Below are 288,358 nucleotides of genomic sequence, written 5' to 3'. Positions count from 1 at the left end.
TTAGATACGAAAGAGATTCTCAATACCCATATGTGATGTAGGTACCTTTATTGTTGTCACATATGATGTATTATAAGTCCCCTTTAATGTAAGGGAGACAACTAAGTGAAGTATTAAAAATTATAGAGACAGAATAACGTGTAAGAAAAAATAAAAATAAATTAAATTATGTGTGGAGAATGATTTATTTTTATTTTTTCTAGAGATGAGCGGGTTCGGTTTCTTTGAATCCGAACCCGCACGAACTTCACTTTTTTTTCCACGGGTCCGAGCGACTCGGATCTTCCCGCCTTGCTCGGTTAACCCGAGCGCGCCCGAACGTCATCATGACGCTGTCGGATTCTCGCGAGACTCGGATTCTATATAAGGAGCCGCGCGTCGCCGCCATTTTCACTCGTGCATTGAGATTGATAGGGAGAGGACGTGTCTGGCGTCCTCTCCATTAGAATAGAGATAGATAGATTAGATAGAGAGAGATTGTGCAGAGTCGCAGACAGAGTTAGTTTACCACAGTCAGTGACCAGTGCAGTTGCTAGTTAACTTTTATTTAATATAATATATCCGTTCACTTCTCTCTGCTATATCCGTTCTCTGCCTGAAAAAAAAAACGATACACAGCACAGTCAGTCACACAGTGTGACTCAGTCTGTGTGCACTCAGCTCAGCCCAGTGTGCTGCACAGTCATCAATGTATAAATTAAAAGCTTATAATTAATTGTGGGGGAGACTGGGGAGCACTGCAGGTTGTTAGCAGGAGCCAGGAGTACAATTATATTAATTAACAGTGCACACTTTTGCTGCAGGAGTGGTGACCAGTGCCTGACCACCAGTATAGTATTGTTGTATACTACTAATATCTCTTTAAATATCAACCAGTCTATATTAGCAGCAGACACAGTACAGTGCGGTAGTTCACGGCTGTGGCTACCTCTGTGTCGGCACACGGCAGGCAGTCCGTCCGACCAGAATTGTATTATTTATTATTATATACCTACCACCTAACCGTGGTTTTTTTTTCATTCTTTATACCGTCATAGTGTCATCCTAATTGTTACGAGTATACTACTATCTCTTTATCAACCAGTGTACAGTGCGGTAGTTCACGGCTGTGGCTACCTCTGTGTCGGCACACGGCAGGCAGTCCGTCCGACCAGAATTGTATTATTTATTATTATATACCTACCACCTAACCGTGGTTTTTTTTTCATTCTTTATACCGTCATAGTGTCATCCTAATTGTTACGAGTATACTACTATCTCTTTATCAACCAGTGTACAGTGCGGTAGTTCACGGCTGTGGCTACCTCTGTGTCGGCACACGGCAGGCAGTCCGTCCGACCAGAATTGTATTATTTATTATTATATACCTACCACCTAACCGTGGTTTTTTTTTCATTCTTTATACCGTCATAGTGTCATCCTAATTGTTACGAGTATACTACTATCTCTTTATCAACCAGTGTACAGTGCGGTAGTTCACGGCTGTGGCTACCTCTGTGTCGGCACACGGCAGGCAGTCCGTCCGACCAGAATTGTATTATTTATTATTATATACCTACCACCTAACCGTGGTTTTTTTTTCATTCTTTATACCGTCATAGTGTCATCCTAATTGTTACGAGTATACTACTATCTCTTTATCAACCAGTGTACAGTGCGGTAGTTCACGGCTGTGGCTACCTCTGTGTCGGCACACGGCAGGCAGTCCGTCCGACCAGAATTGTATTATTTATTATTATATACCTACCACCTAACCGTGGTTTTTTTTTCATTCTTTATACCGTCATAGTGTCATCCTAATTGTTACGAGTATACTACTATCTCTTTATCAACCAGTGTACAGTGCGGTAGTTCACGGCTGTGGCTACCTCTGTGTCGGCACACGGCAGGCAGTCCGTCCGACCAGAATTGTATTATTTATTATTATATACCTACCACCTAACCGTGGTTTTTTTTTCATTCTTTATACCGTCATAGTGTCATCCTAATTGTTACGAGTATACTACTATCTCTTTATCAACCAGTGTACAGTGCGGTAGTTCACGGCTGTGGCTACCTCTGTGTCGGCACACGGCAGGCAGTCCGTCCGACCAGAATTGTATTATTTATTATTATATACCTACCACCTAACCGTGGTTTTTTTTTCATTCTTTATACCGTCATAGTGTCATCCTAATTGTTACGAGTATACTACTATCTCTTTATCAACCAGTGTACAGTGCGGTAGTTCACGGCTGTGGCTACCTCTGTGTCGGCACACGGCAGGCAGTCCGTCCGACCAGAATTGTATTATTTATTATTATATACCTACCACCTAACCGTGGTTTTTTTTTCATTCTTTATACCGTCATAGTGTCATCCTAATTGTTACGAGTATACTACTATCTCTTTATCAACCAGTGTACAGTGCGGTAGTTCACGGCTGTGGCTACCTCTGTGTCGGCACACGGCAGGCAGTCCGTCCGACCAGAATTGTATTATTTATTATTATATACCTACCACCTAACCGTGGTTTTTTTTTCATTCTTTATACCGCCATAGTGTCATCCTAATTGTTACGAGTATACTACTATCTCTTTATCAACCAGTGTACAGTGCGGTAGTTCACGGCTGTGGCTACCTCTGTGTCGGCACACGGCAGGCAGTCCGTCCGACCAGAATTGTATTATTTATTATTATATACCTACCACCTAACCGTGGTTTTTTTTTCATTCTTTATACCGTCATAGTGTCATCCTAATTGTTACGAGTATACTACTATCTCTTTATCAACCAGTGTACAGTGCGGTAGTTCACGGCTGTGGCTACCTCTGTGTCGGCACACGGCAGGCAGTCCGTCCGACCAGAATTGTATTATTTATTATTATATACCTACCACCTAACCGTGGTTTTTTTTTCATTCTTTATACCGTCATAGTGTCATCCTAATTGTTACGAGTATACTACTATCTCTTTATCAACCAGTGTACAGTGCGGTAGTTCACGGCTGTGGCTACCTCTGTGTCGGCACACGGCAGGCAGTCCGTCCGACCAGAATTGTATTATTTATTATTATATACCTACCACCTAACCGTGGTTTTTTTTTCATTCTTTATACCGTCATAGTGTCATCCTAATTGTTACGAGTATACTGCTATCTCTTTATCAACCAGTGTACAGTGCGGTAGTTCACGACTGTGGCTACCTCTGTGTCGGCACACGGCAGGCAGTCCGTCCGACCAGAATTGTATTATTTATTATTATATACCTACCACCTAACCGTGGTTTTTTTTTCATTCTTTATACCGTCATAGTGTCATCCTAATTGTTACGAGTATACTACTATCTCTTTATCAACCAGTGTACAGTGCGGTTTTTTTATACCGTGGTTTTTTTATACCGTGGTTTTTTTATACCGTGGTTTTTTTATACCGTGGTTTTTTTATGCCGTGGTTTTTTTATACCGTGGTTTTTTTATACCACCTAACCGTGGCAGTCCGTCCATAATTGTATATATAGTATACTAGTATCCAATCCATCCATCTCCATTGTTTACCTGAGGTGCCTTTTAGTTCTGCCTATAAAATATGGAGAACAAAAAAGTTGAGGTTCCAAAATTAGGGAAAGATCAAGATCCACTTCCACCTCGTGCTGAAGCTGCTGCCACTAGTCATGGCCGAGACGATGAAATGCCAGCAACGTCGTCTGCCAAGGCCGATGCCCAATGTCATAGTACAGAGCATGTCAAATCCAAAACACCAAATATCAGAAAAAAAAAGACTCCAAAACCTAAAATAAAATTGTCGGAGGAGAAGCGTAAACTTGCCAATATGCCATTTACCACACGGAGTGGCAAGGAACGGCTGAGGCCCTGGCCTATGTTCATGGCTAGTGGTTCAGCTTCACATGAGGATGGAAGCACTCAGCCTCTCGCTAGAAAAATGAAACGACTCAAGCTGGCAAAAGCACAGCAAAGAACTGTGCGTTCTTCGAAATCCCAAATCCACAAGGAGAGTCCAATTGTGTCGGTTGCGATGCCTGACCTTCCCAACACTGGATGTGAAGAGCATGCGCCTTCCACCATTTGCACGCCCCCTGCAAGTGCTGGAAGGAGCACCCGCAGTCCAGTTCCTGATAGTGAGATTGAAGATGTCAGTGTTGAAGTCCACCAGGATGCGGAGGATATGGGTGTTGCTGGCGCTGGGGAGGAAATTGACCAGGAGGATTCTGATGGTGAGGTGGTTTGTTTAAGTCAGGCACCCGGGGAGACACCTGTTGTCCGTGGGAGGAATATGGCCGTTGACATGCCAGGAGAAAATACCAAAAAAATCAGCTCTTCGGTGTGGAGGTATTTCACCAGAAATGCGGACAACAGGTGTCAAGCCGTGTGCTCCCTTTGTCAAGCTGTAATAAGTAGGGGTAAGGACGTTAACCACCTCGGAACATCCTCCCTTATACGTCACCTGCAGCGCATTCATAATAAGTCAGTGACAAGTTCAAAAACTTTGGGTGACAGCGGAAGCACTCCACTGACCAGTAAATCCCTTCCTCTTGTAACCAAGCTCACGCAAACCACCCCACCAACTCCCTCAGTGTCAATTTCCTCCTTCCCCAGGAATGCCAATAGTCCTGCAGGCCATGTCACTGGCAATTCTGACGAGTCCTCTCCTGCCTGGGATTCCTCCGATGCATCCTTGCGTGTAACGCCTACTGCTGCTGGCGCTGCTGTTGTTGCTGCTGGGAGTCGATGGTCATCCCAGAGGGGAAGTCGTAAGACCACTTTTACTACTTCCACCAAGCAATTGACTGTCCAACAGTCATTTGCGAGGAAGATTAAATATCACAGCAGTCATCCTACTGCAAAGCGGATAACTGAGGCCTTGACATCCTGGGTGGTGAGAAACGTGGTTCCGGTATCCATCATTACTGCAGAGCCAACTAGAGACTTGTTGGAGGTACTGTGTCCCCGGTACCAAATACCATCTAGGTTCCATTTCTCTAGGGTTGCGATACCGAAAATGTACACAGACCTCAGAAAAAGAGTCACCAGTGTCCTAAAAAATGCAGCTGTACCCAATGTCCACTTAACCACGGACATGTGGACAAGTGGAGCAGGGCAGGGTCAGGACTATATGACTGTGACAGCCCACTGGGTAGATGTATGGACTCCCGCCGCAAGAACAGCAGCGGCGGCACCAGTAGCAGCATCTCGCAAACGCCAACTCGTTCCTAGGCAGGCTACGCTTTGTATCACCGGTTTCCAGAATACGCACACAGCTGAAAACCTCTTACGGCAACTGAGGAAGATCATCGCGGAATGGCTTACCCCAATTGGACTCTCCTGTGGATTTGTGGCATCGGACAACGCCAGCAATATTGTGCGTGCATTACATCTGGGCAAATTCCAGCACGTCCCATGTTTTGCACATACCTTGAATTTGGTGGTGCAGAATTTTTTAAAAAACGACAGGGGCGTGCAAGAGATGCTGGCGGTGGCCAGAAAAATTGCGGGACACTTTCGGCGTACAGGCAGCACGTACAGAAGACTGGAGCACCACCAAAAACGCCTGAACCTGCCCTGCCATCATCTGAAGCAGGAGGTGGTAACGAGGTGGAATTCAACCCTCTATATGCTTCAGAGGTTGGAGGAGCAGCAAAAGGCCATTCAAGCCTATACAACTGACCACGATATAGGAGGTGGAATGCACCTGTCTCAAGCGCAGTGGAGAATGATTTCAACGTTGTGCAAAGTTCTGATGCCCTTTGAACTTGCCACACGTGAAGTCAGTTCAGACACTGCCAGCCTGAGTCAGGTCATTCCCCTCATCAGGCTTTTGCAGAAGAAGCTGGAGACATTGAAGGAGGAGCTAAGACAGAGCGATTCCGCTAGGCATGTGGGACTTGTGGATGGAGCCCTTAATTCGCTTAACAAGGATTCACGGGTGGTCAATCTGTTGAAATCAGAGCACTACATTTTGGCCACCGTGCTCGATCCTAGATTTAAAACCTACCTTGGATCTCTCTTTCCGGCGCACACAAGTCTGCTGGGTTTAAAAGACCTGCTGGTGAGAAAATTGTCAAGTCAAGCGGAACGCGACCTGTCAACATCTCCTCCTTCACATTCTCCCGCAACTGGGGGTGCGAGGAAAAGGCTCAGAATTCCGAGCCCACCTGCTGGCGGTGATGCAGGGCAGTCTGGAGCGACTGCTGATGCTGACATCTGGTCCGGACTGAAGGACCTGACAACCATTACGGACATGTCGTCTACTGTCACTGCATATGATTCTATCACCATTGATAGAATGGTGGAGGATTATATGAGTGACCGCATCCAAGTAGGCACGTCACACAGTCCGTACTTATACTGGCAGGAAAAAGAGGCAATTTGGAGGCCCTTGCACAAACTGGCTTTATTCTACCTAAGTTGCCCTCCCACAAGTGTGTACTCCGAAAGAGTGTTTAGTGCCGCCGCTCACCTTGTCAGCAATCGGCGTACGAGGTTACATCCAGAAAATGTGGAGAAGATGATGTTCATTAAAATGAATTATAATCAATTCCTCCGCGGAGACATTGACCAGCAGCAATTGCCTCCACAAAGTACACAGGGAGCTGACATGGTGGATTCCAGTGGGGACGAATTGATAATCTGTGAGGAGGGGGATGTACACGGTGATATATCGGAGGGTGAAGATGAGGTGGACATCTTGCCTCTGTAGAGCCAGTTTGTGCAAGGAGAGATTAATTGCTTCTTTTTGGGTGGGGGTCCAAACCAACCCGTCATTTCAGTCACAGTCGTGTGGCAGACCCTGTCACTGAAATGATGGGTTGGTTAAAGTGTGCATGTCCTGTTTTGTTTATAGTTACAACATAAGGGTGGGTGGGAAGGGCCCAAGGACAATTCCATCTTGCACCTCTTTTTTCTTTTATTTTTCTTTGCGTCATGTGCTGTTTGGGGAGGGTTTTTTGGAAGGGACATCCTGCGTGACACTGCAGTGCCACTCCTAGATGGGCCCGGTGTTTGTGTCGGCCACTAGGGTCGCTTATCTTTCTCACACAGTCAGCTACCTCATTGCGCCTCTTTTTTTCTTTGCGTCATGTGCTGTTTGGGGAGGGTTTTTTGGAAGGGACATCCTGCGTGACACTGCAGTGCCACTCCTAGATGGGCCCGGTGTTTGTGTCGGCCACTAGGGTCGCTTATCTTTCTCACACAGTCAGCTACCTCATTGCGCCTCTTTTTTTCTTTGCGTCATGTGCTGTTTGGGGAGGGTTTTTTGGAAGGGACATCCTGCGTGACACTGCAGTGCCACTCCTAGATGGGCACGGTGTTTGTGTCGGCCACTAGGGTCGCTTATCTTTCTCACACACACACAGTCAGCTACCTCATTGTGCCTCTTTTTTTCTTTGCGTCATGTGCTGTTTGGGGAGGGTTTTTTGGAAGGGACATCCTGCGTGACACTGCAGTGCCACTCCTAGATGGGCACGGTGTTTGTGTCGGCCACTAGGGTCGCTTATCTTACTCACACAGCGACCTCGGTGCAAATTTTAGGACTAAAAATAATATTGTGAGGTGTGAGGTGTTCAGAATAGGCTGAAAATGAGTGGAAATTATGTTTTTTGAGGTTAATAATACTTTGGGATTAAAATTACCCCCAAATTCTATGATTTAAGCTGTTTTTTAGTGTTTTTTGAAAAAAACACCCGAATCCAAAACACACCCGAATCCGACAAAAAAAACCCGGTGAGGTTTTGCCAAAACGCGGTCGAACCCAAAACACGGCCGCGGAACCGAACCCAAAACCAAAACACAAAACCCGAAAAATTTCCGGCGCTCATCACTAATTTTTTCTTACACGTTATTCTGTCTCTATAATTTTTAATACTTCACTTAGTTGTCTCCCTTACATTAAAGGGGACATATAATACATCATATGTGACAACAATAAAGGTACCTACATCACATATGGGTATTGAGAATCTCTTTCGTATCTAACACTATTACCTATAAATTATTTGGACAAATCATATTTGTAAATAAAAACTATTTAGGGAATGAGTGCTGCTATTAAAAGTTGATTTGCTTTTTCTCTCTTTTCTTCAAACCAATATTCTATGTTGTCATCAACGTAATTGGTCTAATGATATGTTAGGTAAAGTTTAAAGTCCTCCGAGTCTGCCAGGTATTGTGGGAATCGCCAAATGCGATCTGTCGAATGCATATAGGGATAAGTCAGCGCTATCGTGACGGGGGCATGGTCAGAGATCAATATATCAAATTTATCTACCCCAGCAATCTGGGACATTAGGTCATCGGCAATGAAGAACCTGTCAATACGAGACAAAGTTCCATGTGCCAACGATAAATGGGTGTGCGTCCTGTCAGTTGGGTGCAGCAATCTCCATGGGTCAGAGAAGTCTAGGGAGTCTCGAAATGTTAACAGGTGTCTGCTCTGGGAGTCAGTGGTTCTCGACATAGTCGATGATCTGTCAACTGTAGGATCGTCCATCATGTTATAGTCCCCCCCCACTATCGGAGTAGTTAGTTCTGCTAAGAAGAATGTGGGCAAAGTCCTGAATAAATGTGTGTGTATTAACATTCGGGGCGTATAAGTTGACAAGGGTATATTTGGTATGAAAAAGCTCTATGTCCATAATGATATATCTGCCTTCGGGATCAATGATTTCTGTCAAAACAGTAACAGGGAGTTTTTTTGAAAAAGTATGGCCACCCCTCTGGCTTTTGTGCGAAAAGGAGCAGCGACACAAGAACCAAGCCATGGTGCTTTCAATACATTTTCCTCACCCGCCAGCCAGTGTGTTTCCTGTAAGAAAATCATATTCGGGTGGAAGCGTTTAAGGTGCGTGACCACACGTCGTCATTTGACTGGGGAATTAAGTCCTCCTACATTCCAAGAAACGAAATGTATCGGTTTCGGGGGTATTACCTCAGATGAGGAAGAAACTGTAGACGGCATGGCTACCCAATCCCCACAGGGGGGTGAGAAACCCGACAGGCAAGCAATAAATTCAAGAGGACAGTGGCGGCTCCCCTCCCAACCCATGGCCGCCTGGATTGCAGTGATTTCAACAGCACAAACATCAGTGCAACGTGAGATGTGTAGCACAGTCTTAATATTTGAAATAACAATAGTGATCCATAATGACTCATAACTCTATTTTCTAACATTTTCCTAACAACCAAAAGCATGGTGGGCACCAACTAGGTCTAGTGGTGCGCACACAAAATACTAACAAAATAACTACTAAGTTAGTAAAAGTTGATGCTTATAGTGAATTACAGTAAAAACTATAAGAGAAGGGAGAAAAAAACAAAACAAGTAATAGGCAAACACACATCCGCCCGAGGCGGGGGTACCCTAAACAGTCAACCCATGGCATCTCACCGACAGATACCCTAGATAGCAGGCGACTTTGATGGGGATTTGTGAGTCAAAAAGTGAGTTCTCGCCACTACTGGGTCTGTGTAAAACATTTGATTACCATTCTCTAAGACCCGCAGTTTGGCTGGGTACAACAAGGCAAACCTGATATTGTTATTATGTAAATGGAAGCAACATCAGAGAATTCCTTTCTTTTCTGAGCCACAGCCGCCGAGAAATCCTGGAATATCAGGATCTTGTGACCCTTGACCAACAATTCCCTAGTTTTACGATAAGCCGTGAGAACCTGTTCTTTGGCTATGTAGTCTAGGTAGCGAGCAATGACCGGGCGGGAGCGCTTCCGCGTCCCATCCAGCATCGCCCCCAGTCTATGAACTCTTTCAAGGTGAGGGATTTCCATATCATCTATGATTCCCAACGAGTTTGGGAGGTCAATAGAAAGATAGGAGGAGAGGGCCTGGCACGTCAAGGACTCCGGAATGCCTATAAATCGAAGGTTATTCCTACGAGATCTATACTCCAGGTCCTCATCCTTATCCTGCAGTTGTATATATTTATGTTGGGATGATATCCCCTCCTGACAGGATTGGACCAAGTCCTCAGTGTCCCCCAATCTCGTTTCCAACGCAGTAAGGCGCGTCGCATGAGAGTCTATGCGAGCCAAACCCGTTTCTATGCGGGCCTGTAGGTCGTCAAATCGCTTATCAAGCAAGGGCATAAGGAAATCTGAAATCTCTTTTGCCGTCAGAGGGGGAGTTTTATCACTAGGTAATTTAGGTGATTCCGACCCATGTCCAACCGGGGATGGTGGACCCGATTTAGGGGGGCTTCTTTCCCCTTCCCTGCTTTGTAAGAGGTGGTGGACTGTTTCGGAGGCATGGTCTTGTCGAGGTATTTGTCCTTCACCTGGAGAATGAAATGCGGAACAATCAACGTCTCCCACAAATAATGTTCCCCCAGATATGGACAGTGGCGGAGAAACAGAGATGATTACATATAATGCTCGGGCGGATGTGTTAAACCAACTCTTATTATCTAAAGCATACCGCAACTTGCGAGAAAGCCCATAGAACAGCCCCGACAACAAACTACGGTAATTCTCGGCTGTGGTGAGAACATATATCTAGAAATAATACAATATGTCAAGCAATACGGAGTAGAATATCTGAGTAAAAATAACAAACGTCACATGATGGTGTAAGAAAAATAACAAATGGTACATGAAGGTTGCCTCAGGAGCCAGTAGAGCTGAATATATGGCTAAAGCAATCAAGGAAATATAGAAAAAGAATACAATCTCTCTATGAGTCTCCTAACATAGAATCACTTAGTGGCACTATTCCCTCTGTTGCAGCAGTATGCAAGCTGCATAACCCTTAACGCAGAGTCAGGTGATATGATTTCCCTTGTACAGGAAACAAAGCCTAGGCACGGCAATCAGGGGGAATAATATATAGAGTCCTCCTCTAGGAGTGGAATGTCTCGATATAGCACCAGCCGGTGCAATGCATCAACAGAAGAAACGGTAGGCACTCCAACAAGGATCCCGGCAACTCAGTAATCCAGTCCCATCTGTTAATGTGTAAGAGGCACTCGAATAGGAGGGGAAAGGAAGGAGAGGAGTAAGTGAGGGTAGCTCTGGCAAAGGGAATAGGGATGGATTGCGGGGGGGGGGGGGGGAAGGTTCACACAGGAGGGAGGACGGTACCAAGTGAGGGGCAATGTAGAAGAAGAAAGGGGAGATTGTTAGTAAAAAGGCAGTTGGGGGGGACAAACAATATTAGTACCTGAGGTAGTTACAAGGCCCTGCAGGCGAGCGACAGTAGCAGCAGACAGCAGGTCATCCCCAGGAACACCAGCCACCGAAGGCCCCGAGAGCCGCAGTCCCAAGGTCCCCCAGGTACGAGCTGCATGGACGGGCAGTCTCAGTGGAGCAGGTCCAGAAAGGGCACCAGAACAATCAGGGGCGCGTCTGGGCGGACACACAGCCGCACGGCAGGTGCACACCACCGCCGGCTCCTGCAGTCATCCACCAGGGCACGGACCAGGGCGGGCAGCAGCAGCTCCAGCCAGTGGAGCGTCCGCGGTAGTGGGAGCTGATAGCCGAGGCAATCCCCGCAGGCACCTCCAGCGGTACGGAGTCGGGCGGATCACAGAGGCCTCAGAGGAATCCGCTGCGCTCGCGAAGCAGTCGGGCCGGCGGCAAGGGGACGGCCCACGCTGCTCTCCGATCCACGGCAAGGGGAGGTAGGAAGGCTCTCCAACAAGCGGCAGCTCCATATGGGGCGGGAGACCCAGGAGCGGCGTCACGGTAGGGGGATCCTCCGCCGACGGCTCAGGCCCCCAGAGCCTCAGGGATCCACGGCCGGAGGTTCGGTCAGCGATGGCAGAGACGCCGCCCCACAAAGCAGGTACTAAGTGGTGCAGTCTCCCAGACATAAACGAGCTGAGGAGAGGAGTCAATGGGGGGGGGGGAGGCAGAGCTGATGGAGCTGTATTTCTTCAGGCGCGTTCCTCCCGAGATTCGCGCCCAATCCAGGCAGCCACTCACGCCGTCAGCATGAACGGCTTGACTTCAGTGAAAAATAGGTCCACAGGGACTTGTGAGGTATCAAAATGTTCCTCCACACTCAGGGGACACACTCCCATAGATTATGAAACACCGAAGAGGCAAGATAGGGAGGATTGAGGTGGATTTCTCTAGCCCCTGTGTAGAGAGAAGTTAAAAAGCGGCCATGCTAGATGCCCCGCCCACCGGAAGTCACCACTTGAGCTTTTTGTTGAGACGAGAGGCCATCATGTCGATTTGTGGAATTCCCCACCGATGTGTCAAGCCCCCAAACACCTCCGGATGAAGGCCCCACTCTCCTGGGTGGAGGTCGTGTCTGCTGAGGAAGTCTGCTTCCCAGTTGTCTACTCCCGGAATTAAGATCACGGACAACGCCACTGCATGCCTTTCTGCCCAGAGGGGAATCTTTGTTACCACTGACATTGCTGCTCTGCTCTTCGTTCCGCCCTGTCGGTTTATGTACATTACTGCCGTCACATTGTCCGACTGAGGGGGTCATTCCGAGTTGATCGTAACTGTGTTTAAATTTAGCACAGCTATGATCATCTTCCCTGACATGCGGGGGGACGTCCAGCACAGGGCTAGTCAGCCCCGCATGTCAGTCTGCCACCCCCCTCCGCAGAAGTGCAAAGGCATCGCACAGCAGCAGTGCCATTGTTCTTCAAGAGTAGCTCCCGAACAGCGTGGCTTTAGCGTGCTGGCCGGGAGCTACTCATTGCTCCCTGGCCCGCAGCGGCTGCGTGTGACGTCACGCAGCCGCTGCGGTTCGCCACCTGTTCGGTCCGGCCACACCTGCTTTGGCCAGACGACACCCACGAAACGGTGGCCAAATGCCACCGTTCCGCCCCCTCCCGTCCAGCGACTGCCTTTGCCTGTCAATCAGGCAAAGGCGATTGCAGCCCTACTACGGCTTTCAGCCGTCTTGCATGTGCCGTCGCAATAGAGCGCCGGGCCCATGCGCAGTAGGGACGCGTTCGCTCGGCTGCGATAAAAAGCAGCGGGCGAATGGGTCAGAATGACCCCCTGAACCTGAATGGCTTGATCTTGAAGAAGATGCAATGCCTGTAGAAGGGCGTTGTATATGGCCCTTAGTTCCAGAATGTTGATCGGAAGAATGGCTTCCTGACTCGACCATCTTCCTTGGAACTGATCCCCCTGGGTGACTGCTCCCCAACCTCTGAGGCTTGCATCTTTGGTTGGCAGAATCCAATTTTGAATTCCAAACCGCCGGCCTTCGGTCAAGTGAGAAGTCTGAAGCCACCACAGAAGAGAAATCCTGGCTTTTGGCGACAGACAGATCTTCAGGTGCATGTGAAGATGCGATCCGGACCATTTGTCCAACAGATCCAGCTGGAAGGGCCTTGCGTGAAACCTTACGTACTGCAGTGCCTCATAAGCTGCCACCATCTTCCCCAGAAGGCGGATGCATAGATGCACCGATATCCGGGTTTGTCTTAGAACATCCCGTACCATCGACTGGATCACCAATGCCTTTTCCAATGGAAGGAACACCTTCTGTGCCTCTGTATGCAGTATCATCCCCAGGAATGGAAGCCTCCGTGTTGGTTCCAAATGAGATTTTGGTAGGTTCAGAATCCACCCGTTATCCTGGAGCAGTCGGGTTGAGAGGGCAATGTTGTTCAACAACCTCTCCCTGGATGGTGCTTTTATGAGCAGATCATCTAGGTAGCATGGTCTTTTGTTCACTCCTTGTTTGCGGAGGAGAAACACCATCTCTGCCATTACCTTGGTGAACACCCTCGGTGCCATAGAGAGACCAAATGGCAGGGCCTGGAACTGGTAGTGACAGTCCTGTGAGGACTCATCAGGCTTAACCTTAGATAAGCCTGATGAGGCGGCCAGATCAGGATATGAATGTACGCATCCTTGATATCCAGAGACACCAAGAATTCCCCCTCCTCTAGACCTGAGATCACCGCTCTCAGCGACTCCATCTTGAACTTGAACACCCGTAAGTACGGGTTCAATGACTTGAGATTTTAAATGGGTCTTACCGAACCGTCCGGTTTCGGAACTACAAACAGGTTGTAATAATAACCCTGACCTTGTAGCTGAAGTGGAACTGGAACAATGACCTGAGTCTGTTCCAGTTTCAGAATTGCTTCCTGTAAAGTCATACTTGCTTCTGGAGAAGCTGGTAAGCCTGGTTTGAAGAGTCTGTGAGGTGGGAGTTCCTGAAACTCCAGTCTGTAACCCTGGGCTATAAGATCTTTGACCCAGGAATCCTGGCATGACGTTGCCCATATGTGACTGAAGTGTCTCAAACGGGCTCCCACCTGCCTGTCTTCCAGGCAGTGCGGTCCACCATCATGCTGAAGGCTTAGAGGAAGCAGAACCGGGGTTCTGTTCCTGTGAACCTGCAGTTGCTGGTTTTCTGGGTTTACCTCTATTGCCTTTGAAGGCAGTAGAAGAACCTTTGGTTTTGTTTTTAAACTTTGCTGTCCGAAAGGACTGCAGAGTTGAAGCAGTGTAGGATTTTCTAGCCGGGGGAGCTGCGGAAGGAAGGTATGTAGACTTACCCGCTGTTGCCTTGGATATCCACGTATCCAGCTCATCTCCAAAAAGGGCTTCACCTGTGAAAGGTAGACTTTCCACGCCTTTCCTGGAATATGCATCTGCAGTCCACTGGCGTAGCCACAAGTCCCTGCGTGCTGACACTGCCATGGCAGTGGTGCGTGCATTGAGTAAACCAATTTCCTTTATGGCCTCCACCATAAAGGTAGCAGAATCCTGTATATGTTGTAGGAGTAAAATTATCTCCCCCCTGGACAAGGAATCTAATCCGTCAATTAGATTACCTGACCATTTAGCAATGGCCCTAGAGATCCATGCACAAGCTATAGTGGGCCTCTGGGCCACCCCCGCAGCAGCTGTGTACAGAGACTTGAGAGTGGTCTCAATCTTGCGGTCTGCAGTATCCTTCAAGGAAGCTGCCCCAGGAACAGGTAAAACTATCTTACAAGACAGCCTAGAAATCGATGCGTCAACTATTGGTGGGTTTTCCCATTTTTTCCTATCATCCTGAGGATAAGGGAAGGATGTAACTACCCTCTTAGGGATTTGAAACTTCTTGTCAGGATTAACCCAAGTTTCTTCAAATAGGGAATTTAATTCCTTTGATGCCAGGAAAGTAGCAGAGGATTTCTTTTTTACATTAAAATAAGATTCCTCATCCTCTCCTGTCACTGTATCATCTTTGATGTGCAGGACCTCCTTAATTGCTTCTATCAGGGCCTGTATTCCTTGTGACAGGGCTGCATCCCCCCACCTAAGTCCACCTCACCCTCCTCTGGGTCTGATACATCATCATCATCAGTATTAGCCTGCATGATTTGGGCCAGGGTACGCTTCTGTGGACAAATGGCAGGGGTCTGAGACGCTGGAATGACCACTGAATCTCTATTCATCAGGTCATCAACAGATTGCCTTAAGTATTGCGTCTCCTTCTCATTTTGGGATAATTTATTTTAAATATTTGAAATCATCCCTTTTAATGATTCTAACCATACTGGTTCAGATCCACTAGCATGAGAATGTGTACTAGCTTGAGTACACGGCAGTGATCCCCCAGATTGAGAGAAACATTCTGCTGTGCATGAAGCACACTCTTTTGACATAGTAAATGTAAAAGAACATACACACACACTCAGTTATGAATAGGTCAAAAACACAGTTAACCCACAGAGAGTCCCTTAGTGAGACACAGGGTATGAGAGAGCCAGCCACACAGCGCCCTTATAGCTAATTATATTATAGCTGCAGTGGCAAACGCAGAATTTTTAGAGGGGCATTTCCAAATGTAATCCACAGTCTACCACTCTGCAGAACATGGAATACAGTATTAAATTAATATGTAACACTATAGACGATCTATAGTATAGACTGTATCAAACATTTAAATAATAGAAATAAGATAAGTGGTCATGAAAAAGGTTAAACATACTATAATAAATAAATACGCAAACACAATGGAACCAGTACTACACTTTCTAAGCACACATTCTTCCACCTCATGATAAGGCTCCTGTCTCTTCTTCCTGGTAGCTACTCTCTGGTCCAGTGCACTGATTGAGTGCTCAGATCCACACACCACAATTTTGATAGAAGAAGCTGCTACCACTGGGCATGTGTAGCAGCTCTGCTCTGTCTCTTAACTTGCATGATGTAGCAGCAGCTCTAGTAATCGTATTATATACCGTTGGTATTGACAAAATTTGAGCCAAGAGAAGGGGGGTTTCCGGGCATTTGCCTATGAGCTGGGTTGCAAACTAAGCATTTGTAATAAAGACTCAGTATTCTAATAATGCTCCCCTCCTTTGCTATGACCCCCTAATACCGCTAAGACAAACTGGAGTTCTTGTGGACGGGCTGCCTTTCCCTGCCAGTCTGTCTGTGTAAAGCTGCAGAGGGAAAATGGCGCTGGTGAGCTGCTGGATCCGCTCATAGTGAAGCCCCGCCCCCGTTATGGCGCACAGTCTTACCGTTTTTTTTATACTGGCTGAGGTATGTTTGTTGCTTAACAGTGGGTTAGAACCCCTGAAAGCTAGTTTGCCAGTGTGGGTATTTCATTAGTGGCTCAGTGCGCCCCTCACAGCGGGACACACGCACTGCATGTCATCCTGAGCCCTAGAGCACAGTCTGCCTGTCAGCGCTGCGCTCCATACCCTTATGCCGCTATTGAAGCCGGTGACCCGCTAACTGGGACACCGGCTCTCTACTCACCACTCTTCTATCTTCTGGCTCTGTTAGGGGTGGCGGCGTGCTGCGGGTCTGTACGCTCGCCATTGTGGGGCTTGCGAATAGGACCCTCAGGAGCTCAGTGTCCTGTCAGCGGGGAACGGGACCATTAACCATGTAGGAGGTTGGGCCGTTCCCCCCAACCAACCCCCCTAAGTCCCACGAAGCAGACAGGCTGTTGCCAAACAGCGCTGTTTGAAAATAACAAACAGCAAAATAAATGTAGAAAACTCTTCAGGAGCTTCCCTAAGAGTGACCGGCTCCTCCGGGCACATTTTCTAAACTGAGTCTGGTAGGAGGGGCATAGAGGGAGGAGCCAGCCCACACAATCAATTTTTTAAAGTGCCCATGGCTCCTAGTGGACCCGTCTATACACCTATGGTACTAATGTGGACCCCAGTAGGACGTAAGAGAAATTAATTTCAATTTGGCTTCCATATAAGCCTGACAGCTTTGTAACCTGGAAGTACTCTCTTGGGGTAACCCTTCCTTTTAGTTTTACTTTAAAGTGACATTATGCTCTGTACTTGTGGATAATAATTTGTTTAACATTTACTTCCGAACTTATTCTGTTTTGTACAAGGATATGGGCTCTCTATATTTTTCATGGTTTGTATACTGTACAGTAGACTGTTATTGATGTAATTGTGGTATGCAGTTCTACAATAAAATATTTTGAAAAGAAAAAAAAAACCAAGATGCCTCCTGCTGCTTTAGCATAATTGCGCACGGCCACTGCATACAAAGACATAGGGCCTGATCGCTGTTGTGTGAAATCGCACAGCGGCCAATTATCTAACGCCTGCACATGTGTATAGATCATAATGCGCAGGCGCAAGGCCAAGCGGCATAAAAATCCTGTGTCTTTTTTGATCGCTAGGTGGACGCATGCTGATTGACAGGAAGAGGATGTTTGGGGGTGGTAACTGGCCGTTTTCATGGAGTGTCAGGAAAAACACAGGCTTTCCCAAGCGTTTTCAGGGAGGTTGTGTGACGTCAGCTCCTGCCCAATCAGCCTGTTTCTTTCGCACTGTAGGAGTAAGTCCTGGGCTACGCACAGACTGGAAAAAACATTTGATGGTGAGTGAGTTGTGAACGGATTTGCAGCTGGCCGGCGTTTGCAAAACTTTTTGCAAGGTGAACGCAGACTTGCACGGGTTGGTTTTTCTCTCTTCCTTGGCGTCGATTATCCGATCGCAAACCTCTGCAAATTCGCAGAGGTGCGATCAGGTCTGAATTAGGCCTATAGCTGTGGTAAAAAAATAGCATTGAAGAAAATTTTAAAGGATCCAATGTGGATCCAAGGTAGATCAGTTATTATTATCCTTGTAGAGAGCACAAGTTGCTGAAGGTTTTAAACCTGTTTCAATTTACAGTGCTCAAAACGGTTGCTAGAAACAAAGATCCCATAAGGAGGCATACACTAGAATCTCCCCCCCCCCCCCCCCCCCCGATTTATCTAGCAAAGACAATACATTTAAAGGCACAATAATCCTATTTTTTAGTGCAAGCTATACAGCACTCTCTAGGAGATATAAACTTAGAGCGATGGCAAGGGGAGGTGAGACTAGTAAGAAATTGGGTCCCTAAAACCAGAATACAGAATGGGAGGAAGGCCGTGGTTCACTATTCCAAAGCCTTCATTACTATCGCAGTTGTGGGAATAAAACGTCACACAGCAGTCGGGTGGAGATAAAGAGACTAGATAGAACATGAACATAAGAAAAGGGCGGTAAACGTTAGTATTCAGAGGCACGGCCGGCGCAGGGACTAAAAATAGTCCCTGCAATTTAAAGTATACAGGCCACCATGACACCATGATGTGACTTCTGCCATAGACTCCTCCCTTTGAGGAGAGAGAGAGAGAGACGAGGAATAGCGTGAGACGTGAGAGAGAGAGAGAGAATTGGGATCCCTAAAACCAGGCTTATGATACAGAATGGCAGGAAGGCCGTGGTTCACTATTCCAAAGCCTTCATTACTATCGCAGTTGTGGGAATAAGATGCCACACAGCAGCCGGTTGGTTATAAAGAGACCTTTAAAAGACATGAACATGAGAATAGGATGGTAGATGTTGGTATTCAGTAGCAGGGCCAGACTGGGAACAAAGATAGTCCCTGGCATTCAAAGTACATAGGCCCACCATGATGTCATGATGTGGCTTCTGGCACAGACTCCTACCCGTGATGGGAGAGAAAGAGGAGGAATAGCGGGAGATGTGACGGAGAGAGAGAGGAGAAATAGAGGGAGATTGAGGAGGAATAGAGGAGATAGCAGAGAGAGAGGAGGAATAGGGGGAGCCGTGCGATAAAGATGAGGATTAGGGTAAGACGTGAGAGACAGGAGGAATAGGGAGAAAATAGGATTTTAATACCTACCGGTAAATCCTTTTCTCTTAGTCCGTAGAGGATGCTGGGGACACCATAAGAACCATGGGGTATAGACGGGATCTGCAGGAGACATGGGCACTTTAAGACTTTGAAAGGGTGTGAACTGGCTCCTCCCTCTATGCCCCTCCTCCAGACTCCAGTCATAGGAACTGTGCCCAGGGAGACGGACATTTTGAGGAAAAGGATTTATTGTTAAACTAAGGTGAGATACATACCAGCTCACACCTCAAACACGCCGTACAACATGGCATGTAACAGAACTCCAGTCAACGGCATGAACAATGTCAGCAACAGGCTGACTATAACATAATACAACCTGTGTGTAAACATAACTAATAACTGCAGATAGAGTCCGCACTGGGATGGGCACCCAGCATCCTCTACGGACTAAGAGAAAAGGATTTACCGTAGGTATTAAAATCCTATTTTCTCATACGTCCTAGAGGATGCTGGGGACACCATAAGAACCATGGGGTTTATACCAAAGCTCCAGAACGGACGGGAGACTGCGGATGACTCTGCAGCACCGATTGACCAAACATGAGGTCCTCATCAGCCAGGGTATCAAACTTGTAAAATTTCGCAAAAGTGTTTGAACCCGACCAAGTAGCTGCTCGGCAGAGTTGCAATGCCGAGACTCCCCGGGCAGCCGCCCAGGATGAGTCCACCTTCCTGGTAGAGTGGGCCTTCACTGATTTCGGTACTGGCAATCCAGCCGTAGAATGAGCATGCTGAATTGTATTACAGATCCAGCGCGCAATAGTCTGCTTGGAAGCAGGAGTCCCAATCTTGTTGGCCGCATACAGGACAAACAGAGCTTCCGTTTTCCTAAGTTGAGCCGTTCTGGTGACATAAATCTTTAAAGCCCTGACAACATTGAGAGATTTTGACTCAGCGAAGGTGTCAGTAGCCACCGGTACCAAATATAGGTTGGTTCATGTGGAACGATAAAACCACCTTTGGCAGAAAATGTTGACGAGTCCTCAACTCTGCATTCTTCATGGAAGAATAAATAAGGACTCTTGTGAGACAAAGCCGCTAACTCAGACACCCGCCTCGTGGATGCTAAGGCCAATAGCATGACCACTTTCTAAGTGAGAAATTTCAGCTACCTTCTGTAAAGGTTCAAACCAATGTGATTGAAGGGAATGTAACACCACGTTAAGATCCCATGGTGCCACTGGGGGCACAAATGGAGGTTGGATGTGCAAAACACCTTTCATGAAAGTCTGAACTTCTGGAAGGGAGGCCAATTGTTTTTGAAAGAAAACTGACAAGGCCGAAATTTGTACTTTAATCGAGCCTAACTTTAGGCCCGCATCCACACCTGCTTGCAGAAAATGGAGAAAATGCCCTAGCTGAAATTCTTCAGTAGGAGCCTTCTTGGATTGACACCAAGACACATATTTTCGCCAAATACGGTGATAATGTTTCGCCGTTACTCCTTTTGTAGCCTGAAGAAGAGTGGGAATGACTTCACCGGGAATACCCTTCCGGGCTAGGATCCGGCGTTCAACCGCCAAGCCGTCAAACGTAGCCGCGGTAAGTCGTGATATACGCATGGCCCCTGCTGTAACAGATCCTCTCATAGAGGAAGAGGCCAGGGATCTCTTATGAGAAATTCCTGAAGATCTGGATACCAAGCCCTCCTTGGCCAGTCCGGAACAATGAGGATCGCCTGAACCTTTGTTCTTCTTATGATCTTTAACACTTTTGGAATGAGTGGAAGTGGAGGAAACACGTACACCGACTGAAACACCCATGGTGTCACCAGCGCGTCCACTGCTATTGCTTGAGGGTCCCTCGACCTGGAACAATATCTCTGAAGTTTCTTGTTGAGGCGAGACGCCATCATGTCTATTTGAGGAATTCCCCAAAGGCTTGTCACTTCTGTGAAGACCTCTGGATGGAGATCGTGTCTGCTGAGGAAGTCTGCTTCCCAGTTGTCCACTCCTGGAATGAAGATTGCTGACAGAGCGCTTGTATGTCTTTCCGCCCAGCGGAGAACTTTTGTGGCCTCTGCCATTGACGCTCTGCTCTTTGTTCCGCCCTGGTGGTTTATTTGCGCTACTGCTGTTATATTGTCCGACTGGATTAGGACGGGCAGGTTGTGAAGAAGACGTTCCGCTTGGAGAAGGCCGTTGTAAAGGGCCCTTAACTCTAGAAGGTTAAGTGTAGACAAACTTCCTGGCTTGACCATTTTCCCTGGAAAGTTTCCCCCTGTGTGACTGCTCCCCAGCCTCGGAGACTCGCATCCGTGGTTACTAGGATCCAGTCCTGGATTCCGAACCTGCGTCCCTCTAGGAGGTGAGAGCTGTTCAGCCACCACAGGAGTGAGATTCTGGTTTTGGAGGACAGGATTATTTTCCGGTGCATGTGCAGATGGGATCCTGACCACTTGTCCAATAGGTCCCACTGAAACACTCTGGCATGGAATCTGCCAAATTGAATGGCCTCGAAGGCCGCCACCATCTTCCCCAGCAATCGAGTGCATTGATGGATTGATACTCTCGGTGGTCTCAGAATTTGTTTGACCAAACTCTGAATTTCTAGAGCCTTCTCTTCTGGAAGAAAAACTCTCTGTAATTCTGTGTCCAGAATAATTTCCAAAAACGACAGCCGTTTCGTCGGATTCAACTGCGACTTCGGCAAGTTTAGGAGCCAACCATGTTGTTGCAGAACTGTCAGAGAGAGCGCAATGTCCTGCACCAGCTTGTCTTTGGATCTCGCCTTTATCAGGAGATCGTCCAAGTAAGGGATAATTGTGACTCGCTTGCGAGGGAGAACCATCATTTCCGCCATTACCTTGGTAAAAATTCTCGGAGCTGTGGACAGCCCAAACGGCAACGTCTGAAATTGGTAATGACAATCCTGAATAGCAAATCTCAGGTAAGCCTGATGCGGAGGTTATATGGGGACGTGTAAGTAGGTATCCTTTATGTCGACCGACACCATGAAATCCCCTTCCTCCAGACTGGAGATCACTGCTTGGAGAGATTCCATCTTGAATTTGAATTTTCTTAGGTAAAGATTGAGGGATTTTAGGTTCAGAATTGGCCTGACCAAGCCGTCCGGCTTCGGGACCACAAACAGGCTCGAATAAAAGCCTTCTCCCTGTTGTGACGGGGGAACCCTGATAATGACTTGATTTAGACACAACTTTTGTATTGCATCGCATACTATCTCCCTGTTCAGAAGAAAAGCTAATAAGGCCGATTTGAAAAATCGTCAAGGGGGGACGTCTTGAAACTCCAGTTTGTACCCCTGGGACACTATTTCTAAAACCCATGGGTCCAGGGCCGAATGAGCCCAGAATTGACTGAAGAGCTTGAGATGTGCCCCCACCGGTGCGGACTCCCGCAGAGGAGCCCCAGCGTCATGCAGTGGATTTGGCAGAAGCCGTGGAGGACTTCTGCTCCTGGGAACCTGCCACGGCCGGAGATCTTTTACCTTTTCCTCTTCTCTATTAGCAAGGAAGGAGTAACCTCGGCCTCTTTTGTATTTATTTGGCTGATAGGACTGTATCTGTAAGTGGTGAGCTTTATTTTGTTGTGGAGGAACATAAGGCAAAAATTACGACTTACTAGCGGTAGCCGTAGATACCAAATCAGCGAGACCGTCACCAAACAAGACACCACCTTTATATGGGAGAGACTCCATAGCTTTCTTAGAGTCTGCATCAGCATTCCATTGATGAATCCACAATGCCCTCCTAGCTGAGACCGCCATGGCATTGGCTTTTGACCCCAAAAGGCCAATATCTCTCGCCGCTTCCTTTAGGTAGGCCGCAGCGTCTCTGATATAACCCAGTGTCAAAAGGACGCTATCCCTATCTAGAGTATCTGTATCAGATGACAAGTTATCTGCCCACTTTTCAATAGCACTACTCGCCCACGCAGATGCAATGGTTAGTAGTAGTGTACCTGTGGTGACGTAAATGGATTTTAACGTATTTTCCTGTCTACGATCCGCAGGATCCTTAAGGGCTGCCGTGTCCGGCGACGGTAAAGCCACTTTTTTAGACAATCGTGATAGAGCCTTGTCCACAATGGGGGGTGACTCCCACTTTTCTCTATCCCTAGAGGCAGGGGCGGAACTACTGGCGGGGCAGGCAGTGCATTGCACTGGGGCCCCGCCGCACTCAGGGGCCCACAGCCGCCGGCCGGCATTTAGAACAGATTGACATGCGGACGAACGTCCGCATGTCAATCTGCGGTCTCCTCTCCCTCCCTGCTGCGGTGCCTGCTCCCCCGGCCCCCCCTCCCCCTCCCTATGTGTTGGAGGGACACGAGCGCATCGCGCGTCTCTCCTGTGTCCCTCCTGGCTCTCCCCCAGCTGTCTAAGGAAGCATGTGCCGTTCGTGAGCTCTGATTGGCTCACGAACGGCACTTCCTTCATTAGACCGGCCGGGGGGAGAGCCAGGAGGGACACAGGAGAGACGCGCGATGCGCTCGTGTCCCTCCAACACATAGAGGGGGGAGGGGGGGCCGGGGGAGCAGGCACTGCGGCATATACCTGGCACTGGGGGGACAGATCTGGCACTGGGGACATATACCTGGCACTGGGGGGACAGATCTGGCACTGGGGACATATACCTGGCACTGGGGGGACAGATCTGGCACTGGGGACATATACCTTGCACTGGGGGGGCATATACCCGGCACTGAGGGCATGTACCCGGCACTGAGGGCATGTACCTGGCACTGGGGGCATATACCTGGCACTGGGGGGGGCATATACCTGGCACTGGGGGGGGGGCATATACCCAGCACTGGAGGCATATACCTGGCACTGGGGGGGAAGCAGGCACTGGGGGGGGAATATCTGGCACTGGGGGCATATACCCGGCATTGGGGGGGCATATACCCGGCACTGGGGGCATATACCTGGCACTGGGGGGGAATATCTGGCACTGGGGGCATATACCTGGCACTGGGAGCATATAACTGGCACTGGGGGGCATGTACCTGGCACTGGGGGCATATACCTGGCACTGGGGGCATATACCTGGCACTGTGGGAGAATATCTGGCACTGGGGGGGCATATACCCGGCACTGGGGGCATATACCTGGCACTGGGGGGGGGGAGCAGGCACTGGGGGGGCATATACCTGGCACTGGGGGCATATAACTGGCACTGGGGGCATGTACCTGGCACTGGGGGCATATACCTGGCACTGGGGGGGAATATCTGGCACTGTGGGAGAATATCTGGCACTGGGTGCATATACCTGGCACTGTGGGGGAATATCTGGCACTGGGAGCATATGTGGCACTGGGAGCACGGCCCTAGCAACAAGCACTACCCACTAGCAACGAGCATGACACCCAGTGCATGAAACCCCTGGCAACGAGCATGACATCCTGGCACCGTGCATGGAACCAAGTGCATGAAACCCCTGGCAACAAGCAGGTAATTTAAAAGTAATTGGAAGCCTTACTGTAGAACTTAATGTGTAATGGGCATTACGGTGTGTGGCATAATGTATCACGGACATTGCGGTGTGTGTCATAATGTTTCAGGCATTACGGTGTGTTGTATACTATATCACGGGCATTGTGGTATGTGGTATAATGTCTCAGGATCATTTTGGTGTGTGTCATACTGTGTCACAGACATTGTATGTGCTATAATGTATCAGGGGCATTGCAGTGTGTAGCATAATGTATAACGGGCATTGCGATTCCTGTCATAATGTGTCACAGGCATTACGGTGTGTGGCATAATGTGTCACAGGCATTACGGTGTGTGGCATAATGTGTCGGGGGCATTACGGTGTGTGGAATAATGTGTCACAGGCATTACGGTGTGTGGCATAATGTGTCGGGGGCATCACGGTGTGTGGCATAATGTGTCGGGGGCATTACAGTGTGTGGCATAATGTGTCGGGGGCATTACAGTGTGTGGCATAATGTGTAGGGGGCATTACGGTGTGTGCATATTGTGTCATGTGCATTATTGTCAGTGATCGCAAAAACGCGCTATGGCGCGTATTTTACCCAGAAACAGCCGCCCAGGACTCACATTTAGAAGATGAGCGGGTCCCACAGGACGCGCTCATCTGAATATGTGTTTGCATGTGTTAAGCCTGTCAGCGGAATGCAGGAGGTGACTGGCTGTTTCCTCGGCCAATCACCTCCTGTAGTCTCCATCCAATCACAGCCTGCAGCATCTCCCGCTTTGAATCCTGCTCCCCGCCAGCACATGAATCTGTGCTGCAGGGCTGACAGACTGGCCCCGCTCATCCGGCTCCACTGCCGCTCTGCCGCCAGCACCCTCCTCTGCGACTGGGAGTACAGCTCCGGATCTGCCCGCCGCCACCCCCCTACCCGGGACCCGCTCAACGCCCCACCGAGACCCAACAACTACCTTCCAGCAGGAGACGGCCGGGCTGCGCAGCTCCCGCTGTAGGTAAGCAGTAGACAGTGCTGCATCGCCCCGCTTCACCTGGAGTAGCTGGTGCAGATGCAGGATGTCCGGGGGCTGCAAGCTCCGTGTGTGCAATGTGAGGCCGCTCAGAGTGTCAGGGCCTCACTGACACCATTTTTCTGACAGCACAGTGCAGTGAGTGCACTGGCACAAGTAGCCAGCCTGCGCCGCAGCATGAAGGAGCTATCTGTGAAATCGCAAGCAGAGGCTGGCAAGAAGGAGCTCCTCCGATCGCTTCCCCTGACGGGCTGGCCACTGCTAAATATACCAGTAATCAGTACAACTGTGCAGTGACACTGACTTTCCCATTGCACCTGGGGCTCCACTACTTTGACACAGTTGGAACTGATTATCGGTATATTTAGCAGTGGCCAGCCCGTCAGGGGAAGCGATTGGACGAGCTCCTTCTTGCCAGAGAACAGCCTCTGCTTGCGATTTCACATAGAGCTCCTCCAGGCTGCGGCTACTACAGGCGCAGGCTGGCTACTTGTGCCAGTGCACTCACTGCACTGTGCTGTCAGAAAAAATGGTGAGTGTCAGTGAGTTGCTGCTGGGGGCGGAACCACTTGTGTCAAACGGCCCCTTCGTGCAACTGGAGGTGATAAGTGAGTGGTTACTGCAATGTGCCTCAGTGCTCTACCAGGCGCATTGTGTATAATAACGTGCTCTACCAGGCGCATTGTGTATAATAACGTGTTCTACCTGGCGCAATGTGTATGATAACGTGCTCTACCTGGCGCAATGTGTATGATAACGTGTTCTACCTGGCGCAATGTGTATGATAACGTGCTCTACCTAGTGCAATGTGTATAATAACGTGCTCTACCAGGCGCATTGTGTATAATAACGTGCTCTACCAGGCGCATTGTGTATAATAACGTGTTCTACCAGGCGCATTGTGTATAATAACGTGCTCTACCAGGCGCATTGTGTATAATAACGTGTTCTACCTAGTGCAATGTGTATAATAACGTGCTCTACCAGGCGCATTGTGTATAATAACGTGTTCTACCTAGTGCAATGTGTATTATAACGTGCTCTACCTGGCGCATTGTGTATAATAACGTGTTCTACCTGGCGCAATGTGTATAATAACGTGTTCTACCTGGCGCAATGTGGCTGATAACGTGCTCTACCAGGCGCATTGTGTATAATAACGTGCTCTACCAGGCGCATTGTGTATAATAACGTGCTCTACCAGGCGCATTGTGTATAATAACGTGTTCTACCTAGTGCAATGTGTATAATAACGTGCTCTACCAGGCGCATTGTGTATAATAACGTGTTCTACCTAGTGCAATGTGTATTATAACGTGCTCTACCTGGCGCATTGTGTATAATAACGTGTTCTACCTGGCGCAATGTGTATGAAAATGTGCTCTACCAGGCGCATTGTGTATAATAACGTGTTCTACCTGGCGCAATGTGGCTGATAACGTGCTCTACCATGCGCATTGTGTATAATAACGTGTTCTACCTGACGCAATGTGTATGATAACTTGCTCTACCTAGCGGCAATGTGTATGATAACTTGCTCTACCTAGCGGCAATGTGTATGATAACATGCTCTACCTGATGCAATGTGTATGATAACTTGCTCTACCTAGCGGCAATGTGTATGATAACATGCTCTGCCTGGCGCAATGTCTATGATAACGTGCTCTACCTGGCGCAGTGTGTATAACGTGTTCTACCTGGTGCACTGTGTATGATAAAGTGCTCTACCTAGCGGCAATGTGTATGAAAACGTGCTCTACCTGGTGCAAAGTGTATGACGTGCTGTACCTGGTGCAAAGTGTATGACGTGCTGTACCTGGTGCAAAGTGCATGACGTGCTGTACCTGGTGCAAAGTGTATGACGTGCTGTACCTGGAGCAAAGTGTATGACGTGATCTACCTGGATCAGTGTGCATAGGAGGTTCTACCTGGTGCAATGTGTATAAGCGCCACTACTGTGTGGTGTAATGTGAATTGACACTATTATGTGGTCACGCCCCTTCCCTATGGGGAATCTGCCTGCCGCTATGTATAAAAATGGGGAATCTGCCTGCCGCTATGTATAAAAATGGGGAATCTGCCTGCCGCTATGTATAAAAATGGGGAATCTGCCTGCCGCTATGTGTAAAAAGGTAGAATCTGCCTGCCGTAATGTGTAAAAAGGGCACGCTATCTGCCGTTATGTGTAAAAGTGTATGGTGTCTGCCGTAATGTGTAAAATGGGGACACTGTCTGCCGTAATGTGTAAAATGGGGACGCTGTCTGCCGTAATGTGTAAAAAGTGCACGCTGTCTGCCGCTATGTGTAACGAGGGCACGCTGTCTGCCGCTATGTGTAACGAGGGCACGCTGTCTGCCATTGTGTAAAAAGTGTATGCTGTCTGCTGCTATGTGTAACGAGGGCACGCTGTCTGCTGCTATGTGTAACGAGGGCACGCTGTCTGCCGTTATGTGTAAAAAGTGCACGCTGTCTGCTGTAAGGAGTAAAAGGGTCTCTACCTGGTGTAGTGGTGCTACTGTGCGGCGTAATTTGAAGAATGGAGACTACTGTGCACCGTTTTATGAATTGGTATTATTTTGTGGACACACCCCTTCCCCACGAAGCCACGCCTACGGCGCGCACTGCCCATGGGGTGGACTTGGATGGGATGGGGGGGGGGGGGGCCCAAAGCATTTTGTTGCACCTGGGCCCACCGCTTGCTTGTTCCGCCACTGCCTAGAGGGGAACAAATACGCCAACTGAATTCTTTTGGGAATCAGAAACTTTTTGTCAGGATTTTCCCACATTTTTTCAAAAAGGGTATTCAGTTCATGAGAGGGAGCAAACGTTACCTCAGGTTTCTTTCCCTTATACATACAGACCCTAGTATCAGGAACAGTAGGCTCCTCAGTGATATGTAACATGTCTTTTATTGCCACAATCATGTACTGAATGTTCTTTGCCAATTTCGGGTCTAATCTGGTATCACTACAGTCGACACTGGAGTCAGTGTCCGTGTCGGTATCTGTGTCTACCAACTGAGCAAACGAACGTTTATGTGACCCCGAGGGGGTCTGGACCTGTGATAACACCTCCTCCACAGACAGGGTCACTCCCACAGCCGTTTCTGTCCCTAACACAATCTCCTCCTGGTAAGAGCACTCCGCCTCAGACATGCCGACACACGTGTACCGACACCCACAGACACACTGGGCAAATAGGTGACACCCACAGTAAAGCCTGTCAGAGAAAAACAGAGGGAGTTTGCCAGCTCACAACCTAGCGCTTATCCCGGTTCTGAAACTGCAATATAATGCCTCAGACCTGCAGCGCGTTTATAATAATGTATTTTTGCACCAAATTAACTGTGCCCCCCCCCCCCTTTTTGCTCCCTGTTACTTGTACAGCAGTGGTGAGGAAGGACCAGCTTCTCTGCAGCTCTATGAAGAGAAAATGGCACTGATGAGAGCTGTGAGGGCTAAGCCCCACCCCCTTAGTGGCACGCTTCAGCCCCGCTTTTCTTTTAAAATAATAATAATAATAATAATAATACTGGCAGGGGTAAGGATATCACACTTTGTCAGTCTCACATGAGGTGTTTTATGCTGCCCAGGGCGCCCCCCCCCCCCCGCGCCCTGCACCCTGTAGTGCCGCAGTGTGTGAGAGGAGGAATAGGGGTGATGTAAGAGGAGAAATAGGGAACACGGGAGAGAGAGGGAGGCGGAATGGGGGGAGACAGGAGAGAGAGGAGGAATAGGGGAGAGATGGGAAAGAGTGAGGAGGAATAGGTGGAGAGAGAGGAGGAATAGAGGGAGACAGGAAAGAGAGAGGAGGATTAGGGGGAGATGGGAGAGAGAGAGAGGAGGAAGAAGGAGAGAAAGGAGGAATAGGGGAATACATGAGAAGAAAAGAAGAATTAGGGGGAGACTTTCGGAAGAGAGGAGGAATAGAGATAGATGGGAGAGAGAGGAGGAATATGGAAAGAGGATGAATAGGTGGAGACAGGGGAGAGTAGGGGGAGACGTGAGAAAATCTCAATGTTTGCGGTCACTATTTTGACACGTTTTAAAATGCCGCTTAACAGTGTGATTATCAACTTTATTTTTTATATTTCTTATGTTCTAATATCCAAACTTTTGGTGCTCTTTTAGTTTTACCAATAGATCTTGTCCAGCACCCACAAATCAACAAATAAACTACATACTGTATGTAGTATTCCACAGGTTCTCAAACTCGGTCCTCAGGACCCCACACAGTGCATGTTTTGCAGGTCTCCTCACAGAATCGCAAGTGAAATAATTAGCTCCACCTGTGGACCATTTAAAATGTGTCTGTGAGTAATTAATACACCTGTGCACTTGCTGGGTTACCTGCAAAACATGCACTGTGTGGGGTCCTGAGGACCGAGTTTGAGAACCCCTGTAGTATTCCAATTAATAAATCCCTTGATTCTATGGGGGTAATTCAGACCTGATCATTGCTGTGCACAGCGGTCGATCAGACCCAAACTGTGCATGCGTATGCACCACAATGCGCAGGCGCATCGCACGGCTGCATAGCGGATCTCTGGTCAGCGACGGGTTTGTGCGAAGGATCCATTCGCACAGGCGATCGCAAGGAGATTGACAGGAAGAGGGCGTTTGTGGGTGGCAACTGACCATTTTAAGGGAGTGTTTGGAAAAACACAGGTGTGTCCATGCTTTTGCAGGGAGGGTGTCTGACGTCAAATATGGTCCTGAACAGGCTGATGTGAACGCAGCGGCTGAGTAAGTCCAGGGCTGCGCAGATACTGCACAAAATCAGTTTTTGCAGCTCTGCTACACATGCGATTGCACACTTGCACAGCAAAAATACACTCCCCCTGTAGGCAGGCCCGCATTGAGGACCGCAGTAGAATACAGCTACCAAGCCGTATCGAAAGAATCAGAACGGTCCTGTATGCTGGCCATCTGAAATTCGGATTGTCTTGCACGGAATGTTTTATCAAGTTAAATACTGAGATTTTTAATTGATATATAGGGACTCCATCCCAACTTTTTCTCTTCAATCAGAGTTTTGCTCTTACATATAAAAAAAACACCCCCGAGGAAGTCTGGTTAGACGAAACGTGTTGGGTGATAAACGTTGTGGGCGGACAGGCTGTCATTTGAGCTCCTCCCCGGCTGGGATGGACAGCAAGTACATTTAAGATCATGTCCCACGACTGTTAAAGATCAATATAAGAGTTTATCTATTTCAGAAAAAGATTTTAATAAATTTTATTGGAAGCTATGGATTAACGAGTGTTATCGCTGTCTGGGTGAATCTGGTGAGAGGGTCTTTTTCAGAATCACCAAGAGACATTTACACACATTAGAGCGCTCTCCGTACAACCATCTTTTTTGCTGAATTACCGGTTCTTGACTGGCAGGAGGACTTGTATTGGAGATTAGCAGCTGCTTCTCCCCAAGGACTATTGGGTCTAAGGCAGGATTGTTTCAATTAGCGCATTTTGGTTATTCTATTGTTTGATATTATATATATATATATATATATATATGCGTGTGTGTATATACAGTATTTCTATGTGTGTACAATGGGCACAGGGCACTTACAGGTTGTGTTCTGACATTGGGGTCGGGGAGGGGGGAGAGTGTAGAGGGGCCCCAAAGATATCGATGTATGGGGCCCCATGATTTCTGTTGCCGACCCTGCCTGTAGGCAGCAACTATCCGATCGCAGGGATGCAAAAATCCAGCGATCAGGTCTGAATTAACCCCTATGTTCTTTTCTGGAATCACACCCACTGAAAGTCTTTTGTCCTTTTAGCCCAGAGCTGGCCAAACCAGTCCTCGAGATCTACCAACAGTTCACATTTTCCAGACCACCTAGCTGGTGCACAGGTGCAGTCATTACTAATTAAGATGTTCTGCATTCATTCCTAACTGACCATTCTACAGATCTCCAGGAGGCCCGGAAAACATGAACTGTTGGTAGATCTCGAGGACCGGTTTGGCCAGCCCTGTTTTAGCCCCTGTGAACATACCTTGAAATTTCTGCAAATATAAAAACCTTGAGTTCTATTTAAAAACAATGTGGAGCTTTGATTAGACTCTCCTGGGACTAAAGGTCGGTGACATACAGCTTTTTAATGTTCGTGCATGCCTAAATACAAATTCTGTTTTTGTCTGGAAAATGCTTTGACAATACAGGATCTAGTTTAATTAGGTATCAATATTTACTCAAAATTCTTCGAACCTCGCCACTACAAGCGTTATACTGTGTTATAAATGGGCAATTAAACTTATCCTCATCCCTTACTGTATTTCTGGTTGAGTTTTTATACTGTAACAATACAGCCGCAATTACACATAGAATATAGGCTGCATATCATTTTAATTAGAAGAAGCTGCTTGTGCATCTTATTGCACTACATTGCCTCTAAGATGCATTTTCGCAGAATAAATTGCAGTAAAATACACTCAGCGCTACAGAGTTCCGTCACGTCATGGCGTGGCGTGGCTTGAATGGCTGTTTAGCATGACTGCAGCAAGTATATAAGAGGACACATCTGTAGTAATTATCCAGAAATGTAAAATAGTTGTGCTGCAGCACAATCCTAATACAATCAATCAGAAACTCAACCCTCTGTACTTTCATCTCCGGGTCTTCTCGCAACACTATTGTTATATACTCCAATCCTTTATTATGTGGAATTGAAGTACAGAGAATTAATATCTATTGTATCCCATCTATAATCATCGCTCCATTTAAAAATTTCCAGGTGCTGTAATATATATTTAGAATCTTTCACATAAGATTTCAGATGGGGAACATATTTATTCAAATAAGTATCAGCATATTCCGATCAACTAGAGGTGAGTCGATACCCAATGCTATTGGGCGGCCCTTCCTGATTTTTATGTATCTTGGGCAAATTATATATTGTTGCCAGTCTGGGAGTTTTATTCAACAAGGATTTATATTCTTCTTGATGTAACACTTTGTATTCATCTCATTGACATACTTCTTCCTGTCCATAATTACCAGGCCCCCTCCCTTATTGGCCTATTTAATTACAATTTCTTTGTTATCAGTAAGTTTTTTCAGTGCCGGTTTGACCCTTAGCTCTGTATGTTGATACCTCAGTGCAATATAGCTTTCCCGTAGTGCAAAATAGTGTGCTAGTGGTAAATGCTATACACCCATTTGGGGGTGGGTTAACTTGTGAGTAGTGATATTAGTCCATATAAAAGTGAATTTTTAGTGACCCCAAAAAAATATATACATATGTATTTTTATAAAAAGAGGGGCAAAAAGGTTAGGCTTACCACTAGTGTCAATAGTCCCATTACATGAGGTAGTCGTAGTTACGAGTTGAGTTGCTTTGGTCAGCTTGGGGCACACAGATGGGGTGAATCATAATATGTTAACATTTAAGAATAACATGGTCGACTTCCGGTGGGCGGGCCGAACGGACCGGCCGCATCTTAACTTGAGCTCTCCCTCCAGGCTTCTATTACTGCCTCCTCCACCAGCTACACCTGGACTGGGGGCCCCAATTTTACACCTACGGGACCCAGAGATAGTAGGGGGCAAAGTGGCTCCTTTCCCGGCTCGCCCCCACTCTGTACTGACCACCGGAGCCTGCACACGCTGTATGCACCGCATGACGGCGTCCATTTTGGAGCCTTTATGTGTCTGAGCTCCGGCTGCCAAGGGACCCTGGATGTCTCCTGCCTGCCGCTGTGACCGCGGAATCTCTGGCAGCTTCCTCACCTCCCGCCCGCACCTCCTATTGACCCAGGGAACACTGACAGTCTCCGGCCTGCCGCTGCGGCCACGGGCTCTCTGACGGCTTCCTTATCTCCCGCCCACACCTCCTGCTGACCCGGGGACCACTGGCCGCTTGCCGCTCTTGCCACAGGTCTCCAGGCACCTCATTACCTCACGCCCGCACCTCCTGCTGATCTGGCTTCCAGGACCGTCTGACGGTCTAGCGCTGGGAGCAGCGCGTAGTGGCTGACACCTTCTGCTTCCAGCCGTGCATTGAGCAGCGAGTCAGGGGACCACAAGCTTCTCAGGTATTACGCTGGTCGCTGCCTGATTCGCGGGACTGTGACTGGTAGTGGTGGGCTCTCTCCCCTCCGCCCTCCCCGCTATATACAGGACTCACCAGCTCCTAAGCCTCCCTTGTGCCTGCTCCTGCTTTGTTACTGGCGGTGTAGCGTAGAGAGCTGCCCTAGGGGACACAGCCTGATTACAAGATACACCTGGGGACATTAGGCTCCTCTCCCCTCCATCTCTCATTGGCTTGTTCTCGTTAGTACACAGAGAAGCCGTGCTGCATCCTGCTTACATTTCTCTGCCTCACTCCGAGCTCACTGCCTGGGGGTGGAAGGTTTTCCCCTCCTTGACTCGGCTATTCACCTACTTCCTATATAACATCTATACCTCTCTCACCAGCAAGTGGACTTTCTTCTGTGTTTCTGTGGAATTTATTTCTACTTGCTCCTGTATTCCTCTCCCTGCATACAGCTGTGATTCAATCAAGATTACATATTGTTTGTCAACAGTATTACTAATAGTTCAAGTTTATTGTCATCAGCCAAAACAAGTTGACAGACGAAATTACATTGTACAAAGCATCAAGTAGTAGCAGGCGACAACATAAAACAGACATAAAAATGAATCATTCATTTAACATACGTACAGCAGATGGAATAAAACTAACCCTAAACCGGTTGGTACGAGCTATCAGAGAACGAAATCTCTTTAGCGAAGGAAGTTTTACAAAAAGCATATTAAAAGGATGCGCACTATCTAGTAAAATACACCTGACTTTGCTTAAAACCCTACTCCTGTACAAGTCATCAAAGCTAGGCAGTGGCATACCAATGATTTTACTCTCACTCTCCGCCACGCTCCTATCAGGCCAGTTCCTCCTTACTTTCTTATTGAGCTATATTTAAATTACAACATTGGCCATGGAGAAATATGTGGCTAAGACACCTCGGACAAACAAAGACTCTCAGAATAAAAATAAAACAACATCTAAGGATAAAGATCTTAGTCCTGTTCATTCACAGTCTCCCACCTCACCTGGCAGGGGAGATTCTGCAGATACGTCATCCACAACAGAACGATTCAGTCTGTCTTCTATCCAGAGGGCTAAAGAAATCTCGGACATCATCTCACCCTTATTAGATGCGAAACTAGCACCATTGTTATAGGCCACCAAATCGGCTACTGCTCATATAACACAGCATACCCAACGTTTAGTGGAAGCTGAGGACCGTATTTCCACTCTAGAGGATGACCAGATGTAGGTCAAGTCTCAATTGCAAACACAAGACACCACAATTGCGGCATCAACCGATAAAATTGCAGATTTGGAAAATCGCAATCGACGGAATAACTTACGTCTCATTGGCCTTCCGGAATCGGTTCGACCCAAAGATTGGTTGGACTTGGTCTCTCGCTGGCTCCCTAAGGGCTGTATCACACACGCCGGTTTCTCCCGGATGGCAAAAAGCTTTTTGCCATCCGGCAGAATCTTTCACACACAACGGCTTTGAGCCGTGTGTGATGCTGTGCACATGCGCAGCATTAGACACGGCTTGGAACAAACCATTGTGTGTGAAAGCTTCCCTTCACACACACGGTCCACTGGCTGCCAAGACGGCGCGGCCCCGACACGGTAGCCGGACCTTCCAGTGGATATTTCCGGCTGCAACCCGGCAGCCGGGCCGGGGCTGTGCAGTGTGAAAGGACCCGTAGCCTCACACTGTTCATTACAATGCCGGCACGGGAAAAAGCCATCCGGCTTTTTCCCTGCCGGCAAAAGCCGGCTCGTGTGTTTCAGCCCTAACACTTTGGGTCTTTCTCCCGCATCCACATCTTACATGGTGGAAAGGGCCCACCGTGTTGGCCCCGACAGACAGTCCTCTCAAAATCGCCCTCGACCAGTGATCTTTAAACTACTGAATTATCTGGATAAGGTGAAAATTATGGAAGCTTATCGTAAAACCTCCAGCTTCAGTTATGAGGACTCCAAACTCCTCCTTTTTCAGGACTTCTCCTTTCAAGTTTCTTCACGATGACGAGAATTCTCCCCGATATGCAAGGAACTCTTCTCTAAAAATATCCGATTTGCACTCCTCTACCCAGCGAAATTGAGAATCTTCCATGCTGGAAAACTGTATTATTTCGACACCCCTGATGCCGCCCAGAACTTTCTCAAATCGTTCTCTTCACCGTCGTCTGAGCCGCGCGTGGATGATGCCAATTGACTGTCCATAGTCTGTTAAGTATCATACTGCCATGTTTTCATTTTCAATTTCTAATGAGTGATACAATGTTTAATTTATGTGTTTTGATTGTATTGCTTTTACTATTTTACCCCCTGTCTTTCCTTCCCCCATGAGTACATGGGGAGGGTGGAATATTATTCGTCCATTTTCTATGCTTGTTCTCTAGTTTTCTTTTTTTTCTATTCGCGTTAATGTTTTTAAAACCGTCCTGGGTTCAAAAATTTTCAAAATTCTTTGACAGGTGTCTATTTTATTTTATTGTTGCTTTTATATGTATTTCAGTACACTTTCTTTATCTTTGCTATAAAAAGTACCTTCCTTTGATACATACCTTTAGTCCTACCCCTGCTCTCTGGGACAGGCGGTTGGATGCTTTTTTGTGGCTTCTCCTTCCATGTTCCGTCAGACTTGGTATTGGATGATGTCGGGGTCTGTTGCTAACAACGTCCCTGAAGATGGCTTAAAGACTTCTCTTAAGCTGGTCTCTTGGAACGTAGAAGATTTGAATTCACCGATTAAGAAGAAACATTTTTTGTGTCATCTTAAAAAGTTTCGCCCAGATGTTGTATTCTTACAGGAGACACACTGGCGAATTTCTGACCCTAACAAAGTTAGAGATACTTGGATTAGTGACTTTCGATGCGCCTCTTACATCACAAAAACCAGGGGAGTCCTGCTTTTATTTAATAAATCACTACGCTATGAGATCAAGGATGAATGGGTGGATCCTGAGGGGAGGTTTTTGTTTTTGAAGGTGGATATTGAAGGGGAGAAATTCACCTTAACATGTGTTTATGCCCCCAGAGGGCCAAATGTTTCTTTTTTTCTGATATTTTTGTTAATCTGCAAGGCTGGCTAGAGGGTTCCCTAATCTTGGGAGGCGACTTAAATGTTGTTTTTGACACTTTGCTAGATGTCTCGGGTGGCCCCAGACATCTAGCAAAAGTAGATCTGTTCCGTCCACATTATCAATACTACTAGATTCTTTACGTTTATTGGACCCCTGGCGTCTCTTATATCCTGACTCTTTTTCTACCATCCACATAAGGTATTTTCCCGTTTAGACTATTGGTTGATATCGGACTCAATAAACCATCGAGTTGAGGACTCCACTATAGCTAGCATTCTTCTATATGATCACGCCCCTATCACCCTGACAACACCTCGGACATTCTCTCATAACTGGCGCTTTCCAGACTACCTAGCTACCTCTGGGGACTTTTAAACTTTATTTGACACACTCCTTTTCTACATATGTCCAAGACAATGATGTACATTTAGACGACATTAATCTTTTTTGGCAGGCCTCAAAACCACTTATCCGAGGTCACATAATCTCATATGTCGCCTCTAGGAAAAAAAAGTTTTGAGGAAAGATTGACTCAGGCGACCCGCATAGTCGCTTCCTCATATTCCCAATTATTGGCTGACACTTCTGATTCTAACAGAATGTTATATAGAGATGCTAAGTCGGTACATGATACTCTTTGTGCTGAGCAGGCCAAGTTATTTCTATTGTTTCAGTCCAATAAATACTTTCGTTGGGGCAATCGCCCCGGGAAATTATTGGCAAATTTGGTGAAAGCCTCCACTGCCCCTAAATACATTCCCTCGGTCCGAAATAACCAGGGTATGCTATCCCTAACCCAAGATAGCATTAGCGATACTTTCCTTGAATTTTTTGAAAATCTATATACTGCGCCACCTGACAACACCACTAAAGGCATGGACTTTTTACTTCAGGCGGATCTTCCGAGTCTTACTGTAGAAGACAGGGAACTTCTCATTACCCCTGTTACTGACGTGGAGCTGGAAACTAGAATAAAATCCCTTCCCAACGGGAAATCCCCGGGCCCGGATGGCCTATCCGCAGCATACTATAAACTTCTGTCCCCGCATCTCAGAGATTACTTGTGCAAACTTTATAACTCTATCTTGGCAGGCCAACCGACACCACCTGACTTTAATACGGCTAGGGTTATCGTTTTACCCAAACAAAATAAAGATCCCACTTTGGTCTCCTCATACAGGCCCATTTCTCTTTTGAACCAAGATTTTAAGATTTTTACGAAGCTTACTGCTTCCCGCCCCCAGTTGGTTCTACCCAAGTTGTTACATCCTGCTCAAATTGGATTTTTATGTAACAAACATTCAGTTCACAACGTCCGCTCTTTATTGGCGGCCATGATCAAAACTCGCAGCTCACTGGAAACGGGAAACATAGTATTAAGTTGTGATGCCGATAAGGCTTTTGATAGAGTCTCATGGGCTCATATTGGTAGGATCCTTCAACACCAGCAATTTGGCCCTGAATTTTTACATGTCTTCCATTCTCTTTATCAGACCACACAGGCCTTCTTAACAGTTAACGCCCACAATTCTCGCTACTTTGCATTGTCTAGAGGTACTAGACAAGGCTGCCCCTTATCCCCACTTCTATTTAACTTAGATTTGGATCCTCTTTTTCGACATTTTGTGAAGGAAGATAGATGGCATGGCATTAAATTGGCCCATTTGGAGCTTACATTTTCAGCATTTGCTGACGATATTCTGCTCTATTTTAGTAATCCCCGTGAAGCATTACCACATTTACTTACCATTTTAAATTCTTTTGAATTAGTATCTGGTTTCAAAATTAATCATTCTAAGACAGAAGCTCTAGCCTTCTCTTCTGCCAAAACGGGATGGGACACCACTTTCCCATTTCATTGGGCTACCGATAACTGTATCATCTATTTAGGCATCAAAATTCCTAGTTACCCCTCCAATTTATATTCCCTCAATTTCCCCCCACTATTTGCTAAAACATACACAGACTTCTCTAGATGGGCTCATCTTCCTTTGACATACACTGGACACTGCCATTTATTTAAAATGGTCAGATTCCCTCGTTTTCTATATGTGTTCCAGATGCTTCCGTTGATCCCACCCAAAAACACATTTGCTCAAATGCACAGGGCACTGACCAAATTTATTTGGGCGGGTAAACGTCCACAATTCTCATTATTCAAATTGCGCCAACCAAGATCTCTAGGTGGCCTTAATTTACTATGTATACGTACTTATGCAACGGTAGCTAACTACAGGGTTGCTTTGGATTGGATCACCGGACGCAATATATATGCTAATTCATATTTGGAACAAACCTTTATCCCTGCTTGGAACCTGATATCTTTATTACATGCCTCTCTGCACTCCATGCCTGACTTTGTCAAAGACAATGCATTATCGTCCTCCACGTGTATAGCATGGAGAACGATACGCTCTAAACTTCAGTTGTCACAATGGACATCTTTATTCCTGCCTCTTTGGGGCAATCCCGACTTTGAACCACACAACACTTCACAAATTTTTCATACATGGTATGAAGGGGCCCTAAGGTATATTCACCAATTTTTGAATAAGGAGGACTTGGTCCTGCTCACGCACTCTAAAATCATGGAGCACTTCCCATCTCTATCGATTCCCTCATTTCCCTTCCTACAGGCAAGTAGCTATGTACAAAAGATTTTGTCGACTTTAAATGTGACTGATAAAGCTAATACTTTAGATGGAACGTTACGCCTCAAATCGAATGGTCACTTCTCTACCGCTTTTATACATACTCATTCCCGGTCTTTGCTTGATCTAGACTCTGGCACTATAGGTTTATTACGATCTCACATTGAAAAACATTCTCGATGCTACTATATTTTTGGACAAGACGTTAGGTTCCACCACATACACAGAAATGCATCAGAAAATACTTCACAGAGAATACGTTACACCTAAATTAAGAGTCCTCATCGGGGCTGCGCCTACGTCTCATTGTTTAAATGCAAATTCCCAGAAGCAGACCTTGTTCATTGCTTTAGTCCTGCCCCAAAGTACAGGTCATGTGGCATGCACTTCAATTGTATATTACTAATGATTTGAGAATACCATTTCTCATTGACAAAACCTGGGCTTTTTGGGGTATCTACCCTTCATCTCCCCCCACTAACTTATCTAAAGGGAATCGTATTTTATTAATCAAATTGGCTGTCGCTGCAAAAAAAACCTGATTCTCTCCCAATGGATTTCTACTGACCCAATCTCTATCTCATTACTTCACCCTAGAATTTCATATCTCTTTCACTTAGATTGGACCAACACCACGTTACAAAAGGAAAAGATGACGGAGAAGCATTTTACTAGATGGCTTCCATATGTTCACACTCTCTTCCCATTGATTAAAGAGGCTTTGCGAAAGTGTTTTCAGGATACTAGATGGTATAATTTAGAGGTCCTTGACTCTGGTGCTCCCTTCCGAGCCATTTATATTTAGAGACTTGCCGCTATGTTACACTTGTATATCTAGATCAGCCTTCTCCTTGGTATGGTATTCTGTATCTATTTAGTTCAAAGGATGATTTCTATCTCTCTCTTAACTGCTGTGTATAATGTAGACACTCTCTTTTTCCCCCCATATGTTTATTTGTACTGTATACATGAACTGTATGTTGATGTTTCCTCCTGTCAATAAAAAACTTTTGGGGAAAAAAAAAGAATAACATGGTCCCACCAATCAAACAATGGGTGTCCTTAGAATGCTCATACTCCTCAGTGCATCTTTCATCTTACTCCGGTTGTCCCTTCTTCCTTTGGTTTCCCATCTGACCTGGAGCCCTACTGTGCTGGCCTGGGAACGCCTGACTGCATCTCCTCTGTACCCTTCCGCACAATTCATTTGCTGGCGAACCAGTCCTTTTTCTCTGAGGTGTCACGTAATGCATATCACTGTTGGCTCCAGGAAGATATGGTGTCGGTGGGCCACTTGTTGGTCCCAAATGGCATCCTCTCATTTAGTGATATCCAAAATAAATGGCATCTACCCAAATCTGAAATTGTCCGGTACCTTCAAGTGAAACAATGTCTTCAAACAGATACTTTTCGTAGACTAGGGGCCCGTATGTTCATGCCTTTTGAACAATTGATTCAAGATTCCCTGCTTATGTTTTAGCTAATATTTATAGATTATTAATTGATCATCATTTCCCCTCATTACGGTCATTAACAAAGACTTGGGACTAGTGATGCTCATTGGACATCCATTTTTTAAACTTCTTGTTGTAGTTCCCGCAATGTTCTTACCATTGAGACGCCTTATAAAGTCCTCTCTTGTTAGTATCGCTGCCCCAGCGTACTCTCCAAAATGTTTCCTGGGGTCTCAGCAAGTTGTTGGAGATGTGGGAGTGCCATAGGTACTCCCCTCCACGTCTGGTGAAGTTGAGGTCCTTTTGGGACGGAGTGATCTCTATAGCACGAAAGATACTGGGTTAAGAGATTCCGGAGGGCTCAGAGTTCTGGTTCTTAAACAAGGGGGTATATTTACTAAAATTCGTATTTGTCGGGCGTGGCTTGGACGCCATTAGGAGAAGACGAGTTATACAGGAGCTCCTGCATATTTCGGGCTAAAACCCACAATAACAACCTCTCCCTACACTTGAGCCCTCCCTGCCTGACCTTGCCCACGGCTGTGGACGTCTCCCTGGACGAGGGGAACCCACCAGGAGGCCGCAGCAACATTTTTACGATCACGGCCTACCAGAGCTCCAGAGACCAGGGCCTCGAGTTAGCCACCGTCCCGATTTTGAGCTCCAGGCCCGATTCGCGGACGAAACGGGACCCGTAGCACCGCCAGACTCCGTCCCCCTCTCCCCACACCGCTCCCCAGCCTGCCCCAGACCCCTGGCCGCCCGTAGGACGAGTCCTTTTAACCGCCGGACCACGGGGTATATATTTAAAGTGCACCTTCCTCACCTGTGCACTGTCCGGCGGCCATCTTGGATTCTTAGGCTGAATCTCTGTGAGCCACACCAGAGGAGAGCCGAGTTCCCTGCTGGGAGTCCAGACGAGAGAGGGGGAGAAGGAGACCCCGGAACCCTTGGCCCACACTCACAGACACCACCAAGGTTCACAAGGCACTCAGGGCTCTGAAGATATAAAAGGCCTGTGACTCGAGGCTAGAGGCGCCATCTTGAATACTGGCAAATAGCCAGTACTGCAGTACTGCATCTGTCCAGCATCTTTCTATGCAAAATACACCCGCTTCTCAACGCCTTTACACATGAGGTAGGCGCGGTGTTTGCTTATTCCCTGATACTCAAATTTGCCGACACAAGGGAAAGCTAGACATACGTATAAAGATAATTCATCCTCGCTAAAGCCAGCCGACCGGATGCCGTGGGGTGACTCACCTCTTCCCGGGCCGTACTGATGTGATCTCCAACGCGATGTGTGGAACTCCCCCCCGCTCCTGAAGACGTAAAACTGCCGGGGCATGCACAAGAAGCCGACATAGGCCTGTCTCTCCTCCGCCTGGGTCCGATTTAAAGTATATACGACATTATTGTGAGGACTTTCGCATTGGGACTATGGCGCCTAAACGCCAAAAAGATCCGACTCCAACCCGCCAGGTCGCCTTCTTTAAACAATCTCCGTCATCCCAAAGCCAGAAACATTCCGTCATATCGGACTCCTTACCGAAGCACCTCAGGAGTGGCGATGACACATCCGTGACCCCTAAAGTGAATCAAAACTCTCTCAACTCGATGACGATGCACCCCTCACACTAGGGACTATGCGGCAACTACTGGCTTCCTTTAAAGATGACATCTCGATGGAAGTCAAGACAGCGCTTCAAAGTTGCCAACAGTCGGTCGACGCCATAGGCCAACGCACAGATCATCTAGAAAATAAGTGTGAGGAGGTGGTGAAGTCACATAATGAGGTGATTACCCAACTCGAAGAGCTCCAGGCCGAAGTCGCGGACTTACGGCGGAAGACATGTGACCTGGAGGACAGGTCACGTCGTAATAATATAAAACTCTGAGGCATTCCAGAAACCGCCACTAACGCAGACCTCACCCAATTTGCGACGGACCTCTTCATGGCACTTCTCCCAACCAACTCTATTGAAGACTTTCTCATCGACCGCATCCATCGCCTACCGAAGGCTAGAAATGCCCCGAAAGATGCTCCGAGAGACACTCTAATGAGGATGCATTACTTCCATATCAAGGAACAAATACTGCGGGCGGCTATGCGCCAGGACCTGCCAGCCAAGACCCTGGGAGATGTACAAGTTTACGGAGATCTTTTGGCTGCCACCCTAGCCTTGAGACGGTCGTTCTACCCGGTGACCTCGGCGCTTAGGAAAGCCGATATCCTATACCGCTGGGGGTTCCCGACGAAACTGTTGGTAAGACGTAATGGCGTTATGCACGCGATAATCACGCCTGAAGCGGGTCTGAAACTATTGGATTCCTGGAGGAGAGAAGATACATCTGAAAAGGCTCCGGCAGCTCTCAAGCTGACGCAGGAGTGGACGATGGCAGACAATGGACATTAGAAACTGATTCCCTCCACCAGGTTGTATGTCATTGTCAAGCGTGATTCTATTTTTCCTGCGTACCTTTATGACACACTGTGCCGCTACTATGCCCCCCTGGATGTTGTCCCGGGGGAACATACAGTAGTTATTTTTTCCTATTCATTTACGCGGCACTAGTTTAACTTAGGATGTTTATTGTGTAATGTTTTCACTATAGTCATATTGGCCATGTTTATTCTAGTCCCTCTAAACGGGACGAAGTTGCTCCTCTTGATGATGTTTATTCTATTTGCGGAGCTCCCCGAGAGGAGGCATAGGCCCCGTAGACCCTCGCGGTCAGTTACTTATCTTTTAGGCTGAATGCTTTAGGAATGGGGGGGAGATAACTCCCCACACCTCGCCCCGACCCCATGTGTTGCCTTACTGGGCAACCCTATTTAGCACCCTCGTGGTGCCCGCTCTATGTCCCTTTCTCACTATTTCTTGTACCCTCCCTATTCTCCCCATCTCTCCAAGTTTTTACACACACTCATTCCAGCAAATCCTGTTACATAAATTTTAACTGCAACCTGATAAAAGCACGGTTCTCAGATATACCTAATGGTTTATGTACTATCATTAAATGTAAAGGGGCTGAATTCACCGAATAAACGCCGACTAGCCCTGCGTCACTATGCAAAATGTAAGGCACATATAGTAGCCTTGCAGGAGACCCACTTTATGTTTTCGTCACCCCCCTCTTTCAGAGATAATAAATTCCCCTCGGGCTATATGTCCAATGGCCCGACAAAGAGAGCAGGAGTGGCAATATTATTTTCAAATTCTTGTGATTTCTCTTTAGAGTGCCAGATCTCAGACCAGGAAGGCAGGTACCTTATACTGACAGGTAAATTGGAAGATAGGCCGGTCACGATAGCTACGCTATACGCTCCCAACACTAAACAAATACCTTTCCTTAGGAAATTTTTCACAGTCCTCCAAAAGCACCTCACGGGTGCTTTACTACTGTTGGGAGACTTTAACATGGTCCTTGATCCAGCGGTGGATAGATCCCAGGCCCGCCCCCCTCCCAAGGGAGATTCACAACGCAACAGCTCCCATGCCTTTAGAAATATAATGCATGAATATGACCTTTATGACGTTTGGAGGGCTAAGAACCCGTCTTGCAGGGACTATTCGTTCTTCTCCCCAGTCCACGGCTCTTACTCTAGGATCGATCTAGTGATATCGGATAAGTGGACTCTCCAACAGGTTTCGAAGGCTTCTATCCTGCCAGTATCGTGGTCCGATCACTCTGCCCTCTCAGTCCGATGGAACCCCCGCCAAGTGAGGTCCACTCCTACCTTATGGCGCCTTAGGGACTACCTCCTTTTAAACCCAGACGCCCATCGGTCTATAGCTCAGGCCCTCTCCCTATATGTTGAAACTAACACCCCAGCAGAAACGTCCGTATTCACACATTGGTGCGCCTTTAAGGCGGTGATTAGAGGAGCGTCAATTCAAGCGGCTGCTTATATACGCAGGACCTCCCGGGAAAAACAGGTAGAACTCGAAGCCCGTCTTAAAGACCTAGATGCTCTGCTCAAGTTGAACCCCTCTAATATGAAAATATATCGAGACTTGACCCAGGTCAGGGACGAGCTGAATAAATTAGAATTATCGGAGGTCCGTAAAAACCTTTTCCGTCTGCGGCAGAAGTTCTATATGCAAGGAGATAGGGCGGGTAGAATGCTTGCACGCAAATTGCGGGGGGAAAATGCTAAGGAAAGGGTGAAATATATCATCAATTCACATAATATCAAAATAACCGACCCATCAGATATAGCTAATTCCTTTGCCTCTTATTACTCCACCCTCTATAATCTAAAAGACGATGTCTCTACCCCACAACCTACGCCAACTAATATAGCAGCCTTTCTGGAAGATGTCAACCACCCCTCCCTCGACCTGGATACTGTGCAGACTTTAAACCAACCATGGTCACAGAAGGAAATCATCCAAGCTATAGACTCGCTCCCATTAGACAAAGCCCCAGGCCCTGATGGGTTTATAAACAATTTCTACAAATGTTTCAAAGACACCCTGGTCCCTATTCTGGATGGAGTTTTTAATCACGCATCCTCAATAGGGAATTTCCCAGTTGAGATGCTTGAAGCCCGCGTAGTAGCTTTTCCTAAACCAGGGAAAAATTCCGCCATGATGCCCAACTATCGCCCCATAGCTTTATTAAATACCGATTTGAAAATCTATGTGAAGCTAGTGGCCAACAGGCTTAACCCTCTACTCCCCTCTATAATCCACAGTGACCAGGTGGGCTTCGTTCCCGGCAGACAGTCCCCCGACAACACTCGGCGAGTGATAAATGTGTTGGACGCTTTCGCTAGATCAGATTCTCCCTTACTATTGCTCTCGCTAGATGCAGAGAAGGCGTTCGACCGCCTCCATTGGGGATACTTGCAGGCGGTGCTACGAAAGTTCGGCCTCACCGGTAGAGTCCTCTCATCCATTATGGCCTTATATTCTCTCCCCTCGGCAAGGGTGTGTGTGAACGGACTGCTCTCATCTTCTTTTCCCATTACGAACGGCACTCGCCAAGGGTGCCCCCTATCCCCATTAGTTTTCGCTATGGCAATGGAGCCATTGGCTGAGAAAATTCGATCCTCGCCCTCGATTAGGGGTGTGGAATTTTCGGGGTATTCCCATAAGGTATGTCTTTTCGCAGACGATGTCCTTCTGACGCTCACTAGCCCTTCCTCCTCCCTGAGAGCGCTACACACACTCTTGTCCGAATACTCAGCAGTATCTTACTATAAACTTAATAACACTAAGACAGAGGCCCTCCCCATTAATTTCACACCACCTCTCTTGTCTGAACTCAAGGCTTCCCACTCATACTCATGGCAGGATAGAAGCCTCAAATATCTGGGAATCCATATTACTGCGAAGCTAGACGACCTGATAACCGCTAACTTCCCCCCTCTCTTGCGCAAATCCACAACTCTAGTCTCGGACTGGATGATGCAACATGTATCATGGCTGGGGAGAATAGCCGCGTTGAAAATGACGATCCTTCCCAGACTTATGTACCTGTTCCGGGCCATCCCCCTTCTCGTGCCCAACTCCCTTCTATCCAAATTTAACGCAATATTTAATTCTTATGTGTGGAAAGGCAAGAAACCAAGATTAGCCAGGAAAACTATGACTCGGCCCAAACGAGACGGGGGCTTGGCATATCCGGATTTACACTCATATCAATTGGCTTGCCGTCTGGCACAGATAGGGGCATGGTATACCCAACCCACGTATAAATCATGGGTACAACTTGAACAAGATCTTATAGCCCCGTTACCCCTGACCGATGTATTGTTATCCCTAAATCTGAGGACACAGTTTTAATCAATCAATCTCTCTCTGTCCAATCTACAAGGAAAGCTTGGCTAGAGATAGTGCGAAGTGGAAATGATATAACTCTCCCTACCACGACCATATCATTGACTGGAATAGCCTCCCTGATCCCTGAGTTGAGATTCGACGGCTGGATAGCACAGGGAATCCGGTCCTTACAGGATATTATGGCGCAAGGTGCCCTCCTCTCTTTTGCCCAGATCCAAGAAACTTTCCTCTTGCCACATGGGGAATTTTATAAATATTTGCAACTTAGACATTGGCTCCATGGAGTCTCGACACCCACCATCTCCCCCCCCTCCTTGCCTAAATTTGTCCAAAGGTCCCTGGAGACGGGGGAAGGCAGGGGCGGTATTACCAAATGGTATAATTACATCAATAATCCCAAAAAATTACAGAAAGCCCCCTCCCAAATGAAATGGGAAGCCGATCTGCGATGCTCCATCTCAGAGGAAGAATGGGAAACGATATATAGATCCTGCTACACAGTTTCTAAATGTATATCACACATAGAACTATCCTATAAACTTCTTCACCGCCTGTATTTCACCCCATCCCGCCTCCATGCAATGCAACCCTCCACATCCAAAATGTGCTGGAGGAATTGTGGCATGGTCGGTACTTTAATGCATGTCTTCTGGGATTGCCCTGTACTTACCCCCTTGTGGACTTCGGTCTTCCACCTCATAGAATCAGTACTGGGCCAACATATTTCTCCCCATCCACGACTGGCCCTCCTACATTTATATTATGGTGATTTAACGACAGGTGACCGCTATATCCTAGGCCATATCCTTATCTCAACAAAACTTTCAATTGCTCGCCTATGGCGTTCCGCCGAGGCTCCCCATATCTCTGCAATAGAAATGGCCGTTTAGTCGCACTACGAATTCGAGACAGCGGGAGTGGCCTATGCCTCTACCCCAACATCCCCACTGCTCCGCTGGTTCCCGTGGTCCACCTATTGGTTTAACCGTTCACCAAACCCCATGCCCCCTCCAGACACCTAGGTATATCCGTTGCTAGCTTAATGTATCTTCTATGAGGGTATGATTTATTCTTGCATTGCTTATTCTACGTACAATGTTTTGTTTAATGCTCTAATATGTTATTTTGTATTATGCTGATTGTTGTGTGTACCCCCCCTACCCCCACCCCCTCTCCTTTTTCTTTTCTGTATCCCTATCCCAATTGCTTTGTTTACCCGCAAATTAATAAAAATTAATATTAAAAAAAAAAAAATCGTATTTGTCCCGATTTGGAGAGAGATTCATCACGAATGACATCGAAAGTGTAATTGTGCAACTTTTTGAATTTGTTACGCCTCATTTACTAAGCTGTCGTATTTTTTTTTCCTGTTGTCCGATGTCGATGTCATTCGTATTTTTGTTAGGTATAATGCGGCCGATTTAGTGGTTTGTCGGCCGTGTTCTGAGGTTTTTGTTACGACTGCGTCACATTTAGTTTACGGCAGTGTTTATCCGTTCCCTGCGTTTTTTTTCTAAGTTTCGATTTTGTCACTCGTCCGTGATTGGTTTGATTCGTGATGGAGGAGTGTCTGTGCTCATTACTATAAAAACGCCCCAAACCGGCCGCACCTCGTGGGTTTAGCTAGTGGAGAGGAGAGAGGAAGGTGTGTTAGGAGTTGGTGAGTTTTGTGGAGTTTGTGGAGGATTTGAGGCAGAGTTTTGCGATTGTTGAGTGCTGTACTGTGTGTGTAAGTAGTCTTGTCATACTAGTTGTGTAGTTATTTAAAAGTCTGTCTAGTTTTTTGTCTTTGTTTTTTTTAAAGTCTATTGTCATTGTGTGTGTGTGTGTGTGTGTGTGTGTGTGTGTGTGTGTGTGTGTGTGTGCAGAGCCGGCCCTAACCAATATGATGCCCTAGGCAAGATTTTAGCTGGTGCCCCCTAGCACCACCGCTGGTTCTGCCTCTGACCTTGCACCTCTTTCCCAGCACCATCACCCCTCACCCATAGCAGTCCTTGTACCCCCTATATTTTAAATAGGAACAGTTTGCACATTTGACGCACAGCCCAAAAAGGGGCATCTTCTTGCTGGGAAGGAGCATGGCCACACAATAGTAACCCCAATTCCAATTACGCCACACAGTACTGCAACTTTATTCACATTTTATCTTGCGATAGTGTCCATAATTCATATTACATCCCACAGTAGTATCACTTTACCTTATAAATGTTACTCCTCACAGTAGAGCCCCTTATTCACATTGCATCACACTGAATTGCTCCTTATTCACATTACACCACACCTTATTGCTCTTTATTCACATTAGACGACACAGTAGTGCCCTTTCTATATGCAACGCCACATAGTAGAGCACCTTATACACATAATGCCACACATTAGTAATGCATTTATACACAATTCCACACAGTAATGCCCCTTACACATATGAGACACATTAATGTCCTTATAAACATAATGCACCTTACACATTATGACAACCTTTATTAATGCCCTTTACACATAATGTCCCTTACACATATGCCGCACATTATTAATGCCCTTATACACATAATGACACACATAGTGCCCCCTACACATTTGCTGCACATTATTAGTGCCCCTATACATATAATGACACACATACAGTAGTACCCTGTTAGACATATGCCGCACATTATTAATGCCCTTATACACATAATGACACACATAGTGGCCCTTTACACATATGTTGCACATTATTAATGCATTTTTACATGATGCACATATTGCTCCTTACACATATTCTGAACACTACTGCACAACCAACCCACTCACATGCACACAGCACTCACACTTCCACTAACACTGTGACCTCTGCCTCTGCTTGGATACAGATGTGTCCTCACAAATCTTGCATCAATGCTAACGTCGGGCACTTTTTTTTAATGAAAATGCATCTTATTTGCATTGCTATGTGGCTAGGATGCACAAGCAGCTTCTGCTGATTAAACTGATATGCAGCATGCCAATATTCTGTGTGAGACTGTGGCTGTATCTGCATATGAAATGCTACATACAGAATATAGGCATGCCGCATATCATTTTAATCAGCAGAAGCTGATGATGCCCCTAGGCATATCAAATGCCCTAGGCAATTGCCTAGTTTGCCTATGCCTATGGCCGGCTCTGTGTGTGTGTGTGTGTGTGTGTGTGTGTGTGTGTGTGTGTGGTGGAGGAGTGTGTTATTTGTTTTATTTTTCTCAGTTATTTGTTGTTTGTCCTGATTATGTCCCAGTCAGAGGTGAGTGTGGTGGAGGAGGTGAGTGTGGTGGAGGAGGTGAGTGAGGTGGAGGAGGTGAGTGAGAGGGAGGAGGTGAGTGAGGTGGAGGAGGTGAGTGAGAGGGAGGGAGGAGGTTAGTGAGGAGGAGGGGGAGGTTGCTGCAGCGGCTTCCACTAACAGTTATAGTGATGGTGTTGTGGCTCCGCAGCCACGCACCACTACAAAGACGGGCCGCAATGTTAAGTTCAGTTACGCTGAAAATATGGCTCTGGTGTGGGAGCTGATGAGGCATCATCGCCAGTTGTTTGGGCATGATGCTGCAAAGGTGTCGACACGCAGGAAGACTGTTCTGTGGGGGAAGGTCGTTGCAGCTGTGAATAGTGAGGGTGTGGTGAGGCGGACCGAGGACACCTGTCGTAAGCGCTTCTACGACATCAAGCGCCGTGTGAAGGCGAAGGAGGCGAAATCAGCCCGCCAAACCAAGGGTGGACACCCCTTCCGAGCGTCTTATTGAGATTGGGAGGAGCCTGTTCGTACGCGGATTCCTCCTGAAGTGGTTGGTGCAACTCATGTCCGGGATTTGGATCGGCCAAGGCAGGATGGTGAGTTTGCTCTATTTTTTTATTTTATTTGAAACATCTGTGCTTTGTCCTTAGTTGTGTGAAATGTCTTTGCGCTAATTGTGTTTGTTATTTGGTTCTTTATTCTAATGTGTTGGTGATGTAGTGCAGGCCTGGGCAACGGGTGGTAGTCATGTGACCGCCGGTCGGCTGACCGACAGTCACATGACCTCCTCCGTGAGCCCGACGGCTCACTATCCCGATGGTCGGCATGCCGACCAACAGGGACTATTTCCACTCGTGGGTGTCCACGACACCCATAGAGTGGGAATAGAACCCGTGGCGACCGCAGGTCGCCACCGAGCCCGCAAGGGGCCTGCTGCACTCACCCCTCCCCGCCGGGATCCCGGCGTCGGTATGCTGCCGGGATCCCGGCGTCGGTAAGGTGACCGGCGGTCAGGAGACCGCCGGTCACCCGTACTACACCCCTGGGCAACCTGTGGCTCTCCAGCTGTTGTAAAACTACAAGTCCCATCATGCCTTGCCACAGTTTTGCGATTAGTGAATTCAAAATTAATTGGGAGGCATGCTGGGATGTGTAGTTTCACTACATCTGGAGAGACACAGGTTGGCCAGGGCTGATGTAGTGTTACTCTCAATTTTGGATTTTTTGGCATTATGTATTGTCAATGTTTCTGGTTGTATTGTGCTTTTTCTGGTGTCTGTTTTTCAAAGCAAATGTTTGTCGGTGTATTTTAATGAAGTGTGATTACTGTGTTTTATGCTTTTTATTTTTATTTTACATTTTCAATGGATGTATGTTTATTTTGTGTTGTTCTGGGTTGTCATTTGTGTTGATTATGTGTATTTTCAAGCATTTATTGTTTTGATGTATTAATTTTTGTGCAGATATTTGTGGCTACTGTTTTCTTGTTAGCGTCTAAAATTGGTAACTGAGCGTGCAATATTGTGGCTGTGTAAAGCTACGATGTTTGTGTTTTAAGTAGTATAATATTGAGCATTATGCGCCTTTGTGTATGTATTGTTTGGTGAATTTGTTTTGCATTTAAAGTATACACACCCAATGTAGTCATGCATTCAAGGCTAAGCATCGCTTAGTTTAAGTCACAGCAGGTACCACATATATTTACATCCCAATAAGTAATTGCCATAAACATATCAACCAAAGAGTATGTTCATATCGACATTCTTCATATTTCTACAGTACGCCAGAGAAGCAGCACAGCCAGGCCTAGAGCTGCAGATGGTGGCAATGCAGGTAAGATTTAACTGTAACCACATATTCTGCAAACACATAGAAACACAAAATGTTAATGATTATCTTATCACACAGGTTCTTTGTCTAATCCACCTCCACTAAGGCGCCCATCACAGGGCTCGGTTACTGTGGCTCCGAGGCCACCCAAGAGGCCCCCGTCTTGAGGCTCAAGCTCCAGCACCAGCATCACCACCCCAACGGCGCATCTCCGCAGTGTCGGCCGTGCCACCACTCGCTCTTTTGGCCAGCCCCCAAAGTGAGGATCCACAATCCCCTCAGTTGTCTGGTGAGTAAACCTAAAAATTATGTGTAAATAAGTTAAAAAACAGTGGTGTAGATTTATTAACCTGGAGAAGGCATAAGGAAGTGAAAAAACACTGTTATGTGCAAGATGATAAAGGCAGCAGTACAAAATAAACACAACTGTTAATGTACATATTGGAGCTGTTTGCCTTGTGCCTTTAGCACCTTGCACATATCACTGGTTTCTCACTTCCTTATGCCTTCTCCAGGTTTATACTTCTGCACCACTGTTAGTACTGAAAAAACAAAACACCAAATGACCAGTCATACTTGCAATAATAAACAACTAGAAGCAGATTGTGTTAACGTATTTTTAGACGGTTAATTGTCATATTTGATGTTTGCCATATCAACACATTTTTGCAATTGTTTGTTTGGAAATAAAACATTAAAAAAAAATAAAGTCTCATCCAATTGTTTGGCCTGGCCAAAAATACCACTTCTAAACATAGGGCACCTTAAAAATGTAACAAACATTGTTAATGTGTACATTTTAGACCACTATATTAGCTAACGTTTAGGCCAGACCACTGACTGCCTTGAACAATGTATGAGTGTATTGGTCAACACATTTATTGTTTTGTGTGTGTTGTTACAAAGGAAGCTTCATACACAAAATGTAAATGTAGTACTTTGTATTTGTTAGAGTTCATCGTGTTTAAACAGTAATTATGACTCTGAATCCTACTATTTCAACAAACTTTAAACAACTGAGTAGTGAACGTTAGAAGCCACATCTTTAAAATAAAAGGTGACCAACATAGTTAAGTTTAGGCCACAATCTATTTAGCTATTACATTAATATTAAGAAGTAATGCATGTTGACGTAAAGCTATCGTAAGACCAATGCTACATATGTACTAAATAGTGGCTGTCTTCAACCCCATACAGACCCAGGCATCATGACCGAGGATGTCCAGCAGGACCGTGACCAGGAGACCTTCACACTCCACCTGCAGCCCATCGATCCGACACAGGCAAACATGCCTCAGGACATACCCCAACCACCCCAAACATCCCAAAGCCCCCAATTGAGCACAACACAAGGCCACACACAAATGGGCCCTGAGTTTTGGACCCGTTGGTCCTCACAACAGGCACAACACTACGCGTGCCTCACCACCCACAGCCAATACCTGTCAAGTCTGCCCCATCATTTGCCGAGACTGAGTCGCAACTCAGGCAGACTTATAGTGCAGGTGGGCCGAATTGCGAACTCCATGGAACAGATGAGGGCAGACAACACCCAAATGCACTCAAACCTACAACGCATCTTGGATGATCAGCAGCGCCAGCAACAAACACTCATCCAGATCATCCAACATAATCAAATGATCAATGATAATCTCTCAAGAATGATCGCAAACAACACTGCCGCTAATACGCAGCTCGCGGCAAGTTTAAACAATCTTAGCCAAAGTCTAAGTGTGTTGGCCTCACACCATGTGACATCGAGCTCGGGGACAACAACACCAAGCCACACCCCAGTTCAACGCTCAATTCGAAACCGCGCACACGAGCCTGCACAATCCTCCGCACCCAGCACCCAAAAAAAATTATAATAATAATGCATGGCCAGAATATGGTGACCATTTAATTTTTTACTGTTTTTGTTATGCCTAAATTGGTGTGTTACAAAAAATAAATTGTTAACACAGAATATGTGTATTGCTTAATTAGCAACACAAACAACCTCCACATTAGTGTCTAGGGCCAGATGTGTATTGCTATAAATATATTGCCTACCCCTAGGTGTCCTCAGCTCAACGTATGTCTAATCTATGACACCCAGCACATTGGCCATGGCCACAAGATCACATAAAGCTACCCTGACTGCAGGCCACTGCGACTCCTGGGTAGGGAAGCAGAGAGAGGCATCTATGTAGCCAGCCAAGACATCCAAAACCTGAGTGGCCATTCAAAAATTAAAGGTGAGTGTCATAACCTGTAAGCAATACAATACTGTGTTCTATTACATTACAGAAGCAACACTTAGACGTAGACGTGTATGTATGTGTTAACTCACCTGAATTACATATTTAAAAAAGGTAACCTGTGAGATACTAATTACATCGCCAGTCACAGGCTGGAAGCTGCCAGTAGCCAGAAAGTGCAACACAGGCAGGAGTTTGTGCAGGCCTGAGACAGAGCGAGAGCGTACTGTCTCAGGGTCTAGGTTCAGTTTGACCAGGTCATACAGAGTGAAAATATTAATTACATTTAGTCTGCTCATCTGTATAACATGGTCATCAGCAATTTTGTTATCGTATAAACGCCCACTAAAAAAACCAAGCCATGGCCAGCTTACGCTGAACATGTACAACCTGCTGACCCTGTTGATTTTCCTGGCCTGGGTTTATTGTAGCCTCATGGAGCAGGGTCAGGTATCCCCCAGCAAACAATACAGCAGTACTACACACAGTAGCAGCCATTTCAGATTGAGAGTGTTGAAAAATGTGTTGGGGCCCCTTTTAAAGGCCAAAAAAGTCAGGTGTGAGTAATGTAGAATTGACAACACATGTAAACACGCTTCTCAAAAGCAGGTCTACTTTTTTTTAGGCTTTTTGTACGATTAGTAATTTTTAGCGGCCGCAAAACCATTTTCACGGTAGAAATTACAAATACGAATGCTTAGTAAATGACCGTGTTCTATATCTAAACAGCCGCGTTTGACCGATGGTGTATTCATTCGTACTTTTACTACACAGCCGTAATAAAAATACGAATGCCCTCATCACTGCCGTGATTTCAGTTTAGTAAATTCCCGAGATGACACTTTGAAGAAAAAACACCATCTCGGTCAAAATCGGGACCTTAGTAAATATACCCCAAGATCTCCATACCCATATCTATGTACAAAAAATCCCTCCTGAAATATTTCAATAGTACAGCAAAGGCTGTAACCCCGGAGTGCTGAAGAACATCCTCACCCCCAATCCTCAAAGATTGGTTTAAAAGACTACGGGGGTCATTCCGAGTTGTTCGCTCGTTATTTTTTTCTCGCAACGGAGCGATTAGTCGCTAATGCGCATGCGCAATGTCCGCAGTGCGACTGCGCCAAGTAAATTTGCTATGCAGTTAGGAATTTTACTCACGGCATTACGAGGTTTTTTCTTCGTTCTGGTGATCGTAATGTGATTGACAGGAAGTGGATGTTTCTGGGCGGAAACTGGCCGTTTTATGGGTGTGTGCGAAAAAACGCTACCGTTTCTGGGAAAAACGCGGGAGTGGCTGGAGAAACGGAGGAGTGTCTGGGCGAACGCTGGGTGTGTTTGTGACGTCAAACCAGGAACGAAACTGACTGAACTGATCGCAGATGCCGAGTAAGTCTGGAGCTACTCAGAAACTGCTAAGAAGTGTCTATTCGCAATTCTGCTAATCTTTCGTTCGCAATTTTGATAAGCTAAGATTCACTCCCAGTAGGCGGCGGCTTAGCGTGTGCAAAGCTGCTAAAAGCAGCTTGCGAGCGAACAACTCGGAATGACCCTCTACATCCATACAGATCCATGAATGATATGGTATCCGGACTCCAGGTCGACAGCACAAAGGTCGACACACCTTAGGTCGACATGAGTCGACATGAGTTTTTCACGATATTTTTTCTTTTTTTGAACCTTTTCATACTTAACGATCCACGTGGACTACGATTGGAACGGTAAAGTGTGCCGAGCGAAGCGGTAGCGGAGCGAAGGCACCATGCGAGGGTACGCAGTGCACTAATTGGGGTTCCCGGTCACTCTACGAAGAAAACGACACCAAAAAAACATAAAAAACTCATGTCGACCTTTTTCCATGTCGACCTTGTTCCTGTCGACCTTTGTCCATGTCGACATTTTGTCCATGTCGACGTAAGGTGTGTCGACCAATTGGCGTCGACCTAAGGTGTGTCGCCCTTTGTGCTGTCGACCCTCAGTCCCAGACCCGAATGATATTATCCTTTTCCCAACAGACAAGTTTCAGGAATATTCAGCTATTTGGTTTAGTTGGACAGAGTTTATGGAAATGTCCAAATTCAAGTCTCTGAGCCTGCTTCTTCAGGTTTTACCTCCTCCCATCTCCATTCTACTTTCTTTTATTTATTTTTGTTATTGTTCCTATTTTCTGCAGCGGGGTACATTGTGATTCCACAGGGAAATACATCAGAGTGTAGAGTTGGATATTGATCCTAGGCACCAACAGGCTAAAAGCTTTGACTGTTCCCAGGATGCAGAGCCGGATTAAGGGGGGGGCCCAGGGGGTATGTACCCCGGGCCCCCCTTTCTGAAAGGGCCCCCCGCCGCCAGCCACAGATCGGATCTCTGGTAGCGATCCGACCTGCAGCACTGACCTCCCGGACCCCGCGCGTCTCCCCGTCGGTTGCCGTGGCAACCTAACAGCGCTGGCGCCGGCGCTTCCAGAAGTAAGGGACAGCTGAGCGAAGGCTCAGCTGTCCAATGGGTGAGAAGTAGTAGCAGCCTGCGGCTCAGTCACTGGCTGGGCGCGCAGGCTGCACGGAAGATGTGTGGAGCCAGAGGGGTTGCGTGGGGGAGCGAGCTGTAGATCTTGGCAGCAGCAGATCAAAAAGTAAGCTGGGTGTATTGTGTGTTGTTGTTTTTTTATTTACCTGCTGCTGTGTTAAATTGAAATTTTTTGCTTTGTGGTGTGTGTGTGTGTGTGTGTGTGTGTGTGTGTGTGTGTGTGTGTGTGTGTGTGTGTGTGTGTAATTATGTGTGTATGTGTAATGTGTGTGTGTGTGTGTGTGTGTGTGTGTGTGTGTGTGTGTGTGTGTGTGTATAGGTGTATATGTGTGTATATATATATATATATATATATATATATATATCCATATATAGTTATGGCACTCCCAATCACAGTGTCATCCACCTGGGTGCCCTCCTCCAGAAACTATAGACCAATGTGGGGTACCTTCAACTATTGTCCATAGAAAAGGAAACCAGGCGGCACTCCAAGGGTTTTGTTCAAGCAAAAGATTTGTATTAAAGTGACAGTGCAAAAAAATTAATCCAGCATAGTGCAAGCCACCGACGTTTCAACGCCCATCAGGCGTTTTTTTCAAGGTGCTATGCTATAAAGTGCAACGTGACAAGCAAGTTGTTGCAGGTATGTTTGTTTTTGCTGCTTGTCACGTTGCACTTTATAGCATAGCACCTTGAAAAAAACGCCTGATGGGCGTTGAAACGTCGGTGGCTTGCACTATGCTGGATTCATTTTTTTGCACTGTCACTTTAATACAAATCTTTTGCTTGAACAAAACCCTTGGAGTGCCGCCTGGTTTCCTTTTCTATGGACAATAGTTGAAGGTACCCCACATTGGTCTATATATATATATAGGTTTTGCTTGAACAAAACCCTTGGAGTGCCGCCTGGTTTCCTTTTCTATGGACAATAGTTGAAGGTACCCCACATTGGTCTATATATATATATATATATATATATATATATGTGTGTCTGTGTGTGTGCGTGTCTATATATAGGTGTATGTGTGTGTGTATATATATATATATATATATATATATATACATATGTGTGTGTGTGTTTATATATATATATATGTGTGTGTGCATGTGTAAACATATACTGTATATGCAGGTGTATGTATGTACATAGTGTCCCAATGGTGCAGCACTCCTGGTGTCTAAGTAATACCACTATTGATGAAAGTGCCACACTAATAAAGGTTACTGAAATGTTGCCAAACTTATGCCTAAAACAATGGTATTACTTAGACGCCAGGAGTGCTGCACCATTGGGACAATTGTGGATTTATTTGTGCGGCCACCCAGCGCAACACCCGGTGGGCAACCGCTGCAGCATTGTTCATGCACGGGGAAAGCCAGACATCATGCCTTTGATAGATAGATAGATATATATATATATATATATATATATATATTTATTTATTTTATATGTGTATATATATATATATATATATATATATATGTTGGTATTGTGTGACCGCCGGTCACCATACCGAAGGTGGGATCTCAGCATTTAGATGCCCGGCGGGCTAAGTGGCAAGTTCGTCACAGGTTCTATTCCCACTCTATGGGAATATGAGTGGGAATAGTCCCTTCTAGTCGACATACCGACTCTAGGAATTGTGAAGGGAGCGAAATGTAGCCGTCGGTTTTGTAACCGGTGGTCCCCCGATCGTCGGTCACATAAATACATCCCATATATATATATATATATATATATTTTTTTTTTTTTTTATCTCCCTGCCTCTCTGTTAGGGGCCCCCTTGTTTGAAGCACCCCGGGCCCCCCATAGCCTTAATCCGGCTCTGCCAGGATGCATAGCGCCACCTCCACTATATCCCCGCCTCCAGGCACTGGAGCTCAGTTTGTAAGTTGGTGCCTGCAGGCTGCTAACAGGGAGGGTTGCTCTAGGCAGCCCTGAAAAGAGCTTTTCTGAAGAAAGAAGACTTCAAGGGCCGCAGCACAGGCACTTAGAAGTGCTATATGTCAGTCTGACATATCGTGCTGCGGCTCCCTCACCTACCCCAGCGGCGCTGTGTACTCGGAGGGCTATATACAGCGGAGGACTTTGGTCACTTCAGGCACACACCGCCGCTGCTATCCTGGATCGCGTGGCCGCATCTTCGGGAGGAGATAAGAGGGTCCCCCAGGCGGGACCCGCTGAAATCGTGATCCGGCGCGGTCTCCGGAGACGGACCGCGCGCGCTGGCGTGGACACTGTGGCCGTACAGGGACCCCACTAGACTACCAGGGCAAGGGGCACAGGTCGGATTTCTTAAAATCTGTTTCAAATAGGCCCCGCAGTACCCGGTGGTGAAGTCCAGCAAGGGGATAAGGCTCTGTCCTGTAGCCCCTCCCCCAGGCGCCATTTACTGCAAATGTCCCACCCTGGAGCTGCATCTCTCTCCCTCACTCCCTGTCAGGGTTTGGGCGCCATTACACACATGCTGAGCTGATTCTGGGACTGCTGGGCAATGTCTCCTCTTTAATGCCGCCTGCATGTCAGCGCTGTGCATTTACAGGACACTTAAGTATTCTACATGTCATTTAGACAGTGTTAGTTAAAAACAAGTGCGTAACTTCAGGGATATTATTTAGTACAAGTACCCTGTGATATACATCCAGTCTTTACTGTGCATTGTTATATCTTTATATATATATACATAGCTTTACTTAGTAGTCCAGTTACTTGGTATTGCTAGTCCAGTGCAGTTTTATTGTTGTTTGTAATAATTTTTGCAGTGTACATGTGACTGTGTGTGTTAATAGCTGCTGTGTGGTCTCTATTCCGTGTATCTCACACATATTGCTATCCCTATATTCGTACCCTGAAGGGTGCTAAGTGCATCAGGGTTCTCAAATGATATAGTGTCTCACAGGATATACTACTTTGGTATTTTTCTCTGTGTTACAGTTACCATATACCTCTTAAATTCTCTGTTTGTGCTCTGCTTTGCAGTCACACTATACAGGGATTTTTTGTCAGGTACTTTGCTTTCATTGTACTATTACACGCTAAGGTTACGCTTACAAATAGTGGGCCAGATGTATTAACCTGGATAAAGCATAAGGAAGTGATAAACCAGTGATATGTGCAAGGTGATACACGCACCAGCCAATAAGCGCCAATATGTAAATTAACAGTTAGGAGCTGATTGGCTGGTGCGTGTATCACCTTGCACATATCACTGGTTTATCACTTCCTTATGCCTTATCCAGGTTAATACATCTGCCCCTATGTCTGCTAAACAGGGCGGTAGGTCCATGGCTGATCCTGCACCATGTAGTGCTGATGCCATGGATTGCTCGGAGGAAAACATTGCAGCTGAGGGTTCAGGTGCTGGGCAGTGGCGGAACCAGAGAGTGGTGGGCCCAGGTGCAACAATATGCTTTGGGCCCCCCCGATTCTGTAACTATCTCCCACAAACCGTTCCAGACCACACAACACAACACACTGATGCACAGTACCTCGGCTTTCCCAGAACTCAATCCTTCTTCTGCCTCAGGGCAAGTGGGGCAGGAGTGCCTAGATCATCCTGCTGCTCCCGACTCTTAAATCCTGCTGCAGCCACCATGGTGTCAATGCCCCCATACTCTTCTGCTTGTCTGCTGTCTACCTTGCTGACTGCTCCTCTTCTGCAGCACAGCCTAAATGATACAGAGGGTGGGTGGAGGGACGGTGCCAGGGTTTACGACGCCCCCCAGCAAACTATAGATTTGTGCCGTCCTAGAAATACGGCGGCAAAATAGTGGTTGGTGCCCCCCACCTACACAAGCACACATTCATTACCAACACCCCAGCAGCACCAAGACACTCCCTCTCATACCCAGCACTAATACCTCTGCGGCAACACCTCCCCTTCAACACGCAGACACCCCCCACATACACTACAACACCCATACACCCCCTCATACACTACAATGCCCATACACCCCCTCATACACTGCAGCACCCAGACACCCTCCCCATACACTACAGCACCCAGACACTCCCTCATACACTACAGCAACCAGACACTCCCCCTCATACACTACAGCACCCAGACAACCCCCTCATACACTACAGCACCCAGACACCCCTCCGCATACAATACAGCACCCAGACACTCCCTCATACACTACAGCACCCAGACACTCCCTCATACACTACAGCACCCAGACACCTCCCCTCATACACTACAGCACCCAGACACTCCCTCATACACTACAACACCCATACACCCCCTCATACACTACAATGCCCATACACCCCCTCATACACTACTGCACCCAGACAACCCTCCCCATACACTACAGCACCCAGACACTCCCTCATACACTACATCACCCAGACACTCCCTCATACACTACAGCAACCAGACACTCCCTCATACACTACAGCACCCATACACCCCCTCATACACTACAGCACCCAGACACCCCTCCTCATACACTACAGCACCCAGACACCCCCCTTATACACTACTGCACCCAGACACCCCTCCGCATACACTACAGCACCCAGACACCCCTCCGCATACACTACAGCACCCAGACACTCCCCCTCATACACTACAGCACCCAGACACTCCCCCTCATACACTACAGCACCCAGACACACACTCCCCCTCATACACTACAGCACCCATACACCCCCTCATACACTACAATGCCCAAACACCCCCTCATACACTACTGCACCCAGACAACCCTCCCCATACACTACAGCACCCAGACACTCCCTCATACACTACATCACCCAGACACTCCCTCATACACTACAGCAACCAGACACTCCCTCATACACTACAGCACCCAGACACCCCTCCGCATACACTACAGCACCCAGACACCCCTCCGCATACACTACAGCACCCAGACACTCCCCCTCATACACTACTGCACCCAGACACCCCTCCGCATACACTACAGCACCCAGACACCCCTCCGCATACACTACAGCACCCAGACACTCCCCCTCATACACTACAGCACCCAGACACTCCCCCTCATACACTACAGCACCCAGACACCCCTCCGCATACACTACAGCACCCAGACACTCCCCCTCATACACTACAGCACCCTGACAACCCCCTCATACACTACAGCACCCAGACACCCCTCCGCATACACTACAGCACCCAGACACCCCCTCATACACTACAGCACCCAGACACCCCTCCGCATACACTACAGCACCCAGACACTCCCCCTCATACACTACTGCACCCAGACAACCCTCCCCATACACTACAGCACCCAGACACCCCTCCGCATACACTACAGCACCCAGACACTCCCTCATACACTACAGCACCCAGACACCCTCTCATACACTACAGCACCCAGACACCCCCTCATACACTACAGCACCCAGACACCCTATCATACACTACAGCACCCAGACACTCCCTCATACACTACAGCAACCAGACACTCCCCCTCATACACTACAGCACCCAGACAACCCCCTCATACACTACAGCACCCAGACACCCCTCCGCATACACTACAGCACCCAGACACTCCCTCATACACTACAGCACCCAGACACCCCTCCTCATACACTACAGCACCCAGACACTCCCTCATACACTACAGCACCCAGACACCCCCTCATACACTACATCACCCAGACACTCCCTCATACACTACAGCACCCAGACAACCCCCTCATACACTACAGCACCCAGACACCCCTCCGCATACACTACAGCACCCAGACACTCCCTCATACACTACAGCACCCAGACACCCCTCCCCATACACTACAGCACCCAGACACTCCCTCATACACTACAGCAACCAGACACTCCCCCTCATACACTACAGCACCCAGACAACCCCCTCATACACTACAGCACCCAGACACCCCTCCGCATACACTACAGCACCCAGACACTCCCTCATACACTACAGCACCCAGACACTCCCCCTCATACACTACAGCACCCAGACACCCCCTCATACACTACATCACCCAGACACCCTATCATACACTACAGCACCCAGACAACCCCCTCATACACTACAACACCCAGACACCCCTCCGCATACACTACAGCACCCAGACACTCCCTCATACACTACAGCAACCAGACACTCCCCCTCATACACTACAGCACCCAGACAACCCCCTCATACACTACAGCACCCAGACACCCCTCCGCATACACTACAGCACCCAGACACTCCCTCATACACTACAGCACCCAGACACTCCCTCATACACTACAGCACCCAGACACCCCCTCATACACTACATCACCCAGACACCCTATCATACACTACAGCACCCAGACAACCCCCTCATACACTACAGCACCCAGACACCCCTCCGCATACACTACAGCACCCAGACACTCCCTCATACACTACAGCACCCAGACACTCCCTCATACACTACAGCATCCAGACACCTCCCCTCATACACTACAGCAACCAGACACTCCCCCTCATACACTACAGCACCCAGACACTCCCTCATACACTACAGCAACCAGACACTCCCCCTCATACACTACAGCACCCAGACACACACTCCCCCTCATACACTACAGCACCCAGACAACCCCCTCATACACTACAGCACCCAGACACTCCCCCTCATACACTACAGCACCCAGACACACACTCCCCCTCATACACTACAGCACCCAGACAACCCCCTCATACACTACAGCACCCAGACACCCCTCCCCATACACTACAGCACCCAGACACTCCCCCTCATACACTACAGCACCCAGACACACACTCCCCCTCATACACTACAGCACCCAGACACTCCGCCTCATACACTACAGCACCCAGACACACACTCCCCCTCATACACTACAGCACCCAGACAACCCCCTCATACACTACAGCACCCAGACACTCCCCCTCATACACTACAGCACCCAGACACACACTCCCCCTCATACACTACAGCACCCAGACAACCCCCTCATACACTACAGCACCCAGACACTCCCCCTCATACACTACAGCACCCAGACACACACTCCCCCTCATACACTACAGCACCCAGACAACCCCCTCATACACTACAGCACCCAGACACCCCTCCCCATACACTACAGCACCCAGACACTCCCCCTCATACACTACAGCACCCAGACACACACTCCCCCTCATACACTACAGCACCCAGACACTCCGCCTCATACACTACAGCACCCAGACACACACTCCCCCTCATACACTACAGCACCCAGACAACCCCCTCATACACTACAGCACCCAGACACCCCTCCACATACAATACAGCACCCAGACACCCCCTCATACACTACAGCACCCAGACACCCCTCCTCATACACTACAGCACCCAGACACCCCTCCTCATACACTACAGCACCCAGACACCCCTCCTCATACACTACAGCACCCAGACACCCCCCTTATACACTACAGCACCCAGACACCCCCCTTATACACTACAGCACCCAGACAACCCCCTCATACACTAAAGCACCCAGACACCCCTCCACATACACTACAGCACCCAGACACCCCCTCATATACTACAGCACCCAGACACCACTCCTCATACACTACAGCACCCAGACACCCTCCTTATACACTACAGCACCCAGACACCCTCCTCATACACTACAGCACCCAGACACTCCCCCTCATACACTACAGCAAGCAGACACCCCCTCATACACTACAGCACCCATACACTCCCCCTCATACACTACAGCACCCAGACACCCTATCATACACTACAGCACCCAGACACTCCCCCAGCAAACTATAGATTTGTGCCGTCCTAGAAATACGGCGGCAAAATAGTGGTTGGTGCCCCCCACCTACACAAGCACACATTCATTACCAACACCCCAGCAGCACCAAGACACTCCCTCTCATACCCAGCACTAATACCTCTGCGGCAACACCTCCCCTTCAACACGCAGACACCCCCCACATACACTACAACACCCATACACCCCCTCATACACTACAATGCCCATACACCCCCTCATACACTACTGCACCCAGACAACCCTCCCCATACACTACAGCACCCAGACACTCCCTCATACACTACAGCAACCAGACACTCCCCCTCATACACTACAGCACCCAGACAACCCCCTCATACACTACAGCACCCAGACACCCCTCCGCATACAATACAGCACCCAGACACTCCCTCATACACTACAGCACCCAGACACTCCCCCTCATACACTACAGCACCCAGACACCCCCTCATACACTACATCACCCAGACACCCTATCATACACTACAGCACCCAGACAACCCCCTCATACACTACAACACCCAGACACCCCTCCGCATACACTACAGCACCCAGACACTCCCTCATACACTACAGCAACCAGACACTCCCCCTCATACACTACAGCACCCAGACAACCCCCTCATACACTACAGCACCCAGACACCCCTCCGCATACACTACAGCACCCAGACACTCCCTCATACACTACAGCACCCAGACACTCCCTCATACACTACAGCACCCAGACACCCCCTCATACACTACATCACCCAGACACCCTATCATACACTACAGCACCCAGACAACCCCCTCATACACTACAGCACCCAGACACCCCTCCGCATACACTACAGCACCCAGACACTCCCTCATACACTACAGCACCCAGACACTCCCTCATACACTACAGCATCCAGACACCTCCCCTCATACACTACAGCAACCAGACACTCCCCCTCATACACTACAGCACCCAGACACTCCCTCATACACTACAGCAACCAGACACTCCCCCTCATACACTACAGCACCCAGACACACACTCCCCCTCATACACTACAGCACCCAGACAACCCCCTCATACACTACAGCACCCAGACACTCCCCCTCATACACTACAGCACCCAGACACACACTCCCCCTCATACACTACAGCACCCAGACAACCCCCTCATACACTACAGCACCCAGACACCCCTCCCCATACACTACAGCACCCAGACACTCCCCCTCATACACTACAGCACCCAGACACACACTCCCCCTCATACACTACAGCACCCAGACACTCCGCCTCATACACTACAGCACCCAGACACACACTCCCCCTCATACACTACAGCACCCAGACAACCCCCTCATACACTACAGCACCCAGACACTCCCCCTCATACACTACAGCACCCAGACACACACTCCCCCTCATACACTACAGCACCCAGACAACCCCCTCATACACTACAGCACCCAGACACTCCCCCTCATACACTACAGCACCCAGACACACACTCCCCCTCATACACTACAGCACCCAGACAACCCCCTCATACACTACAGCACCCAGACACCCCTCCCCATACACTACAGCACCCAGACACTCCCCCTCATACACTACAGCACCCAGACACACACTCCCCCTCATACACTACAGCACCCAGACACTCCGCCTCATACACTACAGCACCCAGACACACACTCCCCCTCATACACTACAGCACCCAGACAACCCCCTCATACACTACAGCACCCAGACACCCCTCCACATACAATACAGCACCCAGACACCCCCTCATACACTACAGCACCCAGACACCCCTCCTCATACACTACAGCACCCAGACACCCCCCTTATACACTACAGCACCCAGACACCCCCCTTATACACTACAGCACCCAGACAACCCCCTCATACACTAAAGCACCCAGACACCCCTCCACATACACTACAGCACCCAGACACCCCCTCATATACTACAGCACCCAGACACCACTCCTCATACACTACAGCACCCAGACACCCTCCTTATACACTACAGCACCCAGACACCCTCCTCATACACTACAGCACCCAGACACTCCCCCTCATACACTACAGCAAGCAGACACCCCCTCATACACTACAGCACCCATACACTCCCCCTCATACACTACAGCACCCAGACACCCTATCATACACTACAGCACCCAGACACTCCCCCAGCAAACTATAGATTTGTGCCGTCCTAGAAATACGGCGGCAAAATAGTGGTTGGTGCCCCCCACCTACACAAGCACACATTCATTACCAACACCCCAGCAGCACCAAGACACTCCCTCTCATACCCAGCACTAATACCTCTGCGGCAACACCTCCCCTTCAACACGCAGACACCCCCCACATACACTACAACACCCATACACCCCCTCATACACTACAATGCCCATACACCCCCTCATACACTACTGCACCCAGACAACCCTCCCCATACACTACAGCACCCAGACACTCCCTCATACACTACAGCAACCAGACACTCCCCCTCATACACTACAGCACCCAGACAACCCCCTCATACACTACAGCACCCAGACACCCCTCCGCATACACTACAGCACCCAGACACTCCCTCATACACTACAGCACCCAGACACTCCCTCATACACTACAGCACCCAGACACCCCCTCATACACTACATCACCCAGACACCCTATCATACACTACAGCACCCAGACAACCCCCTCATACACTACAGCACCCAGACACCCCTCCGCATACACTACAGCACCCAGACACTCCCTCATACACTACAGCACCCAGACACTCCCTCATACACTACAGCATCCAGACACCTCCCCTCATACACTACAGCAACCAGACACTCCCCCTCATACACTACAGCACCCAGACACTCCCTCATACACTACAGCAACCAGACACTCCCCCTCATACACTACAGCACCCAGACACTCCCCCTCATACACTACAGCACCCAGACACACACTCCCCCTCATACACTACAGCACCCAGACAACCCCCTCATACACTACAGCACCCAGACACCCCTCCCCATACACTACAGCACCCAGACACTCCCCCTCATACACTACAGCACCCAGACACACACTCCCCCTCATACACTACAGCACCCAGACACTCCGCCTCATACACTACAGCACCCAGACACACACTCCCCCTCATACACTACAGCACCCAGACAACCCCCTCATACACTACAGCACCCAGACACTCCCCCTCATACACTACAGCACCCAGACACACACTCCCCCTCATACACTACAGCACCCAGACAACCCCCTCATACACTACAGCACCCAGACACTCCCCCTCATACACTACAGCACCCAGACACACACTCCCCCTCATACACTACAGCACCCAGACAACCCCCTCATACACTACAGCACCCAGACACCCCTCCCCATACACTACAGCACCCAGACACTCCCCCTCATACACTACAGCACCCAGACACACACTCCCCCTCATACACTACAGCACCCAGACACTCCGCCTCATACACTACAGCACCCAGACACACACTCCCCCTCATACACTACAGCACCCAGACAACCCCCTCATACACTACAGCACCCAGACACCCCTCCACATACAATACAGCACCCAGACACCCCCTCATACACTACAGCACCCAGACACCCCTCCTCATACACTACAGCACCCAGACACCCCCCTTATACACTACAGCACCCAGACACCCCCCTTATACACTACAGCACCCAGACAACCCCCTCATACACTAAAGCACCCAGACACCCCTCCACATACACTACAGCACCCAGACACCCCCTCATATACTACAGCACCCAGACACCACTCCTCATACACTACAGCACCCAGACACCCTCCTTATACACTACAGCACCCAGACACCCTCCTCATACACTACAGCACCCAGACACTCCCCCTCATACACTACAGCAAGCAGACACCCCCTCATACACTACAGCACCCAGACACCCCCTCATACACTACAGCACCCATACACTCCCCCTCATACACTACAGCACCCAGACACCCTATCATACACTACAGCACCCAGACACTCCCCCTCATTCACTACAGCACCCAGACACCTCCCCTGATACATTACAGCACCCAGACACCCCCCCTCATACACTACAGCACCCATACACTCCCCCTCATACACTACAGCACCCAGACACCCTATCATACATTACAGCACCCAGACACCCCCCTCATACACTACAGCACCCAGACACCCCCCTCATACATTACAGTACCCAGACACCCCCCCTCATACACTACAGTACCCATACACTCCCCCTCATACACTACAGCACCCAGACACCCCCTCATGCACTACAGCACTCATACACTACAGCACTCAGGCACTCCCTCATACACTACAGCACCCAGACACTCCCTCATACACTACAGCACCCAGACACCCCCTCATACACTACAGCACCCAGACACCCTATCATACACTACAGCACCCAGACAACCCCCTCATACACTACAGCACCCAGACACCCCTTTGCATACACTACAGCACCCAGACACTCCCTCATACACTACAGCACCCAGACACCTCCCCTCATACACTACAGCAACCAGACACTCCCCCTCATACACTACAGCACCCAGACAACCCCCTCATACACTACAGCACCCAGACACCCCTCCACATACACTACAGCACCCAGACACCCCCTCATACACTACAGCACCCAGACAACCCTCCTCATACACTACAGCACCCAGACACCCCCCTTATACACTACAGCACCCAGACACCCCCCTTATACACTACAGCACCCAGACAACCCCCTCATACACTACAGCACCCAGACACCCCTCCACATACACTACAGCACCCAGACACCCCCTCATATACTACAGCACCCAGACACCCCTCCTCATACACTACAGCACCCAGACACCCTCCTTATACACTACAGCACCCAGACACCCTCCTCATACACTACAGCACCCAGACACTCCCCCTCATACACTACAGCAAGCAGACACCCCCTCATACACTACAGCACCCATACACTCCCCCTCATACACTACAGCACCCAGACACCCTATCATACACTACAGCACCCAGACACTCCCCCTCATTCACTACAGCACCCAGACACCTCCCCTGATACATTACAGCACCCAGACACCCCCCCTCATACACTACAGCACCCATACACTCCCCCTCATACACTACAGCACCCAGACACCCTATCATACATTACAGCACCCAGACACCCCCCTCATATACTACAGCACCCAGACACTCCCCCTCATACACTACAGCACCCAGACACCCCCCTCATACACTACAGCACCCAGACACCCTATCATACACTACAGCACCCAGACACCTCCCCTCATACATTACAGCACCCAGACACCCCCCTCATACATTGCAGTACCCAGACACCCCCCCTCATACACTACAGTACCCATACACTCCCCCTCATACACTACAGCACCCAGACACCCCCTCATACACTACAGCACCCATACACTCCCCCTCATACACTACAGCACCCAGGCACCCTATCATACACTACAGCACCGACACTCCCCCTCATACACTACAGCACACAGATACCTCCCCTCATACATTACAGCACCCAGACACCCCCCTCATACACTACAGCACCCAGACACTCCCCCTCATACACTACAGCACCCAGACACACACTCCCCCTCATACACTACAGCACCCAGACAACCCCCTCATACGCTACAGCACCCAGACACCCCTCCACATACACTACAGCACCCAGACACCCCCTCATACACTACAGCACCCAGACACCCCTCCTCATACACTACAGCACCCAGACACCCCCCTTATACACTACAGCACCCAGACACCCCCCTTATACACTACAGCACCCAGACAACCCCCTCATACACTACAGCACCCAGACACCCCTCCACATACACTACAGCACCCAGACACCCCCTCATATACTACAGCACCCAGACACCCCTCCTCATACACTACAGCACCCAGACACCCTCCTTATACACTACAGCACCCAGACACTCCCCCTCATACACTACAGCAAGCAGACACCCCCTCATACACTACAGCACCCATACACTCCCCCTCATACACTACAGCACCCAGACACCCTTTCATACACTACAGCACCCAGACACCCCCCTCATTCACTACAGCACCCAGACACCTCCCCTGATACATTACAGCACCCAGACACCCCCTCATATACTACAGCACCCAGACACCCTATCATACATTACAGCACCCAGACACCCCCCTCATACACTACAGCACCCAGACACCCCCCCTCATACACTACAGCACCCATACACTCCCCCTCATACACTACAGCACCCAGACACCCTATCATACACTACAGCACCCAGACACCTCCCCTCATACATTACAGCACCCAGACACCCCCCCTCATACATTACAGTACCAGACACCCCCCCTCATACACTACAGTACCCATACACTCCCCCTCATACACTACAGCACCCAGACACCCCCTCATATACTACAGCACCCAGACACCCCTCCTCATACACTACAGCACCCAGACACCCTCCTTATACACTACAGCACCCAGACACCCTCCTCATACACTACAGCACCCAGACACTCCCCCTCATACACTACAGCAAGCAGACACCCCCTCATACACTACAGCACCCATACACTCCCCCTCATACACTACAGCACCCAGACACCCTATCATACACTACAGCACCCAGACACTCCCCCTCATTCACTACAGCACCCAGACACCTCCCCTGATACATTACAGCACCCAGACACCCCCCCTCATACACTACAGCACCCATACACTCCCCCTCATACACTACAGCACCCAGACACCCTATCATACATTACAGCACCCAGACACCCCCCTCATATACTACAGCACCCAGACACTCCCCCTCATACACTACAGCACCCAGACACCCCCCTCATACACTACAGCACCCATACACTCCCCCTCATACACTACAGCACCCAGGCACCCTATCATACACTACAGCACCGACACTCCCCCTCATACACTACAGCACCCAGACACCTCCCCTCATACACTACAGCACCCAGACACCCCCCTCATACACTACAACACCCAGATACCCCCCTCATACACTACAGCAAGCAGACACCCCCTCATACACTACAGCACCCAGACACCCCCTCATACACTACAGCAAGCAGACACCCCCTCATACACTACAGCACCCAGACACCTCCCCTCATACACTACAGCACCCAGACACCCCCTCGGCTCATACACTACAGAAAGCAGACACCCCCTCATACACTACAGCACCCAGACACCCCCTCATACACTACAGCAAGCAGACACCCCCTCGTACACTACAGCACCCAGACACCCCCTCGGCTCGTACACTACAGCAAGCAGACACCCCCTCATACACTACAGCACCCAGACACCTCCCCTCATACACTACAGCACCCAGACACCCCCTCGGCTCATACACTACAGCAAGCAGACACCCCCTCATACACTACAGCACCCAGACACCCCCTCGGCTCATATACTACAGCAACCAGACACTCCCCCTCATACACTACAGCACCGAGACAACCCCCTCATACACTACAGCAACCAGACACCCCTCCACATACACTACAGCACCCAGACACTCCCTCATACACTACAGCAGCCAGACACTCCCTCATACACTACAGCACCCAGAAATCCCCTCATACACTACAGCACCCAGACACCCTATCATACACTACAGCACCCAGACAACCCCCTCATACACTACAGCACCCAGACACCCCTCCGCATACACTACAGCACCCAGACACCCCCTCATACACTACAGCACCCAGACACTCCCTCATACACTACAGCACCCAGACACTCCCTCATACACTACAGCACCCAGACACCTCCCCTCATACACTACAGCAACCAGACACTCCCCCTCATACACTACAGCACCCAGACACTCCCTCATACACTACAGCAACCAGACACTCCCCCTCATACACTACAGCACCCAGACACTCCCTCATACACTACAGCAACCAGACACTCCCCCTCATACACTACAGCACCCAGACACACACTCCCTCTCATACACTACAGCACCCAGACAACCCCTCATACACTACATCACACAGACACCCCTCCGCATACACTACAGCACCCAGACACCCCCTCATACACTACAGCACCCAGACACCCCCTCGTACACTACAGCACCCAGACACCCCCTCGGCTCGTACACTACAGCAAGCAGACACCCCCTCATACATTACAGCACCCAGACACCTCCCCTCATACACTACAGCACCCAGACACCCCCTCGGCTCGTACACTACAGCAAGCAGACACCCCCTCATACACTACAGCACCCAGACACCTCCCCTCATACACTACAGCACCCAGACACCCCCTCGGCTCATACACTACAGCACCCAGACACCCCCTCATACACTACAGCAAGCAGACACCCCCTCGTACACTACAGTACCCAGACACCCCCTCGGCTCGTACACTACAGCAAGCAGACACCCCCTCATACACTACAGCACCCAGACAACCCCTCATACACTACATCACACAGACACCCCTCCGCATACACTACAGCACCCAGACACCCCCTCATACACTACAGCAAGCAGACACCCCCTCGTACACTACAGCACCCAGACACCCCCTCGGCTCGTACACTACAGCAAGCAGACACCCCCTCATACACTACAGCACCAAGACACCTCCCCTCATACACTACAGCACCCAGACACCCCCTCGGCTCATACACTACAGCAACCAGACACTCCCCCTCATACACTACAGCACCGAGACAACCCCCTCATACACTACAGCAACCAGACACCCCTCCACATACACTACAGCACCCAGACACTCCCTCATACACTACAGCAGCCAGACACTCCCTCATACACTACAGCACCCAGACATCCCCTCATACACTACAGCACCCAGACATCCCCTCATACACTACAGCACCCAGACACCCTATCATACACTACAGCACCCAGACAACCCCCTCATACACTACAGCACCCAGACACTCCCTCATACACTACAGCACCCAGACACTCCCTCATACACTACAGCACCCAGACACCTCCCCTCATACACTACAGCAACCAGACACTCCCCCTCATACACTACAGCACCCAGACACTCCCTCATACACTACAGCAACCAGACACTCCCCCTCATACACTACAGCACCCAGACACTCCCTCATACACTACAGCAACCAGACACTCCCCCTCATACACTACAGCACCCAGACACACACTCCCCCTCATATACTACAGCACCCAGACAACCCCTCATACACTACATCACACAGACACCCCTCCGCATACACTACAGCACCCAGACACCCCCTCATACACTACAGCACCCAGACACCCCATCTCACACACTACAGCACCCAGACACCCCCCTTATACACTACAGCACACAGACTACCCCCTCATACACTACAGCACCCAGACTACCCCCTCATACACTACAGCACCCAGACACCCCCCTTATACACTACAGCACCCAGACAACCCCCTCATACACTACAGCACCCAGACACCCCTCCGCATACACTACAGCACCCAGACACCCCTTCATACACTACAGCACCCAGACACCCCTCCTCATACACTACAGCACCCAGACACCCCCCGTATACACTACAGCACCCAGACACCCTCCTCATACACTACAGCACCCAGACACTCCCCCTCATACACTACAGCAAGCAGACACCCCCTCATACACTACAGCACCCAGACACCCTATCATACACTACAGCACCCAGACACTCCCCCTCATACACTACAGCAACCAGACACTCCCCCTCATACACTACAGCACCCAGACACTCCCTCATACACTACAGCAACCAGACACTACCCCTCATACACTACAGCACCCAGACACTCCCTCATACACTACAGCAACCAGACACTCCCCCTCATACACTACAGCACCCAGACACACACTCCCCCTCATACACTACAGCACCCAGACAACCCCCTCATACACTACAGCACTCAGACACCCCTCCCCATACACTACAGCACCCAGACACTCCCTCATACACTACAGCACCCAGACACTCCCTCATACACTACAGCACCCAGAAACACACCCTCATACACTACAGCACCCAGACAGACACTCCCCCTCATACACTACAGCACCCATACAACCCCCTCATACACTACAGCACCCAGACACCCCTCCCCATACACTACAGCACCCAGACACTCCCTCATACACTACAGCACCCAGACACTCCCTATCATACACTACAGCACCCAGACACTCCCCCTCATTCACTACAGCACCCAGACACCTCCCCTGATACATTACAGCACCCAGACACCCCCCTCATACACTACAGCACCCATACACTCCCCCTCATACACTACAGCACCCAGACACCCTATCATACATTACAGCACCCAGACACCCCCCCTCATACATTACAGTACCCAGACACCACCCCTCATACGATACAGTACCCAGACACCCCCCCTCATACACTACAGTACCCATACACTCCCCCTCATACACTACAGCACCCAGACACCCCCTCATACACTACAGCACCCATACACTCCCCCTCATACACTACAGCACCCAGGCACTCCCTCATACACTACAGCACCCAGACACTCCCTCATACACTAAAGCACCCAGACACCCCCTCATACACTAAGGGCACCCAGACACCCTATCATACACACACAGCACCCAGACAACCCCCTCATACACTACAGCACCCAGACACCCCTCCCCATACACTACAGCACCCAGACACTCCCTCATACACTACAGCACCCAGACACCTCCCCTCATACACTACAGCAACCAGACACTCCCCCTCATACACTACAGCACCCAGACACTCCCCCTCATACACTACAGCACCCAGACACTCCCCCTCATACACTACAGCACCCAGACAACCCCCTCATACACTACAGCACCCAGACACCCCTCCCCATACACTACAGCACCCAGACACTCCCTCATACACTACAGCACCCAGACACCCCCCTCATACACTACAGCACCTAGACACCTGCCCCCTCATACAATACAGCACCCAGACACTCCCCCTCATACACTACAGCACCCAGACAGACACTCCCCCTCAAACACTACAGCACCCAGACAACCCCCTCATACACTACAGCACCCAGACAACCCCCTCATACACTACAGCACCCAGACACCCCTCCCCATACACTACAGCACCCAGACACTCCCTCATACACTACAGCACCCAGGCACCCTATCATACACTACAGCACCGACACTCCCCCTCATACACTACAGCACCCAGACACCTCCCCTCATACACTACAGCACCCAGACACCCCCCTCATACACTACAACACCCAGATACCCCCCTCATACACTACAGCAAGCAGACACCCCCTCATACACTACAGCACCCAGACACCCCCTCATACACTACAGCAAGCAGACACCCCCTCATACACTACAGCACCCAGACACCTCCCCTCATACACTACAGCACCCAGACACCCCCTCGGCTCATACACTACAGAAAGCAGACACCCCCTCATACACTACAGCACCCAGACACCCCCTCATACACTACAGCAAGCAGACACCCCCTCGTACACTACAGCACCCAGACACCCCCTCGGCTCGTACACTACAGCAAGCAGACACCCCCTCATACACTACAGCACCCAGACACCTCCCCTCATACACTACAGCACCCAGACACCCCCTCGGCTCATACACTACAGCAAGCAGACACCCCCTCATGCACTACAGCACCCAGACACCCCCTCGGCTCATATACTACAGCAACCAGACACTCCCCCTCATACACTACAGCACCGAGACAACCCCCTCATACACTACAGCAACCAGACACCCCTCCACATACACTACAGCACCCAGACACCCCCTCATACACTACAGCACCCAGACACTCCCTCATACACTACAGCACCCAGACACTCCCTCATACACTACAGCACCCAGACACCTCCCCTCATACACTACAGCAACCAGACACTCCCCCTCATACACTACAGCACCCAGACACTCCCTCATACACTACAGCAACCAGACACTCCCCCTCATACACTACAGCACCCAGACACTCCCTCATACACTACAGCAACCAGACACTCCCCCTCATACACTACAGCACCCAGACACACACTCCCTCTCATACACTACAGCACCCAGACAACCCCTCATACACTACATCACACAGACACCCCTCCGCATACACTACAGCACCCAGACACCCCCTCATACACTACAGCACCCAGACACCCCCTCGTACACTACAGCACCCAGACACCCCCTCGGCTCGTACACTACAGCAAGCAGACACCCCCTCATACACTACAGCACCCAGACACCTCCCCTCATACACTACAGCACCCAGACACCCCCTCGGCTCGTACACTACAGCAAGCAGACACCCCCTCATACACTACAGCACCCAGACACCTCCCCTCATACACTACAGCACCCAGACACCCCCTCGGCTCATACACTACAGCACCCAGACACCCCCTCATACACTACAGCAAGCAGACACCCCCTCGTACACTACAGCACCCAGACACCCCCTCGGCTCGTACACTACAGCAAGCAGACACCCCCTCATACACTACAGCACCCAGACAACCCCTCATACACTACATCACACAGACACCCCTCCGCATACACTACAGCACCCAGACACCCCCTCATACACTACAGCAAGCAGACACCCCCTCGTACACTACAGCACCCAGACACCCCCTCGGCTCGTACACTACAGCAAGCAGACACCCCCTCATACACTACAGCACCAAGACACCTCCCCTCATACACTACAGCACCCAGACACCCCCTCGGCTCATACACTACAGCAAGCAGACACCCCCTCATACACTACAGCACCCAGACACCCCCTCGGCTCATATACTACAGCAACCAGACACTCCCCCTCATACACTACAGCACCGAGACAACCCCCTCATACACTACAGCAACCAGACACCCCTCCACATACACTACAGCACCCAGACACTCCCTCATACACTACAGCAGCCAGACACTCCCTCATACACTACAGCACCCAGACATCCCCTCATACACTACAGCACCCAGACACCCTATCATACACTACAGCACCCAGACAACCCCCTCATACACTACAGCACCCAGACACTCCCTCATACACTACAGCACCCAGACACTCCCTCATACACTACAGCACCCAGACACCTCCCCTCATACACTACAGCAACCAGACACTCCCCCTCATACACTACAGCACCCAGACACTCCCTCATACACTACAGCAACCAGACACTCCCCCTCATACACTACAGCACCCAGACACTCCCTCATACACTACAGCAACCAGACACTCCCCCTCATACACTACAGCACCCAGACACACACTCCCCCTCATATACTACAGCACCCAGACAACCCCTCATTCACTACATCACACAGACACCCCTCCGCATACACTACAGCACCCAGACACCCCCTCATACACTACAGCACCCAGACACCCCATCTCACACACTACAGCACCCAGACACCCCCCTTATACACTACAGCACACAGACTACCCCCTCATACACTACAGCACCCAGACTACCCCCTCATACACTACAGCACCCAGACACCCCCCTTATACACTACAGCACCCAGACAACCCCCTCATACACTACAGCACCCAGACACCCCTCCGCATACACTACAGCACCCAGACACCCCTTCATACACTACAGCACCCAGACACCCCTCCTCATACACTACAGCACCCAGACACCCCCCGTATACACTACAGCACCCAGACACCCTCCTCATACACTACAGCACCCAGACACTCCCCCTCATACACTACAGCAAGCAGACACCCCCTCATACACTACAGCACCCAGACACCCTATCATACACTACAGCACCCAGACACTCCCCCTCATACACTACAGCAACCAGACACTCCCCCTCATACACTACAGCACCCAGACACTCCCTCATACACTACAGCAACCAGACACTACCCCTCATACACTACAGCACCCAGACACTCCCTCATACACTACAGCAACCAGACACTCCCCCTCATACACTACAGCACCCAGACACACACTCCCCCTCATACACTACAGCACCCAGACAACCCCCTCATACACTACAGCACTCAGACACCCCTCCCCATACACTACAGCACCCAGACACTCCCTCATACACTACAGCACCCAGACACTCCCTCATACACTACAGCACCCAGAAACACACCCTCATACACTACAGCACCCAGACAGACACTCCCCCTCATACACTACAGCACCCATACAACCCCCTCATACACTACAGCACCCAGACACCCCTCCCCATACACTACAGCACCCAGACACTCCCTCATACACTACAGCACCCAGACACTCCCTATCATACACTACAGCACCCAGACACTCCCCCTCATTCACTACAGCACCCAGACACCTCCCCTGATACATTACAGCACCCAGACACCCCCCTCATACACTACAGCACCCATACACTCCCCCTCATACACTACAGCACCCAGACACCCTATCATACATTACAGCACCCAGACACCCCCCCTCATACATTACAGTACCCAGACACCACCCCTCATACGATACAGTACCCAGACACCCCCCCTCATACACTACAGTACCCATACACTCCCCCTCATACACTACAGCACCCAGACACCCCCTCATACACTACAGCACCCATACACTCCCCCTCATACACTACAGCACCCAGGCACTCCCTCATACACTACAGCACCCAGACACTCCCTCATACACTAAAGCACCCAGACACCCCCTCATACACTAAGGGCACCCAGACACCCTATCATACACACACAGCACCCAGACAACCCCCTCATACACTACAGCACCCAGACACCCCTCCCCATACACTACAGCACCCAGACACTCCCTCATACACTACAGCACCCAGACACCTCCCCTCATGCACTACAGCAACCAGACACTCCCCCTCATACACTACAGCACCCAGACACTCCCCCTCATACACTACAGCACCCAGACACTCCCCCTCATACACTACAGCACCCAGACAACCCCCTCATACACTACAGCACCCAGACACCCCTCCCCATACACTACAGCACCCAGACACTCCCTCATACACTACAGCACCCAGACACCCCCCTCATACACTACAGCACCTAGACACCTGCCCCCTCATACAATACAGCACCCAGACACTCCCCCTCATACACTACAGCACCCAGACAGACACTCCCCCTCAAACACTACAGCACCCAGACAACCCCCTCATACACTACAGCACCCAGACAACCCCCTCATACACTACAGCACCCAGACAACCCCCTCATACACTACAGCACCCAGACACCCCTCCCCATACACTACAGCACCCAGACACTCCCTCATACACTACAGCACCCAGACACTCCCCCTCATACACTACAGCAACCAGACACCCCTCCCCCTCATACACTACAGCACCCAGACACTCCCACTCATACACTACAGCACCCAGACACACACTCCCCCTCATACACTACAGCACCCAGACACTCCCACTCATACACTACAGCACCCAGACACCCCCCTTATACACTACAGCACCCAGACAACCCCCTCATACTCTACAGCACCCAGACACCCCTCCGCATACACTACAGCACCCAGACACCCCTCATACACTACAGCACCCAGACACCCATCCTCATACACTACAGCACCCAGACACTCCCTCATACACTACAGCAAGCAGACACCCCCTCATACACTACAGCACCCAGACACCCCTCATACACTACAGCATCCATACACTCCCCCTCATACACTACAGCACCCAGACACCCTATCATACACTACAGCACCCAGACACTCCCCCTCATACACTAGAGCACCCAGACACTCCCTCATACACTACAGCAACCAGACACTCCCCCTCATACACTACAGCACCCAGACACTCCCTCATACACTACAGCAACCAGACTCTCCCCCTCATACACTACAGCACCCAGACACACACTCCCCCTCATACACTACAGCACCCAGACAACCCCCTCTTACACTACAGCACCCAGACACCCCTCCCCATACGCTACAACACCCAAACACTCCCTCATACACTACAGCACCCAGACACTCCCCCTCATACACTACAGCACCCAGACGCACACTCCCCCTCATACACTACAGCACCCAGACACTCCCAGTCATACACTACAGCAACCAGACACTCCCCCTCATACACTACAGCACCCAGACACTCCCTCATACACTACAGCAACCAGACTCTCCCCCTCATACACTACAGCACCCAGACACTCCCCCTCATACACTACAGCACCCAGACAACCCCCTCATACACTACAGCACCCAGACACCCCTCCCCATACACTACAGCACCCAGACACTCCCTCATACACTACAGCACCCAGACACTCCCCCTCATACACTACAGCACCCAGACACACACTCCCCCTCATACACTACAGCACCCAGACACTCCCACTCATACACTACAGCACCCAGACACACACTCCCCCTCATACACTACAGCACCCAGACAACCCCTCATACACTACAGCACCCAGACACCCCCTCATACACTACAGCACCCAGACACCCCCTCATACACTACAGCACCCAGACACCCCCCTCATACACTACAACACCCAGACACCCCCTCATACACTGCAGCACCCAGACACCCTCCTCATACACTACAGCACCCAGACACTCCCCCTCATACACTACAGCAAGCAGACACCCCCTCATACACTACAGCACCCAGACACCCCCTCATACACTACAGCATCCATACACTCCCCCGCATACACTACAGCACCCAGACACCCTATCATTCACTACAGCACCCAGACACTCCCCCTCATACACTACAGCACCCAGACACCTCCCCTCATACATTACAGCACCCAGACACCCCCCTCATACACTACAGCACCCATGCACTCCCCCTCATACACTACAGCACCCACCCTATCATACACTACAGCACCCAGACACCCCCTCATACACTACAGCACCCAGACACCCCCCCCCTCATACACTACAGCACCCATACACTCCCCCTCATACACTACAGCACCCAGACACCCTATCATACACTACAGCACCCAGACACCTCCCCTCATACATTACAGCACCCAGACACCCCCCTCATACACTACAGCACCCAGACACCTCCCCTCATACACTACAGCACCCAGACACCCCCTCAGCTCATACACTACAGCAAGCAGACATCCCCTCATACACTACAGCACCCAGACACCTCCCCTCATACACTACAGCACCCAGGCACCCCCTCGGCTCATACACTACAGAAAGCAGACACCCCCTCATACACTACAGCACCCAGACACCCCCTCATACACTACAGCACCCAGACACCCCCTCGGCTCATACACTACAGCAAGCAGACACCCCCTCATACACTACAGCACCCAGACACCTCCCTTCATACACTACAGCACCCAGACACCCCCTCGGCTCATACACTACAGCAAGCAGACACCCCCTCATACACTACAGCACCCAGACACCCCCTCATACACTACAGCACCCAGACACTCCCCCTCATACACTACAGCACCCAGACAACCCCCTCATACACTACAGCACCCAGACACTCCCTCATACACTACAGCACCCAGACACCCCCCTCATACACTACAGCACCTAGACACCTGCCCCCTCATACAATACAGCACCCAGACACTCCCCCTCATACACTACAGCACCCAGACAGACACTCCCCCTCAAACACTACAGCACCCAGACAACCCCCTCATACACTACAGCACCCAGACACCCCTCCCCATACACTACAGCACCCAGACACTCCCTCATACACGACAGCACCCAGACACTCCCCCTCATACACTACAGCACCCAGACACACACTCCCCCTCATACACTACAGCACCCAGACACTCCCACTCATACACTACAGCACCCAGACACCCCCCTTATACACTACAGCACCCAGACAACCCCCTCATACTCTACAGCACCCAGACACCCCTCCGCATACACTACTGCACCCACACCCCCCCTCATACACTACAGCACCCAGACACCCATCCTCATACACTACAGCACCCAGACACTCCCTCATACACTACAGCAAGCAGACACCCCCTCATACACTACAGCACCCAGACACCCCTCATACACTACAGCATCCATACACTCCCCCTCATACACTACAGCACCCAGACACCCTATCATACACTACAGCACCCAGACACTCCCTCATACACTACAGCAACCAGACTCTCCCCCTCATACACTACAGCACCCAGACACACACTCCCCCTCATACACTACAGCACCCAGACAACCCCCTCTTACACTACAGCACCCAGACACCCCTCCCCATACACTACAGCACCCAAACACTCCCTCATACACTACAGCACCCAGACACTCCCCCTCATACACAACAGCACCCAGACGCACACTCCCCCTCATACACTACAGCACCCAGACACTCCCAGTCATACACTACAGCAACCAGACACTCCCCCTCATACACTACAGCACCCAGACACTCCCTCATACACTACAGCAACCAGACTCTCCCCCTCATACACTACAGCACCCAGACAACCCCCTCATACACTACAGCACCCAGACACCCCTCCCCATACACTACAGCACCCAGACACTCCCTCATACACTACAGCACCCAGACACTCCCCCTCATACACTACAGCAACCAGACACCCCTCCCCCTCATACACTACAGCACCCAGACACTCCCACTCATACACTACAGCACCCAGACACACACTCCCCCTCATACACTACAGCACCCAGACACTCCCACTCATACACTACAGCACCCAGACACCCCCCTTATACACTACAGCACCCAGACAACCCCCTCATACTCTACAGCACCCAGACACCCCTCCGCATACACTACAGCACCCAGACACCCCTCATACACTACAGCACCCAGACACCCATCCTCATACACTACAGCACCCAGACACTCCCTCATACACTACAGCAAGCAGACACCCCCTCATACACTACAGCACCCAGACACCCCTCATACACTACAGCATCCATACACTCCCCCTCATACACTACAGCACCCAGACACCCTATCATACACTACAGCACCCAGACACTCCCCCTCATACACTAGAGCACCCAGACACTCCCTCATACACTACAGCAACCAGACACTCCCCCTCATACACTACAGCACCCAGACACTCCCTCATACACTACAGCAACCAGACTCTCCCCCTCATACACTACAGCACCCAGACACACACTCCCCCTCATACACTACAGCACCCAGACAACCCCCTCTTACACTACAGCACCCAGACACCCCTCCCCATACGCTACAACACCCAAACACTCCCTCATACACTACAGCACCCAGACACTCCCCCTCATACACTACAGCACCCAGACGCACACTCCCCCTCATACACTACAGCACCCAGACACTCCCAGTCATACACTACAGCAACCAGACACTCCCCCTCATACACTACAGCACCCAGACACTCCCTCATACACTACAGCAACCAGACTCTCCCCCTCATACACTACAGCACCCAGACACTCCCCCTCATACACTACAGCACCCAGACAACCCCCTCATACACTACAGCACCCAGACACCCCTCCCCATACACTACAGCACCCAGACACTCCCTCATACACTACAGCACCCAGACACTCCCCCTCATACACTACAGCACCCAGACACACACTCCCCCTCATACACTACAGCACCCAGACACTCCCACTCATACACTACAGCACCCAGACACACACTCCCCCTCATACACTACAGCACCCAGACAACCCCTCATACACTACAGCACCCAGACACCCCCTCATACACTACAGCACCCAGACACCCCCTCATACACTACAGCACCCAGACACCCCCCTCATACACTACAACACCCAGACACCCCCTCATACACTGCAGCACCCAGACACCCTCCTCATACACTACAGCACCCAGACACTCCCCCTCATACACTACAGCAAGCAGACACCCCCTCATACACTACAGCACCCAGACACCCCCTCATACACTACAGCATCCATACACTCCCCCGCATACACTACAGCACCCAGACACCCTATCATTCACTACAGCACCCAGACACTCCCCCTCATACACTACAGCACCCAGACACCTCCCCTCATACATTACAGCACCCAGACACCCCCCTCATACACTACAGCACCCATGCACTCCCCCTCATACACTACAGCACCCACCCTATCATACACTACAGCACCCAGACACCCCCTCATACACTACAGCACCCAGACACCCCCCCCTCATACACTACAGCACCCATACACTCCCCCTCATACACTACAGCACCCAGACACCCTATCATACACTACAGCACCCAGACACCTCCCCTCATACATTACAGCACCCAGACACCCCCCTCATACACTACAGCACCCAGACACCTCCCCTCATACACTACAGCACCCAGACACCCCCTCAGCTCATACACTACAGCAAGCAGACATCCCCTCATACACTACAGCACCCAGACACCTCCCCTCATACACTACAGCACCCAGGCACCCCCTCGGCTCATACACTACAGAAAGCAGACACCCCCTCATACACTACAGCACCCAGACACCCCCTCATACACTACAGCACCCAGACACCCCCTCGGCTCATACACTACAGCAAGCAGACACCCCCTCATACACTACAGCACCCAGACACCTCCCTTCATACACTACAGCACCCAGACACCCCCTCGGCTCATACACTACAGCAAGCAGACACCCCCTCATACACTACAGCACCCAGACACCCCCTCATACACTACAGCACCCAGACACTCCCCCTCATACACTACAGCACCCAGACAACCCCCTCATACACTACAGCACCCAGACACTCCCTCATACACTACAGCACCCAGACACCCCCCTCATACACTACAGCACCTAGACACCTGCCCCCTCATACAATACAGCACCCAGACACTCCCCCTCATACACTACAGCACCCAGACAGACACTCCCCCTCAAACACTACAGCACCCAGACAACCCCCTCATACACTACAGCACCCAGACACCCCTCCCCATACACTACAGCACCCAGACACTCCCTCATACACGACAGCACCCAGACACTCCCCCTCATACACTACAGCACCCAGACACACACTCCCCCTCATACACTACAGCACCCAGACACTCCCACTCATACACTACAGCACCCAGACACCCCCCTTATACACTACAGCACCCAGACAACCCCCTCATACTCTACAGCACCCAGACACCCCTCCGCATACACTACTGCACCCACACCCCCCCTCATACACTACAGCACCCAGACACCCATCCTCATACACTACAGCACCCAGACACTCCCTCATACACTACAGCAAGCAGACACCCCCTCATACACTACAGCACCCAGACACCCCTCATACACTACAGCATCCATACACTCCCCCTCATACACTACAGCACCCAGACACCCTATCATACACTACAGCACCCAGACACTCCCTCATACACTACAGCAACCAGACTCTCCCCCTCATACACTACAGCACCCAGACACACACTCCCCCTCATACACTACAGCACCCAGACAACCCCCTCTTACACTACAGCACCCAGACACCCCTCCCCATACACTACAGCACCCAAACACTCCCTCATACACTACAGCACCCAGACACTCCCCCTCATACACAACAGCACCCAGACGCACACTCCCCCTCATACACTACAGCACCCAGACACTCCCAGTCATACACTACAGCAACCAGACACTCCCCCTCATACACTACAGCACCCAGACACTCCCTCATACACTACAGCAACCAGACTCTCCCCCTCATACACTACAGCACACAGACACTCCCCCTCATACACTACAGCACCCAGACAACCCCCTCATACACTACAGCACCCAGACACCCCTCCCCATACACTACAGCACCCAGACACTCCCTCATACACTACAGCACCCAGACACTCCCCCTCATACACTACAGCACCCAGACACACACTCCCCCTCATACACTACAGCACCCAGACACTCCCACTCATACACTACAGCACCCAGACACACACTCCCCCTCATACACTACAGCATCCAGACAACCCCTCATACACTACAGCACCCAGACACCCCCTCATACACTACAGCACCCAGACACCCCCTCATACACTACAGCACCCAGACACCCCCCTCATACACTACAACACCCAGACACCCCCTCATACACTGCAGCACCCAGACACCCTCCTCATACACTACAGCACCCAGACACTCCCCCTCATACACTACAGCAAGCAGACACCCCCTCGTACACTACAGCACCCAGACACCCCCTCGGCTCGTACACTACAGCAAGCAGACACCCCCTCATACACTACAGCACCCAGACACCTCCCCTCATACACTACAGCACCCAGACACCCCCTCGGCTCGTACACTACAGCAAGCAGACACCCCCTCATACACTACAGCACCCAGACACCTCCCCTCATACACTACAGCACCCAGACACCCCCTCGGCTCGTACACTACAGCAAGCAGACACCCCCTCATACACTACAGCACCCAGACACCTCCCCTCATACACTACAGCACCCAGACACCCCCTCGGCTCATACACTACAGCACCCAGACACCCCCTCATACACTACAGCAAGCAGACACCCCCTCGTACACTACAGCACCCAGACACCCCCTCGGCTCGTACACTACAGCAAGCAGACACCCCCTCATACACTACAGCACCCAGACAACCCCTCATACACTACATCACACAGACACCCCTCCGCATACACTACAGCACCCAGACACCCCCTCATACACTACAGCAAGCAGACACCCCCTCGTACACTACAGCACCCAGACACCCCCTCGGCTCGTACACTACAGCAAGCAGACACCCCCTCATACACTACAGCACCAAGACACCTCCCCTCATACACTACAGCACCCAGACACCCCCTCGGCTCATACACTACAGCAAGCAGACACCCCCTCATACACTACAGCACCCAGACACCCCCTCGGCTCATATACTACAGCAACCAGACACTCCCCCTCATACACTACAGCACCGAGACAACCCCCTCATACACTACAGCAACCAGACACCCCTCCACATACACTACAGCACCCAGACACTCCCTCATACACTACAGCAGCCAGACACTCCCTCATACACTACAGCACCCAGACATCCCCTCATACACTACAGCACCCAGACACCCTATCATACACTACAGCACCCAGACAACCCCCTCATACACTACAGCACCCAGACACTCCCTCATACACTACAGCACCCAGACACTCCCTCATACACTACAGCACCCAGACACCTCCCCTCATACACTACAGCAACCAGACACTCCCCCTCATACACTACAGCACCCAGACACTCCCTCATACACTACAGCAACCAGACACTCCCCCTCATACACTACAGCACCCAGACACTCCCTCATACAGTACAGCAACCAGACACTCCCCCTCATACACTACAGCACCCAGACACACACTCCCCCTCATATACTACAGCACCCAGACAACCCCTCATACACTACATCACACAGACACCCCTCCGCATACACTACAGCACCCAGACACCCCCTCATACACTACAGCACCCAGACACCCCATCTCACACACTACAGCACCCAGACACCCCCCTTATACACTACAGCACACAGACTACCCCCTCATACACTACAGCACCCAGACACCCCCCTTATACACTACAGCACCCAGACAACCCCCTCATACACTACAGCACCCAGACACCCCTCCGCATACACTACAGCACCCAGACACCCCTTCATACACTACAGCACCCAGACACCCCTCCTCATACACTACAGCACCCAGACACCCCCCGTATACACTACAGCACCCAGACACCCTCCTCATACACTACAGCACCCAGACACTCCCCCTCATACACTACAGCAAGCAGACACCCCCTCATACACTACAGCACCCAGACACCCTATCATACACTACAGCACCCAGACACTCCCCCTCATACACTACAGCAACCAGACACTCCCCCTCATACACTACAGCACCCAGACACTCCCTCATACACTACAGCAACCAGACACTACCCCTCATACACTACAGCACCCAGACACTCCCTCATACACTACAGCACCCAGACACTCCCTCATACACTACAGCACCCAGAAACACACCCTCATACACTACAGCACCCAGACAGACACTCCCCCTCATACACTACAGCACCCAGACAACCCCCTCATACACTACAGCACCCAGACACCCCTCCCCATACACTACAGCACCCAGACACTCCCTCATACACTACAGCACCCAGACACTCCCTATCATACACTACAGCACCCAGACACTCCCCCTCATTCACTACAGCACCCAGACACCTCCCCTGATACATTACAGCACCCAGACACCCCCCTCATACACTACAGCACCCATACACTCCCCCTCATACACTACAGCACCCAGACACCCTATCATACATTACAGCACCCAGACACCCCCCCTCATACATTACAGTACCCAGACACCACCCCTCATACGATACAGTACCCAGACACCCCCCCTCATACACTACAGTACCCATACACTCCCCCTCATACACTACAGCACCCAGACACCCCCTCATACACTACAGCACCCATACACTCCCCCTCATACACTACAGCACCCAGGCACTCCCTCATACACTACAGCACCCAGACACTCCCTCATACACTAAAGCACCCAGACACCCCCTCATACACTAAGGGCACCCAGACACCCTATCATACACACACAGCACCCAGACAACCCCCTCATACACTACAGCACCCAGACACCCCTCCCCATACACTACAGCACCCAGACACTCCCTCATACACTACAGCACCCAGACACCTCCCCTCATACACTACAGCAACCAGACACTCCCCCTCATACACTACAGCACCCAGACACTCCCCCTCATACACTACAGCACCCAGACACTCCCCCTCATACACTACAGCACCCAGACAACCCCCTCATACACTACAGCACCCAGACACCCCTCCCCATACACTACAGCACCCAGACACTCCCTCATACACTACAGCACCCAGACACCCCCCTCATACACTACAGCACCTAGACACCTGCCCCCTCATACAATACAGCACCCAGACACTCCCCCTCATACACTACAGCACCCAGACAGACACTCCCCCTCAAACACTACAGCACCCAGACAACCCCCTCATACACTACAGCACCCAGACACCCCTCCCCATACACTACAGCACCCAGACACTCCCTCATACACTACAGCACCCAGACACTCCCCCTCATACACTACAGCAACCAGACACCCCTCCCCCTCATACACTACAGCACCCAGACACTCCCACTCATACACTACAGCACCCAGACACACACTCCCCCTCATACACTACAGCACCCAGACACTCCCACTCATACACTACAGCACCCAGACACCCCCCTTATACACTACAGCACCCAGACAACCCCCTCATACTCTACAGCACCCAGACACCCCTCCGCATACACTACAGCACCCAGACACCCCCTCATACACTACAGCACCCAGACACCCATCCTCATACACTACAGCACCCAGACACTCCCTCATACACTACAGCAAGCAGACACCCCCTCATACACTACAGCACCCAGACACCCCTCATACACTACAGCATCCATACACTCCCCCTCATACACTACAGCACCCAGACACCCTATCATACACTACAGCACCCAGACACTCCCCCTCATACACTAGAGCACCCAGACACTCCCTCATACACTACAGCAACCAGACACTCCCCCTCATACACTACAGCACCCAGACACTCCCTCATACACTACAGCAACCAGACTCTCCCCCTCATACACTACAGCACCCAGACACACACTCCCACTCATACACTACAGCACCCAGACAACCCCCTCTTACACTACAGCACCCAGACACCCCTCCCCATACGCTACAACACCCAAACACTCCCTCATACACTACAGCACCCAGACACTCCCCCTCATACACTACAGCACCCAGACGCACACTCCCCCTCATACACTACAGCACCCAGACACTCCCAGTCATACACTACAGCAACCAGACACTCCCCCTCATACACTACAGCACCCAGACACTCCCTCATACACTACAGCAACCAGACTCTCCCCCTCATACACTACAGCACCCAGACACTCCCCCTCATACACTACAGCACCCAGACAACCCCCTCATACACTACAGCACCCAGACACCCCTCCCCATACACTACAGCACCCAGACACTCCCTCATACACTACAGCACCCAGACACTCCCCCTCATACACTACAGCACCCAGACACACACTCCCCCTCATACACTACAGCACCCAGACACTCCCACTCATACACTACAGCACCCAGACACACACTCCCCCTCATACACTACAGCACCCAGACAACCCCTCATACACTACAGCACCCAGACACCCCCTCATACACTACAGCACCCAGACACCCCCTCATACACTACAGCACCCAGACACCCCCCTCATACACTACAACACCCAGACACCCCCTCATACACTGCAGCACCCAGACACCCTCCTCATACACTACAGCACCCAGACACTCCCCCTCATACACTACAGCAAGCAGACACCCCCTCATACACTACAGCACCCAGACACCCCCTCATACACTACAGCATCCATACACTCCCCCGCATACACTACAGCACCCAGACACCCTATCATTCACTACAGCACCCAGACACTCCCCCTCATACACTACAGCACCCAGACACCTCCCCTCATACATTACAGCACCCAGACACCCCCCTCATACACTACAGCACCCATGCACTCCCCCTCATACACTACAGCACCCACCCTATCATACACTACAGCACCCAGACACCCCCTCATACACTACAGCACCCAGACACCCCCCCCTCATACACTACAGCACCCATACACTCCCCCTCATACACTACAGCACCCAGACACCCTATCATACACTACAGCACCCAGACACCTCCCCTCATACATTACAGCACCCAGACACCCCCCTCATACACTACAGCACCCAGACACCTCCCCTCATACACTACAGCACCCAGACACCCCCTCAGCTCATACACTACAGCAAGCAGACATCCCCTCATACACTACAGCACCCAGACACCTCCCCTCATACACTACAGCACCCAGGCACCCCCTCGGCTCATACACTACAGAAAGCAGACACCCCCTCATACACTACAGCACCCAGACACCCCCTCATACACTACAGCACCCAGACACCCCCTCGGCTCATACACTACAGCAAGCAGACACCCCCTCATACACTACAGCACCCAGACACCTCCCTTCATACACTACAGCACCCAGACACCCCCTCGGCTCATACACTACAGCAAGCAGACACCCCCTCATACACTACAGCACCCAGACACCCCCTCATACACTACAGCACCCAGACACTCCCCCTCATACACTACAGCACCCAGACAACCCCCTCATACACTACAGCACCCAGACACTCCCTCATACACTACAGCACCCAGACACCCCCCTCATACACTACAGCACCTAGACACCTGCCCCCTCATACAATACAGCACCCAGACACTCCCCCTCATACACTACAGCACCCAGACAGACACTCCCCCTCAAACACTACAGCACCCAGACAACCCCCTCATACACTACAGCACCCAGACACCCCTCCCCATACACTACAGCACCCAGACACTCCCTCATACACTACAGCACCCAGACACTCCCCCTCATACACTACAGCACCCAGACACACACTCCCCCTCATAGACTACAGCACCCAGACACTCCCACTCATACACTACAGCACCCAGACACCCCCCTTATACACTACAGCACCCAGACAACCCCCTCATACTCTACAGCACCCAGACACCCCTCCGCATACACTACTGCACCCACACACCCCCTCATACACTACAGCACCCAGACACCCATCCTCATACACTACAGCACCCAGACACTCCCTCATACACTACAGCAAGCAGACACCCCCTCATACACTACAGCACCCAGACACCCCTCATACACTACAGCATCCATACACTCCCCCTCATACACTACAGCACCCAGACACCCTATCATACACTACAGCACCCAGACACTCCCCCTCATACACTAGAGCACCCAGACACTCCCTCATACACTACAGCAACCAGACACTCCCCCTCATACACTACAGCACCCAGACACTCCCTCATACACTACAGCAACCAGACTCTCCCCCTCATACACTACAGCACCCAGACACACACTCCCCCTCATACACTACAGCACCCAGACAACCCCCTCTTACACTACAGCACCCAGACACCCCTCCCCATACACTACAGCACCCAAACACTCCCTCATACACTACAGCACCCAGACACTCCCCCTCATACACAACAGCACCCAGACGCACACTCCCCCTCATACACTACAGCACCCAGACACTCCCAGTCATACACTACAGCAACCAGACACTCCCCCTCATACACTACAGCACCCAGACACTCCCTCATACACTACAGCAACCAGACTCTCCCCCTCATACACTACAGCACACAGACACTCCCCCTCATACACTACAGCACCCAGACAACCCCCTCATACACTACAGCACCCAGACACCCCTCCCCATACACTACAGCACCCAGACACTCCCTCATACACTACAGCACCCAGACACTCCCCCTCATACACTACAGCACCCAGACACACACTCCCCCTCATACACTACAGCACCCAGACACTCCCACTCATACACTACAGCACCCAGACACACACTCCCCCTCATACACTACAGCATCCAGACAACCCCTCATACACTACAGCACCCAGACACCCCCTCATACACTACAGCACCCAGACACCCCCTCATACACTACAGCACCCAGACACCCCCCTCATACACTACAACACCCAGACACCCCCTCATACACTGCAGCACCCAGACACCCTCCTCATACACTACAGCACCCAGACACTCCCCCTCATACACTACAGCAAGCAGACACCCCCTCATACACTACAGCACCCAGACACCCCCTCATACACTACAGCATCCATACACTCCCCCTCATACACTACAGCACCCAGACACCCTATCATTCACTACAGCACCCAGACACTCCCCCTCATACACTACAGCACCCAGACACCTCCCCTCATACATTACAGCACCCAGACACCCCCCTCATACACTACAGCACCCATGCACTTCCCCTCATACACTACAGCACCCACCCTATCATACACTACAGCAACCAGACACCCCCTCATACACTACAGCACCCAGACACCCCCCCTCATACACTACAGCACCCATACACTTCCCCTCATACACTACAGCACCCAGACACCCTATCATACACTACAGCACCCAGACACCTCCCCTCATACATTACAGCACCCAGACACCCCCCTCATACACTACAGCACCCAGACACCTCCCCTCATACACTACAGCACCCAGACACCCCCTCGGCTCATACACTACAGCAAGCAGACATCCCCTCATACACTACAGCACCCAGACACCTCCCCTCATACACTACAGCACCCAGGCACCCCCTCGGCTCATACACTACAGAAAGCAGACACCCCCTCATACACTACAGCACCCAGGCACCCCCTCATACACTACAGCACCCAGACACCCCCTCGGCTCATACACTACAGCAAGCAGACACCCCCTCATACACTACAGCACCCAGACACCTCCCCTCATACACTACAGCACCCAGACACCCCCTCGGCTCATACACTACAGCAAGCAGACACCCCCTCATACACTACAGCACCCAGACACCCCCTCATACACTACAGCACCCAGACACCCCCCTCATACACTACAGCACCTAGACACCTGCCCCCTCATACACTACAGCACCCAGACACCCCCCTCATACACCACAGCACCCAGACACCCCCCCATACACCACAGCACCCAGACACCCCCTCATACACTACAGCACCAAGACACCTCCCCTCATACACTACAGCACCCAGACACCCTCATACACTACAGCACCCAGACACCCCCTCATACACTACAGCACCCAGACACCCCCTCATACACTACAACACCCAGACACCCCCCTCATAGACCACAGTACCCAGACACCCCCCTCATACACTACAACACCCAGACACCCCCTCATACACTACAGCACCCAGACACCCCCTCATACACTACAGCACCCAGACACTCTCTTCCATACACTACAGCACCCAGACACCCCCTCATACACTACAGCACCCAGACACCCCCCTCATACACTACAACACCCAGACACCCCCCTCATAGACTACAGCACCCAGACACCCCCCTCATAGACTACAGCACCCAGACACCCCCCTCATAGACTACAGCACCCATACACCCCCCTCATACACTACAACACCCAGACACCCCCCTCATAGACTACAGCACCCAGACACCCCCCTCATACACTACAGCACCCAGACACTCTCTTCCATACACTACAACAACCCCCCCTCCTCCCCATACTTTACAAAATCCAGACATCCCACTCCCTTCAGTACTCACCAGTTGTTGCTGAATGTAAACCAGGCCTTCTGGATGCAGTTTGCTGCTCCGGTGCAGTGCCTGCACACACAGCTCCCACCTCCAATGCAGAGCAAGCAGCTCCTCGTGTGAGAGAGGGTTGGGGAGAGGAGATGGGAGAATGGGGGGTGCACTTCATCATGTGCCCCAGCCCCTTAGCTGCCTGCAGATCCTGTGAAGTCGCACCTAGTCCAGAGGGGAGGAGGAGACTCTGTGCCCCATCATGAGTCACACTAGAAGAGCTTGGGGGAGGAGCAGAGTGGAGAGCTGTGCCTTCCAGTAACGCAGGCAGCCAAGACTTGGGGGAGGAGACACGCGGGGAGAGGATGACAGAGAAGAGTGGACCGGACCCTCCTCCTGCTCCAGCCCAGACCCTGTCACTTCAGTTCAGACCACTAGAACAACTGAGTGAGGTGTGAGTGTGGACACTGGCGGCAGGGGTGCAGCGCTGGCCGCGGCATACAATGAGTCAATGTGACTCATTGTAATGCGGGCGGCTGTGGGCCCCTTCACCCCAGCGGGCCCCAGTGCAATGTACTGGTCGCACCGCTGGTAGTTCCGCCTCTGGTGCCGGGGGTTCTATACCCCTCAGTCAGTCTTCAGCTCTGGGGGCACACCAAGACCCACCTTGTGCTGCCTTTTCTAATTTACTGACTACGCTGGTAACTAGACTTGCGCCCCCTGTGGGGCCTCCTGTGCCATTACAGCCACAAATTGTCCCTGCAGTTAAATCAGCCTTTGGCTAAACAAAAACCTAACCCTCGCCCGCCTATTACTAAGGGGTCCTCTAAGCGGGCCATTACCTCCTCACAATCCACACGTTTCAGATACTTCTTTCCGATTAAGATGGCACATATACTGACCCCTCAGACACTGATGCAGATGCTTCTAACGGGGAATCTATTACACAGGTGGATATTCCTGACCTCTTGGAGGCTATTAAACTGATTCTTCAAATTGATGATGATGAAGAACCTCCAGATACCTCTAAGACACCTGATAAGTTCAAGCGTCAGAAGGTTACTAAATGAGTATCCAGGAAAGAAATTCTCCCCTGTCTAAGAAGATGCTAGCTGGTTATCCCCTCGCAGCAGAGTTAAGTAAAAATTGGGAAACACCGCCAGTGGACTCACAGGTCGCGCGTCTGGTGATGTCATCTGCTCTGCCTGTCACTACCGTCACCTCTCTGAAGGAACCTACGGATAAGCGTGTGGAGGGTTGCTTGAAGTCTATTTACACTCTTGCAGGAGCTGTGCATAGGCCCACTATTGTGGCTTCTTGGGCTGCAAAAGCTATTGTAGCCTGGGTTCAGGAAGTTGAAGCTGAACTACCGTCTGATTTTCCTGATAATGCCAGACAGTGTCTTTCATATATTATTACAGCCTCTCATTATATTCAGGAGGCGGCATCTGATGCTGGTGTCCTGGCGGCCAAGGCGTCTACTATGTCCATTCTGGGTCGCCGGATTCTCTGGTTGCGGTCCTGGTCTGTAGATCTGGACTCTAAAAACACCATGGAGGTTATCCCTTTTAAGGGAAACATCCTTTTTGGGGAAGATCTCAGCAAGATTGTTGCGGACTTAGCATCAGCTAAGACTGCCTATCTGCCTAGTACTAATCCTTCGGCTCTGAAGGCTAAAAGTACTTCCTTTCGCTCCTTTCGACCTCCAAGTAAAGCAAAGGGTCAGGCGTACCCGAAACAGGCTCGCACTTCCAAATCCATTAAGCCCAAACCTAAACGTTCCTGGGCTGCCCGTCAGCCTGCTTCCAAATCAGACAAGCCTGCTGCATGACGTGACGGGCCTCCTGGGGGACCCCAGGGTGGGAGGCCGACTTTTGCGGTTTTCTCAGGTATGGTTACAGACCACTTCAGACGCCTGGGTAAAGGAAGTCGTCACTCACGGATATGCCATCACTTTCAGGAAACGTCCCCCTCGCCAGTTTTGCTCAAACATCCCTTCGGATCCGGTAAAAGCAAAAACTCTCCATCTGGTGGTACAATCCCTCCTGGCTGATAGTGCCGGTGCCTCTGGCTCAGAGAGACAGGGGGTACTATTCAACGTTGTTCCTAGTTCCGAAACCGAATGGGTCTTCCCGGCCGATTCTCAACCTCAAGTATTTGAACAAATTTGTGAAAGTTTCCAAATTCCGTATGGAAACTCTTCACTCTATTGTTCTGGCCCTGGAGCCCATGGACTATATGGTATCCCTGGACATACAGGATGCTTACCTGCATATACCTATTGCCATGTCGCATCAGCAATACCTGCGGTTTGCTATTGGCAACCTACATTTTCAATTCCAGGCCTTACCTTTTGGTCTGACCACGGCTCTGAGAATCTTCACCAAGGTCATGGCGGTCATGACGGCTATGCTCCGCCGTCAGGGTATCAGGATCCTGCCATATCTGGATGACTTATTGATCCTGGCAAACTCTTCAGAGGTTCTCCTCCGTCATCTGGAACTGACGGTCCAATTCCTGCAAGCCCACGGGTGGCTCATCAACTGCAAGAAATCCTCACTGGTGCCTGCTCAGAGCACGGTGCACCTGGGGGCATTATTGGAGACCCACAACCAACGGTTGTTCTTGTCTCCAGTGAAAGTCCTGAAACTTCAGGACAAGATAAGATGCTTCCTATCTTGCCCATGTGTGTCGATACACTCGGCAATCAAAGTACTAGGCCTCATGCTGTCGGCTTTCAACATGGTGGAGTACGCTCCATTTCATTCCAGCCCTCTGCAGAGGTTAATCCTTTCCAAATGGGTTGGCCTGCCTCACCGGATCAGGACTCACATGATCTCCTTGACTCCGGAGGTTCGTCTGTCACTGACCTGGTGGCTACAGGACCAGCAACTGAGCAGGGGTTGTCCCTTCTGGATCTCCAACTGGGTCCTTCAAACGACGGAAGCCAGTCTGCAGGGTTGGGGCGCGGTGTTCGAGCAACACTCTCTTCAGGGTCGATGGACCAGGGAGGAATCTCTCCTCCCGATAAACACTCTGGAGTTGTGGGCTTTGAAACTGGCCCTGCCTCTGGTACAGTCGGACAACGCCACCACGGTGGCGTACATAAATAATCAAGGCGGCACTCAAAGCCGCATGGCAATGATGGAAGTGTCAAAGATTCTGCTATGGGCGGAGCGCCATCTGCCAGCCATATCAGCAGTGTTCATTCCGGGGGTCCTCAACTGGGAAGCGGACTTCCTCAGTCATCAGGACGTACATACCGGAGAGTGGAGCCTTCATCCAGAATTATTTCGATTGTTCCGGTCTTCGGAGCAAGGACAAGGGATACTCAAGCAGCGTTCGTGGACGCACTGGCAATTCCATGGAACTTTCGGCTGCCATACGTGTTCCCTCCAGTGTCACTCCTGCCCAGGGTACTACGGAAGTTCAAGCAAGAAGGAGGATTACTACTTTTAATCACTCCAGCGTGGCCCAGACAGCATTGGTTCTCAGACCTGCAGGGTCTCTCGATAGAGCGTCCTCTTCTACTTACACAACGCCCAGACCTCCTCGTTCAGGGCCCTTGTGTCTACCAGGATCTGGCCCGACTGGCTTTGAAGGCGTGGCTCTTGAAGCTTCAGTTCTGAGGGCCAAAGGATTTTCTGAGGCGGCCATTCAAACTATGTTGAAAGCCCGTAAATCGGCTTCGGCTCGGATTTATTATAGGGTCTGGAACTCTTATTTCACCTGGTGTGCTAATAAGAATTACGATGCATACAAGTTCAGCACTGCCAGTCTTTTGGCTTTTGTGCAACAAGGCCTGGACTTAGGCCTTTTTTTGGCCTCCCTCAAGGTTCATATATCTGCCTTGTCGCTGTGTCAGAGAAAAATTGCGTCTCTTCCTGACGTTCATACTTTCACTCAGGGTGTTTTACGGATTCAGCCTCCCTATGTCCCTCCTGTGGCTCCATGGGATCTGTCTGTTGTCTTAAATGCCCTACAAGAGTCTCCATTTGAACCTTTTGAGTCTGTGGACCTTAAATGCCTTACGCTTAAGGTCGTGTTTCTGCTGGCTACTGCCTCTGCTAAGAGGGTGTCAGACTTAGGCGCTTTGTCCTGTCGTCCACCCTTTCTGATTTTTCACCGTGACCCGGCTGTTCTTCGAACTCATCTTGGTTATCTACCTAAGGTGGTGCTATCTTTCCACCTTAACCAAGAGATTGTGGTTCCGGCCTTTATCTCTCCTGGTTTGTCCTCCAAAGAGCGGTCTTTGGATGTGGTATGGGCTCTCCGTCTATATGTGGAGAGGACATCAGGAGGTCAGACTCTCTTTTTGTTCTTTTTGGTTTTCACAAACGTGGCTGGCCTGCGAATAAGCAAACCTTGGCCAGATGGATTAGAATGGCGATTGCACAAGCTTATGCGCAGGCTGGACTTCCAGCTCCTGCTGCTATCAAGGCCCATTCTACTTGGGCTGTTGGACCTTCTTGGGCGGCCCGCTGTGGTGCGACCCTTGAACAATTGTGCAAGGAGGCGACGTGGTCCTCATTGAATACGTTCATAAGATTCTATGCCTTCGATACTTCCGCCTCCCAGGATGCCTCCTTTGGACAACAGGTTCTTGTGCCCGCTACAGTGCTTCCCCTCCCATGAGGAACTGCTTTAGGACATCCCTGATGTAATTCCCTGTGGAATCACAGTGTACCCGTTGCAGAAAAGGAGATTTATGGTAAGAACTTACCTTTGTTAAATCTCTGTCTGCGAGGTACACTGGATTCCACAGGGCGCCAACCCTGACGCACTTAGCTTCTTTGGGTTTGTATGGCATTAGCCGCTGGTACCTTCTCCTGTCGTGAGAATGTAGTTGTATGTGGCTACTAACTGTTGTCGTCTCTCTTACCTGCTACTGCATTGGACTGGTTAACAAAACTGAGCTCCAGTGCCTGGAGGCGGGGATATAGAAGAGGCAGCGCTATGCATCCTGGGAACAGTCAAAGCTTTTAGCCTGTTGGTGCCTCGGATCAAGATCCAACTCTACACCCCGATGTAATTCCCTGTGGAATCCAATGTACCTCGCAGAAAGAGATTTAACAAAGGTAAGTTCTTACCATAAATCTCCTTTTTATCTGTTTCCTTTTATATTATTGAACCTCTCAACTCGGTCTATCCCCCTTTTTTTCTTCCCTTCTGTCCCTCTTGCTTTCTTCTTGCCTATACCCTCTTACTTTCATGTTACAACCTCCTCTTATTATTATTTTGCTATTTTTACTATGGTTTGTTGTTCTATATATGTAATCAAAAATGTCAATGTTTATTTTTAGATTATTTGGCAATGGCATTACTTTGACTTGTTTTATCTGTATCAGTTTGTTTTTCTTTGTATTCTTTGTCGGATTGTAATGTGACTTATTTTCAACCTGCCATATACTGACTGCAATTGTGTTGTATTGCTATATGAAAATTAATAAAACTAAAAGAAGAATACTCTGCCATCACGTCCATCATTCATCCGGACCAGACTGGGTTCATGCCCGGTAAGTCCACCGCCCAAAATGTATGCAGACTGTTCTGTCACTTGCAGAGGAGTGATTTAGTAGAGTCGGGAGCAGTGGTAGTGTCACCTGACGCTGCTAAGGCCTTCGACTCCGTAGAGTGGGTATATCTTTGGGGTGTGCTTAAGAAATTCGCCTTTGGGCCACGGTTTATAAGTTTAATCCAACTACTATATTCCTCTCCCATGGCTCGTGTGTCGGTTAATGGGTATACATCAGCTAAGTTTCCGCTCGAGAGAGAGGAACTCGTCAAGGGTGTCCTCTGTCACCAGCACTATGGGGGTCATGCCGAGTTGTTCTCTCGCTAGCAGTTTTTAGCAGCCGTGGAAACGCTATGCCGCCGCCCACTGAGAGTGTATTTTAGCTTAACAAAAGTGCGAACGAAAGGATCGCAGAGCGGCTACAAAATAATCTTGTGCAGTTTCTGGGTAGCTTCAGACCTACTCAGTGCTTGCGATCACTTCAGACTGTTCAGTTCCTGTTTTGACGTCACAAACACGCCCTGCATTCGCCCAGCCACGCCTGCGTTTTTGCTGGCTTGCCTGTGTTTTTCCGAACACTCCCTGAAAACGGTCAGTTGACACCCAGAAACGCCCACTTCATGTTCATCACTCTGCGGCCAGCAGTGCGACTGAAAAGCTTCGCTAGACCCTGTGTGAAACTACATCGTTCGTTGTAATAGTATGTCGCGCGTGCGCATTGCGCCGCATGCGCAGAAGTGCCTTTTTTTGCCTCATCGCTGCACAGCGAACGAATGCAGCTAGCGATCAACTCGGAATGACAACCTATATGCGATCGCTATAGAGCCATTGGCTAGTCTATTGCGTACAACCACAGCTGTGTGTGGAATTACAGTAAGGTTGGGGAGGCTATGGACGTGGTGGCTTTGTATGCGGACGATATGCTCTTATTTTTGCAAGACTCAGGGATCCTTACAATCTCTGTTGCAAATAGTAAATACTTTTGGTACTTATTCAGGTTTATTAATCAATTGGGAGAAGTCCAGTATTTTCCCTATTTCGGGACATATTCCTGAGGATGCATATGTGGTGCATCCCCGACAATGGACTTTGCGGTTTAAATACCTAGGTATTTGGATTACCCCGCGGGCCTCAGAGTATGTGGCTCAAAATATTGATCCTATTGTGACACAATTTAAGGTGAAAGCTCATGCCTGGAGAAGACTACCCTTATCAGTACTTGGATGTATTAATTTGTTTAAAATGTCTATCCAACCTAAATTCTTATATGTACTACAAAATTCTCCTATGTCCCGAAGAAAGTATTTAGTGGAATTGAGAGTATGCCATCATCTTTTGTCTGGGGAAATAAGACGGCTAGAGTATCTATTAAAATACTGTATAAATCTAAACTTGCAGGGGGATTGAGTCTTCCCAACCTTAGGTTTTATTATGTTGCTGCTCAGTTGGCTCATCTATCTGGATAAACGGTACGGTGGACCCGACTATGTTGGGTTTCTTGGCCGAGCGGGTGGAGTCCTCTTTTTCCTTTTCTCCTTTATTATTTCTGCTCTCCGGTCTGTCGGTTGTTGGTCTTCCCCAGCTGCTGCGTCAGGCCTTACTGATTTGGCGTTTTGCGCATACACTTTATGATTGGTCGTATCATGATGACAACTCTCCATTATGGTTTAATGCTCGATATCCTGAACTCTTTAAACTGTCATTGGATAATGTTTGGCTTATGAAGGGTGTATTATCGATAGGTCAATTATACAGTGAGGGAGTGTTTAAGTCCTTTCAGCAGTTGAAAGTTGAATTCGATAGTCCTAATACTGCTTTATTTAGATACCTACAATTGCGACATACCATTCAAGCTCAGTTTTCCCAGGGAGCCCCGTCTGTGTCAGCTTCACCTATTAGGGTGTTGCTAGCTGACATGGGTTCGAAGGGGAAGGTGTCCTATATATATGCCGCTATTAATGATAAGCTACACCCAGTGCAACGAGCTGCCCTTAAACTAAAGTGGGAGGCCGACCTGGGGTAACTTTCTAATGAGCAGTGGATCCAAATTTTGGGATCCATCAAGTGTACCACTCCCTGTATTAGATATCAGCAAGTGTTTTTTTATGTGCTCCATAGGGCTTATCGTACAACTGTCTCCCTGCAGCGAGCTGGACTTAGAACCGTCTCTCTTTGTCCTAATTGTCGGGCTGAGAATGCTGACTTCTGGCATATGATATGGGATTGGCCATGAGTTTACTCCTTCTGGGAAGCAGTTTGGGAAGATGTGCTATTGACTACCCCTTCCCTTCCAGGTATAGATTCAAGAGTCTGTTTGTTTGGCTTAGATCTTGAGGAGACACACTCCTTGCTACTATATAAATATGTACTGTGTCTCACTACGTTGGCTAAAGTTATGGTGGCAAGAGTGTGGTTCTCAGGGGACTCTCTTGATGTACGCAAGTGGAGAGCATTGGTTAATGATGTGGCTCGACATGAAAAGCAAATGTTTAAAGCGCGTAACTCTGAGCCCAGGTTTCACGAGAAGTAGGATAGGTGGTGTTGCTCAAGACTGGGTAGAGAGAGAGGGGCTACCGTGATTTAGTGATAATATGGGGTGGTAGGATATATTGAGGGTAGCACCTACATGCCTTTTAGTTTTTCCTTTGCTCAACTTGTGATATGGCTTCCCTGTCTATTATGTTTTGGTTTACTTGTATTCTTGTCGGCGAGCACATTTGATAATGTCCACTCCCAATGTATGGGCAACAAGGCAAAAATGTTCAAAATAAGGCACACATATAGATTCGCTTTTGAATGTGTATGTTTATTGATAGCATTTTATTTTATGTTATGTTATTGTTGTTGACAGGGGTTTTTTTTGTATTGAAATTTGTGAAACCTTTCAATAAAGAATACCTGATTTAAAAAAAAAAACTAAAAGAAGAATAACATGGTTACACATCACATACATAGTTGAAACAGGATTTCAGCCAAATGCAACCTTTATTTATAACCGTGGAGCACGCACAACTCACACAGACACAAAATGCAGCTACACACCACCAACCAAAGTGGGCATAAAGAAAAAAGACCCCCAAACTTAAAACTTGTGGCAAAATCAAAGGGAGAATTGCTTACTGCAGGGGTATATTTAAGGTATCTACAGTACAATGAGGAAAGTACTTTACCCCTCAGTAAATGTTATATTCGATATATCTGTGCTACAAAAGATACATCTTTTAAACGAGATGTAGTTATGTGACCAGTGGTCAGGGGACTGATGGTCACATAACCTCCCCCTGCATCCCGCTCCCTCACAATCCTGACGGTCGGCATGCTGACCAACATGGACTATTCCCACTCGTGGGTGTCCACGACACCTATAGAGTAAGAATAGAACCCGTGGCGACTGGGTCGCCACTGAGCCCGCAGCGTGGCAAGCGCAGCGAGCACTCAAGGGGCTTGCTGCACTCGCCACCCCCCGTCGGGATTCCGGCGTCCTTATGCTGACATACCACACCCCTTTTAAACTAGCTACTGTATTCTTTGCAGTACCTATTCTAGTATTTATCCCCTAATATTCTTACGGAGGGGAACATTATTATAAAAAAAAAATAAGATTTTAATACCTACCGGTAAATCCTTTTCTCTTAGTCCGTACAGGATGCTGGGGATGCTTCAAGAACCATGGGGTATAGATGGGAACCGCAGGAGACATGGGCAGACTTTAAAACTTTGAATGGGTGTGAACTGGCTCCTCCCTCTATGCCCCTCCTCCAGACTCCAGTTATAGGAACTGTGCCCAGGGAGACGGACATTTCGAGGAAAAGGATTTATTGTTAAACCACGGTGAGCATTTTACCAGCTCACACCTCCAGACTGCCGCAGAACGTGGCCTTCAACAGAACACCAGCCGACGGCATGAAGAATATACAGCAATACGCTGACATAAACCGTAAACACAACCAGTAACAGCATAACGCATGCTATGGCCTGAATATCATCAGCAACAGGCTCACTTAAACACAACACACCATGTGTGTAAACATACCCAATGACTGCAGATACAGTACGCACTGGGACGGGCGCCCAGCATCCTCTACGAACTTAGAGAAAAGGAGTTACTGGTAGGTATTAAAATCCTATTTTCTCATACGTCCTAGAGCAGGGCTGGCCAAACCAGTCCTCGAGATCTACCAACAGTACACATTTTCCAGACCACCTAGCTGGTGCACAGGTGTAGTCATTACTAATTAAGATGTGCTGCATTCATTCCTAACTGACAATTCTACAGATCTCCAGGAGGCCTGGAAAACATGAACTGTTGGTAGATCTCGAGGACCGGTTTGGCCAGCCCTGTCCTAGAGGATGCTGGGGATGCTTCAAGAACCATGTGGTTTATACCAAAGCTCTAGAAAGGGCGGGAGAGTGCGTATGACTCTGCAGCACCGATTGACCAAACAAGAGGTCCTCCTCAGCCAGGGTATCAAAACTTGTAAAACTTTGCAAAAGTGTTTGAACCTGACCAAGTAGCTGCTCGGTAAAGCTGTAACGCGAGACCCTTCGGGCAGCTGCCCAGGATGAGCCCACCTTTCTGGTAGAATGGGGCTTCACCGATTTCGGTAACGGCAATCCAGCCGTAGAATGAGCCTGCTGAATCGTATTACAGAACCAGCGTGCAATAGTCTGCTTGGAAGCAGGAGCCCCAATCTTGTTGGTAACCCATAGGACAAACAGAGCCTCTGTTTTCCTAATTTGAGCCGTTCTGGCGATTTCGATTTTCAAATCTCTGACCACATCGAGAGACTTCGATTCCGCCAAGGCGTCAGTAGCCACTGGCACCACAATAGGCTGGTTTACGTGAAACGATGAAACCACTTTTGGCAGAAATTGCTGAACGAGTTCTCAACTCCGCTCTATCAGCATGGAAGATTAAATAGGGGCTTTTGCGAGAAAGCCGCCAATTCAGATACCCGCCTTGCGGAAGCCAAGGCCAACAACATGACTAGTTTCCAAGTCAGGAGTTTTAACTCAACCTTAGGTAAAGGTTCAAACCAATGAGATTGCAGGAACTGCAACACCACATTAAGATTCCATGGTGTCACTGGGGGCACAAAGGGAGGTTGGATGTGCAGTACGCCTTTCACGAAGGTCTGAACTTCTGGAAGGGAGGCCAATTCTTTCAGAAAGAAAATTGATAAGGCCGAAATTTGTACTTTAATAGAGCCTAACTTTAGGCCCGCATCCACACCTGCTTGCAAAAAATGGAGCAAACACCCCAGCTGAAAGTCCCCCATAGAAGCCTTCTTCGATTCACACCAAAACACACATTTTCTCCAAATACGGTGGCAATGCTTTGCCGTTACTTCTTTTCTAGCCTGAAGAAGTGTGGGAATGACTTCACTGGGAATACCCTTTCGGGCTAGGATTTGGCGTTCAACCGCCATGCCGTCAAACGCAGCCGCGGTAAGTCTTGATACACGCACGGTCCTTGCTGTAACAGGTCTTCTCGTAGAGGAAGAGTCCAGGGATCTTCTATGAGTAATTCTTGAAGATCTGGATACCAAGCCCTCCTTGGCCAGTCCGGAAGAATGAGGATTGCCTGAACCTTTGTTCTCCTTATGATCTTTATCACCTTCGGAATGAGTGAAGTGGAGGGAACACATAGACCGACAAACACCCACGGTGGCACCAGGGCGTCCTCCGCTATCGCTTGAGGGTCCCTCGAACTGGAACAATATCTCTGAAGGTTTTTGTTGAGGCGAGACGCCAGCATGTTTATTTGAGGAATTCCCCAATGACTTGGCGCTGGTTAGAGCTGTGAGGGCTAAGCCACGCCCCCTTCATGGCGCGCTTCAGACCCGCTATTTTCTATATATGTATACTGGTGGGGGTTTGTATTTAGTGCCCAGGCACTTAATCTCTCTCTTGCCAGTCTCTATCTGAGGTATACATGCTGCCCAGGGCGCCCCCCCTGCGCCCTGCACCCTTGTAGTGCCACTTGGTGTGTGGGAGCAATGGCGCGGTACCTCAGACACTAACCTCTTCTGCTGTCACTAAAGTCTTCTGTTCTTCTTTTACTCACCCGGCTTCTTTCTTCTGGCTCTGCAAGGGGGGTGACGGAGCGGCTCCGGGAACGAGCAGCTAGGCGTACCAAGTGATCAGACCCTCTGGAGCTAATGGTGTCCAGTAGCCTAAGAAGCAGAGCCTTTGAACTCACAGAAGTAGGTCTGCTTCTCTCCCCTCAGTCCCATGATGCAGGGAGCCTGTTGCCAGCAGGTCTCCCTGAAAATAATAAACCTAACAAAGTATTTTCCGAGAAACTCAGTAGAGCTCCTCAGTGTGTGACCAGTCTCTCTGGGCACAGAATCTAACTGGAGTCTGGAGGAGGGACATAGAGGGAGGAGCCAGTTCACACCCATTCAAAGTCTTAAAGTGTGCCCATGTCTCCTGTGGATCCCGTCTATACCCCATGGTTCTTGAAGCATCTCCAGCATCCTCTAGGACGTATGAGAAAATAGGATTTTGATAACCTACCGGTAAATCCTTTTCTCCTAGTCCGTAGAGGATGCTGGGGATGACATCAAGACCATGGGGTATAGACGGGATCCGCAGGAGACATGGGCACTCAAGACTTTTCATTGGGTGTGAACTGGCTCCTCCCTCTATGCCCCTCCTCCAGACCTCAGTTGTAGGAACTGTGCCCAGGAAAACTGACATTTCGAGGAAAGGAATTACTTAACTAGTGGTGAGATAGCTACCAACTCACACCCTCAACCATGCCGCACACATGGCATTCAACATAACACACGCCAACAGGCATGAACTAATTGCAGCAACATGCTGAAACCAAGATAACACAACTTGTGTGACTGTAATAACTAAACTGCAGGTAAAGTACGCACTGGGACGGGCGCCCAGCATCCTCTACGGACTAGGAGAAAAGGATTTACCGGTAGGTCATCAAAATCCTATTTTCTCATACGTCCTAGAGGATGCTGGGGACGACATCAAGACCATGGGGTCTATACCAAAGCTCCAGTACGAGCGGGAGAGTGCGGATGACCCTGCAGCACCGATTGACCAAACTTTAGGTCCTCATCGGCCAAGGTGTCAAACTTGTAGAACTTAGCAAATATGTTTGACCCTGACCAAGTAGCTGCTCGGCAACGTTGTAATGCCGAGACGCCCTGGGCAGCCGCCCAGGATGAGCCCACCTTCCTAGTGGAGTGGGCCTTTACCGACGTCGGTAACGGCAATCCAGCCGTAGTATGAGCTTGCTGAATCGTATTTCTAATCCAACGTGCAACAGTCTGCTTGGAAGCAGGACACCCAATCTTGTTGTGATCATACAGGACAAACAGAGCCTCTGTTTTCCGTATACAAGCTGTTCTAGCAACATAGATTTTCAAAGCTCTAACCACATCTAGAGACTTTGAATCAGTGAATGTGTCAGTAACTACTGGCACCACAATAAGTTGGTTTATGTGAAAAGCAGAAACCACCTTTGGAAGAAAATGTTGGCGAGTCCTCAACTCTGCCCTATCTTCATGGAAAATCAGGTAAGGGCTCTTGTGAGACAAGGCCCCCAATTCAGACACCCGCCTTGCGGATGCCAATGCCAAAAGCATCACCACTTTCCAAGTGAGAAACTTCAACTCTATCTTTTGTAGAGGCTCAAACCAATCCGATTGAAGGAACTGCAATACCACGTTAAGGTCCCATGGTGCCACTGGGGGCACGAATGGAGGCTGGATGTGCAGAACCCCTTTCACGAAGGTCTGAACCTCTGGAAGAGAGGCCAATTGTTTTTGGAAGAACACTGACAAGGCCGAAATTTGGACCTTGATTGATTCCAATCGTAGGCACGTCTCCACACCATGCTGCAAAAAATGGAGAAAACGTCTTCCATAGGAGCTTTCTTGGATTCACACCAAGACACATATTTTCTCCAAATACGGTGGCAATGTTTTGACGTTACTCCCTTTCTGGCCTGAATAAGGGTGGGGATGACCTCCTTAGGAGTACCCTTCCTGGCTAGGATACGGCGCTCAACAGCCATGCCGTCAAACTTAGCCGCGGTAAGTCTTGGTACACACACGGCCCCTGCTGCAGCAGGTCCTCCCGAGGAGGAAGAGGCCGAGGATCTCCTATGAGTAACTGCTGAAGATCTGGGTACCAAGCCCTTCTTGGGCAGTCTGGGGCAATGAAGATTGCTCGAACCCTTGTCTTTCTTATGATCCTGAGTTCTTTTGGGATCAGCGGAAGTGGAGGGAAAACATACACTGCCAGAAACACCCACTGGGTCACCAGTGCATCCACTGCTACTGCTTGAGGGTCTCTCGACCTGGAACAGTATCTCTGAAGCTTCTTGTTGAGACAAGACGCCATCATGTCTATTTGAGGAACTCCCCAAAGACTTGTCACCTCTGCGAAGACATCTTGGTGGAGGCCCCACTCTCCTGGATGGAGATCGTGTCTGCTGAGGAAGTCTGCTTCCCAGTTGTCTACTCCCGGAATGAATATTGCCGACAGAGCTTGTAGATTTTTGTCGCCTCTGCCATTGCCGCTCTGCTTTTCGTTCCGCCCTGCCTGTTTATGTATTCGACTGCTGTTACATTGTCTGCCTGGATCTGCACAGGACGGTCTTGAAGAAGATGTACCTTGCATCCGTGGTTACTAGGACCCAGTCCTGAATGCCAAACCTGCGTCCCTCTAGCAGGTGAGAGCTGTGCAACCACCACAGGAGCGAAATCCTGGTTTTTGACGACAGGATTATCTTTCTGTGCATGTTTAGGTGTGACCCCGACCACTTGTCCAACAGGTCCCACTGGAATACTCTGGCATGGAACCTGCCAAACTGTATGGCCTCGTAGGCCGCCACCATCTTCCCCAACAAATGAATGCACTGATGGATCGACACACTTGATGGGGTAGGGGTAGACTTTTGCTCTTGGGAAACTGGAGCCGGTGTGGGCTTCTTTCCCCTTCCTGCAAAGAAGGGGGAACCTCTCGTCTTTTTGTATTTATTGGGCCGAAAGGACTGCATTTGCGGGTGATAGGTCTTTTTTGCCAGTGCAGGCGCAGAGGGCAAAAATGTTGATTTACCTGCGGTAGCCACCGAGACTAACACATCCAGGCCATCGCCAAATAAGGCCTCACCTTTATATGGGAGAGCCTCCATGTTTCTTTTGGAATCTGCATCCACGTTCCACTGGCGAATCCATAACGCTCGCCTAGCCGATACTGCCATGGTAGCGGCTTGTGAACTCAAGAGTCCAATCTCCTTCATTGCTTCCAGCATGTAGGCGGCAGCGTCCTTGATATTTTCTAACTTAAGGAGTATCTCATCTTTATCAATCGTGTCAATTTCTGATGACACGCTTTCTGACCATTTTTTAATAGCTCGACTAACCCATGCGCAGGCAATAGTAGGCCTGAGTAGTGTACCATTGGTAACATAAATGGATTTAGATGTCGTTTCCATTTTGCGGTCTGCCGGCTCTTTAAGAGAAGCCGTGCCAGGATCAGGGAGAATTACCTTCTTTGTCAACCTGGAAAGTGCACTGTCTAACACAGGGGGTGACTCCCATTTTTTCCTGTCTTCAACCGGGAAAGGATAAGCTATGTGAATCCGTTTGGGAATACGAAATTTTTTATCAGGATTCACCCACATCCCTTCAAACAGAGCATTTAGTTCGTGTGAAGGAGGGAACGTGACTTTGGATTTCTTTTCCTTACATAAATAAGCTTTCTCCTGAGGTACAGCAGTGCTTTCTGTAACCTCCAACACGTCCCTTATAGCCACAATCATATATTGTATACTTTTTGCCAATTTATGATCTATTTCTCTGGATTCACTATTGTCGACACAAGAATCAGAATCCGTGTCGGTATCAGTGTTTACAACATTTGCAAATGGTCTCTTATGTGACCCCGAGGGGCCGCCCGCATAAGGAATAACAGCATCCTGAAAAATCACATCTTCCACAGATTTTCTCCAGCATGCAGCCTTAGATTCAGACTTATCCAATCTACGGTTAATCAGATGCATACTGTCACGTAGCTCTTTCACCCATGCAGGCTCTTGGTGTGCCGGTAGCGCCACCACATTACAACTCTGTGTCCCTAAAATGGCTTCCTCCGGGGAGGAACTCCCTGCCTCAGACATGCCTCACACGTGTACACCACACTCACAGACACACTGGGACTTATTTTGGGGACAGACCCACAGTAAAATCTGTCAGAGGGACACAGGATAGGAGCAGCCAGTCCACAAACCCAGCGCCAGTATTGCCTGTGAACACAGTATGTCCACAGGCCAAAAGCGCTTTTAAATAGTAATATACACTATCAAATGCACCACAATCGCTTTGTGCCCCCCCCCTTTATAGTACCCTGTACTTGTCAGGAGTGGAGGAGAGGACCAGCGTGTTCTCTGCAGCCTGATGAGAGAGAGAAAATGGTGCTGAGTAGTGAGCTGGCTGCCTGAGGAAGAAGCTCCGCCCTTTTTACCTCAGAAACTTTTCATAATATTTATACTGGCGGGGGTAGGGCTGTGCCTGGGCATCTTATGCCCCCTTTTAGCCAGTTTGAGGTATTTTTCTAGCTGCCCAAGGCGCCCCCCCTGCGTCCTGCACCCTGTAGTGCCTGTGTGTGTGGGCAGCAATGGCACGCTGCGCTCCCGCCAGCCGCGCCGCACCTCAGCCGTCACTTACTTGATTGAAGATCATTCTTCTCATACTCACCTGTCTTCTGACTTCTGGCTCTGTGAGGGGGGTGACGGCGTGCTGTGGGAGTGAGCATCTAGACACGGCTAGCGTTCAGTTCCCTTCAGGAGCTAATGGTGTCCTGTCAGCCAGAAGCAGAGCCATGAAACTCTGAGGAAGTTGGTTCTGCTTCTGCCCCCTCAGTCCCACGAAGCAGGGAGTCTGATGCCAGCAGATCTCCCTGAAAATAAAAAACCTAACATAAGTCTTTTCAGAGAAACTCAGTAGAGCTCCTCAGAGTGCATCCAGTCGACCTGGGCACATTTCTAAAACTGAGGTCTGGAGGAGGGGCATAGAGGGAGGAGCCAGTTCACACCCAATGAAAAGTCTTTAGAGTGCCCATGTCTCCTGCGGATCCCGTCTATACCCCATGGTCTTGATGTCGTCCCCAGCATCCTCTATCACGTATGAGAAAATGTATTAACGCATAATAGTTGCCATATTTCCAATGGAATTATTACACTCATTTCCCAATCATGTACTATTCTTTGACAACAAAAAGTATAAATTACACCCTAGAATATATTTTATTGATTCCAAAAGTATAAAAAAAACAAACACATTCACACAGTAATTCAAACCATATTCAAATATCCACACCTTTATTTTTCAGCACCACATTAAACAACTGGTGTTTAGGTCCATTTTATTTTAATGAGTAACCCTGAGTTAGTTTATACACTGTAGCTTTAGAGGGTATAAGAATTGTGGCAAATTACATCGAGTAGTCTCTACTGACCCAAAGGATGCTACTTGAAAGAAAGTGACGACCTGATCTTTCAGTGTCGACGTCTGAAATGGCGACATTCTCAGATAGCCAAAGGTTAGGCTGAGGGACGGAAGGACTAGGATTAGGCACTAACGGGAGGGTTAGGGACATTAGTCACTGCAGGAGGAGCCGCAGGATCAGCTAGAACGCAGTCAGATGACTGCCGGACCCCGGAAGATAACGCTGGACCCACCAAACAAGTTAAGCAACCGCTGGACCAACAAGGAATATTTTGTAGACCTTCTAATTATGTCAACATTTCATCTGTGTCGACAAGACAAATGTCAACAAAATATACCCAACTAGGTCAGCTCATGCCAGTCTAATTGTTAGAGATTGCTATCATGAAAAAATGAGGTATAAATTCATAAAATAATTTTTTTTTTAATTTTTTTTAGAAATAACTTATCTTGTAACACTCTTTCCTTTTGCATAAACTTCATATAAGAAGGAATGGGTACGTTATGTCAACAGTAACAAGGTCCAGGATCTAGTGGCTGCTAACATACTGACTGCATACCTTAAGGACCATCAAATTTGGTCATCTCCTGCGGAAATTGGCTTTTACGGAACATACTGTAAGTTACCACTGAAGCTTCTTTGGTGGACGGACTGGTGTCTAAGGAGGTCCGAGTTGCAGGAAAATCCTTTGCCACATTCGACGCATGAATGCGGCCTATCTCCGTTGTGAATCCTTTGATGCCTAACCAGGGCGGACTTAAATGAGAAACATTTCCTACAAACAGCACAGGAAAATGGTTTCTCTCCAGTGTGCACCGTCACATGTCTGACGAGCTCTGACTTACAAGCAAAGCCTTTCCCACACCCAAAACAATTAAACATGACGTCTCCTTGGTGGATGACCCTCTTATGTTTAGCAAGGCCTGCTTTCCTTCTAAAACACTTTCCACAGTCAGAGCAAATAAACGGACTGTTGCTGAAGTGTCTGCTCTGATGCTGCAGGAAATGCTCGCTGCTATAGAATTGTTCCCCACATTCCGGGCAGGAGAAAGACTTCTCTTCGGTGTTAACGCCCTGACCTTTGCCAACACTCGGGTCATCGCCAACAAACGTTCCGTTCTCAGAGCATGCATCCGACTTCCTTCCATCATGGATTTCCTGATGCAACAGGAGGTGAGCTTTTGTAATGAAACTCTTCCTGCATGTGGGACACACAAACAGTTTCTGACCTGTGTGAGTCTTCTGATGCGTAGCGAGGCCGGTACGGCTAAAGAACCGCCTCCCACAATCAGGGCATGCGTACGGCCGCCTGATGTGGACTACCCGGTGCGTAACAAGCTCGAATTTGCTTATAAAACCTTCTCCACATTGCTGGCATTTAAATGGCTTATCTGCAGTCTCGCGTGAACTCGGCACAGATTTATGGCTAGACGGCATTCTCCTGTTATCATGCGGGACCGATTTTGCTGCCAGTTGACTTTCTGGAGGTGGGACCAGGTTTGGCCGAGCAGTGACAGACTTCCCGTATTCAGGGCAGATAAAGGATCCAGGCTGCATATGGACAGTCTGATGCTTAGTAAGTTCTGACTCACTGGTGAACTGCTGCCCACACTTTGAACAGACGTATGTCTTGTCTGTGCTCTGCGGTGTATCGAGGCACAGATACCCTGTTTTATTATATGGTCTGTTAATATTACTTTTAGACTTTTCTAGGACAGCATTATATTTTGCCTTTGCATTAGCAGTCCAGTTATATGGTTCCCCAGTGATGGTGCATTGTGTCTGTCTACAATCTGCGGGTGTGTAACTTCCGGTGCCTGTGATAGGTCCTTCTTCATATTGCATCAATTCCTCATTAACAGGGACAGGTGTATACGGGGGGTTATCTGTGGGTGTACGAATATATTTGGAGTCTCTTTTACGTAAGACTGATTTCTCCTTAATAGGTGTAGATATATATTGTTTCTGATCTGGGGGTGTATATATAGTGCTGTCTGTAAGATTTCCTCCATCACATGAGACTGTTGCCTCCTTAACAGGAGTAGACGTATATCGTCTACGATCTGTGGGTTTGTTTGTGTCAGTGTCCGTAAGGGTTACTCCACCACAAGAGACTGATTTATCCAACGTACGAGTGGGTGGAGATCGTGTATTATCCTTGGGTGCATTAGCGAATTCCTCATTCATATTTTTCAAAAGACTGGTTGTATTTGCGCCAGATGCTGGGGATACTGCAATGGCACTGTCATCTTCACATGTGCACTCCAATAAAGAATCACTGGTGCAAAACACTCTTGACGGGTCTTCAACTTGGTGTAAACCTGTTCAAAATTAAGTGCACTCTCTTAGAAAACATTTCCAATTCTACATGTAAAACACGCAATATAACCATGTACATCATTTTTTAAATAAACGTATTACCCAGTGATGTGTTTGGGCAGTAATTCTCCAAGACGTCCTCGTACAGATCCTTGTGTCCCTCTACATACTCCCACTCCTCCATGGAGAGATAGATAGTGACATCCTGACATCTTATAGGAACCTGCCACACACAATGATACAGTCATCACCCAGACACCTCCCCTGGTGTTACTGTTTAATGCCCCATTCCCAGCAGTCACCTCTCCAGTCATCACCCAGACACCTCCCCTGGTGTTACTGTATAATGACCCATTCCCAGCAGTCACCTCTCCAGTCATCACCCAGACACCTCCCCTGGTGTTACTGTATAATGTCCCATTCCCAGCAGTCACCTCTCCAGTCATCATCCAGACACCTCCCCTGGTGTTACTGTATAATGCCCCATTCCCAGCAGTCACCTCTCCAGTCATCACCCAGACACCTCCCCTGCTGTTACTGTATAATGCCCCATTCCCAGCAGTCACCTCTCCAGTCATCACCCAGACACCTCCCCTGGTGTTACTGTATAATGACCCATTCCCAGCAGTCACCTCTCCAGTCATCACCCAGACACCTCCCCTGGTGTTACTGTATAATGTCCCATTCCCAGCAGTCACCTCTCCAGTCATCATCCAGACACCTCCCCTGGTGTTACTGTATAATGCCCCATTCCCAGCAGTCACCTCTCCAGTCATCACCCAGACACCTCCCCTGGTGTTACTGTATAATGCCCCATTCCCAGCAGTCACCTCTCTCGTCATCACCCAGACACCTCCCCCCTGGTGTTACTGTATAATGTCCCATTCCCAGCAGTCACCTCTCCAGTCATCACCCAGACACCTCCCCTGGTGTTACTGTATAATGTCCCATTCCCAGCAGTCACCTCTCCAGTCATTACCCAGACACCTCTCCTGGTGTTACTGTATAATGTCCCATTCCCAGCAGTCACCTCTCCAGTCATCACCCAGACACCTCCCCTGGTGTTACTGTATAATGCCCCATTCCCAGCAGTCACCTCTCCAGTCAGCAGCTGAATGATCTTGTTGGTGAGTTCCAGGATCTTCTGCTCTTTGTCTCTCTCATGTATTAGCGAGTGAGGTGGGGGCTCCGTGATGGGGCTCTGGGTCCTTGTCTGTCCTCCTGACACACTGGGGCGGCTGCTGCTGGATGCTGCACACACACAGCACTCCTTCTCAGCAACGTAATCCTATTTATTCAAGGAACATGAATGATTGTAACTATACAGATATGGAACTTTGAGAGTACCTGTCAGTGTGACATTCCCAGAATCTCTCACCTTTCCAGTAAGAAGGTGGATTATCTTCAGGGTCAGATTTAATATAGTCTCAGTCATGTGACTCCGCTTCCTGTCCATTTTCATGAACTCTGTCGAATGGTCTACATAGGATGCTTTTATGTTGGCAGGTCTCTTCTCCACACAACGTTTCTGACAGGCATTCACTTTCACATTCCTCACAGTATACCTGTATAGGAGGGAGAAAAGAAAATCCTGGATATGAGAGGAGATACAAGCTTGTATATATCAATGCACAAAGGGCCTGATTCAGATGTGGATGGAGAGGCTATCGCTCAGGCTTAACATGGAAGCAGCAGCGATAGCACTAATATGGTAATGCAGCAGGTGGCATCACGCCTTCTGCATGTATTACTGATCCGATACTGCATCCTAGTATGTAGTATCGGATCATCTGCGACACCATCGGACGGCTATGTGGCCCATGGGGTCACGCAGACTGGCCGGCGCAGGTCCTACCTAGGGGCAAGGAAATCTCTGTCCTCTGACGGAGGTCATGGACTCGTCCCTCCTCAACCAATGGCCGTCACTGCCCTCTCCCCGCCCTCAAATGGCATCAAACTGGCAATCACTGTCTGGTGCCGTAGTGCAACCTACGTCGCAGACTGGTACTGCACATGCACAGTACAGGTTCGGGGCATTACCATCGGTCCAATGTGTATTATATGTGACTGTCAGAAATACAATAAGCAACAATGGGGAGAATTCAATTGTTATTTTTGCTGGCAGCCAGCTGATGGTGCCCAATGGAGCTATTCAATTGTAGCTCCATTCGGCTGCCAGCGCCAGTATTTCAGCTCACCCCCCCTTCCCCAGGCTGGCTAGCTGAGAAGTGCGAAAAGTGACCCGTTTGAGCGCTCAAAGGGTACATTTTATGTCACACCCATAAAGCTGGGTACACACTACTCCAGGCATGTCAAACTCGTAGCCCTCCAGCTGTTGTGAAACTACAAGTCCCAGCATGCTTTGCCAGCATACCTTTAACTGATCAGCTGGTAAAGCATGCTGGGACTTGTAGATTCACAACAGCTGGATGACCATGAATTTGACATGCCTGCACTACACGATGAGTGTACCTGGCAACATCTTGCATGATGGGACCCAGTGGCGGGACAGGTATCGGCAGTGCATCATCAGCGACAAAGTGCATACACACTGGACAATGGGGGCAATTCAGATTTGATCGCTGCTGAACGTTTTCACACAGCGGGCGATCAGATCCAAACTGCGTATGCACCGCAATGCGCGGGCGCAATGGACTGCTACAAAGGGGATCGCCGGTCAGCGACGGGTTTGTGGGAAGGATCAATTTGCACGTGCCTTCGCAAGGAGATTGACGGGAAGAGGGCGTTTGTGGGTGGCAACTGACCGTTTTCAGGGAGTGTTTGGAAAAACGCAGGAGTGTCCATGCGTTTGCAGGGTGGGTGTCTGACGTCAAATCCGGTCCCGGACAGGCTGATGTGATCGCAGTAGCTGAGTAAGTCCTGGGCTGTGCAGAGACTGCACAAAATCAGTTTGTGCAGCTCTGCTAAACATGCGTTCGCGCACTTGCACAGCTAAGCTACACTCCCCTTGTAGGCTGCGACTATCTGATCGCAGGACTGCAAAAATAGCTGTCTAGCGATCAGATCTCAATTACCCCCAATATCGTGAACGATGTGTATCATCACATCGTCCACTTTATCGTCTAGTGTGTACCCAGCATTACTTTAGTCGGGTTTAGATGCTTTGTGCCGCTAAACCTGACACTAATGGGCATGATCAGTGAGAAAACCGATCAACTGAATATCGCCACTGCAGCAATATCAAGTGAATTCCCCCCAATGTGTACAATGAGTATTATGTCTGAATGTCAAGTATAAAACTAGCTGCAATGTATGTAGCATTATAATTTACTAAGAGAAATAAAAATAACACTACAGTGTGTCTGATGGGAACACAACCAGCTACTAGGTGTATAATGGGTATTACATCTCTCTGACAGGAATATAACTAGCTCCCATGTGTATAATGTGTATTATATGTGTCCAACAGGAATATAACCTGCTCCCATGTGCATAATGTGTATTATGTTTCTGACAGGAATATAACAAGATACCATGTGCGTAATGTGTATTATGTGTCTGACAGGAATATAACCAGCTCCCATGTGTATTATGTGTGTCCGACAGGAATATAACCAGCTCCCATGTGTATTATGTGTGTCCGACAGGAATATAACCAACTCCCATATGTACAATGTGTATTATATGTGTCCGACAGGAATATAACAAGCTCCCATGTTTATAATGTGAATTATGTGTGTCCGACAGGAATATAACCAACTCCCATGTGCATAATGTGTGTCTGACAGGAATATAACCTGCTCCCATGTGTACAATGTGTATTATATGTGTCTGACAGGAATATAACCAGCTCCCATGTATATATTGTGTATTATGTCTGACTGACAGGAACATAACCAGCTCCCACGTTTATAATGTGTATACTATGTGTCCGACAGGAATATAACCAGCTCCCATGTGTACAATGTGTATTATATGTGTCCGACAGGAATATAACAAGCTCCCATGTTTATAATGTGAATTATATGTGTCCGACAGGAATATAACCAGTTCCCATGCGCATAATGTGTGTCTGACAGGAATATAACCAGCTCCCATGTGCATAATGTGTGACTGACAGAAATATAACCAACTCCCATGTGTATAATGTTTATTATGTATCTGACAGGAATATAACCAGCGCCCATTTGTATAATGTGTATTATATGTGTCCAACAGGAATATAACCACCTCCCATGTGTATAATGTGAATTATATGAATTATATGTGTCCGACAAAAATATAACCAGCTCCCATGTGCATAATGTGTGACTGACAGAAATATAACCAGCTCCCATGTGCATAATGTGTATTATGTGCCACTGACAGGAATATAACCAGCTCCCATGTGCATAATGTGTATTATGTGTGACTGACAGGAATATAACCAGCTCCCATGTGCATAATGTGTATTATGTGTGACTGACCGGAATATAACCAGCTCCCACGTTTATAATGTGTATCATATGTGTCCGACAAGAATATAACCTGCTCCTATGTGTATAATGCGTATTATGTGTCTGCAGGAATATAACCAGCTCCCATGTGTATAATGTGTATTATGTGTGACTGACAGGAATATAACCAGCTCCCATGTGCATAATGTGTATTATGTGTGACTGACAGGAATATAACCAGCTCCCACGTTTATAATGTGTATCATATGTGTCCGACAAGAATATAACCTGCTCCTATGTGTATAATGCGTATTATGTGTCTGCAGGAATATAACCAGCTCCCATGTGTATAATGTGTATTATGTGTGTCTGACAGGAATATAACCGGCTCCCATGTGCATAATGGGGGGGGGTCATTCCGAGTTGATCGTAGCTGTGCTAAGTTTAGCACAGCTACGATCATTAACTCAGACATGCGGGGGGACGCCCAGCACAGGGCTAGTCCGCCCCGCATGTCAGTGCCGGCCCCCCCACACAAATGCAAAAGCATCGCACAGAGGCGATGTCTTTGTATTTGAGGAGTAACTCCCGGTCAGCGCAGCTCCTGCGGCAGGCCGGGAGTTGCTCGTCGCACCCGCTGGCCGCAGCGGCTGCGTGAGACGTCACGCAGCCACCACGGCTCGCCCAACGGTCCGGCCATGCCTGCGTTGGCCGGACCGCTCCTCCTAAACGGCGTCTTAATGCCGCCGTTCAGGCCCCTCTCGCCTAGCGACCGCCTCTGCCTCAGAGGCGATCGCTAGGTAACGAAAGCTGCATTGTGCCGGCGCCGCATGCGCAGTTCTGACCCGAACGCTGCGCTGCGACAAACTGCAGCGAGCGATCGGGTCGGAATGACCCCCAATGTGTATTATGTGTGTCTGACAGGAATATAACCAGCTTCCATGTGCATAATGTGTATTATGTGTGACTGACAGGAATAAAACCAACTCCCATGTGCATAATGTGTATTATGTGTGTCTGACAGGAATATAACCAGCTTCCATGTGCATAATGTGTATTATGTGTGACTGACAGGAATAAAACCAGCTCCCATGTGCATAATGTGTAGTGTGTGTGAATGACAGGAATATAACCAGCTCCCATGTTTATAATGTGTATCATATGTGTCCGACAGAAATATAATCTGCTGCCATGTGTATAATGTGTATTATGTTTCTGCAGGAATATAACTAGCTCCCATGTGCATAATGTGTATTATATGTGTCCGACAGGAATATAACCAGCTCCCATGTTTATAATGTGTATCATATGTGTCCGACAGGAATATAATCTGCTGCCATGTGTATAATGTGTATTATGTTTCTGCAGGAATATAACCAGCTCCCATGTGTATAATGTGTATTATATGTGTCCGACAGGAATATAACAAGCTCCCATGTTTATAATGTGAATTATATCTGCCTGACAGGAATATAACCAGCTTTCATGTGCATAATGCAGGGGTTCCCAAACTGTGTGCCGTGGCTCCCTGGGGTGCCTCGGGACACTTGCAGGGGTGCCCAGGATTGGTGGTCCAGGACCAATTCAAATTATTCATGGTCAATATAATAGGCAAAACCAGCGCTGGTGGCTGCCAGTCATAAAATATGTGGCCAAACAGAAGCAAATCTTGTCCCTCACCACACAACTGACCCTAAGGATGACATATAAACGCGATCTACTTAATGTAATATTTCTTTCTAAATTTCTCAATAAGAAATTTTTGGCCTAGGGGTGCCGTGTAAAAAATTCTGATATTCTAGGGCGCCGTGATTCAAAAAAGTTTGGAAACCACTGGCATAATGTGTATTATGTGTGACTGAAAGGAATGTAGCGAGCCAAGCTCCCATGTGTATAATGTGTATTATATGTGTCTGACAGGAATATAACCACCTTCCATGTGTATAATATGTGTCTGACAGGAATATAACCACCTCCCATGTGTATAATGTGTATTATGTGTGTCTGATAGGAATATAACCAGCTCCCATGTGCATAATGTGTATTATGTGTGTCTGATAGGAATATAACCAACTCCCATGTGTATAATGTGTATTATATGTGTCCAACAGGAATATAACAAGCTCCCATGTTTATAATGTGTGTCTGACAGGAATATAACCAGTTCCCATGTGTATAATGTGTATTGTATGTATCTGACAGGAATATAACCAGCCCCCATGTGTATAGTGTGAATTATATGAGTGCCGAAAGGAATATAACCAGCTCCCATGTGCATAATGTGTAATGTGTGTGTCTGACAGGAATATAACCAACTCCCATGTGTATCATTTGTCTGACAGGAATATAACCAGCTCCCATGTGTATTCTACGTGTCTGACAGGAATATAACCAGCTCTCATGTATTATATGTGTCTGACAGGAATATAACCAGCTTCCATGTGTATAAATAAGAATTTACTCACCAGTAATTCTATTTCTCGTAGTCCGTAGTGGATGCTGGGAACTCCGTAAGGACCATGGGGAATAGACGGGCTCCGCAGGAGACTGGGCACTCTAAAAGAAAGATTAGGTACTATCTGGTGTGCACTGGCTCCTCCCTCTATGCCCCTCCTCCAGACCTCAGTTAGGGAAACTGTGCCCGGAAGAGCTGACACAACAAGGAAAGGATTTGGAATCCAGGGTAAGACTCATACCAGCCACACCAATCACACTGTACAACTTGTGATAACCATACCCAGTTAACAGTATGAACAACAACTGAGCCTCATTTAACGGATGGCTCATAACAATAACCCTTTAGTTAAGCAATAACTATATACATGTATTGCAGAGAGTCCGCACTTGGGACGGGCGCCCAGCATCCACTACGGACTACGAGAAATAGAATTACCGGTGAGTAAATTCTTATTTTCTCTGACGTCCTAGTGGATGCTGGGGACTCCGTAAGGACCATGGGGATTATATTAAAGCTCCCAAACGGGCGGGAGAGCGCGGATGACTCTGCAGCACCGCATGAGCAAACTCAAGGTCCTCCTCAAACTTGTAGAACTTAGCAAACTTGTTTGACCCCGACCAAGTAGTAGCTCGGCAAAGCTGTAAAGCCGAGACCCCTCGGTCAGCCGCCCAAGAAGAGCCCACCTTCCTTGTGGAATGGGCTTTTACCATTTTGGATGCGGCAATCCAGCCGCAGAGTGAACCAGCTGAATCGTGCTATAGATCCAGCGAGCAATAGTCTGCTTTGAAGCAGGAGCGCCAACCTTGTTGGCTGCATACAGAATAAACAGCGAGTCAGACTTTCTGACTCCCGCCGTTCCGGAAACATTCATTTTCAAAGCCCGGACTACGTCCAGCAACTTGGAATCCTCCAAGTCCCTAGTAGCCGCAGGCACCACAATAGGCTGGTTCAAATGAAACGATGATACCACCCTAGGGAGAAATTGGAGACGAGTCCTCAATTCTACCCTGTCCATATGGAAGATCAGATAAGGGCTTTTACATGACAAAACCGCCAATTCTGACACACGCCTAGCCGAAGCTAAGGCCAATAGCATGACCACTTTCCACGTGAGATTTTAGCTCCACGGTCTTAAGTGGCTCAAACCAGTGGGATTTCAGGAAATCCAACACAACGTTAAGATCCCAAGGTGCCACCGGTGGCCCAAAAGGAGGCTGAATATGCAGCACCCCCGGAACAACGTCTGAACTTCAGGCAGTGAAGCCAGTTCTTTTTGAGAGAAAATGGATAGGGCCGAAATCTTGACCTTTATGGATCCTAATTTTAGGCCCATAGTCACTCCTGACTGTAGGAAGTGCAGGAATTGACCCCGCTGGAATTCCTCTGTAGGGCCTTCCCGGCCTCACACCAAGCAACCTATTTTCGCTATATACAGTGAAAAAGTCTTGCTGTCACGTCTTTCCTAGCCTTTATCAGCGTAGGAATAACTGCATCCGGAATGCCCTTTTCCGCTATGATCCGGCGTTCAACCGCCATGCCGTCAAATGCAGCCGCGGTAAGTCTTGGAACAGACAGGGCTCCTGTTGCAACATGTCCTGTCTGAGAGGCAGAAGCCCTGAGTCCTCTGAGAGCATTTCTTGCAGCTCCGGGTACCGAGTCCTTCTTGGCCAATTCGGAGCAAAGAATATTGTTCTCACTCCTCCTTTTATTACAATTCTCAGCCCTTGGGTATGAGAGGAAGAGGAGGGAATACATAGACCGACTGGAACACCCACGGTGTTACTAGTGCGACCACAGCTATCACCTGGGGTGGTAGTCATGTGACCGCCGGTCGGCTGACCGACAGTCACATGACCTCCTCCGTGAGCCCGACGGCTCACTATCCCGATGGTCGGCATGCCAACCAACAGGGACTATTTCCACTCGTGGGTGTCCACGACACCCATAGAGTGGGAATAGAACCCGTGGCGACCGCAGGTCGCCACCGAGCCCGCAGTGTGGCGAGCCCGCAAGGGGCTTGCTGCACTCGCCCCTCCCCGCCGGGATCCCGGCGTCTGTATGCTGCCGGGATCCCGGCGTCGGTAAGGTGACCGGCGGTCAGGAGACCGCCGGTCACCCGTACTACACCCATCACCTGAGGGTCCCTTGACCCGGCGTAAAACCTTTTTTAGCTTTTTATTGAGGTGGGACGCCATCTAGTCCACCTGAGGCAGTTCCCATCAATTTGCAAACTGCGTGAAGACTTCCTGATGAAGTCCCCACTTTCCCGGGTGGAGGTCGTGCCTGCTGAGGAAGTCTGCTTCCCAGTTGTCCACTCCCGGAATGAACACTGCTGACAGTGCGCTTACTTGATTCTCCGCCCCGCGAAGAATTCTGGTGGCTTCTACCCTCGCCACCCTGCTCCTTGTGCCGCCTTGGCGGTTTACATGAACCCCTGCGGTCTGACTGGATCAGAACCGGTTGGTCGCGAAGCAGGATCTCCGCTTGACTTAGGGCGTTGTATATGGCCCTTAGTTCCAGGATATTGATGTGGAGGCAAGTCTGTTGACTTGACGACAGACCTTGGAAATTTCTTCCCTGTGTAACTGCCCCCCACCCTCGGAGGCTTGCATCCGTGGTCACCAGGATCCAGTCCTGAATGCCGAATCTGCGGCCCTCGAGAAGGTGAGCACTCTGCAGCCACCACAGGAGAGACACCCTGGCCCTGGGGGATAGGGTGATTAACCGATGCATCTGAAGAGGTGATCCGGACCACTTGTCCAGTAAGTCCCATTGGAAGGTCCTCGCATGGAACCTGCCTAAGGGGATGGCCTCGTATGATGCCACCATCCTTCCCAGGACTCGAGTGCAGTGATGCACTGACACCTGTTTTGGTTTTAATAGATTCCTGACCAGTGTCATGAGCTCTCTCTATCGGGAGATAAACCCTTTTCTGGTCTGTGTCTAGGATCGTGCCTAGGAGAGGCAGATGAGCTGTAGGAACCAACTGCGACTTTGGAATATATAGAATCCAGCCGTGTTGCCGTTACACTTCAGGAGAAAGTGATACGCTGTTCAGCAACTGCTCTCTTGATCTCGCTTGTATGAGGAGATCGACCAAGTACGTGATAATAGTGACACCTTGCTTCCGCAGGAGCACAATCATATCCGCCATTACCTTGGTTATGACAATGCCGTACCGCAATTCTGAGGTACGCCTAATGAGGTAGATAAATGGGGACATGAAGGTATGCATCCCTTATGACCCGATTCACGATAAAGTCTCCCTCTTTTTAGGCTCGCCCTGACCGCTCTTAGCGATTCCATCTTGAACTTGAACCTTCTCAGGTATATGTTCAGGGATTTTTAATTCAATATGGGTCTGACCGAACCGTCTGGTTTCGGGATTACAACATGGTCGAATAATAACACCCTCTTGTTGAAGGAGGGGACCCTTGACCACCACCTGTTAAAGATACAATTTGTAAATTGCAGTTAACACTGGCTCCCTCTCTTGGGGGGAAGCCCGCAGGGCCGTCGGTGAGGGGGCATCTTCTCACAGTCCAGCTTGTATCCCTGAGACACAATATCTATTGCCCAGGGACCTAACAGGGAGTGAACCCACTTGTGGCTGAACTTACGAAGGCGTGTCCCCACCGGGCCTAGCTCTGCCTGTGGAGCCCCAGCGGCATAGGTGGATTTTTGTAGGGGCCGGGGAGGACTTCTGTTCCTGGGAACTAGCTGTGTTGATCCCGGCTCTGACAAGAAAGGACGCACCTCAGACTTTCTTGTTTCTTTATTCGAAAGGCTGCATTTAATAATGTCGTGCTTTCTTAGGCTGTGCAGGAATATAAGGCAAACTAGCAGAATTACCAGCTATAGCTGTGGAGACCAGGCCCGAGAACCCTTCTCCATATAATCCTCAGCCTTCCATATGCCTCTTAAGTCGGCATCATCTGTCCAATGTATATTCTACAGGACACGTCAAGCAGAGATCGACATAGCTTTGACTCTAGGACCCAGTATACTCATGTCTCTTTGGGCATGCTTTATAACTATATATCTATCACTTAAGACAGCATCTTTAATATATTTACTAGGGTCTCAATCTCTGCTGATAAGGTACCTGTCCACGCTGCCACAGCGCTATAAACCCAAGCCGACACAATCGCCGGTCTGGGTAGTATACTAGAATGTGCACGCTATCTGCAGGATCCCTGAGAATAGCAAGTGCTACCGTCTGTGCAAACAGGACACCCTAGGGGAAGATTCTCAACACATCCTGGCCCTAGTGGGGAAAGGATACAGCCTGAGAATTCTCTTGTGGGAAGCTGCCGTCTCTTGTCTGGAGATTCCCGCTCTTTTTCCTCATGAGAGGAGGGAAATTTACCTCAGCATTCTTCCCCTGAAACATGTGTACTCTCGTGTCAGGGACAGATGAGTCATCAGTGATATGCAAATCATCTTTTATTTCAATAATCATATATTGAATACCTTCTAGCCATCTTGGCTGTAACTTTGCATTATCGTAGTCGACAGTGGAGTTAAACTCTGTGTCGATACAAGTGTTTGTTATTTTGGATAGTGAGCATTGTGAGACTCTGAAGGTCTCTGTGACATAGGGACAGACATGGGTAGATTTCCTGTCTGTTCCCTAACCATTTGTGCAATAAATTCACCTTAGCACTTACACATATCCAAACAGGTGTCGGCGTTGTCGACAGAGACACCCTCACACACACATATCCGCTCTATCACATCCTTAGAGGAGCCTTTTACCTCAGACATGTCGACAAACGCGTACCGACACACCACACACACAGGGGATGCTCTATTTGAGGACAGTTCCCCCACAAGGCCCTTTGGAGAGACAGAGAGAGAGAGTATGCCAGCACACACCCCAGCGCTATATAACCTAGGGATTACACTACAACTCAGTGTTTACCCAGTAGCTGCTGTATATACAATTTTTGCGCCTAAATTTTTGTGCCCCCCCCCCCTCTCTTTTCACCCTTTGTGTACCAGGATACTGCAGGGGAAAGCCTGGGGAGCTCCTTCCAGCGCAGCTGTGAAGAGAAAATGGCGCTGGTGTGCTGAGGAAGAAGGCCCCGCCCCTTCAGCGGCGGGCTTCTGTCCTGTTTCTGACTAAAAATGGCGGGGGTTTTACACATATACAGTCACAGACTGTATTATATGTATTTTTATGCAAAGGTATTTTTATTGCTGCCCAGGGCGCCCCCCCCCCCCCGCGCCCTGCACCCTACAGTGACCGGAGTGTGTGGTGTGCTGTGGGAGCAATGGCGCACAGCTGCGGTGCTGTGCGCTACCTTAATGAAGACAGGAGTCTTCTGCCGCCGATTTCATCGCTTCTCTTCTGTCTCTGCAAGGGGGACGGCGGCACGGCTCCGGGAACGGACGATCGAGGTCAGGCCCTGTGTTCGAACCCTCTGGAGCTAATGGTGTCCAGTAGCCTAAGAAGCACAAGCTAGCTGCAAGCAGGTAGGTTTGCTTCTCTCCCCTCAGTCCCACGTAGCAGTGAGTCTGTTGCCAGCAGATCTCACTGAAAATAAAAAACCTAACAAATACTTTCTTTCTAGCAAGCTCAGGAGAGCCCACTAGGAGCACCCAGCTCTGGCCGGGCACAGATTCTAACTGAGGTCTGGAGGAGGGGCATAGAGGGAGGAGCCAGTGCACACCAAATAGTACCTAATCTTTCTTTTAGAGTGCCCAGTCTCCTGCGGAGCCCGTCTATTCCCCATGGTCCTTACGGAGTTCCCAGCATCCACTAGGACGTCAGAGAAATGTGTATTATGTGTGACTGACAGGAATATAACCAGCTCCCATGTGCATAATGGTTATATTCCTGTTACTCACACACAATACACCTGTGAGCTGGTTATATTCCGGTCAGACACATATAATACACATTACAGATATATAATACACATGGGAGCTGGTAATATTCGTGTCAGGTGCACATTATACACAATTCCCACAATGCCTATAGTTTGTATTTTATGTTGGGGACAGCATTGAAACTTGTTACCATGGGGGAATTCAACTGCTCCTTGGGCGCCCTGCACCCGACGGAGTAAGTCAATTGCTATTCTGATTGGGCATGATTACCGTGGATGCCTGCCCCCCCCCCCCCCCCTCCCCAAGGTAGCGAGCCGAACTGTGTGAAAAGTTTAGCTTTTCCTGACCAATAGTTAAGATGGATTTAGCTGCTTTACGTGTATAAATCAGTCTATTTGGCAACATGCAAAAAAACCATTGGGCATCTAGCACCAGAACAAATACACGGTCGAGTCACATTACTCTGACTACCTCCTACATCGGACGTCAGCATCGCGTAGCCCATGAAGTACGTCATGTGTCATGCGCTGGCTTGGTGGTTATATAAGGTATGCAATAGGCCGTCTACACGCACACCACTCGTTGCTGTCAAGGACAGTCACTGGCTTCAGCACGCCCGACAAATGGGACTGTGGGCTGGATGCAGCAAAGCTAAAATTGCTTGAAGTGCTGTCTTTTGTTATCTACCTCAAGCATACAGCGTTACTAAACACAGTTATGCTTATGTTGAGTGTCGGATGCATAATGCAAAGCTTGATGCACCCCATGATGTCACTGAGAGGCTAATATTAGACTACAATGTGTATTATATGTGAATAGCGTATGACAGAAAGGCTATTATTAGGCTACAATGTGTATTATATGTGAATAGTGTGTGACTGAGAGGCTAATAACAGGCTACAATGTGTACTATATGTGAATAGTGTGTGACTGAGAGGCAAATATTAGGCTACAACGTGTATTATATGTGAATAGTGTGTGACTGAGAGGCTAATAACAGGCTACAATGTGTTTTATGTAAATAGTGTGTGACAGAGGTTAATATTAGTCTACATTGTGTATTATATGTGAATAGTATGTGACTGAGAGGCTAATAACAGGCTACAATGTGTATTATATGTGAATAGCGTATGACAGAGAGGCTATTATTAGGCTACAACGTGTATTATATGTGAATAGCGTGTGACTGAGAGGCTAATATTAGGTTACAGCAGAGGCAGAACTCTGGGAGGCAACGGAGTCATCTGCCGCCGGCCTCCTGCTCTGAATAGGGGCACCTCTCCTCCCATTCTGTGACACCATTGAATTAAGTTATTTGATAGCTGCTGCTATCTTTTCAGGGGCCGACTTCCTCACTGGTCCCTGCACCTTACAAATCACACCCACTTTATTATACTGAATATACACATTTTACAAGTGTCATACCCAGGATTAGAAACCACAACCTATTACACTGGATGCGGCACCTTACTGATGAAGCTGTTTGCTCCTGTATAGGAAATATGACAATTCTAACTATATGAAGCTACTTCTCTGACAATTACACGTAACTTCATATAGTTAGAATTCTCATGCTTCCTCTACAGGAGCAAATAACTCCATCAGTAAAGTGTCTGCTGTTAGTGTAACAGGTCATGGGTTCTAATCCTGGGTATGACTGCTAAGAAATGTGTGATTTAAAATAAAAGATAATTAAATGTATAAGTACAGTATATAATTTTTTTTTCAGAACACTCCATACACACACACACACACACACACACACACACACACACATACATACATACATATATTTATCTTAATATAGGAAATAGGGGGGCACCAATATTTATCTTGCCTCCGGGCGACTGTGACGAACTTACGCCACTGGGTTACAGTGTGTATTATATGTGAATAGCGTGTGACTGAGAGGCTAATAACAGGCTACAATGTGTCTTATAATTGTTAGGGTCTCCTGCTCTGTGCTGCCACGTCGTCATGGCAACCGGGAGACAAGTGCTAGCGGAGTAACCTGAGCGTAGCTGATACTCCGGTTCGGGTCTTTTGCTGTGCAGTGGTTACAGGCTCTGTGCACGGCAGGGGATCCGGTGCTGGTTTTTGTGCTCACAGTCTGTGAGGTCTGAGTGGGGAGTGGACAGCACCTGCTATATAAACCCTCTTCTCAGGTTAGGCAGATGCTGCTGAATCCTTGTTGGTTAGTCAGTTCCTGAAAGCTAGCTAGTACTGTGTAAACTTTGTATTTGTTTGTTGCTTACTGCAAATAGGTCTTGGGATTTGGTATTACACTCTGCCAATCCAGACCTAGCAGTAAGACTGGAGTCAGTCATTTAACCTGCTGGGGTTCTTTTGCTACTCTGTGAACCTAGCAAGTTTGCGGCTGTATTCTCAGACTTGCCTGCCAAAATCCTTTCTCACTGTGCAAGGTGTTCAGGTGTCAGTTTAGTGGCAGTAAACTGAACCAGTGCACTGCAAGTGAGGACTAGGATTGTGGAGACTCTCTTTGTGTCTATTATTCCATCTCTGACCAAGGAGTTTACTGCCACACCCGTTGGTAACCCTTTAGGGTTTTGCTGTTGCCCTTAGCAACAGCATTTCGGGTTCTCTACGTATTAAATCACTACATCTTGCTTCTTTCCATCTGAGCATTCCTAATATTAGGGAGACACCCAGTTTCTTAGCCTTTGGGCTTCTCTGTTCACTTTGTGTTTATTTTGTTACCCTATCACCTTCTGTGTATGTAATGTCATATTCCCCAGTCTGTCTGTGAGTTCATTTGTTTTGCATCCCTCACCGTTCAGACACCAGTACATTCCTGCTGGCACTGGTGTGCATAACATATTCAGCAGCCTAATACTCCTGTTGAAATTTTGTGGGAATATGGAGCATACCCCTCAAAATACTTTGCAACAGGTGGTCGATCAGGTGCAGGTCCTGACTCGACAATTTAATGATTTGTCCATTAAAATGCACACCTCGCAGGCCGCTGGCGGAGCTCCCGCAGCAGCAGTACCTTCAGGGGTTAAGGAGCCGAAAGTAAATCTCCCGAATCGTTTTTCTGGAGATCGCTCGCAGTTCTTTTGTTTCAAGGAGAGCTGCAAGCTATATTTCCAGCTTAGGCCTCAGTCTTCTGGGTCGGAGATTCAGCGGGTGGGCATAGTGATTTCCCTGCTACAAGGAGACCCACAGGTCTGGGCATATGGGTTGCAGCCTGACTGTCCGTCGCTTAAAAGTGTTGATGCTTTTTTTACGGCACTGGGCATGTTGTATGATGACCCTGACAAGACGGCCTCAGCCGAGGCTCAGATTTCAATCCTTAAGCAAGGGCGAAGGCCAGTTGAGGTTTATTGTACGGAGTTTCGGAGGTTTGCCCATGATACCCAGTGGAATGACCCAGCCCTGAGACACCAGTACCGAAGAGGTCTTTCTAACCAGTTAAAAGACCAACTGGTACAATATCCCTTGCCTGATAGCTTGGATCAGCTCATGCAGTTATCCATTCGGGTGGATAGACGGCTGAGAGAGCGCAGGCTTGAAAGGGAGACCGAGGTTTCCTTCTTTCCCCAGGGAACCTCAGACTCTGAGGAATTTTCCGAGGAGCCTATGCAGATTGGGGCTACCCGCCTCTCCTCGCATGAGAAGACGCGGAGGAGACAGCAGGGGTTATGTTTGTACTGTGGGAATAAAGGTCATGTGGTAGTATCATGCCCAGAAAAGCCGGAAAACTTCAGGGCCTGAGGGTGATGGGAAATATCCTGTCAGGCCAGAAGTCAGAATTTCCCAAGAAGACTTTTATCATTCCGGTGACCTTGAAGATCCTCGGTCAAACTGTCAAGACTGAGGCCTTTGTGGACAGTGGGGCCGACGGGGTTTTTATGGACCGCCAATTCGCCCTGAAACACTCTGTTCCCTTAGTACCCTTGGCATCGGAAATTGAGATTTGTGGGTTAAACGGGGAACCATTATCCCAGGGTAAAATTACCTCTTGCACTAGCCAGATTTCTTTGTCTATTGGAGCCACACACTCTGAAAAATTGTCCTTTTATGTGACTGTCTGTACTTTTGCCCCATTGGTGTTGGGGTTACCCTGGTTAAGGGCCCACAATCCTCAATTTGACTGGGTCTCTGGGGAGATTCTTAGTTGGGGTACTGATTGTTTCAGGAGTTGTTTGAGCCTTCCAGTCAGGCTTTCGCAGCTAACTTTGCCAGGATTGCCAGGATGTTATGCAGATTTTGCGGACGTGTTCTCCAAAAGAGTTGCAGAGGTACTACCTCCCCATCGCCCCTATGACTGTGCCATTGATTTGTTGCCGAATGCTAAGCTTCCCAAGAGCAGGTTGTACTCCCTGTCACGTCCTGAGACTCAGGCTATGGCAGAGTACATTCAGGAGAACTTGGCTAAGGGATTTATCAGACCTTCACAGTCTCCAGTTGGGTCGGGGTTCTTCTTCGTGGGTAAAAAGGACGGTTCGTTGCGACCCTGCATCGACTTCAGGGAATTGAACCGTATCACGATTAAAAACTCATACCCACTGCCTCTCATTTCGGTCTTGTTTGACCAGCTTCGTACTGCCACCATTTTTTCTAAGATTGACCTACGCGGTGCGTACAATCTAATCCGAATAAGAGAGGGGGATGAATGGAAGACTGCCTTTAATACCCACTCAGGGCATTATGAATATTTGGTGATGCCTTTTGGGCTCTGTAATGCCCCGGCAGTCTTCCAGGACTTCATGAACGATGTGCTCAGGGAATATTTGGATAGATTCTTAGTTGTATACTTAGATGACATCCTAATCTTCTCCCATTCCCTGGAGGAACATCGGAAGCATGTACGCTTAGTCCTCCAGAAACTCAGAGACCACCGGCTTGGGGCGAAGCTGGAGAAGTGCGAATTTGAAGTTCAGCAAATCGCATTTCTAGGATATATTATCTCCCCAGAAGGTTTCCAAATGGAGGGTTCCAAGGTACAGGCAGTCCTGGATTGGGTGCAGCCCACTAGTTTGAAGGCGCTTCAGCGTTTTCTGGGCTTTGCGAATTTTTATAGACGATTTATCGCTGGATTTTCGTCTATAGTGGCGCCCTTGATGGCACTCACTAAGAAAGGGGCGGATGTTGCTCACTGGTCTTGTGAGGCCAAAGCGGCTTTTGCCCGTCTCAAAAGGGCATTTGTCTCGGCCAAGGTGCTGCGACACCCAGATCCAGAGCGTCCTTTTGTGGTGGAGGTGGATGCCTCTGAGATGGGTATTGGGGCAGTGCTCTCTCAGATGGGGGTGTCTGATAATCGCCTTCATCCCTGTGCTTACTTTTCCCGTAAATTTTCGCCTGCCGAGATGAATTATGACGTGGGTAACCGGGAATTTTTGGCTATTAAGGATGCACTCGAAGAGTGGAGACACTGGCTTGAGGGGGCTAAGTTTGTGGTCTCAATTCAGACCAACCATAAGAATTTGGCATATTTAGAGTCAGCGAAGCACCTCAATGCCAGGCAGGCACGATGGGCTTTGTTTTTTGCTCGCTTTAATTTTTTGATAACATATCGCCCTGGGTCAAAAAACATCAAGGCTGATGCGCTCTCGCGGAGTTTTGCTCCAATCCAGGAGACCACCGAGGAGCCATTGCCCATTGTGTCCCCATCATGTATTAAAGTGGGCATTACTCAGGACCTCTTGTCATTAGTCCTTAGAGCACAGGAGCAGGCTCCTCCAGACCTTCCGGTAGGTCTTTTGTTTGTGCCTCCTAGGTTAAGGCAGCGAGTGTTCCTGGAATTCCATGCCAAGAAGTCGGCAGGTCACCCGGGTATTGCCAGAACTCGGGAGTTGCTATCTAGGGCGGTGTGGTGGCCCTCGGTGGCTAGGGATGTGAATCAGTGGGTTCGGGTATGTGACATCTGTGCCCGAAATAAGACTCCTAGAGGGGTTCCTGTTGGCCCATTACATCCACTCTCTATTCCATCTAAGCCATGGACCCACATTTCAATGGATTTTGTGGTGGACTTGCCCAAATCCTCGGGGATGACAGCCATCTGGGTTGTCGTTGACAGGTTTTCGAAGATGGCGCACTTCGTTCCATTGGTTGGGCTGCCATCGGCCAGACGCCTGTCTGAATTATTTATGCTGCATGTTGTGCGCCTCCACGGGTTGCCACTTGATGTGGTCTCTGACCGCGGATCCCAGTTTGTGGCCAAATTCTGGAGGGCATTTTGTTCCGATCTCCAGATTTCTGTCAGTTTGTCATCAGGCTACCATCCGCAGTCTAATGGGCAGACTGAAAGGGTGAACCAGTCCTTGGAGCAGTTCCTCAGGTGTTATGTCTCCAAGTGTCAGACTGACTGGGTTGCTCATCTGTCCATGGCGGAGTTTGCCTATAACAACGCGGCTCACTCTGCTACAGGGATCTCTCCCTTCCTTTGTGTGTATGGGCATCATCCAATTCTTTTGACCCCCTGGACTCCACACCTGGTGGTTCCTCTGTGGTTTCGGTCCTTAGAGGTATTTGGAGGAAAGTGAAGAAAGCCCTTGTGTCTGTGTCATTAGTGACCAAAAGGGTTTTTGATAAGCGGAAAAGACCCTGCAGCTTCAAATTAGGGGACTTTGTCTAATTGTCTACCAAGAATTTGAAGTTGAGACAGCCATCTCATAAGTTAGGCCCCCGGTTCATCGGTCCTTATAAGATCACTAGGGTTATCAATCCGGTGGCATTTCAGTTAGATCTACCCCGTTCTTTGGGTATCAATAAAACATTTAATTGTTCCCTTTTAAAACGGGCGATTAGTAATCCTTCTTCCAGTGGAAGACCTTCCCCTCTTCTGATACGTGGCCAGAGGGAGTTTGTTGTTGAAAGGATTCTTGACTCCAAGATGGTTCGGGGTCGGCTGTCATTTTTGGTGCACTGGAAGGGGTATGGCCCGGAGGAGCGGTCGTGGGTGCGCAGTTGTGATCTTCATGCCCCCAGACTGTTATGCTCTTTCCTCTCGCAGTTCCCCGATAAACCCGGTGGTAGGGGTTCTTTGACCCCTCGTCAGAGGGGGGGGGTACTGTTAGGGTCTCCTGCTCTGTGCTGCCACGTCGTCATGGCAACCGGGAGACAAGTGCTAGCGGAGTAACCTGAGCGTAGCTGATACTCCGGTTCGGGTCTTTTGCTGTGCAGTGGTTACAGGCTCTGTGCACGGCAGGGGATCCGGTGCTGGTTTTTGTGCTCACAGTCTGTGAGGTCTGAGTGGGGCGTGGACAGCACCTGCTATATAAACCCTCTTCTCAGGTTAGGCAGATGCTGCTGAATCTTTGTTGGTTAGTCAGTTCCTGAAAGCTAGCTAGTACTGTGTAAACTTTGTATTTGTTTGTTGCTTACTGCAAATAGGCCTTGGGATTTGGTATTACACTCTGCCAATCCAGACCTAGCAGTAAGACTGGAGTCAGTCGTTTAACCTGCTGGGGTTCTTTTGCTACTCTGTGAACCTAGCAAGTTTGCGGCTGTATTCTCAGACTTGCCTGACAAAATCCTTTCTCACTGTGCAAGGTGTTCAGGTGTCAGTTTAGTGGCAGTAAGCTGAACCAGTGCACTGCAAGTGAGGACTAGGATTGTGGAGACTCTCCTTGTGTCTATTATTCCATCTCTGACCAAGGAGTTTACTGCCACACCCGTTGGTAACCCTTTAGAGTTTTGCTGTTGCCCTTAGCAACAGCATTTCGGGTTCTCTACGTATTAAATCACTACATCTTGCTTCTTTCCATCTGAGCATTCCTAATATTAGGGAGACACCCAGTTTCTTAGCCTTTGGGCTTCTCTGTTCACTTTGTGTTTATTTTGTTACCCTATCACCTTCTGTGTATGTAATGTCATATTCCCCAGTCTGTCTGTGAGTTCATTTGTTTTGCATCCCTCACCGTTCAGACACCAGTACATTCCTGCTGGCACTGGTGTGCATAACAATAATAAGAATTTACTCACCGGTAATTCTATTTCTCGTAGTCCGTAGTGGATGCTGGGACTCCGTAAGGACCATGGGGAATAGCGGCTCCGCAGGAGACTGGGCACAACTAAAAAAAAGCTTTAGACTACTGGTGTGCACTGGCTCCTCCCACTATGACCCTCCTCCAGACAGGATACTGTGCCCGGAAGAGCTGACACAATAAGGAAGGATTTTGAATCCCGGGTAAGACTCATACCAGCCACACCAATCACACCGTATAACTCGTGATACAATACCCAGTTAACAGTATGATAACAACTGAGCCTCTCAACAGATGGCTCAACAATAACCCTTTAGTTAAACAATAACTATATACAAGTATTGCAGACAATCCGCACTTGGGATGGGCACCCAGCATCCACTACGGACTACGAGAAATAGAATTACCGGTGAGTAAATTCTTATTTTCTCTGACGTCCTAAGTGGATGCTGGGACTCCGTAAGGACCATGGGGATTATACCAAAGCTCCCAAACGGGCGGGAGAGTGCGGATGACTCTGCAGCACCGAATGGGCAAACTCTAGGTCCTCCTCAGCCAGGGTGTCAAACTTGTAGAATTTAGCAAATGTGTTTGACCCCGACCAAGTAGCTGCTCGGCAAAGTTGTAGAGCCGAGACCCCTCGGGCAGCCGCCCAAGAAGAGCCCACCTTCCTCGTGGAATGGGCTTTCACTGATTTAGGATGCGGCAGTCCAGCCACAGAATGTGCAAGTTGAATCGTACTACAGATCCAGCGAGCAATAGTCTGCTTTGAAGCAGGTGCACCCAACTTGTTGGGCGCTTACAAGATAAATAGCGAGTCAGTCTTTTTGACTCCAGCTGTCCTGGAAACATACATTTTCAGGGCCCTGACTACGTCCAACAACTTGGAAGCCTCCAAGTCTTTAGTAGCCGCAGGCACCACGATAGGTTGGTTCAGATGAAAGGCTGATACCACCTTAGGGAGAAATTGGGGACGAGTACTCAATTCTGCCCTATCCATATGGAAAATCAGATAAGGACTTTTACATGACAAAGCCGCCAATTCTGATACACGCCTGGCTGAAGCCAAGGCCAACAACATGACCACTTTCCACGTTAGATACTTCAATTCCACGGTTTTAAGTGGCTCAAACCAATGTGACTTTAGGAAATCCAACACCACGTTGAGATCCCAAGGTGCCACTGGAGGCACAAAAGGGGGCTGAATATGCAGCACTCCCTTAACAAAAGTTTGAACTTCAGGTAGTGAAGCCAGTTCTCTCTGGAAGAAAATCGATAGAGCCGAAATCTGGACCTTAATAGGCCCATAGTCACCCCTGACTGTAGGAAGTGCAGGAAACGGCCCAGCGGAAATTCCTCCGTTGGGGCCTTCCTGGCCTCACACCACGCAACATATTTTCGCCATATGCGGGGATAATGGTTTGCGGTTACTTCTTTCCTAGCTTTAATCAGCGTAGGAATGACTTCCTCCGGAATGCCCTTTTCCTTCAGGATCCGGTGTTCAACCGCCATGCCGTCAAACGCAGCCGCGGTAAGTCTTGGAACAGACAGGGCCCCTGCTGCAGCAGGTCCTGTCTGAGCGGCAGAGGCCATGGGTCCTCTGAGATCATTTCTTGAAGTTCCGGGTACCAAGCTCTTCTTGGCCAATCCGGAACAATGAGTATAGTTCTTACTCCTCCTTATTATCCTCAGTACCTTTGGTATGAGAGGAAGAGGAGGGAACACATAAACCGACCGGTACACCCACGGTGTCACTAGAGCGTCCACAGCTATCGCCTGCGGGTCCCTTGACCTGGCGCAATATCTTTCTAGCTTTTTGTTTAGGCGGGACGCCATCATGTCCACCTGTGGCCTTTCCCAACGGTTTACAATCAGTTGGAAGACTTCTGGATGAAGTCCCCACTCTCCCGGGTGGAGGTCGTGCCTGCTGAGGAAGTCTGCTTCCCAGTTGTCCACTCCCGGAATGAACACTGCTGACAGTGCTAACATGTGATTTTCCGCCCATCGGAGAATCCTTGTGGCTTCTGCCATCGCCGTCCTGCTTCTCCTGCCGCCCTGTCGGTTTACATGGGCGACCGCCGTGATGTTGTCTGACTGGATCAGTACCGGCTGGTTTTGAAGCAGGGGTTTTGCCTGACTTAGTGCATTGTAAATGGCCCTCAGTTCCAGAATATTTATGTGTAGGGAAGTCTCCTGACTTGACCATAGTCCTTGGAAGTTTCTTCCCTGTGTGACTGCCCCCCAGCCTCGAAGGCTGGCATCCGTGGTCACCAGGACCCAGTCCTGTATGCCGAACCTGCGACCCTCTTGAAGATGAGCACTCTGCAGCCACCACAGCAGAGACACCCTGGTCCTTGGAGACAGGGTTATCCGCCGATGCATCTGAAGATGCGATCCGGACCACTTGTCCAACAGGTCCCACTGAAAGGTTCTTGCATGGAACCTGCCGAATGGAATTGCTTCGTAGGAAGCTACCATCTTTGCCAGGATCCGCGTGCAGTGATGCACCGACACCTGTTTTGGTTTTAGGAGGCCTCTGACTAGAGATGACAGCTCCTTGGCCTTCTCCTCCGGGAGAAACACTTTTTTCTGTTCTGTGTCCCGAACCATCCCCAGGAACAGTAGACGTGTCGTAGGGACCAGCTGTGACTTTGGAATATTTAGAATCCAGCCGTGCTGTTGTAGCACCTCCCGAGATAGTGCTACCCCGACCAACAACTGCTCCCTGGACCTCGCCTTTATCAGGAGATCGTCCAAGTACGGGATAATTAAAACTACCTTCTTTCGAAGGAGTATCATCATTTCGCCCATTACCTTGGTAAAGACCCTCGGAGCCGTGGACAGACCGAACGGCAACGTCTGGAATTGGTAATGACAATCCTGTACCACAAATCTGAGGTACTCCTGGTGAGGATGGTAAATGGGGACATGCAGGTAAGCATCCTTGATGTCCAGTGATACCATGTAATCCCCCTCGTCCAGGCTTGCAATAACCGCCCTGAGCGATTCCATCTTGAACTAGAATTTTTTTATATATGTGTTCAAGGATTTCAAATTTAAAATGGGTCTGACCGAACCGTCCGGTTTCGGTACCACAAACATTGTGGAATAGTAACCCCGTCCTTGTTGAAGTAGGGGCACCTTTACTATCACCTGCTGGGAATACAGCTTGTGAATTGCCTCTATCACTGCCTTCCTGCCTGAGGGAGTTGTTGGCAAGGCAGATTTGAGGAAACGGCGGGGGGGGGGGAGACGTCTCGAATTCCAGCTTGTACCCCTGAGATACTACTTGAAAGATCCAGGGATCCACCCGTGAGCGAGCCCACTGATCGCTGAAATTTTTGAGACGGGCCCCCACCGTACCTGGCTCCGCCTGTGGAGCCCCAGCGTCATGCTGTGGACTTAGAGGAAGCGGGGGAGGACTTTTGCTCCTGGGAACTGGCTGTATGCTGTAGCTTTTTCCCTCTACCTCTGCCTCTGGGCAGAAAGGACGCGCCTTTAACCCGCTTGCCCTTATGGAGCCGAAAGGACTGTACCTGATAATACGGTGCTTTCTTTGGCTGTGAGGGAACATGGGGTAAAAATGCAGACTTCCCAGCAGTTGCTGTGGAAACGAGGTCCGAGAGACCATCCCCGAACAACTCCTCACCTTTATAAGGCAAAACTTCCATGTGCCTTTTTGAGTCTGCATCACCTGTCCACTGCCGAGTCCATAATCCTCTCCTGGCAGAAATGGACATTGCACTTATTTTAGATGCCAGCCGGCAAATATCCCTCTGTGCATCTCTCATGTATAAGACTGCGTATTTAATATGCTCTATGGTTAGCAATATAGTGTCCCTGTCTAGGGTATCAATATTTTCCGACAGGGAATCTGACCACGCAGCTGCAGCACTGCACATCCATGCTGAAGCAATAGCTGGTCTCAGTATAATACCTGTGTGTGTATATACAGACTTCAGGATAGCCTCCTGCTTTCTATCAGCAGGTTCCTTTAGGGCGGCCGTATCCGGAGACGGTAGTGCCACCTTCTTTGACAAGCGTGTGAGCGCTTTATCCACCCTAGGGGATGTTTCCCAACATCACCTATCCTCTGGCGGGAAAGGGTACGTCATTAGAAACCTTTTAGAAATTACCAGTTTCTTATCGGGGGAAGCCCACGCTTCTTCACACACTTCATTTAATTCCTCAAAACTACTGGTAGTTTTTTCTCTCCAAACATAATACCCTTTTTTGTGGTACCGGGGGTAACATCAGAAATGTGCAACACAGTTTTCATTGCCTCAATCATGTAACGTGTGGCCCTATTGGAAGTTACATTAGTCTCATCGTCGTCGACACTGGAGTCAGTATCCGTGTCGACATCTGTGTCTGCCATCTGAGGTAGCGGGCGTTTTAGAGCCCCTGATGGCTTTTGAGACGCCTGGGCAGGCACAGGCTGAGAAGCCGGCTGTCCCATATTTGGTATGTCGTCAAACCTTTTATGTAAGGAGTCGACACTGTCACGTAGTTCCTTCCACATAACCATCCACTCAGGTGTCGGCCCCGCAGGGGGTGACATCACATTTATATGCATCTGCTCCGCCTCCACATAAGCCTCCTCATCAAACATGTCGACACAGCCGTACCGACACACCGCATACACACAGGGAATGCTCTCTGACAGAGGACAGGACCCCACAAAGCCCTTTGGGGAGACAGAGAGAGAGTATGCCAGCACACACCAGAGCGCTATATAACACAGGGATCCCACTATAAATGAGTGTTTTTTCCCTTATAGCTGCTTATATTATATATACTGCGCCTTTACCCTTATGTAGCTTGACACTGCAGGGGAGAGCCAGGGAGCGTCCTTCCAGCGGAGCTGTGAGGGAAAAATGGCGCCAGTGTGCTGAGGGAGATAGCCCCGCCCCTTTTCCGGCAGACTTCTCCCGCTTTTTCTGGAATTCTGGCAGGGGTATTTTTACACCTATATAGCCTTCCTGACTATATATGGTGTAGATTTGCCAGCCAAGGTGTATTATATTGCCCTCAGGGCGCCCCCCCCCCCAGCGCCCTGCACCCATCAGTGACCGGAGTGTGAGGTGTGCATGAGGAGCAATGGCGCACAGCTGCAGTGCTGTGCGCTACCTTGTTGAAGACGGAAGTCTTCTGCCGCCGATTTTCCGGAACACTTCTTGCTTCTGGCTCTGTAAGGGGGCCGGCGGCGCGGCTCCGGGACCGAACGATCGAGGTCGGGTCCTGTGTTCGATCCCTCTGGAGCTAATGGTGTCCAGTAGCCTAAGAAGCCCAAGCTACCTCCAGTCAGGTAGGTTCGCTTCTTCTCCCCTTAGTCCCTCGCTGCAGTGAGTCTGTTGCCAGCAGATCTCACTGTAAAATAAAAAACCTAAATATACTTTCTTTCTAGGAGCTCAGGAGAGCCCCTAGTGTGCATCCAGCTCAGCCGGGCACAAGATTCTAACTGAAGTCTGGAGGAGGGTCATAGTGGGAGGAGCCAGTGCACACCAGTAGTCTAAAGCTTTTTTTTAGTTGTGCCCAGTCTCCTGCGGAGCCGCTATTCCCCATGGTCCTTACGGAGTCCCAGCATCCACTTAGGACGTCAGAGAAATGTGAATAGTGTGTGACTTATTGGGCTACAATGTGTATTATATGTGAATAGTATGTGACCGAGAGGCTAATAACAGGCTACAATGTGTATTATATGTGAATAGTGCGTGACTGAAAGGCTATTATTAGGCTTCAACGTGTATTATATGTGAATAGCGTGTGACTGCAAGGCTAATATTAGGCTACAGTTTGTATTATATGTGAATAGCGTGTGACCGAGAGGAAAATATTAGGCTACAATGTATATTATATGTGAATAGTGTGTGACTGAGAGGCTAATACTACAATGTGTATTATAGGTGGATAGTGTGTGACTGAGAAGCTATTATTAGGCTACAATGTGTATTATATGTGAAGTGTGTGACTGAGAGGCTAATATTAGACTACAATGTGTAATACGTAAATAGTGTGTGACTGAGAGGCTATTATAAGACTACAATGTGTATTATGCAGTATGTGAATAGAGTGTGACTGAGAGGCTAATAACAGGATACAATGTCATACCTCCCAACATGACCCTCTCCAGGAGGGACACAATGCTCTGCTTCTGGACTTTTCTCTTAATGTATAATTGCCGGCACCTGTGTTGAACAGGTTAATGGATAAGAAAGGTGTTTCAGCACAGGTGATGGCAATCATACAGCAAGAGGGAAGTCCAGGAGCAGAGCATTCTGTCCCTCCTGGAGAGGGTCATGTTGGGAGGTATGCAATGTGTATTATGTGTGAGATGTGAATACAATATGACCCAGAGGAAAATAACCGGCTCCAATGTATATGTGAAGAAAAAAAATGTGACTGAAAGTATCTAGCTCAAGAGTGTGTGTCACTGACAAAATAACCAGCTACATATATAAATGAAGGCTATCAGTAAGACCAAAACATCACCACACCCACCTACATAGAGTAATTGAAATAACTTTCCCACTGTGTCTAGCGGGCACACAATCTTGTAGAGATCACATTTATATAATTAGACTATTAGGGTGTAAATTGCAATTAATGTATTACGAATCATACCAAACCAGAGTCTGCTCTCTTTGATGCACAGAGTCCCGGAACTGAAAACAAACATGGTGCCCTAACACAAGTGTAATCCGGGTTACTATGCGTTCCACCTGGCTGTGATTATAGTATAATTGTGCGTTTCACCTGACTTTCTGGTTGTGCGTTTCACTTGACTTCCTGGTTGGGCGTTCCACCTGACTTCCTGGTTGTGCGTTCTTTCTATGAGTCTCAATCGGTAAGTCTGTGGAACGCACAAATGGTTCCGGGTCAGAAATCAGGAACAAAAGGCAAAGAGGAGAGATAGAAATGCTGTAAGGGCAAAAGAGAATTTCCGCCCTAACCCGTTGTCACGTCCGGGACATTTCAACGAAGGGTGAATAGATTCAACTAGTCCGGTCCTATATATTGTATACCTGTAACTTTATCCCAAACCCCGTGACACTCGGTGTCACCTACTAGTCCTGTTCTATAGATATAATGTATTATCTGTAACTTTATCCCACGCCCAGCGTCAAAATGTTTTATTATCTGTAAATTTATCCCACACCCTGCGTCACCCAACATCACCTACTAGTCCTGTCCTATAGATATATTGTATATTACCTGTCATTTTATCCCACACCCAGCGTCACCTATTAGTCCTATACCATACCTCCCAACATGACCCTCTGCAGGAGGAACAGAATGCTCTACTGAACTTCCCTCTTAATTTATGATTGCCAGCACCTGTGCTGAAACACCTTTCTTATCCATTAACCTGTTCAACACAGGTGACGGCAATCATAGATTAAGAGGGAAGCCAGAAGCAGAGCATTGTGTCCCTCCTGGAGAGGGTCATGTTGGGAGGCATGCTATACGTATTATTATCTGTAACTTTATCCCACACCCTGCGTCACCCAACATCACCTACTAGTCCTGTCCTATAGATATATTTTATATTACCTGTCATTTTATCCCACACCCAGTGTCACCTACTAGTCCTATATGTATTATTATCTGTAACTTTATCCCACACCCTGCGTCACCCAACATCACCTACTAGTCCTGTCCTATAGATATATTTTATATTACCTGTCATTTTATCCCACACCCAGTGTCACCTACTAGTCCTATATGTATTATTATCTGTAACTTTATCCCACACCCTGCGTCACCCAACATCGCCTACTAGTCCTGTCCTATAGATATATTGTATTATTACCTGTAACTTTATCCCACACCAGTGACTTGCTTAGTGTTTATTCTAACCCCCTGCACCTGTCACAAACTGTGCAGTTCCTATTTCCTGCCTGGGGTGTCGCTCTCTGCTCTGGTGCTTCTAGCACACTTTGGCCTGTATCTTAGTGCTGAGATACAAACCAGAGTGTGCTAGAAGCACCAGAGCAGAGCGAGAGAGAGACACCCCAGGCAGGAAAGAGGAACTGCATGGGTTGTGTTAGGTGCAGGGTGGTATAATGAACACTACTTGCTGCTATGCCACTCCTCCACGCTGTTGTATTATGTAAGGATTATTATGCAGTGTATTGTAGTGAAGTTCAATAGTTGGTGAGCTCTTACAGCAGACTAGCAAAACCCCTACAGACACTATATAAAGTTCTATAGCCAGATAGGAGCCAACAATTTCTAGTTTACATCTGGGTGTGACGAGGTTTCACTTCAAATTAAGTTTTATTTTACATTTATTGTTTATTCTTTATTTGTAGATTGAGCTGTGAGGTAATGTGGGGGTGAAAGCTGTCTTTTGGACAGAAAAGTCCAGTCTACATCATCACGGTGTCAATGAGCATGGACAAGGACAGGAGTCACATAACTGAGAGGATACTAAACCTCACCCTGGAAATCATCTACCTGCTGACAGGAGAGGTGAGGGAGTGTGGGAGTGTCACAGTGACATCACTCTTTTCTCTATTACTAACACAGGGACCTGACTGGGGAGATGGGGGAGTCTGGGAGTGTCACAGTGATGTCACTCTTATCTCTATTATACCCCTTTTACACCGCCAGCATGCGTGCATAACCCGTGTTGCTGCTCGGTGTAAAAGGACCGAGTTGGAATAATCCGGGTCGAGTGATCCGGCATTCCAACTCAGGAAGTTTGCAGGGTTGAAAACTTATTCAACCCGGCAAAATGTGCAGTGTAAACGGTAGCTAGATCGCATCGACCCGTTTTCCTGTTTACAGTGAATGTACGGGCGGTGCTTGGACATCATGTGATCTCCATGCGCCACGTCACAGGCAGTGTCACCAACCCGGCAATATGCCGGACTGGTAACTGCGGTGGGAAAGGGGGATGATGCGGGTCGCCGCCGGGTAGCACCCGTGTCAGGCTCCCGGCTGCGACCCGCGATATTAGTCTAAAAGTGGTATTACTAACACAGATACATGACTGGGGAGGTGAGGGCGTCTGGGAGTGTCACAGTGACATCACTCTTATTTCTGTTACTAACACAGGGACCTGACTAGGGAGGTGAGGGGGTCTAAGTGTGTCACAATGATATCACTCTTATCTCTATTACTAACGCAGGGACCTGACTGGGGAGGTGAAGGATTCTAGGAAAGTCAGTGACATCACTGTTATTTCTAGGCCTAAAACAAGAACTGCAGGGTTAAAGGATAATGGATATGTAACAGTGACATCACTGGAGAAGCGAAGGATTCTGGGAATTCTCTTACGTCCTAGAAGATGCTGGGGTCCACATTAGTACCATGGGGTATAGGTTGGTCTCTTGGGAGCCATGGGCACTTTAAGAGTTTAATAGTGTGGGCTGGTTCCTCCCTTATGCCCTTCCTACCAGACTCGGTTTAGAAAATGTGCCCGGAGGAGCCGGTCACAGCTAGGGGAGCTCCATAGGAGTTTTTCTAGTTTTATTATTTTAAATAGAGTTAGGCACAGGGAGGCTGCTGGCAACAGCCTCCCTGCTTTAATGGACTTAGGGGGGAGTAGTGTCCAACCCCCTGAGGTTAATGGCCACTATCTCCGCTGACAAGACACTGAGCTCCTGAGGGTGATGATCGCTAGCCCCCGAGGCGACTGCTCACTCCCGCAGCATGCCGCCACCCCCTAACAGAGCCAGAAGACGTCGGTGGTGAGTAGATTACCGGCGACCCGACAAGCGGGGAGCCGGTGTGAATGGCGTCATCAGGGTAGGAGTGCAGGGCTCAGCGGTACTACGGTGCGGCGCTGTGAGGGGCGCCCTGGGCCAGTGCAACACCCTTAAAACTGGTCACTGGGCTATCAGGGAATGTGTTCTACTGCCAGCTGTGTAATTTACCTCAGTCCAGTATAATCATAGAGTGCGGGAAGACGTGCCATGACAGGGGGCGGAGCTTCTCCTCAGAGCGGATCCAGCAGCTCACCAGCGCCATTTTCTCCCTACAGATCAGCACACAGAGACACTGACAGGGAGCGCTGACCCTCCACATATCTCCAGCTATCCTGTGCGGTACCAGGGGGTTATAGCAGGGGGGAAGAGTTGTTATTCACAATTTTAACTGTGTAGTCTATTAATGTTGCACATTCAGCGCCAGGCTTTTATGATATAACTGCCTACTGGGGCGCTGTGTGGGTGCTGGCTCCATTAACTCTGTATCTCTCTGAAGGTACTTGGGGGAAACTGTGTCTGACATTTTCCTGTGTGTGTGTGTGTGTGTGTGTGTGTGTGTGTGTAAATTTTCTCACATTACCATGTCCAGGGACTCTGTGTCTTGTGCTGCACAGTATGTATCTTCCCCAGAGGAATCCATTCCATGTACTCAGGAATGTAATACCATGTCTCAGCCTTCTGATTCCAAACCGTTGTGGGTGGCTTCACTTAAGGGAATGATATCCCAGATTTCATCTAGGATAACTCATAATGAGACTGAAACGCAGGTTTTGAGAAAATCTGTAGAGGTTTTGTCTGGTTCTGTTCCCACAGCCTCCTCAAACTCCCCTGGTATATGCCCAAGGAAGTATGCTCTTGCCCAAATGATGCAAGACGACACGGATACCAACTCTGATATGGGAGACGGTGAGGGGGATATGCGGGGGGGTGAGGCATCCCTTGCAAAAAGGGGGTGCAGCTCATGATTGAGGCCATTAGGGATGTGTTACACATTACTCACAAAGCACCTGAGCAGGTCGAGGAGGCTTACTTTACAGACAATAAGAAAGCCTCCCTGACTTTTCCTGCGTCTAAGGAATTGAACGCATTATTTGAAAAATCCTGGGAAAACCCGGGGAAAAAAAATCCAGATCCCAAAGAGGGTTGTGGTGACTTTTCTCTTTACTGAGGAGAATAGGAAAAAGTGGGAAAACCCCTCTATAGTAGAAGCTTCTGTATCTAGATGTCACGTAGCTGTTGCTTACCGCTGCGGGTCCCCAGGTCCGTCCGCTACCGGTGCGGCTGCTTGGGATCCTGTGCGCCCGCGGGGGTACGCGGCGCGATCGTCGGCGGGCATGACGTGGCTTCAGGGACCCGGGAGTGTGGGGATCTAGTGGCCTGCAGCACTCCTGTGTGTCTGTGGCATGGGAGCGGCCATGTTGGAGACCAAGTGTGCACCAATGAGCGTCTATGGGTGAGTGTAAGCCAATCCTATGTTCTTGTGGCCTATAAATAGGCTGGGAATTTTGCATTCTGTGCCAGGGCTTTGTTGTAGATACTCGGTACCCTAGCTCTGTGCTCCTACAGATTATATCTGTGCTTCTCCAGCTGCTTGGTCCTATCTCCGCTCTCAGTGATTGCCCACCATCTCCCGCTGCAAGGTTCTCGCCAGGTCTCCAGAGCGTGGCACGGTCACCCGCTCTCCCACCAGGTGCCTTCAGATACAGTAGGATTCCCGCAGGGGTTCTCGCGGTTCAGCCTGTGCTCTTCATCTGCATCTTCGCATCATCCAGCAACCAGTTCTCAGTCCTTCATCCACGTCTTCGCATCATCCAGCAACCAGTCCTCACAGTCCTTCTTCCACGTCTTTGCATCATCCAGTCACCAATCTTCACAGTTCTTCATTCACGTCCTCGCACCGTCCAGCAACCAGTCTTCGCAAGTTCCACAACCACGTCTTCATATTATCCGGCACACAATCTTCTCAGTTCTTCAGCTTCGCCTTCGTATCACTCAACAACTCAATACCACGATTCTTCAGCCACGTCTTGTACCAACTAAGGATATTCATCATTCTTCTTCAGTCTTGGCCTCGCATCATTCAGTGACTTCCTTTCCGGCTGTTTACCAATCCAGAACTCTCTTTAGGCTCCGTCTTCCTACTAGTCTCATTCTTATCCGTTATCTTTAATAAATATATGAGAAGGAATTATCTTCGTCCTCCTTGCTTCCAGCACTCTGGGGCATCTGCTCCTACGGTTGGTCAAAGTCCAACAGATCCACAGAAACACCCTGTTGTGACAGTAGACTGTCTAAAAAGGTGGTTTTACCAGTCCCTGGGTCTACCGCTTTGAAAGAACTGGCAGACCGCAAGATTGAGACTACGCTCAAATCCATATACACTGCTTCAGGCGTGGCGTTAAGGCCTACTATTGCCTGTGCATGGATTTCTAAAGCCATAGTAAAGTGATCAGGCACATTACTAGAGGAATTAGATTCTATGGATAGAAATGACATTGAAATGTTTTTACGTCACATACAGGATTCTGCAGGTTTCATGGTGAAGGCCATGAAGGACCTGGGTCATCAGACTGCAAGGACATCTTCCATGGCTGTCTCGGCACGCAGGGGGACTCTGGCTGCGTCAATGGTCAGCAGACACGGAATACAAGAGAAGTGTGGAGAACCTCCCCTTCACAGGTCAGGCTCTCTTTGGGAAAGCTTTGGATGCATGGATCTCCACGGCAACTGCGGGCAAGTCAACCTTTCTTCCCTCAGCCACTCAGACACCAAAGAAATCTTTTTCTGCATCTACAATGCAGTCCTTTCAGACCGCGAAGGTTAAGAAGTCCAAAATCCCTACCACTTTCTTCAGAGGTGGTCGGGGAAAATCCAGAAAACCTGCTCCTGCAGGTTCCCAGGAACAGAAGCCTGGCTCTGTTTCCTCAAAATCCTCAGCATGACGGTGGACCTCTCAGCCTGGAGAGCGGGTAGGTGGGAGCGAGACTCAGACTTTTCAGCCACGTCTGGGTATCATCCGGCCTGGATCCTTGGGTACAGGATATTGGGGGTAAATCTGAGTTGATCGCAGCAGCAAGTTTGTTAGCAATTGGGCAAAACCATGTGCACTGCAGGGGGGGCAGATATAATATTTGCAGAGAGAGTTGGATTTGGGTGGGTTATTTTGTTTCTGTGCAGGGTAAATACTGGCTGCTTTATTTTTACACTGCAATTTAGATTTCAGTTTGAACATACCCCACCCAAATCTAACTCTCTCTGCACATGTTACATCTGTGTCCCCCCCCCCTCCCCCCTACCCCTGCAGTGCACATGGGTTTGACCAACTGCTAATAAATTGGCTGCTGCGATCAACTCTGAATTAGGCCCATTGTGTCCCAGGGGCACAGACTGGAATTTCAAGAGCTCCCACCTCACAGATTCTTCAAATTAGGCTTACCAGCTTTGCTGACGGAAAGGGCTATCCTACAGGAAGCCATTCAAAAATTGGAAAGGGCAAATGTCATTGTTCCGGTTCCACCTCATCTGGAAAGCAAGGGTTACTATTCAAACCTATTTGTGGTACTGAAACCGGATGGTTCGGTCAGACCAATTTTGAACCTGAACTCTTATTTGAGGGAATTCAAGTTCAAAATGGAGTCTCTGAGAGCGGTGATCTCAGGTCTGGAGGAGGTGGAATTCCTGGTATCCCTGGATATCAAGGATGTGTACCTTCATATTCCAATTTGGCCGCCTCACCAGGCTTATCTAAGATTTGCACTGCTGGACTGTCTTTATCAGTTCCAGGCACTGCCATTCGGCCTCTCCACAGCACCGAGGGTGTTCACCAAGGTGATGGCAGAGATGATGGCGCTACTCCGCAGGCGGGGAGTGAACATAATTCCATATCTGGATGATAAGCTGATAAAGGCATCGTCCAGGGAGAGGTTTTTTCAGTCCATTGCTCTCACGACTCGACTGCTCAGGTATCATGGATGGATCCTGAATCTTCCAAAGTCACATTTGGAGCCGACAAGGAGATTGTCTTTCCTGGGGATGATCCTCGACACGGAAGGCGTTGGTGATACAAACAATGGTCCAGGGTGTCTTGAAGCCTGCTCGGGTATCGGTTCATCAGTGCATTCGCCTTCTGGGGAAGATGGTTGCCTCCTACGAGGCTCTGCAGTACGGAAGATTTCATGCACGGTCCTTCCAACTAGATCTCCAGGACAAGTGGTCGGGATCTCACCTGCACATGCACCAGAGAATACGGCTGTCGCTGAAAGCCAGGATTTCGCTCCTATGGTGGCTACAAATGCCTCACCTTCTCGAAGGCCGCAAGTTCGGGATTCAGAACTGGATCCTTCTAACCACGGATGCAAGTCTCAGAGGTTGGGGCGCTGTCACCCAAGGGTAAACCTTCCAAGGAAGGTGGTCAAGTCTGGAATCCATTCTACCAATAAATATTCTGGAACTAAGGGCCGTTTACAACGGTCTTCTACAAGCGGCACATCTTCTACAAGATCAAGCCATTCAGGTGCAGTCGGACAATGTAACTGTGGTATACATAAACTGACAGGGCGGAACGAAGAGCAGGGCTGCAATGTCGGAGGTAACAAGGATCCTCCTTTGGGCAGAAAAGCACGCAGTGGTACTTTCAGCAATCTTCATTCCGGGAGTGGAAAACTGGGAAGCGGACTTCCTCAGTGGACACGATCTCCATCCGGGAGAGTGGGTCCTCCATCCGTAGGTGTTCACGGAGGTAACAAATCTTTGGCGTGTACCTCAAATAGACATGATGGCCTCCCGCCTCAACAAGAAGCTCCGGAGGTACTGTTCCAGGTGGCAGGATCCACAGGTAGTGGCGGTGGACACCCTGGTAACTCCATGGGTGTTCAAGTCCGTATAAGTGTTCCCTCCGCTTCCACTCATCCCAAGAATTCTAAAACTCTCATAAAGAAAGCAAGAGTTCAGGCGATCCTCATTGCTCCGGACTGGCCAAGAAGAGTATGGTACGCGGATCTTCTGGAGTTACTGCTGGAAGACCTGAGGCCTCTTCCTCTTCGAGATGACCTTCTGCAACAGGGGCCGTTCGCTTATCAAGACTTACCACGGCTACGTTTGACGGCATAGAGGTTGAACGCCAGATCTTAGCTCGGAAGGGCATTCTGAACAAGGATATTCCTACCCTGATACAGGCTAGGAAAGGAGTAACGTCAAAACATTACCATGAGCTCAGGACGCGTCAGCAGTTTCTTCCAAAGGTTGTGTCGGCTTTTCATATCAACCAACCTATTGTGGCGCCAGTGGCTACTGACTCCTCAATTACCTCAAAGTCCTTGGATGTTGTGAGTGCTTTGAAGATATATGTGAAGAGGACTGTGCGTCACAGGAAGTCAGACACTCTGTTTGTCCTGTATGATCCCAACAAGATTGGGTGTCCTGCTTCTAAGCAGACGATTTCTCGCTGGATCAGGTTTACTATTCAGCATGCTTATTCTATGGCAGGTTTGCCGTGTCCAAAACTCTACTCGTAAGGTGGGTTCTTCCTGGGCGGCTGCCCGGGCTGTCTCGGCTTTACAGCTTTTCTGAGCGGCTACTTGGTCAGGTTCGAACACGTTTGCTAACTTCTGCAAGTTCGATACTTTGGCCTCTGAGGACGTAAAATTTGGTCAATCAGTTCTGCAGGAGCCTCCGCACTCTCCCTCTCGTACTGGGAGCTTTGGTACATCCCCATGGTACTAATGTGGACTCCAGCATCCTCTAAGACGTAATAGAAAATAGGATTTTAATTACCTACCGGTAAATCCTTTTCTCGTAGTCCGTAGAGGATGCTGGGCGCCCGCCCAGCGCTTCGTTTTCTTGCAGTAGTTACTTAGTTCAGTACTGCCTTGTTACTTGGTTAAGTACTGTTGTTCAGCTGTTGCTGAAGTTGCTCAGGCAGGTTAGCCTGGTTTGCCTTGTTTTCTCTTACGTCCTAGAGGATGCTGGGGACTCCGTAAGGACCATGGGGTATAGACGGGCTCCGCAGGAGACATGGGCACTATAAAGAACTTTTAGTATGGGTGTGCACTGGCTCCTCCCTCTATGCCCCTCCTACAGACCTCCGTTAGATCTTGTGCCCAGAGGAGATAGGGTGCATTACAGGGAGCTCTCCTGAGTTTCTCTGTATAAAGAATTTTGTTAGGTTTTTTATTTTCAGGGAGCACTGCTGGCAACAGGCTCCCTGCATCGTGGGATTGAGGAGAGAGAAGCAGACCTACTTAAATGATAGGCTCTGCTTCTTAGGCTACTGGACACAATTAGCTACAGAGGGAGTCGGAACGCAGGTCTCACCCTGCAGTTCGTCCCGGAGCCGCGCCGCCGTCCTCCTCGCAGAGCCGGAAGAAAGAAGCCGGGTGAGTATTAGAAGAAAAGAAGACTTCAAGGCGAAAGAAGACTTCAGATCTTCACTGAGGCCATTGCTCCCACACAACACACACAGAGCAGGCACAGATGGGTGCAGGGCGCAGGGGGGGCGCCCTGGGCAGCAATAAACCTCAAGGATGGCATATTAGACAATATTAGGCTGCGGAGGCAGTAAATAAATAAACCCCCGCCATTTTTTATAAATCACAGCGGGACCGAAGCCCGCCGCTGGAGGGGGCGGAGCTTGATCCCTCAGCACTAACCAGCGCCATTTTCTCCACAGAAGCTGCAGAGACGCTGGCTCCCCGGACTCTCCCCTGCAGAACACGGATCAGAGGGCTGAAAAAGAGGAGGGGGGCACAATTATTAACGTAGTGAGTGGGAAAATCATTAATATAATAAAAGCGCTATCTGGGTTTATTCCAGTGTCAGTTTGGCGCTGGGTGTGTGCTGGCATACTCTCTCTCTGTCTCTCCAAAGGGCCTGGTTGGGGATTTGACCCCTTATAGTTATATCCCGGTGTGTGTGGGGTGTCGGTACGTGTGTGTCGGCATGTTTGAAGCGGAAGGCTCGTCCAAGGAGGAGGTGGAGCAGATGATTGGTGAGTCCCCGTCGGTGGTGCCGACTCAAGAATGGATGGATATGTGGCATATGTTAAATGCAAGTGTAGCATCCTTACATAAGAGACTGGACAAAGCAGAGTCCAGGGAGACTACAGGGGGTCAATCCACGGATTGGTCCGACTCACAGGGCCCTTCAGGGTCTCAGAAACGTCCCTTGTCACAAATAGTAGACACGGATACCGACACGGACTCTGACTCCAGTGTCGACAATGATGAAACAAGATTGCACCCTAGGGTGACAAAAAGTATTCAGTGTATGATTATTGCAATAAAGGATGTTTTGCATATCACCGATGAACCCTCTGTTCCCGGCACGAGGGTACACATGTTTAAGGAAAAGAAGCAAGTCGTAACCTTTTCCCCATCTCATGAACTTAACGAGTTGTTTGAAAAAGCTTGGGAAACTCCAGATAAGAAACTGCAGATTCACAAAAAGGTTCTTATGACATACCCTTTCCCTACGCAGGACAGGGTATGTTGGGAATCCTCTCCCAGCGTGGACAAGGCTTTAACACGCCTGTCCAAGAACGTGGCGCTGCCGTCTCCTGACACGGCGGCCCTCAAGGATCCCGCGGACCGCAGGCAGGAGACTACGTTAAAGTCTATTTATACACATACTGGTACCTTGCTCAGACCGGCAATTGCGTCGGCATGGGTATGTAGCACAGTTGCAGCTTGGACAGATACCCTGTCAGCTGACCTTGATACCCTAGATAGGGATACCATTTTGTTAACTTTAGCCCATATTAAGGACGCGGTCTTATATATGAGAGACGCTCAAAGAGACATTGGATTGCTGGGTTCCAGAGCCAATGCCATGGCTATTTCTGCGAGACGATCCTTATGGACCCGACAATGGACCGGTGATGCGGACTCAAAAAAGCATATGGAGGTTTTACCTTACAAGGGTGACGTGTTGTTTGGGGACGGTCTCGCGGACCTGGTTTCCACAGCTACAGCGGGTAAATCTACCTTTTTTACCTTTTGTTCCCCAACAGCAAAAGAAAACTCCACAGTATCAGATGCAGTCCTTTCGGTCGCATAAGTCCAGAAGAGGACGGGGCTCCTCTTTCCTTGCCAGAGGTAAGGGTAGAGGAAAGAGAACGCCTGCTTCGGCTAGTTCCCAGGAGCAGAAGTCCTCCCCGGCTTCTACTAAGTCCACCGCATGACGCTGGGGCTCCCCTACGGGAGTCCGCACCGGTGGCGGCGCACCTTCGACTCTTCAGCCAAGTCTGGGTTCGGTCAGACGTGGATCCTTGGGCGATGGATATTGTTTCCCAGGGCTACAAGCTGGAATTCGAGGAGGTGCCCCCGCGCCGGTTTTTCAAGTCGGCCTTACCAGCTTCTTCCCCAGAGAGGGAAGTAGTGTTATCTGCAATTCAAACGCTGTGTCAACAGCAAGTGATTGTCAGGGTTACCCTGGTCCAACAGGGAAAAGGATATTATTCGTCCCTGTTTGTGGTCCCGAAGCCGGATGGTTCGATCAGACCCATTTTAAATCTAAAATCTCTAAACCTGTACTTGAAAAAATTCAAATTCAAGATGGAATCGCTCCGAGCTGTATTATCCAGCCTGGAAGGGGGGGATTTTATGGTGTCGCTAGACATAAAGGATGCTTACCTTCATGTCCCCATATATCCCTCTCATCAGGAGTACCTGAGATTCGCTGTACAGGATTGTCATTACCAGTTTCAGACGTTGCCGTTTGGGCTTTCCACGGCCCCGAGGATTTTCATCAAGGTAATGGCGGAAATGATGGTGCTCCTGCGCAGGCAGGGAGTCACAATTATCCCATACTTGGACGATCTCCTGATAAAGGCGAGATCAAGAGATCAATTGTTGAAGAACTTGTCGCTCTCCCTGAGAGTGCTCCAGCAGCATGGTTGGATTCTCAATCTGCCAAAGTCACAGTTGGTTCCAACAACTCGACTATCGTTCCTAGGCATAATACTGGACACGGAACAAAAGAAGGTTTTTCTCCCATTGGAAAAAGCCCAGGACCTCCAGAACATGGTCAGAGACCTGCTAAAGCCAAAAAGAGTGTCAGTTCATCAATGCGCTCGAGGTCTGGGAAAAATGGTGGCCTCCTACGAGGCCATTCACTTCGGCAGGTTTCATGCCAGGACAGTTCAGTGGGACCTTCTGGACAAGTGGTTCGGGTCCCATCTACTAATACATCAGAAAATAACACTGTCCCCCAGGGCCAGGGCGTCTCTCCTATGGTGGCTGCAAAGTGCTCGCCTTCTAGAGGGTCGCAAGTTCGGGATTCAGGACTGGGTTCTGGTAACCACGGACGCGAGCCTCCGAGGATGGGGAGCAGTCACCCAAGGAAGAAATTTTCAGGGACTATGGTCAAGCCAGGAGTCTTGTCTGCACATCAACGTGCTGGAATTAAGGGCCATATACAACGGCCTTCGACAAGCGGAGAGTCTTCTTCGCGACCTACCGGTTCTGATTCAATCAGACAATGTCACAGCCGTGGCTCATGTGAACCGCCAAGGCGGGACAAGGAGCAGAGTCGCAATGGCGGAAGCCACCAGGATTCTTCGCTGGGCGGAAAATCACGTAAACGATCTGTCAGCTGTCTTCATTCCGGGAGTGGACAACTGGGAAGCGGACTTCCTCAGCAGACACGATCTCCATCCAGGAGAGTGGGGACTTCATCAAGAAGTCTTTGCAGAGATAACGGGTCTCTGGGGAATTCCTCAAATAGACATGATGGCGTCACGCCTCAACAAGAAGCTTCGGAGGTATTGTGCCAGGTCCCGGGACCCTCAGGCAATAGCAATAGACGCCCTGGTAACACCATGGGTGTTTCAGTCGGTCTATGTGTTTTCTCCTCTCCCTCTCATCGCAAAGGTTTTGAGGATCATAAGACAAAAAAGAGTACAGACAATACTCATTGTTCCAGATTGGCCTTGAAGGGCCTGGTACTCAGATCTTCAGGTCATGCTCACAGAAGATCCTTGGCCTCTTCCTCTCAGGGAGGACCTGTTGCAGCAAGGGCCCTGCGTGTTCAAGACTTACCGCGGTTACGTTTGACGGCATGGCGGTTGAACGCCGGATCCTAGCTGGGAAAGGTATTCCGGAGGAGGTCATACCTACTCTGATAAAAGCTAGGAAGGAGGTGACTGCGAAACATTATCACCGTATCTGGAGGAAGTATGTCTCTTGGTGTGAAACCAAGAATGCTTCTACGGAAGATTTCCATCTGGGCCGTTTTCTCCACTTCCTACAGACAGGAGTGGATATGGGCCTGAAGTTAGGGTCGAAATCTGTACCTTAATGGAACCTATCTGTATTCTTTCAGAAGGAATTGGCTTCTCTCCCAGAAGTCCAGACTTTTGTGAAGGGAGTGTTGCACATCCAGCCTCCTTTTGTGACCCCAGTGGCACCATGGGACCTGAACGTGGCGTAACAGTTCCTTAAATCACACTGGTTTGAACCCCTTCAAACGGTTGAATTGAAATTTCTCACCTGGAAGGTGGTTATGTTATTAGCCTTGGCTTCGGCAAGGCGGGTGTCAGAATTGGCGGCCTTGTCTCACAAGAGCCCCTACTTGATTTTCCATGAGGATAGAGCGGAATTGAGGACTCGTCCTCAGTTTTTGCCTAAGGTGGTGTCTTCATTTCATATGAACCAACCTATCGTGGTGCCTGTAGCTACAAGTGACTTGGAGGACTCCAGGTCCCTGGATGTAGTCAGGGCATTAAAGATTTATGTAGCCAGGACGGCTAGGATTAGGAAAACAGAGGCTCTGTTTGTCCTGTATGCAGCCAACAAGATTGGCGCGCCTGCTTCGAAACAGACTATTGCACGCTGGATCTGTAACACGATTCAACAGGCTTATTCTACGGCTGGATTGCCGTTACCAAATTCGGTAAAGGCCCATTCCACTAGGAAGGTGGGCTCTTCTTGGGCGACTGCCCGAGGCGTCTCGGCTTTGCAGTTATGCCGAGCAGCTACTTGGTCGGGTTCAAACACCTTTGCGAAGTTCTACAAGTTTGATACCCTGGCTGAGGAGGACCTCGCGTTTGCTCAATCGGTGCTGCAGAGTCATCCGCACTCTCCTGCCCGGTTTGGAGCTTTGGTATAAACCCCATGGTCCTTACGGAGTCCCCAGCATCCTCTAGGACGTAAGAAAAAATAAGATTTTAAACCTACCGGTAAATTTTTTTCTCCTAGTCCGTAGAGGATGCTGGGCGCCCGTCCCAGTGCGGACTAAATATGCAAGGCTTGTATATAGTTGTTGCTTACATAAGGGTTATGTTACAGTTAAGATCAGTTTTTGGCTGATACTGTTCTTTGTTCATACTGTTAACTGGTTACGTGTATTCCAAGTTATATGGTATGATTGGTGTGGGCTGGTATGAATCTTGCCCTTAGATTAACTAAATCCTTTCCTCGTATTGTCCATCTCCTCTGGGCACAGTTCTCTAACTGAGGTCTGGTGGAGGGGCATAGAGGGAGGAGCCAGTGCACACCCATACTAAAAGTTCTTTATAGTCCCCAGCATCCTTTACGGACTAGGAGAAAAAGATTTACCGGTAGGTTTAAAATCTTATTATGTGTGAGCTGGTGTGAATCTCACCACTATCTGTGTATTTCCTACTCTCGAAGTTTGTCTGTCTCCTTGGGCACAGTTTCTAGACTGAGTCTGGTAGGAGGGGCATAGAGGGAGGAGCTAGCCCACACTATTAAACTCTTAAAGTGCCCATGGCTCCCACGGGACCCATCTATACCCCATGGTACTAATGTGGGCCCCAGCATCCTCTAAGACGTAATAGAAAATAGGATTTTAATTACTTACCGGTAAATCCGTTTCTCGTAGTCCGTAGAGGATGCTGGGCACCCGCCCAGCGCTTCGTTTTCCTGCAGTTGTTACTTAGTTCAGTACTGCCTTGTTACTTGGTTAAGTATTGCATTGTTACTTGGCTAAGTACTGTTGTTCAGCTGTTGCTGAAGTTGTTCAGGCAGGTTAGCCTAGTTTGCCTTGTTATGTGTGAGCTGGTGTGAATCTCACCAGTATCTGTGTATTTCCTTCTCTCGAAGTTTGTCTGTCTCCTCGGGCACAGTTTCTAGACTGAGTCTTGTAGGAGGGGCATAGAGGGAGGAGCTAGCCCACCCTATTAAACTCTTAAAAGTGCCCATGGCTCCCACGGGACCCGTCTATACCCCATGGTACTAATGTGGGCCCCAGCATCCTCTACGGACTACGAGAAAAGGATTTACCGGTAGTTAATTAAAATCCTATTTTTGTGCCCATAGGTGATTGCACCCTGAAAAGATCATTTAAATTGTGATAAACATCAAATGCATGGATGCCATGTTTCACTGAATTCTTGGAAAATCTGTGAGGGAGAGAAATCTAAATTTAGGAAGGCTGTCTGTAATAAATGATATGCACTGTGTTTATTCTCAGCCAACCAAAGAGCAGCACTTGGTCACATGATTTGAACTTACAAAACTGACTTTTTTTTTTTATTCCACATAACCCTGTAGTTGTAGTGCAGCTATTCTTTTACTATATTTTTATTTTACTTACCAAAACACAATCAATTCTTCTAGGTACAGTTGCACATAGTTTTTGAAGGAATTCGGCAGGGTGGTTGTTCTTAACATATTGGAGAACTAATCACAGATCTTCTGTGGATGTAGGCATGCTTAAATCCTTCTGTCTCATGTAACCCTAGGCAGACTTGATCAGGGCACCGTGGGGTCCAGGACTCTTTGTTCAAGTTTGGTACGGTATGCCGGCTGCCAGAATACTGGCACCAGCATCCCGACTGTTTGAAATCCCAACAGGGGAGCAGGAGGCAGCTAACCCTAATCCTCTCCCTACCCCTAACCCTCCCGCCCCGCAGCATAAACCTAAACCTTCCTCCCTGTAGCCTAAACCTAACCTCCCCTGGCCGCAGCCTGACTCTAACCTTCCCTTCCGCAGCCTAAACCTAACCTCCCCGCAGCTTAAACCTAACCTCCCCTGGCCGCAGCCTGTCTCTAACCCTCCCTTCCGCAGCCTAAACCTAACCCCCCCTCCTGCAGCCTAAACCTAACCCTCCCTCCTGCAGCCTAAACCTAACCTCCCCGCAGCTTAAACCTAACCTCCCCTGGCCGCAGCCTTTCTAACCCTCCTTTCCGCAGCCTAAACCTAACCCTCCCTCCCGCAGCCTAAACCTAGCCTCCCAGCAGCCTAACCCTAACCTCCCTGAGATACTTAAGTTCAAGGTCCCGGCTGTCGGGATGCCGGCATCGGTATTCTAACAGGTGTCGGCATTCCGGCATCTGCATTATGACTGCCGGGATCCCAGCTACATCCTCTTTGTTCTTCTTTACATTGAAGATCGTTCTTAATGACATTGGCTGTATGTTTGGGGTTGTTGTCCTGCAGCAGAATAAATTTGGAGCAAACGCCTCCCTGATTTTATTGCATGATGGATAATTACCTGTGTCGCTGATCCTGTCAGTCCGCTTTCAGCGGACACGGATCCACAAGACCAGTAGACACCCAGATTAAGGACGACTGGTTGAGCTTTGCATTCCTCCAGTCAGTCTAGTGGAAGCCATAACCCCTCAGCAGCCCTGCCATACAGCTCACTAACAGCCAGGAGTACAACAGGGAACATGCAGTATACAACAACGTTCTCTGTATATAGTGCTGAAGCCGGTCTTCACGTACCTGGCTCTGTCTCTGCACTGTGCTTGCCCTTCTCCCATGGCTCTGTGTCTTCTTCCAGATAAAGTTCCTATTTCATCAATAATGCCTGTAAGCTTTCTGATGGGATATGTTCTCCCGTAAATATGTCTGTGACACATAATTACTGTATGACCAACACTCGAGGACTGGCCATCTTATTTATTTACCAAATTGGCCAACGTTGTCTGGAAGTGGTGGCATTCACTGGCATCCATGACTGGGTGTTTGACTTTAAAGAAAAGTATGGGAATTATTGTATGGCTCAAAGGTTGCCAATGGTGGCATACTGAAGCGCTGTCATACCTGTAGTGCCACAGTGTGATTATAGTACATAATGTGTTGAGGTTACATACGTGTGTACTTAGGATATAATGTTGACAGTCACAATGTCAATGTTAAAATGGTAACAACATATTTACATTGTTAACATCAGGTGTTTAGTTTTGGGCTACAAGAGGGGAGAGTCAGGCTATGGGAGGGTTAGGCTTAGGCAGTAGGGGGAATTTAGGGTTAGTCTGCAGGAGGGGAAGTTAGGGTTCGGCTATGGGAGGGGACGGTTAACCTATGGGAGGGGAACATTAGGTTCGGGAGAGGAGGGTTAGGGGTAGGTTATGAGAGGTTAGGTTTAGGCTGCTGGAGGGGAGGTTAGGGTTGAGCTATGGGAGAGGAGGATTAGGCAATGGGAGGGGAACATTAAGCTCGGGAGAGGAGGGCTAGGGGTAGGTTGTGGGAGGTTAGGTTTAGGCTGCAGGAAGGGAGGGTTAGGGTTTAGTCTACTGGAGGGTTAGTCTACAGGAGAGGGAGGTTAGGGTTAGGCACTAGTGTTAGGGTTAGTCTGTGGAAAGGGAGGTTAGGGTTAGGGTTAGACCAGTGAGGGTAGGTTAGGGTAAGGCTTCAGGAGGGAAGGATTAGGCAGTAGGGGGAGGGTTATGGTTAGTCTACAGGAGAGGGAGGTTAGGGTTAGGCACTTGTGTTAGGGTTAGTTTGTGGGAGGAGAGGTTAGGGTTAGGCTGTGGAAGGGGAGGTTTAAGGTTCGTCTACTGGAGGGAAGGTTAGGTTTAGGCTGCGGGAGGGGAGGGTTAGGGTTAGTCAACTGGAGGGTAGGTTTAGTTGCGGTCGAGGAGGGTTAGTCTGAGTCTACAGGAGAGGGATAGGGTTAGGCAATAGTGTCAGAGTTAGTATCTGGGAGGGGAGGTTAGGGTTAGGCTGTTGGATGGGATGGTCAAGGTTAGTTGAGGAGAGGGTTACGGTTAGGCACTAGGGGGTGGGTTAGGCTGCGGGAAGGGAGATTAGGGTAAGGCTACAGGAGGGGAGGATTAGGCTATCGGAGGGCAACGTTAAGTTCGGGAGAGTCGGGTTAGGTTTAGGCTGCGGGAGGGGTGGGTAAGGGTTAATCTAGAGGAGAGGGAGGTTAGGCACTAGTGTTAGGGTTAGTCTGTGGAGGGGGGGAGTTTAAGGTTAGGCTGTGGGAGGGGAGGGTTAAGGATAGGCACTAGTGGGAGGGTTAGGCTGGGGATGGGAGGTAAGGGAAAGGCTTCAGGAGTGAAGGGGTTATGGTTAGTCTACAGGAGAGGGAGGTTAGGGTTAGGCACTAGTGTTAGGGTTAGCCTGTGGGAGGAGAGGTTAGGGTTAGGCTGTGGAAGGAGAGGTTTAAGGTTAGTCTACTGGAGGGGTGGTTGGGTTAGGCTGCGGGAGGGGAGGGTTAGGGTTAGTCAACTGGAGGGGAGGTTAAGTTGTGGGAGAGGAGGGTTAGTCTGAGTCTATAGGAGAGAGTTAGGGTTAGGCACTAGTATTGGGGTTAGTATGTGGGAGGGGAGGTTAGGGTTAGGTTGTGGGAGGGGATTGTCAAGGTTAGTCAAGAAGAGCAACAATATGGAAATATGTACTGGCGCCGGCTGTAAAACCCAATAAGGGACGATATTTTAAGATAAAAAATCACACATTTTTAATAAACATATAAAATGATTAAATGAATAAATCAGATGTAATCACACTATCTTTATCTGTTCCTAAATCAGAAACAGATGATGTTAGAAGATGTTAATTAGGACCAATTGGATCCCACTCATGGTAAATATTATATGTACACAGTCTCCGGTTAGGACTCCCTCCTCATTATTTCTTGGTTCACTTGAGATAATAGTAGTTACCCAGTCCTTATGGATGTTGTCCCCAGGATCTCAATTTAGCAGGTGAGAATCCAGTTAGCAGCAGGGGAATGATTCCAGGTTGCAGTGGGCTTGTAGTGTCCAATAGGGGCAAGAGTCCAATTATTACCGGAGATACCAGGTGGATCCAGAGCTGATGGTCAGTGTCCTTAGCTCAGGAGAGGGTCAGGATTAGGCACTAGGAGGAGGTTAGGCTGCGGGAGGGGAGGTTAGGGTAAGGCTTCAGGAGGGACAGGTTAGGCAGTAGGGGGAGGGTTAGGATTAGGCACTAGGGGAAGGGTTAGTCTATGGGAGGGGAGATTAGGGTTAGGCACTACGAGTAGGGTTAGTCTCTGGGAGGGGAGGTTAGAGTTAGGCACTACGAGTAGGGTTAGTCTATGGGAGGGGAGGTTATGGTTAGGCACTTCGAGTAGGGTTAGTCTATGGGAGGGGAGGTTAGTGTTAGGCACTAGGTTGAGGGTTAGGCTGCAGGAGGGAAGGTTAGACACTAGTGAAAGAGTTAGTCTACAGGAGGGAGGATAGGATTAGTCTATGGGAGGTTAGGTTAAGACAATGGGGGAGATTTAGGGTTAGGCTGTGGAAGAGGAGGTTAGGGTTATTCACAAGGGGAAAGGGTTAAGAGTAAGATTAGTTATAGAGTTAGGGTTAGGTCCACCCATCCACTGGATGGATATGCCGGAAGTCTTCATCACTTGACTGCCATGCCTGGAACACAGCGCCGTAGCAGTTGATGTGGTTATGAATATTGACATGATGTATGTCTACAATATATACCACACCCATGAGGTGAGCTGTATGGCTTTTTTAACCTGGTACGTTGCAAGTGACAGGTGTTGCGATGCATGGGTTATTTTGTTTTATTTATTTTTAGTACTAAACAGTACATGCAGAAATCCCATGCAATTGTCTTTAGCAGGTGTTTTATATACAGTAGTATGTATATACAGGTACAGTATGTAAATAAAGATTATTCATAAACCAGTTCTTTTCACAACACAGGACTGCACAATAGTGAGGAAGAACTCCAGAGAGCGTGTGACACCCATCACCAGCCATCCCTGTGTGTCAGGAGGAGGGAGCAGGAGCCAGAGCCCAATCATGGAGCCTCCACCTCACTCACTGATACATGAGAGAGACAATGAGCAGAAGATTCTGGAACTCACCAACAAGATCATTCATCTGCTGACTGGAGAGGTGACTGCTGGGAATGGGGCATTATACAGTTACACCAGAGGAGGTGTCTGGGTGATGACTGGAGAGGTGACTGCTGGGAATGGGGCATTATACAGTAACACCAGGGGAGGTGTCTGGCTGATGACTGGAGAGGTGACTGCTGGGAATGGGGCATTATACAGTAACACCAGGGGAGGTGACTGGGTGATGACTGGAGAGGTGACTGCTGGGAATGGGGCATTATACAGTAACACCAGGGCAGATGTCTGGGTGATGACTGGAGAGGTGACTGCTGTGTCATTGTGTGTGTCAGGTTCCTATAAGGTGTCAGGATGTCGCTGTCTATCTCTCCATGGAGGAGTGGGAGTATGCAGAGGAACGCAGGGATCTGTACAAGGACGTGATAATGGAGAATCATTGGCCCCTCACATCACTCGGTAAGAGGTGATTTTGTATACATTGAAGTCAGCGCTCTATATGAATATGATGCATCTGCGAGTATTGCGGGGTGTGTTCACAGATTTTTAAGGGCGTTGGGGGGGCGGTCCGGACGAACAATTGAGACATGTCCGGACTGTTGTCCGTGCTGGCTGTGTGACATCACAAACAGAGACGAGAACCGAATTCCAGCACTTGACTCCTCCCCTTTTTAGTTGACTTCCCAAACTGTAATTAAACAGTACAGCGCATGGGCAGGTATCTTTGCCGCTTTCCTCCTCAGAGCCCTTGGCAGCCCAAACTAATAGGATGTATCCATCGCTATGTCCAGAAAAGGGTGGGCTCTAGTAACACCAATAGAAGTTGTTCTGCAAATGAAATATTTGGAACTGGGAGCCCTTTGCTCTGAGCATGACATGACAAATATGTGAGGTGAGGACCAGTTACCGCAAAGTTGCCATTCCTCCTGTCTCGTAAGCCCTTGTAACTTCTGGCACCTCTTGCTCATTCCTCCTAGAGGCCTGGATGAGCTCCTCAACCCACCTGGCAATTGTATCCTTAGAAGGTACTTGATCTTTACAAGCTCTTTCCTGCAGGACAAAAAGATTGTCAGTTTTCCTAATGTCTGGTTCTTGACAGATAAGTAGTAAAATTGACCTGACCATGGTGGTCATTCCGAGTTGTTCGCTCGCTAGCTGCTTTTAGCGCCGTGCAAACACTGTGCCGTCTCCCACTGGAAGTGTATTTTAGCTTAGCAGAAGTGCGAACGAAAGGATCACAGAGCGGCTACAAAATAATTTTGTGCAGTTTCAGAGTAGCTTCAGACCTACTCCTAGCTTGCGATCACTTCAGACTCTTCAGTTCCTGTTTTGACGTCACAAACACGCCCTGCGTTCGCCCAGCCATGCCTGCGTTATTTTCTGGCACGCCTGCGTTTTTCCAAACACTCCCTGAAAATGGTCAATTGACACCCAGAAACGCCCTCTTCCTGTCAATCACTCTGCGGCCAGCAGTGTGACTGAAAAGCTTCGCTAGACCTCGTGTGAAACTACATTGTTCGTTGTAATAGTACGACGTGCGTGCGCATTGCGCTGCATACGCATGCGCAGAAGTGCTGATTTTTTTGCCTGATCGCTGCGCAGCGACCGAAATCTGCTAGCGATCAACTCGGAATGACCCCCATATCCAAGGTATGAAGGCGTTCCTCTTCCTTGTAGGCTTGGTGAGGATAAAATAATGAGAACACAATCTCCTGATTAATATGACATAAAGAGGCTACTTTGCAACGGAAGGCTGGTTTCCTTCTTAATCCAACTTCATCCTCACGCAGATTGGAGAACGCCTCTTTGAACCAAAGTGCATTTAACTCCCTTATACCTCTGGCAGAAGTTCTCCTTTTTATGTAAGTTACATGTGGCTGCAAAAAGTTTAATGCAGGGCTCAACAAATACCTGTTGCCATGTCCACTAAGATTTTGGACCTGATGACTCGATTTTGCAAGTGCTACACAGTGAAGAAGAGAGATTAGGGGTCTATTCAAGAAGCAGTGAAAAGAGTGGAGAAGTGATCCAGTGGAGAAGTTGCCCATGGCAACCAATCCGCATTTAAGTAACATTTATAATTTGCATACTCTACAATTGTACGGAGCAGCTGATTGGTTGCCATGTGCAACTTCTCCACAGTCTCACTTCTCCACCCTTTACACTGCTTCATGAATAGACCCCTTAGTGTGGTGGAGTGTGACCTCCAGGGAGCTGGATACTGCTGGTTCTAGAGCAGAACTCTTGCATAGTCCCATACCTCCAATACAAGATGTAAATGAGAAGCTGGCTTGTCTTGGACTAAATATATGGAAGATTCTACATAAAAGGGAAACACATGTTTTAAAAACAAATTGTACTACAGGTTGAGTATCCCATATCCAAATATCCGAAATACGGAATATTCCGAAATACGGACTTTTTGAGTGAGATAGTGAAACTTTTGTTTTTTGATGGCTCAATGTACACAAACTTTGTTTATTACACAAAGTTATTAAATATTTCTCTATCGTCCTAGTGGATGCTGGGGTTCCTGAAAGGACCATGGGGAATAGCGGCTCCGCAGGAGACAGGGCACAAAAAGTAAAGCTTTAGGATCAGGTGGTGTGCACTGGCTCCTCCCCCTATGACCCTCCTCCAAGCCAGTTAGATTTTTGTGCCCGGCCGAGAAGGGTGCAATCTAGGTGGCTCTCTTAAAGAGCTGCTTAGGAAAGTTTAGCTTAGGTTTTTTATTTTACAGTGAGTCCTGCTGGCAACAGGATCACTGCAACGAGGGACTTAGGGGAGAAGAAGTGAACTCACCTGCGTGCAGGATGGATTGGCTTCTTGGCTACTGGACATCAGCTCCAGAGGGACGATCACAGGTACAGCCTGGATGGTCACCGGAGCCTTGCCGCCGGCCCCCTTGCAGATGCTGAAGTAAGAAGAGGTCCAGAATCGGCGGCAGAAGACTCCTCAGTCTTCTAAAGGTAGCGCACAGCACTGCAGCTGTGCGCCATTTTCCTCTCAGCACACTTCACACGGCAGTCACTGAGGGTGCAGGGCGCTGGGAGGGGGGCGCCCTGGGAGGCAAATGAATACCTATTTTGGCTAAAAATACCTCACATATAGCCTCCGGAGGCTATATGGAGATATTTAACCCCTGCCAGAATCCGTTAAGAGCGGGAGACGAGGCCGCCGAAAAAGGGGCGGGGCCTATCTCCTCAGCACACAGCGCCATTTTCCCTCACAGAAAGGCTGGAGGGAAGGCTCCCAGGCTCTCCCCTGCACTGCACTACAGAAACAGGGTTAAAACAGAGAGGGGGGGCACTAATTTGGCGATATGCTTATATATATATTAAGATGCTATAAGGGAAAACACTTATATAAGGTTGTCCCTATATAATTATAGCGTTTTTGGTGTGTGCTGGCAAACTCTCCCTCTGTCTCTCCAAAGGGCTAGTGGGTCCTGTCCTCTATCAGAGCATTCCCTGTGTGTGTGCTGTGTGTCGGTACGTGTGTGTCGACAGGTAGGAGGACGATGTTGGTGAGGAGGCGGAGCAATTGCCTGTAATGGTGATGTCACTCTCTAGGGAGTCGACACCGGAATGGATGGCTTATTTAGGAAATTACGTGATAATGTCAACACGCTGCAAAGTCGGTTGACGACATGAGACGGCCGACAAACAATTAGTACGGTCCAGACGTCTCAAAAACACCGTCAAGGGTTTTAAGACGCCCGTTTACTTTAGTCGGTCGACACAGACACAGACAGGGACACTGAATCCAGTGTCGACGGTGAATAAACAAACGTATTCCTTATTAGGGCCACACGTTAAAGGCAATGAAGGAGGTGTTACGTATTTCTGATACTACAAGTACCACAAAAGAGGGTATTATGTGGGATGTGAAAAAACTACCATAGTTTTTCCTGAATCAGATAAATTAATTAAAGTGTGTGATGATGCGTGGGTTCCCCCCGATAGAAAATTATGGGCGGTATACCCTTTCCCGCCAGAAGTTAGGGCGCGTTGGGAAACACCCCTTAAGGTGGATAAGGCGCTCACACGCTTATCAAAACAAGTGGCGGTACCGTCTATAGATAGGGCCGTCCTCAAGGACCAGCTGACAAGGCTGGAAAATATAATAAAAAGTATATACACACATACTGGTGTTATACTGCGGCCAGCGATCGCCTCAGCCTGGATGTGCAGAGCTAGGGTGGCTTGGTCGGATTCCCTGACTAAAAATATTGATACCCTTGACAGGGACAGTATTTTATTGACTATAGAGCATTTCTATATATGCGAGATGCACAGAGGGATATTTGCACTCTGGCATCATGAATAAACGCGATGTCCATAACTGCCAGAAGATGTTATGGACACGACAGTGGTCAGGTGATGCAGATTCCAAACGGCACAGTATGGCCGTATAAAGGAAGAGGACTTGTTTGGGGTCGGTCCATCGGACCTGGTGGTCACGGCAACTGCTGGAAAATCCACCGTTTTTTACCCTAAGTCACATCTCTGCAGAAAAAGACACCGTCTTTTCAGCCTCAGTCCTCTCGTCCCTATAAGATCATATCTGCCCAGGGATAGAGGAAAGGGAAGAAGACTGCAGCAGGCAGCCCATTCCCAGGAACAGAAGCGTTCCACCGCGTCTGACAAGTTCTCAGCATGGCGCTGAGACCGTACAGGACCCCTGGATCCTACAAGTAGTATCCCGGGGGTACAGATGGGAATGTCGAGACGTTTCCCCTTCGCAGGCTCCTGAAGTCTGCTTTACCAAGTCTCCCTCCGACAAGGAGGTAGTATGGGAAAAAATTCACAAGCTGTATTCCCAGCAGGTGATAATTAAATTACCCCTCCTACTACAGAAAAGGGGTATTATTCCACACTATATTGTGGTACTGAAGCCAGAAGGCTAGGTGAGACTTATTCTAAAAAATTTTTTTGAACACTTACAAAGGTTCAAATTAAGATGAAGTCACTCAGAGCAGTGATAACGAACCAGGAAGAAGGGGACTATATAGTGTCCCGGGACATCAGGGATGCTTACCTCTATGTCCCAAATTTGCCCTTCTCACTAAGGGTACCTCAGGTTCGTGGTGCAGAACTGTCACTATCAGTTTCAGACGCTGCCGTTTGGATTGTCCACGGCACCCCGGGGTCTTTACCAAGGTAATGGCCGAATTGATGATTCTTCTTCGAAGAAAAGGCGTCTTAATTATCCCTTACTTGGACGATCTCCTGATAGGGGCATAGTCCAGGGAACAGTTGGAGGTCGGAGTAGCACTATCTCGGATACTGCTACAATCAGCACGGGTGGATTCTAAATATTCCAAAATCGCAGCTGATCCCGACGACACGTCTGCTGTGCCTAGGGATGATTCTGGACACAGTCCAGAAAAAGGTGTTTCTCCCGGAAGAGAAAGCCAGGGAGTTATCCGAGCAAGTCAGGAACCTCCTAAAAACAGTGCATCATTGCACAAGGGTCCTGGTAAAAATGGTGGCTTCCTACGAAGCAATTCCATTCGGCAGATTTCACGTAAGAACTTTTCAGTGGGATCTGCTGGACAAATGGTCCGGATCGCATCTTCAGATGCATCAGCGGATAACCCAATATCCAAGGACAAGGGTGTCTCTCCTGTGGTGGTTATAGAGTGCTCATCTTCTAGAGGGCCGCAGATTCGGCATTCAGGATTGGATGCTGGTAACCACGGAGCCCAGCCTGAGAGGCTGGGGAGCAGTCACACAAGGGAAAAATTTCCAGGGAGTGTGATCAAGTATGGAGACTTTTCTCCACATAAATATACTGGAGCTAAGGGTAAATTTATAATGCTCTAAGCTTGGCAAGACCTCTGCTTCAAGGTCAGCCGGTATTGATCCAGTGGGAAAAACATCACGGCAGTCGCCCACGTAAACAGACAGGGCGACACAAGAAGCAGGAGGGCAATGGCAGAAACTGCAAGGACTTTTCGCTGGGCGGAAAATCATGTGATAACACTGTCAGCAGTTTTTCATCCCGGGAATGGAAACTGGGAAGCAGACTTCCTCAGCACGACCTCCACCCGGGAGAGTGGAAACTTCATTGAGAAGTTTTTTCCACATGATTGTAAACCGTTGGGAATTACCAAAGGTGGACATGATGGCGTCCCGTCTGAACAAAAAACGGGACAGGTATTGCGCCAGGTCAAGAGACCCTCAGGCAATAGATGTGGACGTTCTGGTAACACCGTGGGTGTACCAGTCGGTGTATGTGTTCCCTCCTCTGCTTCTCATACCTAAGGTGCTGAGAATTATAAGACGTAGAGGAGTAAGAACTATACTCATGGCTCCGGATTGGCCAAGAAGGACTTGGTACCCGGAACTTCAAGAGATGCTTACAGAGGTCTTATGGCCTCTGCCGCTAAGAAGGGACTTGCTTCAGCAAGTACCATGTCTGTTCCAAGACTTACCGCAGCTGCGTTTGTCGGCATGGCGATGGAAAGCTGGATCCTAAGGGAAAAAAGGCATTCCGGAAGAGGTCATTCCTACCCTGGTCAAAGCCAGAAAGGAGGTGACCGCACAACATTATCACCACGTGTGGCGAAAATATGTTGCGTGGTGTGAGGCCAGGAAGGCCCCACAAAGAAATTTCAACTCGGTTGTTTCCTGCATTTCCTGCAAACAGGAGTGTCTATGGGCCTCAAATTGGGGTCCATTAAGGTTCAAATTCGGCCCTGTAAATTTTCTTCCAGAAAGAATTGGCTTCAGTTCCTGAAGTCCAGAAGTTTGTCAAGGGAGTATTGCATATACAAACCCCTTTTTTGTGCCTCCAGTGGCACTGTGGGATCTCAACGTAGTTCTGGGATTCCTCAAATCACATTGGTTTAAAACCAGTCAAATATGTGGATTTGAAGCATCTCACATAAAAAGTGACCATGCTCTTGGCCCTGGCCTGGACCAGGCGAGTGTCAAATTGGTGGTTTTTTCTCAAAAAAGCCCATATCTGTTTGTCCATTCGGACAGGGCAGAGCTGCGGACTCGTCCCCAGTTCTCTCCCTAAGGTGGTGTCAGTGTTTCACCTGAACCAGCTTATTGGGGTGCCTTGCACCTACTAGGGACTTGGAGGACTCCAAGTTGCTAGAAGTTGTCAGGGCCCTGAAAATATGTTCCAGGACAGCTGGAGTCAGAAAATCTGACTCGCTGTTTATACTGTATGCACCCAACAAGTTGGGTGCGCCTGCTTCTAAGCAGTCGATTGCTCGTTGGATTTGTAACACAATTCAACTTGCACATTCTGAGGCAGGCCTGCCACAGTCTAAATCGGTTAAGGCCCATTCCACAAGGAAGGTGGGCTCATCTTGGGCGGCTGCCCGAGAGGTCTCGGCATTACAACTCTGCCGAGCAGCTACGTGGTCAGGGGAGAACACGTTTGTAAAATTCTACAAATTTGATATCCTGGCAAAAGAGGACCTGGAGTTCTCTCATTCGGTGCTGCAGAGTCATCCGCACTCTCCCGCCCGTTTGGGAGCTTTGGTATAATCCCCATGGTCCTTTCAGGAACCCCAGCATCCACTAGGACGATAGAGAAAATAAGAATTTACTTACCGATAATTCTATTTCTCGGAGTCCGTAGTGGATGCTGGGCGCCCATCCCAAGTGCGGATTATCTGCAATACTTGTACATAGTTACAAAAATCGGGTTATTATTGTTGTGAGCCATCTTTTCAGAGGCTCCGCTGTTATCATACTGTTAACTGGCTTTAGATCACAAGTTGTACGGTGTGATTGGTGTGGCTGGTATGAGTCTTACCCGGGATTCAAAATTCCTCCCTTATTGTGTACGCTCGTCCGGGCACAGTACCTAACTGGCTTGGAGGAGGGTCATAGGGGGAGGAGCCAGTGCACACCACCTGATCCTAAAGCTTTACTTTTTGTGCCCTGTCTCCTGCGGAGCCGCTATTCCCCATGGTCCTTTCAGGAACCCCAGCATCCACTACGGACTCCGAGAAATAGAATTATCGGTAAGTAAATTCTTATTATTGTATCAAATGACTTTCAGGCTGTGTGTATAAGGTGTATATGAAACATAAATGAATTGTGTGAATGTATACACACTTTGTTTAATGCACAAAGTTATAAAAAATATTGGCTAAAATAACCTTCAGGCTGTGTGTATAAGGTGTATATGTAACATAAATGCATTCTGTGCTTAGACTTGGGTCCCATCACCATGATATCTCATTATGGTATGCAATTATTCCAAAATACGGAAAAATCCGATATCCAAAATACCTCTGGTCCCAAGCATTTTGGATAAGGGATACTCAACCTGTATAATAATGAGTGTCCAGTGTTACACTGATGACAAAGGGAGAACCGTCCCTGTGGCTTTCAGCTGTGGGTTCTTCCGCCAGTTCAGCTGTTTCTGGGGATGTCTCTGAGTCTGAGAACGTTGATTGCAATTCTCATACTGCACATATCTGCGTCTGACGTCATGATTCCTGTACTTGGCGCTTTATCTGCTACAATCTTTGTGTTGAAAGCATAAACTTGTCCTTTTTAGTGTCATCAGTAAGTAGGTCGACATGGTTTCTAGGTCGACAGGGATCCTAGGGCAACATGAAAAAAGGTCGACATGAGTTTTTTTTTTTACATGTTGGTGTCGTTTTCTCCGTACAGTGACCGGGAACCCCAATTAGTGCACCCTGTCCCCTTGCATGGCTTGCTTTGCTCGCCATGCTTCGGGCAAGGTGCCTCGCCGCACTCGGCACAGGTTACCGTTCCCAGTTATAGTCCACGTGGATCGTAAAGTTTGAAAAAGTAAAAAAAAATTCTCATGTCAACCTTTTGTCATGTCGACCTAGAAACCATGTTGACCTAGAAACCATGTTGACCTACTTACTGTCGACCAATAGTGGTCGAACTAGACACTGTCGACCCAAGTCTTGTCAACCTAGAGACCGGATCCCCATCTGCTGAAGTGGAAGAAAGAGCATCTTATCAAAGGGAAGTGTGGTTAGTGTTTTCTTTATGCGCCTATGTTGAGTTTTAGAAACTGTATGAGTAGTACTAGAACCTTGGTGAAAGTCTTTCGTGAGGTTGAGAGATCAAAAGGAAGGCATGTGAATTGATAATGGTGACCCGAAACAGTCTGGGGAATTTGCTAATAAAACATGTAAGTAAGACATGAGAAAATATCCACTCTCTATTCTATGTGGAAATGTCTTGCAGGGCTAAACTGATTCGGTCATTGCAAGTCTAAGGAGTAAAAAAAAAATACCTATTTGTTTCTGGACCAGTCCAACCCTTCTCCTACCCAGTTTGGAGACAACTCCACTATGTAGTCATTGTGAGCTATTTGGCCTGAAGGCTGCTTCTTTACTACTGGAGGCACAAAAAGTCTGTCTGTAATATGCCTCATGAAATGCTGTCTGGATGAAACCGCATACGTAGATGTTCCCCTCAATTCCTATGGAAGTTGGTGAGACCTTCCCCCTGAGCCTTTCTGTAGCATCCAGATTATCCCTGAACAGAAGGGAACTTTCGGAATGTGATAGTGCCAATCTGTTTTTTGACTGGCGGTCAGCCATCCAGGTCCTAAGCCACTAAGCCCTCTTGGCCACTCCTGTTGAGGCTACAGACTTGGCTGAGAAAGATATGGTAGCTGAGGATGCCTCACAAAGGGGTGTACTACGATATACCGGCGCTCGAGATCCCGGCGCCCAGCATACCGACGCCAGGATCCTGACCACCAGAATGCCGGCAGAGGGGCGAGCACAAAAGAGCCCCTTGCGGGCTCACTGCGCTCGCCGCGCTGTGCGCACCACACTATTTTCCCTCCAGGGGTGTCGTGGACACCCGAAGAGGGAGAATAGTTGTCTGTATCCCAGCAGTCGGGATCCCGGCGCCGGTATGCAGAGCGCCGGGATCCCGACAGCCGGGATATCAAGTGCCTCCCCTCACAAAGGTATTTATTATATTGTCATGTCTCAAGATATCAACATTTTTAAGAAGATCGTCCCTATCCTGGATATCTCTCTGGTGATTCTCCTGCAAGATCCCTAACAGTCTAGAAAGTGGAGCCATCGTTACACCGGCTGTGATCGTACAACCTAAGGGAAAATTAAGATACAGTTGCAAGAAAAAGTATGTGAACCCTTTGGAATTTCCTGGATTTGTGCATAAATTGGTCATAAAATGTGTTCTGATCTTCTTCTAAGTCACAACAATAGACAAACACAGTCTGCTGAAACTAATACCACACAAACAATTGTGTTCTCATGGTTGTATTGAACACACCATGTAAAAATTCACAGTGCAGGGTGGACAAAGTATGGGAACCCTTGTATTTAATAACTGGTTGACCCTCCTTTGTCAGCAATAATCTCAACCAAACGTTTCCTATAGTTGCATATCAGACCTGCACAACGGTCAGGGGGAATTTTGGACCATTCCTCTTTACAAAACTGTTTCAGTTCAGCAATATTCTTAAGTTGTCTGGTGTGAATCGCTCTCTTGAGGTCATGTCACAGCATCTCAATCGGGTTGAGGTCAGGACTCTGATTGGGCCACTCCAGAAGGCGTATTTTCTTCTGTTGAAGCCATTCTGTTGTTGATCTACTTCTGTGCTTTGGGTCGCTGTCCTGTTGCATCACCCATCTTCTGTTAAGCTTCAATTGGTGGACAGATGGCCTTAAGTTCTCCTGAAAAATGTCTTGATAAACTTGGGAATTCATTTTTCCGTTGATGACAGCAATCTGTCCAGGCCCTGAGGCAGCAAAAGCAGCCCCAAACCATGATGCCCCCTCCACCATACTTCACAGTTGGGATGAGTTTTTGATGTTGGTGTGCTGTGCCTTTTTTTCTCCACACATAGGGGGTCATTCCAAGTTGATCGTAGCTGTGCTAAATTTAGCACAACTACGATCGTAAACTCAGACATGCGGGGGGACGCCCAGAACAGGGCTAGCCCGCCCCGCATGTCAGAGCCGCCCCCCCCCCCCCCCCCCCCCCCCCCCGCACAAATTCAAAAGCATCGCACAGAGGCGATGCCTTTTGTATTTGAGGAGTAACTCCCAGCCAGCGCAGCTCCTGCGGCTGGCTGGGAGTTGCTCGCAACCGCCGCGGCCCGTCCCCCTCCAACGGTCCGGCCACGCCTGCATTGGCCGGACCGCTCCCCCTAAACGGCGGCTTAACGCCGCCGTTCAGCCCCCTCCCGCCTAGCGACCGCTAGGTAACGAAAGCTGCCATGCACCGGCGTACTGTGGCGCCGAAGCATGCGCAGTTCCGACCCGATCGCTGCGCTGCGACAAACTGCAGTGAGCGATCGGGTTGGAATGACCCCCATAGTGTTGTGTGTTCCTTCCAAACAACTCAACTTTGGTTTCATCTGTCCACAGAATATTTTGCCAGTAGTGCTGTGGAACATATGGTAGATTCGTCAAGAGAGATGTTAGCATGTGCCAGAGATTTCTGTAAGTCTTTAGCTGACACTCTAGGATTCTTCTTCAGCTCATTGAGCATTCTGCGCTGTGCTCTTGCAGTCATCTTTACAGGACACCTACTCCTAGGGAGAGTAGCAACAGTGCTGAACTTTCTCCATTTACAAACAGTTTGTCTTACCGTGGACTGATGAACACCAAGACTTTTAGCGATACTTTTGTAACTCTTTCCAGCTTTATGCAAGTCAACAATTCTTAATCGTAGGTCTTCTGAGAGCTCTTTTCTGCAAGGTATGGTTCACATCAGGCAATGCTTCTTGAGAATTGCAAACTCAAAACTGGTGTGTGTTTTTTATAGGGCAGCAGGGCAGCTTTAACCAACACCTCCAATATCGTCTCATTGATTGGACTCCAAGGGGGTAATTCCAAGTTGATCGCAGCAGGAAATTTTTTAGCAGTTTGGCAAAACCATGTGCACTGCAGGGGGGGCAGATATAACATGTGTAGAGAGAGTAAGATTTGGGTGGGTTATTTTGTTTCTGTGCAGGGTAAATACTGGCTGCTTTATTTTTACACTGCAATTTAGATTGCAGATTGAACACACCACACCCAAATCTAACTCTCTCTGCACATGTTATATCTGCCCCCCCTGCAGTGCACATGGTTTTGCCTAACTGCTAAAAAATTTCCTGCTGCGATCAACTTGGAATTACCCCCTTGGAGTCCAATCAATGAGACGATATTGGAGGTGTTGGTTAAAGCTGCCCTGCTGCCCTATAAAAAAACACACACCAGTTTTGAGTTTGCAATTCTCAAGAAGCATTGCCTGATGTGAACCATACCTTGCAGAAAAGAGCTCTCAGAAGACTCCTGACTCAAATTAGCTCTTGGAGAAGTCATTAGCCTAGGGGTTCACATACTTTGTCCACCCTGCACTGTGAAAGTTTACATGGTGTGTTCAATAAAACATGAGAACATATAGTTGTTTGTGTGGTATTACTTTCAGCAGACTGTGTTTGTCTATTGTTATGACTGAGATGAAGATCAGAAAACATTTTATGACCAATTTATCCAGGAAATTGCAAAGGGTTCACATACTTTTTTTTTTTGCAACTGTATTTAAAAGATTTTCACATTTTGCAACCAATGTCTCTTTCTAGGGGCCTCCATCTTCCAATGGGATAGTGGTTTCTGCTGACAGATTGGCTATTGGGTCATTCCATGAAAATGGTCTTTTTATGTAACGTTTGTTACCAGTTTCCATGACAAGCTTTGCATCAAAATGAAAGCATATCATGTACCACACAAACAACATTTACTTTGCACAAAATATTCAAAACAGATGCTCAACAAAATCAATTTCACATGAAATATATTTCAAAATTTAACGTTTGTTACCCTAATGCAGCATCAATGTTAGGCATTTCAGAACGGGATACATTTTTTCAAACTTTTTTAAGATTAAATTGCTTTTTATTCAACTACTGTCACTCTGGATACTAGATCTTTCGCAATTCTGTTCAGAAAAGACTGCAAGGACGTGGGTGCTGGTACATCCTGAATGCTCCATGGTCTTGTTAATATGCTTTATCAGTACACATTAAAGGTTCTGGGGTCCTCTTTTAATTCTCCTTTCTCACTATCTGAGGAGCATTTCCTACAGGGAATCTTGAGAACTATGGGGCTAATTCAGACCTGATCGCTAGGCTGCGTTTTCGCACAGCGGGCGATCAGGTCTAAACTGCGCATGCGTATGCACCGCAATGCGCAGGCGTGTCGCACAGGTACAAAACGGATCGCCGCTCAGCGAAGGGTTTGTGCGAAGAATGCATTCGCACGGGCGAACGCAAGGAGATTGACAGGAAGAGGGCGTTTGTGGGTGGCAACTGACCGTTTTCAGGGAGTGGTTGGAAAAACGCAGGCGTGTCCAAGCGTTTGCAGGGAGGGTTCCTGACGTCCATTCCGGTCCCGGACAGGCTGAAGTGATCGCATCGGCTAAGTTCTAGGCTGCGCAGAGACCGCACAAGATCTGTTTGTACAGCTCTGTTACACATACGTTCGCACACTTGCACAGCTAACATATACTCCCCCAATTACGGCGACTATCTGATCGCAGCAGTGCAAAAATCGCTTGCTAGCGGTCAGGTCTGAATTACCCCCTATATGAGGATGGTCCTGGGTCTCTCACATTTTCTTATGTTCTGTACTCCCCTATTCTTGACATATAAGCAACGCTTGCATCAATCACTTCATAAGCTCTTAAACTGCTCAAGTGGTTGTGGTGGGTGTTCTCTTGCTGATGGAGGTCCAACTAGCACATAAAGGACTATCCCACTCTGCTGGTGTCTCCTTGTCACCGGCTCCATATACATTGTGGGCAGTTTTTATTTTCACCTTAACTTGAGACAGGGCACTGAAGCAGACAGAAAGCAAACCTAACTAACCGAGAACAAACTCGCTCTCTACAAAAAATTGCACCATACTATGGGTTTATTTGGGTAGATGCTTCTGTCTCTCTAAGCCAGTGCAGATTTCCTATTGCAGGTATCGATTGGTAGATGTATCATCCGTTGATATGGGGGTGAAGTGGTATCAGTGCATGTTATGTACACATATACTGGTTCCCCTGAAGTATTAATGCGGCGGTGTGTGGCAAGTCCTTATCAGTGCTGCTTATCTGTAAGATGTGTGGGGCAATATAAGAGTGGTCGGTAGTGGCACTGACTTTTCCAACACCTGCAGCTGCCACAGTGTTTTCAGAAGCCATTTTAACCTTTGCATGACCCGGAAGTGACATCACACATCTTTCCAAGCTGCATCTATTCACACACTGCTAGCATCCAGCTGTAAAACTGCAGAATTGTATATAAATGATAGTCAGACCACCCTTGGGAGCCAATCGACTAGCATTTTATTAAACAGTGCAATGCCGCTCCCCTCGGAGTGCCCTCAGGAATCTCTGAAAGCCTGTGTAAAGGTTTTTTTATTGATAAATTTGGAAAAAATATGAAATTATGTAAACTGTGCCTACCTGTCATCCTTGGGGTCCGTTATGTTTTGGTGTACAGTTGTGCTTCTGATTGTCCACGTTTTATGATTGGTAACCACTAGCATTCGCTTTGCCTATCACTTTGACCATAAATAATTTCTTTTGGTCCTGGACCACCAACCCGAGGCATCCCTGCAAGAGCTTTGCGGCACCCCAGGGTGCCTAGACACACATTTTGGGAACCACTGTATTAACCCATTAAGATTATCAGTAAAAAAAATGGGATTTAAGTTTTTTGTAATGCAGCCTTTATTCAGCAATAAAATGTAGGTTGTTTTTTTTAGTTGAATAATTACAATTCAACACATCTTATATACAGTTGTAGGTGCTCATTGGACAAAATGAGCAAATGAACACCATCTGCTCCGTGGATGAGGGTGAAGTCTCATCTAATAAATGAAAACGCTATCAGTGACACCAGTATTTCACCACTGTTATCTAGAGCAGTTTTAGCAAATGTCCACCAGCATCTAGCTATCAGGGCCACCTTAACGTATAGGCACACTGGCCAGATGCTATGGGCCTTTGAGCAGGAGTAGGCTGGGACAGAGGGCATCTGCCTCCCAGGCTGGTGCCTTCGGAGCTTCTTGGGAAGCAGATAGAGAATGCTGCCTGGCTGTGCGGATTATGAATTACACCCAATCAGAGCAACCAAGCAACATTCTCTGCCTGCCTCCTAGACTGCAGCAAGACACCGAATCACTGTCAGCTTGCTCATTGGTGGATGGCTGGAGCTATCCACCAATCAGAGTGCAGCATTCTCTACCTGCCTCTAGCGAATGGCTGTTTACTTGCTGATTGGTGCATGGCTGGAGCTATCCAGTAATCAGAGTGTTGACAGCAATTCACTGTATGGATTAGTTTGCTTTGGGCAACTACTACAATTTATCTCTCTCCAAGTCTTGATGCATCTGTGTGCTCCTCCTTTGCTGGGTACAGTTTCACTGAGTGCTGGTCTGCCTTCCCTTCCTGTGGCTCCCCTCACTTGCCTGTCAAGATACAACCTACCTAGTACCCTACTTAGTACGTCTGTTTATTACATGTAACATAGTAACATAGGGGGTCATTCCGAGTTGTTCGCTCTGTATTTTTTTCTCGCAACGGAGCGATTAGTCGCTAATGCGCATGCGCAATGTCCGCAGTGCGATTGCGCCAAGTAAATTTGCTATGCAGTTAGGAATTTTACTCACGGCATTACGAGGTTTTTTCTTCGTTCTGGTGATCGGAGTGTGATTGACAGGAAGTGGGTGTTTCTGGGCGGAAACTGGCCGTTTTATGGGAGTGTGCGAAAAAACGCAACCGTTTCCAGGAAAAACGCGGGAGTGGCTGGAGAAACGGGGGAGTGTCTGGGTGAACGCTGGGTGTGTTTGTGACGTCAAACCAGGAACGACAAGCACTGAACTGATCGCAGATGCCGAGTAAGTTTGAAGCTACTCAGAAACTGATAAGAAATGTCTATTCGCAATTCTGCTAATCTTTCGTTCGCAATTTTGATATGCTAAGATTCACTCCCAGTAGGCGGCGGCTTAGCGTGTGCAAAGCTGCTAAAAGCAGCTTGCGAGCGAACAACTCGGAATGACCCTGATAAAGCTAAATATTTATCGTATATAAAACACTTTAAGAGGTCTAAGAACACTGTACGCTATCTACGTAAGAAGTACCGTAGGGGTACACAAGTTGCGTAACGATCGCTCAACCGTAGTCGAGACGCTCAAGCGTCACGTTCGCTTACGGCCCAGAGATCACAGGCAGGCACGCTATTGGCTGCCGACTAACGTAATGATTCGCTATAGCGTAGCGGACGCTTGGGACCACGAGGAGATCTCCAGCGGTGCAGACGCTTACGACGTTAAACCTTTATATCTATACCATTAACAACGAAATATACAGTAAACCTTAGTGTGGTGATAGAGTGTAAATGCAACCTGGTGTAACCTGATTAACTACAAAGCTGCTTGGGCGTCACCGACGCTCAGGGAATACTTAACACTATAAGAAATACACAGATACCTGGGCTTAGGGTCCAAAACCTATTATATGTATTATGACTATTATACTTGCAAAAGAATCACAGTACAAAGCATACACTACAATATAACATAGACTAACTAACCAGATAATTACACAGGAAATACCATACAATACAATACAATACAATCAAGGGAAAATAAGGGAAAAAGAGAGGAGAGAGAGATGGCTCATAATAACATCAAGACAATATGACTGCGGAGAAAACTTACGCACAAGGGGAAACGATCGCATGCGCCTCGATATCCAGCTCCCGATTATCAGCAATGAGAACCGTTGAAGAGAGTGAACTGGATATGGTCGGCCTGCCTATTTATGCCCCACACACAATGCAATTCAATGGTCCCTACAATCTTATTGTTCATTGGACACAGGAATTCGGCTTCGCATTATAACAAAAGGTCATAGGTTGATTCATACAGGTGGGCTGTGACTATTTCTAACTGCTCAGGTGGGAGGGAAACTGGGTTTCCCGCCGCATGGGTAATAAAGTGCAAATAAAGTAAATGTTCATAAACTTCTTATGTCCATAACTATTCGCACGAGCGATTGATCTGCTTCAAACCAACACCGGAATATTTCTAATTAAATATTCTTCCGATGGATACTAAACACCACTGTATTACTCCTGTCTGACCCTTCGTATCAAACAAAGAGGGATTTCTCTGTTCATGAACATTCTATATTAACCAAACTTTCAGAATCTATCAAAGGGACCATGATCTACAAAATACATTATATAGTGAAAATATGTAATGATTGAGTCGCACGCTACGATCGCATAAACTCTACCGTAAATACGCATACCATGCGCCTGCGGGTGCCCGCGACTGTGAGTATGCGCACGTACGGGAGAGCGTACGCATGCGCAGCACGGACCTGTGTGAGGTGCAGATATGGTAGTGTGCATAGAGATATTTTTCTGACTTTGACAGTCCACCCTTTGGCAGTCAACAATAACTGCCACTTCCTGAAAACATTTCAAAAGGAGAAAAATATATGTTAGGGGTTAATACATTTACATGGTTGGGTAAGGGAGGAGAGGAGATGGTAGGAAAAGGGTATGACCTAGTGAGATAGCAGAAGCATGTGTGTATGAATCCGTGCTTGGGGGTCATGTATCATCGTGCCGTACGTGTTTTAAATCAAGCTGTCACGATCCGGGTATCTGGACGCCATTACTTACCCTTCAGATGCCTCCTAAGGCTGGCTCAGCGTTCCAGGACCGGATCCCGCTGTTCCTGAGTTTCCACATGCAGAATGTCAGAGTGGTGATTTCATCAGCCGCGGCCTCCGCTGTGCCCGCGTGGTTAAATGTGCGCTTGTCAGTCTGGCGTCTCCTGTCTCCTGTGGCCGGCGTCGCCATTACTGTTTCAATTCTCACATGGATTACAAACCAAACTTCCCTCCAAGTGTCTGCATGGGCGCAGCCATCTTGGATTTTGTCATCTGAGCATTTCCACCAATCTGCTGTCTGTATTGTTGATTTGCATAATTGCCTAGCCAACCCCTTCCTTGCTGCAGGTATAAGTAAGCTGTGCCTGAGCAAGGAAGGCGTCAGTGCTTTGGTTGTCTAACCTAGTTCCAGTTTGTCTCTCTCCTGTGGTTGTCTTCCAGGTTCCAGCTCCTGTCTCCAGACTTCTGCTATAGAGACCCGCACCAGCATTCCATCTGCGGTGTAGCCTGACTCTCCGATCCATTCTGGACTCACCTGTTTCCAGCTACAGCAATCACCTGCTTCCAGCCGAGCTTCCAGCAGTGTACAACTTCTCTTAAAGGGCCGGTGTCCTTTCTGCAGTTTACCACTCTCCACCGGTATTATTATTTCATCGCTCTCAAGTCAATCACCTGCTTCCAGCCCAGCTTCCAGCAGTGTACAGCTTCCCTTAAAGGGCCGGTGTCCTTTCTGCAGTTTACCACTCTCCACCGGTATTATTATTTCATCGCTCTCAAGTTCGTTTATTATTTAACTGGTTCCAGCCAGTATCCACTCCGTACCAACAACAGTCTGGTTCCAGCCAGTATCCACAGCAGCCATTTTACCTTCAGCAGCCCAGCCTTTCCTGGAACACCAGCTGGTACGATCCTGGGTTCTCTCCATTGCTACAGTCAGGCCTGGTAAGGACTTTCCAACTAGAAGATTATTAGAACTGTCTCACACTACCAGTGCCTGTGGCCCTTGCCACCCTGTAGTACCCAGGAACTGTATTATTGCCCTGCTGACTTTTATGTTTTCTTATTTTCTGCTGTGTTACGGAGTTTGTCATAATAAACATCATTGACTTTTATCCTGGTTGTCGTGGTCACGCCTTCGGGCAGTTATTCTACATGTTACTTACATGTCTAGGGGTCTGATACAACCTCCCAGGTTCCGTTACATCTCAGCCCCTACAACTGAGGTTGCCTCCCGTCAACTCAGGCCCTCAGTTGTGACAGTAAGCACTGACCTAATGAATCCAGCCGGAGACCAGGATCAAGCGGCCAGGCCGATGCAAGAACTGGCAGCCCGACTTGAACATCAGGAGGCTGCACAGGGCCACATCATCCGCTGTCTCCAGGATCTCTCCACACGGCTGGATGGGATTCAAACGACCCTCCGTGGACCTGGCACGTCCGGTGCGTCCACTACAGTGACACCAGCTGTAACCCCACCCACCTTACCCATTTCCAGTCCACATCTTCATCTTCCAACGCCAGCAAAATTTGATGGATCTCCAAGGTTCTGCAGGGGATTTCTCAATCAATGTGAAATCCACTTTGAGCTTCTACCTGGCAATTTCTTCAGTGACCGTACCAAAATTGCCTATATCATCTCCCTTCTCAGTGGCTCAGCCCTTGACTGGGCATCACCTTTATGGGAGAAGTCTGATCCCCTGCTATCCTCCTATACTGACTTTGTAGCTACATTCAGGCGCATCTTCGACGAGCCAGGCCGGATAACATCTGCTTCATCTGAGATTCTTCGTTTACGCCAGGGAACACGTACCGTGGGACAGTATCTTATACAGTTTAAAATCCTGGCATCCGAACTGGCATGGAACGACGAGGCCCTGTATGCTGCATTCTGGCATGGCTTATCAGAACGCATCAAGGATGAGTTAGCTACCAGAGACTTGCCCTCTAAGTTGGATGAGCTAATTTCTCTTTGCACGAAGGTTGATCTACGTTTTAGAGAGAGAGCAACCGAGCGAGGAAGATCATCTACTCCTAAATCTTCTGCTCCTCCTTCTCGTCAACCATCTCCATCCAAGGATGAGCCTATGCAAATTAGTCGTTCCCGTCTATCTCCTGCTGAGCGCCGAAAACGTCTCTCTGAGTCTCTCTGTCTCTACTGTGCAGCTCCGTCGCACACTATCAATGCCTGTCCCAAACGTCCGGGACTCCAGATCCTAGTTCGCCAAGGAGAGGGCCGGCTAGGAGTGATGATCTCCTCTCCATCTCCTCATGACTGTAACCTCCCAGTGTCGCTCCAAATTGCTCAACGTTACAGGAACGTCATTGCCCTCCTTGATTCCGGAGCAGCTGGGAATTTCAGAACCGAAGCTTATGTTAAACGGTGGTCCCTACCCACCGAGAGACTGTCCTCGTCCATCTCTTTGACTGCCGTGGATGGCAGCAAGATTTTTGACGCAGTCATTTCCTTAAGGACTCTTCCAGTTCGTCTGAGAGTGGGAGTTCTTCATTCTGAGTATATTTCTTTTTTAGTGATTCCAAGAGCCACACATCCAGTGGTTTTAGGCCTTCCATGGCTCCGTCTCCACAACCCATCAATTGACTGGACGACTACGCAAATACTGGCATGGGGTCCCTCCTGTGCTGAGACTTGTTTAGCCAAAGTTCTTCCTGTTTGTTCTTCCTTCCCCAGGTCAACTGATGTTCCGCCTCCTCCATATCAAGACTTCACGGATGTGTTCAGTAAAGCCTCTGCTGATATCCTTCCTCCTCATAGAGAATGGGACTGCCCAATCGACCTCATTCCAGGGAAGGTTCCACCGCGAGGCCGAACTTATCCGTTGTCTCTGCCCGAGACACACTCCATGGAAGAGTACATCAAAGAGAACCTGGCGAAGGGTTTCATCCGACCATCTTCTTCTCCAGCCGGCGCAGGCTTCTTCTTCGTTAAGAAGAAAGACGGTGGTCTGCGTCCGTGCATCGACTACAGGGGTCTGAACGACATTACCGTCAAGAACCGATACCCTTTACCCCTGATTACTGAGCTCTTTGATAGAGTTAGTGGTGCAACCATTTTCACAAAGCTGGACTTGAGGGGTGCCTACAATCTCATCCGAATCCGTGAGGGTGACGAGTGGAAGACCGCCTTTAACACCCGTGACGGACATTATGAGTACCTCGTCATGCCCTTCGGATTGAGCAACGCTCCAGCAGTCTTCCAGCACTTCGTGAATGAGATCTTCAGGGACATCTTGTACCGCCATGTCGTGGTTTATCTAGACGACATCCTCATCTTTGCTAATAATCTCGAAGATCATCGTTTCTGGGTAAAAGAGGTTCTTTCCCGTCTCCGTGTCAATCACCTCTATTGTAAATTGGAGAAGTGTGTGTTTGAAGTTAAAACCATTCCGTTTCTAGGTTACATTGTGTCCGGTTCCGGACTAGAGATGGATCCTGAGAAACTCCAAGCAATCCAGAATTGGCCTATACCCTTAAGCCTCAAAGGGGTCCAGAGGTTCTTAGGGTTCGCCAATTATTATAGAAAATTTATACGAGACTTTTCCACCATTGTGGCGCCTATCACTGCATTAACCAAGAAAGGTGCTAATCCGTCCAAGTGGTCCGAGGAAGCTACACAGGCCTTTCACCTTCTGAAGCAACGGTTCATCTCTGCACCAGTTCTGAAACAGCCTGACACCGACTCTCCTTTTATCTTAGAGGTAGATGCCTCCTCCGTTGGAGTAGGAGCAGTGTTATCCCAGAGGGCCAAAGATGGACATCTACATCCTTGCAGTTTCTTCTCCCGGAAGTTCTCCCCAGCTGAGCGCAACTATGCCATTGGCGATCAGGAGTTGCTAGCCATCAAGCTCGCTCTGGAGGAGTGGAGATACCTGTTGGAGGGAGCTTCCCACTCAATCACCATACTTACCGACCACAAAAATCTTTTATATCTCAAAGGCGCACAATGTCTGAATCCTCGTCAGGCCAGATGGGCACTTTTCTTCTCTAGGTTTGACTTTAAACTCCAGTTCTGTCCGGGTTCTCAGAATCGTAAGGCCGATGCCCTTTCCCGCTCATGGGAGCAAGAAAATGAGTCCGAGTCTGCAGACAAGCATCCTATTATTAATCCGTTGGCATTCTCCACGGTAGGGATGGACTCTACGCCTCCACCAGGGAAAAGTTTTGTTAAGCCAGTTCTAAGGAAGAAGCTCATGCATTGGGCCCATGCTTCCCGTTTTGCTGGACATACAGGCATTCAGAAAACCCTTGAATTTATTTCTAGGTCCTACTGGTGGCCAACTCTGAAGAAGGACGTTATGGAATTTATTGCCTCCTGCCCAAAGTGTGCTCAACACAAAGTCTCCCGCCAGTCGCCTGCGGGGCAACTGGTTCCATTATCTGTTCCCCGTCGACCTTGGACCCATTTGTCGATGGACTTTGTTTCCGATCTACCTATCTGCAACAAGTTTAATACCATCTGGGTGGTAGTTGACCGGTTCACCAAGATGGCACATTTCATCCCTCTCACCGGTCTTCCGTCAGCTTCCAAGTTGGCTCAAGTGTTTATACAAGAGATCTTCCGACTTCACGGTCTTCCTGAAGAGATCATCTCGGATCGTGGAGTACAATTTGTAGCCAAATTTTGGCGAAGTTTGTGTCAAGCCCTCCAAGTCAAGTTAAAGTTTTCCACGGCTTACCATCCTCAGACCAATGGTCAAACCGAGAGGGTGAATCAGGACTTGGAGGCCTTCCTCCGTATATATGTGTCTTCCTCTCAAGATGACTGGGTTCAACTCCTTCCTTGGGCCGAGTTCAGCCACAACAATCAATACCATTCCTCATCTTCTTCTACACCATTCTTCATTAATTATGGATTCCACCCTAAAGTCCCAGAATTCCAACCGCTTCCCGCAACTTCTGTTCCAGCAGTGGATGTCACCTTGCGTCAGTTTTCAAATAACTGGAGGAACGTCCGCGCAGCCCTGCTTAAAGCCTCATCCAGGTATAAGAAGTTTGCCGATAGAAAGCGTAGAGCGGTTCCTGCTCTCAAGGTGGGTGATCGTGTGTGGCTGTCCACGAAGAATTTGAGGTTGAGAGTTCCCAGCATGAAATTTGCACCTCGCTACATCGGACCCTTCAAGATTGAACAAGTCATTAATCCTGTTGCCTACAGGTTACAGTTACCATCCTTCTTGAAAATACCCAGGACATTTCATGTTTCTTTGTTGAAACCGCTGATCCTGAATCGGTTTCATTCCGCACTTCCTCCAGCTCCCAAAGTTCAGACTCAACGGGGAGTCGAGTACGAGGTGGCCAAGATTTTGGACTCACGTTTCCGTTACGGTCAGTTACAATACCTCATTGACTGGAAGGGCTATGGTCCTGAAGAACGCTCTTGGACCAATGCCTCAGACGTCCATGCTCCTGCCTTGGTCCGAAATTTCCACGCAAAGTTTCCTTTAAAGCCTAAGAAGTGTCCTGGGGCCACTCCTAAAGGGGGGGGTGCTGTCACGATCCGGGTATCTGGACGCCATTACTTACCCTTCAGATGCCTCCTAAGGCTGGCTCAGCGTTCCAGGACCGGATCCCGCTGTTCCTGAGTTTCCACATGCAGAATGTCAGAGTGGTGATTTCATCAGCCGCGGCCTCCGCTGTGCCCGCGTGGTTAAATGTGCGCTTGTCAGTCTGGCGTCTCCTGTCTCCTGTGGCCGGCGTCGCCATTACTGTTTCAATTCTCACATGGATTACAAACCAAACTTCCCTCCAAGTGTCTGCATGGGCGCAGCCATCTTGGATTTTGTCATCTGAGCATTTCCACCAATCTGCTGTCTGTATTGTTGATTTGCATAATTGCCTAGCCAACCCCTTCCTTGCTGCAGGTATAAGTAAGCTGTGCCTGAGCAAGGAAGGCGTCAGTGCTTTGGTTGTCTAACCTAGTTCCAGTTTGTCTCTCTCCTGTGGTTGTCTTCCAGGTTCCAGCTCCTGTCTCCAGACTTCTGCTATAGAGACCCGCACCAGCATTCCATCTGCGGTGTAGCCTGACTCTCCGATCCATTCTGGACTCACCTGTTTCCAGCTACAGCAATCACCTGCTTCCAGCCGAGCTTCCAGCAGTGTACAACTTCTCTTAAAGGGCCGGTGTCCTTTCTGCAGTTTACCACTCTCCACCGGTATTATTATTTCATCGCTCTCAAGTCAATCACCTGCTTCCAGCCCAGCTTCCAGCAGTGTACAGCTTCCCTTAAAGGGCCGGTGTCCTTTCTGCAGTTTACCACTCTCCACCGGTATTATTATTTCATCGCTCTCAAGTTCGTTTATTATTTAACTGGTTCCAGCCAGTATCCACTCCGTACCAACAACAGTCTGGTTCCAGCCAGTATCCACAGCAGCCATTTTACCTTCAGCAGCCCAGCCTTTCCTGGAACACCAGCTGGTACGATCCTGGGTTCTCTCCATTGCTACAGTCAGGCCTGGTAAGGACTTTCCAACTAGAAGATTATTAGAACTGTCTCACACTACCAGTGCCTGTGGCCCTTGCCACCCTGTAGTACCCAGGAACTGTATTATTGCCCTGCTGACTTTTATGTTTTCTTATTTTCTGCTGTGTTACGGAGTTTGTCATAATAAACATCATTGACTTTTATCCTGGTTGTCGTGGTCACGCCTTCGGGCAGTTATTCTACATGTTACTTACATGTCTAGGGGTCTGATACAACCTCCCAGGTTCCGTTACATCTCAGCCCCTACAACTGAGGTTGCCTCCCGTCAACTCAGGCCCTCAGTTGTGACACAAGCTTCGAGGTATTGCGAAGTATACATGTGAATTCCTTCTTATCCCGTGGTACGGGTCTGTGGATGGGCTGTCAAACTTTACCGAGCTCTCTTCGGCTTTGGTTGTAACAAAATGGGGGTTGTAACAAAATGGGGGAGCACATTTAGTTGATGATACATGAATGGGGGAGATATGTGATTGCTGATATCTGTGCCTGTATTCCCTATCGACTATGTGTGTCATTACCTGAGGGTTGTAGAAATGAAGAAAAGACATAATTACGGTAAATGCGGTGGTAAATGTACAGTCGTCGATTGAGGTTTTGTTCGGTATCGTCGATTGAGGTTTTGTTCGGTATCAGTTGAAAGTCGTCTTCTTTGCGCTGTTTTGCCCATTAGGTGCGAGCAAAAAGCTTTGTCAATGCCAATAGATTTACAAAAATGTTGGGCTAGCGTGAGTTTAAGAATTCTAGGGAAACTGGGGATCCATGGCAAAGTTCATCAAATGTCCGTATCTAAAGTGGTCAAAACTTCTTCTTTGGTCAATCCGTTGTCTGTATAGTGTCTTGTCAACTTCCTCGTCCAAGGGGGTCTTTTTTTATCTTGGAGAAAAACAGAAAAACAGGTGAAAGAAACGGACCGTAGAAATCGCATTTTCATCACATCATTGTTTCTACATTTGGGTCATAAATCAAGTCCAGGTTAATTACAGTTTCCTCACTCCTTAAACTCATTACCCTTGTACGATGTTTGCACTTCATTAAAGCCTGACCGCATCTAAATATCAATCCAATCGATATGACAACACCTAAGATACATAGGAGAAACTTTCCAACATCCATTATGACTCCTTGAGCCCAGTCTCCTAAACCAGAAAACCAATTTCGCGGGTTCAACCATGACACCCAACCAGTCAGCTCATTACCTACAGCAGCAAGAGTGAGATTGTGTCTCCTGCGAAATTCCCACTTCAATTGGAGAATATCGTCCATCTTTTGGTCTATGACCTCGACCGGATCCTCGGTGCTATTCGTGATATACGTGCAACACTTCACGCCATACTGTGTTGCCAGTGTGACACAATATCCGCCTGTCACTGCTGTGAGGTAATTGAGAACCATTCTATGCTGTACCAGTTCTGTTTTGTAAGCCTGAAGTTCTCTTCCAGTATACCTAAACGTGTCATCATACATTTCAGTGATATTATCTAACAAATTGGCGAGCGCAGAAATGTATTTATAATTCAGCACTCCTCTAGCGGTGCGGGTGAAATCTAACGCGATTAAGAATTGAATCCCGGTGGATTCACTTATCAGATCAGAGGCCGGATGCTCTGTCTTCTCTATCAGGTGCCTTTTAACAACGTGCTCGTAATGGGTGTGAGTATAAGGAGCTTGGGCAACACGGTGTATGTCTTTCATTTTGTCATGTGACACAGTCATTACTTCAGGCAATACTTTTCCAATATAACACAATCCTTCAGAGTTTGGGGCAAGCCACTTGTACGCCTTTCTCCCGCATATGAAATATGCATCATCGGGGAGAACATATGGGACGGAGTAGGACATAACCATATTACACACCTTCCATGTGAAATCTCCTGACCCTAATTCTTCCATCTGCTTAGTACACGTATCAGGTTGTATGATATGTGCACAGTATCCTGGTGATACCTCTCCAACTTTAGTAATCCTATTTCTCTATCGTCCTAGTGGATGCTGGGGTTCCTGAAAGGACCATGGGGAATAGCGGCTCCGCAGGAGACAGGGCACAAAAAGTAAAGCTTTACGATCAGGTGGTGTGTACTGGCTCCTCCCCCTATGACCCTCCTCCAAGCCTCAGTTAGATTTTTGTGCCCGGCCGAGAAGGGTGCAATCTAGGTGGCTCTCCTAAAGAGCTGCTTAGAAAAGTTTAGCTTAGGTTTTTTATTTTACAGTGAGTCCTGCTGGCAACAGGATCACTGCAACGAGGGACTTAGGGGAGAAGAAGTGAACTCACCTGCGTGCAGGATGGATTGGCTTCTTGGCTACTGGACATTAGCTCCAGAGGGACGATCACAGGTACAGCCTGGATGGTCACCGGAGCCTCGCCGCCGGCCCCCTTGCAGATGCTGAAACGAGAAGAGGTCCAGAATCGGCGGCAGAAGACTCCTCAGTCTTCTTAAGGTAGCGCACAGCACTGTAGCTGTGCGCCATTTTCCTCTCAGCACACTTCACACGGCAGTCACTGAGGGTGCAGGGCGCTGGGAGAGGGGCGCCCTGGAAGGCAAATGAAAACCTATTTTGGCTAAAAATACCTCACATATAGCCTCCGGGGGCTATATGGAGATATTTAACCCCTGCCAGAATCCACTAAAGAGCGGGAGACGAGCCCGCCGAAAAAGGGGCGGGGCCTATCTCCTCAGCACACAGCGCCATTTTCCTCACACAGCTCCGCTGGTCAGGAAGGCTCCCAGGCTCTCCCCTGCACTGCACTACAGAAACAGGGTAAATCAAGAGAGGGGGGGCAAAATTGTGGCAAAATTATATTATTAAAGCAGCTATACAGGGAGCACTTATTATAAGGCTATCCCTGTCATATATAGCGCTTTTTGGTGTGTGTTGGCAAACTCTCCCTCTGTCTCCCCAAAGGGCTAGTGGGGTCCTGTCTTCTTTAAGAGCATTCCCTGTGTGTCTGCTGTGGGTCGGTACGTGTGTGTCGACATGTATGAGGACGATATTGGTGTGGAGGCGGAGCAATTGCCAAATATGGGGATGTCACCCCCTAGGGGGTCGACACCAGAATGGATGCCTTTATTTATGGAATTACGGGATAGTGTCAACACGCTAAAGCAGTCGTTTGACGACATGAGACGGCCGGACAATCAATTAGCACCTGTCCAGGCGCCTCAAACACCGTCAGGGGCTGTAAAACGCCCTTTGCCTCAGTCGGTCGACACAGACCCAGACACAGGCACTGATTCCAGTGGCGACGGTGATGAATCAACCGTATTTTCCAGTAGGGCCACACGTTATATGATTTTGGCAATGAAGGAGGCGTTACATATTGCTGATACTACAGGTACCACAAAACAGGGTATTATGTGGGGTGTGAAAAAACTACCTATAGTTTTTCCTGAATCAGATGAAAGCAGATAGGAGGATGGAAAATATCCAAAAAAGTATATACACACATACAGGTGTTATACTACGACCAGCTATAGCGACAGCCTGGATGTGCAGTGCTGGGGTAGCTTGGTCAGAGTCCCTGATTGAAAATATTGATACCCTGGATAGGGACAATGTTTTACTGTCTTTAGAGCAAATAAAGGATGCATTTCTTTATATGCGTGATGCACAGAGGGATATTTGCACACTGGCATCACGGGTAAGTGCTATGTCCATTTCGGCCAGAAGAAGTTTATGGACGCGACAGTGGTCAGGTGATGCGGACTCAAAACGGCATATGGAAGTTTTGCCGTATAAAGGGGAGGAGTTATTTGGTGTCGGTCTATCGGATTTGGTGGCCACGGCTACAGCCGGGAAATCCACCTTTTTACCTCAAGTCACTCCCCAACAGAAAAAGACACCGACTTTTCAACCGCAGCCCTTTCGTTCCTTTAAAAACAAGAGAGCAAAGGGATATTCATATCTGCCACGAGGCAGAGGAAGGGGGAAGAGACTGCAACAGGCAGCTCCTTCCCAGGAACAGAAGCCCTCCCCCGCTTCTACAAAAGCCTCAGCATGACGCTGGGGCTTCTCAAGCGGACTCGGGGGCGGTGGGGGGGTCGTCTCAAGAATTTCAGCGCGCAGTGGGCTCACTCGCAGGTAGATCCCTGGATCCTGCAGATAATATCTCAGGGGTACAGGTTGGAACTAGAGACGGATCCACCTCGCCGTTTCCTGAAGTCTGCTTTACCAACGTCCCCCTCCGACAGGGTGACGGTCTTGGAAGCCATTCACAAGCTGTACTCTCAGCAGGTGATAGTCAAGGTACCTCTTTTACAACAAGGAAAGGGGTATTATTCCACTCTATTTGTGGTACCGAAGCCGGATGGCTCGGTAAGACCTATTCTAAATCTGAAATCCTTGAACCTGTACATAAAGAAGTTCAAGTTCAAGATGGAGTCACTCAGAGCAGTGATAGCGAACCTGGAAGAAGGGGACTTTATGGTATCCTTGGACATCAAGGATGCGTATCTCCACGTTCCAATTTACCCCTCACACCAGGGGTACCTCAGGTTCGTCGTACAGAACTGTCACTATCAGTTTCAGACGCTGCCGTTTGGATTGTCCACGGCACCTCGGGTCTTTACCAAGGTAATGGCCGAGATGATGATTCTTCTTCGAAGAAAAGGCGTATTAATTATCCCATACTTGGACGATCTCCTAATAAGGGCAAGGTCCAGAGAACAGCTAGAGATGGGATTAGCACTGTCTCAAGAAGTGCTAAAACAGCACGGGTGGATTCTGAATATTCCAAAATCCCAGTTAATTCCGACAACACGTCTGCTGTTCCTAGGGATGATTCTGGACACGGTTCAGAAAAAGGTTTTTCTCCCGGAGGAAAAAGCCAAGGAGCTATCCGAACTTGTCAGGAACCTCCTAAAACCAGGAAAGGTGTCTGTACATCAATGCACAAGAGTCCTGGGAAAAATGGTGGCTTCTTACGAAGCAATTCCATTCGGCAGATTCCACGCAAGAATTTTCCAGAGGGATCTGTTGGACAAATGGTCAGGGTCGCATCTTCAGATGCACCAGCGGATAACCCTGTCTCCAAGGACAAGGGTATCTCTTCTGTGGTGGTTGCAGAGTGCTCATCTATTGGAGGGCCGCAGATTCGGCATACAGGATTGGATCCTGGTGACCACGGACGCCAGCCTGAGAGGCTGGGGAGCAGTCACACAAGGAAGAAACTTCCAGGGCGTGTGGTCGAGCCTGGAAACGTCTCTTCACATAAACATTCTGGAACTAAGAGCAATCTACAATGCTCTAAGCCAGGCAGAACCTCTGCTTCAAGGAAAACCGGTGTTGATCCAGTCGGACAACATCACGGCAGTCGCCCATGTGAACAGACAGGGCGGCACAAGAAGCAGGAGTGCAATGGCAGAAGCTGCAAGGATTCTTCGCTGGGCAGAGAATCATGTGATAGCACTGTCAGCAGTGTTCATCCCGGGAGTGGACAACTGGGAAGCAGACTTCCTCAGCAGACACGACCTTCACCCGGGAGAGTGGGGTCTTCATCCAGAAGTTTTCCACATGCTGGTAACCCGTTGGGAAAGACCAATGGTGGACATGATGGCGTCTCGCCTCAACAAAAAACTGGACAGGTATTGCGCCAGGTCAAGAGATCCGCAGGCAATAGCTGTGGACGCGCTGGTAACGCCTTGGGTGTACCAGTCGGTGTATGTGTTTCCTCCTCTGCCTCTCATACCAAAAGTATTGAGAATTATACGGCAAAGAGGCGTAAGAACGATACTAGTGGTTCCGGATTGGCCAAGAAGGACTTGGTACCCGGAACTTCAAGAGATGATCACGGAAGATCCGTGGCCTCTACCTCTGAGAAGGGACTTGCTTCAGCAGGGTCCCTGTCTGTTTCAAGACTTACCGCGGCTGAGTTTGACGGCATGGCGGTTGAACGCCGGATCCTAAAGGAAAAAGGCATGCCGGAAGAAGTCATTCCTACTTTGATTAAAGCAAGGAAGGAAGTAACCGCGCAACATTATCACCGCATTTGGCGAAAATATATTGCGTGGTGCGAGGATCGGAGTGCTCCGACGGAGGAATTTCAACTGGGTCGATTCCTACATTTCCTGCAATCAGGATTGTCTATGGGTCTCAAATTGGGATCTATTAAGGTTCAAATTTCGGCCCTGTCGATTTTCTTCCAGAAAGAATTGGCTTCAGTTCCTGAAGTCCAGACTTTTGTTAAGGGAGTGCTGCATATACAGCCCCCTGTGGTGCCTCCAGTGGCACCGTGGGATCTCAATGTTGTTTTGGACTTTCTCAAATCTCATTGGTTTGAACCACTAAAAACTGTGGATTTGAAATATCTCACATGGAAAGTGACCATGCTACTAGCCCTGGCTTCGGCCAGGAGAGTGTCAGAACTGGCAGCTTTATCTTACAAAAGCCCATATCTGATTTTCCATTCGGACAGGGCAGAACTGCGGACTCGTCCGCATTTTCTCCCTAAGGTGGTGTCAGCATTTCATCTGAACCAGCCTATTGTAGTGCCTGCGGCTACAAGCGACTTGGAGGACTCCAAGTTGTTGGACGTTGTCAGAGCTTTAAAAATATACATTTCAAGGACAGCTGGAGTCAGGAAATCTGACTCACTGTTTATACTATATGCTCCCAACAAGTTGGGCGCTCCTGCGTCTAAGCAGACTATTGCTCGCTGGATTTGTAGTACGATTCAGCTTGCACATTCTGTGGCAGGCCTGCCACAGCCAAAATCGGTAAAAGCCCACTCCACAAGGAAGGTGGGTTCTTCTTGGGCGGCTGCCCGAGGGGTCTCGGCATTACAACTCTGCCGAGCGGCTACGTGGTCGGGGGAGAACACGTTTGTAAAATTCTACAAATTTGATACCCTGGCTAAGGAGGACCTGGAGTTCTCTCATTCGGTGCTGCAGAGTCATCCGCACTCTCCCGCCCGTTTGGGAGCTTTGGTATAATCCTTATGGTCCTTTCAGGAACCCCAGCATCCACTAGGACGATAGAGAAAATAAGAATTTACTTACCGATAATTCTATTTCTCGGAGTCCGTAGTGGATGCTGGGCGCCCATCCCAAGTGCGGATTATCTGCAATAATTGTACATAGTTATTGTTACCTAATTCGGGTTATTGTTGTAGGGAGCCATCTTTCAGAGGCTCCTCTGTTATCATACTGTTAACTGGGTTTAGATCACAGGTTGTACGGTGTGATTGGTGTGGCTGGTATGAGTCTTACCCGGGATTCATAAATCCTTCCTTATTGTGTACGCTCGTCCGGGCACAGTATCCTAACTGAGGCTTGGAGGAGGGTCATAGGGGGAGGAGCCAGTACACACCACCTGATCGTAAAGCTTTACTTTTTGTGCCCTGTCTCCTGCGGAGCCGCTATTCCCCATGGTCCTTTCAGGAACCCCAGCATCCACTACGGACTCCGAGAAATAGAATTATCGGTAAGTAAATTCTTATTTTCCTAAGGTATACCTATACCGGAAAGATTTTCCTCTACTGGCTATGTGGCGTACAAGCTCTGTATCTGTAGGCATTCTATCTGCTCTATGCGAAAAGGTCATGGTGTGATTACTCCATGACACTTCCCAATTTCCCGGTTTTCGGGGATTGGAGATGTTGAAACATAATAGGGACCTATCCACATGGTATTGGTGGAGCTTCAAACTAGGAGGGCTGGAGATATTAAACCTCCGGTCCACCGGTCTCCCACCATTTAACTCAAGTACCTCCCCTAACGTTAAAGGAAATGGTACTAGCCCTGATTTTCTGTGACCTTGAGGTACTTGAGAGCATACCCAACAATCTGTTTTATTAAGCACACTACCCACTAAAGAGTGATAGTCACTCAAGGGATGCCGGTCCATATGGATATTAAAACTGGATTGGCATTTCTTAATACACCCATCCTCAATGACATTATCACAGAGCCTACAGATACAGTTTTCTTCAGCTAATAATCCTTAAAAGAAAAATGTTTACAAATAACATGGCTGCTAGATCGTTTCCGGTACTCGCCTTTGCTTGGTGATTGGGTTGCTATTGGAAATTTACACCTCCATCTTTATCATCAGGACCTTTCTGGATCCTTTCACGACCTCACTGATACTCTCACCGGAACAGACTGCTCTGGTCAACATCATGGTCAACAGGAAAATCCAGATCACAGTCTCTTGGGGCAAGTCCATCTTACAGGAGGAGAAAAGAAGAAATTTGTAATGGGGGTACAGAAAATCAGTTTGAGGGGGAGAGAAACTTGTTACGATAATTAGTTCTCTCGTCTTGTTGTTCTTCTTGTTCTGCTGTCTTCTCAAAGGTGCTGTCTCTCAGTCTTCCAAACGAACATTCTGGTGATGCAATATTCCCTCCAAACCAGCGATCTTTCTGTAAGGAGCAAAAATCTTGCATTACCATTTGTCTAACTGATGGGTGACATACCATCTTTAAAACATGAAAGCATGAGTGAGAAGAGAGAGAAAACAACAACAGTAAAAAAAAACAAAGAGAGAGAACAATTTATGTGCATGTGTATATTACTTAAATCAACAATAGCCATCAATAGGAAAAGAGAAACAAAGCATTTTTAAAACATTGTCAGCATTAAGAAAACATTGTCAGATTATCAGGATGTCATATCTACGTGTCAAATGGTTTCCTTGAGCAGTCCCTCCCCACCAGCACCTGCATTACTCCACTGTCTGTATCTGGCCAGAATACATTGTGGCGGATAGGTCATGCTGGGGTTTGGTAGACTTCTGCAAGGACCAAGCGGATATGCAATGTTTGAATTCTTACCAATAATCGTCAGAGATGGGGATAGAAAAAGAAACATTTCACAGATACATTTACAACTTTTCACCCGGTCATTCCTGTGTCTTTAGTGAATGACCTCCTAATTTATTAACCGTTACCTCAGGCTTACCATCAGTCCTAATAATCACCTTTCTTGACTATATCTCATGGGTGTGGGCCAAAATTCTTCCTGTCTGATCTCTGATTATAATGGTGTGTGTTATAATTTTGCTCATTTCTTGGTCTAGGGGGTCTGACTTTATGTGGGTTATTACAGTTGCTGGCATAATGCCCTTCTCTTCTACAATGATAACAAATCCTTGGCTTTCTCCATGTGCTAGGGGCCTGGGATTCCGGTCGACTTGATGCATCCTCTAGTGCTTGGATGTTCAGTGCCATCAACCGCTTTCCCTGCGCTTCCCTGGTTCTTTGGATATTTCGGTCATGCTCGATAGCGGACTCTCTTAATGCCGCCACCGAGATACCTCTCCAATGTGGTATGGAGGTTTGTACCCTGATTTTTAGTGTGTCTTTTAAGCTGTCCATTAATATAGACACAGCTACCTCTCTGTGGTGTACGTTAGTGTCAATGTCATCTATACCCGTGTACCTAGCCATATCCTGCAGAGCCCGGTGAAAATACTCTGATGCGGATTCACCTTCTTTTTGTTTTATTGTAAAGATTTTATTCCATTTTACTACTGTGGGAAAATATTCTTTCAACTGTAGATTGATTCTTTTTACATTATCTTGGTTATACTCGTTTGTTAGTGGCACTTCCTCATCTAGCTTACAATCAGCGATAAATTTCAATGAATCAACATCGGGGGGTAAACATGCCCTCAAAACTGTCCTCCAATCTTTGTTATTTGGCTCTGCAGTATGTCCTAGCACTCTAATGTATCTTTGACAAGCAACTAAGTCTTTCCTGGGATCAGGAAATTCAGACAGAATTGTTCTTAATTCTGTTCGGGAAAAGGGGCAGTGCATGGCGATGTTCCTGACGGGGGTGACTCCTGAAGAGTCAGTTTTCCCATTTGGTACTGCAATTACCCTGACAGGATTAAGTCCAGTAACGTCATTCTGAATTGATTCTACAATATGAGGTACATTTGTTTGTGCGTAATGTATAATACCATACGTACCTGTGGACACGACCTCACCTGACCCTCCATTAGGGGGTTTGATTACAGTCTTTACCGATTGGGTCGCGTCCACCTGGATGTCTTGTGTGATGGCTTCTGGAAGAGGTGCCGACATCGTTCTGGGCTCACTTTCTTGTTGGTGTTCCTGAGGGAAGTTTAACATGGGGTGCGACTTGCATGGGTTAATAGTTGTACATTCAACAGTATTACAATTAGCATTGTTACATTTATTACACTTATTCTTATCATCTATACTACAGTTGCTAAGAGCGTTTTTATTGTTCACCCTTGTGCTTTTCTCCGCAACCATAATCCCCTCCATTGCCATGTCTCTCCTCTCAAGATGAAAGTTAGGTATGTAAGTTACATTTCTCTGCATGTCACTTTCCTGTAGCCATATCTGCAAACAATCATCATTTTTAACTCGTTGTTTCCAGGATTTTATGAGACCGATCCTCCGCCTTAAATTATGCAACACCTCTAAGTCAAAACTACCTATCCCGGGAAATGGTGCCTTATCCCCCGCAGTCATTCGTGTCCATTCATCACAAAAGGTCTCAGTGTGGGGACCATACCTCCTCCACATTACTAACCGAGCAGACCCTCGGGGTCTGCAAGCCTCTGGAGTCTGAATCCTGACCTCCGACCGTCTCTGTATTGTGCACTTGGCTGCCATTGTGGACCTTTCTAACACAGAAAAACTTCCTAAAATGCACCAAACACAGAACTTCGTTGGAAATCCTTAAAGCTCTTCCACTGAACTTCTTCTGCTCCGGGTATCTCCGGTCCGCCTTCTAGCAGACACGTGTAGCCGTTGCAGGCCCTATCTTTAGAGATTTTCCTGAGAAAATTCCCTTCCTTTTTCTTTACACAAATCACGCTTGCATGTGCTCCCTACAACACGTATGAGGGCAAGATTTACGCATGGATATACGACCTCATATCACGTTGCGTTATTGGTCACACATACAACCGTGCGGTCCAATCGTACCACTTATAGACACTTGTTGCCCATAAATGGTAGGATCATTGGAGTCTCCCTACTGTGCTCCAAAACAGCCAGAGCGTAACACAACGAAAACTTTATCACACTCTGTTGCACGTTTTCACTTCAGGCCGTGCTCATAGATCACACAGATCACAAAGTCCACAAAGCGGGATTTAATACACTCATACCGTTTTCAACCCACTATCATTCTTATAGTTTTCTGATCAGAAAAAAATCATTTCCCGTAGTCTGATAGCTCTCCCCAGAGGTGTTGCAGTAAAGTAAGGTATTTAAACTAAGTTTTGGAAAGCTGAAATCAATTTGTGCTATTTATCGCTTTGCGTTATTTACCGCGTTGCGCTACTTATCGCCTGTTGTTTGAGTTACGTGGGCGTACCCAGACGCTCCGTTGCGTAATATACGCTGCGTGCGTCGGCCTTTGGATTGCGTACGCAAGTCTTTGTTAGAGACACTGTCACAACTGAGGGCCTGAGTTGACGGGAGGCAACCTCAGTTGTAGGGGCTGAGATGTAACGGAACCTGGGAGGTTGTATCAGACCCCTAGACATGTAAGTAACATGTAGAATAACTGCCCGAAGGCGTGACCACGACAACCAGGATAAAAGTCAATGATGTTTATTATGACAAACTCCGTAACACAGCAGAAAATAAGAAAACATAAAAGTCAGCAGGGCAATAATACAGTTCCTGGGTACTACAGGGTGGCAAGGGCCACAGGCACTGGTAGTGTGAGACAGTTCTAATAATCTTCTAGTTGGAAAGTCCTTACCAGGCCTGACTGTAGCAATGGAGAGAACCCAGGATCGTACCAGCTGGTGTTCCAGGAAAGGCTGGGCTGCTGAAGGTAAAACGGCTGCTGTGGATACTGGCTGGAACCAGACTGTTGTTGGTACGGAGTGGATACTGGCTGGAACCAGTTAAATAATAAACGAACTTGAGAGCGATGAAATAATAATACCGGTGGAGAGTGGTAAACTGCAGAAAGGACACCGGCCCTTTAAGGGAAGCTGTACACTGCTGGAAGCTGGGCTGGAAGCAGGTGATTGACTTGAGAGCGATGAAATAATAATACCGGTGGAGAGTGGTAAACTGCAGAAAGGACACCGGCCCTTTAAGAGAAGTTGTACACTGCTGGAAGCTCGGCTGGAAGCAGGTGATTGCTGTAGCTGGAAACAGGTGAGTCCAGAATGGATCGGAGAGTCAGGCTACACCGCAGATGGAATGCTGGTGCGGGTCTCTATAGCAGAAGTCTGGAGACAGGAGCTGGAACCTGGAAGACAACCACAGGAGAGAGACAAACTGGAACTAGGTTAGACAACCAAAGCACTGACGCCTTCCTTGCTCAGGCACAGCTTACTTATACCTGCAGCAAGGAAGGGGTTGGCTAGGCAATTATGCAAATCAACAATACAGACAGCAGATTGGTGGAAATGCTCAGATGACAAAATCCAAGATGGCTGCGCCCATGCAGACACTTGGAGGGAAGTTTGGTTTGTAATCCATGTGAGAATTGAAACAGTAATGGCGACGCCGGCCACAGGAGACAGGAGACGCCAGACTGACAAGCGCACATTTAACCACGCGGGCACAGCGGAGGCCGCGGCTGATGAAATCACCACTCTGACATTCTGCATGTGGAAACTCAGGAACAGCGGGATCCGGTCCTGGAACGCTGAGCCAGCCTTAGGAGGCATCTGAAGGGTAAGTAATGGCGTCCAGATACCCGGATCGTGACAGCACCCCCCCCTTTAGGAGTGGCCCCAGGACACTTCTTAGGCTTTAAAGGAAACTTTGCGTGGAAATTTCGGACCAAGGCAGGAGCATGGACGTCTGAGGCATTGGTCCAAGAGCGTTCTTCAGGACCATAGCCCTTCCAGTCAATGAGGTATTGTAACTGACCGTAACGGAAACGTGAGTCCAAAATCTTGGCCACCTCGTACTCGACTCCCCGTTGAGTCTGAACTTTGGGAGCTGGAGGAAGTGCGGAATGAAACCGATTCAGGATCAGCGGTTTCAACAAAGAAACATGAAATGTCCTGGGTATTTTCAAGAAGGATGGTAACTGTAACCTGTAGGCAACAGGATTGATGACTTGTTCAATCTTGAAGGGTCCGATGTAGCGAGGTGCAAATTTCATGCTGGGAACTCTCAACCTCAAATTCTTCGTGGACAGCCACACACGATCACCCACCTTGAGAGCAGGAACCGCGCTACGCTTTCTATCGGCAAACTTCTTATACCTGAATGAGGCTTTAAGCAGGGCTGCGCGGACGTTCCTCCAGTTATTTGAAAACTGACGCAAGGTGACATCCACTGCTGGAACAGAAGTTGCGGGAAGCGGTTGGAATTCTGGGACTTTAGGGTGGAATCCATAATTAATGAAGAATGGTGTAGAAGAAGATGAGGAATGGTATTGATTGTTGTGGCTGAACTCGGCCCAAGGAAGGAGTTGAACCCAGTCATCTTGAGAGGAAGACACATATATACGGAGGAAGGCCTCCAAGTCCTGATTCACCCTCTCGGTTTGACCATTGGTCTGAGGATGATAAGCCGTGGAAAACTTTAACTTGACTTGGAGGGCTTGACACAAACTTCGCCAAAATTTGGCTACAAATTGTACTCCACGATCCGAGATGATCTCTTCAGGAAGACCGTGAAGTCGGAAGATCTCTTGTATAAACACTTGAGCCAACTTGGAAGCTGACGGAAGACCGGTGAGAGGGATGAAATGTGCCATCTTGGTGAACCGGTCAACTACCACCCAGATGGTATTAAACTTGTTGCAGATAGGTAGATCGGAAACAAAGTCCATCGACAAATGGGTCCAAGGTCGACGGGGAACAGATAATGGAACCAGTTGCCCCGCAGGCGACTGGCGGGAGACTTTGTGTTGGGCACACTTTGGGCAGGAGGCAATAAATTCCATAACGTCCTTCTTCAGAGTTGGCCACCAGTAGGACCTAGAAATAAATTCAAGGGTTTTCTGAATGCCTGTATGTCCAGCAAAACGGGAAGCATGGGCCCAATGCATGAGCTTCTTCCTTAGAACTGGCTTAACAAAACTTTTCCCTGGTGGAGGCGTAGAGTCCATCCCTACCGTGGAGAATGCCAACGGATTAATAATAGGATGCTTGTCTGCAGACTCGGACTCATTTTCTTGCTCCCATGAGCGGGAAAGGGCATCGGCCTTACGATTCTGAGAACCCGGACAGAACTGGAGTTTAAAGTCAAACCTAGAGAAGAAAAGTGCCCATCTGGCCTGACGAGGATTCAGACATTGTGCGCCTTTGAGATATAAAAGATTTTTGTGGTCGGTAAGTATGGTGATTGAGTGGGAAGCTCCCTCCAACAGGTATCTCCACTCCTCCAGAGCGAGCTTGATGGCTAGCAACTCCTGATCGCCAATGGCATAGTTGCGCTCAGCTGGGGAGAACTTCCGGGAGAAGAAACTGCAAGGATGTAGATGTCCATCTTTGGCCCTCTGGGATAACACTGCTCCTACTCCAACGGAGGAGGCATCTACCTCTAAGATAAAAGGAGAGTCGGTGTCAGGCTGTTTCAGAACTGGTGCAGAGATGAACCGTTGCTTCAGAAGGTGAAAGGCCTGTGTAGCTTCCTCGGACCACTTGGACGGATTAGCACCTTTCTTGGTTAATGCAGTGATAGGCGCCACAATGGTGGAAAAGTCTCGTATAAATTTTCTATAATAATTGGCGAACCCTAAGAACCTCTGGACCCCTTTGAGGCTTAAGGGTATAGGCCAATTCTGGATTGCTTGGAGTTTCTCAGGATCCATCTCTAGTCCGGAACCGGACACAATGTAACCTAGAAACGGAATGGTTTTAACTTCAAACACACACTTCTCCAATTTACAATAGAGGTGATGGACACGGAGACGGGAAAGAACCTCTTTTACCCAGAAACGATGATCTTCGAGATTATTAGCAAAGATGAGGATGTCGTCTAGATAAACCACGACATGGCGGTACAAGATGTCCCTGAAGATCTCATTCACGAAGTGCTGGAAGACTGCTGGAGCGTTGCTCAATCCGAAGGGCATGACGAGGTACTCATAATGTCCGTCACGGGTGTTAAAGGCGGTCTTCCACTCGTCACCCTCACGGATTCGGATGAGATTGTAGGCACCCCTCAAGTCCAGCTTTGTGAAAATGGTTGCACCACTAACTCTATCAAAGAGCTCAGTAATCAGGGGTAAAGGGTATCGGTTCTTGACGGTAATGTCGTTCAGACCCCTGTAGTCGATGCACGGACGCAGACCACCGTCTTTCTTCTTAACGAAGAAGAAGCCTGCGCCGGCTGGAGAAGAAGATGGTCGGATGAAACCCTTCGCCAGGTTCTCTTTGATGTACTCTTCCATGGAGTGTGTCTCGGGCAGAGACAACGGATAAGTTCGGCCTCGCGGTGGAACCTTCCCTGGAATGAGGTCGATTGGGCAGTCCCATTCTCTATGAGGAGGAAGGATATCAGCAGAGGCTTTACTGAACACATCCGTGAAGTCTTGATATGGAGGAGGCGGAACATCAGTTGACCTGGGGAAGGAAGAACAAACAGGAAGAACTTTGGCTAAACAAGTCTCAGCACAGGAGGGACCCCATGCCAGTATTTGCGTAGTCGTCCAGTCAATTGATGGGTTGTGGAGACGGAGCCATGGAAGGCCTAAAACCACTGGATGTGTGGCTCTTGGAATCACTAAAAAAGAAATATACTCAGAATGAAGAACTCCCACTCTCAGACGAACTGGAAGAGTCCTTAAGGAAATGACTGCGTCAAAAATCTTGCTGCCATCCACGGCAGTCAAAGAGATGGACGAGGACAGTCTCTCGGTGGGTAGGGACCACCGTTTAACATAAGCTTCGGTTATGAAATTCCCAGCTGCTCCGGAATCAAGGAGGGCAATGACGTTCCTGTAACGTTGAGCAATTTGGAGCGACACTGGGAGGTTACAGTCATGAGGAGATGGAGAGGAGATCATCACTCCTAGCCGGCCCTCTCCTTGGCGAACTAGGATCTGGAGTCCCGGACGTTTGGGACAGGCATTGATAGTGTGCGACGGAGCTGCACAGTAGAGACAGAGAGACTCAGAGAGACGTTTTCGGCGCTCAGCAGGAGATAGACGGGAACGACTAATTTGCATAGGCTCATCCTTGGATGGAGATGGTTGACGAGAAGGAGGAGCAGAAGATTTAGGAGTAGATGATCTTCCTCGCTCGGTTGCTCTCTCTCTAAAACGTAGATCAACCTTCGTGCAAAGAGAAATTAGCTCATCCAACTTAGAGGGCAAGTCTCTGGTAGCTAACTCATCCTTGATGCGTTCTGATAAGCCATGCCAGAATGCAGCATACAGGGCCTCGTCGTTCCATGCCAGTTCGGATGCCAGGATTTTAAACTGTATAAGATACTGTCCCACGGTACGTGTTCCCTGGCGTAAACGAAGAATCTCAGATGAAGCAGATGTTATCCGGCCTGGCTCGTCGAAGATGCGCCTGAATGTAGCTACAAAGTCAGTATAGGAGGATAGCAGGGGATCAGACTTCTCCCATAAAGGTGATGCCCAGTCAAGGGCTGAGCCACTGAGAAGGGAGATGATATAGGCAATTTTGGTACGGTCACTGAAGAAATTGCCAGGTAGAAGCTCAAAGTGGATTTCACATTGATTGAGAAATCCCCTGCAGAACCTTGGAGATCCATCAAATTTTGCTGGCGTTGGAAGATGAAGATGTGGACTGGAAATGGGTAAGGTGGGTGGGGTTACAGCTGGTGTCACTGTAGTGGACGCACCGGACGTGCCAGGTCCACGGAGGGTCGTTTGAATCCCATCCAGCCGTGTGGAGAGATCCTGGAGACAGCGGATGATGTTGCCCTGTGCAGCCTCCTGATGTTCAAGTCGGGCTGCCAGTTCTTGCATCGGCCTGGCCGCTTGATCCTGGTCTCCGGCTGGATTCATTAGGTCAGTGCTTACTGTCACAACTGAGGGCCTGAGTTGACGGGAGGAAACCTCAGTTGTAGGGGCTGAGATGTAACGGAACCTGGGAGGTTGTATCAGACCCCTAGACATGTAAGTAACATGTAGAATAACTGCCCGAAGGCGTGACCACGACAACCAGGATAAAAGTCAATGATGTTTATTATGACAAACTCCGTAACACAGCAGAAAATAAGAAAACATAAAAGTCAGCAGGGCAATAATACAGTTCCTGGGTACTACAGGGTGGCAAGGGCCACAGGCACTGGTAGTGTGAGACAGTTCTAATAATCTTCTAGTTGGAAAGTCCTTACCAGGCCTGACTGTAGCAATGGAGAGAACCCAGGATCGTACCAGCTGGTGTTCCAGGAAAGGCTGGGCTGCTGAAGGTAAAACGGCTGCTGTGGATACTGGCTGGAACCAGACTGTTGTTGGTACGGAGTGGATACTGGCTGGAACCAGTTAAATAATAAACGAACTTGAGAGCGATGAAATAATAATACCGGTGGAGAGTGGTAAACTGCAGAAAGGACACCGGCCCTTTAAGGGAAGCTGTACACTGCTGGAAGCTGGGCTGGAAGCAGGTGATTGACTTGAGAGCGATGAAATAATAATACCGGTGGAGAGTGGTAAACTGCAGAAAGGACACCGGCCCTTTAAGAGAAGTTGTACACTGCTGGAAGCTCGGCTGGAAGCAGGTGATTGCTGTAGCTGGAAACAGGTGAGTCCAGAATGGATCGGAGAGTCAGGCTACACCGCAGATGGAATGCTGGTGCGGGTCTCTATAGCAGAAGTCTGGAGACAGGAGCTGGAACCTGGAAGACAACCACAGGAGAGAGACAAACTGGAACTAGGTTAGACAACCAAAGCACTGACGCCTTCCTTGCTCAGGCACAGCTTACTTATACCTGCAGCAAGGAAGGGGTTGGCTAGGCAATTATGCAAATCAACAATACAGACAGCAGATTGGTGGAAATGCTCAGATGACAAAATCCAAGATGGCTGCGCCCATGCAGACACTTGGAGGGAAGTTTGGTTTGTAATCCATGTGAGAATTGAAACAGTAATGGCGACGCCGGCCACAGGAGACAGGAGACGCCAGACTGACAAGCGCACATTTAACCACGCGGGCACAGCGGAGGCCGCGGCTGATGAAATCACCACTCTGACATTCTGCATGTGGAAACTCAGGAACAGCGGGATCCGGTCCTGGAACGCTGAGCCAGCCTTAGGAGGCATCTGAAGGGTAAGTAATGGCGTCCAGATACCCGGATCGTGACAGACACGTGTACGCAAAGCAAAGATCCACCGTAACACAATTTATACTTTTATCAATGTAGATGATCCTTGATCATCTACCACACACCACACTGACTTCGCCTTATCTCCCAGGCAAAAACTGTGTGTTTGTCTACACTTTAACTATATTACCTTTACTCAAACTATTGAAATAGCGGCAAATCTCTCTCAGCACGTTTATCAACTATAAACTGGCAAACAGGAGAGTGACATACGAAAATACACAAATGAAAAGGAAATGCAGATATATATGTGTGCGTGCAAGACAGAAAAATAAACAGTTTTAAAAGACACTAGCGTTTTGCTCTTACCTCCGGTTCCCGGATTCCTTCAGCACCCTTTACCTAAGCGAAGCAGACGCTTATCCCATCAGCACTACGAGGGATACAACCTCCCGCCCTTTGCTGATGGATAATGTCTGCTGATATTACCTAGTGCAGATATGTGAAGGACTGGACGGCCCCCAATTGATAAAGCTAAATATTTATCGTATATAAAACACTTTAAGAGGTCTAAGAACACTGTACGCTATCTACGTAAGAAGTACCGTAGGGGTACACAAGTTGCGTAACGATCGCTCAACCGTAGTCGAGACGCTCAAGCGTCACGTTCGCTTACGGCCCAGAGATCACAGGCAGGCACGCTATTGGCTGCCGACTAACGTAATGATTCGCTATAGCGTAGCGGACGCTTGGGACCACGAGGAGATCTCCAGCGGTGCAGACGCTTACGACGTTAAACCTTTATATCTATACCATTAACAACGAAATATACAGTAAACCTTAGTGTGGTGATAGAGTGTAAATGCAACCTGGTGTAACCTGATTAACTACAAAGCTGCTTGGGCGTCACCGACGCTCAGGGAATACTTAACACTATAAGAAATACACAGATACCTGGGCTTAGGGTCCAAAACCTATTATATGTATTATGACTATTATACTTGCAAAAGAATCACAGTACAAAGCATACACTACAATATAACATAGACTAACTAACCAGATAATTACACAGGAAATACCATACAATACAATACAATACAATCAAGGGAAAATAAGGGAAAAAGAGGGGAGAGAGAGATGGCTCATAATAACATCAAGACAATATGACTGCGGAGAAAACTTACGCACAAGGGGAAACGATCGCATGCGCCTCGATATCCAGCTCCCGATTATCAGCAATGAGAACCGTTGAAGAGAGTGAACTGGATATGGTCGGCCTGCCTATTTATGCCCCACACACAATGCAATTCAATGGTCCCTACAATCTTATTGTTCATTGGACACAGGAATTCGGCTTCGCATTATAACAAAAGGTCATAGGTTGATTCATACAGGTGGGCTGTGACTATTTCCAACTGCTCAGGTGGGAGGGAAACTGGGTTTCCCGCCGCATGGGTAATAAAGTGCAAATAAAGTAAATGTTCATAAACTTCTTATGTCCATGACTATTCGCACGAGCGATTGATCTGCTTCAAACCAACACCGGAATATTTCTAATTAAATATTCTTCCGATGGATACTAAACACCACTGTATTACTCCTGTCTGACCCTTCGTATCAAACAAAGAGGGATTTCTCTGTTCATGAACATTCTATATTAACCAAACTTTCAGAATCTATCAAAGGGACCATGATCTACAAAATACATTATATAGTGAAAATATGTAATGATTGAGTCGCACGCTACGATCGCATAAACTCTACCGTAAATACGCATACCATGCGCCTGCGGGTGCCCGCGACTGTGAGTATGCGCACGTACGGGAGAGCGTACGCATGCGCAGCACGGACCTGTGTGAGGTGCAGATATGGTAGTGTGCATAGAGATATTTTTCTGACTTTGACAACCCCCATAGTATCTGAGGTTGAAAAAAGACAATTGTCCATCGGGTTCAACCTATTTGTGGTCTCCTATGCACGATTGTTTTGTATAAAATTTTGACTGAAGTTGCTGACTGCCGTTCCGATTAACCCCTCTTTTTTATAATAACCATAGTGCGTGACTATGCCCCGTAACCCTGGATATCCTTATCCATTAGGAATTTATCTAACCCATTCTTAAAGGTGTTGACTGAGTTGGCCGTACCTTCAACTCATTCCGAGTTGATCGCTAGCTGCTGTTGTTCGCTGTGTAGCGATCATTTAAAAAAACGGCAAAACTGCGCATGCACCGCAATGCGCACGCGCGGCGTACGGGTACAAAGAGCATCGTGGTTTTGTACAAGTTCTAGCGACGCTTTCAGTCGCACTGGCGGACGCAAGGTGATTGACAGGAAGTGGGAGTTTCTGGGTGGCAACTGACCGTTTTCTTGGAGTATTTGGGAAAACACAGGCGTGGCCGGGCGTTTGCTGGGCGGGTATCTGATGTCAATACCAGGTACTTTGTCGCAGCAAACATCGCACAGGATAAGTAACTACAGGGCTGGTCTTGTTCTGCACAAAATGTGTTTGCAGCCGCTCACACTTCTGCAAAGCGAAAATACACTCCCCCGTGGGCGGCAACTATGTGTTTGCATGGCTGCTAAAAGTAGCTAGCGAGCGATCAACTCAGAATGAGGGCTCTAGTACCCAACCTAGTACCTCTGTTTATTACACTGTATTGTTCCAAAAATATGTCTGCTTACAACTACTGTACCATTGTTATGTCGGTTTCTCTGTTACTTGTGTTTTCCCTGTACGGTGCTGCAGAATCTATGTAGCTCATTATAAATAAGATATGATAATGTACAGAGAAGAATACTTTATGAAGATGGTCAAAGAGTTGTCAGTTATCCATGTCCAGTTGTAGACATAGGGCCATAGAGAGGGATGTGCGAGCGGTGTTGTTGCACAGGGCCCCGGGCCCCACAACCCCTGCATCTATCTAGCAGGGTACCTGTGTACAGCCGCCTGGAGCATCTGGGCAGCTCTCCACTTTCTACTACTGCTGGCTCCGCCCCCTCACATGACATCACAGGGATGGCAGTGAGCCCTGCTCTGTCGCTGGTTGTAGACAACCCCTCCATCAGCCTACTGGCATAGCAGCCTAAGGAACCACAATCTACAAACTGTAGTGTGTTGGAATGTCACTCACAGGAGCCATTTCTCTTTATATTATCCTTGTATTTATATCATTTGATCACAATTTTTTTTCTCTCCACCAGATTTCACAGAGGATACAAAAATATCTGGAGGTTCCTACAGCCCTGTTTCTTCCCCGGACTGTAGGAAGGAGGATCACAGTGTTGGCATAAATATCCAGCCTTCAGCATACCCACCAACCCATAGGCAAACCCCCATAACCTGTCCGGAGAATGCTACTGAGAAATCGTCTTCATTTGAAGCTGAAAATCTCACCGGCGTTTGCTCACCCAGCGATCACACGTCGCAGCATATTAAGGAGGAATCGGCCTCATGTGACGGAGGAGAGCTCACACACACTGACACTTACACACAGTACACACCCACTCATATTAAGGAGGAGTCGGTCTCGTGCGAAGAAGATCTGACAGATACTGAAATTTCTACAGATCATCCACAGTACTTATCTATTCTCATCAAGGAGGAGTCAGTCTCGGGTGATGAGGGTGACCTCGCAGACACTGACCTGTATACACCCACAGGTCATATGCAGTATACACCTACTCCTACTGAGGAACGCAGCGGGCCTGGCGACAGACAGCTATCAAAAGAGAGACCATTCAAGTGCTTGGAATGTGGGAAGTGCTTTGAATGTAACTCGGAACTAGATATACACCACAAGATCCACAATGGAGAAAAGCCCTACCCGTGCTCTGAGAGTGGGAAATGTTTTACCAGTAGCTCAAACCTTATCAAACTTACGACAATACACACTGGAGTGAAGAGATTTCCCTGTGCGGAATGTGGGAAGTGTTTCATCAGTAACTCGCACCTTATTAAGCACCAGAGAATTCACACAGGGGAGAAGCCCTACTCCTGCGCGGAGTGTGGAAAATGTCACATCAGTAAGTCAGACCTCATGGTGCACCAGAGAATTCACACGGGGGAGAAGCCTTACTCCTGCACCAACTGCGGGAAATGCTTCATCAGCAACTCTGCTCTTATCCGGCACCAGAAGATTCACACAGGGGAGAAGCCCTACTCCTGCGCGGAGTGTGGGAAGTGTTACATCAGTAAGTCAGACCTTATCGTGCACCAGAGAATTCACACGGGGGAGAAACCGTACTCCTGCGCCGACTGCGGGAAATGCTTCATTAGCAACTCGCCTCTTATACGGCACCAGAAAATTCACACAGGGGAGAAGCCGAACTCCTGCGCCGAATGCGGCAAGTGCTTCATCAGCAAGTCGGACCACCTTAGACACCTGAAGACTCACAGAGGAGAGAAGCCCTATTCCTGTTCTGAGTGCGGGAAGTGTTTCAACAGTAGCGCACCTCTAATCAGACACCAGAAGATTCACACAGGGGAGAAGCCCTACTCCTGCGCCGAATGCGGCAAGTGCTTCATCAGCAAGTCGGACCTCCTTAGACACCTGAAGACTCATAAAGAAGAGAGAAGCCCTATTCCTGTGCCGAGTGCGGGAAGTGTTTTATCAGTAGCGCACCTCTAATGAGACACCAGAAGATTCACACAGGGGAGAAGCCCTACTCCTGCGCCGAATGCGGCAAGTGCTTCATCAGCAAGTCGGACCTCCTTAGACACCTGAAGACTCATAAAGAAGAGAGAAGCCCTATTCCTGTGCCGAGTGCGGGATGTGTTTTATCAGCAGCGCACCTCTAATCAGACACCAGAAGATCCATATGGCAGAGAAACCCTGCGCCTGCCCACAGTGTGGGAAATGGTTCAGCAGTCCTTCAGATCTGGTCGTGCACCGGAGGAGTCGCACAGCGGGAGAACAGCTTCCTTGCGCTAAGCGTGGGGAGCTGTGTGCCAGTAGCTCCGATCTCACTGAACATCACAGGACGCACATTGGGCAGAAACTGTATCCTTGCTCTGAATGTGGAAAATGGTTTACCAGTAACTCCGATGTTGTGGCCCACCACAGGACCCACATGGGGGCGAAACCCTACTCTTCTACTTTTTCTACTTCTTCATCACCATACAAGTCATGCAGGAGACCATGTGACTTGCTGTAAATTAAAGTCACCGTACCCTTAATCCATATCCAGTTCATTGTGAAGTTAGTAGGGGGGACATCCTACCTTTTGCACTGAAATTTTAGCTGGTGCTGTGCAAAACCAAATTTCTCTTTTAATTGTAGTCTGTGAATCTAGGATCTACACAGGAGGTGTCCATCTCACAGATTCCAACTGCTGCACTCGCAGTTCGTGCCCTTGTGTTAGACCTTGCTCCAATGTCTCTTCCAGATTTACTGTAGCTGGGTTGGGATGGTGGCTGTTCTTGTTTGTACAGTCATATGTGCCAAGGAAAAATTGGCCTGACCTGAGCTGGAATTATTAGCCAGTATTTTTTTTTTCCTCTCTGCTTTGTCAAGTGCTGAGAAACAACCCATGGAAGGACTGACAGTGGCTCCACCTACTCAGAAACCCAATAATCGACTGACCTATAGTGGTTACCGCATCTTTGTATGTAGCCACTGGGACTGCGGGGGTCATTCAAAGTTGATCGCTAGCTGCATTCGTTCGCTGTGCAGAGATGAGGCAAAAAAAGGCACTTCTGCGCATGCGTATGCGGCGCAATGCACACGCACGTCGTACAAATGCAACGAACGATGTAGTTTCACACAAGGTCTAGCGAAGCTTTTCAGTAGCACTGCTGGCCGCAGAGGGATTGACAGGAAGAGGGCATTTCTGGGTGTCAACTGACCGTTTTCAGGGAGTGTTCGGAAAAACGCAGGCATGCCAGCAAAAACGCAGGCGTGGCTGGGCGAACGCAGGACATATTCGTGACGTCAGAACAGGAACTGAACAGTCTGAAGTGATCGCAAGCGCTGAGTAGGTATTGAGCTACTCTAAAACTGCACAAAAAAAGATTGCCGCCGCTCTGCGATTCCTTCGTTCGCACTTCTGCTAAGCTAAAATACACTCCCAGTGAGCGACGGCATAGCGTTTGCACGGCTGCTAAAAACTGCTAGCGAGCGAACAACTCTGAATGATCCTCTGCATACAATGCTGCTGGTGGCTGCGGCATTTTCATAAGTTCTCTACCTGGCTTTTTGTTTTGTTTTTTTGAGGTTTCTGATATGATGTAGTTTTGTTAAATAAAAACTTGAAACCATCAATCGTGTTTCATCTGTTTATTTTTTTATCTAAGATGCATTTTACTACGGTCTGATGATCATTTTTCAATTAAATACGTATGGCCTTTACACATTGGCCGCGGAACCCTGTGCAAGTTAACTCCCCCTTCTTCTGCTTGCACCTACGTCCACAGTTTTCAGTTGGGGGTGGAGATAGTAAAATCCGTGGCCATTGTAAAGAGGAATGCAGATTATCTGAGAGTCTGGGGTAAATTTACTAAGATGGTAATTCTTTTTAAGATGGGATGTTGGTCATGGCAACCAATCAGATTCCAGGTATTATCTTCTAGAAGTTGCTAGATAAATGAGATATAGAATCTGATTGGTATCTATGGGCAACATCCCATCTTAAATAGAACTCCCATCTTAGTAAATATACCCCTATGTTAGACACGTGGCGCCCAACAGCCTGGAGTGGTTATGTGATGTTCCTGTTGTCTGATGCAGGAAGATTGCATCAGACAAATAGTAAGTATTTATTACCATGTTCTACAAGACACAATCATTCCTGTATACTACCAGTGCTTCACATTGAAACAAACAGGACCCCTGACGTATTACAGATGTAAAGACAAACATAGGGGGTAATTCCAAGTTGATCGCAGCAGGAAATTTTTTTAGCAGTTGGGCAAAACCATGTGCACTGCAGGGGGGGCAGATATAACATGTGCAGAGAGAGTTAGATTTGGGTGGGTTATTTTATTTCAGTGCAGGGTAAATACTGGCTGCTTTATTTTTACACTGCAAATTAGATTGCAGATTGAACACACCACACCCAAATCTAACTCTCTCTGCACATGTTATATCTGCCTCCCCTGCAGTGCACATGGTTTTGCCCAATTGCTAACAGAATTCCTGCTGAGATCAACTTGGAATTACCCCCATTATTCCCATGAGATTTCTTATAGGCCCGTGTACTATTCTCTGTGTAATTACTCCCCATAAGCCACAGTACTACTTTCAATAGTTGATAACTCCACAAACGCACTCTCATACTCAGAATGTCAACATTGTTGTAATGTCAGCATGCAGCATGTCGAAATTGACAACGTCGACATTCATCATGTTGACATTAAAATGCCCCTTGGGGTTCCGCAGTCATCTGACGGTGACTTCCAGCTGTTCCGGCAGTGAATATCACTACCCCTCCCCCTAATGTCTAACCCTCTCCTTCCGCAGCCTGACTCTCCCTATAGTGCCTAACACTGACCCTTCCCTTCTGTAGGCTAACCCTGCCCTACCTTAGTGCCTAACCATGGGCCTAATTCACACCTAATCGTAGCAGCAAATTTGTTAGCAGTTGGGCAAAACCATGTGCACTGCAGGGGGAGAGGATATAACGTGCAGCGAGAGTTATATTTGGGTGGGTTATTTTGTTTCTGTGCAGGGTAAATACTGGCTGCCTTATTTTTACACTGCAACTTACATTTCAGTTTGAACACACCCCACCCAAATCTAACTCTCTCTGCACATGTTATATCTGCCCCCCCCCCTCCCCCTGCAGTGCACATGGTTTTGCCCAACCGCTAACAAATTTGCTGCTACGATCAACTCTGAATTAGGCCCAATGGCCCTCATTCCGAGTTGATCGCTCGCTAGCTGCTTTTAGCAGCATTGCACACGCTAGGCCGCCGCCCTCTGGGAGTGTATCTTAGCTTAGCAGAATAGCGAAAGAAAGATTAGCAGAATTGCTACTAAAAATTTTCATGCAGTTTCTGAGTAACTCCAGACCTACTCCTAGATTGCGATCACCTCAGTCCGTTTAGTTCCTGGTTTGACGTCACAAACACGCCCTGCGTTCGGCCAGCCACTCCCCCGTTTCTCCAGCCATTCCTGCGTTTTTCCCTGGCACGCCTGCGTTTTTTTAGCACACTCCCGGAAAATGGTCAGTTACCTCCCAGAAACGCCCCTTTCCTATCAATCACTCACCGATTAGCAGTGCGACTGAAAAGCGCCGCACGAACACCAGCAATTCTAAGTTGTGTGTTAAATAACTTAGCGCATGCGCGCTGTGTACCATGCGCATGCGCATTTTCCACCAAAACGCTGCGTTGCGAAAAACAGCAACGCGCGAACAACTCGGAATGACCACCAATATCCCTCTGCCCCTGCAGGTTAACCCTAACCTCCCCCTAGTACCTAACCCTAACATGCCCTCCTGTAGGCTAACCTTCCCCTCTCCTCCCATTACCCGACCCTAACCCTGCTCTCCTGCAGCACAACCCAAACTGTCTTCTGCTTATCCATATCGATAGTTCAACAATGTCGGCATCATACATTAAATGTTGATATTGATGTGGCGTTGACACGATTGCCAGCACTGTAAATATCGACACAATGACTGCATCCCCCACAAAACATTGCAGGGGTACTGACGCAGAACTCGTACATATTCACTTAATACATAAAAGAGAGCCAAGTGCGCTCTTAATACTGTAGGTGATGCACTTAGGACCACAAAGTGAATCTTTTTGGTATAAATTTATATTTAATTAATAATTCTTAGAAAATGTACATTTTTGTACGGATGGAATCCCAATAGTTTAGTGAAATTTAAACCGTAAGATGGAATGTGTAGAGAAAGTGAAAATAAGATCATGTTCACTGTAATACACATCCCAGCATGCCCTAAATCAGAACTGTGGCAGGACATGCTGGGATGTGTAGTTCCCCAGCAGCTGGAGGGCTGCTTGTTGAATACCCCTGCTTTACACGCTTGTCACTATACCAGGCACCTGCAGGCTATTTTGCACCAACAAGGCTAAACCAGAAAAAAATCTTGCGGCAATAAGTGTTTTCTGTGCTGCCTTCAGTCTATCACCTGTCGCCAGCACAACGGACGTGAAAACATATTTTAACATATCCAGGCAAGTATCACTATTAAATAGTGCTCAAGTTTATTTGACGCTAATCAAAAGAGGGACTGCAATTGCAGAACAATACTGGTTTCCTGATAGCCAGAATTGGGGTATCTGCTTCAGGCTCAATCCATGGTATGCAAGACCCTTCTCCAATCACTGCCAAACACAGTATCAGTCTTGCTTCAATGTCACCGGCTTCCAGTAGGTAGACAAGTCCATAAGACCTACAGCGAACAATGATGAAGGCAGATAAGTGCTGGTCCTCGCAGTCCTTTCCTATAACCTCCACTTCTCGATCAATCTAGAAGGAGCTGTAACCTTGAGCCAGTCCTGAAATCCTGAGCCGCCATCATTAGTCATTTCTATAATTTGGTATGTGTAAAATATGAATTATTAATACAAGTAGTCATCATGATGAAATGACTGGAGATAGCTAGGGGATCAATCCTAGGAGAAGTCACCTGCCCAATTGGAATGGAATGCAGATATCGCAGCTACTCTTTCTTCTCAACCACAGGAGACCGTTTACCTGTCCGTGCGCCACATTTTCCCATGCTACAGCCATATAGAACTACGGGTTAAATTGATCAACCAGCTAGGTAACATCGCTTACTCAGTCCAAGATGTGCTGGTGTCATTTCTCCTCTGCCGGGGGTCCTTTCCAAGAATTTGGGACTGTCTCTGTATTACAGACGTGTATTGTAAGCCTATTACAAGCCAAATACAGAGACCTGTATTACAAGTCTCTGTATTGGGGACTGTCTCTGTATTACAGACCTGTATTGTAAGCCTATTACAAGCCAAATACAGAGACCTGTATTACAAGTCTCTGTATTGGGGACTGTCTCTGTATTACAGACCTGTATTGTAAGCCTATTACAAGCCAAATACAGAGACCTGTATTACAAGTCTCTGTATTGGGGACTGTCTCTGTATTACAGACCTGTATTGTAAGCCTATTACAAGCCAAATACAGAGACCTGTATTACAAGTCTCTGTATTGGGGACTGTCTCTGTATTACCAGCCTTTGTCACAATGGGGGTAATTCAGACCAGATCGCTGCTGTGCATTTTCGCACAGCAGGCGATCAGATCTGAACTGCGCATGCGTATGCACCGCAATGCGCTGGCGCGTCGCACAACAGCACCGGGCATCAGTGCCTAGCAAAGGGATGGTGTGAAAAAAAACGAATGCACGGGCGATCGCAAGGTGTTTAAAACAATCGCAGCGTGTGAGTAAGTCATGGGCTGTGCAGAGACTTGTGCAGCTCTGCTACAAAAGCGATCGTACACCTGTACAGCACTTTACCCCCCCCCCCCCTGTAGGCAGCAACTATCTGATCGCCGGGCTGCAAAAAACGCACCCTAGCGATTAGGTCTGAAGTACCACCAATGTTCATCCGAGATACGCGAGCATTACTAAGGACTGCAATTGCGAATCTGCTGCGAGCAGCTTTGCATTTGCAATCCTTAGTGAATTAGGGGGGTAATTCAGATCTGATCGCAGCAGCAAATTTATTAGCTAATGGGCAAAACCATATGCACTGCAGGGGGGGCAGATATAACATGTGCAGAGAGAGTTAGATTTGGGTGGGTTATATTGTTTCTGTGCAGGGTAAATACTGGCTGCTTTATTTTTACAATGCAATTTAGATTTCAGTTTGAACACCCCACCCAAATCTAACTCTCTCTGCATATGTTATATCTGCCCCCTGCAGTGCACATGGGGGTCATTCCGAGTTTATCGCTCGCTAGCAGTTTTTAGCAGCCATGCAAACACATTCTGTGCAAAACAAGACCAGCCCTGTAGTTACTTATCCTGTGCGATGTTTGCTGCAACGAGTGACACAGTAATGACTTCAGATACCCGCCCAGCAAACGCCCGGCCATGCCTGCGTTTTTCCAACCACTCCCAGAAAACGGTCAGTTGCCACCCAGAAACGCCCTCTTCCTGTCAATCTCCTTGCAATCGGCTGTGCGTTCAGAACCGTCGCTAGAACCAGTGCAAAACCACAATGGACTTCGTACCCATACGACGCACGTGCGCACTGCGTTTTTTTCACTGATCGCTACCCAGCGAACAACGGCAGCTAGCGATTAACTCGGAATGACCGCCAAGGTTTTGCCCAACTGCTAACAAATTTGCTGCTGCGATCAACTCTGAATTAGGCTCTAGGCCCAAAGCTTATTGACCAATACTGCAACTGCTAACACTCGCTTGCTGGGGGCCGCCCAGCACGCTAATTGCCGCCAGCGATGCAATAGTAAATTGCAATCGTATTGAAGACCCCGCAAAATAAGGGTAGCGCCCTGCCTTCGCAGCCTGGCTGTGAAGGCAGACGCACCACCACCATGTTTTTTCTACCGGTGGCAACGCCAAAAAGGGACCAAACCCACCAGCATTTCTGTCAACACCCCCCCACAACTCCACGTCACAGCACCATGAAAGCCCTCTGCCAGTCAAGCAGAAGCATTTGCATCACTGCGATGCAAACGCATTGCCCGGCCCACGCACATGCAGATTGGACCCTGCGCGCACACACTGGTCTGAAAATTGGCATAATGCAATGGCATCGCTGGTGCAATGCAAGCTGAATAAGGCCCTTTATCGCTTTATTCGTTTTTACTATATACTTTATTAGCACCCAAAATGTTCTTGTTTTTGTTGTCTAATACATGTATTGGATTCAATATAAAAAGGAGAACTTACAGTTGAGTATAACCGCTGCTGGGACTGGTAAGAATGAACGGTACCGTCTTCTGATCTGAGATCAGGTCCCTTCGGGTCTGCACTAGAACAAACCGTTGTAATACCTTTTTGAAACACTTGATTACACCTCTCTTGATGTCACCTCCAACTCTTTTATGGCTGGTATCTGATCCTGTTTGGTGATGGCTCTGATGGCCCAGTTTGTTCCACCCGTTCCGCCGCCCGCTTTACAGTGCCGAGAAAATAGGCACTGTATAGCGGGAGAATGGGGCTACGATGATGCGATTCAGCGCAAATTGCGGTATCAAGTCCCCTCAGCCCGACCACTTGTGCTCTATTGTGGGTGGATGAATGGGGATGCGGGAGACTTGTCCGCCTTTCCGGGGGGCCGGAAGTGTCACCCAATATTCGGTAGCCTCCCGGCCGTTCCGGGAGGATAGACAAGTATGGTCAAGGTAGGCTGACCATATTATCCCTTTTACCTGGGACGCTCATGAATTACACAGGTTCTGTGGCTGGCTGACTACGAGCCTGCATTTCACCTGGTTTTAAGCAGCCACAGAACCTGTGTAATTCATGAGTGTCCCAAGTTAAAGGGATAATATGGTCAGCCTAGTTAAGGAGCATTGTGAACGGCTAACCCAGGTCATCCGACCCAGGTTCCATTTAGAACTTTGGGAGAGCCGGATCGCCTGTGCTTGATTATATAGTTTCCTAGTGCTGGCAGAACAGTTAAAACTGCACCACCCTTGTGTAGTGTAAACGAGGCTGACCCAGGAATAACCAGGGTGGGATCCGCAGTGTGAACACGGTTCCAATCCGGGTCAGAACCAGGATTTTGGTGTAAAATAGGTATAATAAATGGATAAAAAATGGTGTGTGTGTGTCTGTGTGTGTGCGTAAGGGAGTGATTTTTGTTTTAAACAATACAGTATTTTCTTCCTGTTCCCCTATAGCAGAGGTTCCCAAACGTGATCCTCAAGGCACCCAACAGTCCAGTATATCCATGGCTCAGCACAGATGGTTAAATCAAATTGACTGAGGTGCTAATTAAGCATACTTGCCTACTCTCCCGGAATGGCCGGGAGGCTCCCGAAAATCGGGCGACCCTCCCGGCCCCCCGGAAGAGCAGGCAGGTCTCCCGATTTCAGGGGTCCTCTCTGCCCGGCCGCCCACTTAGCGAGTAAAGTGGGCGGTCCGGGCAGGAGATGACGCGATTCTTGTTGAATCGCATCATCATAGCCAAGCCCCCTGCTATATAATGCCGGTAATAGCGGCATTACACAGTGGGGGCATGGCTTACATGACGCGATTCCACAGCCACGCCCCCATCCCGCCTCCACCACGCCCTGTCTCACCTCTGGCCCGCCCCCCTCTGGACGTAACCTCACTGCCCGCCCCCCTGCTGAGCCGACCTGGCTGCTCTCTCCCGGAGAGAGCAGCCTAGAAGACGGCAAGTATGTAATTAAGTCACCTGTGGCCAAGCATGTATACATGTAAAACCTGGACCGTGGGGGCGCCTTGAGGACCGCGTTTGGAAACCTCTGCCCTACAGTATCCTGCAGCTCTGGAGGCTGGTTGCCAAGACATGCTATTAGAATGCTCCGGCAGCCATGGAACTTGTAGTTATAAAAGTGGCAGAATACACAAGACTGCCTGGGACTAGTAGTTCAAAGCCAAATTACATATCCTTTTCCAAGTTATTACTTCAACAGTCACTAACAAAAGGTATTGTGTGGACCCCATGGGAGGGGTTTAATGGAGTTTGAGATCGTCGGAGGAGTGGGATGCCGGCTGATCTTGGATATTTTTTTTTTAAAGGGGCAACACATACAAGGCAAAACCATACCTTGTAAGTGATGGCCCCTGCATAGCGTCTATTCACCGCTGCTCTGTGAAGCAGGGCAGCGAGAGACTGAGCCTCCCAACTGCCCCCCCTACCGCGGGACACTACGGCCCGCGGGTGGGACAGCGGGACAGACCCCAAAAAACGGGACTGTCCCGCGAAAATCGGGACAGTTGGGAGGTATGGCCCCTTTAAAATTCATTGTGATTGCCCCTTTAAAAAAAACGTTCAAGGTCATCCGGCATCCCGTGCCTCCGCCCTCCAGCGATCTTGGACTCCATTACATCCCAGTGGTACCCAAATGATCATACTAAAGGTCAAAAGATGCCAAGAAATAATACTACATAAGATAAGAATATAACATTTCCCACTGCCCGAACCCTTTCTGTGGCTCCAAGAAACGACACTAGACACAACTCTATGCTGGGACTTCTTATTGTATAGCAGTTTCCACATACATACAGGCCCTCATTCCGAGTTGTTCGGTCGCAAGGCGATTTTAGCAGTATTGCACACGCTAAGCCGCCGCCTACTGGGAGTGAATCTTAGCTTCTTAAAATTGCGAACGATGTATTCGCAATATTGCGATTACACACCTCGTAGCAGTTTCAGAGTAGCTCCAGACTTACTCGGCATCTGCGATCAGTTCAGTGCATGTCGTTCCTGGTTTGACGTCACAAACACACCCAGCGTTCGCCCAGACACTCCCCCGTTTCTCCGGCCACTCCTGCGTTTTTTCCGGAAACGGTAGCGTTTTTTCCCACACGCCCATAAAACGGCCTGTTTCCGCCCAGTAACACCCATTTCCTGTCAATCACACTACGATCGCCGGAGCGAAGAAAAAGCCGTGAGTAAAAATCCTATCTTCATAGCAAATTTACTTGGCGCAGTCGCAGTGCGGACATTGCGCATGCGCACTAAGCGGAAAATCGCTGCGATGCGATGAATTTTACCGAGCGAACAACTCGGAATGAGGGCCACAGATGGGATGCATTTGCAGACAAGTATAGGATGGGGACCCCGAGCTACCCTTTAAGAGAAATCTACAACTAAGGTTAACTTGAGCAATTGTATAAAAAATAAAAAAAAATAAAAAATTATATATATATATATAAATATATATAATTAATGATACAAGACAGAGATCATGAATGGAACCGGAACCGGAAAACTTTCGTAAAGAACTAAAGTCCCAGTGGCAGATTATTAGCAGGTGGAACGCAAACCCGGGAGCAGGTGGAACGCACAGACAGGAAGTGATTTGTATATTGCAGAAGCAGCGTCCGGTGCGGGCGGACGCCTGTGCTGCACTCACTCTCACTGTAGACAGCAGGGAGGAGGCGGTACACTGGCTGTAATACCGGTAATTACATTGATTGCACTCGGTGTCTTTGCCTTGTTTTTTATTACACTTCATACAGCAGCAGCCTCTGTGTCCAGGGGATGTTTTACCTCATTTGTCATTTGCTATATTCCCCCATCTAACACATGGGATCAGTGTCATTCATCCATGTCACCTACTTCTGCTCTGATATATTGTATTATTACGTGCAACTATATCCCACACCATGGAGTAGATGTATTAAATGTCGGTATGGGGGAGGGGAGTGATAACAGTGCATGTTATGTACACAGGTATCGCTTCTCCCCCATGTATGACAGCGGTGGTGCGTGCAAGGTGACAGATGTGCCATGTACCCCTCTCCATATTGCTGCTGCTATCTACACGATAGCACACCGAAGTGTCAGGCAATGTCTGATCGTTCCGACACCTGCAGCTGTAATTTCCAACAGCTGCAGGTGTTGTTGCCCATACACCACAGCAGGGACAGCGCTGTACCTGGCTGTGGCAGGTGCTGGCTGCATATGAGATCTTGCAAGACTTTTGAGATATCGCGTATGCCCAGTAAAACCGGCTATGGGGGAGCTACACAGCGCATCAGCACTAGTTTCCACTTCTCCCCTCTCCGGGAGCTGAGGTGTTAATAGGAGTGGTATTCAGTATGCCGAATGTCGGGATCCCGGCGCACAGTATACCGGCGCCGGAATCCCGACACCCGGCATACCGACAGTAATTCTCCCTCGTGGGGGTCCACGACCACCCTGGAGGGAGAATAAAATAGTGTGGTGCGCGTAGCGCGCCACCGTGCCCGCAAGGGGCTCCTTTGCACTCGCCCCGCTGTCGGTATGCCGGCGGTCGGGCTCCCGGCGCCGGTATGCTGGTCGCCGGGAGCCAGAGCGCCGGCATACCGTACTACACCCGTTAATAGTATACATCTCGGCGCTAGTGCTTCCCGCTTCGCCTCATTATGGCTTATAGATATATTGTACTATTACCAGTATCTTTATCCCACACCTTGTGTCATCATCGGTGGCACCTACTACACGAAATACATCTTTCTCTAACGTCCTAAGTGGATGCTGGGGACTCCGTCAGGACCATGGGGAATAGCGGCTCCGCAGGAGACAGGGCACAAAAATAAAGCTTTAGGATTAGGTGGTGTGTACTGGCTCCTCCCCCTATGACCCTCCTCCAAGCCTCAGTTAGGTTTTTGTGCCCGTCCGAGCAGGGTGCAATCTAGGTGGCTCTCCTAAAGAGCTGCTTAGAAAAAGTTTTTAGGTTTTTTATTTTCAGTGAGTCCTGCTGGCAACAGGCTCACTGCATCGAGGGACTTAGGGGAGAGAATTTCAACTCACCTGCGTGCAGGATGGATTGGATTCTTAGGCTACTGGACACCATTAGCTCCAGAGGGAGTCGGAACACAGGTCTCACCCTGGGGTTCGTCCCGGAGCCGCGCCGCCGACCCCCCTTACAGATGCTGAAGATTGAAGGTCCGGAAACAGGCGGCAGAAGGCTCTTCAGTCTTCATGAAGGTAGCGCACAGCACTGCAGCTGTGCGCCATTGTTGTCACACACTTCACACCAAGCGGTCACGGAGGGTGCAGGGCGCTGCTGGGGGCGCCCTGGGCAGCAATATTTAATACCTTTATGGCAAAAGAATACATCACATATAGCCATTGAGGCTATATGTATGTATTTAACCCATGCCAGATATCTAAAACTCCGGGAGAAAAGCCCGCCGAAATAGGGGGCGGGGCTTATTCTCCTCAGCACACAGCGCCATTTTCCTGCTCAGCTCCGCTGTGAGGAAGGCTCCCAGGACTCTCCCCTGCACTGCACTACAGAAACAGGGTAAAACAGAGAGGGGGGGCATTTTTTGGCGATATTTTGATATATTTAAGCTGCTATAAGGAACAACACTTATATAAGGTTGTTCCCATATATATTATAGCGCTTGGGTGTGTGCTGGCAAACTCTCCCTCTGTCTCCCCAAAGGGCTAGTGGGGTCCTGTCTTCGATAAGAGCATTCCCTGTGTGTCTGCTGTGTGTCGGTACGTGTGTGTCGACATGTATGAGGACGATGTTGGTGTGGAGGCAGAGCAATTGCCGATAATGGTGATGTCACCCCCCAGGGAGTCGACACCGGAATGGATGGCTTTGTTTATGGAATTACGTGATAATGTCAGCACATTACAAAAATCAGTTGACGACATGAGACGGCCGGCAAACCAGTTAGTACCTGCCCAGGCGTCTCAGACACCGTCAGGGGCTGTAAAGCGCCCTTTACCTCAGTCGGTCGACACAGACACAGACACTGAATCTAGTGTCGACGGTGATGAAACAAACGTATTTTCAAGTAGGGCCACACGTTATATGATCACGGCAATGAAGGAGGCTTTGCATATCTCTGATACTGCAAGTACCACAAAAAGGGGTATTATGTGGGGGGTAAAAAAACTACCTGTAGTTTTTCCTGAATCAGAGGAATTAAATGATGTATGTGATGAAGCGTGGGTTAACCCAGATAGAAAAATGCTAATTTCAAAAAAGTTATTAGCATTATACCCTTTCCCGCCAGAGGTTAGGGCGCGCTGGGAAACACCCCCTAGGGTGGATAAGGCGCTCACACGCTTATCAAAACAAGTGGCGTTACCGTCTCCTGATACGGCCGCCCTCAGGGATCCAGCTGATAGGAGACTGGAAACTACCCTAAAAAGTATATACACACATACTGGTGTTATACTGCGACCAGCCATCGCCTCAGCCTGGATGTGCAGTGCTGGGGTCGTCTGGTTGGATTCCCTGACTGAAAATATTGATACCCTGGATAGGGACAGTATTTTATTGACTATAGAGCAATTAAAGGATGCTTTCCTTTATATGCGAGATGCTCAGAGAGATATTTGCACTCTGGCATCGAGAGTAAATGCGATGTCCATATCTGCCAGAAGGAGTTTATGGACGCGACAGTGGTCAGGTGATGCGGATTCCAAACGACATATGGAAGTATTGCCGTATAAAGGGGAGGAATTATTTGGCGTCGGTCTATCGGATCTGGTGGCCACGGCAACTGCCGGAAAATCCACCTTTTTACCTCAGACCCCCTCCCAACAGAAAAAGACACCGTCTTTTCAGCCGCAGTCCTTTCGGTCCTATAAGAACAAGCGGACAAAAGGACAGTCATATCTGCCTCGGGGCAGAGGAAGGGGTAAGAGAGGGCAGCAAGCAGCCCCTGCCCAGGAACAGAAGCCCTCCCATGGTTCTGCAAAGCCCTCAGCATGACGCTGGGGCCTTACAAGCGGACTCAGGAGCGGTGGGGGGTCGACTCAAGAATTTCAGCGCACAGTGGGCTTGCTCACAGGTGGACCCCTGGATTCTGCAGGTAGTATCTCAGGGTTACAGGTTGGAATTCGAGAAGTCTCCCCCTCGCCGGTTCCTAAAGTCTGCTTTGCCAACGTCTCCCTCAGACAGGGCGACGGTATTGGAAGCCATTCACAAGCTGTTTTCTCAGCAGGTGATAGTCAAGGTACCCCTCCTACAACAGGGAAAGGGGTATTACTCCACGCTATTTGTGGTACCGAAGCCGGACGGCTCGGTAAGACCTATTCTAAATCTGAAATCTTTGAACCTGTACATACAAAAATTCAAGTTCAAGATGGAGTCACTCAGAGCAGTGATAGCGAATCTGGAAGAAGGGGACTTTATGGTGTCCCTGGACATAAAGGATGCTTACCTGCATGTCCCAATTTGCCCTTCACATCAAGGGTACCTCAGGTTCGTGTTGCAAAACTGTCATTATCAGTTTCAGACGCTGCCGTTTGGATTGTCCACGGCACCTCGGGTCTTTACCAAGGTAATGGCCGAAATGATGTTTCTTCTGCGAAGAAGAGGCGTATTAATTATCCCTTACTTGGACGATCTCCTGATAAGGGCAAGGTCCAGAGAACAGCTGGAGGACGGAGTAGCACTAACCCAACTAGTGCTGCAACAACACGGGTGGATTCTGAATTTTCCAAAATCTCAGTTGACCCCGACGACACGTCTGCTGTTCCTGGGAATGATTCTGGACACGGTTCAGAAAAAGGTGTTTCTTCCGGAGGAGAAAGCCAGGGAGTTATCCGAACTTGTCAGGAACCTCCTAAAACCAGGGAAAGTGTCTGTGCATCAATGCACAAGAGTCCTGGGAAAGATGGTGGCTTCTTACGAAGCGATTCCATTCGGCAGATTCCACGCACGAACTTTTCAGTGGGATCTGCTGGACAAATGGTCCGGATCACATCTGCAGATGCATCAGCGGATAACCTTATCGCCACGGACAAGGGTGTCTCTTCTGTGGTGGTTGCAGAGTGCTCATCTGTTAGAGGGCCGCAGATTTGGCATACAGGACTGGGTCCTGGTGACCACGGATGCCAGTCTGAGAGGCTGGGGAGCGGTCACACAGGAAAGAAACTTCCAGGGAGTATGGTCAAGCCTGGAGATGTCTCTTCACATAAATATACTGGAGCTAAGAGCGATTTACAATGCTCTAAGTCTGGCAAAACCCCTGCTTCAGGGTCAGCCGGTGTTGATCCAGTCGGACAACATCACGGCAGTCGCCCACGTAAACAGACAGGGCGGCACAAGAAGCAGGACAGCAATGGCAGAAGCTGCAAGGATTCTTCGCTGGGCGGAAGATCATGTGATAGCACTGTCAGCAGTATTCATTCCGGGAGTGGACAACTGGGAAGCAGACTTCCTCAGCAGACACGATCTACACCCGGGAGAGTGGGGACTTCATCCAGAAGTCTTCCACATGATTGTGAACCGTTGGGAAAAACCAATGGTGGATATGATGGCGTCCCGCCTCAACAAAAAACTGGACAGGTATTGCGCCAGGTCAAGAGACCCTCAGGCAATAGCTGTGGACGCTCTGGTAACACCGTGGGTGTTCCAGTCAGTGTATGTGTTCCCTCCTCTGCCTCTCATACCAAAAGTACTGAGAATTATACGGCAAAAGGGAGTAAGAACGATACTAGTGGCTCCGGATTGGCCAAGAAGAACTTGGTACCCGGAACTTCAAGAGATGCTCACGGAGGATCCGTGGCCTCTACCTCTAAGACGGGACCTGCTTCAGCAGGGACCGTGTCTATTCCAAGACTTACCGCGGCTGCGTTTGACGGCATGGCGGTTGAACGCCGAATTCTAGGGGAAAAAGGCATTCCGGAAGAGGTCATTCCTACACTGGTAAAAGCCAGGAAGGAGGTGACTGCACAACATTATCACCGCATTTGGAGAAAATATGTTGCGTGGTGTGAGGCCAGGAAGGCCCCCACGGAGGAATTTCAACTGGGTCGATTCCTACATTTCCTGCAAACAGGATTGTCTATGGGCCTCAAATTGGGGTCCATTAAGGTTCAAATTTCGGCCCTGTCGATTTTCTTCCAGAAAGAATTGGCTTCAGTTCCTGAAGTCCAGACTTTTGTAAAAGGAGTACTACATATACAGCCCCCGGTTGTGCCCCCAGTGGCACCGTGGGATCTTAATGTAGTCTTGGATTTTCTCAAATCCCATTGGTTTGAGCCGCTCAAATCGGTGGAGTTGAAGTATCTTACATGGAAAGTAACCATGCTACTGGCCCTGGCTTCAGCCAGGAGAGTATCAGAATTGGCGGCTTTATCATATAAGAGCCCATATCTGATTTTCCATACGGACAGGGCAGAACTGCGGACGCGTCCTCATTTTCTGCCTAAGGTGGTGTCAGCGTTTCACCTGAACCAGCCTATTGTGGTGCCTGCGGCTACTAACGATTTGGAGGATTCCAAGTTGTTGGACGTGGTCCGGGCATTGAAAATATATATTTCAAGAACGGCGGGAGTCAGAAAGTCTGACTCACTGTTTATATTGTATGCACCCAACAAGATGGGTGCTCCTGCTTCTAAGCAGACGATTGCTCGTTGGATTTGTAGCACAATTCAACTTGCACATTCTGTGGCAGGCTTGCCACAACCTAAATCTGTCAAGGCCCATTCCACAAGGAAAGTGGGCTCATCCCGGCGGGCTGCCCGGGGGGTCTCGGCATTACAACTCTGCCGAGCTGCTACTTGGTCAGGGGCAAACACGTTTGCAAAATTCTACAAATTTGATACCCTGGCTGAGGAGGACCTTGAGTTCTCTCATTCGGTGCTGCAGAGTCATCCGCACTCTCCCGCCCGTTTGGGAGCTTTGGTATAATCCCCATGGTCCTGACGGAGTCCCCAGCATCCACTTAGGACGTTAGAGAAAATAAGAATTTACTTACCGATAATTCTATTTCTCGTAGTCCGTAGTGGATGCTGGGCGCCCATCCCAAGTGCGGATTGTCTGCAATACTTGTACATAGTTATTGTTACAAACAAATTCGGGTTGTTATTGTTGTGAGCCGTCTGTTCAGAGGCTCCTACGTTTGTCATACTGTTAACTGGGTTCAGATCACAAGTTATACGGTGTGATTGGTGTGGCTGGTATGAGTCTTACCCGGGATTCAATATCCTTCCTTATTGTGTACGCTCGTCCGGGCACAGTATCCTAACTGAGGCTTGGAGGAGGGTCATAGGGGGAGGAGCCAGTACACACCACCTAATCCTAAAGCTTTATTTTTGTGCCCTGTCTCCTGCGGAGCCGCTATTCCCCATGGTCCTGACGGAGTCCCCAGCATCCACTACGGACTACGAGAAATAGAATTATCGGTAAGTAAATTCTTATTATTTTGACTTCGATTCCCACAATCCTTCAAATTCCACATTTGCTTCGAAACACCCACATACCCCCAAATTGCCCACTTATCTCTCCTCATTCCTAAAATAATAAAAAAAGTTCTCACAATTAGTAAAACATGGCATCACTAAATAAATGACAGCAATTTACAGGGACTGCAGGAGAGAAATTAAAATGAACAGATTTGTAACATACAATGATATTTGACAACTTTTTTTTTTTTTTTGCAAAGTTTAAAGCTGCATTTTTATTTTCTAAAGTCATCGCTTGTCTGGTTTGGCCTTTAAATTCCACAGCTAAAATCGGTGATTGTGGCAAATTGCTGTTTGTTACCTTTCCCTCTGGGTCTTAATGTCTCCCAAACAGTGAAAAATGGGGGAATGTTTTAATAGCAGACATGTGTGGTTTGTTTGTTGGCTGGTGTAAACCATTAAGATGGGCAAAGTTCTGGTTATAGAGCTAAATGAGAATGAGCCCAGGCGCAAGAAGAAGTCAGCCCAATCCTAACCACTAAGTATCTGCCCAATCAGATAACAGGAATAGAGTGATTTGTCGCCCTTGATCCACCACTTTTTTCTATACAGTCCCAAAGTTTTGGTTATATTTATGATACCCACACAACTGCATTTTCCTGTGACACATAAGCATGCTTCGTATAACTTTCTGTACTTATGTTCATTTTGTAACGTCCCCTTTGGAAAGAATAATACCCCTTTCAGACATATGACCCGTGAATTTCCCTTCTCAGTCCCGGGTTTTTCATCTCTGAAAAATCCTGGGTTTTTGCTGGAGACCCCTTTCACACTAAACCTGAGACCTGGGAAATTCCCAGGTCATAAGCCTGGTCTAACCTGTCAGCCAGGGCAGACCAGGCTACTCTCATGTCACACATAAATACACACACACACACACACACACACACGTCACACTTGTACATGTATTACACACACATGTCTTTTACACATACACATGTCACACTCAAACACATACATGTAATATACACACACAAACTCACACTCACCACAACAGGTCGCCTCTCTGTTTTTAGGTGCTTCTACAACTCACTGCAGCAGACGTCGCACGTTCCCTCATTCACTCTGGCCCCCTCCAGGCAGCCCCGCCCCTTCTAGTCGGTCCACCGTCAATCAAAGGCATTTGTGTGCGAGCCAGTAGCAGATTCCCCTAAAGTCCCGGGAAAAACCCTGGTCAATTGCAGGGTTGGGGCCTTTCAGAAATGCCAAAATCCCGGGTTGATGCGCGTTCATGTGCAAAAATACGGGATTTTGGAGGATGTCTGAAAGGGGTATAAGAGTCCACCCAGACAAGAATCACCTGGGTAAGTTTGGGAGAGTGATCAGAGCTGGGTAGCTGAGAGGGTGAGCGAATCCTGCGCTTTCACAGTGAGGGAGAAAGGCAGGGGGCAGATGAGGGAGAGGCAGCCTGCAAGTAGACAGTATATGAGCTAGAGAAATGATGTAGCACTACCGAGCCCAGCCAAGGGCTGTAAATTGCAATCTGAAAGAATAATAGGGCTTTTCAGGCTAATGGTGAAAATGTGAGAATTGATCTGCTCGGCATGTTTTTCGCTTTGCAATTACTCCTTAAGAACAGTGCAGGAGGAGTAAGGAGATATACATAGTTATTTACACATTGCAAGTTGTGCTGGAGTGTAAATAAAGATCAAATGTTTGAAATGAAGAAATGAGCTGTCACCAAGCTTGTTCCAGCACCGTAATGTGCTGCACTGCATTCGTCACTCCTGTGTCTACATTGTGCGACTGTTATAGCTGCATGTATAATTACCACCCCCACCCATGAGCTACCCACAGTAGAGGAAAGTGATGGAGTTGTGCTACCTACAGTACATAGGGACCTCACAACCCGTGCACAGTGCCGCGGTTATACTATTACACATGTTAAATTACTGCTTCTTGTAAGACAGAAAAGAGCCCATTGATCAAAAATTAAGGTCTGTGTCTCTTCGTAAGTCAGAGGTTCTCAAACTCGGTCCTCGGGAGCCAACACAGTGCATGTTTTGCAGGTAACCCAGCAGGTGCACAGGTGTATTAATTACTCACTGACACATTTTAAAAGGTCCACAGGTGGAGCTAATTATTTCACTTGCGATTCTGTGAGGAAACCTGCAAAACATGCACTGTGTGGGCCCCCGAGGGCAGAGTTTGAGAACCTCTGTCGTAAATAGTGGAAGTTTTACCCACATTCTTGTCAGCCACCTGTGGTTCCCTCTGACAACACCAGCGCAGCCATAATCTAAATGAAACAAAATGAGGAAGGGGGGGGTTTCTTCAAAATGTATTTATTAGATTTTGTAGAATTGTACAGAGGTTGCATGTAACAGACACAACAAAAATATAACAGGTTGTTCCTTCCAAGATCGATACAACATATGATAATCCAGGAGATAAGATAAAGCATAATAAATTCAAAGTAGGTATTGTTTAGACTTTAGACTGTGATGGAAAACAATCCTTGTATAAACATCATGTCTTTTCAGTGTGTCTAACAATACAAGCAGGGCCGGTTCTAACCCTTGTGGCGGGCCGGGCGAAAATAGGGGCGTGGCAACATAAAGGGGCATGGTCAGATATGCCCCCTGTAGAGTTGTGCCCCCGTTTGTGCCCCCTGTACAGTTGTGCCCTCGTTTGTGCCCCCTGTAGAGTTGTGCCCCCGTTTGTGCCGCTTACAAAAAAAATTTTTATGAATTAATACTCACCATCCCCGCTCCTGATTCCTGACCGCTGCTTACCTCCTCCGGCCGCCGGCGCCGCTCCTCTGATCTATGGGAGAGACGTCATGACGTCTCTCCCATAGCACAGCATAGACACTAGAGGTCAATTATGACCCCTAGTGTCTATGTGCCGCTCCCACAATGCCATGCGGTGCATCGCGCACCGCACAGCTGTGACAGCACAGCATCGGGGGGCACCACCAGTAGCGAATCTTGCTACGGCGGCGGCGCCCTCCAGGCAAAAATCGCGTGTGCCCGTAGCAAGATCCGCTACTGAATACAAGGTACCTTAGTACTATTCAATAGAAACAGATAGAAATAAAGAGAAAGAGAAGGGGAGACAAATACACGGGAACAAAAAAATAGGAAAAGAATATCAGCGCGAGGGAGGGGGGGAGGTGCGTGGGGGGGTTTCCAGTTGTAACTCAATGCATGGTATGTGGTCAATGTTAATACCAAGCAGCAACATTTTCAATACGGCTACAAAGGACATGGTCGTATCTTACAATTTCTCTATAAATAATAACAGCAGAATGCCATGTGAGTGTAGTAATTTGGAAGCATATAATTATATCGTTCCGAAACATTAACATTTTCAGATAATTTCCTATAATGAAACCAATCAGTTTGCTCAAATATTTTAAAGACTGTAGTTTTAGTATCCTATGACATAGATTCGAGATAAGGTCCCCATTTACGATAAAATCTCACCACTCCCGTCTCCACATCAGGCAAAGTAGCATATCTATCAAAGTACAATGTTTTTAGAAGCATATTATGTACAGCTTCTAGTCTGGGACTAACTCTTGAGATCCATAGCGTCATCACCAATCTTTTCGCCATCGTCACCAGTAATATCAGGAACGGGCGTAAATCAGAGACAGGTGAGCCTAAATCCCAGTTTCGGAAATCTGCAAAAAGCAATGCATAAGGATCTAGCGTGGCTCTACAGGAGAATGTCTGAGTTATGTAGTTAACAATTTTGTTCCAGAATTTCTTAATGACTCGGCACGACCACAAATCATGCAAAAGTGTCGCTGAAGTAGCTCCACATTTCAAACAGTGGTCCGTTTCACCAGGCACATAATGCTTCCTCTGCGCCTGGGAAACGTAAGCTCTATGTATAACTTTCAAGTGAGTTTCTTGTAACGAAACGGAGTGGAGAGACTTCATCACAAAAGCATGATTCTTAAACATATCTTCGCCAGTAATGTCTGAATCTAACTCTGTACGCCAAGGAGTACACATTTTGTTCCAAATTGACGGGGTGGTCGTCTGAACAAGGTCATTATATAGGTATCTCGTCTTGTAGGGGATAGTTTTAACTAGGTTCAGTAAAGCTACTAACAAGTCAGTGGACGAGGAAGGTAATTGTACACCATATAAAGACATGACATAATGTTTAACCTGGAGATAGGGGTATAGATAGTGATCTGATATGCCATATCTATCTTTAAAGACAGAATAAGATAGTAGCTTACCACCAGGGTCAAATACGGGTGGTCTTCAGTATGCCGAATGTCGGGATCCCGGCGCACATTATACCGGCGCCGGAATCCCGACACCCGGCATACCGACAGCTATTCTCCCTCGTGGGGGTCCACGACCCCCCTGGAGGGAGAATAAAATAGTGTAGCGCGCCACCGTGCCCACAGCCTGGCGAGCGCAGCGAGCCCGCAAGGGGCTCATTAGCGCTCGCCACGCTGTCGGTATGCCGGCAGTCGGGCTCCCGGCGCCGGTATGCTGGTCGCCGGGAGCCTGAGCGCTGGCATACCATACTACACCCTCAAATACATCGGATGTAATTCAAAGGCCTTTGGTTTTCAACCGAATAAAGGTGGTCATTCCGAGTTGTTCGCTCGCTAGCAGTTTTTAGCAGCCGTGCAAACGCTATGCCGCCTCCCACTGGGAGTGTATTTTAGCTTAGCAGAAGTGCGAATGAAAGGATAGCAGAGCAGCTACAAAAAAATTATGTGCAGTTTCAGAGTAGCTTCAGACCTACTCAGCGCTTGCGATTACTTCAGACTGTTCAGTTCCTGTTTTGACACCACGAACACGCCTGCGTTCGCCCAGCCACACCTGCGTTTTTGCTGGCACGCCTGCATTTTTTCGAACACTCCCTGAAAACTGTCAGTTGACACCCAGAAACGCCCACTTCCTGTCAATCACTCTGCGGCCAGCAGTGCGACTGAAAAGCTTCGCTAGACCTTGTGTGAAACTACATCATTCGTTGTAATAGGACGACGCACGTGCGCATTGCGCCGCATGCGCAGAAGTGCCTTTTTTTGCCAGATCGCTGCGCAGCGAACGAAATCTGCTAGCGAACAACTCGGAATGACCACCAAAAACCAAAGAATCCATACCGGGAGGAAATTGTGGATTACCCCAAAGAGGTATCACAGGTGAAAGAGTGGGGTTCCTGTCAAGAGTCTTGTTGATTGCCCACTAAGAGCTATAAGTATCCCTAAAAAATATATTATGAAAAATGTGTTGTGGTATGGACCGCCGCGGTGTGTGCAGTAGTGCTCCTGGAGAATAGGGAAAACAAAACATACAGTCTAGTGCATACACCGAGAACTGATCTCTTTCCAGTAACCAATCCGTCATGTATCTGAAATATATAGAGTGAGAGAATTTAATGAGGTCTGGCAACCCTAAACCACCATCCGACCTGGGAAGATGGAGTTTGGATCGTGCGATCCTAGGACGTTTGGAATTCCATATAAAGGCGGAAAAACCCCTATATAATGTTTTCACATCCGAATCGGATATTCGGATAGGTAACATCTGCATAGTATACATAACCTTAGGAAAAATTACAGATTTAAGCACTGCAATCCGGCCCATTAATGATAGTGTCAAGGATTGCCAGGAATCCAGTAATTTGAGTACTGAAACTATCAGAGGCTTCAAATTTAAAGAGTAAAGTTTAAAAATCCTTCTCGGCATATGCACCCCTAAGTATTTAAAATGCGATGTAACTACTTTGATATCTCCAGTCAACGACGGGGACATATCAGAAGCGCCTAAAAACATCAGTTCTGATTTATTCGTATTTATTCTGTACCCAGAGATTATCCCAAATTGTGCAATAATATCCAATATTATTGGTAATGAGTGAGAGGGGTTAGATATGAATACGACCATATCATCGGCAAATAAAGCCAGGCGGAGGTCAGTAGAACCCATCATAATGCCTTGGTAAAGAGGTGATTGCCTCAGTGCAATAGCTAGCGGTTCCAGTGCCACCGCAAATAACAGTGTGGAAAGCGGGCATCCTTGCCTCGTTCCCTTTTAAATCGTAAAGGAAGATGAAAGATATCCATTGCACAACACTCGGGTCTCCGGGTCAGTATATAGTAATTTTAAAACTTGTACAAAACTTTCTGGGAAACCAAAACGAGTCAAAGAAGCAAACAAATGATCCCAATGGATATTATCGAAAGCTTTCTCGGCGTCCAACGCCAAGATTGCTTCCTTTGACACATACCCAGGTGTGTGGGAATTCACAATCATTGCTAATACCCGTCTTATATTAAGAGTAGAGCTCCTACCAATAATAAAACCAGTTTGGTCTTTGTGCACTATATGTGGCAGAACATGCTTTAACCTGTTGGCCAAGATTTTAGCGAGGATTTTGTAATTGGAGTTTAGTAACGATATAGGCCGATACGAGCTGGGGTCCGAGAGATCTCTGCCGAGTAATTATGGCCGAGTTAAAATAAGATGGAAGCGGCTCCAAATGCATAATTCTATTAAAACAGTGAGTCAATAACGGGATTAATTTGGAAGAAAGAATTTAAAAAAATTCCGGTGGGTACCCATCGGGGCCCGGAGCATTACCATTTTTTTATTTTTAATCACCTTGGATACTTTCTCTTCAGAGATTGGTTTAGTTAAAAATGATAGTAGGTCTGGTGAGACCTTGGGGTTCGGCAAGTAGGCCCAGAATCTGTTTACTGCGGAATCCATGGAAGAAGGAGGTTTAGAGTATAAAGAGGTATAATAAGTAGACATAACTGAAGCTATCTGTTCATTAGAATTTGTTAAAGTAGAATCTACTACTTGACGCAGGGGCCTAACAACCATCGGGGCCTTATGACCTTTTAAAATATTGGCCAACAATTTACCACTTTTGTTACCAAATTTGTAAAATCTCTGATCTTTTCTAAAAGAGAAGGATGATTCCATTTAAGCTAGAAGGCCATCAAAATGAGTCTTCGCTTCTATGTAAAGCAATCTATTAGTATGCGTAGGATTAGTCTGGTAAATTCGGAACAAATTAGTCAGGGCAGCTTGTGCTAGAACATGATCTTTCCTAAGAGATTTACGGAGGGACTCTAGACGATCACAAAAGGAGGTCCTAGTGCAAGTGTCCACGGACTTTTAGCTAATGTGTGTATAGGGATCAGCTGCGCTGGGGCCAATAGGATTTGGATGTGGTGTTCATATATGGGGCAGATAGCTTTGAGAGACATTGGAACTTTGAGTTGACCTTGAGAAAGACCCGGGGAGGGTCGTAACGCGTGGGTACTCTATTCCTGGACTGACCTCAAACGTGGGCGATGAGGAGTACAGACTGACCCGACCTTTGAAAGAATCCTGTGGTTGAGGAATCCCGGAGCTGCAGCCTGGTGATACACTCCGTTTAGACATCTGTCTATGACAATCATACGAGCCCGTTTTCTTCAAAGAGCCGGTAATTAGCCAAGACTTCCACCGACACTCAGGGTGTCAGCCCCAGCACTATATTGTCTCCACCACATTTATGTGGTTCTGTGTTGGAAACTTGTTTTAATACATGTTTCTCTAACGTCCTAGTGGATGCTGGGAACTCCGTAAGGACCATGGGGAATAGCGGGCTCCGAAGGAGGCTGGGCACTCTAGAAAGATTTATGACTACCTGGTGTGCACTGGCTCCTCCCACTATGACCCTCCTCCAAGCCTCAGTTAGATTTCGTGCCCGGCCGAGGTTGGATGCACACTAGGGGCTCTCCTGAGCCCTTAGAAAGAAAGTATAGTTTTAGTTTTTTTTATTTTCAGTGAGACCTGCTGGCAACAGGCTCACTGCAGCGAGGGACTAAGGGGAGAAGAAGCGAACTCGCCTGCTTGCAGCCGGATTGGGCTTCTTAGGCTACTGGACACCATTAGCTCCAGAGGGATCGACCGCAGGCCCAGTCCTTGGTGTTCGGTCCCGGAGCCGCGCCGCCGTCCCCCTTACAGAGCCAGAAGCAAGAAGAGGTCCGGAAAAACGGCGGCAGAAGACATCAGTCTTCACCAAGGTAGCGCACAGCACTGCAGCTGTGCGCCATTGCTCCTCATGCACACTTCACACTCCGGTCACTGAGGGTGCAGGGCGCTTGGGGGGGGGGGCGCCCTGAGCAGCAATAAAAACACCTTGGCTGGCAAAAATACCACAATATATAGCCCCAGAGGCTATATATGTGGAAAATACCCCTGCCAGAATCCAGAAAAAAGCGGGAGAATAGGCCGCGGAAAAGGGGCGGAGCTATCTCCCTCAGACACACTGGCGCCATTTTCCTTCACAGATCCGCTGGAAGGAAGCTCCCTGGCTCTCCCCTGCAGTCTACACTACAGAACAGGGTAAAAACAGAGAGGGGGGGGCACTAAATTTGGGCGCAATTACATATATAATATAAAAAGCAGCTATAGGGGACATAACTCAGTTAGTCCCTGCATTATATAGCGCTCTGGTGTGTGCTGGCATACTCTCACTCTGTCCCCCCAAAGGGCTTTTGTGGGTCCTGTCCTCATTCGGAGCATTCCTTGTGTGTGTGCGGTGTGTCGGTACGGCTGTGTCGACATGTTTGATGAGAATAATGATGTGGAGGCGGAGCAGATGCCTTTAGAAGGGATGTCACCCCCTGCGGGGCAGACACCTGAGTGGATGAGCTTATGGAAAGTAATGAGTGCACGTATAGACTCCTTATATAAGAAAATCGACGACATGCCAAATGTGGGACAGCCGACTTCTCAGCTCGTGCCTGCCCAGGCGTCGCAGGGGTCGTCCGGGGCTCTAAAACGCCCGCTACCTCAAGCAGACCCAGATGTCGACACTGATACTGACACCAGTGTCGACGACGATGAGTCAAATCTGATGCCCACTAAGGCCATTCACTGTATGATTGAGGCAATGAAAGAGGTGTTAAACATTTCTGATATAACTACAGGTACCACTAAAAAGGGTATTATGTTTGGAGAGAAAAAACTACCCGTAGTTTTTCCCCCATCAGATGAATTAAATGAAGTGTGTGAAGAAGCGTGGGCTTTCCCTGATAAAAAATTGGTAATTCCTAAGAAGGTACTAATGGCGTTCCCTTTCCCGCCAGAGGATAGGTCACGTTGGGAAACACCCCCTAGAGTGGATAAAGCGCTCACACGTTTGTCTAAAAAGGTGGCACTACCGTCTCCGGATACGGCCGCCCTCAAGGAACCTGCTGATAGAAAGCAGGAGGCGATCCTGAAGTCTGTATACACACACACAGGCATTATACTTAGGCCAGCTATTGCGTCAGCTTGGATGTGCAGTGCTGCCGCTGCATGGTCAGATAAACTGTCAGAAAATATTGACACATTAGACAGAGACACGATCCTGTTAACCATAGACCATATAAAAGACTCAGTCTTATATATGAGAGATGCACAGAGGGAAATCTGCCGACTGGCATCTAAAGTAAGTGCATTGTCCATTTCTGCTAGGAGAGGCTTATGGACTCGCCAGTGGACAGGAGATGCAGATTCAAAAAAGCACATGGAAGTGTTACCATATAAGGGTGAGGAATTATTTGGGGATGGTCTCTCGGACCTAGTTTCCACAGCAACGTCTGGGAAGTCAGCATTTTTACCCCATGTCCCCTCACAGCCTAAGAAGGCGCCGTTTTATCAGGTTCAGTCCTTTCGGACCCAGAAAAACAGGCGTGGAAAAGGCGGGTCTTTTCTGTCCAGAGGCAGAGGTAGGGGAAAAAGGCTGCAACAAACAGCAGGTTCCCAGGAGCAAAAGTCCTCCCCCGCTTCTTCTTCCAAGTCCGCCGCATGACGGTGGGGCTCCACAGGCGGAGCCAGGTACGGTGGGGGGTCGCCTCAAAAATTTCAGCGATCAGTGGGTTCGCTCACAGGTGGATCCCTGGATCCTGCAAATAGTATCTCAGGGGTACAAGCTGGAATTCGAGGCGTCCCCACCCCACCGGTTCCTAAAATCTGCCTTGCCGATTGCTCCCTCAGACAGGGAGGCGGTGCTAACGGCAATTCACAAGCTGTATTCCCAGCAGGTGATAATCAAGGTACCCCTACTTCAACAAGGCCGGGGTTATTATTCCACACTATTTGTGGTACCGAAACCGGACGGTTCGGTGAGACCCATTCTAAATTTGAAATCCTTGAACACATACATAAAGAAATTCAAGTTCAAGATGGAATCGCTCAGGGCGGTTATTGCAAGCCTGGACGAGGGGGATTACATGGTATCCCTAGACATCAAGGATGCTTACTTGCATGTCCCCATTTACCATCCTCACCAGGAGTACCTCAGATTTGTGGTACAGGATTGCCATTACCAATTCCAGACGCTGCCGTTTGGACTGTCCACGGCACCGAGGGTATTTACCAAGGTTATGGCGGAAATGATGATACTCCTTCGAAGACGACTACTGTTCCTGGGTATGATTCTGGATACAGTCCAGAGAAAAGTGTTTCTCCCGGAGGAGAAAGCCAGGGAGTTGTCATCTCTAGTCAGAGACCTCCTGAAACCAAAACAGGTATCAGTGCATCGCTGCACGCGGGTCCTGGGAAGGATGGTGGCTTCTTACGAAGCAATTCCCTTCGGCAGGTTCCATGCCAGAATCTTTCAGTGGGACCTGTTGGACCAGTGGTCCGGATCGCATCTTCAGATGCATCGCTTAATAACCCTGTCTCCGAGAACCAGGGTGTCTCTACTGTGGTGGCTGCAGAGTGCCCATCTTCTAAAGGGCCGCAGGTTCGGCATACAGGACTGGGTCCTGGTGACCACGGATGCCAGCCTTCGAGGCTGGGGGGCAGTCACACAGGGAAGAAACTTCCAAGGACTATGGTCGAGTCAGGAGACTTCCCTTCACATAAATATTCTGGAACTAAGGGCCATCTACAATGCCTTAAGTCAAGCAAAATCCCTGCTCCTACACCAGCCGGTGCTGATCCAGTCAGACAACATCACGGCAGTCGCCCATGTAAATCGACAGGGCGGCACAAGAAGCAGGATGGCGATGGCAGAAGCCACAAATTTTCTCCGATGGGCGGAGACTCATGTACTAGCACTGTCAGCAGTGTTCATTCCGGGAGTGGACAACTGGGAAGCAGACTTCCTCAGCAGACACGACCTCCACCCGGGGGAGTGGGGGCTTCACCCAGAAGTCTTCCAGATGCTGGTAAACCGTTGGGAAAAACCACAGGTGGACATGATGGCGTCCCGTCTCAACAAAAAGTTAAAAAGATATTGCGCCAGGTCAAGGGACCCTCAGGCGATAGCTGTGGACGCTCTAGTGACACCGTGGGTGTACCAGTCGGTTTATGTGTTCCCTCCTCTGCCTCTCATTCCAAAGGTATTGAGAATAATAAGAAAGCGAGGAGTAAACACGATTCTCGTGGTTCCGGATTGGCCAAGGCGAGCGTGGTACCCGGAACTTCAAGAGATGCTCTCAGAGGACCCGTGGCCTCTACCGCTCAGACAGGACCTGATACAGCAGGGGCCCTGTCTGTTCCAAGACTTACCATGGCTGCGTTTGACGGCATGGCGATTGAACACCGGATCCTAAAGGAAAAGGGTATTCCGGAAGAAGTCATTCCTACGCTTATTAAGGCCAGGAAAGATGTTACGGCAAAGCATTATCACCGCATATGGCGGAAATATGTTGCATGGTGCGAGGCCAAAAAGGCCCCAACAGAGGAATTTCAACTAGGTCGATTTCTGCATTTCCTGCAAGCAGGAGTGAATATTAAAGTAACATTAAAGTACAGATCTCGGCTCTGTCGATTTTCTTTCAAAAAGAACTAGCTTCAGTACCTGAAGTTCAGACTTTTGTAAAAGGAGTGCTGCATATTCAGCCCCCGTTTGTGCCTCCAGTGGCCTAACAACCATCGGGGCCTTATGACCTTTTAAAATATTGGCCAACAATTTACCACTTTTGTTACCAAATTTGTAAAATCTCTGAACTTTTTTAAAAGAGTAGGATGATTCCATTTAAGCTAGAAGGCCATCAAAATGAGTCTTCGCTTCTATGTAAAGCAATCTATTAGTATACGTAGGATTAGTCTGGTAAATTCGGAACAAATTAGTCAGGGCAGCTTGTGCTAGAACATGATCTTTCCTAAGAGATTTACGGAGGGAAGACATATAGGAAATTAATTCACCCCTAATCCCTACTTTGGCTGTTTGCCAAAAAAGCAGCAGGTTTTCAATGTTATCCAGACTAAATGCATCCCACATCGACACCAGTTTCTGCCTAAAGCTAAGGGAAGTGGAGATAGCCGTCAGGAATCTCCATGATCTACAAGGACTGGTTTCAGCATAAGTTTTAAAAACACACCACACCAGAGCGTGGTCCGATAAGCATATGGGTTCCATGTTGACTTCACTAATTCTATCTAACGCAGTGTGAGAACTAAAAATATAATAAATTCTGTACATTAGGCCAGTAACGGGCGATAAACAAGAATACGCTTTGTCTGTGGGGTAGTATAGTCTCCAGAGATCAAGTAGCTGGAGATGCCTAGTAAAATGGGATATTCCCAGTTTTGGGAGCTGGAGAGGGGATCTCCTTGGGGTCTGTCTATCTAGAATAGGAGAAGTAATTAGATTAAATAGATTAAAATCCCCCCCCCCCCCCCCCTCCCACTAACATCATAGCATCTCCATAATGGAGTAGTTTGGCAATCAAAATCTGAAAAAAAGATTTAACATAAACATTCGGAGCATAAACAGAACATATTATTTTGGTATTTGCTGTAGAAGTTTCAGTGATGAGATAACGCCCTTTAGGGTCTGCTTCAAACCTAATCAACTTAATGGGTATGTGCTTTTTGACCAAAATAGCTACTCCCCTAGCCTTAGAGTTATGTGGAGCTACTGAAAGAACCTTCCATTGTAACTTGTTAAGTTAGATTCCACCTTAGTCAGGTGCGTTTCTTGCAGTAGTAGTATGTCTATTTTTAATCTATTATCATAAATTAGGATTTTCCGTCTCTTGGAAGGGGAGTTTACTCCTCCAATATTCCAAGTCATTATGTTCAGAAATGCCATGTCAAAGTATTAAAAGAGTGGTATACAATTTTACCGCTTAGATCATATATAAAAGAAAGAACACACACCACTTGCCAAATTACAGTAATATCGCAAAGGGTAAAAACACGAGGAAAGGTACAGGGGGGAAAGAGAAGAAAGAAAAAGAAGAAAGAATAATAAGAGCAACCGTTCCAGGGCTGAGGAATCACCAACAGGTGATACTAAACCCATGCCTGAACTTCCGGGGTAATACATACTTAAATACAACATATTAACCTTATAGTAGCCAAATATCTAAGCTCCTCACCGGCAACATCCAATATTTGTCACGTCTAGCAAAGTTTGAGGATCCGGCAGCTGAGACTTGCCCGAGGAGGTAGTTGGCTGTGGGTGAACAAGATGAGGGGGTTGGATATAGTTCCTTTGCATGGGACACGGAGCAATGAAGAACGTAGGCGGGGTTGAGAGTCAATGAATAGTATTTATTATGTACAGGGCTGAGGTAGAGAACTGTGGCTGGAGCACGATGGTTAAAGAACGTAGTTGCGGAAAAAGAACTGCAGGTTGTGGCTTGAAAGGTGAGATTGTGAATAATGAGCTGCGGAACTGTGGATAGTGGTTTACAGACGTGGCTGGAGGCAAAGTACTGTGGACTGTGATTTGAAAAACGAGACTGTAGATGATGAACTATGGAACTGTGGATGGTAGTTTAAACGTGGCTGGAGACAAGGACTGTGGACTATGGTTTGGAGGATGAGGCTGAAGATAGCAATCTGCAGGTTGTGGTCGGTGGTACAAAGACATGGCTAATGAAGTAGATCTGTGGAGTGTGGCTTGAAAGACGAGGCAGAAGACTCAGGGCCGACTGTGCCCAAAGAGTCTTACTGGACCAGGTTTTCCAGGAGCGCTTCCACAGGCAGTAGCAGGTTAGAAACGGCAGGACTGCAGCAGCAACAGAGAACCGACCAAGCAGGATCAGGAGTAACCAGAATACGACAAGGATCCTGGGAGCACATGCTAAAGCACCTTCAACAGGGTTGTAACTTGAAGCATTGGCGTCCCTGTCCTAAACCAGCCCCCTTTTATAGGGAGAGCTTCCCCTGGATTGGCTGGAAGAAACAGGAACTATGCTTGAAACTTGGTCTCCAACATGACGGCGCCCAGTGATGCAGACCTTTCTGCAAAGCCACATTGCTCACTGCCTCTGGTCTCCTAGCAACGGCTCAGCAAGAGCGACCCGCTGTAGCGGCGTCCCGCCGCCTCGAGCGGACCCCCTCACCGCCACCACTGCTGCCCACGGATCCAGCGCAGCAGCCCACCTCCGCCGCTGCCCGCACACCGCCAGAGAAGCCCGCCCCGAGGCCCCAGCGTACCAGTAAGACTCCGGACGCTGACCATATTTGAACGAAAGATACCACTTAGTGATAAAATTATAAAATCAGTCCAAGGGGGTGGGGGGTGGGGAAGGGGGGAGGGGCATAAAGGCAGGGAGGAATGAATACAATCAAAACATCTCTAATTCCCCTTAAAGAAGAGGAAGGTCAACAGAAACAGAGCATCGTGCATCACATTAACCCTCATCTTATAACAGTATAATAGGAAGCAAATAAAACGTGAGCAAAACAAAGTTATCAATAATAGAAATCACGTACATCAGCATATACACAGATATATGTGAGATATTATACTTGGAGCAAAATTGTAAAATAAGTCTTAAAAACCAAATAAAAGAAAGCAATAATAAAATAAATAATAAAGAGGCCTGCTGGGGGGCGTGGCTTGACACAGCATGGTGTAGGCAGCTTCCTATCTCCTGTTTCCCTGGTGTTCTCTGGCTGAAAATTTCTGCAGGAGTGCAGTACCCCCCTCTGCTCCTGCAGTGTGAATTTTGGGATCCTCTGTACCAAGAGTCCTAACTTACTGGCTGGTGAAGTCTGTGACTGGATCCTGAGGCAGACTCTGCTCTCAGTGTAGCTGTTTCTCCTGCTGCAGCTCTGCCCTCACTCAGCTGCTGGGGCCAGTGTGCTCAGGGCTGGTGAGCTTATATTATACACAGCACACATTCCACTGCCTGTCCCCTTCTCCCCTGGTGCGGATATTACTGAGCACATAGTATTACAGAGACAACACTCCCTGTGAATTTGGGACAGAGCTTTAACTATAACCATAGTGCAGGGAAGAGCACTGTATGCCTGGCTCCCTCTCACATCTAGAACACATTTGCTGGACTCACACGCCTGCGTTCTTTGGATGAGTCGAGCTCCTGTGTGTATAGCTCTGCTCCCTTTCTACCAGTGGATCTTCCTCTTGCTCCTACAGTATATTGCTTCTTCCCCCTGCAGCCATGTTTAATCCTGTTCATACTTCTGGACATTCGGTCTCAATCATCCTGAAGGCTATTGCGGAATCCGAGCAAAGGGTTCTTAATATGTTTGGAGTAGAGACTGTTGCAGTAACTGGTTCTCCTGTGGGGTCCACCTGCCCGCCGGTGCTGCTACCCTCGGAACCTTTGGGGGAGCTTGTATCTGTGGGGCCTGCTGCTCCGCTACAGTCGATGCTTAATGCTGGAGGTTCCTCCGACGAACGCATTGTGAACAAAATGGGGGAGTTGCGGATTCTTCCTGCGCATATTCACCGTTATTTGCAGTGGGTGATGGAGCGTGGGAGGTCGGTGACTGCCTCCGTCTCATCGTTGGTGACTGTATGAACCTTCATTGCAATTTTCTTTGAGGGTCCGCAGTGTGACCTCCTTGATAATGGGGGAGAACGGTATTGTATCACTTCGCAGTTAGTTGTGGTGTTTGGGAGAGGGATGGTTCTCCATTCTACATTTACCGTGAAACTGTGGCCTATCCTCTTATCTATCTGGCTAATGCTGTGCAGGATGGTTGATGACTCCACTACTTTCCTGACTACGGCTCGTGTACCGCTAAATGACTTGATTCCAGAGTGGGCTTATCCTCCGGACTGATTTTCTTTCTTTCCAAGTCTGTGTGATACCTCACCGGTTACCGGGTCCTTGGCTGTGTTCTATTTTATTGTTGATACTTTCTTAAATACTATGTTCTATTCTGTTTTTTGTATGTCTTACCATTGATATAAATTCGTTATTTGATGGTTCTAAGATATGTTTTATTTGACCATCACTTATTTAAGGGTTACATATCCCTATATACTGTTGTATCTGTAGGGTGCTGCCAGCACTGTTCCTTATATTTCCGGGTCGCTTATCATATCTCCATATTTGCATATTCATTTTTTATTTTTATTTTTTATTCTCATATGAGGGAGATCTACTCTATTTACTGTTCGGCCATATTTCTTCTTTTTTTTTATTTGCCCCAGTCACTTATTTTTTTTCATTTATCCTGGTATTAGGGAAGGGAGGGAGGGGGGTGTTAGACAGTTAGGTCACGTAGTTCAATGGGGGGTGGGGGTGGGGGGGTTTGGGGATCCAGGTATACCTAGGTTGGGGATAGGCTATACAGGGTGGGGGGTTTTGAGGTGGTTTGTTTTGGGGGGTTTTGTTTTTTGTTCTGTATTGTAGGGATTTTTGTTTTCTCTCTATGAGCAGCAGAGGTCTTAGGATTTTAATTATTTCTTATCTTTTTTTTTCTTCTGTATACTCAGGCAGGTGTTTTATCTATAGTTTGCAGTGCCAATACTTTTGTATTTTTCTACGCCTCATGGGTCAGTCTTTTTTTATTTTATTTTATCATTTTATCCTCAATGTGTGAGTTCGCATGGCGCCCGTGGGCTCTTACTCTTACTGCTTATTGCTATAATGTGGGGCGTATTGTATATCCTGTACTATTAGACGTGTATTGCAATTGTATTCTGTGTCTCCTGTGTGACCGTACTTCTGATTGCATCCTGCATACTTTACTATACCTGCCGGTATTGTTTGTTTTATATGTATACTTTTTATTTTTTTTATTTCATATTATTCTTTTTGGGATGTTCATTTAAAACTTTCAATAAAAAATACGCAATTTAAAAAAAAAAAAAGAGGCCTGCTGGAGGAAGATATCCCAACCCATGTGAGATAAATGTCAAATACTTCCAACAATAACATGGAAAGTATAAATAGTCAGGGGGCGTAACACAAGCGAAACTGAGTGCAGGAGGCAAGGTCCTTGAAACAAGAAGGCATAGGCCTGTCACACAAAAGAGCATAGAAAGTAATTTCACACTGTCTGGGATGACTTAAGGTGAATGAGAGCGAAAGCAGGTAAAACATCACCATGAGCCATTACGATCATCTCGAGGAGAACTGGTAGCCCCGTTATCTTCATCACAGTAAGCCTGGGCATCCTCCGGGTTCAGGAAATCAACATATGAAGAGCCTTCAAAAATACGCAGCCGTGCGGGGTACAGTAGTGCAAATTTTTTGCCTTGAGAGATTAAATGCGTGCAAATAGACGAAAACGCCTTTCTGGCCTTAGTTAACTCTGCAGAATAATCTTGAAATAAATGAATGGTATTTCCTTCCCATTTTAAGTCACTGTGTCTACGTGATGCCCTCCAAAGAGCTTCCTTATGCAGAAAGTAAAGGATAAGAAATAGAACTACGCGAGGACGGGCACCAGGATGTGTGCGTATTGGTCCCACATGATGAACCCATTCTATGACCATGTCCACACATTCCTCTTCAACATTCAGTAAAACTGGTAGCGTAGATTTTATAAAATGGAACAAATCAGGACCCTTAATTGTCTCTAGAAGACCCACCACTCTCAGGTTCTGCCTCCTCGACCGATTCTCGAGATCATCTAATTTATTTATAACTTGACGCTGCATGCGGTCTTGTTTAGCTTGTGCCACCAGGAGTGTGACCACATCAGCAAAAAGTATCCCCACTCTGTGTTCAGTCTCCGTTACTTTTTTGGTGAGACTGGACAGTTGGCTGGTAATATGAGCCATCTGTTCCTTAAGGAGCGGGCCCATTGCCTCCCTGATAGCTCCTATCATCTCCCCATATGTGACCGGGGAATCAGGAGGGGGTACAGCTCGGTTTGGGGATCCCCTGGCAGCAGTATCTTGATCTTGCAGACCCAAAGTAGGAGAAGACAGTGCGGAGCTTACTTAGTCTCCGGAGTCAGCCGCGTCTGGCGCCATTTTGTGACCTCTACTCTGTCTGTGCTGCCACTGGCGTTGTTTCTGTCTCGGAATCAGGGGAAATAAATATTTCTCCAACCGCCGTAGGAAGGTAAGTAGGGAGACCGGGTGGGGACTCAGACTGTTTTTGAGGCTGTAAAACAGCCGTGTTATGCTGAATTTTGTGCCGGAGAATGGAACTGCACCAAGGCGCGTCCTCACATGCCGGAGGTGGAACCGGAAGTCCCAAATGATGGTCTTAATGTAATCACTTTATGGCAGCCATGAAACGAGAGGTTGCTCTAGTGAGCTATAGAATTCAGCAGCCATGAATACATAGACCTGCGGCTTAGTCGCACACAGAAGTATAAGTGCTGCCAGCTCCAGTGGTCTGTATCCTTGAAATGTGGTTTTGTAATTTTAGCAACGTTAATGAGACGCAAATTTTAAGAAGACAAGACGCTGGCTCGGCCAAGTCGCAAAGTCTGTATCTAGCCAAACATAGCTATTTGGTGTAGTTAGAGCAAAGGTGTATGAGCACATTAATGTAGTATTATACTATCCCTCTGTGGCGAGCGTATTGTGTTGCATGCGCTATATCTTTCTGCTCTATGTATGTCATATTGTATTGGTGGGTGTGACAGGGTTTCACATCAATTTAGGTTGTTATTGTACATTTATTGTTTATTCTCTATTTGTAGATTGAGCTGTGAGGTAACGTGGGGGTGAAAGGACCTAAGAGTGCAGTCTACATTGTCACAGTGTCACTAAGCATGGACAAGGACAGGAGTCACATGACTGAGAGGATACTAAACCTCACCCTGGAGATCATCTACCTGCTGACAGGAGAGGTGAGGGAGTCTGGGAGTGTCACAGTGACATCACTACTATCTCTATTACTAACACAGGGACCTGACTGGGAAGGTGAGGGAGTCTGGGAGTGTCATAGTGACATCACTCTTATACCTATTACTAACACAGGGACCTGACTGGGGAGGCGAGGGAGTCTGGGAGTGTCCACAATTGTGGTTTTGACGCCTTCTGAATAATAACTGCTTGAGGGGGTACAATTGTGAAACAAAAAGAAAAATATGTATTAAAATTTAAAAAAGAAATTCATACATAGCTATCAACATCCTCATATTTTGTCAAAGAAACTAATTACAAGTATTTAAGCATAATCTTTTAGATGGAAATGTACACAGTTTTGCCTGTTACTGTACATTAACCATTTTCACAAAATGTAACATTATCACACATGGGGGTCATTTTGCCCTTTTTCTCTGTGCTAAGAGACCAATGACACCCCCGCAATGCAGGATGTCTTAGCGCCTAACTGTATTACAGAGAGAGTCACCGGAGAGGCGTTAGAATAACTCAACCCCTCCGGCAATCTGTGTCTTGTCTGTAGTGCATCCGTATAGCACTGCTGCAATATGGAGAGTGTCCCAGCAACCCCATCGTGCATATTTGAGATCCGTGAGATCTCATTGCGCGAGTACTGTCGGTGGGACTGGTAAGTAATACATAGTGTCTTCCCCAGATGGCGTTATATGTTAGTGGGCAAGTAGTGGAAAGGATTTCATCACTTAGTAAGTGGCCACCATTGCTTCGCTGCTGTAGCTGTCTATGGTGGCATCCGTATGAGCAGAAGCTGAAGGCATCGCCAGAGAAATCTGACTTCATACATTCTGGAGAAGCAGGAATAGTTCCTTTTTCTTTTTCAGCAAAAATGACAGAGTAAAGGTGTTATAATCACTTTGTACACTTGCACCATAGTTTTTAAGAACAGAGGGGGATTATCTCATGCTTGCCGACTAGAGGGGGCCGTAGACAAACTGTGGTGCCTGGGGTGGTGTGGGCTACTTACCACCCAGACCAGCTAGGGGAGCCTGCTCTTCGGCAACAGCAGTCCTTCTCCCCAGCCCTCTGTTTGCTGGGTAGCAACCGGTACCTTTCTCTTCCTCCAAGTCTTACAGGGTGGAGAGTGCACTGATCTCCCCTCCCCCCTTGTCCTCCTTCCCTGCATGACAACATGTATAGCACTTTTCCTGATTTGCACACTCACACCTATTACACGGGCCCGTCGCTGCTCTAAACGGCCCTACAGACAGGCCATTAACATTTACTTTTTGTACCTTGTATCCACCACTTTGTCATAGTAGCATCAGTGCAATCTATTGGGTAAATTTACTAAGATTCGTGTTTTCCCGTTTGAGGTCAAAGTTCAATCACGAATGACATCGAAAGTGTAAATATGCAACTTTTTGAATTGATTACGACTAATTTACTAAGCTGCCGTATTCTGCATTTTCGGGTTTTCCGATGTCGATGTCATTCGTTTTTTTTGGCAGTGTTTTACGTGAGTGACTTGTAAAACACTGCCGACTTTAATACAATGAATCTCGGCTGGATCTGAGAGATCCGTGCTGGGCTTCATTGTGCACTTTGTTTAACAAAAAAATAAAGTTTAAATGTAAAAAAAAAATTGCGTGGGGTCCCCCCTCCTAAGGCAAACCAGCCTCAGGCTCTTTGAGCCGATCCTGGTTGCAGAAATATGGGAAAAAAATGGACAGGGGTTCCCCCATATTTAAGCAACCAGCATCGGACTCTGCGCCTGGTCCTGGTTCCAAAAATACGGGGGACAAAAAGAGTAGGGGTCCCCCGTATTTTTGAAACCAGCACCGGGCTCCACTAGCTGGACAGATAATGCCACAGCCGGGGGTCACTTTTATACAGTGCCTTGCGGCCGTGGCATCAAATATCCAACTAGTCACCCCTGGCCGGGGTACCCTGGGGGAGTGGGGACCTCTTCAATCAAGGGGTCCCCCCCCCCCAGCCACCCAAGGGCCAGGGGTGAAGCCCGAGTCTGTCCCCCCCATCCAATAGGCTGCGGATGGGGGGCTGATAGCCTTTGTGAAAAGTGATTGATATTGTTTTTAGTAGCAGTACTACAAGGCCCAGCAAGCCTCCCCCGCAAGCTGGTACTTGGAGAACCACAAGTACCAGCATGCGGCGGAAAAACGGGCCCGCTGGTACCTGTAGTACTACTACTAAAAAAATACCCCAATAAAGACAACACACACACACCTTGAAAGTATAACTTTAATACAACCATCCACACCTCCATATACACATACTTACCTTATGTTCCCACGCAGGTCGGTCCTCTTCTCCAGTAGAATCCATGGTGTACTTGTAGAAAAAATTATACTCACATAATCCAGTGTTTTCGGCTCCTCAGTAAATCCTTTTGTAATCCACGTACTTGAAAAAATAAAAAAACGGGACACCCGACCTCGAACTGAAAGGGGACCCATGTTTTCACATGGGCCCCCTTTCCCCGAATGCCAGAAACCCACTCTGACTGATGTCTAAGTGGGTTTCTTCAGCCAATCAGGGAGGGCTACGTTGTGGCACCCTCCTGATCGGCTGTGTGCTCCTGTACTGTCTGACAGGCAGCACACGGCAGTGTTACAATGTAGCGCCTATGCGCTCCATTGTAACCAATAGTGGGAACTTTCAGGTCAGCGGTTGACCGAAAGTGACCTCACCGCTGCCTTAGGAGGGGGGACCCCACGCAATTTTTTTCCAGAAAATTTATAACATTTCCCCCCCCTTCCCACTGAAAAACATGCACGGATCTCATGGATCCGTGCATGCCTATACAAACACGGGATAAAAAAGCAGGTCTGTTTTTTTTTAGCACTTTTTCACGATTTGTATTTTATCACGGCAGTGTTTGGCTATTGTCGGCAGTGTTTGTGTTTTGCACTTTTTAGTAAATTCCCGATTTCTAGCAAATTGCAGGCGTATTTGACCAATGGTGTATTGATTCGTGATTTTTTCCTAGGACTTCCAAAATATTACGAATGCCCTCATCACTGCCGTGATTTCTGCTTAGTAAATTACCGAGATGACACTTTGATGAAAAAACGGCATCTCAGTCAAAATCGGGACCTTAGTAAATATACCCCTATATTGGCTAACTTCACTCTGTATGTAAGTGATTTTGAGAATTCCACGGCTGCCACACGTGTCACAGCATGACTATTAATATTGAGAGCATAGGGCATTGATATGGAGCAGATGTTACTAAGGATCGATCCATCAAAATATTGCGGCAGGTTTAGATAGATGGTTTCTCTGACGTCCTAGTGGATGCTGGGAACTCCGTAAGGACCATGGGGAATAGACGGGCTCCGCAGGAGACTGGGCACTCTAAAGAAAAGATTAGGTACTATCTGGTGTGCACTGGCTCCTCCCTCTATGCCCCTCCTCCAGACCTCAGTTAGAATCTGTGCCCGGCCAGAGCTGGGTGCTCCTAGTGGGCTCTCCTGAGCTTACTAGTAAAGAAAGTATTTATTAGGTTTTTTATTTTCAGTGAGATCTGCTGGCAACAGACTCACTGCTACGTGGGACTAAGGGGAGAGAAGCAAACCTACCTGCTTGCAGCTAGCTTGTGCTTCTTAGGCTACTGGACACCATTAGCTCCAGAGGGTTCGAACACAGGCACCTGTCCTCGATCGTCCGTTCCCGGAGCCGCGCCGCCGCCCCCCTCGCAGAGCCAGAAGAACAGAAGCTTGAAGACGACGAAATCAGCGGCAGAAGACTCCTGTCTTCATTTAAGGTAGCGCACAGCACCGCAGCTGTGCGCCATTGCTCCCAGCACACTTACACACTCCGGTCACTGTAGGGTGCAGGGCGCTGGGGGGGGGGGGGCGCCCTGGGCAGCAATTGAAGTACCTTTTGGCAATAAAAATACATATATACAGTCTGGCACTGTATATATGTAAAAAACCCCGCCATTTTTTTACACAGAAAGCGGGACAGAAGCCCGCCACTGAGGGGGCGGGGCCTTCTTCCTCAGCACACCAGCGCCATTTTCCCTTCAGAGCTCCGCTGGAAGCAGCTCCCTAGGCTCTCCCCTGCAGTATCCAGGTACAAGACGGGTTAAAAAGAGAGGGGAGGGCACATAAATTTAGGCGCAAATAACACATATAAGGCAGCTATTGGGTAATCACTTATTATAAGTGAAAATTCCTGTGTTATATAGCGCTGTGGTGTGTGCTGGCATACTCTCTCTCTGTCTCCCCAAAGGACTTTGTGGGGTCCTGTCCTCAGTCTGAGCATTCCCTGTGTGTGTGCGGTGTGTCGGTACGGCTGTGTCGACATGTTTGATGAGGAGGGTTACGTGGAGGCGGAGCAAGGGCAGATAAGTGTGGTGTCGCCCCCGTCGGGGCCGACACCTGATTGGATGGATATGTGGAAGGTCTTAAACGACAATGTTAGCTCCTTACATAAAAGGTTTGATGACGCTGCAGCCTTGGGACAGCCGGGGTCTCAGCCCGCGCCTGCCCAGGCGACTCAGAAACCGTCAGGGGCTCATAAACGCCCTCTATCTCAGATGGTTGACACAGATGTCGACACGGAGTCCGACTCAAGTGTCGACGATGATGAGGCACATTTACAGTCTAAAATGACCAAGGCCATCCGATACATGATTATTGCAATGAAAGATGTATTACACATTTCTGAGATTAACCCTGTTAATACCAAGAGGGTTTATATGTTTGGGGAGAAAAAGCAGCCAGTGACTTTTCCCCCATCTGATGAATTAAATGAATTATGTGAAGAAGCGTGGAGTTCCCCTGATAAGAAACTAGTGATTTCTAAGAGGTTACTGATGGCCCTGTCCGTCAACGGACAGGTTACGTTGGGAAACATCCCCTAGGGTGGACAAGGCGCTGACACGCTTATCTAAAAAGGTGGCCCTGCCGTCTCAGGATACGGCCGCCCTAAAGGAGCCTGCGGATAGAAAGCAGGAAGCTATCCTGAAGTCAGTGTATACACACTCTGGTACTCTACTGAGACCTGCTATTGCTTCAGCCTGGATGTGTAGTGCTGTAGCAGCATGGACAGATACTCTGTCAGACGACATAGATTCCCTCGACAGGGATACTGTTTTGCTAACCCTGGGCCATATAAAAGACGTCGTCTTATATATGCGGGATGCTCAGAGGGACATTTGCCTGCTGGGCTCTAGAATTAATGCTATGTCCATTTCTGCCAGGAGGGTCTTATGGACTCGACAATGGACAGGAGATGCTGATTCTAAAAAACACATGGAGGTTTTGCCTTATAAGGGTGAGGAATTGTTTGGGGACGGTCTATCGGACCTCGTGTCCACAGCGACAGCTGGAAAGTCGACTTTCTTGCCTCAGGTTTCCTCACAGCCTAAGAAAGCACTGTATTATCAAATGCAGTTCTTTCGTTCTCAGAAAGGCAAGAGGGTCAGGGGCGCATCCTTTCTTGCCAGAGGCAGGCGTAGAGGTAAGAAGCTGCACCATGCAGCCAGTTCCCAGGAACAAAAGTCCTCCCCTGCTTCCACTAAGTCCACCGCATGACATTGGGGCTCCACAGGTGGAGCCAGGTGCGGTGGGGGCGCGTCTCCGAAACTTCAGCAACCAGTGGGTTCGCTCACAGGTGGATCTCTGGGCTGTACAAATTGTATCTCAGGGATACAAGCTGGAATTCGAAGCGACTCCCCCCCGCCGTTTCCTCAAATCAGCCTTGCCAGCTTCCCCCATGGAAAGGGAGGTAGTACTGGCGGCAATTCACAAGCTGTACCTCCAGCAAGTGATTATCAGGGTCCCCCTCCTTCAACAGGGAAGGGGTTACTATTCCACAATGTTTGTGGTACCGAAACCGGACGGTTCGGTGAGACCCATTCTGAATTTAAAATCCTTGAACACTTATATAAAGAAATTCAAGTTCAAAATGGATTCTGAATGTTCCAAAGTCGCAGCTGATTCCTGCGACGCGTCTGCTTTTCCTGGGCATGATTCTGGACACAGAACAGAAGAAGGTGTTTCTCCTGGTGGAGAAGGCCCAGGAATTAGCATCTCTGGTCAGGGACCTCCTGAAACCAAAACAGGTATCGGTGCATCACTGCATGCGAGTCCTGGGAAAGATGGTGGCTTCATACGAAGCCATTCCCTTCGGCAGGTTCCATGCAAGGATCTTTCAGTGGGATCTGTTGGACAAGTGGTCCGGATCGCATCTTCAGATGCATCGGCTGATCACCCTGTGTCACAACTGAGGGCCTGAGCTGACGGGAGGCAGCCTCAGTTGTAGGGGCTGAGATGTACCGGAACCTGGGAGGTTGTATCAGACCCCTGGACATGTAAGTAACATGAATAATAACTGCCCGAAGGCGTGACCACGACAACTTGGATAAAAGTCAATGATGTTTATTATGACAACTCCGCAACGCAGCAGCAGTAAAAGAAAACGTAAAAGTCAGCAAAGAATAAATACAGTTCCTGGGTACTACAGGATGGCAGGAGCCACAGGGCACTGGTAGTGTGAGATAGTTCTTATGATCTTCTAGATGGAAAGTCCTTACCAGACCCGACTGTAGCAATGGAGATAACCCAGGATTGTGCCAGCTGGTGTTCCAGGAAAAGCTGGGTTGCTGAAGATAAAACAGCTGCTGTGGATACTGGCTGGAACCAGACTGTTGTTAGCACGGAGTGGATACTGGCTGGAACCAGTTAAATAATAAATGAACTTGGGAGCGATGAAATATGAACTGAAATGTAGAACTTGAGAGCGGAGAAATAATAATACCGGTGGAGAGTGGTAAAGTGTAGAAAGGACACCGGCCCTTTAAGGGAAGCTGTACTCTGCTGGAAGCTGAGCTGGAAGCAGGTAATGTTGTAGCTGGAAACAGATGAATCCACAATGGATTGGAGAGTCAGGCTACACCGCAGGTGGAATGCTGGTGCGGGTCTCTATGGTGGAAGTCTTGAGACAGGAGCTGGAACCTGGAAGACAATCACAGGAGAGAGACAAACAGGAACTAGGTTTGACAACCAAAGCACTGACGCCTTCCTTGCTCAGGCACAGTGTATTTATACCTGCAGCAAGGAAGGGATTGGCTAGGCAATTATGCAGATTATCAATACTGAGAACAGATTGGTGGAAATGATCAGCTGACAGAATCCAAGATGGCTGCGCCCATGCAGACACTTGGAGGGAAGTTTGGTTTGTAATCCATGTGGTAATGAAAACCGTAAAGGCGGCGCCGGCCACCGGAGACAGGAGGCGCCAGGCTGACAGATGCACATCCAACCACGCGGACACAGCGGAGGCCGCGGCTGACGTAATCGCCACTCAGACACTCTGCATGCAGAAGTTCAGGGACGGCGGCGGAGGCCGCGGGAGACGCCATGCCAGGTGTAATATGGCGTTTACTGTGACAGCGTCCCAGAGTGACAGGAGAGGATACAGGAATGTACACATCAGGATAACAGATGGGATCCGGTCCTGGAGCGCTGAGCCAGCCTTAGGAGGCATCTGATGGGTAAGAAATGGCGTCCAGATACCCGGATCGTGACAGCACCCCCCCCCCTTTAGGAGTGGCCCCAGGACACTTCTTTGGCTTTTGAGGAAACTTGGAATGGAATCTCCGGACCAAGGCAGGAGCATGGACATCAGAAGCATTGGTCCATGAACGTTCCTCAGGACCATAACCCTTCCAGTCAATAAGATATTGTAGTTGACCGTAACGGTGACGTGAGTCCAGGATCTTGGCCACTTCATACTCAACGCCTCGTTGAGTTTGGACTTTCGGAGTTGGAGGAAGTGAGGAATGAAACCGATTCAAGATCAGCGGTTTCAACAGGGAAACATGGAATGTCCTGGGTATTTTTAAGAAGGGAGGCAACTGGAGTCTGTAAGCAACAGGATTGATGACTTGTTCAATCTTGAAAGGACCGATATAGCGAGGTGCAAACTTCATACTGGGAACTCTTAACCTCAAATTCTTCGTGGATAACCATACCCGATCCCCCACCTTGAGAGCAGGAACTGCTCGACGCTTCTTATCCGCAAACTTCTTGTACCTGAACGATGCCTTGAGCAGAGCTGATCGTACGCTCTTCCAGATATTGGCAAACTGATGCAAGGTGATATCCACTGCGGGAACAGAAGTTGCTGGAAGCGGTTGGAACTCAGGGACTTTAGGGTGGAATCCAAAGTTAGTGAAGAATGGTGTTGAAGCAGATGAAGAATGATACTGGTTGTTATGACAGAACTCGGCCCAGGGAAGTAATTGAACCCAGTCATCTTGAGAGGAGGACACATAGATGCGGAGGAAGGCCTCCAAGTCCTGATTCACCCTCTCGGTTTGACCATTGGTCTGAGGATGGTAAGCCGTGGAAAACTTTAGCTTGACTTGGAGGACTTGACATAAACTTCGCCAGAATTTGGCTGTGAATTGAACTCCTCGATCTGAGATAATTTCTTCAGGAAGACCGTGGAGTCGGAAGATCTCTTGTATGAATACTTGAGCCAACTTGGAAGCTGACGGAAGACCGGTGAGAGGAATGAAGTGTGCCATCTTGGTGAACCGGTCAACTACCACCCAGATGGTATTGAACTTGTTGCACATGGGTAAGTCTGTAATGAAATCCATCGACAAGTGGGTCCATGGTCGACGGGGAACGGATAGTGGAACCAGTTGCCCTGCAGGCGACTGGCGGGATACTTTATGTTGGGCACACTTTGGGCAAGATGCAATAAACTCCAAGACGTCCTTTTTCAGAGTTGGCCACCAATAGGACCTAGAGATAAACTCCAGGGTTTTTTGGATACCTGTATGTCCGGCAAAACGGGAAGCATGGGCCCAATGCATGAGCTTCTTCCTTAGCATCGGCTTCACAAAACTTTTCCCTGATGGGGGCGTAGAGTCCATCCCTACCGTGGAGAATGCCAACGGATTTATAATAGGATGCTTGTCTGAAGACTCTGACTCATTTTCTTGCTCCCATGAGCGGGAAAGGGCATCGGCCTTGCGATTCTGAGAGCCCGGACAGAACTGGAGTTTAAAGTCGAACCTGGAAAAGAAAAGTGCCCATCTGGCCTGACGAGGGTTGAGACATTGTGCGCCCTTCAGGTATAAAAGGTTCTTGTGGTCTGTAAGTATGGTGATTGAATGAGAAGCTCCCTCCAACAGATACCTCCACTCTTCTAGAGCGAGCTTGATGGCTAGCAACTCCTGGTCGCCAATGGCATAGTTGCGCTCAGCTGGGGAGAACTTCCGGGAGAAGAAACTGCAAGGGTGTAATTGGCCATCTTTAGCCCTCTGAGATAACACCGCTCCTACTCCAACGGAGGAGGCATCCACCTCTAAGATGAAAGGAGAGTCGATGTCAGGCTGTTTCAGAACAGGCGCAGAGATGAACCTTTGTTTTAAAAGATGAAATGCTTGCATGGCTTCTTCAGACCACTTGGACGGGTTAGCACCCTTCTTAGTGAAAGCAGTAATAGGCGCCACAATGGTGGAAAAGTCTCGTATAAACTTTCGGTAATAGTTGGCGAACCCTAAGAACCTCTGGACCCCTTTGAGGGTTAAGGGTACCGGCCAATTTTGGATTGCTTGTAGTTTCTCAGGATCCATCTCTAGTCCGGAACCGGACACAATGTACCCTAGAAACGGAATGGACTTGACTTCAAAGACGCATTTTTCTAATTTGCAATAGAGATGATTGACACGGAGACGGGACAGAACCTCTTTAACCCAAAAACGATGTTCCTCTAAATCGTTGGCAAAAATGAGGATATCGTCTAGATAGACCACGACATGACGGTATAGAATGTCTCTGAAGATCTCATTGACAAAATGCTGGAAGACAGCTGGAGCATTGCTCAATCCGAAGGGCATGACGAGGTACTCATAATGTCCGTCACGGGTGTTAAAGGCGGTCTTCCACTCGTCACCCTCACGGATCCGGATGAGATTGTATGCACCTCGCAAGTCCAGCTTTGTAAAGATGGTAGCTCCGCTAACTCTGTCAAAGAGCTCAGTAATCAGGGGTAAAGGATAACGGTTCTTGATGGTAATGTCGTTCAAACCTCTGTAGTCGATGCACGGCCGCAGACCACCATCTTTCTTTTTTACAAAAAAGAAGCCTGCGCCGGCTGGAGAAGAAGAAGGTCGAATGAACCCCTTTGCTAGGTTCTCTTTAATATATTCCTCCATAGAATGCGTCTCAGGCAGAGACAACGGATAAGTTCGGCCTCGAGGTGAAACCTTCCCTGGAACGAGATCAATCGGACAGTCCCATTCTCTATGAGGAGGAAGGATATCAGCAGAAGCTTTACTGAACACATCCGTGAAATCTTGATATGGAGGAGGTGGAACATCAGACGACCTGGGGGAGGAAGAACAGACAGGCAATACTTTAAACAAACATGTCTCAGCACAGGAGGAACCCCATGCCAGGATTTGCGTAGTCGTCCAATCAATTGTAGGATTGTGAAGACGGAGCCATGGAAGGCCCAGGACCACAGGATGTGTGGTTCTTGGAATCACTAAAAAAGAAATAAGTTCGGAATGAAGAACTCCCACTCTCAGACGAACTGGTAGAGTCCTTAAAGAAATAACTGCATCAAAAATTTTGCTGCCATCCACGGCAGTTAAAGAAATGGACGAAGGAAGTCTCTCGGTGGGTAGGGACCACCGTTTAACATAGGCTTCGGTAATAAAGTTCCCAGCTGCTCCGGAATCAAGGAGGGCAATGACGTTCCGATAACGTTGAGCAACTTGAAGCGAGACTGGGAGATTACAATCTTGAGGAGATGGAGAGGAGATCATTACTCCTAGCCGGCCCTCTCCTTGGCGAGCTAGGATTTGGAGTTTCCCGGACGTTTGGGACAGGCATTAATGGTGTGAGACGGAGCTGCACAATAGAGACAGAGAAACTCGGAGAGACGTCTTCGGCGCTCAGCAGGAGTTAAACGGGAACGGCCAGGTTGCATGGGCTCATCTTTAGATGGTGACAGTTGACGAGGAGGAGGAGCAGAAGATTTTGGAGCAGATGATCTTCCACGCTCAGTTGCTCTCTCTCTGAAACGTAAATCAACTTTCGTGCAGAGTGAGATTAGCTCATCTAACTTAGAAGGTAAGTCTCTGGTAGCTAACTCATCTTTAATACGCTCAGATAAGCCATGCCAGAATGCAGCATACAGGGCCTCGTCGTTCCATGCCAGTTCGGATGCCAGGATCTGGAACTGTATCAGATATTGTCCTACAGTACGTGACCCCTGGCGTAAACGGAGAATCTCGGATGAAGCTGAGGTTACCCGGCCTGGCTCGTCGAAGATGCGCCTGAATGTTGACACGAAGGCAGTGTAGGAAGATAGCAGGGTGTCGGACCTCTCCCATAACGGTGATGCCCAATCAAGGGCTGAGCCACTGAGAAGAGAAATAATGTAGGCAATTTTTGTACGGTCACTGGGAAAATTGCCAGGTTGTAGCTCAAACTGAATCTCACACTGGTTGAGAAATCCCCTGCAGAATCTTGGAGATCCGTCAAATTTTGCTGGCGTTGGAAGATGAAGACGTGGAGCAGAAATGGGTAAGGTGGGTGGGGTTATAGCTGGAGTCACTGTGGTTGACGCACCAGACGCGCCTGATCCACGGAGAGTTGTCTGAATCCCATCCAGCCGAGTAGAGAGATCCTGGAGACAGCGGATGATGTGGCCCTGTGCAGCCTCCTGATGTTCTAGTCGGGCTGCCAGTTCTTGCATCGGCCTGGCCGCTTGATCCTGGTCTCCGGCTGGATTCATTAGGTCAGTGCTTACTGTCACAACTGAGGGCCTGAGCTGACGGGAGGCAGCCTCAGTTGTAGGGGCTGAGATGTACCGGAACCTGGGAGGTTGTATCAGACCCCTGGACATGTAAGTAACATGAATAATAACTGCCCGAAGGCGTGACCACGACAACTTGGATAAAAGTCAATGATGTTTATTATGACAACTCCGCAACACAGCAGCAGTAAAAGAAAACGTAAAAGTCAGCAAAGAATAAATACAGTTCCTGGGTACTACAGGATGGCAGGAGCCACAGGGCACTGGTAGTGTGAGATAGTTCTTATGATCTTCTAGATGGAAAGTCCTTACCAGGCCCGACTGTAGCAATGGAGATAACCCAGGATTGTGCCAGCTGGTGTTCCAGGAAAAGCTGGGTTGCTGAAGATAAAACAGCTGCTGTGGATACTGGCTGGAACCAGACTGTTGTTAGCACGGAGTGGATACTGGCTGGAACCAGTTAAATAATAAATGAACTTGGGAGCGATGAAATATGAACTGAAATGTAGAACTTGAGAGCGGAGAAATAATAATACCGGTGGAGAGTGGTAAAGTGTAGAAAGGACACCGGCCCTTTAAGGGAAGCTGTACTCTGCTGGAAGCTGAGCTGGAAGCAGGTAATGTTGTAGCTGGAAACAGATGAATCCACAATGGATTGGAGAGTCAGGCTACACCGCAGGTGGAATGCTGGTGCGGGTCTCTATGGTGGAAGTCTTGAGACAGGAGCTGGAACCTGGAAGACAATCACAGGAGAGAGACAAACAGGAACTAGGTTTGACAACCAAAGCACTGACGCCTTCCTTGCTCAGGCACAGTGTATTTATACCTGCAGCAAGGAAGGGATTGGCTAGGCAATTATGCAGATTATCAATACTGAGAACAGATTGGTGGAAATGATCAGCTGACAGAATCCAAGATGGCTGCGCCCATGCAGACACTTGGAGGGAAGTTTGGTTTGTAATCCATGTGGTAATGAAAACCGTAAAGGCGGCGCCGGCCACCGGAGACAGGAGGCGCCAGGCTGACAGATGCACATCCAACCACGCGGACACAGCGGAGGCCGCGGCTGACGTAATCGCCACTCAGACACTCTGCATGCAGAAGTTCAGGGACGGCGGCGGAGGCCGCGGGAGACGCCATGCCAGGTGTAATATGGCGTTTACTGTGACAGCGTCCCAGAGTGACAGGAGAGGATACAGGAATGTACACATCAGGATAACAGATGGGATCCGGTCCTGGAGCGCTGAGCCAGCCTTAGGAGGCATCTGATGGGTAAGAAATGGCGTCCAGATACCCGGATCGTGACACCCTGTCCCCAAGGGCCAGGGTGTCTCTTCTGTGGTGGTTGCAGAGTGCTCACCTTCTCGGGTCCGCAGGTTCGACATACAGGACTGGGTCCTGGTGACCACGGATGCAAGCCTCCGGGGATGGGGGGCAGTCACTCAGGGAAGAAACTTCCAAGGGCTGTGATCAAGTCTGGAGACTTCTCTACACATAAATATACTGGATCTAAGGGCCATTTACAACGCCTGAGTCAAGCAGAGCCCCTGCTTCGAAACCGGCCAGTGCTGATTCAGTCAGACAACATCACGGCGGTCGCCCATGTAAACCGCCAGGGCGGCACAAGAAGCAGGATGGCAATGGCGGAAGCCACAAAGATTCTTCGGTGGGCGGAGAATCACGTGCAAGCACTGTCAGCAGTGTTCATTCCGGGAGTGGACAACTGGGAAGCAGACTTCCTCAGCAGACACGACCTCCACCCGGGAGAGTGGGGACTTCATCAAGAAGTCTTCACACAGATTGCAAAGCGATGGGAACTGCCACAGGTGGACATGATGGCGTCCCGCCTCAACAAAAAGCTAAAAAGATATTGCGCCAGGTCAAGGGACCCTCAGGCGATAGCTGTGGACGCCCTAGTGACACCGTGGGTGTACCAGTCGGTATATGTGTTTCCTCCTCTTCCTCTCATACCCAAGGTACTGAGAATAGTAAGAAAGAGAGGAATAAGAACAATACTCATTGTTCCGGATTGGCCAAGAAGGACTCGGTACCCGGAACTGCAAGAAATGCGCACAGAGGACCCATGGCCTCTGCCTCTCAGACAGGACCTGCTGCAACAAGGGCCCTGTCTGTTCCAAGACTTACCGCGGCTGCGTTTGACGGCATGGCGGTTGAACGCCGGATCCTAGCGGAAAAAGGGATTCCGGATGAAGTTATTCCTACGCTGATAAAGGCTAGGAAGGACGTGACAGCACAACATTATCACCGTATATGGCGAAAATATGTTGCTTGGTGTGAGGCCAGGACGGCCCCTACAGAGGAATTCCAGCTGGGTCGATTCCTGCACTTCCTACAGTCAGGGGTGACTATGGGCCTAAAATTGGGGTCCATAAAGGTTCAGATTTCGGCCCTATCCATTTTCTTTCAAAAAGAACTGGCTTCACTGCCTGAGGTTCAGACGTTTGTTAAGGGAGTGCTGCATATTCAGCCCCCTTTTGTGCCACCAGTGGCACCCTGGGATCTTAACGTTGTGTTGGATTTCCTGAAATCCCACTGGTTTGAGCCACTTAAGACCATGGAACTAAAGTATCTCACGTGGAAAGTGGTCATGCTGTTGGCCTTAGCATCGGCTAGGCGTGTGTCGGAATTGGCGGCTTTGTCATGTAAAAGCCCCTATCTGATTTTCCATATGGACAGGGCAGAATTGAGGACTCGTCCCCAATTTCTCCCAAAGGTGGTATCATCGTTTCATTTGAACCAACCTATTGTGGTGCCTGCGGCTACTCGGGACTTGGAGGACTCCAAGTTGCTGGACGTAGTCAGGGCTTTGAAAATATATGTTTCCAGAACGGCTGGAGTCAGGAAGACTGACTCGCTATTTATCCTGCATGCACCCAACAAGCTGGGTGCTCCTGCTTCAAAGCAAACTATTGCTCGCTGGATCTGTAGCACGATTCAGCTGGCTCATTCTGCGGCTGGATTGCCGCATCCAAAATCAGTAAAAGCCCATTCCACAAGGAAGGTGGGCTCTTCTTGGGCGGCTGCCCGAGGGGTCTCGGCTTTACAGCTTTGCCGAGCGGCTACTTGGTCGGGTTCAAACACCTTTGCAAAGTTCTACAAGTTTGATACCCTGGCTGAGGAGGACCTTGTGTTTGCTCATTCGGTGCTGCAGAGTCATCCGCACTCTCCCGCCCGTTTGGGAGCTTTGGTATAATCCCCATGGTCCTTACGGAGTTCCCAGCATCCACTAGGACGTCAGAGAAAATAAGAATTTATTCACCGGTAATTCTATTTCTCGTAGTCCGTAGTGGATGCTGGGCGCCCGTCCCAAGTGCGGACTTTCTGCAATACGTGTATATATAGTTATTGCTTAAATAAGGGTTATTGTTATGAGCCATCCGTTGAGTGAGGCTCAGTTGTTGTTCATACTGTTAACTGGGTAAGGTTATCACAAGTTGTACGGTGTGATTGGTGTGGCTGGTATGAGTCTTACCCTGGATTCCAAAAATCCTTTCCTTGTAATGTCAGCTCTTCCGGGCACAGTTTCCCTAACTGAGGTCTGGAGGAGGGGCATAGAGGGAGGAGCCAGTGCACACCAGATAGTACCTAATCTTTTCTAAAGAGTGCCCAGTCTCCTGCGGAGCCCGTCTATTCCCCATGGTCCTTACGGAGTTCCCAGCATCCACTACGGACTACGAGAAATAGAATTACCTGTGAGTAAATTCTTATTTCTCTGACGTCCTAGTGGATGCTGGGTACTCCGTAAGGACCATGGGAATAGACGGGCTCCGCAGGAGACTGGGCACTCTTTAGAAAAGATTAGGTACTATCTGGTGTGCACTGGCTCCTCCCTCTATGCCCCTCCTCCAGACCTCAGTTAGAATCTGTGCCCGGCCAGAGCTGGATGCACCTAGTGGGCTCTCCTGAGCTCACTAGAAAAGAAAGTATTTGTTAGGTTTTTTATTTTCAGTGAGATCTGCTGGCAACAGACTCACTGCTACGAGGGACTGAGGGGAGAGAAGCAAACCTACCTGCTTGCAGCTAGCTTGTGCTTCTAAGGCTACTGGACACCATTAGCTCCAGAGGGATCGAACACAGGGCCCGACCTCGATCGTCCGTTCCCGGAGCCGCGCCGCCGTCCCCCTTGCAGAGCCAGAAGACGGAAGAACCAGGAGAAAATCGGCGGCTGAAGACTCCGGTCTTCAATAAGGTAGCGCACAGCACTGCAGCTGTGCGCCATTGCTCCCACAGCACACCACACGCTCCGGTCACTGGTGGGTGCAGGGCGCTGGGGGGGGCGCCCTGGGCTGCAATAAGTATACCTTTTGGCAAATGTGCACATAATACAGTTATAAACTGTATATGTGCCTAATTCCCCGCCATTAACATTATTAAAAAAGCGGGAGAAGCCCGCCGCGGAGGGGGCGGGGCTATCTCCCTCAGCACACCGGCGCCATTTTCTCTTCACAGCTCCGCTGGAAGGACGCTCCCCGGGCTCTCCCCTGCAGTATACACTACAAGAAGGGTAAAAAAGAGAGGGGGGCACATAAATTTAGGCGCAAAAGGTGATATAAGCAGCTATTGGGGGAAAATTCACTTTGTGTTAGTGTAAATCCCTCTGTTATATAGCGCTGTGGTGTGTGCTGGCATACTCTCTCTCTGTCTCCCCAAAGGACTTTGTGGGGTCCTGTCCTCAGTCAGAGCATTCCCTGTGTGTGTGCGGTGTGTCGGTACAGCTGTGTCGACATGTTTGATGAGGACGCTTACGTGGAGGCGGAGCAAGAGCCGATAAGTGTGATGTCGCCCCCTGCGGGGCCGACACCAGAGTGGATGGATATGTGGAAGGTATTAACCGACAGTGTCAACTCCTTGCATAAAAGGTTCGATGACGTAACAGCTTTGGGACAGCCGGCATCTCAGCCCGCGCCTGCCCAGGCGTCTCAGAGGCCATCAGGGGCTCAAAAACGCCCGCTACCTCAGATGGCAAACACAGATGTCGACACGGAGTCTGACTCCAGTGTAGACGAGGATGAGACAAATGTACAGTCCACAAGGGCCATCCGATGCATGATTACGGCAATGAAAAATGTGTTGCACATTTCTGACATTAACCCGGTTACCACTAAAAAGGGTATTATGTTTGGGGAGAAAAAGCAACCAGTGACTTTTTCCCCATCTGATGAGTTAAATGAATTGTGTGAAGAAGCGTGGTGTTCCCCAGATAAGAAATTAGTGATTTCTAAGAGGTTACTAATGGCGTACCCTTTCCCGCCAACGGACAGGTTACGTTGGGAAACTTCCCCGAGGGTGGACAAGGCGCTCACACGCTTATCAAAAAAGGTGGCACTGCCGTCTCAGGATACGGCCGCCTTAAAGGAGCCTGCAGATAGAAAGCAGGAGGCTATCCTGAAGTCTGTGTATACACACTCAGGTACTATACTGAGACCTGCAATTGCTTCAGCATGGATGTGTAGTGCTGCAGCTGCTTGGTCTGATACCCTGTCAGATAACATTGATTCCCTTGACAGGGATACTATTTTGCTAACCATAGAGCATATTAAAGACGTCGTCTTATATATGAGGGATGCACAGAGGGACATTTGCCGGCTGGCATCTAGAATTAATGCAATGTCCATTTCTGCCAGGAGAGTATTATGGACTCGGCAGTGGACAGGTGATGCTGATTCTAAAAGGCACATGGAGGTTTTGCCTTATAAGGGTCAGGAATTGTTTGGGGACGGTCTCTCGGACCTCGTATCCACAGCAACAGCTGGGAAGTCGACTTTTTTTCCTCAGGTTCCCTCACAGCCTAAGAAAGCACCGTATTATCAAGTACAGTCCTTTCGGCCTCAGAAAGGCAAGCGGGTCAGAGGCGCGTCCTTTCTGCCCAGAGGCAGGGGTAGAGGGAAAAAGCTGCACCAGACAGCCAGTTCCCAGGAACAAAAATCCTCCCCTGCTTCCACTAAGTCCACCGCATGGCGCTGGGGCTCCGCAGGTGGAGCCAGGTGCGGTGGGGGCGCGTCTCCGGAACTTCAGCGACCAGTGGGTTCGCTCACAGGTGGATCTCTGGGTTCTACAAGTGGTATCTCAGGGATACAAGCTGGAGTTCGAGGCGTCTCCCCCTCGCCGTTACCTCGCATGCACCCAACAAGCTTCAAAGCAGACTATTGCTCGCTGGATCTGTAGCACGATTCAACTTGCACATTCTGCGGCTGGACTGCCGCATCCTAAATCAGTAAAAGCCCATTCCACGAGGAAGGTGGGCTCTTCTTGGGCGGCTGCCCGAGGGGTCTCGGCTTTACAACTTTGCCGAGCTGCTACTTGGTCGGGATCAAACACTTTTGCTAAATTCTACAAGTTTGATACCCTGGCTGAGGAGGACCTTGAGTTTGCTCATTCGGTGCTGCAGAGTCATCCGCACTCTCCCGCCCGTTTGGGAGCTTTGGTATAATCCCTATGGTCCTTACGGAGTCCCAGCATCCACTAGGACGTCAGAGAAAATAAAAATTTACTCACCGGTAATTCTATTTCTCGTAGTCCGTAGTGGATGCTGGGAGCCCGTCCCAAGTGCGGACTTTCTGCAATACATGTATATAGTTATTGCTTAACTATAGGGTTATTGTTATGAGCCATCTGTTGAATGAGGCTCAGTTGTTGTTCATACTGTTAACTGGGTATAGTTATCACAAGTTGTACGGTGTGATTGGTGTGGCTGGTATGAGTCTTACCCTGGATTCCAAATCCTTTCCTAGTAATGTCAGCTCTTCCGGGCACAGTTTCCCTAACTGAGGTCTGGAGGAGGGGCATAGAGGGAGGAGCCAGTGCACACCAGATATAGGGGCAGATGTATTAACCTGGAGAAGGCATAAGGAAGTGATAAACCAGTGATATGTGCAAGGTGATACACGCATCGGCCAATCAGCTCCTAACTGTTAATTTGCATATTGGAGTTGATTGGCTGGTGTGTTTATCACCTTGCACATATCACTGGTTTATCACTTCCTTATGCTATCACCAGGTTAATACATCTGCCCCATAGTACCTAATCTTTCTTTTAAGAGTGCCCAGTCTCCTGCGGAGCCCGTCTATTCCCATGGTCCTTACGGAGTACCCAGCATCCACTACGGACTACGAGAAATAGAATTACCGGTGAGTAAATTCTTATTTTTTTCTCTTACGTCCTAGAGGATACTGGAGCTCAATTCAGTACCATGGGGTATAGACGGGTCCACTAGGAGCCATGGGCACTTTAAGAATTTGATAATGTGGGCTGGCTCCTCCCCTCTATGCCCCTCCTACCAGACTCAGTTTAGAAAATATGCCCGGAGGAGCCGGTCACGCTTATGGAAGCTCCTGAAGAATTTTCTGCATTTATTTTTCTGTTTGTTATTTTCAGGCAGGTCTGGATGGCACATACCTGCCTGCTTCACGGGACTTAGAGGGGGAACGGCCCAACCTCTTGAAGGGTTAATGGTCCTGTTCCCCGCTGACAGGACACTAGCTCCTGAGGGAACTATTCACAAGCCCCACCATGGCAAACATACATTGACGCAGCATGCCGCCACCCCTAACAGAGCCAGAAGAAAGAAGAGTGGTGAGTACTAAGCCTGCGTCCCGGTTAGCATTATGGCGGCATGAGGGTACGGAGACTCATGGCTTCTTACCGGCGTGGATTCCGTCTCCAGACTCAGTACACAACTGCGTCTCAGTACACTGTACACAGTACCCACACTGGAAAACAAACACTTAAAACCCATCTGGCTCCATTTTAAGCACAAATTTACCTCAGCCAGTATAAAAAAAGCGGGAAGACCGCGTACCATTGAAGGGGGTGGGGCTTCACTATGAGAAGATCCAGCAGCTCACCAGCGCCATTTTCCCTCTGCAGTGGACACAGACGCTGCCTGACAGGGACGTGCAGCTCCTCCGGTATGACTCCAGATTACCTCAGCGGTACCAGGGGGTCATAGCAAGGGAAGGGGGGGAGAGATTATTAGTGTACTAAGTCCCCAATCTTGGTACTTAGTCTGCGAACCAGCTAAGCTTCGAATTAGCAATAAGGGCGCTGTGTGATGGCTCCAAACTCTGTGTCTCCCTGGAAGGGCTCTTTGTTGGTTAATTGTGCTTTTAACCTTTCATGTACGGCAGAGTGTTCCTCTTCCCCAGGGAGCTCACTACTGTGTACTCAGTGTAGTGCACCTTCTCAGGCTTGCGTGGCTGGATTCCGTAAAAGAAATGATTTCCAATATATCTAATAAATTGTCCCACCATGAGAAAGAGACGCAATACTTAAGACAGTCTATGAATGAGATTATGAATAGAGACTCAGTCCCCAAACAAGTGTCTCAGTCCCTTTCCATTTGTCCACAAAAACTAACTCTGGCCCATATCCTGCAGTCTGACTCTGACGCTGAGGGGTCAGACATGGAGGAGGGGCAGGTGGATTCATAAGGGGGGTTGCTGATCAATGCAGGGAATAGAGGCTCTTATAGAAGCTATTAGAGATGTTCTGCAAATTCCTGATAAAGTGGCAGAGGAGTGTGAGGAATCTTATTTTAATTTAAAAAAGAAATCCTCAGTCACTTTTCCTGTGTCAAAGGAATTGAATATCCTGTTTGAAGAACCGTGGGTTAATCCTGATAAGAAATTTCAAATCCCTAAAAGGTTACTCTCATCTTTTCCTTTTCCTCCTGAGGATAGGAAACAATGGGAAAATCCACCGATAGTGGATGCATCAGTGTCCAGGTTGTCACGGAAAATTGTATTACCTGTCCCTGGTGCAGCCTCCCTGAAAGATACGGCTGATCGTAAAATTGAGACTACACTCAAATCCTTGTACACAGCTGATGGGGTGGCCCAGAGACCCACTATAGCCTGTGCGTGGATTACTAAAGCAATTGCTAGATGGTCAGGTAACCTAATTGAGGGGTTGGATTCTTTATCTAGGGGGGAGATTGTTTTACTCCTGTAACATATACATGACTCTGCAAACTTTATGGTGGAAGCCATAAAAGAAGTGGGTTTGCTTAATGCACGCACCACGGCTATGGCAGTGTCAGCACGCAGGGGCTTATGGTTACGTGAGTGGACTGCGGACGCGGACTCCAGGAAAGGCGTGGAAGGCCTGCCCTTCACAGGAGAGGCCTTATTTGGAGATGAACTAGACAAATGGATCTCCAAACCTACTGCGGGTAAGTCCACATATCTTCCTTCTGCAGCTCCCCCAACCAGGAAGACCTACTCAGGAACTACTTTACAGTCCTTTCGGACTGCCAAGTTTAAGGGTAAAGCCAGAGGATCTTCTACAGCCAACAGAGGCACTAGAGGTAAACCACGCAAACCAGCAACTGCCGGTTCTCACGAGCAGAGCTTGGAAGACTGGCAGGTGGGAACCCGACTAAAAAATTTCAGTCACATCTGGACAACATCATGCCAGGGTCATAGATCTTATTTACCAGGATTACAGACTGGAGTTTCAGGAACTCCCACTTCACAGATTCTTCAAATCAGGCTCACCAGTTTTACAAGAGGCAAGTATAACCTTACAGGATGCCATTCAAAAACGGATACAAATGCAGGTCATTGTTTCAGTTCCACCTCATCTCCAAAACAAGGGATATTATTCCAACTTGTTTGTGGTACCGAAACCAGACAGTTCGGTAAGGCCGATTCTGAATCTAAAATCCTTGAACCTGTACTTACGGGTGTACAAATTCAAGATGGAGTCTCTGAGAGCGGTGATCTCAGGTCTGGAGGAGGGGGAATTCCTAGTGTCTCTGGATATCAAGGATGCGTACTTTCACATTCCGATCTGGCCGCCTCATCAGGCTTAGCTATGGTTTGCACTGCAGGACTGTCACTACCAGTTCCAGGCCCTAGCTTTTGGTCTCTCCACGGCACCGAGGGTGTTCACCAAGGTGATGGCAGAGATGATGTTTCTCCTTCGCAAGCAGAGAGTGAACATAATTCCGTACCTGGACGATCTTCTGATAAAGGCTCCGTCCAGGGAGAGGTTGTTGAAAAGCATTGGCCTCAGAACCAAACTACTCCTGGATCACGGTTGGATTCTAAATCTTCCAAAATCTCACTTAGAGCCAACTCGCAGGCTTCCATTTCTGGGAATGATACTAGACACACAGTCGCAGAAAGTTTTTCTTCCGTTGGAAAAGGCATTGGTAATCCAGTCGATGGTTTGGGATGTCCTGAAGCCAACCCGGATATCGGTGCACCTATGCATTTGCCTTCTGGGGGAAATGGTGGCCTCTTACGAGGTTCTTCAGTACTGAATGTTTCATGCACGAACCATCCAGCTTGATCTGTTGGACAAATGGTCCGGATCACATCTTCACATGCACCAGAGGATCCGTCTGTCGCCAAAGGCCAGGATCTCCCTTCTGTGGTGGCTACAGACTTCTCACCTGCTCGAGGGCCGATGGTTCGGGATTCAAAATTGGAATCTGCTAACCACGGGGGTGCAGCTTCAAGGAAGATGGTCAAGTCAGGAAGTCGTCCTTCCACTCAACATTCTGGTACTCAGGGCTATATAAAAGGGCCCTTCTGCAGGCCACGATCTGGCCATTCAGGTCCAGTCGGACAATGTGACGGCAGTGACATACATAAACCGACAGGGCGGAACGAAATGCAGAGCAGCAATGTCAGAGGTGTCAAGAATACTCCTCTGGGAAGAAAAACACGCTGCGGCGTTGTCGTGGTCTTCATTCCGGGAGTAGACAACTGGGAAGCAGACTTCCTTAGCAGACACGACCTACACCCGGGGGAGTGGGGCCTTCACCCGGAGGTGTTCAGGTGCTTGACAAGTCGATGGGGATGTCCACAGATCGACATGATCGCTTCTCATCTTAACAAAAAGCTCAAGCGGTATTGTTCCAGGTCGAGAGACCCACAGGCAGTGGCAGTGGACGTTCTGACGACTCCATGGGTCTATCAGATGGTGTACGTGTTTCCTCCACTTCCTTTGATCCCAAGAATTCTGAGAATTGCTCCGGACTGGGCAAGAAGGGCCTGGTAAGCGGACCTTCTGGAGATGCTTCTCGAAGATCCGTGGCCTCTACCTTTTCGCGAGGATCTTCTGCAACAGGGCCGTTTGTCTATCGAGTCTTACCACAGCTATGTTTGATGGCATGTAAGTTGAACGGCCGATTCTTGCCAGGAGAGGCATCCCTGACAAAGTCATCCCGACTATGATCCAAGCCAGGAAGGGGGTAACGTCTAAACATTACCACTGTATTTGGAAGAAATACGTCTTGGTGTGAGAGCAGAAAATATTCTGCGGTGGAATTTCATCTGGTACGTTTCCTGCTTTTTCTGCAGTCGCGTGTGGATGTGGGCCTACGTCTGGGCTCCATAAAAGTCCAGATTTCGGCCTTGTCCATTTTCGTTCAGAAACAATTGGCTTCTCTTCCTGAGGTCCAGACATTCTTAAAAGGTGTTCGGCACATCCAACCTTGCTTTGTGCCTCCTACGGCACCTTGGGATCTCAATTTGGTGCTGCAGTTCCTCCAATCGGACTGGTTTGAAGCATTACAGGAGGTAGATGTTAAATATCTTACATGGAAGACTGTCACACTGTTGACCTTGGCTTCAGCAAGACGTGTGTCGGAGCTAGGGGCGTTGTCTCACAAGAGCCCCGACTTAATTTTCCATGAGAACAGAGCTGAACTAAGAACTCGTCAGCAATTCCTTCCTAAGGTGGTGTCCGCATTTCACATCAACCAACCTATTGTGGTTCCGGCTGTTACGGACACCTCTGCTACTTCAAAGTCTTTGGATGTTTTGAGGGCTTTGAAGGTGTATGTAAAGAGGAAAGGTGTATATCACAGGAAATCCGTGTCGCTGTTCGTTCTCTATGATCCCAATAAGATTGGGTGTCCTGCTTCAAAGCAGTCCATAGCACGCTGGATCAGACTCACTATCCAGCATGCTTATTCCACGGCAGGCTTGCCGGTTCCGAAATCTGTTCAGGCCCACTCGACTAGGTCGGCGGGTTCTTCTTGGGTGGCTGCCCGGGGGGTGTCTTGACTTTACAGCTCTGCCGAGCAGCTACTTGGTCAGGTTCGAACACGTTTGCTAAGTTTTACAAATTTGATACTTTGGCCTCTGACGACCTTCAGTTTGGTCAATCAGTTCTGCAGGAACCTCAGCACTCTCCCACCTGGTTTGGGAGCATTGGTACACTCCCATGGTACTAAATGGAACCCCAGTATCCTCTAGGACGTAAGAGAAAATAGGATTTTAATTATCTACTGGTAAATCCTTTTCTCGCAGTCCGTAGAGGATACTGGGCGCCCGCCCGGTGCTTCGTTATTCCTGCACTGTTACTTGGTTAAGTATTGTTGTTTGGTTCAGCTGTTGCTGTTCCTGTTTAAAGTTTGGTTAGCATGGCTTTCCTCTTGTTGTGTGTGCTGGTTTGGAATCTCACCACTATCCTTATCTATCCTTCTCTCAAAGTATGTCCGTCTCCTCGGGCACAGTTTCTAGACTGAGTCTGGTAGGAGGGGCATAGATGGAGGGGCCAGCCCACACTATCAAATTCTTAAAGTGCCCATGGCTCCTAGTGGACCCGTCTATACCCCATGGTAGTAAATGGAACCCCAGTATGGGACTACGAGAAAAGGATTTACCGGTAGATAATTAAAATCCTATTTTTAGCTCAGCATATTTTTGGTTTACTTCTCATTACACAGGATTACACAGTAGTGAAGAAGACATCTGGTGGGCTTGTGAGCCCCTGCATTAGCCAGTCTGTGTCTGGAAGTCGGAGCAGGAGCCAGAGCCCCATCACGGAGCCACCACCTCACTCACTGATACATGAGAGAGACAATGAGCAGAAGATCCTGGAACTCACCAACAAGATCATTCAGCTGCTGACTGGAGAGGTGACTGCTGGGAATGGGGCATTATACAGTAACACCAGGGGAGGTGTCTGGGTGATGACTGGAGAGGTGACTGCTGGGAATGGGGCATTATACAGTAACACCAGGGGAGGTGTCTGGGTGATGACTGGAGAGGTGACTGCTGGGAATGGGGCATTATACAGTAACACCAGGGGAGGTGTCTGGGTGATGACTGGAGAGGTGACTGCTGGGAATGGGACATTATACAGTAACACCAGGGGAGGGTTCTGGGTGATGACTGGAGAGGTGACTGCTGGGAATGGGGCATTATACAGTAATACCAGGGGAGGTGTCTGGGTGATGACTGGAGAGGTGACTGCTGGGAATGGGGCATTATACAGTAACTCCAGGGGAGGTTTCTGGGTGATGACTGTGTCATTGTGTGTGGCAGGTTCCTATAAGGTGTCAGGATGTCACTGTCTATCTCTCCATGGAGGAGTGGGAGTACGTAGAGGGACACAAGGATCTGTACAAGGATGCGATGATGGGGAATCGCCAGCCCCTCACATCACTGGGTAAGAAAAAGTTCAGATTCATGTCTATATAGTACTTGTAAATAATATTTCTGCAGCAGGGTACACTGGTGTTCCACAGGGAATAACATCGGGTGTAGAGTTGGATCTTGATCTGAGGCACCAACAGGCTAAAGCTTTGACTGTTCCCAGGATGCACTGCACCGCCTCCTCTATAGCCACCCACCCAGGCACTGGAGTTCAGTTTGTAAGTTGGTGCCTGCAGTGCAGGCAGCTAACAGGTGGGGCTGCGCTAGGCAGCCCTGAAAAGAGCTTTTTTAAAGAAAAAAGAAGACTTTAAGGGTTGCAGCACAGGCATGAGAGTCTGACATTCTGAGCTGTGGCTCCCATCACCTCCCTCAGTGGCGCTGCATACTTCCGCGCCCTGGTTGCCGGGTACTTACAGTAGTGGCTCCCCGGTTCCCATAAGGCACACACGTGGCTGGCCTGCGAATAAGCAGACCTTGCCCAGATGGATTAGAATGGTGATTGCACAAGCTTATGCGCACGCTGGACTCCCAGCTTCTGCTGCTATCAAGGCCCATTCTACTCGGTCTGTTGGACCTTCATGGGCGGCCCGCTGTGGCGTGTCCGCTGATCAGTTGTGCAAGGCGGCTACGTGGTCCTCAGTGAACACGTTCTTCAGGTTCTATGCCTTTGATACTTCCGCCTCCCAGGATGCTTCCTTTGGATGCCTGGTTCATGTGCCCGCTACAGTGCGTCCCCTCCCATGAGGAACTGCTTTAGGACATCCACGATGTTATTCCCTGTGGAATACCAGTGTACCCCGCTGCAGAAAAGGAGATTTATGGTAAGACTTACCATTGTTAAATCTCTTTCTGCGAGGTACACTGGGTTCCACAGGGCGCCCACCCTGATGCACTTAGCTTCTTTGGGTTTGTATGGCATTAGCCGCTGGTACCTTCTCCTGTCATGAGAATGTGGTTCTATGTGGCTAACATCTACCATCTCTATTTTACCTGCTACTACATTGGACTGGTTAACTAAACTCAGCTGCAGTGCCTGTAGGCGGGGCTATAGAGGAGGCCGTGCAGTGCATCCTGGGAACAGTCAAAGCTTTAGCCTGTTGGTGCCTTGGATGAAGGTCCAACTCTACACCCCGATGTTATTCCTTCTGGAATCCAGTGTACCATAGCAGAAAGAGATTTAACAATGGTAAGTCTTACCAAAAATCTCCCTTTGTATATATACATTATCTGTCACGTACCAGTCTGTCCTGCAGTGAATGCGCTACACGTGACTGAATGTGGTGGACAAGCACTCAACTCTCTCCATTTTTTACTCCTCTATATAGATAGTTGTAATGAGTAAGCTAAGAAATAAATTGCATTCTACTATTCATTATAACTTTAAAAATACACATTTTCAAATAAAGGTCTCAAATGTCATTCACCCCCCTCTCCCTACCCCCCATTGTTGTGTCTCTACCCTCCTCCGTCTTTCCTTTCTTTACCCATCATATCTCTTATCCCTCTGTCCATCCCATCTCTCTTTTCTCTCTTTTTTTTTTGTCTCCACCTCTGTTTTTCTTTCTCTTCCCCCCTTTTTTCTCGTTCCTCCTGGTTTTTTTTCTCTCTCTCTCTCCCCTTCATAGCTCTTTACCCTTTTCTGTCTCTTTTCCCTGTTTTTTTTTTCTGTCCCCACTCTTTCCTGTCTGTCCACCTCTTTAAAGGCAGAGAGCATGTGCATTGCACAGCTGTGTAGGTCAAGGGACACGCTGTTAAGGGGGGTGGGTCCTGTGTGTGGCTTGGGGGGCATGAAGGCTGGCTATTCCAGGGGAATGGGATGGGCGCTGTTTATAGATTAGCGGGACTGAGGGCAAACTGTTGAGGACTGTATGAGTTAACAGGGAAGAGGGCAGGCTATTTTGGAGGTGGGTGTCCTGGGTATAATGCACTTTTAAGGTACAGTATATAAGCTTTATTACAGAATGTGTGTGTATATATATATATATATATATATATATATATATATATATATATACACACATACACAAACAAATATAAAACCACAGCACTCGCCACCCCAGAAGCAGGGTGCAATGTCTGCACTCACCACTCATAGGGTGGGGTGCATGTAGCCCATGGCAACCTACTTGAATATATACAATCAGAAAATTCAGGACTTACCATAGCAAGCTCACTTATCCTCACAATATCAATAAATAAATGATGGGGTTTAGTTAGTGAATTGGCCAATGCACGGAAACCTGCAAACCGATCGCCAAGGTACCCCACCTTCTTGCAGGTCCTACACTATCACAGAGTCTTAAAAATTAAAACCTGGCAACGGTATCACACATACTATAACTGCAAATATGCCCACTTGGTTTAATGTGCACCTGCCACATACCTTATGGCTTTTAAAGGAATTTTCTATCTTTGGATCTTTGTTAGAGATGCTATATTTCTGCTGCGGGGTACACTGGGATCCACAAGGATTGGACAATGGGGTGTAGAGTAGAATCTTGATCCGAGGCACCAACAGGCTCAAAGCTTTGACTGTTCTCAGAATGCACAGCGCCGCCTCCTATATCACCACGCCTCCCAGCACAGGAGGTCAGTTTTGTAAGTTGGTGCTGCAGTAAGCAGGCACTGAACAGGCAGCCCTAAGAAAAGCTTTTTATGAGGTAAAAAGTGAAGACTTCAAGTGCAGCAGCGGTGGTAAATGTCTTGTGACATTCACTGCTGCAGCTCCAGCTCTCCCCAGCGGCGCTGTACACTCCCGAGCCCTGGTTGCCGGGTACCTACAGCGGAGGCTCCGGTTTTCTTCACGTTAGACACACACGGCTGGGGCTCTCCAGGATCGCGTGGCCGCGCTTCGGGAGGTGGTAAGTGGGTCCCGCTTGCGGGACCCGGTCTTTATCGCGATCCGGCGCGGTCAGTGGGAGGCGGGCCGCGCGCGCTGGCGGTGTACACTGTGGCAGTACAGTCGATCCCACTAGATCACCAGGGCATGGGCGCAGGTCAGGTTTTCTCTCTAAACCAATTCTTATATCGCCCACAGTACCCGGTGGTTTTGCCAGCAGAGGGGATAAGGCTTAGACCTGAAGCCCCTCTCCCAGCCCCAGGGCGCCATTTATAGCAAGTGTTCCCGCCCTGGAGCTGCATATCTGTTTTTTCCTCACTCCCTGTCAGTGTCTGCGGCGCCATTATCCCTCAGCTCACTGTTCCTGGGACTGCTTGGGCAAATCCTCCTATGTAAAGCCGCCTGTTTGTCAGCGCTGTGCCTTTACATGACACTTAAGTAGTCTACCTGCCTTTTTAGACAGTGTTAGTTAAGAAAGAGTGCACTTAGTCAGGGTTTTATAGTACAATTACCCTGTGATATACATCCAGTTCTTACTGTGTACTATTATATCTATTGTTATATAGCTGTGTAAGCTAGTCCAGTGCAGTATTATTGTCAGTAATAACCTCTGCATTGTACAAACTGTGACTTTCTGTGTGTGCATTTGATAGCTGAGTGGTGTCCATTTCGTGTCTTTCATTCAACCTGCTATCCCTATATTCCATAACTTGAGGGGGCTTGGTGCGTCAGGTGTTAACTAATATAGGATTTTCACAAAGATGTACTGTATTACGTATTTTTCTCTGTGATTTAGTCACCATATCTGTCCTTTATCTCTGCTAGTGCTGATTACACTGCGCAGGGGTTTGGGATTAGTGGTATAGTGCTGCTGATAGTTGTACTATGTTAACCTCATACTACAAGTTATATCATGTCTGCTTCTGAGGGTAACGGTTCTGGGGCTGAACACACTGCCGGTATTGCTGACGCCACGGGGCCATATGAGGAGAATATAGCAGCTGTGGCTCTGGTTCTGGAGGCTCCTTGCCCCCCAGTGGGACTGTGGCAACGGAGGCACATACTGACCCACCGTGGGCCACTTTTTCCACGCTTCTGCATACGCTAGTTCATAAACTAACACCCCCTATGGGAACCCCAATGCCGGTACAACCGTATGTGGTCCCTGCAGCTAACCCGCCGTGGGCGGACGATTTATCTGCTCAATTAAAGAAGTTGAACCAGTCCTTGACTACTAAAAAGTCTGACCAACGCTTGCCTAAGTCCAAGAGGTCCTCTAAGCGAGCGCTTATCTCCTCACAATCCACTGCTGTCACTGACACCTCGTCTGATGAAGACGGCACATATACTGACCCCTCAGATTCTGACTAAGATACGGCTGATGGAGAGGGTTGTTCACATGTGGATGTTCCTGATCTTTTGGAGGCTATTAAATTAATTCTGCAGATTACGGATAATCCCGAGCCATCCGTCCCTCCTAAGAAACCAGATAGGTTCAAGCGTCAGAAGGTGGTTAAGCAAGTTTTACCTCACTCTGACCACCTAGTGGATATACGTCAGGAACCCTGGGAAAACCCGGGTACGAAGTTTGTGCCTCAAAAGAAGATGCTGGCTCGCTATCCCCTCGCGCCAGAGCTGTCTAAAAATTGGGAAACGCCTCCTCCAGTGGACTCACATGTGGCTAGGATGGTGGTTTCCTCAGCTCTACCTGTCACTACCGTCACGTCTCTAAAAGAGCCTACGGATAAACGTGTGGAGGGTTGTCTGAAAGCGATTTACACCCTCACGGGTGCTGCACAAAGGCCCACTATTACAGCTACATGGGCTGCAGAGGCTATTGAAGCATGGACCTTGGAGTTAGAAGCTGAAATCTCTTCTGACCATGCTAGACAATGCTTGTCATATATTGTCACAGCTTCACGATATATTAAAGAGGCGGCTTCTGATGCCGGTATCCTAGCAGCCAAGGCCTCTACTACGTCAGTCCTGGTTCGCCGGATATTGTGGCTGAGATCCTGGTCTGTGGATCTGGACTCTAGAAAAACCCTGGAGGTACTCCCTTTCAAGGGAGATATTCTGTTTGGGGAGGACTTAAATAAGATTGTGGCTGACTTGGCTACTGCCAAAACTGTCTGTCTGCCAAGTACCGCTCCTTCTGTGTCGAAGGCTAAAGGTACGTCCTTTCGTCCTTCAGGTAAAGCAAAAGGGCAGGCATACCATAAGCAGGCCCGCACTTCCAAACCTGGTAAGCCGAAGCCCAGAAAAACCTGCTGCCAAGACCGATAAGCCTGCCGCATGACGGGGCGGGCCTCCCCCTGGGGGATCCCAGGGTGGGGGGCCGACTTCTAGGGTATACTCAGGAATGGTTGAAGACCACTTCAGATGCCTGGGTACGGGAAGTCGTCACTCGAGGTTATGCCATAGCCTTCAAATACCGACCCCCTCATCGATTTTGCCAGACAGACGTCCCTTTGGACCAGACAAAGGCAAAAACTCTACACTCTGTGGTACAGACCCTCCTGGATACAGGAGTCGTCATACAGGTGCCTCTTGCTCAGAGGGGCCGGGGGTACTATTCTCCGCTGTTTCTAGTCCTGAAACCGAATGGGTCCTCCCGGCCCATTCTCAACCTCAAGGCATTGAACAGGTTTGTGAAGGTTTCCAAGTTCCGTATGGAAACCCTTCGCTCTATAGTTCTGGCTTGGAACATGGGGACTACATGGTCTCCCTGGACATACAGGATGCTTACCTGCATATTCCTATAGCAGTGTCACATCAACAATACCTGAGGTTCGCTATTGGCAACCTACATTACCAGTTTCGGGCGTTACCTTTTGGTTTAACAACGGCTCCGCGAGTCTTCACTAAAGTTATGACGGTGGTACTCCGCCGTCAAGGGGTCAGGATACTGCCGTATCTGGACGACTTGTTAATCCTGGCAAATTCCCCAGATCTTCTCCTGCGTCATCTGGATATGACGGTCCGGTATCTACAAGCCCACTGGTGGCTCATCAACTGGAAGAAATCCTCCCTGGTCCCTGCTCAGAGCATGGTGCACCTGGGAGCGTTGTTGGACACTCACAACCAGAGGTTGTTCTTGTCTCAGGAGAAAGTCCTGAAGATTCAGGACAGGATTCGTTGCTTCCTTTCTCGTCCGCAAGTGTCGATACATTTGGCAATGCAGGTGCTGGGCCTAATGGTATCAGCATTCGACATGGTGGAGTATGCTCAATTCCATTCTCGCCCCCTCCAGAGGCTGATTCTAGCCAAGTGGGACGGCCTGCCTCACCGGATCAGATCTCAAATGATCTTCTTGACTCCGGAGGTCCGTCTGTCGCTACACTGGTGGCTCCGGGACCAACAATTGTGCAGGGGTCGTCCCTTCTGGATATCCAGCTGGGTCCTGTTGACGACAGATGCCAGTCTAAGAGGTTGTGGCGCGGTGCTGGAGCAACACTCCCTTCAGGGTCGGTGGACCAAGGAGGAATCTCTCCTCTCGATCAACATTGTGGAATTGCGGGCGGTCTTCAATGCGTTGAACCTGGCCCAGCATTTAATTCAGAACCATCCTGTTCAAGTACAGTCGGACAACGCCACCACAGTGGCTTACATAAATCATCAAGGCGGCACTCAAAGCCATTTGGCAATGAAGGAAGTCTCACGGATTCTACGTTGGGCGGAACGCCATCTACCGGCCATATCGGCAATATTCATTGCGGGAGTCCTGAATTGGGAAGCGGACTTTCTCAGTCGTCAGAACGTGCATGCCGGCGAGTGGGGCCTCCATCCAGAAGTGTTTCAACTCCTCGTGGAAAAGTGGGGTCTTCCAGATGTGGATCTGATGGCGTCTCGACACAATCACAAGGTTCCGGTCTTCGGAGCAAGGACAAGGGATCCTCAAGCAGCATTCGTGGATGTGCTGGTGGTGCCGTGGAGGTTTCGGCTGCCGTATGTTTTCCCTCCGGTGTCACTCCTGCCCAGGGGAATTCGGAGGTTCAAGCAAGAAAAAGGAAATCTGCTTCTCATAGCTCCGGCGTGGCCCAGACGGCACTGGTTCTCAGACCTGCAGGGCCTATCGTCAGAGCGTCCAATTCTACTTCCACAACACCCAGACCTCCTCATTCAGGGCCCCTGTGTCTACCAGGACCTAGCCCGGCTGTCTTTGACGGCGTGGCTCTTGAAGCTTCCGTCTTGAGGGCTAAGGGTTTTTCTGAAGAGGTCATTAAAACTATGTTGCGGGCCCGTAAACCGGCTTCTGCTCGGATTTACCATAGGGTCTGGCATTCCTACTTTGTTTGGTGCGCATCTAACAATTATGATGCTTCCAAGTTTAGTATAGCCAAGCTTTTGGCTTTTCTGCAGCAAGGCCTAGAGCTGGGCCTGCGTCTGGCCTCCCTAAAGGTTCATATTTCTGCCTTGTCGGTGTGGTTTCAGAGAAAAATTGCGACTTTGCCTGATGTTCATACTTTCACTCAGGGTGTGTTGCGTATCCAACCTCCCTATGTCCCGCCTGTGGCTCCTTGGGACTTGTCGGTGGTTTTGGAGGCGTTGCAGGAGCCTCCGTTTGAACCCCTTGGTTCAGCTGACCTTAAGTGGCTTTCCCTTAAGGTGGTGTTCTTGCTGGCTATTGCCTCTGCTAGAAGAGTGTCGGATCTGGGTGCCTTGTCTTGTAGTTCCCCATATCTGATTTTTCACCGTGTTCGAGCGGTTTTTAGGACTCGTCCCGGATATTTACCTAAGGTGGTTTCTTCGTTTCACCTTAATCAGGAGATTGTGGTTCCGGCCTTTGTCTCTCCTGATTTGTCTCCCAAAGAGAGGTCTTTGGATGTGGTACGGGCTCTCCGTATCTATGTGAAGAGAACTGCTTCTATCCGAAAATCTGATTCTCTCTTTGTTTTGTTTGGATTTCACAAACGTGGCTGGCCCGCTCACAAGCAGACCCTGGCCAGATGGATTAGAATGGTGATTGCACATGCTTATGTGAAGGCTGGTCTCTCTGCTCCTGTTCACATTAAGACCCATTCTACTCGGTCTGTTGGACCTTCTTGGGCGGCCCAACGTGGTGCGACCCTTGAACAATTGTGCAAGGCGGCTACGTGGTCTTCCGGGAACACGTTCATAAGGTTCTATGCCTTCGATACTGCCGCTTCCCAGGATGCTTCCTTTGGACGCCGGGTTCTTGTGCCCGCTACACTGCGTCCCCTCCCATAAGGAACTGCTTTAGGACATCCCCATTGTCCAGTCCTTGTGGAGCCCAGTGTACCCCGCAGCAGAAAACGAGTTTTATGGTAAGAACTTACCTTTGTTAAAACTCTTTCTGCGAGGTACACTGGGCTCCACAAGGCGCCCACCCTGACGCACTTAGCTTCATTGGGTTGGTATGGCATTAGCCGCTGAGCTTGTCGTGAGAATGTGCTGTATGTGGCTACTAACCGTTGTCGTCTCTTTTCCTGCTACTGCATTGGGCTGGTTAACTAAAAACTGAGCTCCTGTGCAGGGAGGCGGGGTGATATAGGAGGCGGCGCTGTGCATTCTGGGAACAGTCAAAGCTTTGAGCCTGTTGGTGCCTCGGATCAAGATCCTACTCTACGCCCCATTGTCCAATCCTTGTGGAGCCCAGTGTACCTCGCAGAAAGAGTTTTAACAAAGGTAAGTTCTTACCATAAAACTTGTTTTGTATGTGGCTACTGCCATAGCTGGGAGTCAGGCTTTCTTTGACTAATGCAATAATGTTTATAGGCATATGATATCCTGTCTCTCTTTGGGGTGGGGAAACAAGTGACATATCTGTATTTCAATTCTAACTAGCATCAACAACAGTGGAGTGCTTTCCACTACCTAACAGTCCAGCTGCCTAGAGTCAGTGTATAACCCATCTCTTGCTTACCCGCCACAGCAAGGGAAAGTTTGCGGGGTGAGATGTCACATCAGAGAGATCCTGCTGATAGTACTATTTCCTCTGCATTATTGCTGGGGTAGGGGCACCGCCTTCATATTGCTGATTCCGTCATGTTATGTCCTCTACCAGCATGGTAGGGCTCATCTAATGGTCAGCCTACTCCTTTAGGTACGCCATGCTAGAAGGCTTTGGATGACTCCCGAGTTCTGCTGAGGATTTTGGGTAAATGCCGCTCCAATTCGCAATCAACTGCAGAACTTCCATTGATGATTTCCTGGTGGTATCACTGGCAGAAGCCACAACTTCAACGTAATTCTACTCAGCAATTCCCCTCCCCCAACTCTATGGCCCCCTGGCTTTTATCCCATGTTTCTCTGACGTCCTAAGTGGATGCTGGGACTCCGTAAGGACCATGGGGAATAGCGGCTCCGCAGGAGACTGGGCACAACTAAAGAAAGCTTTAGGACTACCTGGTGTGCACTGGCTCCTCCCACTATGACCCTCCTCCAGACCTTAGTTAGAATCTTGTGCCCGGCTGAGCTGGATGCACACTAGGGGCTCTCCTGAGCTCCTAGAAAGAAAGTATATTTTAGGTTTTTTATTTTACAGTGAGATCTGCTGGCAACAGACTCACTGCAGCGAGGGACTAAGGGGAGAAGAAGCGAACCTACCTAACTGGTGGTAGTTTGGGCTTCTTAGGCTACTGGACACCATTAGCTCCAGAGGGATCGACCGCAGGACCCGACCTTGGTGTTCGTTCCCGGAGCCGCGCCGCCGGCCCCCTTACAGAGCCAGAAGCAAGAAGTGTTCCGGAAAATCGGCGGCAGAAGACTTCTGTCTTCAACAAGGTAGCGCACAGCACTGCAGCTGTGCGCCATTGCTCCTCATGCACACCTCACACTCTGGTCACTGATGGGTGCAGGGCGCTGGGGGGGGGGGGGGGGGGGGGCGCCCTGAGGGCAATATAAACACCTTGGCTGGCAAATCATCACAATATATAGTCCCAGGGCTATATATGTGATAAATTACCCCTGCCAGAATCCATGAAAAAAGTGGGAGAAAAGTCAGCCGAAAAAGGGGCGGGGCTATCTCCCTCAGCACACTGGCGCCATTTTTTTTTCACAGTGCAGCTGGAAGACAGCTCCCCAGGCTCTCCCCTGTAGTTTTCAGGCTCAAAGGGTTAAAAAGAGAGGGGGGCACCAAATTTAGGCGCAATATGTGTATACAAGCAGCTATTGGGGGGAAAATCACTCCGTTATAGTGTTAATCCCTGCATTATATAGCGCTCTGGTGTGTGCTGGCATACTCTCTCTCTGTCTCCCCAAAGGACTTTGTGGGGTCCTGTCCTCAGTCAGAGCATTCCCTGTGTGTGTGCGGTGTATATATGAGGGATGCACAGAGGGATATTTGCTGGCTGGCATCCAGAATTAATGCAATGTCCATTCTGCCAGGAGGGTATTAGAGACCCGGCAGTGGACAGGTGATGCTGACTTTAAAAGGCACATGGAGATTCTGCCTTATAAGGGTGAGGAATTGTTTGGGGATGGTCTCTGGGACCTCGTATCCACAGCAACAGCTGGGAAGAAAAAAATTTACCTCAGGTTTCCTCACAGCCTAAGAAAGCACCGTATTTTCAGGTACAGTCCTTTCGGCTTCAGAAAAGCAAGCGGGTCAAAGGCGCTTCCTTTCTGCACAGAGACAAGGGAAGAAGGAAAAAGCTGCGCCAGACAGCCAGTTCCCAGGATCAAAAATCTTCCCCCGCTTCCTCTGAGTCCACCGCATGACGCTGGGGCTCCACAGGTGGAGACAGGTGCGGTGGGGGCGCGTCTCGGGAACTTCAGGGACCAGTGGGCTTGCCCACAGGTGGATCCCTAGGTTCTGCAAGTAGTATCACAGGGATACAAGCTGGAGTTCGAGGCGACTCCCCCTCGCCGTTACCTCACATCAGCCTTGCCTGCTGCCCTCGGAGAAAGGGAGGTAGTACTGGCGGCAATTCACAAGCTGTACTTCCAGCAGGTGAAATCAAGGTACCCCTCCTTCAACAAGGCCGGGGTTACTATTCCAAAATGTTTGTGGCACCGAAACCAGACGGTTCGGTGAGACCCATTCTAAAATTGAAATCCTTGAACACTTATATACGAAGGTTCAAGTTCAAAATGGAATCGCTCAGGGCGATTAGTGCAAGCCTGGAGAATTTCATGGTATCACTGGACATCAAGGATGCTTACCTGAATGTCCCTATTTACCCTCCTCACCAGGATTGTCATTACCAATTCCAGACGTTGCCGTTGGTCTATCCCCGGCACCGAGGGTATTTACAAAGGTAATGGACGAAATAATTATCCCGTACTTGGACAATCTCCTTATAAAGGCGAGGTCCAGGGAGCAGTTGTTCGTCGGAGTAGCACTATCTCGGGAAGTGCTACAACAGCACGGCTGGATTCTGAATATTCCAAAGTCGCAGCTGGTTCCTACGACGCGTCTACTGTTCCTGGATATGGTTCTGGACACAGAACAAGAAAAAAGGGTTTCTCCCGGAGGAGAAGTCCAAGGAGTTGTCGTCTCTAGACGGAGACCTCCTAATACAAATACAGGTGTCGGTGCATCAATGCACGTGAGCCCTGGGAAAGATGGTAGCTTCTTACGAAGAAATTCCATTCGCCAGGTCCCATGCAAGGATCTTCCAGTGGGATCTGTTGGACAAGTGGTCCGGGTCGCATCTTCAGATGCATCGGCGGATAACCCTGTCTCCAAGGGCCAGGGTGTCGCTGTTGTGGTGGCTGCAGAGTGCTCATCTAGAAGGCCGCAGATTCGGCATACAGGACTGGGTCCTGGTAACCACGGATGCCAGCCTTCGAGGCTGGGGGGCAGTCACACAGGGAAGAAACTTCCAAGGACTATGGACAAGTCAGGAGACTTCCCTACACAAAAATATTCTGGAACTAAGGGCCATTTACAATGCCCTAAGTCAGGCTAGACCCCTGCTTCAACACCGGCCGGTGCTGATCCAGTCAGACAACATCACGGCGGTCGCTCATGTAAACCGACAGGGCGGCACAAGAAGCAGGATGGCGATGGCAGAAGCCACAAGGATTCTCCGATGGGCGGAAAATCATGTGTTAGCACTGTCAGCAGTGTTCATTCTCGGAGTGGATAACTGGGAAGCAGACTTTCTCAGCAGACACGACCTCCACCCGGGAGAGTGGGGACTTCATCCAGAAGTCTTCCAAATGATGGTACACCGTTGGGAAAGGCCACAGGTGGACATGATGGCGTCCCGCCTCAACAAAAAGCTAAAAAGATATTGCGCCAGGTCAAGGGACCCTCAGGCGATAGCTGTGGACGCTCTGGTAACACCGTGGGTGTACCAGTCGGTGTATGTGTTCCCTTCTCTGCCTCTCATACCCAGGGTAATGAGAATAATAAGAAGGAGAGGAGTAAGAACTATACTCATTGTTCCGGATTGGCCAAGAAGAGCTTGGTACCCAGAACTCCAAGAAATGATCTCAGAGGACCCATGGCCTCTGCCGCTCAGACAGGACCTGCTGTAGCAGGGGGCCTGTCTGTTCCAAGACGTACCGCGGCTGCGTTTGACGGCATGGCGGTTGAACGCCAGATCCTGAAGGAAAAGGGCATTCCGGAGGAAGTTATTCCTACGCTAATTAAAGCTAGGAAAGAAGTGAACGCAAACCATTATCACCGCATACGGCGGAAATATGTTGCGTGCTGTGAGGCCAGGAAGGCCCCAACGGAGAAATTTCAGCTAGGTCGATTTCTGCACTTCCTACAGTCAGGGGTGACTATGGGCCTAAACTTGGGTTCCATTAAGGTCCAGATTTCGGCTCTATTGATTTTCTTCCAAAATAGAACTGACTTCACTGCCTGAAGTTCAGACTTTTGTTAAGGGAGTGCTGCATAGTCAGCCCCCGTTTGTGCCTCCAGTGGCACCGTGGGATCTCAACGTGGTGTTGGATTTCCTGAAGTCGCATTGGGTTGAGCCACTTAAATCCGTGGAGCTAAAATACCTCACGTGGAAAGTGGTCATGCTGTTGGCCTTGGCGTCGGCCAGGCGTGTATCAGAATTAGCGGCTTTATCATGCAAAAGCCCTTATCTAATTTTGTTATATGGATAGGGCGGAATTGAGGACTCGTTCCCAATTCCTTCCTAAGGTGGTATCAGTTTTTCATGTGAACCAACCTATTGTGGTGCCTGCGGCTACTGGGGACTTGGAGGATTCCAAGTTACTGGACGTAGTCAGGGCCCTGAAAAATATATGTTTCCAGGACGGCTGGAGTCAGGAAAACTGACTCGCTATTTATTCTGTATGCACCCAACAAGCTGGGTGCTCCTGCTTCTAAGCAGACTATTGCTCGCTGGATCTGTAGCACGATTCAACTTGCACATTCTGCGGCTGGACTGCCGCACCCTAAATCTGTAAAAGCTCATTCCACGAGGAAAGTGGGCTCTTCTTGGGCGGCTGCCCGAGGGGTCTCGGCTTTACAAATTTGCCGAGCTGTTACTTGGTCGGGGTCAAACACTCTTGCAAGAGTCTACAAGTTTGATACCCTGGCTGAGGAGGACCTAGAGTTTGCTCATTCGGTGCTGCAGAGTCATCCGCACTCTCCCGCCCGTTTGGGAGCTTTTGTATAATCCCCATGGTCCTTACGGAGTCCCAGCATCCACTTAGGACGTCAGAGAAAATAAGATTTTACTCACCGGTAAATCTATTTCTCGTAGTCCGTAGTGGATGCTGGGCGCCCATCCCAAGTGCGGATTGCCTGCAATACTTGTATATAGTTATTGCCTAACTAAAGGGTTATTGTTGAGCCATCTGTTGAGAGGCTCAGTTGTATTTCATACTGTTAACTGGGTATAGTATCACGAGTTATACGGTGTGATTGGTGTGGCTGGTATGAGTCTTACCCGGGATTCAAAATCCTTCCTTATTGTGTCAGCTCTTCCGGGCACAGTATCCTAACTGAGGTCTGGAGGAGGGGCATAGAGGGAGGAGCCAGTGCACACCAGATAGTCCTAAAGCTTTCTTTAGTTGTGCCCAGTCTCCTGCAGAGCCGCTATTCCCCATGGTCCTTACGGAGTCCCAGCATCCACTACGGACTACGAGAAATAGATTTACCGGTGAGTAAAATCTTATTTTTGCTGTTGGCACCCCCTGGGCTTAAATGTCCCAAACTCATGGTAGTAATTGCCATTTGTTACTGCAGCCCACCACGCAGCCTGTAGCCGCTGTATGTGTCTTCATCTCGCCCTTTCCCCTTTCTGTGTGTGCATCCCCTCATTCACCGGCCGCACTTTACTGGGCTACTCTCTCCCGTATTAACACTTGCCATGATCCCTGTACCTCAAGTGGATGGGATGCCGTAATTGTATTTGCTGGCGGACAATCCGTGCTTGAAACCGAGGTTCCAAGAGAACAACTTCCATCACCACTAATCTGGCTTGACGTAAGAACATGCTGAGAGTCACTGAGTGTGGTGGTGGCATTGTGTAATGTATTTGTTTATGGGCCACAGTATTCTCCTGTATCGCAGAGCCAGATGTGTAGATATATATATATATATATATATATACACATATATATATATATGTATATATATAAATGAGAAAGCCCTCACTCGCTTGCGTTGCGTGAACGATAACGCCCAAACACACTATCGGATCAAAAGTTGGATTGCACCTCCAGAGCGTAGAATTTAATAAACAACAAAAATGGTCCTGACACTTTTTACCGTATCTGCTACGGGTGCTCTGCGGGTAACGCCAAGAACCATGGATTAATATTTACTTACATTAAGACGTCTCAACTTTACATCTCTGTAGATTTACCAAATTTTTAACACTCATTTATATTTACAACCGTGACAATCAGAAACTCCTGTGTGAAGAACGGGTAGAACAGCCAGTCAGCATGCGCACAGCGTCTATTCACGGGTGACAGAGGGACTGGAGGCATGTTAGCAGCTCATAGAGCGCTGGGCATGCTCCAGAGTGATGGAAAATGGGGGGCGTGGCTTGCGATTGTAGCATTATCGCAAAGCCAAGCCTCCTTTTACACAGACCACACCCCCTTTGGGGCGCACATCTTCGACGCATGAGAGGTCCCATTTTAGGGATTCAAAATGTTGGTGGGTGTGCTTTATATACTTTATATGGTTGTAATACACATTTTCTCCTCTTTATTACTAGGACCCCCCACACACACTTACACAACATCTGCAACGGTCAGCCCCCTTCCTCGCCGTGTCTTGCCCCCTCAGTGGGAGCTATTAGCAGAAAGAGGGACCTCATAAAGTTATTATATAGATTACAAAATCTAGATTAGAGTTATTAGGGGGTGTTTTTCCAGGGTCCCACCTGTTCTGTGCTGTTTGCAGCTTTTGACTCCAGTTCATCCATAGTTTTTCAATAAAGATCTATGGCCTACATAGAAGCGTGCGGTGGGTTAGTTTTGACTGCACAGTAATTGCTGGGAATTTAGGGGGTCATTCCAAGTTGATCGCTCGCTAGCTAGTTTTAGCAGCCGTGCAAACGCTATATCGCCGCCCACTGGGGAGTGTATTTTAGCTTAGCAGAAGTGCGAACGGTTGTATCGCAGAGCACCTGCAAAAAATTTTTGTGTAGTTTCAGAGTAGCTCAAAACCTACTCAGCGCTTGCGATCACTTCAGACTATTCAGTTCCGGATTTGACGTCACACACCTGCCCAGCGTTCGTCCAGCCACGCCTGCGTTTTTCCTAGCATGCCTGCGTTTTTTTCGCACACTCCCTGAAAACGGTCATTTGCCACCCAGAAACGCCCACTTCATGTCAATCACTCTGCGACCGAAATGCATAGCTAGACCCTGTGCAAAACTACATCGTTCGTTGTGCCTGTACGTCGTGCGTGCGCATTGCGCCGCATACGCATGCGCAGAACTGCCGATTTTTAGCCTGATCACTGCGCTGCGAACAAATTCAGCTAGCGATCAACTCGGAATGACCCCCTTAGTGCACTGCAGTCCTACACTCAGTTTCAGGTAAGAGGGTATTCCCGTTAGTGGAAAAGCTAATTTCTATATGGATGGTGTATACAGTATTTCATTGCCTTTATACTATTATTTTATCTACTGTGTTTATTTCTAACAGGATTAACTACGGCTTCACCGGATTGTATGAACGAAGATCAAAGTATGGGTTTAAATATCCAGAATGCAAAGCACTCATCAGAAGATAAACGTACAAGCAGCAGTCTGGAGAAAGTTAAAGAGCCACATACGGCCGTTCATACACCTACAATTAGTCCACAAAATATCTCTACTCATAGTAAGAAGGAACCAGTCTCATGTGATGGAGGAGACCTCACACACACTGACATGTATACACCCACAGATCATACACAGTATACATCTGCTCGTATTAAGGAGGAATCAGTCTCCTGTGACGGAGGAGACATCACACACACTGACATGTATACCCCCACAGATCATACACAGTATACACCTACTGATATTACAGGGGAACCAGTCTCATGTGATGGAGGAGACCTCACACACACTGACAATTATAATCCCACATACCCTACACAGTATACACCTAATCGTATTACGGAGGAATCAGTCTCCTGGAGGGGAGGTAATCTCACAGTCTCTGACGCCTTTATGCCCAATACACATAGACAATATGTTTCTACTCATGTTAAGGCAGAATTGGTGTCCGGTGCAGACGCAAATCTCAATCCTACAACTATTTATACTGGTGAAAATAACAAACGCAAGCAAAAGTATCAATCCAAAGAGAAGGCAATCCTGTGTTCTGCGTGTGGGAAATGCTTTAGATGTTTCTCCGAGCTTGTCTCGCACCAGAGAAGCCACACAGGGGAGAAGCCATATTTCTGCTTCCTTTGTGGCAAGTCTTTCTCTCTGAAACGAAACCTGCTGAGCCATAAGAGGATTCACAGCGGGGATAAGCCCTACTCCTGCTCTGAGTGTGGGAAAGCGTTCATCAGTAACTCGCATCTCATCAAACACCAGAGAATCCACTCTGGGGAGAAACCCTTCTCCTGCCCTGAATGTGGCAAGTGTTTCATCACTAGATCAGATCTCATCCGACACCAGAAGATCCATACAGGGGAGAGACCCTACTCCTGCCCCCAATGTGGCAAGTGTTTTAAGCGCAACTCTGATCTCATTCGGCACCAGAGGATTCACACAGGAGAGAAGCCCCATTCCTGCTCTGACTGTGGGAAATCATTCGCTCTCAAATCTAATCTTTTAGTGCATAGGAGAGTTCACACAGGAGAGAAGCCCTATTCCTGCTCTGAGTGTGGGAAATGTTTCCTCAGCAAATCTCAGCTTCTTATACATCAGAGGATTCACATAGGAGGGAAGCCATATGCCCTGTCTGACTGTGGGGCAATCTCAGGGGGCTCTATCTGCCGGCAGTACTCGCACACCAGCTAAGTTATTTCCCTCCACTGAATAAGGAAAATGTCACGCCGGATGAGTGAGCTGACACTGGGCCTGATTCAGATGGGCGCAGTATGCACAGCGGGACGTAGCTGCTGTACGAAAATATGCTAATGACTCAGGAGCTTCTTGTGTAAATAGAAGCCTTCTGCAGGCTTGTGTGATCTGCTGCTGCGCCACTCTGTGCGAACATCGGCCATCTGAGTAACTGATTAGATCCTTATATTCAGATTGGTCTTTCCTAGACAGAAGGAAAAGACCCATCTTAATATGCAGATACCCTATAACTCCTGGGGAGCACCACCAACATATTTATTACTTAGGGTAGTGGTTCCCAAACTTTATCGAATCACAGCACCCTAGAGCACAGGTTCTCAAACTCGGTCCTCAGGACCCCACACAGTGCATGTTTTGTAGGTCTCCTCACAGAATCGCAAGTGAAATAATTAGCTCCACCTGTGAACCTTTTAAAATGTGTCAGTGAGTAATTAATACACCTGTGCACCTGCTGGGTTACCTGCAAAACATGCACTGTGTGGGGTCCTGAGGACTGAGTTTGAGAACCTATGCCCTAGAGCAGTGGTTCTCAAACTCGGTCCTCAGGGCCCCACACAGTGCATGTTTTGCAGGTAACTCAGCAAGTGCACAGGTGTATTAATTACTCACTGACACATTTTAAAAGGTCCACAGGTGGAGCTAATTATTTCACTTGTGATTTTGTGAGGAGACCTGCAAAACATGCACCGTGTGGGGTCCTGAGGACCGAGTTTGAGAACCTGTGTCCTAGAGTATAAGAATTGTTTTCACGGCACCTCTAGGCCAAATGTTTTTATTGAGAAATTTAGAAAGAAATATTAAATTAATTTAAATTATGTTTATATGTCACCCTTAGGTTTAATTGTGTGGTGAGGGACAGGATTTGCTTCTGTTTGTCATATATGTTATGATTGGCAGCCACCAGCGCTGGTTTTGCCTATTACATTTACCATAAATTATTTGAATTGGTCATAGACCACCAGTCCAAGGTACCCCTGCAAGTGCAGAGGCACCCAAGGGTGCCACGGCACACAGTTTGAGAACCACTGACTTTGGGAATTCTTCCCTGATATAACTTGAGTAAACTAGTTGGTCTCGATATCACTTATTAATAATTTCTACTGTCCAGTGCGGAATCCCCTCTGGTCCTGTGGGTCTCTCTGATACAAGATCCTTATCTGATCAAAATGAAAACATTTATATTAACCCTCCCCTTTGTTACCTCCTGTCGACCACCTTATTCTCTCATACGTGTTCCACACACTGCTGTCCAAGGTCTTATAGTGTTATTATGTGTTTTAAACTTTAAAATCAAGACTCAGGATTTGTATCACTAGGCCTATGTG

General features: G+C 48.6%; 1 protein-coding gene and 1 pseudogene across 2 annotated transcripts; one reads left to right on the top strand and one right to left on the bottom strand.

Moving 5' to 3' along the window:
* Positions 1-111,659: 111,659 nt before the first annotated feature.
* LOC135054876 (oocyte zinc finger protein XlCOF7.1-like) lies at positions 111,660-142,100 on the bottom strand. Of its 2 annotated transcripts, XM_063958297.1 has the most exons (6): positions 142,038-142,100; positions 141,530-141,626; positions 115,513-115,699; positions 115,231-115,422; positions 114,237-114,357; positions 111,660-114,136 (listed from the first exon to the last, which is right to left on the bottom strand). In XM_063958297.1, the coding sequence occupies exons 1-6, from the start codon at positions 142,045-142,047 to the stop codon at positions 112,419-112,421; spliced, it is 2,325 nt and encodes a 774-aa protein (XP_063814367.1). In that variant the 5' UTR covers positions 142,048-142,100; the 3' UTR covers positions 111,660-112,418. The 2 variants fall into 2 exon arrangements, with proteins under 2 accessions (XP_063814367.1, XP_063814368.1); XM_063958298.1 differs by lacking the exons at positions 141,530-141,626; positions 142,038-142,100 and adding an exon at positions 141,398-141,464.
* LOC135057208 (zinc finger protein 27-like) lies at positions 141,651-287,358 on the top strand (annotated as a pseudogene).
* Positions 287,359-288,358: the final 1,000 nt, after the last annotated feature.

The sequence above is a fragment of the Pseudophryne corroboree genome, chromosome 3, assembly GCF_028390025.1.
Source record: "Pseudophryne corroboree isolate aPseCor3 chromosome 3, aPseCor3.hap2, whole genome shotgun sequence".
Lineage (NCBI taxonomy): Eukaryota > Metazoa > Chordata > Amphibia > Anura > Myobatrachidae > Pseudophryne > Pseudophryne corroboree.
The sequence above is the reverse complement of the archived record's forward strand: the minus strand, read 5'-3'. Positions and strand labels throughout refer to the sequence as shown.

Excerpts from the sequence above, each read along its gene's own strand:
- LOC135054876 (XM_063958297.1), bottom strand. Across the intron at positions 115,700-141,529 it reads ACGCACAACCAGAAAGTCAG|GTATACTGTGAGGAATGTGA; the intron begins GTGAAACGCACA and ends CCTCCTATACAG. Across the intron at positions 114,137-114,236 it reads CTGCCCAAACACATCACTGG|GTTTACACCAAGTTGAAGAC; the intron begins GTAATACGTTTA and ends AATTTTGAACAG.